At 31.7% G+C, this 261,713-nt stretch overlaps 25 protein-coding genes across 44 annotated transcripts; 12 read left to right on the forward strand and 13 right to left on the reverse strand.

Moving 5' to 3' along the window:
• Positions 1 to 57,795: 57,795 nt before the first annotated feature.
• LOC130663951 (speckle-type POZ protein B-like) lies at positions 57,796 to 59,442 on the reverse strand. The gene is made up of 2 exons (XM_057463538.1): positions 58,155 to 59,442; positions 57,796 to 58,085 (listed from the first exon to the last, which is right to left on the reverse strand). Exons 1-2 carry the CDS (start codon positions 59,210 to 59,212, stop codon positions 58,037 to 58,039), a joined length of 1,107 nt encoding a protein of 368 aa, XP_057319521.1. The 5' UTR covers positions 59,213 to 59,442; the 3' UTR covers positions 57,796 to 58,036.
• A 184-nt stretch (positions 59,443 to 59,626) lies between these two features.
• Positions 59,627 to 63,542, reverse strand: LOC130663952 (speckle-type POZ protein-like). 2 transcript variants are annotated; one of them, XM_057463539.1, is made up of 3 exons: positions 62,274 to 63,542; positions 60,029 to 62,204; positions 59,627 to 59,988 (listed from the first exon to the last, which is right to left on the reverse strand). In XM_057463539.1, the coding sequence occupies exons 2-3, from the start codon at positions 61,090 to 61,092 to the stop codon at positions 59,961 to 59,963; spliced, it is 1,092 nt and encodes a 363-aa protein (XP_057319522.1). In that variant the 5' UTR covers positions 61,093 to 62,204; positions 62,274 to 63,542; the 3' UTR covers positions 59,627 to 59,960. The 2 variants fall into 2 exon arrangements, with proteins under 2 accessions (XP_057319522.1, XP_057319523.1); XM_057463540.1 differs by having other exon boundaries at positions 59,633 to 59,964.
• LOC130663243 (speckle-type POZ protein-like) lies at positions 62,299 to 63,342 on the reverse strand. Its single transcript, XM_057462364.1, has 2 exons — positions 63,082 to 63,342; positions 62,299 to 62,961 (listed from the first exon to the last, which is right to left on the reverse strand). The coding sequence occupies exons 1-2, from the start codon at positions 63,340 to 63,342 to the stop codon at positions 62,299 to 62,301; spliced, it is 924 nt and encodes a 307-aa protein (XP_057318347.1).
• Positions 63,543 to 63,720: 178 nt separating the features above from the next.
• Positions 63,721 to 65,466, reverse strand: LOC130663954 (speckle-type POZ protein-like). 2 transcript variants are annotated; one of them, XM_057463542.1, is made up of 3 exons: positions 64,986 to 65,466; positions 64,259 to 64,901; positions 63,721 to 64,189 (listed from the first exon to the last, which is right to left on the reverse strand). In XM_057463542.1, the coding sequence occupies exons 1-2, from the start codon at positions 65,323 to 65,325 to the stop codon at positions 64,297 to 64,299; spliced, it is 945 nt and encodes a 314-aa protein (XP_057319525.1). In that variant the 5' UTR covers positions 65,326 to 65,466; the 3' UTR covers positions 63,721 to 64,189; positions 64,259 to 64,296. The 2 variants fall into 2 exon arrangements, with proteins under 2 accessions (XP_057319525.1, XP_057319524.1); XM_057463541.1 differs by having other exon boundaries at positions 63,722 to 64,189; positions 64,259 to 65,464.
• A 689-nt stretch (positions 65,467 to 66,155) lies between these two features.
• LOC130663955 (KN motif and ankyrin repeat domain-containing protein 2-like) lies at positions 66,156 to 94,228 on the reverse strand. Of its 4 annotated transcripts, none has more exons than XM_057463544.1 (10): positions 94,021 to 94,228; positions 80,489 to 80,578; positions 79,812 to 80,014; positions 78,642 to 78,903; positions 72,043 to 72,158; positions 71,759 to 71,839; positions 70,876 to 71,103; positions 69,305 to 70,602; positions 67,996 to 68,596; positions 66,156 to 67,918 (listed from the first exon to the last, which is right to left on the reverse strand). In XM_057463544.1, exons 2-10 carry the CDS (start codon positions 80,529 to 80,531, stop codon positions 67,490 to 67,492), a joined length of 3,261 nt encoding a protein of 1,086 aa, XP_057319527.1. In that variant the 5' UTR covers positions 80,532 to 80,578; positions 94,021 to 94,228; the 3' UTR covers positions 66,156 to 67,489. The 4 variants fall into 4 exon arrangements, with proteins under 4 accessions (XP_057319527.1, XP_057319528.1, XP_057319529.1 ...); XM_057463545.1 differs by lacking the exon at positions 94,021 to 94,228 and adding an exon at positions 82,075 to 82,374; XM_057463546.1 differs by lacking the exon at positions 94,021 to 94,228 and adding an exon at positions 81,432 to 81,789.
• A 5,300-nt stretch (positions 94,229 to 99,528) lies between these two features.
• Positions 99,529 to 106,104, reverse strand: LOC130663956 (ataxin-7-like). 2 transcript variants are annotated; one of them, XM_057463548.1, is made up of 6 exons: positions 105,731 to 106,104; positions 105,064 to 105,120; positions 104,772 to 104,876; positions 103,891 to 104,708; positions 103,000 to 103,050; positions 99,529 to 102,875 (listed from the first exon to the last, which is right to left on the reverse strand). In XM_057463548.1, exons 1-6 carry the CDS (start codon positions 105,813 to 105,815, stop codon positions 102,003 to 102,005), a joined length of 1,989 nt encoding a protein of 662 aa, XP_057319531.1. In that variant the 5' UTR covers positions 105,816 to 106,104; the 3' UTR covers positions 99,529 to 102,002. The 2 variants fall into 2 exon arrangements, with proteins under 2 accessions (XP_057319531.1, XP_057319532.1); XM_057463549.1 differs by lacking the exon at positions 103,000 to 103,050 and having other exon boundaries at positions 105,731 to 106,103.
• Positions 106,105 to 107,207: 1,103 nt separating this feature from the next.
• LOC130678735 (uncharacterized) lies at positions 107,208 to 107,946 on the reverse strand. The gene is made up of 2 exons (XM_057486167.1): positions 107,787 to 107,946; positions 107,208 to 107,705 (listed from the first exon to the last, which is right to left on the reverse strand). The coding sequence occupies exons 1-2, from the start codon at positions 107,787 to 107,789 to the stop codon at positions 107,307 to 107,309; spliced, it is 402 nt and encodes a 133-aa protein (XP_057342150.1). The 5' UTR covers positions 107,790 to 107,946; the 3' UTR covers positions 107,208 to 107,306.
• Positions 107,947 to 111,100: 3,154 nt separating this feature from the next.
• Positions 111,101 to 116,200, forward strand: LOC130663876 (uncharacterized). 2 transcript variants are annotated; one of them, XM_057463415.1, is made up of 7 exons: positions 111,101 to 111,253; positions 111,870 to 112,558; positions 112,627 to 113,283; positions 113,399 to 114,102; positions 114,162 to 114,981; positions 115,098 to 115,801; positions 115,863 to 116,200. In XM_057463415.1, the coding sequence occupies exons 1-3, from the start codon at positions 111,220 to 111,222 to the stop codon at positions 112,855 to 112,857; spliced, it is 954 nt and encodes a 317-aa protein (XP_057319398.1). In that variant the 5' UTR covers positions 111,101 to 111,219; the 3' UTR covers positions 112,858 to 113,283; positions 113,399 to 114,102; positions 114,162 to 114,981; positions 115,098 to 115,801; positions 115,863 to 116,200. The 2 variants fall into 2 exon arrangements, with proteins under 2 accessions (XP_057319398.1, XP_057319397.1); XM_057463414.1 differs by lacking the exons at positions 111,101 to 111,253; positions 111,870 to 112,558; positions 112,627 to 113,283; positions 113,399 to 114,102 and having other exon boundaries at positions 114,822 to 114,981.
• Positions 116,201 to 116,366: 166 nt separating this feature from the next.
• Positions 116,367 to 118,886, forward strand: LOC130663874 (uncharacterized). 2 transcript variants are annotated; one of them, XM_057463411.1, is made up of 4 exons: positions 116,367 to 116,483; positions 116,718 to 116,821; positions 116,900 to 117,576; positions 118,466 to 118,886. In XM_057463411.1, exons 2-4 carry the CDS (start codon positions 116,791 to 116,793, stop codon positions 118,754 to 118,756), a joined length of 999 nt encoding a protein of 332 aa, XP_057319394.1. In that variant the 5' UTR covers positions 116,367 to 116,483; positions 116,718 to 116,790; the 3' UTR covers positions 118,757 to 118,886. The 2 variants fall into 2 exon arrangements, with proteins under 2 accessions (XP_057319394.1, XP_057319395.1); XM_057463412.1 differs by lacking the exon at positions 116,367 to 116,483 and having other exon boundaries at positions 116,629 to 116,821.
• A 1,084-nt stretch (positions 118,887 to 119,970) lies between these two features.
• Positions 119,971 to 122,159, forward strand: LOC130663880 (farnesol dehydrogenase-like). The gene is made up of 5 exons (XM_057463418.1): positions 119,971 to 120,305; positions 120,379 to 120,505; positions 120,822 to 120,951; positions 121,773 to 121,916; positions 121,995 to 122,159. Exons 1-5 carry the CDS (start codon positions 120,005 to 120,007, stop codon positions 122,022 to 122,024), a joined length of 732 nt encoding a protein of 243 aa, XP_057319401.1. The 5' UTR covers positions 119,971 to 120,004; the 3' UTR covers positions 122,025 to 122,159.
• Positions 122,160 to 122,280: 121 nt separating this feature from the next.
• Positions 122,281 to 125,772, forward strand: LOC130663244 (uncharacterized). Its single transcript, XM_057462365.1, has 9 exons — positions 122,281 to 122,623; positions 122,678 to 122,804; positions 122,865 to 122,997; positions 123,346 to 123,489; positions 124,199 to 124,508; positions 124,561 to 124,687; positions 125,179 to 125,311; positions 125,388 to 125,531; positions 125,605 to 125,772. Exons 1-9 carry the CDS (start codon positions 122,323 to 122,325, stop codon positions 125,644 to 125,646), a joined length of 1,461 nt encoding a protein of 486 aa, XP_057318348.1. The 5' UTR covers positions 122,281 to 122,322; the 3' UTR covers positions 125,647 to 125,772.
• A 133-nt stretch (positions 125,773 to 125,905) lies between these two features.
• Positions 125,906 to 127,203, forward strand: LOC130663877 (uncharacterized). Its single transcript, XM_057463416.1, has 2 exons — positions 125,906 to 126,133; positions 126,196 to 127,203. Exons 1-2 carry the CDS (start codon positions 126,103 to 126,105, stop codon positions 127,014 to 127,016), a joined length of 852 nt encoding a protein of 283 aa, XP_057319399.1. The 5' UTR covers positions 125,906 to 126,102; the 3' UTR covers positions 127,017 to 127,203.
• Positions 127,204 to 127,549: 346 nt separating this feature from the next.
• On the forward strand, positions 127,550 to 130,183 carry LOC130663878 (farnesol dehydrogenase-like). The gene is made up of 5 exons (XM_057463417.1): positions 127,550 to 127,904; positions 127,963 to 128,089; positions 128,414 to 128,546; positions 129,640 to 129,783; positions 129,857 to 130,183. Exons 1-5 carry the CDS (start codon positions 127,604 to 127,606, stop codon positions 129,890 to 129,892), a joined length of 741 nt encoding a protein of 246 aa, XP_057319400.1. The 5' UTR covers positions 127,550 to 127,603; the 3' UTR covers positions 129,893 to 130,183.
• Positions 130,184 to 130,355: 172 nt separating this feature from the next.
• LOC130663875 (uncharacterized) lies at positions 130,356 to 133,666 on the forward strand. Its single transcript, XM_057463413.1, has 4 exons — positions 130,356 to 130,674; positions 130,744 to 131,129; positions 132,291 to 133,018; positions 133,390 to 133,666. Exons 2-4 carry the CDS (start codon positions 131,099 to 131,101, stop codon positions 133,603 to 133,605), a joined length of 975 nt encoding a protein of 324 aa, XP_057319396.1. The 5' UTR covers positions 130,356 to 130,674; positions 130,744 to 131,098; the 3' UTR covers positions 133,606 to 133,666.
• A 365-nt stretch (positions 133,667 to 134,031) lies between these two features.
• Positions 134,032 to 153,094, reverse strand: LOC130663872 (plastin-3). Of its 2 annotated transcripts, none has more exons than XM_057463410.1 (4): positions 152,682 to 153,094; positions 136,286 to 136,716; positions 134,996 to 136,211; positions 134,032 to 134,914 (listed from the first exon to the last, which is right to left on the reverse strand). In XM_057463410.1, exons 1-4 carry the CDS (start codon positions 152,730 to 152,732, stop codon positions 134,666 to 134,668), a joined length of 1,947 nt encoding a protein of 648 aa, XP_057319393.1. In that variant the 5' UTR covers positions 152,733 to 153,094; the 3' UTR covers positions 134,032 to 134,665. The 2 variants fall into 2 exon arrangements, with proteins under 2 accessions (XP_057319393.1, XP_057319391.1); XM_057463408.1 differs by lacking the exon at positions 152,682 to 153,094 and adding an exon at positions 136,780 to 136,982.
• A 2,725-nt stretch (positions 153,095 to 155,819) lies between these two features.
• Positions 155,820 to 156,752, forward strand: LOC130663245 (speckle-type POZ protein-like). The gene has a single exon (XM_057462366.1). It carries the CDS (start codon positions 155,820 to 155,822, stop codon positions 156,750 to 156,752), a length of 933 nt encoding a protein of 310 aa, XP_057318349.1.
• A 1,989-nt stretch (positions 156,753 to 158,741) lies between these two features.
• LOC130663603 (lysine-specific demethylase 5A) lies at positions 158,742 to 170,634 on the reverse strand. Of its 4 annotated transcripts, none has more exons than XM_057462908.1 (12): positions 170,389 to 170,634; positions 168,146 to 168,362; positions 167,767 to 167,927; positions 166,538 to 167,672; positions 166,298 to 166,425; positions 166,029 to 166,223; positions 162,324 to 164,297; positions 162,142 to 162,226; positions 161,593 to 162,056; positions 161,357 to 161,477; positions 161,141 to 161,283; positions 158,742 to 160,130 (listed from the first exon to the last, which is right to left on the reverse strand). In XM_057462908.1, exons 1-12 carry the CDS (start codon positions 170,632 to 170,634, stop codon positions 160,059 to 160,061), a joined length of 4,941 nt encoding a protein of 1,646 aa, XP_057318891.1. In that variant the 3' UTR covers positions 158,742 to 160,058. The 4 variants fall into 4 exon arrangements, with proteins under 4 accessions (XP_057318891.1, XP_057318890.1, XP_057318893.1 ...); XM_057462907.1 differs by having other exon boundaries at positions 161,584 to 162,056; XM_057462910.1 differs by lacking the exons at positions 158,742 to 160,130; positions 161,141 to 161,283 and having other exon boundaries at positions 161,359 to 161,497.
• Positions 170,635 to 172,212: 1,578 nt separating this feature from the next.
• LOC130663607 (cytochrome b-c1 complex subunit 8) lies at positions 172,213 to 174,224 on the forward strand. Its single transcript, XM_057462920.1, has 3 exons — positions 172,213 to 172,331; positions 172,513 to 172,678; positions 173,977 to 174,224. The coding sequence occupies exons 1-3, from the start codon at positions 172,323 to 172,325 to the stop codon at positions 174,069 to 174,071; spliced, it is 270 nt and encodes an 89-aa protein (XP_057318903.1). The 5' UTR covers positions 172,213 to 172,322; the 3' UTR covers positions 174,072 to 174,224.
• A 504-nt stretch (positions 174,225 to 174,728) lies between these two features.
• Positions 174,729 to 194,425, forward strand: LOC130663604 (epidermal growth factor receptor kinase substrate 8-like protein 2). Of its 5 annotated transcripts, none has more exons than XM_057462911.1 (11): positions 174,729 to 174,870; positions 184,528 to 184,583; positions 186,103 to 186,335; positions 186,410 to 186,746; positions 186,818 to 188,025; positions 188,213 to 188,330; positions 190,716 to 190,754; positions 190,831 to 190,983; positions 191,779 to 191,947; positions 192,030 to 192,165; positions 192,243 to 194,425. In XM_057462911.1, the coding sequence occupies exons 2-11, from the start codon at positions 184,538 to 184,540 to the stop codon at positions 192,324 to 192,326; spliced, it is 2,523 nt and encodes an 840-aa protein (XP_057318894.1). In that variant the 5' UTR covers positions 174,729 to 174,870; positions 184,528 to 184,537; the 3' UTR covers positions 192,327 to 194,425. The 5 variants fall into 5 exon arrangements, with proteins under 5 accessions (XP_057318894.1, XP_057318898.1, XP_057318897.1 ...); XM_057462912.1 differs by lacking the exon at positions 174,729 to 174,870 and adding an exon at positions 174,943 to 175,078; XM_057462913.1 differs by lacking the exon at positions 174,729 to 174,870 and adding an exon at positions 175,756 to 175,838.
• LOC130663606 (dihydropyrimidinase) lies at positions 191,766 to 213,855 on the reverse strand. Of its 3 annotated transcripts, none has more exons than XM_057462917.1 (11): positions 213,518 to 213,855; positions 207,825 to 207,919; positions 207,450 to 207,762; positions 203,653 to 203,832; positions 203,463 to 203,576; positions 199,106 to 199,335; positions 196,910 to 197,246; positions 196,681 to 196,836; positions 196,332 to 196,611; positions 196,169 to 196,244; positions 191,766 to 192,184 (listed from the first exon to the last, which is right to left on the reverse strand). In XM_057462917.1, the coding sequence occupies exons 1-11, from the start codon at positions 213,554 to 213,556 to the stop codon at positions 192,160 to 192,162; spliced, it is 1,845 nt and encodes a 614-aa protein (XP_057318900.1). In that variant the 5' UTR covers positions 213,557 to 213,855; the 3' UTR covers positions 191,766 to 192,159. The 3 variants fall into 3 exon arrangements, with proteins under 3 accessions (XP_057318900.1, XP_057318899.1, XP_057318902.1); XM_057462916.1 differs by lacking the exon at positions 199,106 to 199,335 and adding an exon at positions 202,709 to 202,941 and having other exon boundaries at positions 213,518 to 213,853; XM_057462919.1 differs by lacking the exon at positions 191,766 to 192,184 and having other exon boundaries at positions 195,162 to 196,244.
• Positions 213,856 to 217,435: 3,580 nt separating this feature from the next.
• LOC130664135 (host cell factor) lies at positions 217,436 to 229,496 on the reverse strand. Of its 2 annotated transcripts, none has more exons than XM_057463917.1 (8): positions 229,206 to 229,496; positions 226,961 to 229,124; positions 226,612 to 226,814; positions 225,375 to 226,082; positions 225,155 to 225,300; positions 221,385 to 225,044; positions 220,921 to 221,305; positions 217,436 to 220,565 (listed from the first exon to the last, which is right to left on the reverse strand). In XM_057463917.1, the coding sequence occupies exons 3-8, from the start codon at positions 226,769 to 226,771 to the stop codon at positions 220,450 to 220,452; spliced, it is 5,175 nt and encodes a 1,724-aa protein (XP_057319900.1). In that variant the 5' UTR covers positions 226,772 to 226,814; positions 226,961 to 229,124; positions 229,206 to 229,496; the 3' UTR covers positions 217,436 to 220,449. The 2 variants fall into 2 exon arrangements, with proteins under 2 accessions (XP_057319900.1, XP_057319898.1); XM_057463915.1 differs by having other exon boundaries at positions 226,612 to 226,897.
• Positions 229,497 to 230,028: 532 nt separating this feature from the next.
• On the reverse strand, positions 230,029 to 231,409 carry LOC130663246 (uncharacterized). Its single transcript, XM_057462367.1, has 4 exons — positions 230,964 to 231,409; positions 230,725 to 230,902; positions 230,298 to 230,454; positions 230,029 to 230,232 (listed from the first exon to the last, which is right to left on the reverse strand). The coding sequence occupies exons 1-4, from the start codon at positions 231,331 to 231,333 to the stop codon at positions 230,029 to 230,031; spliced, it is 909 nt and encodes a 302-aa protein (XP_057318350.1). The 5' UTR covers positions 231,334 to 231,409.
• A 3,323-nt stretch (positions 231,410 to 234,732) lies between these two features.
• Positions 234,733 to 240,017, reverse strand: LOC130678543 (coatomer subunit alpha). The gene is made up of 4 exons (XM_057485809.1): positions 239,794 to 240,017; positions 237,429 to 238,653; positions 235,242 to 237,356; positions 234,733 to 235,165 (listed from the first exon to the last, which is right to left on the reverse strand). Exons 1-4 carry the CDS (start codon positions 239,871 to 239,873, stop codon positions 234,929 to 234,931), a joined length of 3,657 nt encoding a protein of 1,218 aa, XP_057341792.1. The 5' UTR covers positions 239,874 to 240,017; the 3' UTR covers positions 234,733 to 234,928.
• On the forward strand, positions 238,834 to 239,704 carry LOC130678545 (uncharacterized). Its single transcript, XM_057485811.1, has 2 exons — positions 238,834 to 238,981; positions 239,052 to 239,704. Exons 1-2 carry the CDS (start codon positions 238,952 to 238,954, stop codon positions 239,550 to 239,552), a joined length of 531 nt encoding a protein of 176 aa, XP_057341794.1. The 5' UTR covers positions 238,834 to 238,951; the 3' UTR covers positions 239,553 to 239,704.
• Positions 240,018 to 240,571: 554 nt separating the features above from the next.
• LOC130678544 (cysteine-rich with EGF-like domain protein 2) lies at positions 240,572 to 243,410 on the forward strand. Its single transcript, XM_057485810.1, has 4 exons — positions 240,572 to 241,036; positions 241,109 to 241,769; positions 242,621 to 242,716; positions 242,798 to 243,410. Exons 1-4 carry the CDS (start codon positions 240,866 to 240,868, stop codon positions 243,019 to 243,021), a joined length of 1,152 nt encoding a protein of 383 aa, XP_057341793.1. The 5' UTR covers positions 240,572 to 240,865; the 3' UTR covers positions 243,022 to 243,410.
• Positions 243,411 to 261,713: the final 18,303 nt, after the last annotated feature.

The following is a 261,713-nucleotide window of genomic DNA, read 5'->3' on the forward strand; positions in this document are numbered from 1 at the left end:
ACCTGAATACTTCGCTGTGACCTGTTAATTTTAAATTATTTAAAAGGCCCAATTGATTAGTACAATGGACTCTGACGACAATAAAGACCCTAGACTATAAGAAAATACTACTGTTCTAATCTATTGAGATGTGTAAAATATTTTCGAACGTCCTGGAACACAAAATAACGGAAAACCTGAATACTTCGCTGTGACCTAATAATTTTGAATTATTTGAAAGGCCCAATAGATTAGTACAATGGACTCTGACGACAATAAAGACCCTAGACTATAAGAAAATACTACTGTTCTAATCTATTGAGATGTGTAAAATATTTTCATACGACCTGGAACACAAAATTACGGAAAACCTGAATACTTCGCTGTGACCTAATAATTTTGAATTATTTGAAAGGCCCAATAGATTAGTCCAATGGACTTCGACGACAATAAAGACCCTAGACTAGAAGAAAATACCACTGTTCTAATCTATTGAGATGTGTAAAATATTTTAAAACGACCTGGAACACGAAATTACGGGAAACCTGAATACTTCGCTGTGACCTGTTAATTTTGAATTATCACAAAGGCTCAATAGATTAGTACAATGGACTCTGACGACAATAGAGACCTGAGACTATAAGAAAATACTACTGTTCTAATCTATTGAGATGTGTAAAATATTTTTAAACGTCCTGGAACACAAAACTACGGAATACCTGAATACGTCGCTGTGACCTGTTAATTTTAAATTATTCAAAAGGCCCAATAGATTAGTACAATGGACTCTGACGACAATAAAGACCCTAGACTATAAGAAAATACTACTGTTCTAATCTATTGAGATGTGTAAAATATTTTCAAACGTCCTGGAACACAAAACTACGGAATACCTGAATACGTCGCTGTGACCTGTTAATTTTAAATTATTCAAAAGGCTCAATAGATTAGTACAATGGTCTCTGACGACGATAAAGACCCTAGACTATAAGAAAATACCACTGTTCTAATCTATTGAGATGTGTAAAATATTTTCGAACGACCTGGAACACGAAATAACGGGGAACCTGAATACTTCGCTGTGACCTGTTAATTTTGAATTATCACAAAGGCTCAATAGATCAGTACAATGGACTCTGACGACAATAGAGACCTGAGACTATAAGAAAATACTACTGTTCTAATCTATTGAGATGTGTAAAATATTTTTAAACGACCTGGAACACAAAAATTTGGAAAACCTGAATACTTCGCTGTGACCTAATAATTTTGAATTATTCAAAAGGCCCAATAGATTAGTACAATGGACTCTGACGACAATAAAGACCCTAGACTATAAGAAAATACTACTGTTCTAATCTATTGAGATGTGTAAAATATTTTCAAACGTCCTGAAACACAAAACTACGGAAAACCTGAATACTTCGCTGTGACCTGTTAATTTTGAATTATTCAAAAGGCCCAATAGATTAGTACAATGGACTCTGACGACAATAAAGACCCTAGACTATAAGAAAATACCACTATTCTAATCTATTGAGATGTGTAAAATATTTTAAAACGACCTGGAACACGAAATTACGGGAAACCTGAATACTTCGCTGTGACCTGATAATTTTAAATTATTCAAAAGGCCTAATAGATTAGTATAATGGACTCTGACGACAATAAAGACCCTAGACTATAAGAAAATACTACTGTTCTAATCTATTGAGATGTGTAAAATATTTTTAAACGTCCTGGAACACAAAACTACGGAAAACCTGAATACGTCGCTGTGACCTGTTAATTTTAAATTATTCAAAAGGCCCAATAGATTAGTACGATGGACTCTGACGACAATAAAGACCCTAGAATATAAGAAAATACTACTGTTCTGATCTATTGAGATGTGTGAAATATTTTCAAACGTCCTGGAACACAAAATTACGGAAAACCTGAATACTTCGCGGTGACCTGTTAATTTTGAATTATTCAAAAGGCCCAATAGATTAGTCCAATGGACTCTGACGACAATAAAGACCCTAGACTATAAGAAAATACTACTGTTCTAATCTATTGAGATGTGTAAAATATTTTCAAACGTCCTGGAACACAAAATTACGGAAAACCTGAATACTTCGCTGTGACCTGATAATTTTAAATTATTCAAAAGGCCCAATAGATTAGTACAATGGACTCTGACGACAATAAAGACCCTAGACTATAAGAAAATACTACTGTTCTAATCTATTGAGATGTGTAAAATATTTTCAAACGTCCTGGAACACAAAACTACGGAAAACCTGAATACGTCGCTGTGACCTGTTAATTTTGAATTATTCAAAAGGCCCAATAGATGAGTACAATGGTCTCTGACGACGATAAAAACCCTAGACTATAAGAAAATACTACTGTTCTAATCTATTGAGATGTGTAAAATATTTTTAAACGACCTGGAACACAAAATTTCGGAAAACCTGAATACTTCGCTGTGACCTAATAATTTTGAATTATTTGAAAGGCCCAATAGATTAGTACAATGGATTCTGACGACAATAAAGACCCTAGACTATAAGAAAATACTACTGTTCTAATCTATTGAGATGTGTAAAATATTTTAAAACGACCTGGAACACAAAATTACGGAAAACCTGAATACTTTGCTGTGACCTGTTAATTTTGAATTATTCAAAAGGCCCAATAGATTAGTACAATGGACTCTGACGACAATAAAGACCCTAGACTATAAGAAAATACTACTGTTCTAATCTATTGACATGTGTGAAATATTTTCAAACGTCCTGGAACACAAAACTACGGAAAACCTGAATACGTCGCTGTGACCTGTTAATTTTGAATTATTCAAAAGGCCCAATAGATTAGAACAATGGTCTCTGACGACGATAAAGACCCTAGACTATAAGAAAATACTACTGTTCTAATCTAGTGAGATGTGTAAAATATTTTTAAACGACCTGGAACACTAAATTTCGAAAAACCTGAATACTTCGCTGTGACCTAATAATTTTGAATCATTTGAAAGGCCCAATAGATTAGTACAATGGACTCTGACGACAATAAAGACCCTAGACTATAAGAAAATACTACTGTTCTAATCTATTGAGATGTGTAAAATATTTTCAAACGTCCTGGAACACAAAATTACGGAAAACCTGAATACTTCGCTGTGACCTGTTAATTTTAAATTATTCAAAAGGCCCAATAGATTAGTACAATGGACTCTGACGACAATAAAGACCCTAGACTACAAGAAAATACTACTGTTCTAATCTATTGAGATGTGTAAAATATTTTCAAACGTCCTGGAACACAAAATTACGGAAAACCTGAATACTTCGCTGTGACCTGTTAATTTTAAATTATCCAAAAGGCCCAATAGATTAGTACAATGGACTCTGACGACAATAAAAACCCTAGACTATAAGAAAATACTACTGTTCTAATCTATTGAGATGTGTAAAATATTTTCAAACGTGCTGGAACACGAAATTACGGAAAACCTGAATACTTCGCTGTGACCTGTTAATTTTAAATTATTCAAAAGGCCCAATAGATTAGTACAATGGACCCTGACGACAATAAAGACCCTAGACTATAAGAAAATACTACTGTTCTAATCTATTGAGATGTGTAAAATATTTTCATACGACCTGGAACACAAAATGACGGAAAACCTGAATACTTCGCTGTGACCTGTTAATTTTAAATTATTCAAAAGGCCCAATAGATTAGTACAATGGACTCTGACGACAATAAAGACCCTAGACTACAAGAAAATACTACTGTTCTAATCTATTGAGATGTGTAAAATATTTTCAAACGTCCTGGAACACAAAATTACGGAAAACCTGAATACTTCGCTGTGACCTGTTAATTTTAAATTATCCAAAAGGCCCAATAGATTAGTACAATGGACTCTGACGACAATAAAGACCCTAGACTATAAGAAAATACTACTGTTCTAATCTATTGAGATGTGTAAAATATTTTCAAACGACCTGGAACACATAACTACGGAAAACCTGAATACGTCGCTGTGACCTGTTAATTTTTAATTATTCAAAAGGCCCAATAGATTAGTACAATGGTCTCTGACGACGATAAAGACCCTAGACTATAAGAAAATACTACTGTTCTAATCTATTGAGATGTGTAAAATATTTTCAAACGACCTGGAACACATAACTACGGAAAACCTGAATACGTCGCTGTGACCTGTAAATTTTTAATTATTCAAAAGGCCCAATAGATTAGTACAATGGTCTCTGACGACGATAAAGACCCTAGACTATAAGAAAATACTACTGTTCTAATCTATTGAGACGTGTAAAATATTTTTAAACGACCTGGAACACAAAATTTCGGAAAACCTGAATACTTCGCTGTGACCTAATAATTTTGAATTATTTGAAAGGCCCAATAGATTAGTACAATGGACTCTGACGACAATAAAGAACCTAGACTATAAGAAAATACTACTGTTCTAATCTATTAAGATGTGTAAAATATTTTCAAACGTCCTGGAACACAAAACTACGGAATACCTGAATACGTCGCTGTGACCTGTTAATTTTAAATTATTCAAAAGGCCCAATAGATTAGTACAATGGACTCTGACGACAATAAAGACCCTAGACTATAAGAAAATACCACTGTTCTAATCTATTGAGATGTGTAAAATATTTTAAAACGACCTGGAACACGAAATTACGGGAAACCTGAATACTTCGCTGTGACCTGTTAATTTTGAATTATTCAAAAGGCCCAATAGATTAGTACAATGGACTCTGACGACAATAAAGACCCTAGACTATAAGAAAATACTACTGTTCTAATCTATTGAGATGTGTAAAATATTTTCAAACGACCTGGAACACATAACTACGGAAAACCTGAATACGTCGCTGTGACCTGTTAATTTTTAATTATTCAAAAGGCCCAATAGATTAGTACAATGGTCTCTGACGACGATAAAGACCCTAGACTATAAGAAAATACTACTGTTCTAATCTATTGAGATGTGTAAAATATTTTCAAACGTCCTGGAACACAAAATTACGGAAAACCTGAATACTTCGCTGTGACCTGTTAATTTTGAATTATCCAAAAGGCCCAATAGATTAGTACAATGGACTCTGACGACAATAAAGACCCTAGACTATAAGAAAATACCACTGTTCTAATCTATTGAGATGTGTAAAATATTTTAAAACGACCTGGAACACGAAATTACGGGAAACCTGAATACTTCGCTGTGACCTGTTAATTTTAAATTATCCAAAAGGCCCAATAGATTAGTACAATGGACTCTGACGACAATAAAGACCCTAGACTATAAGAAAATACTACTGTTCTAATCTATTGAGATGTGTAAAATATTTTCAAACGACCTGGAACACATAACTACGGAAAACCTGAATACGTCGCTGTGACCTGTTAATTTTTAATTATTCAAAAGGCCCAATAGATTAGTACAATGGTCTCTGACGACGATAAAGACCCTAGACTATAAGAAAATACTACTGTTCTAATCTATTGAGATGTGTAAAATATTTTCAAACGTCCTGGAACACAAAACTACGGAATACCTGAATACGTCGCTGTGACCTGTTAATTTTAAATTATTCAAAAGGCCCAATAGATTAGTACAATGGACTCTGACGACAATAAAGACCCTAGACTATAAGAAAATACCACTGTTCTAATCTATTGAGATGTGTAAAATATTTTAAAACGACCTGGAACACGAAATTACGGGAAACCTGAATACTTCGCTGTGACCTGTTAATTTTAAATTATCCAAAAGGCCCAATAGATTAGTACAATGGACTCTGACGACAATAAAGACCCTAGACTATAAGAAAATACTACTGTTCTAATCTATTGAGATGTGTAAAATATTTTCAAACGACCTGGAACACATAACTACGGAAAACCTGAATACGTCGCTGTGACCTGTTAATTTTAAATTATTCAAAAGGCCCAATAGATTAGTACAATGGACTCTGACGACAATAAAGACCCTAGACTATAAGAAAATACCACTGTTCTAATCTATTGAGATGTGTAAAATATTTTAAAACGACCTGGAACACGAAATTACGGGAAACCTGAATACTTCGCTGTGACCTGTTAATTTTAAATTATCCAAAAGGCCCAATAGATTAGTACAATGGACTCTGACGACAATAAAGACCCTAGACTATAAGAAAATACTACTGTTCTAATCTATTGAGATGTGTAAAATATTTTCAAACGACCTGGAACACATAACTACGGAAAACCTGAATACGTCGCTGTGACCTGTTAATTTTTAATTATTCAAAAGGCCCAATAGATTAGTACAATGGTCTCTGACGACGATAAAGACCCTAGACTATAAGAAAATACTACTGTTCTAATCTATTGAGATGTGTAAAATATTTTCAAACGTCCTGGAACACAAAATTACGGAAAACCTGAATACTTCGCTGTGACCTGTTAATTTTAAATTATCCAAAAGGCCCAATAGATTAGTACAATGGACTCTGACGACAATAAAGACCCTAGACTATAAGAAAATACTACTGTTCTAATCTATTAAGATGTGTAAAATATTTTCAAACGTCCTGGAACACAAAACTACGGAATACCTGAATACGTCGCTGTGACCTGTTAATTTTAAATTATTCAAAAGGCCCAATAGATTAGTACAATGGACTCTGACGACAATAAAGACCCTAGACTATAAGAAAATACCACTGTTCTAATCTATTGAGATGTGTAAAATATTTTAAAACGACCTGGAACACGAAATTACGGGAAACCTGAATACTTCGCTGTGACCTGTTAATTTTAAATTATCCAAAAGGCCCAATAGATTAGTACAATGGACTCTGACGACAATAAAGACCCTAGACTATAAGAAAATACTACTGTTCTAATCTATTGAGATGTGTAAAATATTTTCAAACGACCTGGAACACATAACTACGGAAAACCTGAATACGTCGCTGTGACCTGTTAATTTTTAATTATTCAAAAGGCCCAATAGATTAGTACAATGGTCTCTGACGACGATAAAGACCCTAGACTATAAGAAAATACTACTGTTCTAATCTATTGAGATGTGTAAAATATTTTCAAACGTCCTGGAACACAAAATTACGGAAAACCTGAATACTTCGCTGTGACCTGTTAATTTTAAATTATCCAAAAGGCCCAATAGATTAGTACAATGGACTCTGACGACAATAAAGACCCTAGACTATAAGAAAATACTACTGTTCTAATCTATTGAGATGTGTAAAATATTTTCAAACGACCTGGAACACATAACTACGGAAAACCTGAATACGTCGCTGTGACCTGTTAATTTTTAATTATTCAAAAGGCCCAATAGATTAGTACAATGGTCTCTGACGACGATAAAGACCCTAGACTATAAGAAAATACTACTGTTCTAATCTATTGAGATGTGTAAAATATTTTCAAACGTCCTGGAACACAAAACTACGGAATACCTGAATACGTCGCTGTGACCTGTTAATTTTAAATTATTCAAAAGGCCCAATAGATTAGTACAATGGACTCTGACGACAATAAAGACCCTAGACTATAAGAAAATACCACTGTTCTAATCTATTGAGATGTGTAAAATATTTTAAAACGACCTGGAACACGAAATTACGGGAAACCTGAATACTTCGCTGTGACCTGTTAATTTTAAATTATCCAAAAGGCCCAATAGATTAGTACAATGGACTCTGACGATAATAAAGACCCTAGACTATAAGAAAATACTACTGTTCTAATCTATTGAGATGTGTAAAATATTTTCAAACGACCTGGAACACATAACTACGGAAAACCTGAATACGTCGCTGTGACCTGTTAATTTTAAATTATTCAAAAGGCCCAATAGATTAGTACAATGGACTCTGACGACAATAAAGACCCTAGACTATAAGAAAATACCACTGTTCTAATCTATTGAGATGTGTAAAATATTTTAAAACGACCTGGAACACGAAATTACGGGAAACCTGAATACTTCGCTGTGACCTGTTAATTTTAAATTATCCAAAAGGCCCAATAGATTAGTACAATGGACTCTGACGACAATAAAGACCCTAGACTATAAGAAAATACTACTGTTCTAATCTATTGAGATGTGTAAAATATTTTCAAACGACCTGGAACACATAACTACGGAAAACCTGAATACGTCGCTGTGACCTGTTAATTTTTAATTATTCAAAAGGCCCAATAGATTAGTACAATGGTCTCTGACGACGATAAAGACCCTAGACTATAAGAAAATACTACTGTTCTAATCTATTGAGATGTGTAAAATATTTTCAAACGTCCTGGAACACAAAATTACGGAAAACCTGAATACTTCGCTGTGACCTGTTAATTTTAAATTATCCAAAAGGCCCAATAGATTAGTACAATGGACTCTGACGACGATAAAGACCCTAGACTATAAGAAAATACTACTGTTCTAATCTATTGAGATGTGTAAAATATTCTCAAACGTGCTGGAACACGAAATTACGGAAAACCTGAATACTTCGCTGTGACCTGTTAATTTTGAATTATTCAAAAGGCCCAATAGATTAGTACAATGGTCTCTGACGACGATAAAGACCCTAGACTATAAGAAAATACTACTGTTCTAATCTATTGAGATGTGTAAAATATTTTCAAACGTGCTGGAACACGAAATTACGGAAAACCTGAATACTTCGCTGTGACCTGTTAATTTTGAATTATTCAAAAGGCCCAATAGATTAGTACAATGGACTCTGACGACAATAAAGACCCTAGACTATAAGAAAATACTACTGTTCTAATCTATTGAGATGTGTAAAATATTTTCAAACGACCTGGAACACATAACTACGGAAAACCTGAATACGTCGCTGTGACCTGTTAATTTTTAATTATTCAAAAGGCCCAATAGATTAGTACAATGGTCTCTGACGACGATAAAGACCCTAGACTATAAGAAAATACTACTGTTCTAATCTATTGAGATGTGTAAAATATTTTCAAACGTCCTGGAACACAAAATTACGGAAAACCTGAATACTTCGCTGTGACCTGTTAATTTTAAATTATCCAAAAGGCCCAATAGTCAGTACAATGGACTCTGACGACAATAAAGACCCTAGACTATAAGAAAATACTACTGTTCTAATCTATTGAGATGTGTAAAATATTTTCAAACGACCTGGAACACATAACTACGGAAAACCTGAATACGTCGCTGTGACCTGTTAATTTTTAATTATTCAAAAGGCCCAATAGATTAGTACAATGGTCTCTGACGACGATAAAGACCCTAGACTATAAGAAAATACTACTGTTCTAATCTATTGAGATGTGTAAAATATTTTCAAACGACCTGGAACACATAACTACGGAAAACCTGAATACGTCGCTGTGACCTGTTAATTTTTAATTATTCAAAAGGCCCAATAGATTAGTACAATGGTCTCTGACGACGATAAAGACCCTAGACTATAAGAAAATACTACTGTTCTAATCTATTGAGACGTGTAAAATATTTTTAAACGACCTGGAACACAAAATTTCGGAAAACCTGAATACTTCGCTGTGACCTAATAATTTTGAATTATTTGAAAGGCCCAATAGATTAGTACAATGGACTCTGACGACAATAAAGAACCTAGACTATAAGAAAATACTACTGTTCTAATCTATTAAGATGTGTAAAATATTTTCAAACGTCCTGGAACACAAAACTACGGAATACCTGAATACGTCGCTGTGACCTGTTAATTTTAAATTATTCAAAAGGCCCAATAGATTAGTACAATGGACTCTGACGACAATAAAGACCCTAGACTATAAGAAAATACCACTGTTCTAATCTATTGAGATGTGTAAAATATTTTAAAACGACCTGGAACACGAAATTACGGGAAACCTGAATACTTCGCTGTGACCTGTTAATTTTGAATTATTCAAAAGGCCCAATAGATTAGTACAATGGACTCTGACGACAATAAAGACCCTAGACTATAAGAAAATACTACTGTTCTAATCTATTGAGATGTGTAAAATATTTTCAAACGTCCTGGAACACAAAATTACGGAAAACCTGAATACTTCGCTGTGACCTGTTAATTTTGAATTATTTGAAAGGCCCAATAGATTAGTCCAATGGACTCTGACGACAATGAAGACCCTAGACTATAAGAAAATACTACTGTTCTAATCTATTGAGATGTGTAAAATATTTTCAAACGTCCTGGAACACAAAATTACGGAAAACCTGAATACTTCGCTGTGACCTGTTAATTTTGAATTATTCAAAAGGCCCAATAGATTAGTACAATGGACTCTGACGACAATAAAGACCCTAGACTATAAGAAAATACCACTGTTCTAATCTATTGAGATGTGTAAAATATTTTTAAACGTCCTGGAACACAAATTTACGGAAAACCTGAATACTTCGCTGTGACCTGTTAATTTTGAATTATTCAATAGGCCCAATAGATTAGTACAATGGACTCTGACGACAATAAAATCCCTAGACTATTAGAAAATACTACTGTTCTAATCTATTGAGATGTGTAAAATATTTTCAAACGTGCTGGAACACGAAATTACGGAAAACCTGGATACTTCGCTGTGACCTGTTAATTTTAAATTATTCAAAAGGCCCAATAGATTAGTACAATAAACCCTGACGACAATAAAGACCCTAGACTATAAGAAAATACTACTGTTCTAATCTATTGAGATGTGTAAAATATTTTCATACGACCTGGAACACAAAATTACGGAAAACCTGAATACTTCGCTGTGACCTGTTAATTTTAAATTATTCAAAAGGCTCAATAGATTAGTACAATGGACTCTGACGACAATAAAGACCATAGACTATAAGAAAATCCTACTGTTCTAATCTATTGAGATGTGTAAAATATTTCCAAACGTCCTGGAACACAAAATTACGGAAAACCTGAATACTTCGCTGTGACCTAATAATTTTGAATTATTTGAAAGGCCCAATAGATTAGTACAATGGACTCTGACGACAATAAAGACCCTAGACTATAAGAAAATACTACTGTTTTAATCTATTGAGATGTGTAAAATATTTTTAAACGACCTGGAACACAAAACTACGGAAAACCTGAATACTTCGCTGTGACCTAATAATTTTGAATTATTTGAAAGGCCCAATAGATTAGTACAATGGACTTTGACGACAATAAAGACCCTATACTATAAGAAAATACTACTGTTCTAATCTATTGAGATGTGTAAAATATTTTCAAACGTCCTGGAACACAAAATTACGGAAAACCTGAATACTTCGCTGTGACCTAATAATTTTGAATTATTTGAAAGGCCCAATAGATTAGTACAATGGACTTTGACGACAATAAAGACCCTATACTATAAGAAAATACTACTGTTCTAATCTATTGAGATGTGTAAAATATTTTTAAACGACCTGGAACACAAAATTTCGGAAAACCTGAATACTTCGCTGTGACCTAATAATTTTGAATTATTTGAAAGGCCCAATAGATTAGTACAATGGACTCTGACGACAATAAAGACCCTAGACTATAAGAAAATACTACTGTTCTAATCTATTGAGATGTGTAAAATATTTTCAAACGTCCTGGAACACAAAACTACGGAAAACCTAAATACGTCGCTGTGACCTGTTAATTTTGAATTATTCAAAAGGCCCAATAGATTAGTACAATGGACTCTGACGACAATAAAGACCCTAGAATATAAGAAAATACTACTGTTCTAATCTATTGAGATGTGTAAAATATTTTCATACGACCTGGAACACAAAATTACGGAAAACCTGAATACTTCGCTGTGACCTGTTAATTTTAAATTATTCAAAAGGCCCAATAGATTAGTACAATGGACTCTGACGACAATAAAGACTCTAGACTATAAGAAAATACTACTGTTCTAATCTATTGAGATGTGTAAAATATTTTCAAACGTCCTGGAACACAAAACTACGGAAAACCTAAATACGTCGCTGTGACCTGTTAATTTTGAATTATTCAAAAGGCCCAATAGATTAGTACAATGGACTCTGACGACAATAAAGACCCTAGACTATAAGAAAATACTACTGTTCTAATCTATTGAGATGTGTAAAACATTTTCAAACGTCCTGGAACACAAAATTACGGAAATCCTGAATACTTCGCTGTGACCTGTTAATTTTAAATTATTCAAAAGGCCCAATAGATTAGAACAATGGACTCTGACGACAATAAAGACTCTAGACTATAAGAAAATACTACTGTTCTAATCTATTGAGATGTGTAAAATATTTTCAAACGTCCTGGAACACAAAATTACGGAAAACCTGAATACTTCGCTGTGACCTAATAATTTTGAATTATTTGAAAGGCCCAATAGATTAGTACAATGGACTCTGACGACAATAAAGACCCTAGACTATAAGAAAATACTACTGTTCTAATCTATTGAGATGTGTAAAATATTTTAAAACGACCTGGAACACAAAATTACGGAAAACCTGAATACTTCGCTGTGACCTAATAATTTTGAATTATTTGAAAGGCCCAATAGATTAGTCCAATGGACTCTGACGACAATAAAGACCCTCGACTATAAGAAAATACTACTGTTCTAATCTATTGAGATGTGTAAAATATTTTCAAACGTCCTGGAACACAAAATTACGGAAAACCTGAATACTTTGCTGTGACCTGTTAATTTTGAATTATTCAAAAGGCCCAATAGATTAGTACAACGGACTCTGACGACAATAAAATCCCTAGACTATAAGAAAATACTACTGTTCTAATCTATTGAGACGTGTAAAATATTTTCAAACGTGCTGGAACACGAAATTACGGAAAACCTGAATACTTCGCTGTGACCTGTTAATTTAAAATTATTCAAAAGGCCCAATAGATTAGTACAATGGACCCTGACGACAATAAAGACCCTAGACTATAAGAAAATACTACTGTTCTAATCTATTGAGATGTGTAAAATATTTTTATACGACCTCGAACACAAAATTACGGAAAACCTGAATACTTCGCTGTGACCTGTTAATTTTGAATTATTCAAAAGGCCTAATAGATTAGTACAACGGACTCTGACGACAATAAAATCCCTAGACTATAAGAAAATACTACTGTTCTAATCTATTGACATGTGTGAAATATTTTCAAACGTCCTGGAACACAAAACTACGGAAAACCTGAATACGTCGCTGTGACCTGTTAATTTTGAATTATTCAAAAGGCCCAATAGATTAGAACAATGGTCTCTGACGACGATAAAGACCCTAGACTATAAGAAAATACTACTGTTCTAATCTAGTGAGATGTGTAAAATATTTTTAAACGACCTGGAACACTAAATTTCGAAAAACCTGAATACTTCGCTGTGACCTAATAATTTTGAATCATTTGAAAGGCCCAATAGATTAGTACAATGGACTCTGACGACAATAAAGACCCTAGACTATAAGAAAATACTACTGTTCTAATCTATTGAGATGTGTAAAATATTTTCAAACGTCCTGGAACACAAAATTACGGAAAACCTGAATACTTCGCTGTGACCTGTTAATTTTAAATTATTCAAAAGGCCCAATAGATTAGTACAATGGACTCTGACGACAATAAAGACCCTAGACTACAAGAAAATACTACTGTTCTAATCTATTGAGATGTGTAAAATATTTTCAAACGTGCTGGAACACGAAATTACGGAAAACCTGAATACTTCGCTGTGACCTGTTAATTTTAAATTATCCAAAAGGCCCAATAGATTAGTACAATGGACTCTGACGACAATAAAAACCCTAGACTATAAGAAAATACTACTGTTCTAATCTATTGAGATGTGTAAAATATTTTCAAACGTGCTGGAACACGAAATTACGGAAAACCTGAATACTTCGCTGTGACCTGTTAATTTTAAATTATCCAAAAGGCCCAATAGATTAGTACAATGGACTCTGACGACAATAAAAACCCTAGACTATAAGAAAATACTACTGTTCTAATCTATTGAGATGTGTAAAATATTTTCAAACGTGCTGGAACACGAAATTACGGAAAACCTGAATACTTCGCTGTGACCTGTTAATTTTAAATTATCCAAAAGGCCCAATAGATTAGTACAATGGACTCTGACGACAATAAAAACCCTAGACTATAAGAAAATACTACTGTTCTAATCTATTGAGATGTGTAAAATATTTTCAAACGTCCTGGAACACAAAATTACGGAAAACCTGAATACTTCGCTGTGACCTGTTAATTTTAAATTATCCAAAAGGCCCAATAGATTAGTACAATGGACTCTGACGACAATAAAAACCCTAGACTATAAGAAAATACTACTGTTCTAATCTATTGAGATGTGTAAAATATTTTCAAACGTCCTGGAACACAAAATTACGGAAAACCTGAATACTTCGCTGTGACCTGTTAATTTTAAATTATTCAAAAGGCCCAATAGATTAGTACGATGGACTCTGACGACAATAAAGACCCTAGACTACAAGAAAATACTACTGTTCTAATCTATTGAGATGTGTAAAATATTTTCAAACGTCCTGGAACACAAAATTACGGAAAACCTGAATACTTCGCTGTGACCTGTTAATTTTAAATCATTCAAAAGGCCCAATAGATTAGTACAATGGACCCTGACGACAATAAAGACCCTAGACTATAAGAAAATACTACTGTTCTAATCTATTGAGATGTGTAAAATATTTTCATACGACCTGGAACACAAAATGACGGAAAACCTGAATACTTCGCTGTGACCTGTTAATTTTAAATTATTCAAAAGGCCCAATAGATTAGTACAATGGACTCTGACGACAATAAAGACCCTAGACTACAAGAAAATACTACTGTTCTAATCTATTGAGATGTGTAAAATATTTTCAAACGTCCTGGAACACAAAATTACGGAAAACCTGAATACTTCGCTGTGACCTGTTAATTTTAAATTATCCAAAAGGCCCAATAGATTAGTACAATGGACTCTGACGACAATAAAGACCGTAGACTATAAGGAAATACTACTGTTCTAATCTATTGAGATGTGTAAAATATTTTTAAACGACCTGGAACACAAAACTACGGAAAACCTGAATACGTCGCTGTGACCTGTTAATTTTGAATTATTCAAAAGGCCCAATAGATTAGTACAATGGTCTCTGACGACGATAAAGACCCTAGACTATAAGAAAATACTACTGTTCTAATCTATTGAGATGTGTAAAATATTTTCAAACGTGCTGGAACACGAAATTACGGAAAACCTGGATACTTCGCTGTGACCTGTTAATTTTAAATTATTCAAAAGGCCCAATAGATTAGTACAATGGACCCTGACGACAATAAAGACCCTAGACTATAAGAAAATACTACTGTTCTAATCTATTGAGATGTGTAAAATATTTTCATACGACCTGGAACACAAAATTACGGAAAACCTGAATACTTCGCTGTGACCTGTTAATTTTAAATTATTCAAAAGGCCCAATAGATTAGTACAATGGACTCTGACGACAATAAAGACCATAGACTATAAGAAAATCCTACTGTTCTAATCTATTGAGATGTGTAAAATATTTCCAAACGTCCTGGAACACAAAATTACGGAAAACCTGAATACTTCGCTGTGACCTAATAATTTTGAATTATTTGAAAGGCCCAATAGATTAGTACAATGGACTCTGACGACAATAAAGACCCTAGACTATAAGAAAATACTACTGTTCTAATCTATTGAGATGTGTAAAATATTTTTAAACGACCTGGAACACAAAACTACGGAAAACCTGAATACGTCGCTGTGACCTGTTAATTTTGAATTATTCAAAAGGCCCAATAGATTAGTACAATGGACTCTGACGACAATAAAGACCCTAGACTATAAGAAAATACCACTGTTCTAATCTATTGAGATGTGTAAAATATTTTTAAACGACCTGGAACACAAAATTTCGGAAAACCTGAATACTTCGCTGTGACCTAATAATTTTGAATTATTTGAAAGGCCCAATAGATTAGTACAATGGACTCTGACGACAATAAAGACCCTAGACTATAAGAAAATACTACTGTTCTAATCTATTGAGATGTGTAAAATATTTTTAAACGACCTGGAACACAAAACTACGGAAAACCTGAATACGTCGCTGTGACCTGTTAATTTTGAATTATTCAAAAGGCCCAATAGATTAGTACAATGGACTCTGACGACAATAAAGACCGTAGACTATAAGAAAATACTACTGTTCTAATCTATTGAGATGTGTAAAATATTTTTAAACGACCTGGAACACAAAACTACGGAAAACCTGAATACGTCGCTGTGACCTGTTAATTTTGAATTATTCAAAAGGCCCAATAGATTAGTACAATGGTCTCTGACGACGATAAAGACCCTAGACTATAAGAAAATACTACTGTTCTAATCTATTGAGATGTGTAAAATATTTTCAAACGTGCTGGAACACGAAATTACGGAAAACCTGGATACTTCGCTGTGACCTGTTAATTTTAAATTATTCAAAAGGCCCAATAGATTAGTACAATGGACCCTGACGACAATAAAGACCCTAGACTATAAGAAAATACTACTGTTCTAATCTATTGAGATGTGTAAAATATTTTCATACGACCTGGAACACAAAATTACGGAAAACCTGAATACTTCGCTGTGACCTGTTAATTTTAAATTATTCAAAAGGCCCAATAGATTAGTACAATGGACTCTGACGACAATAAAGACCATAGACTATAAGAAAATCCTACTGTTCTAATCTATTGAGATGTGTAAAATATTTCCAAACGTCCTGGAACACAAAATTACGGAAAACCTGAATACTTCGCTGTGACCTAATAATTTTGAATTATTTGAAAGGCCCAATAGATTAGTACAATGGACTCTGACGACAATAAAGACCCTAGACTATAAGAAAATACTACTGTTCTAATCTATTGAGATGTGTAAAATATTTTTAAACGACCTGGAACACAAAACTACGGAAAACCTGAATACGTCGCTGTGACCTGTTAATTTTGAATTATTCAAAAGGCCCAATAGATTAGTACAATGGACTCTGACGACAATAAAGACCCTAGACTATAAGAAAATACCACTGTTCTAATCTATTGAGATGTGTAAAATATTTTTAAACGACCTGGAACACAAAATTTCGGAAAACCTGAATACTTCGCTGTGACCTAATAATTTTGAATTATTTGAAAGGCCCAATAGATTAGTACAATGGACTCTGACGACAATAAAGACCCTAGACTATAAGAAAATACTACTGTTCTAATCTATTGAGATGTGTAAAATATTTTTAAACGACCTGGAACACAAAACTACGGAAAACCTGAATACGTCGCTGTGACCTGTTAATTTTGAATTATTCAAAAGGCCCAATAGATTAGTACAATGGACTCTGACGACAATAAAGACCCTAGACTATAAGAAAATACCACTGTTCTAATCTATTGAGATGTGTAAAATATTTTTAAACGACCTGGAACACAAAATTTCGGAAAACCTGAATACATCGCTGTGACCTAATAATTTTGAATTATTTGAAAGGCCCAATAGATTAGTACAATGGACTCTGACGACAATAAAGACCCTAGACTATAAAAAAATACCACTGTTCTAATCTATTGAGATGTGTAAAATATTTTTAAACGACCTGGAACACAAAATTTCGGAAAACCTGAATACTTCGCTGTGACCTAATAATTTTGAATTATTTGAAAGGCCCAATAGATTAGTACAATGGTCTCTGACGACGATAAAGACCCTAGACTATAAGAAAATACTACTGTTCTAATCTATTGAGATGTGTAAAATATTTTCAAACGTCCTGGAACACAAAATTACGGAAAACCTGAATACTTCGCTGTGACCTAATAATTTTGAATTATTCGAAAGGCCCAATAGATTAGTACAATGGACTTTGACGACAATAAAGACCCTATACTATAAGAAAATACTACTGTTCTAATCTATGGAGATGTGTAAAATATTTTTAAACGACCTGGAACACAAAATTTCGGAAAACCTGAATACTTCGCTGTGACCTAATAATTTTGAATTATTTGAAAGGCCCAATAGATTAGTACAATGGACTCTGACGACAATAAAGACCCTAGACTATAAGAAAATACTACTGTTCTAATCTATTGAGATGTGTAAAATATTTTCAAACGTCCTGGAACACAAAACTACGGAAAACCTAAATACGTCGCTGTGACCTGTTAATTTTGAATTATTCAAAAGGCCCAATAGATTAGTACAATGGACTCTGACGACAATAAAGACCCTAGAATATAAGAAAATACTACTGTTCTAATCTATTGAGATGTGTAAAATATTTTCATACGAACTGGAACACAAAATTACGGAAAACCTGAATACTTCGCTGTGACCTGTTAATTTGAAATTATTCAAAAGGCCCAATAGATTAGTACAATGGACTCTGACGACAATAAAGACCCTAGACTATAAGAAAATACTACTGTTCTAATCTATTGAGATGTGTAAAATATTTTTAAACGACCTGGAACACAAAATTTCGGAAAACCTGAATACTTCGCTGTGACCTAATAATTTTGAATTATTTGAAAGGCCCAATAGATTAGTACAATGGACTCTGACGACAATAAAGACCCTAGACTAAAAGAAAATACTACTGTTCTAATCTATTGAGATGTGTAAAATATTTTCAAACGTCCTGGAACACAAAACTACGGAAAACCTGAATACGTCGCTGTGACCTGTTAATTTTGAATTATTCAAAAGGCCCAATAGATTAGTACAATGGACTCTGACGACAATAAAGACCCTAGAATATAAGAAAATACTACTGTTCTAATCTATTGAGATGTGTAAAATATTTTCATACGACCTGGAACACAAAATTACGGAAAACCTGAATACTTCGCTGTGACCTAATAATTTTGAATTATTTGAAAGGCCCAATAGATTAGTACAATAGACTCTGACGACAATAAAGACTCTAGACTATAAGAAAATACTACTGTTCTAATCTATTGAGATGTGTAAAATATTTTCAAACGTCCTGGAACACAAAATTACGGAAAACCTGAATACTTCGCTGTGACCTGTTAATTTTAAATTATTCAAAAGGCCCAATAGATTAGTACAATGGACTCTGACGACAATAAAGACCCTAGACTATAAGAAAATACCACTGTTCTAATCTATTGAGATGTGTAAAATATTTTTAAACGTCCTGGAACACAAAACTACGGAAAACCTGAATACGTCGCTGTGACCTAATAATTTTGAATTATTTGAAAGGCCCAATTGATTAGTACAATGGACTCTGACGACAATAAAGACCCTAGACTATAAGAAAATACCACTGTTCTAATCTATTGAGATGTGTAAAATATTTTAAAACGACCTGGAACACGAAATTACGGGAAACCTGAATACTTCGCTGTGACCTGATAATTTTAAATTATTCAAAAGGCCCAATAGATTAGTACAATGGACTCTGACGACAATAAAGACCCTAGACTATAAGAAAATACCACTGTTCTAATCTATTGAGATGTGTAAAATATTTTAAAACGACCTGGAACACGAAATTACGGGAAACCTGAATACTTTGCTGTGACCTGATAATTTTAAATTATTCAAAAGGCCCAATAGATTAGTACAATGGACTCTGACGACAATAAAGACCCTAGACTATAAGAAAATACTACTGTTCTAATCTATTGAGATGTGTAAAATATTTTAAAACGACCTGGAACACGAAATTACGGGAAACCTGAATACTTTGCTGTGACCTGATAATTTTAAATTATTCAAAAGGCCCAATAGATTAGTACAATGGACTCTGACGACAATAAAGACCCTAGACTATAAGAAAATACCACTGTTCTAATCTATTGAGATGTGTAAAATATTTTAAAACGACCTGGAACACGAAATTACGGGAAACCTGAATACTTTGCTGTGACCTGATAATTTTAAATTATTCAAAAGGCCCAATAGATTAGTACAATGGACTCTGACGACAATAAAGACCCTAGACTATAAGAAAATACCACTGTTCTAATCTATTGAGATGTGTAAAATATTTTAAAACGACCTGGAACACGAAATTACGGGAAACCTGAATACTTCGCTGTGACCTGATAATTTTAAATTATTCAAAAGGCCCAATAGATTAGTACAATGGACTCTGACGACAATAAAGACCCTAGACTATAAGAAAATACCACTGTTCTAATCTATTGAGATGTGTAAAATATTTAAAAACGACCTGGAACACGAAATTACGGGAAACCTGAATACTTTGCTGTGACCTGATAATTTTAAATTATTCAAAAGGCCCAATAGATTAGTACAATGGACTCTGACGACAATAAAGACCCTAGACTATAAGAAAATACCACTGTTCTAATCTATTGAGATGTGTAAAATATTTTAAAACGACCTGGAACACGAAATTACGGGAAACCTGAATACTTCGCTGTGACCTGATAATTTTAAATTATTCAAAAGGCCCAATAGATTAGTACAATGGACTCTGACGACAATAAAGACCCTAGACTATAAGAAAATACTACTGTTCTAATCTATTGAGATGTGTAAAATATTTTTAAACGTCCTGGAACACAAAACTACGGAAAACCTGAATACGTCGCTGTGACCTGTTAATTTTAAATTATTCAAAAGGCCCAATAGATTAGTACAATGGACTCTGACGACAATAAAGACCCTAGAATATAAGAAAATACTACTGTTCTAATCTATTGAGATGTGTAAAATATTTTAAAACGACCTGGAACACAAAATTACGGAAAACCTGAATACTTCGCTGTGACCTAATAATTTTGAATTATTTGAAAGGCCCAATAGATTAGTACAATGGACTCTGACGACAATAAAGACCCTAGACTATAAGAAAATACTACTGTTCTAATCTATTGAGATGTGTAAAATATTTTAAAACGACCTGGAACACAAAATTACGGAAAACCTGAATACTTCGCTGTGACCTAATAATTTTGAATTATTTGAAAGGCCCAATAGATTAGTACAATGGACTCTGACGACAATAAAGACCCTAGACTATAAGAAAATACTACTGTTCTAATCTATTGAGATGTGTAAAATATTTTCAAACGTCCTGGAACACAAAACTACGGAAAACCTAAATACGTCGCTGTGACCTGTTAATTTTGAATTATTCAAAAGGCCCAATAGATTAGTACAATGGACTCTGACGACAATAAAGACCCTAGAATATAAGAAAATACTACTGTTCTAATCTATTGAGATGTGTAAAATATTTTCATACGACCTGGAACACAAAATTACGGAAAACCTGAATACTTCGCTGTGACCTGTTAATTTGAAATTATTCAAAAGGCCCAATAGATTAGTACAATGGACTCTGACGACAATAAAGACCCTAGACTATAAGAAAATACTACTGTTCTAATCTATTGAGATGTGTAAAATATTTTTAAACGACCTGGAACACAAAATTTCGGAAAACCTGAATACTTCGCTGTGACCTAATAATTTTGAATTATTTGAAAGGCCCAATAGATTAGTACAATGGACTCTGACGACAATAAAGACCCTAGACTAAAAGAAAATACTACTGTTCTAATCTATTGAGATGTGTAAAATATTTTCAAACGTCCTGGAACACAATACTACGGAAAACCTGAATACGTCGCTGTGACCTGTTAATTTTGAATTATTCAAAAGGCCCAATAGATTAGTACAATGGACTCTGACGACAATAAAGACCCTAGAATATAAGAAAATACTACTGTTCTAATCTATTGAGATGTGTAAAATATTTTCATACGACCTGGAACACAAAATTACGGAAAACCTGAATACTTCGCTGTGACCTAATAATTTTGAATTATTTGAAAGGCCCAATAGATTAGTACAATAGACTCTGACGACAATAAAGACTCTAGACTATAAGAAAATACTACTGTTCTAATCTATTGAGATGTGTAAAATATTTTCAAACGTCCTGGAACACAAAATTACGGAAAACCTGAATACTTCGCTGTGACCTGTTAATTTTAAATTATTCAAAAGGCCCAATAGATTAGTACAATGGACTCTGACGACAATAAAGACCCTAGACTATAAGAAAATACCACTGTTCTAATCTATTGAGATGTGTAAAATATTTTAAAACGACCTGGAACACGAAATTACGGGAAACCTGAATACTTCGCTGTGACCTGTTAATTTTGAATTATTCAAAAGGCCCAATAGATTAGTACAATGGACTCTGACGACAATAAAGACCCTAGACTATAAGAAAATACTACTGTTCTAATCTATTGAGATGTGTAAAATATTTTCAAACGTCCTGGAACACAAAATTACGGAAAACCTGAATACTTCGCTGTGACCCGTTAATTTTGAATTATTCAAAAGGCCCAATAGATTAGTACAATGGACTCTGACGACAATAAAGACCCTAGACTATAAGAAAATACCACTGTTCTAATCTATTGAGATGTGTGAAATATTTTTAAACGTCCTGGAACACAAATTTACGGAAAACCTGAATACTTCGCTGTGACCTGTTAATTTTGAATTATTCAATAGGCCCAATAGATTAGTACAATGGACTCTGACGACAATAAAATCCCTAGACTATTAGAAAATACTACTGTTCTAATCTATTGAGATGTGTAAAATATTTTCAAACGTGCTGGAACACGAAATTACGGAAAACCTGGATACTTCGCTGTGACCTGTTAATTTTAAATTATTCAAAAGGCCCAATAGATTAGTACAATGGACCCTGACGACAATAAAGACCCTAGACTATAAGAAAATACTACTGTTCTAATCTATTGAGATGTGTAAAATATTTTCATACGACCTGGAACACAAAATTACGGAAAACCTGAATACTTCGCTGTGACCTGTTAATTTTAAATTATTCAAAAGGCCCAATAGATTAGTACAATGGACTCTGACGACAATAAAGACCATAGACTATAAGAAAATCCTACTGTTCTAATCTATTGAGATGTGTAAAATATTTCCAAACGTCCTGGAACACAAAATTACGGAAAACCTGAATACTTCGCTGTGACCTAATAATTTTGAATTATTTGAAAGGCCCAACCCGATAAAAAAAGATTTTGTATAATTATATATAATTATATATAAGTCCATATATAATCAGATCTGAAAATTGGCCAGGCCTGATCATATATAATCATATATGATTAGATATAATCATGCATGAATGAATATAGTCATTTTTAAAATCTCATTGAAAATATCTGTAAATTATTAATTAAGTGATTTAATTAAGATTTATTGTCTTCATTAATATAAATGTTGGTTAAATTAAAATTACAAAAAAAATTAAAATTACTATTAATAAACTATTAATATAATACGGGGTCACCCGTCCAATTAATGACTCACGTCGATGCTGCTTAACTCTGGTAATCGCTTGATAGTAGTCTGGTCCTCTCGTCTGCTATGCACTTATAATTAAGGAAAATTTATGGCATTACTTAACCCAAATAATGAAATTGATACATCCTACGTAAATAATGCACCTAATGGATTTGGTTTTGTATATAAATTACAATAGAATTCATTAGATAGTTATAATCAAATCTTTTTATCTATAGATATATAAACTTATAAATATCCATATATAAATCGATATCTATTTATACTTTTAAAATTCTGCCGAAACCTTTGAACATTTTTTACGTAATGGGGATTTAAGTTTGATTGATAGCTGACAAAATAAAAATTAAATGACATTAATATTAAAATTGTCACATTATGTTAAATATATATATTGGACCTCTATACATAATTAGATATTTATAGGTTTCATATCATTAAAGTCTGATCATATCTAATCATATATAGACATATATATAACTACAGATAAGTTTATATCAGTCGTGTCTGATCAGATCTAATTATATATAGACTTATATATAATTAGACCTGATCATATATAGGCTTATATATGATTATATCTAGCCTTCATCAGTTAGATCTAATTATATATGTCTATGTATAATTAGACCTGATCTTATATAGACTTATATATGATTATACCTAGCCTCCATCATCCAGGTCTGATCAGATCTAATTATATATAGGTTCATATACAATTATATATAATTCCATGTATAACCATGTATAATCATATATAATTCCATATATGATTATATATAATTATATATGATATCATATATAATCATATATATTCATATATACTCATATATAATCAGACAAAATCATTTTTTATCGGGAATAGATTAGTACAATGGACTCTGACGACAATAAAGACCCTAGACTATAAGAAAATACTACTGTTCTAATCTATTGAGATGTGTAAAATATTTTTAAACGACCTGGAACACAAAACTACGGAAAACCTGAATACGTCGCTGTGACCTGTTAATTTTGAATTATTCAAAAGGCCCAATAGATTAGTACAATGGACTCTGACGACAATAAAGACCCTAGACTATAAGAAAATACCACTGTTCTAATCTATTGAGATGTGTAAAATATTTTAAAACGACCTGGAACACAAAATTTCGGAAAACCTGAATACTTCGCTGTGACCTAATAATTTTGAATTATTTGAAAGGCCCAATAGATTAGTACAATGGACTCTGACGACAATAAAGACCCTAGACTATAAGAAAATACTACTGTTCTAATCTATTGAGATGTGTAAAATATTTTTAAACGACCTGGAACACAAAACTACGGAAAACCTGAATACGTCGCTGTGACCTGTTAATTTTGAATTATTCAAAAGGCCCAATAGATTAGTACAATGGACTCTGACGACAATAAAGACCCTAGACTATAAGAAAATACCACTGTTCTAATCTATTGAGATGTGTAAAATATTTTTAAACGACCTGGAACACAAAATTTCGGAAAACCTGAATACTTCGCTGTGACCTAATAATTTTGAATTATTTGAAAGGCCCAATAGATTAGTACAATGGACTCTGACGACAATAAAGACCCTAGACTATAAAAAAATACCACTGTTCTAATCTATTGAGATGTGTAAAATATTTTTAAACGACCTGGAACACAAAATTTCGGAAAACCTGAATACTTCGCTGTGACCTAATAATTTTGAATTATTTGAAAGGCCCAATAGATTAGTACAATGGTCTCTGACGACGATAAAGACCCTAGACTATAAGAAAATACTACTGTTCTAATCTATTGAGATGTGTAAAATATTTTCAAACGTCCTGGAACACAAAATTACGGAAAACCTGAATACTTCGCTGTGACCTAATAATTTTGAATTATTTGAAAGGCCCAATAGATTAGTACAATGGACTTTGACGACAATAAAGACCCTATACTATAAGAAAATACTACTGTTCTAATCTATGGAGATGTGTAAAATATTTTTAAACGACCTGGAACACAAAATTTCGGAAAACCTGAATACTTCGCTGTGACCTAATAATTTTGAATTATTTGAAAGGCCCAATAGATTAGTACAATGGACTCTGACGACAATAAAGACCCTAGACTATAAGAAAATACTACTGTTCTAATCTATTGAGATGTGTAAAATATTTTCAAACGTCCTGGAACACAAAACTACGGAAAACCTAAATACGTCGCTGTGACCTGTTAATTTTGAATTATTCAAAAGGCCCAATAGATTAGTACAATGGACTCTGACGACAATAAAGACCCTAGAATATAAGAAAATACTACTGTTCTAATCTATTGAGATGTGTAAAATATTTTCATACGACCTGGAACACAAAATTACGGAAAACCTGAATACTTCGCTGTGACCTGTTAATTTGAAATTATTCAAAAGGCCCAATAGATTAGTACAATGGACTCTGACGACAATAAAGACCCTAGACTATAAGAAAATACTACTGTTCTAATCTATTGAGATGTGTAAAATATTTTTAAACGACCTGGAACACAAAATTTCGGAAAACCTGAATACTTCGCTGTGACCTAATAATTTTGAATTATTTGAAAGGCCCAATAGATTAGTACAATGGACTCTGACGACAATAAAGACCCTAGACTAAAAGAAAATACTACTGTTCTAATCTATTGAGATGTGTAAAATATTTCCAAACGTCCTGGAACACAAAACTACGGAAAACCTGAATACGTCGCTGTGACCTGTTAATTTTGAATTATTCAAAAGGCCCAATAGATTAGTACAATGGACTCTGACGACAATAAAGACCCTAGAATATAAGAAAATACTACTGTTCTAATCTATTGAGATGTGTAAAATATTTTCATACGACCTGGAACACAAAATTACGGAAAACCTGAATACTTCGCTGTGACCTAATAATTTTGAATTATTTGAAAGGCCCAATAGATTAGTACAATAGACTCTGACGACAATAAAGACTCTAGACTATAAGAAAATACTACTGTTCTAATCTATTGAGATGTGTAAAATATTTTCAAACGTCCTGGAACACAAAATTACGGAAAACCTGAATACTTCGCTGTGACCTGTTAATTTTAAATTATTCAAAAGGCCCAATAGATTAGTACAATGGACTCTGACGACAATAAAGACCCTAGACTATAAGAAAATACCACTGTTCTAATCTATTGAGATGTGTAAAATATTTTTAAACGTCCTGGAACACAAAACTACGGAAAACCTGAATACGTCGCTGTGACCTAATAATTTTGAATTATTTGAAAGGCCCAATAGATTAGTACAATGGACTCTGACGACAATAAAGACCCTAGACTATAAGAAAATACCACTGTTCTAATCTATTGAGATGTGTAAAATATTTTAAAACGACCTGGAACACGAAATTACGGGAAACCTGAATACTTCGCTGTGACCTTATAATTTTAAATTATTCAAAAGGCCCAATAGATTAGTACAATGGACTCTGACGACAATAAAGACCCTAGACTATAAGAAAATACCACTGTTCTAATCTATTGAGATGTGTAAAATATTTTAAAACGACCTGGAACACGAAATTACGGGAAACCTGAATACTTTGCTGTGACCTGATAATTTTAAATTATTCAAAAGGCCCAATAGATTAGTACAATGGACTCTGACGACAATAAAGACCCTAGACTATAAGAAAATACTACTGTTCTAATCTATTGAGATGTGTAAAATATTTTAAAACGACCTGGAACACGAAATTACGGGAAACCTGAATACTTTGCTGTGACCTGATAATTTTAAATTATTCAAAAGGCCCAATAGATTAGTACAATGGACTCTGACGACAATAAAGACCCTAGACTATAAGAAAATACCACTGTTCTAATCTATTGAGATGTGTAAAATATTTTCAAACGTCCTGGAACACAAAACTACGGAAAACCTGAATACGTCGCTGTGACCTGTTAATTCTGAATTATTCAAAAGGCCCAATAGATTAGTACAATGGACTCTGACGACAATAAAGACCCTCGAATATAAGAAAATACTACTGTTCTAATTTATTGAGATGTGTAAAATATTTTCATACGACCTGGAACACAAAATTACGGAAAACCTGAATACTTCGCTGTGACCTAATAATTTTGAATTATTTGAAAGGCCCAATAGATTAGTACAATGGACTCTGACGACAATAAAGACCCTAGACTATAAGAAAATACTACTGTTCTAATCTATTGAGATGTGTAAAAAATTTCATACGACCTGGAACACAAAATTACGGAAAACCTGAATACTTCGCTGTGACCTGTTAATTTTAAATTATTCAAAAGGCCCAATAGATTAGTACAATGGACTCTGACGACAATAAAGACCCTAGACTATAAGAAAATACTACTGTTCTAATCTATTGAGATGTGTAAAATATTTTCAAACGTCCTGGAACACAAAATTACGGAAAACCTGAATACTTCGCTGTGACCTAATAATTTTGAATTATTTGAAAGGCCCAATAGATTAGTACACTGGACTCTGACGACAATAAAGACCCTAGACTATAAGAAAATACCACTGTTCTAATCTATTGAGATGTGTAAAATATTTTAAAACGACCTGGAACACGAAATTACGGGAAACCTGAATACTTCGCTGTGACCTGTTAATTTTGAATTATTCAAAAGGCCCAATAGATTAGTACAATGGACTCTGACGACAATAAAGACCCTAGACTATAAGAAAATACTACTGTTCTAATCTATTGAGATGTGTAAAATATTTTTAAACGACCTGGAACACAAAATTACGGAAAACCTGAATACTTCGCTGTGACCTGTTAATTTTGAATTATTTGAAAGGCCCAATAGATTAGTACAATGGACTCTGACGACAATAAAGACCCTAGACTATAAGAAAATACCACTGTTCTAATCTATTGAGATGTGTAAAATATTTTAAAACGACCTGGAACACGAAATTACGGGAAACCTGAATACTTCGCTGTGACCTGTTAATTTTGAATTATTCAAAAGGCCCAATAGATTAGTACAATGGACTCTGACGACAATAAAGACCCTAGACTATAAGAAAATACTACTGTTCTAATCTATTGAGATGTGTAAAATATTTTTAAACGACCTGGAACACAAAATTACGGGAAACCTGAATACTTCGCTGTGACCTGTTAATTTTGAATTATTTGAAAGGCCCAATAGATTAGTACAATGGACTCTGACGACAATAAAGACCCTAGTTTGTAAGAAAATACTACTGTTCTAATCTATTGAGATGTGTAAAATATTTTAAAACGACCTGGAACACAAAATTACGGAAAACCTGAATACTTCGCTGTGACCTAATAATTTTGAATTATTTGAAAGGCCCAATAGATTAGTACAATGGACTCTGACGACAATAAAGACCCTAGACTATAAGAAAATACTACTGTTCTAATCTATTGAGATGTGTAAAATATTTTCAAACTTCCTGGAACACAAAACTACGGAAAACCTGAATACTTCGCTGTGACCTGTTAATTTTGAATTATTCAAAAGGCCCAATAGATTAGTACAATGGACTCTGACGACAATAAAGACCCTAGACTATAAGAAAATACTACTGTTCTAATCTATTGAGATGTGTAAAATATTTTTAAACGACCTGGAACACAAAATTACGGAAAACCTGAATACGTCGCTGTGACCTGTTAATTTTAAATTATTTAAAAGGCCCAATAGATTAGTACAATGGACTCTGACGACAATAGAGACCCTAGACTATAAGAAAATACTACTGTTCTAATCTATTGAGATGTGTAAAATATTTTTAAACGACCTGGAACACAAAATTACGGAAAACCTGAATACGTCGCTGTGACCTGTTAATTTTAAATTATTTAAAAGGCCCAATAGATTAGTACAATGGACTCTGACGACAATAAAGACCCTAGACTATAAGAAAATACTACTGTTCTAATCTATTGAGATGTGTAAAATATTTTAAAACGACCTGGAACACGAAATTACGGGAAACCTGAATACTTCGCTGTGACCTGTTAATTTTGAATTATTACAAAGGCTCAATAGATTAGTACAATGGACTCTGACGACAATAGAGACCCTAGACTATAAGAAAATACTACTGTTCTAATCTATTGAGATGTGTAAAATATTTTTAAACGTCCTGGAACAAAATACTACGGAATACCTGAATACGTCGCTGTGACCTGTTAATTTTAAATTATTCAAAAGGCCCAATAGATTAGTACAATGGACTCTGATGACAATAAAGACCCTAGACTATAAGAAAATACTACTGTTCTAATCTATTGAGATGTGTAAAATATTTTCAAACGTCCCGGAACACAAAACTACGGAATACCTGAATACGTCGCTGTGACCTGTTAATTTTAAATTATTCAAAAGGCCCAATAGATTAGTACAATGGACCCTGACGACAATAAAGACCCTAGACTATAAGAAAATACCACTGTTCTAATCTATTGAGATGTGTAAAATATTTTAAAACGACCTGGAACACGAAATTACGGGAAACCTGAATACTTCGCTGTGACCTGTTAATTTTGAATTATTACAAAGGCTCAATAGATTAGTACAATGGACTCTGACGACAATAAAGACCCTAGACTATAAGAAAATACCACTGTTCTAATCTATTGAGATGTGTAAAATATTTTCAAACGTCCCGGAACACAAAACTACGGAATACCTGAATACGTCGCTGTGACCTGTTAATTTTAAATTATTCAAAAGGCCCAATAGATTAGTACAATGGACTCTGACGACAATAAAGACCCTAGACTATAAGAAAATACCACTGTTCTAATCTATTGAGATGTGTAAAATATTTTAAAACGACCTGGAACACGAAATTACGGGAAACCTGAATACTTCGCTGTGACCTGTTAATTTTGAATTATTACAAAGGCTCAATAGATTAGTACAATGGACTCTGACGACAATAAAGACCCTAGACTATAAGAAAATACTACTGTTCTAATCTATTGAGATGTGTAAAATATTTTAAAACGACCTGGAACACGAAATTACGGGAAACCTGAATACTTCGCTGTGACCTGTTAATTTTGAATTATTACAAAGGCTCAATAGATTAGTACAATGGACTCTGACGACAATAGAGACCCTAGACTATAAGAAAATACTACTGTTCTAATCTATTGAGATGTGTAAAATATTTTCAAACGTCCCGGAACACAAAACTACGGAATACCTGAATACGTCGCTGTGACCTGTTAATTTTAAATTATTCAAAAGGCCCAATAGATTAGTACAATGGACTCTGACGACAATAAAGACCCTAGACTATAAGAAAATACTACTGTTCTAATCTATTGAGATGTGTAAAATATTTTAAAACGACCTGGAACACGAAATTACGGGAAACCTGAATACTTCGCTGTGACCTGTTAATTTTGAATTATTACAAAGGCTCAATAGATTAGTACAATGGACTCTGACGACAATAGAGACCCTAGACTATAAGAAAATACTACTGTTCTAATCTATTGAGATGTGTCAAATATTTTTAAACGTCCTGGAACAAAAAACTACGGAATACCTGAATACGTCGCTGTGACCTGTTAATTTTAAATTATTCAAAAGGCCCAATAGATTAGTACAATGGACTCTGATGACAATAAAGACCCTAGACTATAAGAAAATACTACTGTTCTAATCTATTGAGATGTGTAAAATATTTTCAAACGTCCCGGAACACAAAACTACGGAATACCTGAATACGTCGCTGTGACCTGTTAATTTTAAATTATTCAAAAGGCCCAATAGATTAGTACAATGGACTCTGACGACAATAAAGACCCTAGACTATAAGAAAATACCACTGTTCTAATCTATTGAGATGTGTAAAATATTTTAAAACGACCTGGAACACGAAATTACGGGAAACCTGAATACTTCGCTGTGACCTGTTAATTTTGAATTATTACAAAGGCTCAATAGATTAGTACAATGGACTCTGACGACAATAAAGACCCTAGACTATAAGAAAATACCACTGTTCTAATCTATTGAGATGTGTAAAATATTTTCAAACGTCCCGGAACACAAAACTACGGAATACCTGAATACGTCGCTGTGACCTGTTAATTTTAAATTATTCAAAAGGCCCAATAGATTAGTACAATGGACTCTGACGACAATAAAGACCCTAGACTATAAGAAAATACCACTGTTCTAATCTATTGAGATGTGTAAAATATTTTAAAACGACCTGGAACACGAAATTACGGGAAACCTGAATACTTCGCTATGACCTGTTAATTTTGAATTATTACGAAGGCTCAATACCCATGTAACAATTTCCAGTACAAGTCGCTGGTCAAGGCACTTTTCTCAAGAATCTTTTGATAGATTCTACATAGGCTTGCTCAAGATGTCGTACAGAAGTTGATCTTGTGAAAGTCTTGCGTAAAGCCTGGTCTCAAATCCACTAGTTGTCTATGTCTTTATATGACTCTGTATCTTGCTGCAGACACTGGTCCACAGATTTATATTGCAAGCCTTGTGCATGACTTGTTTAAAAACTTTGTGTAATGTTATACTTCAAGAATTGTACAAGATTCTTGAATATATCTTGCTCAAGATGTATTGATACAGTTAACTTGAGCATATCTTGCACCAGAATCTATCTGCAGATGCTTGGGCATATCTTGCGCCAGATCTGCTCAAGACGTGTCATGTTACACTGTCTATCTTACTCTTGTCTCTCTCACTTTATCCCCTCCATCGGCACACGTTACCAGAGCTCAGTGGTACTCAATTGAAGTTATAATCGGATAGAAAAACATTTTTAATCCGGAGTTCATTTGCAAAATTAGAAGCGCCGTAGTAATCACAAGTAAAATTTAATTCATAACCTATAATAAGATATGTCTTTTGATCGATGGTTTGATTTTAATAAAATTATTTTTTTTAATTTTTTTAAGGATAACACGAAAAATGAGATGAAATTCGATAATGAAATGTTTTAAATTTTTTTTTTTTAAATTGTAATCAGTTACTTTGATACTAAAATACAGATATTGATTGTTACGAACCCGGTATCATTCATTCCTTATACATGTATATTAGGGTGGGTTGAAAAAAAACTTTTTTTTTCGTTTTTCTTAGCATGGGGGTAGAATTTGTACCTTATAAAAAAAAAAAATTTTTCAAGAAAAAAAAAAATTTTTTACTCAACATTTTGAGGTGGCCCACTCGTTTTTAAAATAAATAATTGATCAAACGGGGTAGTCCCAACGAAAAAATTTACATGGTGTTCCAGAATCTGTAGGGTGTCCCCTTGAAAGCTAATTGTAAGTCAGAAGTTGAAAAAATTTTTTTCCTATTATTTTTGTAATTTAAGTAAAAAATCCAAAAATGAAATGCATTTTCTTTTTAATTAAAATGAAAGTGAAGTAAAAAAAAATTACGTTCGACAATTATTAGATATTTTCCACGCTTTTGGACAAAAAAAAATTTTTTTCGTTGGAACTACTCCGTTTAACCAATTATTTATTTAAAAAACGAGTGGGCCACCTCAAAATGTTGAGTAAAAAAATTTTTTTTTTCTTGAAAAATTTTTTTTTTTTATAAGGTACAAATTCTACCCCCATGCTAAGAAAAACAAAAAAAAAGTTTTTTTTCAACCCACCCTAATGTATATGTGGGTACGCACATATATATTAGAGTGTTTCAAAAAATCGACTTTTTTTTTTTCACGAAGAACATTGAAAAATCGACAGAGTATCCCTAGACAAAGACCCTGTTAAAATATGAGACCTTAATACTAATATTTAAAGGTGGCTATTCACGATTTTCTATTTTCCATTTAAATAACATGGGGAAAACGAAATTTTAAGTTTGGAATTTTATACCTCGGCGATGGCTTATTGAACAGATAAGTCCAGGATTTATTTTTGTAGGGAATTAAACGCTCTACAAAAAAAGTTTCTTATCAATTTTTGATAAATCCATCTATTCAAAAGTTATTGGAGCTCGAAGTCAAGTTATAATAAATTTCGAGATCTTTTTACTTTTCCGGCGAAACTATCAGACTTATCACAAAATGTTATACTATCTTTTTTGTTAACAATTTTATTCTCTACAAATAATTTAAGTTAAATTTTTTCAAATTCCACATTATTTTTTAGTTATTTTCGTTTTAATGTCGAGCTCTTGAAATCGATCAGAACACTAATTTTTTAAGAGCTTGGCATTAAGAGTGTAATTGAAAATTAAAAAAATTTATTTTCAATATAATAAAAGCAAAAAAAAATGATCAATATCTGTATTTTAGTATCAAAGTAACTGATTTCAATTTTTTAAAAAATTTTAAAAACATTTCATTATCGTATTTCATAAACGGAGAGAATTTTTCGATAAAATTTATCCTGCAATTTAGAGTAAGCCTGGGCTGAAAAGATAATAAATACGGAAAAAATAACAACAGATTTGTTTTGTTTTATTTTTTATTCTTTTTTATATAAAAATTACTTGAAATTGGGTGTTTTTACCCCATAATTGAACACTATCTAGAAACGGACGAGTAATTGTTCATGCAGGCCCAGTTTGATTCACAATTAACGAGTAAAATTTATTAGATAATATTCCCTGTGTAGAATTTTTCGTGTTATCCTTTAATAATTTTATTAAAATCAAACCATCTATCAAAAAACATATGTTATTATAGGTTATGAATTAAATTTTACTTGTAATTACTACGGCGCTTCTAATTTTGCAAATGAACTCCGGATTAAAAATGTTTTTCTATCCGATTATGACTTCAATTGAGTACCACTGAGCTCTGGTAACGTGTGCCGATGGAGGGGATAAAGTGAGAGAGACAAGAGTGAGATAGACAGTGTAATATGACACGTCTTGAGCAGATCTGGCGCAAGATATGCCCAAGCATCTGCAGATAGATTCTGGTGCAAGATATGCTCAAGTTAACTGTATCAATACATCTTGAGCAAGTTATATTCAAGAATCTTGTACAATTCTTGAAGTATAACATAACACAAAGTTTTTAAACAAGTCCTGCACAAGACTTGCAATATAAATCTGTGGACCAGTGTCTGCAGCAAGATACTGAGTCATATAAAGACATAGACAACTAGGGGATTTGAGACCAGGCTTGCGCAAGCCTTTTACAAGACTGTTATATGGGATTTCAATGGTATGTCTCTGGGATTTCTCGTAAAAATTTAACTGGTTATAATTTTTATATTTTCTATCGAATTTCAATGGTATGTCTCTGGGATTTCTCGTAAAAATTTAACTGGTTATAATATTTATATTTTCTATAGAATTTCAATGGTATGTCTCTGGGATTTCCCGTAAAAATTTAACTGGTTATAATTTTTATATTTTCTATAGAATTTCAATGGTATGTCTCTGGGATTTCCCGTAAAAATTTAACTGGTTATAATTTTTATATTTTCTATAGAATTTCAATGGTATGTCTCTGGGATTTCTCGTAAAAATTTAACTGGTTATAATTTTTATATTTTCTATAGAATTTCAATGGTATGTCTCTGGGATTTCTCGTAAAAATTTAACTGGTTATAATTTTTATATTTTCTATAGAATTTCAATGGTATGTCTCTGGGATTTCTCGTAAAAATTTAACTGGTTATAATTTTTATATTTTCTATAGAATTTCAATGGTATGTCTCTGGGATTTCTCGTAAAAATTTAACTGGTTATAATTTTTATATTTTCTATAGAATTTCAATGGTATGTCTCTGGGATTTCTCGTAAAAATTTAACTGGTTATAATTTTTATATTTTCTATAGAATTTCAATGGTATGTCTCTGGGATTTCTCGTAAAAATTTAACTGGTTATAATTTTTATATTTTCTATAGAATTTCAATGGTATGTCTCTGGGATTTCTCGTAAAAATTTAACTGGTTATAATTTTCAAATTTTCTATAGAATTTCAATGGTATGTCTCTGGGATTTCTCGTAAAAATTTAACCGGTTATAATTTTTATATTTTCTATAGAATTTCAATGATATGTCTCTGGGATTTCTCGTAAAAATTTAACCGGTTATAATTTTTATATTTTCTATAGAATTTCAATGGTATGTCTCTGGGATTTCTCGTAAAAATTTAACTGGTTATAATTTTTATATTTTCTATAGAATTTCAATGGTATGTCTCTGGGATTTCTCGTAAAAATTTAACTGGTTATAATTTTTATATTTTCTATAGAATTTCAATGGTATGTCTCTGGGATTTCTCGTAAAAATTTAACTGGTTATAATTTTTATATTTTCTATAGAATTTCAATGGTATGTCTCTGGGATTTCTCGTAAAAATTTAACTGGTTATAATTTTTATATTTTCTATAGAATTTCAATGGTATGTCTCTGGGATTTCTCGTAAAAATTTAACTGGTTATAATTTTCAAATTTTCTATAGAATTTCAATGGTATGTCTCTGGGATTTCTCGTAAAAATTTAACTGGTTATAATTTTCAAATTTTCTATAGAATTTCAATGGTATGTCTCTGGGATTTCTCGTAAAAATTTAACCGGTTATAATTTTTATATTTTCTATAGAATTTCAATGATATGTCTCTGGGATTTCTCGTAAAAATTTAACCGGTTATAATTTTTATATTTTCTATAGCATTTCAATGGTATGTCTCTGGGATTTCTCGTAAAAATTTAACTGGTTATAATTTTAATATTTTCTATAGAATTTCAATGATATGTCTCTGGGATTTCTCGTAAAAATTTAACCGGTTATAATTTTTATATTTTCTATAGCATTTCAATGGTATGTCTCTGGGATTTCTCGTAAAAATTTAACTGGTTATAATTTTTATATTTTCTATAGAATTTCAATGATATGTCTCTGGGATTTCTCGTAAAAATTTAACCGGTTATAATTTTTATATTTTCTATAGAATTTCAATGATATGTCTCTGGGATTTCTCGTAAAAATTTAACCGGTTATAATTTTTATATTTTCTATAGCATTTCAATGGTATGTCTCTGGGATTTCTCGTAAAAATTTAACTGGTTATAATTTTTATATTTTCTATAGAATTTCAATGATATGTCTCTGGGATTTCTCGTAAAAATTTAACCGGTTATAATTTTTATATTTTCTATAGAATTTCAATGATATGTCTCTGGGATTTCTCGTAAAAATTTAACCGGTTATAATTTTTATATTTTCTATAGCATTTCAATGGTATGTCTCTGGGATTTATCGTAAAAATTTAACTGGTTATAATTTTAATATTTTCTATAGAATTTCAATGGTATGTCTCTGGGATTTCTCGTAAAAATTTAACTGGTTATAATTTTTATATTTTCTATAGAATTTTAATGGTATGTCTCTGGGATTTCTCGTAAAAATTTAACTGGTTATAATTTTTATATTTTCTATAGAATTTCAATGGTATGTCTCTGGGATTTCTCGTAAAAATTTAACTGGTTATAATTTTTATATTTTCTATAGAATTTCAATGGTATGTCTCTGGGATTTCTCGTAAAAATATAACTGGTTATAATTTTTATATTTTCTATAGAATTTCAATGGTATGTCTCTGGGATTTCTCGTAAAAATTTAACTGGTTATAATTTTTATATTTTCTATAGAATTTCAGTGGTATGTCTCTGGGATTTCTCGTAAAAATTTAACTGGTTATAATTTTTATATTTTCTATCGAATTTCAATGGTATGTCTCTGGGATTTCTCGTAAAAATTTAACTGGTTATAATATTTATATTTTCTATAGAATTTCAATGGTATGTCTCTGGGATTTCCCGTAAAAATTTAACTGGTTATAATTTTTATATTTTCTATAGAATTTCAATGGTATGTCTCTGGGATTTCCCGTAAAAATTTAACTGGTTATAATTTTTATATTTTCTATAGAATTTCAATGGTATGTCTCTGGGATTTCTCGTAAAAATTTAACTGGTTATAATTTTTATATTTTCTATAGAATTTCAATGGTATGTCTCTGGGATTTCTCGTAAAAATTTAACTGGTTATAATTTTTATATTTTCTATAGAATTTCAATGGTATGTCTCTGGGATTTCTCGTAAAAATTTAACTGGTTATAATTTTTATATTTTCTATAGAATTTCAATGGTATGTCTCTGGGATTACCCGTCAAAATTTAACTGGTTATAATTTTTATATTTTCTATCGAATTTCAATGGTATGTCTCTGGGATTTCTCGTAAAAATTTAACTGGTTATAATTTTTATATTTTCTATAGAATTTCAATGGTATGTCTCTGGGATTTCTCGTAAAAATTTAACTGGTTATAATTTTTATATTTTCTATAGAATTTCAATGGTATGTCTCTGGGATTTCTCGTAAAAATTTAACTGGTTATAATTTTTATATTTTCTATAGAATTTCAATGGTATGTCTCTGGGATTTCCCGTAAAAATTTAACTGGTTATAATTTTTATATTTTCTATCGAATTTCAATGGTATGTCTCTGGGATTTCTCGTAAAAATTTAACTGGTTATAATTTTTATATTTTCTATAGAATTTCAATGGTATGTCTCTGGGATTTCTCGTAAAAATTTAACTGGTTATAATTTTTATATTTTCTATAGAATTTCAATGGTATGTCTCTGGGATTTCTCGTAAAAATTTAACTGGTTATAATTTTTATATTTTCTATAGAATTTCAATGGTATGTCTCTGGGATTTCTCGTAAAAATTTAACTGGTTATAATTTTTATATTTTCTATAGAATTTCAATGGTATGTATCTGGGATTTCTCGTAAAAATTTAACTGGTTATAATTTTTATATTTTCTATAGAATTTCAATGGTATGTCTCTGGGATTTCTCGTAAAAATTTAACTGGTTATAATTTTTATATTTTCTATAGAATTTCAATGGTATGTCACTGGGATTTCTCGTAAAAATTTAACTGGTTATAATTTTTATATTTTCTATAGAATTTCAATGGTATGTCTCTGGGATTTCTCGTAAAAATTTGACTGGTTATAATTTTTATATTTTCTATAGAATTTCAATGGTATGTCTCTGGGATTTCTCGTAAAAATTTAACTGGTTATAATTTTTATATTTTCTATAGAATTTCAATGGTATGTCTCTGGGATTTCCCGTAAAAATTTAACTGGTTATAATTTTTATATTTTCTATAGAATTTCAATGGTATGTCTCTGGGATTTCTCGTAAAAATTTAACTGGTTATAATTTTTATATTTTCTATCGAATTTCAATGGTATGTCTCTGGGATTTCTCGTAAAAATTTAACTGGTGATAATTCTATTTGTTCCATAGAATTTCAATGGTATGTCTCTGGGATTTCTCGTAAAAATTTAACTGGTGATAATTCTTTTTGTTCCATAGAATTTCAATGGTATGTCTCTGGGATTTCTCGTAAAAATTTAACTGGTTATAATTTTTATATTTTCTATAGAATTTCAATGGTATGTCTCTGGGATTTCTCGTAAAAATTTAACTGGTTATAATTTTTATATTTTCTATAGAATTTCAATGGTATGTCTCTGGGATTTCTCGTAAAAATTTAACTGGTTATAATTTTTATATTTTCTATAGAATTTCAATGGTATGTCTCTGGGAATTCTCGTAAAAATTTAACTGGTTATAATTTTTATATTTTCTATAGAATTTCAATGGTATGTCTCTGGGATTTATCGTAAAAATTTAACTGGTTATAATTTTAATATTTTCTATAGAATTTCAATGGTATGTCTCTGGGATTTCTCGTAAAAATTTAACTGGTTATAATTTTTATATTTTCTATAGAATTTTAATGGTATGTCTCTGGGATTTCTCGTAAAAATTTAACTGGTTATAATTTTTATATTTTCTATAGAATTTCAATGGTATGTCTCTGGGATTTCTCGTAAAAATATAACTGGTTATAATTTTTATATTTTCTATAGAATTTCAATGGTATGTCTCTGGGATTTCTCGTAAAAATTTAACTGGTTATAATTTTTATATTTTCTATAGAATTTCAGTGGTATGTCTCTGGGATTTCTCGTAAAAATTTAACTGGTTATAATTTTTATATTTTCTATCGAATTTCAATGGTATGTCTCTGGGATTTCTCGTAAAAATTTAACTGGTTATAATATTTATATTTTCTATAGAATTTCAATGGTATGTCTCTGGGATTTCCCGTAAAAATTTAACTGGTTATAATTTTTATATTTTCTATAGAATTTCAATGGTATGTCTCTGGGATTTCCCGTAAAAATTTAACTGGTTATAATTTTTATATTTTCTATAGAATTTCAATGGTATGTCTCTGGGATTTCTCGTAAAAATTTAACTGGTTATAATTTTTATATTTTCTATAGAATTTCAATGGTATGTCTCTGGGATTTCTCGTAAAAATTTAACTGGTTATAATTTTTATATTTTCTATAGAATTTCAATGGTATGTCTCTGGGATTTCTCGTAAAAATTTAACTGGTTATAATTTTTATATTTTCTATAGAATTTCAATGGTATGTCTCTGGGATTTCCCGTCAAAATTTAACTGGTTATAATTTTTATATTTTCTATCGAATTTCAATGGTATGTCTCTGGGATTTCTCGTAAAAATTTAACTGGTTATAATTTTTATATTTTCTATAGAATTTCAATGGTATGTCTCTGGGATTTCTCGTAAAAATTTAACTGGTTATAATTTTTATATTTTCTATAGAATTTCAATGGTATGTCTCTGGGATTTCACGTAAAAATTTAACTGGTTATAATTTTTATATTTTCTATAGAATTTCAATGGTATGTCTCTGGGATTTCCCGTAAAAATTTAACTGGTTATAATTTTTATATTTTCTATCGAATTTCAATGGTATGTCTCTGGGATTTCTCGTAAAAATTTAACTGGTTATAATTTTTATATTTTCTATAGAATTTCAATGGTATGTCTCTGGGATTTCTCGTAAAAATTTAACTGGTTATAATTTTTATATTTTCTATAGAATTTCAATGGTATGTCTCTGGGATTTCTCGTAAAAATTTAACTGGTTATAATTTTTATATTTTCTATAGAATTTCAATGGTATGTCTCTGGGATTTCTCGTAAAAATTTAACTGGTTATAATTTTTATATTTTCTATAGAATTTCAATGGTATGTATCTGGGATTTCTCGTAAAAATTTAACTGGTTATAATTTTTATATTTTCTATAGAATTTCAATGGTATGTCTCTGGGATTTCTCGTAAAAATTTAACTGGTTATAATTTTTTTATTTTCTATAGAATTTCAATGGTATGTCACTGGGATTTCTCGTAAAAATTTAACTGGTTATAATTTTTATATTTTCTATAGAATTTCAATGGTATGTCTCTGGGATTTCTCGTAAAAATTTGACTGGTTATAATTTTTATATTTTCTATAGAATTTCAATGGTATGTCTCTGGGATTTCTCGTAAAAATTTAACTGGTTATAATTTTTATATTTTCTATAGAATTTCAATGGTATGTCTCTGGGATTTCCCGTAAAAATTTAACTGGTTATAATTTTTATATTTTCTATAGAATTTCAATGGTATGTCTCTGGGATTTCTCGTAAAAATTTAACTGGTTATAATTTTTATATTTTCTATCGAATTTCAATGGTATGTCTCTGGGATTTCTCGTAAAAATTTAACTGGTGATAATTCTATTTGTTCCATAGAATTTCAATGGTATGTCTCTGGGATTTCTCGTAAAAATTTAACTGGTGATAATTCTTTTTGTTCCATAGAATTTCAATGGTATGTCTCTGGGATTTCTCGTAAAAATTTAACTGGTTATAATTTTTATATTTTCTATAGAATTTCAATGGTATGTCTCTGGGATTTCTCGTAAAAATTTAACTGGTTATAATTTTTATATTTTCTATAGAATTTCAATGGTATGTCTCTGGGATTTCTCGTAAAAATTTAACTGGTTATAATTTTTATATTTTCTATAGAATTTCAATGGTATGTCTCTGGGAATTCTCGTAAAAATTTAACTGGTTATAATTTTTATATTTTCTATAGAATTTCAATGGTATGTCTCTGGGATTTCTCGTAAAAATTTAACTGGTTATAATTTTTATATTTTCTATAGAATTTCAATGGTATGTCTCTGGGATTTCTCGTAAAAATTTAACTGGTTATAATTTTTATATTTTCTATAGAATTTCAATGGTATGTCTCTGGGATTTCTCGTAAAAATTTAACTGGTTATAATTTTTATATTTTCTATAGAATTTCAATGGTATGTCTCTGGGATTTCTCGTAAAAATTTAACTGGTTATAATTTTTATATTTTCTATAGAATTTCAATGGTATGTCTCTGGGAATTCTCGTAAAAATTTAACTGGTTATAATTTTTATATTTTCTATAGAATTTCAATGGTATGTCTCTGGGATTTCTCGTAAAAATTTAACTGGTTATAATTTTTATATTTTCTATAGAATTTCAATGGTATGTCTCTGGGATTTCTCGTAAAAATTTAACTGGTTATAATTTTTATATTTTCTATAGAATTTCAATGGTATGTCTCTGGGATTTCTCGTAAAAATTTAACTGGTTATAATTTTTATATTTTCTATAGAATTTCAATGGTATGTCTCTGGGATTTCTCGTAAAAATTTAACTGGTTATAATTTTTATATTTTCTATAGAATTTCAATGGTATGTCTCTGGGATTTCTCGTAAAAATTTAACTGGTTATAATTTTTATATTTTCTATAGAATTTCAATGGTATGTCTCTGGGATTTCTCGTAAAAATTTAACTGGTTATAATTTTCAAATTTTCTATAGAATTTCAATGGTATGTCTCTGGGATTTCTCGTAAAAATTTAACCGGTTATAATTTTTATATTTTCTATAGCATTTCAATGGTATGTCTCTGGGATTTCTCGTAAAAATTTAACCGGTTATAATTTTTAAATTTTCTATAGCATTTCAATGGTATGTCTCTGAGATTTCTCGTAAAAATTTAACTGGTTATAATTTTAATATTTTCTATAGAATTTCAATGATATGTCTCTGGGATTTCTCGTAAAAATTTAACTGGTTATAATTTTTATATTTTCTATCGAATTTTAATGGTATGTCTCTGGGATTTCTCGTAAAAATTTAACTGGTTATAATTTTTATATTTTCTATAGAATTTCAATGGTATGTCTCTGGGATTTCTCGTAAAAATTTAACTGGTTATAATTTTTATATTTTCTATAGAATTTCAATGGTATGTCTCTGGGATTTCCCGTAAAAATTTAACTGGTTATAATTTTTATATTTTCTATAGAATTTCAATGGTATGTCTCTGGGATTTCTCGTAAAAATTTAACTGGTTATAATTTTTATATTTTCGATCGAATTTCAATGGTATGTCTCTGGGATTTCTCGTAAAAATTTAACTGGTGATAATTCTATTTGTTCCATAGAATTTCAATGGTATGTCTCTGGGATTTCTCGTAAAAATTTAACTGGTGATAATTCTTTTTGTTCCATAGAATTTCAATGGTATGTCTCTGGGATTTCTCGTAAAAATTTAACTGGTTATAATTTTTATATTTTCTATCGAATTTCAATGGTATGTCTCTGGGATTTCTCGTAAAAATTTAACTGGTTATAATATTTATATTTTCTATAGAATTTCAATGGTATGTCTCTGGGATTTCCCGTAAAAATTTAACTGGTTATAATTTTTATATTTTCTATAGAATTTCAATGGTATGTCTCTGGGATTTCCCGTAAAAATTTAACTGGTTATAATTTTTATATTTTCTATAGAATTTCAATGGTATGTCTCTGGGATTTCTCGTAAAAATTTAACTGGTTATAATTTTTATATTTTCTATAGAATTTCAATGGTATGTCTCTGGGATTTCTCGTAAAAATTTAACTGGTTATAATTTTTATATTTTCTATAGAATTTCAATGGTATGTCTCTGGGATTTCTCGTAAAAATTTAACTGGTTATAATTTTTATATTTTCTATAGAATTTCAATGGTATGTCTCTGGGATTTCTCGTAAAAATTTAACTGGTTATAATTTTTATATTTTCTATAGAATTTCAATGGTATGTCTCTGGGATTTCTCGTAAAAATTTAACTGGTTATAATTTTTATATTTTCTATAGAATTTCAATGGTATGTCTCTGGGATTTCTCGTAAAAATTTAACTGGTTATAATTTTCAAATTTTCTATAGAATTTCAATGGTATGTCTCTGGGATTTCTCGTAAAAATTTAACTGGTTATAATTTTCAAATTTTCTATAGAATTTCAATGGTATGTCTCTGGGATTTCTCGTAAAAATTTAACCGGTTATAATTTTTATATTTTCTATAGAATTTCAATGATATGTCTCTGGGATTTCTCGTAAAAATTTAACCGGTTATAATTTTTATATTTTCTATAGCATTTCAATGGTATGTCTCTGGGATTTCTCGTAAAAATTTAACTGGTTATAATTTTAATATTTTCTATAGAATTTCAATGGTATGTCTCTGGGATTTCTCGTAAAAATTTAACTGGTTATAATTTTTATATTTTCTATAGAATTTCAATGATATGTCTCTGGGATTTCTCGTAAAAATTTAACCGGTTATAATTTTTATATTTTCTATAGAATTTCAATGATATGTCTCTGGGATTTCTCGTAAAAATTTAACCGGTTATAATTTTTATATTTTCTATAGATTTTCAATGGTATGTCTCTGGGATTACCCGTCAAAATTTAACTGGTTATAATTTTTATATTTTCTATAGAATTTCAGTGGTATGTCTCTGGGATTTCTCGTAAAAATTTAACTGGTTATAATTTTTATATTTTCTATAGAATTTCAATGGTATGTCTCTGGGATTACCCGTCAAAATTTAACTGGTTATAATTTTTATATTTTCTATAGAATTTCAGTGGTATGTCTCTGGGATTTCTCGTAAAAATTTAACTGGTTATAATTTTTATATTTTCTATAGAATTTCAATGGTATGTCTCTGGGATTACCCGTCAAAATTTAACTGGTTATAATTTTTATATTTTCTATAGAATTTCAATGGTATGTCTCTGGGATTTCTCGTAAAAATTTAACTGGTTATAATTTTTATATTTTCTATAGAATTTCAATGGTATGTCTCTGGGATTACCCGTCAAAATTTAACTGGTTATAATTTTTATATTTTCTATAGAATTTCAGTGGTATGTCTCTGGGATTTCTCGTAAAAATTTAACTGGTTATAATTTTTATATTTTCTATAGACTTTCAATGGTATGTCTCTGGGATTTCTCGTAAAAATTTAACTGGTTATAATTTTTATATTTTCTATAGAATTTCAATGGTATGTCTCTGGGATTTCTCGTAAAAATTTAACTGGTTATAATTTTCAAATTTTCTATAGAATTTCAATGGTATGTCTCTGGGATTTCTCGTAAAAATTTAACCGGTTATAATTTTTATATTTTCTATAGAATTTCAATGATATGTCTCTGGGATTTCTCGTAAAAATTTAACTGGTTATAATTTTTATATTTTCTATAGAATTTCAATGGTATGTCTCTGGGATTTCTCGTAAAAATTTAACTGGTTATAATTTTAATATTTTCTATAGAATTTCAATGGTATGTCTCTGGGATTTCTCGTAAAAATTTAACTGGTTATAATTTTTATATTTTCTATAGAATTTTAATGGTATGTCTCTGGGATTTCTCGTAAAAATTTAACTGGTTATAATTTTTATATTTTCTATAGAATTTCAATGGTATGTCTCTGGGATTTCTCGTAAAAATTTAACTGGTTATAATTTTTATATTTTCTATAGAATTTCAATGGTATGTCTCTGGGATTTCTCGTAAAAATATAACTGGTTATAATTTTTATATTTTCTATAGAATTTCAATGGTATGTCTCTGGGATTTCTCGTAAAAATTTAACTGGTTATAATTTTTATATTTTCTATAGAATTTCAGTGGTATGTCTCTGGGATTTCTCGTAAAAATTTAACTGGTTATAATTTTTATATTTTCTATCGAATTTCAATGGTATGTCTCTGGGATTTCTCGTAAAAATTTAACTGGTTATAATATTTATATTTTCTATAGAATTTCAATGGTATGTCTCTGGGATTTCCCGTAAAAATTTAACTGGTTATAATTTTTATATTTTCTATAGAATTTCAATGGTATGTCTCTGGGATTTCCCGTAAAAATTTAACTGGTTATAATTTTTATATTTTCTATAGAATTTCAATGGTATGTCTCTGGGATTTCTCGTAAAAATTTAACTGGTTATAATTTTTATATTTTCTATAGAATTTCAATGGTATGTCTCTGGGATTTCCCGTCAAAATTTAACTGGTTATAATTTTTATATTTTCTATCGAATTTCAATGGTATGTCTCTGGGATTTCTCGTAAAAATTTAACTGGTTATAATTTTTATATTTTCTATAGAATTTCAATGGTATGTCTCTGGGATTTCCCGTCAAAATTTAACTGGTTATAATTTTTATATTTTCTATCGAATTTCAATGGTATGTCTCTGGGATTTCCCGTCAAAATTTAACTGGTTATAATTTTTATATTTTCTATCGAATTTCAATGGTATGTCTCTGGGATTTCTCGTAAAAATTTAACTGGTTATAATTTTTATATTTTCTATAGAATTTCAATGGTATGTCTCTGGGATTTCTCGTAAAAATTTAACTGGTTATAATTTTTATATTTTCTATAGAATTTCAATGGTATGTCTCTGGGATTTCTCGTAAAAATTTAACTGGTTATAATTTTTATATTTTCTATAGAATTTCAATGGTATGTCTCTGGGATTTCCCGTAAAAATTTAACTGGTTATAATTTTTATATTTTCTATCGAATTTCAATGGTATGTCTCTGGGATTTCTCGTAAAAATTTAACTGGTTATAATTTTTATATTTTCTATAGAATTTCAATGGTATGTCTCTGGGATTTCTCGTAAAAATTTAACTGGTTATAATTTTTATATTTTTTATAGAATTTCAATTGTATGTCTCTGGGATTTCTCGTAAAAATTTAACTGGTTATAATTTTTATATTTTCTATAGAATTTCAATGGTATGTCTCTGGGATTTCTCGTAAAAATTTAACTGGTTATAATTTTTATATTTTCTATAGAATTTCAATGGTATGTATCTGGGATTTCTCGTAAAAATTTAACTGGTTATAATTTTTATATTTTCTATAGAATTTCAATGGTATGTCTCTGGGATTTCTCGTAAAAATTTAACTGGTTATAATTTTTATATTTTCTATAGAATTTCAATGGTATGTCTCTGGGATTTCTCGTAAAAATTTAACTGGTTATAATTTTTATATTTTCTATAGAATTTCAATGGTATGTCTCTGGGATTTCCCGTAAAAATTTAACTGGTTATAATTTTTATATTTTCTATAGAATTTCAATGGTATGTCTCTGGGATTTCCCGTAAAAATTTAACTGGTTATAATTTTTATATTTTCTATAGAATTTCAATGGTATGTCTCTGGGATTTCTCGTAAAAATTTAACTGGTTATAATTTTTATATTTTCTATAGAATTTCAATGGTATGTCTCTGGGATTTCTCGTAAAAATTTAACTGGTTATAATTTTTATATTTTCTATAGAATTTCAATGGTATGTCTCTGGGATTTCTCGTAAAAATTTAACTGGTTATAATTTTTATATTTTCTATAGAATTTCAATGGTATGTCTCTGGGATTTCCCGTAAAAATTTAACTGGTTATAATTTTTATATTTTCTATAGAATTTCAATGGTATGTCTCTGGGATTTCCCGTCAAAATTTAACTGGTTATAATTTTTATATTTTCTATCGAATTTCAATGGTATGTCTCTGGGATTTCTCGTAAAAATTTAACTGGTTATAATTTTTATATTTTCTATAGAATTTCAATGGTATGTCTCTGGGATTTCTCGTAAAAATTTAACTGGTTATAATTTTTATATTTTCTATAGAATTTCAATGGTATGTCTCTGGGATTTCTCGTAAAAATTTAACTGGTTATAATTTTTATATTTTCTATAGAATTTCAATGGTATGTCTCTGGGATTTCTCGTAAAAATTTAACTGGTTATAATTTTTATATTTTCTATAGAATTTCAATGGTATGTCTCTGGGATTTCCCGTAAAAATTTAACTGGTTATAATTTTTATATTTTCTATAGAATTTCAATGATATGTCTCTGGGATTTCTCGTAAAAATTTAACCGGTTATAATTTTTATATTTTCTATAGAATTTCAATGATATGTCTCTGGGATTTCTCGTAAAAATTTAACCGGTTATAATTTTTATATTTTCTATAGATTTTCAATGGTATGTCTCTGGGATTACCCGTCAAAATTTAACTGGTTATAATTTTTATATTTTCTATAGAATTTCAGTGGTATGTCTCTGGGATTTCTCGTAAAAATTTAACTGGTTATAATTTTTATATTTTCTATAGAATTTCAATGGTATGTCTCTGGGATTACCCGTCAAAATTTAACTGGTTATAATTTTTATATTTTCTATAGAATTTCAGTGGTATGTCTCTGGGATTTCTCGTAAAAATTTAACTGGTTATAATTTTTATATTTTCTATAGAATTTCAATGGTATGTCTCTGGGATTACCCGTCAAAATTTAACTGGTTATAATTTTTATATTTTCTATAGAATTTCAATGGTATGTCTCTGGGATTTCTCGTAAAAATTTAACTGGTTATAATTTTTATATTTTCTATAGAATTTCAATGGTATGTCTCTGGGATTACCCGTCAAAATTTAACTGGTTATAATTTTTATATTTTCTATAGAATTTCAGTGGTATGTCTCTGGGATTTCTCGTAAAAATTTAACTGGTTATAATTTTTATATTTTCTATAGAATTTCAATGGTATGTCTCTGGGATTTCTCGTAAAAATTTAACTGGTTATAATTTTTATATTTTCTATAGAATTTCAATGGTATGTCTCTGGGATTTCTCGTAAAAATTTAACTGGTTATAATTTTCAAATTTTCTATAGAATTTCAATGGTATGTCTCTGGGATTTCTCGTAAAAATTTAACCGGTTATAATTTTTATATTTTCTATAGAATTTCAATGATATGTCTCTGGGATTTCTCGTAAAAATTTAACTGGTTATAATTTTTATATTTTCTATAGAATTTCAATGGTATGTCTCTGGGATTTCTCGTAAAAATTTAACTGGTTATAATTTTAATATTTTCTATAGAATTTCAATGGTATGTCTCTGGGATTTCTCGTAAAAATTTAACTGGTTATAATTTTTATATTTTCTATAGAATTTTAATGGTATGTCTCTGGGATTTCTCGTAAAAATTTAACTGGTTATAATTTTTATATTTTCTATAGAATTTCAATGGTATGTCTCTGGGATTTCTCGTAAAAATTTAACTGGTTATAATTTTTATATTTTCTATAGAATTTCAATGGTATGTCTCTGGGATTTCTCGTAAAAATATAACTGGTTATAATTTTTATATTTTCTATAGAATTTCAATGGTATGTCTCTGGGATTTCTCGTAAAAATTTAACTGGTTATAATTTTTATATTTTCTATAGAATTTCAGTGGTATGTCTCTGGGATTTCTCGTAAAAATTTAACTGGTTATAATTTTTATATTTTCTATCGAATTTCAATGGTATGTCTCTGGGATTTCTCGTAAAAATTTAACTGGTTATAATATTTATATTTTCTATAGAATTTCAATGGTATGTCTCTGGGATTTCCCGTAAAAATTTAACTGGTTATAATTTTTATATTTTCTATAGAATTTCAATGGTATGTCTCTGGGATTTCCCGTAAAAATTTAACTGGTTATAATTTTTATATTTTCTATAGAATTTCAATGGTATGTCTCTGGGATTTCTCGTAAAAATTTAACTGGTTATAATTTTTATATTTTCTATAGAATTTCAATGGTATGTCTCTGGGATTTCCCGTCAAAATTTAACTGGTTATAATTTTTATATTTTCTATCGAATTTCAATGGTATGTCTCTGGGATTTCTCGTAAAAATTTAACTGGTTATAATTTTTATATTTTCTATAGAATTTCAATGGTATGTCTCTGGGATTTCCCGTCAAAATTTAACTGGTTATAATTTTTATATTTTCTATAGAATTTCAATGGTATGTCTCTGGGATTTCCCGTCAAAATTTAACTGGTTATAATTTTTATATTTTCTATCGAATTTCAATGGTATGTCTCTGGGATTTCTCGTAAAAATTTAACTGGTTATAATTTTTATATTTTCTATAGAATTTCAATGGTATGTCTCTGGGATTTCTCGTAAAAATTTAACTGGTTATAATTTTTATATTTTCTATAGAATTTCAATGGTATGTCTCTGGGATTTCTCGTAAAAATTTAACTGGTTATAATTTTTATATTTTCTATAGAATTTCAATGGTATGTCTCTGGGATTTCCCGTAAAAATTTAACTGGTTATAATTTTTATATTTTCTATCGAATTTCAATGGTATGTCTCTGGGATTTCTCGTAAAAATTTAACTGGTTATAATTTTTATATTTTCTATAGAATTTCAATGGTATGTCTCTGGGATTTCTCGTAAAAATTTAACTGGTTATAATTTTTATATTTTTTATAGAATTTCAATTGTATGTCTCTGGGATTTCTCGTAAAAATTTAACTGGTTATAATTTTTATATTTTCTATAGAATTTCAATGGTATGTCTCTGGGATTTCTCGTAAAAATTTAACTGGTTATAATTTTCATATTTTCTATAGAATTTCAATGGTATGTCTCTGGGATTTCTCGTAAAAATTTAACTGGTTATAATTTTCATATTTTCTATAGAATTTCAATGGTATGTCTCTGGGATTTCTCGTAAAAATTTAACTGGTTATAATTTTTATATTTTCTATAGAATTTCAATGGTATGTCTCTGGGATTTCTCGTAAAAATTTAACTGGTTATAATTTTTATATTTTCTATAGAATTTCAATGGTATGTCTCTGGGATTTCTCGTAAAAATTTAACTGGTTATAATTTTTATATTTTCTATAGAATTTCAATGGTATGTCTCTGGGATTTCTCGTAAAAATTTAACTGGTTATAATTTTTATATTTTCTATAGAATTTCAATGGTATGTCTCTGGGATTTCTCGTAAAAATTTAACTGGTTATAATTTTTATATTTTCTATAGAATTTCAATGGTATGTCTCTGGGATTTCTCGTAAAAATTTAACTGGTTATAATTTTTATATTTTCTATAGAATTTCAATGGTATGTCTCTGGGATTTCTCGTAAAAATTTAACTGGTTATAATTTTTATATTTTCTATAGAATTTCAATGGTATGTCTCTGGGATTTCTCGTAAAAATTTAACTGGTTATAATTTTTATATTTTCTATAGAATTTCAATGGTATGTCTCTGGGATTTCTCGTAAAAATTTAACTGGTTATAATTTTTATATTTTCTATAGAATTTCAATGGTATGTCTCTGGGATTTCTCGTAACAATTTAACTGGTTATAATTTTTATATTTTCTATAGAATTTCAATGGTATGTCTCTGGGATTTCTCGTAAAAATTTAACTGGTTATAATTTTTATATTTTCTATAGAATTTCAATGGTATGTCTCTGGGATTTCTCGTAAAAATTTAACTGGTTATAATTTTCATATTTTCTATAGAATTTCAATGGTATGTCTCTGGGATTTCTCGTAAAAATTTAACTGGTTATAATTTTTATATTTTCTATAGAATTTCAATGGTATGTCTCTGGGATTTCTCGTAAAAATTTAACTGGTTATAATTTTTATATTTTCTATAGAATTTCAATGGTATGTCTCTGGGATTTCTCGTAAAAATTTAACTGGTTATAATTTTAATATTTTCTGTAGAATTTCAATGGTATGTCTCTGGGATTTCTCGTAAAAATTTAACTGGTTATAATTTTTATATTTTCTATAGAATTTCAATGGTATGTCTCTGGGATTTCTCGTAAAAATTTAACTGGTTATAATTTTTATATTTTCTATAGAATTTCAATGGTATGTCTCTGGGATTTCTCGTAAAAATTTAACTGGTTATAATTTTTATATTTTCTATAGAATTTCAATGGTATATCTCTGGGATTTCTCGTAAAAATTTAACTGGTGATAATTCTATTTTTTCTATTCAGATGAGATTATATTGTTTATTAGTATGTGTTAAAAAAATTATGTCACTAATTTTACGATTTTATGTTGAAGCTTAAATAATTATAACTCAACTATTCTTTCTAAACATGAATAAGTGAATATTCACTAATTCTGAGTGCCAACCGAACCACTTTTTGAAATTAGTGGTTCGGTTTGCACTTGGCATTAGTAAATCTTCACTTATTTTCACTTATTCATGATTAGAGAGTTATTAGAACTTAATTATTACTGGCCACAAATAGCACTTTTATCTTAATTCAGTACATTCAATATAATCGTTTCATACAAATTAAACTCGTAAAATTCATATATAATTATTACATAACGAGTCATACAAATTTTTTAAACCCAATCAATCCGCCAAAGCACTCACATGATAATGGTAAATTCATAGGGAAAGTCTGTAATACCGACTGTCAGCAAAGCTTAGAAAATTTTACTAAAATGGTCATTCGTATAAAATGTAATTCTGAAGAATTGGCGTTCGTAGTTTGAATATTTCGGAAGTATTGGATTTCTGAAATATTGTCATTCTAAATATTGTTAATTCTTTATTACGAAAGAATGAATATTGTAAATTCTGAGTATGTGTTGATATAAAGATTAGAGATTCGATGTTTTTGACAAGGTGATGATTTGTCATTCTGAATTATGAACCATCTTTATTTTTTACATTCCTAACTGTGAGTTTCTGAAGTTGGTATACTTCTGAAATTTTTACTTTTGACGGTGTGCCTGCAAGCCCTGTGATGAGTAATAAACTTTTTACCACCAGATGGTATCGATTACTTTAAAAATTTTTTAAATTTAACCGTAATAAGAAGTAAACACGCGCATAAAATATAAAAGACTTGTAATAATTATTAAACATGTTTAAAATTATTAAATAATTATTGGTTTTTAAATAATAAAAAAGTTATTGAGCATCAACTTGTTGTATGTAATTCCAGTACTTGTTGGTAGTTTATCTGAAAGTATAAAAAATAAAATGATTAAATTGAAATAGTGTTGAGTAAAAAGTTTGATTAGATACACAATTTTAAAATTAGTATTACAGTAGCATAATAATTTTTGGATTTTTTTAAACGATAAATTATAGAAAAAAAAATATTAAAAAAAATTGCACTTATAGTCTTTTTAATTTTTTACATATGCATTTTTTCAGTTACTTTTTTTTTCAAATTTAATTGTTCAAAATAAAATCCGAAAATTTTTAATTGTCTGCTTACTTCAGGATCATTATTGGAGAAAATATTATTAAAATAATATTTAACACTTTTAACTATTACAAAATGTATGTAATAGTAAAAATGAAAATATCACTGACGGCTTTACTTTTGAAATAAAACTTAACAACTGCACACATGAAATTACGGCTTCTATTTTACTAATTGTGAGAGCGGAGTGATGGAGATTTTGATTAGTTTCTTATCATCCCAGTATGAGTTTCATTTCAATTCTACCAGACTCAATTAACATTTACTTGGTATACCCCTGCTTTTAATTCACAAGTGGGACTCTGCGCTCTGCCATTGGGACTTTATAAATACCGAGCAAACGGGATGCGATAATTGTTAAAAAAATTTTTTTTTTTATGAAAATTTAAAGTTCTTGAAATTTGAATTAAATTATTTAATAATATATTGTTTATAAAATATATTAAATAACAAAAAATATGAGATGATCTTATCAGTAATAAGTAATTCCAGTTGAAAATGATGACGTTATTTGCTTGCATATCATGTTCCGTTTACAATAATATTCTAAGCAATAACTTTTACGACTCAATGCTATCAGTAAATCGAGATATTTCAATAACTCAACCGTACTATTTAACAAAATAAATATAAATATATTTGAGCTCATGAAAAAAAAAATAATGAAAATATTTTTCGTACAAAAATAGTCGGAAATTACATTGAAATATGAATCGCGACTTTGTGTCTGATGCTTATGTTTTAAATTTCGATTCATTTGATCTAAAAAAATAAAAATTTATAAATTATTAAAATAATAAAATGAAAATAAAAGATAAGAGAAAAATAAATTACAATTTTCAACTCGAATGAGTAATTTTAGTTTCATTTTTAGTCAAATTCAACATAGTGAATTTTTTAAACAACATCAAATCCAAAGATGATTTTGATTTCTCCCACTCTTCGAAGTTTTTGGTCTCAATAATCTCTTCAGCATTAATAACCATGAACTCACTGACATGTTCCAATAACTCTTTGGCATTGTGGCGATCGGCCAGAGTCATCATATAGAACGAATTTTCTGCAGTTAGAGATTTGCTGAGCGAGTTTTGACACATTTGCTTCAAAGTTTCCAACTGATATTTATCAGCTGCTTCTAACAAATCGTCAGCGTCATCATCAATACTTTTAGAATATTTCTGGACTAATATCTATTATTGTTAATTTGTTTTCCTTCTTCTCAATCATCTCGTGAGAAAACATCGCAGCTAAAACAGGACTTCGTGCCATAAGAATAACTTTGTGAGCTGGAAATTCCTTATCACCCACCTCCACAACAACGTCACTGCCTATTTTAGAGTTGTAAAGCTCTTGGTAATCATTTACCATTTGACTTTTTATATCATTAAATGGAGCTGTAGTTATTATATCAGAGAAATCAGTGTAAATAGTAATTTCAACACCTACAATATCGGTCATTAATTCTTGTGCGGTAGCATAGCATCGGGAAAAAAAAAACATCTCAAAAAGAAAACATGTATCACTTTTTTATACAAATAAAAACTATAAAAAAAAAAAATTGTAAAAAAAAAATACAATATTTAAAAATATATCTATATTAATTAAATGTAAAATTATAAATATGTATTGTAAAATAAGTGAATAAAAAAAAGTCCCTATAAAAAAAATCTCTAGATTTAAAAATCACTAAAAAAAAATTACAATAAAAAAAAAATTCCTACAAAGAAACATTTGCATATCTAAACATCTACTTAAAAAAAATATGCAAAAATGAAAATCTCTACAAATAAAATATCTATAAAAAATCGGCTGTTTTGGAAAATCTCTATAAATCATCACATGTACAAATAAATATCTGAATAAAGTATAACCTCGAAAACTGGAAGCATTGCCACCACGTGCTCATAATCATGAATAAGTTCGTGTTGTAATATATAAGTATAAATAATAATAATAATAAAAATTATGGTTATTATTAGGTTATTAAGAAAAATATAATAAATAATTTTAAACTTATAATAAGTGACTTCGAAAAACGTGAAAGATTCAAATCTGATAACTCCAAAGCACTGAGCCTGTAATAATTCATATAATTTTAATTTTTTTAATTTTATTAGTTAAACTTTATTTGAGAATATCATAAAATTATTATTATTTATTTTATAATTTTTAATTTTGTTTGACTATCAAGCCGTATGCCAGGATTCGATGAACGTCCAAAAATCACTTTTCTTTTTTAACTTCCCGCTAAGAGAATCGACGATCTTCGAAAAATTGGGAAGTTATTGTTTTCACCCCGATTTTCGAAAGTCGAGTTTTCATCAGATGTCGACGTTTTGAGGCCCTAGGAAGCTATTCTAACTATTTTCAGAATGATGTCCGAGTGTATATATATATATATATGTATATATATATACTAATGCAAAAAATTAAAGGAGCAGAACAATTTAATAAATTTTTTAGTGATTTTTGGAAGGCTGTAACTTGGTGAAAAAAAATCGTATCGAAAATTTAAAAAAAGCATTTTATAGCTTGAAATCTCTAATTTAGGTGTATTTTTTCAAAATTTTTTAAAAGCTCCGATTATTGCGCAAACATGACTGTAACTCAGCAAATGCAAGGAAATGACAAAAAAAATGAAAAATTTCCAAAAAATGTAAAAAAAAAAATTTAGAACACAAAAAACAAGTTTCAATTTATTTTTTTTCTTCGATTTTTTTTGACATTTTTTGGAAATTTTTCATTTTTTTTGTCATTTCCTTGCATTTGCTGAGTTACAGTCATGTTTGCGCAATAATCGGAGCTTTTAAAAAATTTTGAAAAAATACACCTAAATTAGAGATTTCAAGCTATAAAATGCTTTTTTTAAATTTTCGATACGATTTTTTTTCACCAAGTTACAGCCTTCCAAAAATCACTAAAAAATTTATTAAATTGTTCTGCTCCTTTAATTTTTTGCATTAGTATATATATATACATATATATATATATATACACTCGGACATCATTCTGAAAATAGTTAGAATAGCTTCCTAGGGCCTCAAAACGTCGACATCTGATGAAAACTCGACTTTCGAAAATCGGGGTGAAAACAATAACTTCCCAATTTTTCGAAGATCGTCGATTCTCTTAGCGGGAAGTTAAAAAAGAAAAGTGATTTTTGGACGTTCATCGAATCCTGGCATACGGCTTGATAGTCAAACAAAATTAAAAATTATAAAATAAATAATAATAATTTTATGATATTCTCAAATAAAGTTTAACTAATAAAATTAAAAAAATTAAAATTATATGAATTATTACAGGCTCAGTGCTTTGGAGTTATCAGATTTGAATCTTTCACGTTTTTCGAAGTCACTTATTATAAGTTTAAAATTATTTATTATATTTTTCTTAATAACCTAATAATAACCATAATTTTTATTATTATTATTATTTATACTTATATATTACAACACGAACTTATTCATGATTATGAGCACGTGGTGGCAATGCTTCCAGTTTTCGAGGTTATACTTTATTCAGATATTTATTTGTACATGTGATGATTTATAGAGATTTTCCAAAACAGCCGATTTTTTATAGATATTTTATTTGTAGAGATTTTCATTTTTGCATATTTTTTTTAAGTAGATGTTTAGATATGCAAATGTTTCTTTGTAGGAATTTTTTTTTTATTGTAATTTTTTTTTAGTGATTTTTAAATCTAGAGATTTTTTTTATAGGGACTTTTTTTTATTCACTTATTTTACAATACATATTTATAATTTTACATTTAATTAATATAGATATATTTTTAAATATTGTATTTTTTTTTTACAATTTTTTTTTTTTATAGTTTTTATTTGTATAAAAAAGTGATACATGTTTTCTTTTTGAGATGTTTTTTTTTTCCCGATGCTATGCTACCGCACAAGAATTAATGACCGATATTGTACTGTCAAAATATCATGAGGTGTCAATTCAAATTTTTCGCTTTGTAATCTCTCTTTGTCTAAAAATTCTCCAAAACTGAAATCTTTCTGTGATTTCTTATATACTTTTTTAAAGTCTCTATTAAATACTTTTTCTCCAGCATTATTTAAAATAAAAAACAAACCTTCTGTTATTATTTCGTCTTCAGTTGAACAATAGAGATATATTGATATGTAATTCGGATTCGAACAGGGTTCATGTTTATTAAAATCAAAGCTAACGTGCCACTTATCGTCAATTTTATTTTCAATCGCGAATTTTAGTGAACTTAAATGATCCTGAAGTTAGCAGACAATTCAAAATTTTTTGATTTTTTTTTTGAACAATTAAATTTGAAGAAAAAAAAAATTTAAAATATGCACATGCAGAAAATTTAAAAAACTACAGGTGCAATTTTTTCAAATATTTTTTTTCTTCTGGTTTATCGTCTAAAAAAAGATCCAAAAATTATTAGACGTCTGCTAACTTCAGTATCATGATGAACTTAAACCAACTCCGAAGTCAGCGATAGGAGCATTTAGGTAAGTGCTGATAGCATTTATTTTCCATTCATATAAAACTTTGTGTTTCTTTGCCAAACTGTAAATTCTTTCCATTTTTTAAACTTTGTTATTTGAAAAAATTTTTATGTGGAACTTAATTAACCACAGTTATAAAATATATTGATATAATATAAATTTAAGATGTAAATATACGCGTTGGACAAAGAGATGAGATATTACAGTAAATTACATGTGTGTAAACATCTCTTGTCTTCCGACATTTTATTTCAGGGTGGAAATATAAAACGTCAGTTAAAAAAATTGACATTAGCGCCAGTTGATATGCGAAAATAGCGGAATTTTTTGAAAAGTTAATGAGGAGGTAATTAATGATATGAAAAACTTTATTATATTTTAGGGGATTACATCAATATTTTTAGATAGAAAAATACAAAAATTTTTGATAAAAATAATAAGTAAAAATTAAAATGATAACTGAGTAATTATTAGTTTTTAAGTTAAACTGACATTTGAGAACAGAAAATATATAAGACTTGTAATAATAAATGATTATGTTTAAAGTGATTGAATAATGATTATATAGAATTTAAATTATAAAATATTGTTGAGCACTAAGTTATTGTACTGTGTTTCGATTTATTTTGTTGATCAAGTTGCTGAATGATCTGAAAATATGAAAAATAGAAAAGATAAATAAAAATAGTGTTGAGTAACAAATAAAACTAAGTACGTACCCATGGGTAAGTGTATCATTTAATTTCTTAAGTTGAAAATTCAAATTTTCTATCGATAATGATAATGCTAATAAAGGATTTGATATTTGTAATTCTTTGTAGTTTTGAGTCTTGATAATCTGTTCGATGTTTGATGCTATAAACTTATTTGTGAATTCCAATAGATATTTCGCGCTGTGACGATCAGCTAAAGTCATTATTGTCAAAGCATTTTCAACAGTTAGATTTTTACAGAGTGATTCTTGGCAACTATCTTTAAGTGATTGTATCTGATATTTGTCTGCGGACTCTAATAAACTTTCAGCATACGCACCAACATCAGTTACTTCATCAGTGTAGATATACTTTAAGACCCTTTCGAAGATCTCTGGAGTAATGTCTGGTATAGATATTTTATTTTCTTTTTTCTCAATCATGTCATGAGAAAACATTGCAGCCAGAACAGGACTTCGTGCCATCAGGATAATTTTGTGAGCTCGGAATTCTGTGTTACGCACATTTATGATGACATCACTACCCATCTTAGTGTTGTAAAGTTCTGTGAAATCGTGAGACATTTGACATTTTGGAATATTTAATTCAAGTTTTTCAAATTTTGTGTTGGGCGAATCATAGACAGTAAGATCAAGGCGAAACGTCAAAGTATTATTGGGTAAGTATACATTTTTATCTGCTATTGTTGCTTTTGGCCATATTTGCCAAGTTACCGTTTCGTCTTTGGTCAGTAGATAATGAACTTTCGATTTTTTAAATAATTCATTTTTTTCGTTATCTAAAATGCAACTTGAACATTTTATGTTCATATTATTAGTATTATTCAAAGAACACAAAATGAAGACCATTGACGACTGGTAGGCAGTACGCAGCGTTGCCGAAGAATTAATTATTTTCAAACGAACGTGCCATTCATCATTAATTGTGGCTCCTGTTGAGAATATCGGAGAAGTAAGACTAAACTGAGTATCTCGCTGGAATTCATCGAAATAATGATCTATTTTATCAATCTTCCATTCGAAAACAATATTATGTTCATCAGACGTCGTATAAACTCTTTCCATATTAAATATTTATTGCACTTTTAACACAATTAATAATTTTAAAATTCTTAATTATTTTATTTTTATATTTAAATAGATATCAATCAAAACTATTCCACACTCTATTAGCTTAAAATGTTTTCGATAATAAACTAGAGGAGACGCCGGCTTTCTTATGAGAGATCCCGCGTAAAATTAACAAATGAACCGTGAAATCAGCCTCTTGTAAATATGTGCAAAGAAAAAAAAACCGTTGAGTGTACATTTTTATTGCAATCATGTGTGTGCACGCATGCGCACTAATTAATTTAACAAAGTTATCATCCAACTCTTAAAATTTATTTTTAACTTTTAAATTAATATAAATATCAGAAAAAAAAATTATTCAATAATTAAACTGACACACACATGAAAAATTAATTGCATTAATTAATTGTAACATTATAACAATTATAAAATTATTTGAATGTATTACCGACATTTTATCGTTGATAGATTGGAGGTTTCAAAAAATCCACATTGGCGCCACTTTATATTCGAAAATGATGGGGATTTCAATTGAATGGAAGTAAATAAAAAATTAACGGTATGAAAATCTTTATTTTACTTAACGAAATTACTTGAAAATTTTTCATAAAAAAAAATATAAAATACTTGTAATAATTAGTCAAAATTTTTAAAGATATTGAATTAGTTTTTAAGTGATACATTATGATGTTGTTGAGCACCAAGTTGTATTTAGGTCCAATACTCGTTATCTAGGTTTTGTTTATCTGAAAATAGAAAAAATAAACAAACTATTATAAAGTTTAGTAAAGTAAACGTTTAAATACATACTATTTTGAAGTTTTATCAGGAATATTAGCTTTATCTTCATTTTTGGAAAATGAATATTTTTTCATCACTTTGAATGCCAAGGAAGAATGTGATTTCTCAAAATTTTCAAAATCCTCAATGTCAATATTATTTTTTTTTATGTTATTGACCAAGAAATCGGTGATGAATTCTAACAGAGGTTCAGCGCTATGACGATCAGCTAAAGTCATTAATTCAAATGCATTTTCAAGATTCAGAGTTTCACTAAGAGATTCTTGACAAATATTTTTAAGTGACAGTATCTGGTATTTATCTGCAGCTTTTAACAAATCATCAGCAATCTCAGCTAGACCAGATACTTCATCGGTGTAAATGTACTCCATGACTTTTTCGAATATATCTGGAGTAATGTTTGGTATCGTTATTTTATTTTCTTTTTTCTCAATCATTTCATGAGAAAACATGGCACCTAAAACGGGGCTCCGGGCCATCAGAATATTTCTATGAGCTAGAAAATGAGTATCATCCACTGTTATAGTAACATCGGTACCCATTCCAGACTCATAAAGTTTTTTGTAGTCCTGCGCCATTGGACATTTTGAAATATTTAATTCAATTTTTTTAAAAGTTGTAATAGGCGGATCATAGGCAGTAAGATCAACACACACTGTCAAAATATTACCGGGTAAAAATTTATCTTTGTTTTTTAATAATTCTGACTTGGAGAGCGAATATAAAGTTTCCTCACACTTCTTCATAATAAATTGCAGATGTTGTAAACATTGTTTCTCATTTTTATTACTCAAAATAAAAAACGAAAATTTTGTGTTTACTAAGTCATCGTTATTCAATAAACGCAAACGAAAGTCTAGTTTGTCACTTGTTGTATTATTAGTATTAGAATTATTAAAGTCTAATTCCATCCGCCATTTATCTTTAATTTTTGCTCCTGATGTAAATTCTGAAGAGTTGATTTGGAGATCAGTATCACTAATGATGATGGGGCTGACATACACATCTATTTTATTTATCTTCCATTTAAAAACAATATTATGCTCATCTGTTTTTGTGTAACACTCTTCCATTTTAAATAGTTTTTAAATTGTAACTCGATAAATACTCCAATTATTATTAGTAATTTTTTTTCTAATGCAAGAAGAACTACTCAAACAATATTATTAAAATGATATTTTATACTGCACAAGTCGAACTATTGAAAAATGTATATAATAATAAAATGAAAATATGACTAACGGCTTTAATTTCGCACTTAAACTTAGCAACAGCACACATGAGATTACGGCTTCTACTGTACTTATTGTTAAAGCGAAGTGGTGGAAATTTTGATTAGTTTCTTATCGTCCCAGTATGAGTTTCATTTCAATCCCACCAGTCTCAACTACTATTTACTTACCATATACCCCCGCTTTTAATTCGCAAGTGGGACTCCACTCTTCCATTGGGGCCTTTTTATACTTACTGAGAACCTAGGATACGTTAATTATTTAAAAACTTATTTTTATATACAAATTTAAAGTTCTTAAAATTTTTATTAAATTATTCAACAGTTTTTTTTACAAAATATATTAAATGACAAAAAATATGAGATATTAGTAGTAAGCAATTCCCGTTAAAAATGATGACGTTATTTGCTTGCATATCGGGTTTTGTTTAAAATAATATTGTAAGCAATACCTTTTACGACTCAATGCTATCAGTAAGTCGCCATATTTCAAAACCTCGACCGTATTATTGAGCAAAATAAATATAAATATATTTGAGTTCATAGCAAAAAATTTATGAGAATATTTTTCGTACAAAAATTGACATTAGCGCCACTTCATATTGAAAATAGAGAAATTTTTTAAGAAGTAAATGAGGAGATAATTAATGATATGAAAAACTTTATCATATATTTTATGAAATTACGTCAATATTTTTTCTTAGAGAAATATAAAATTTTTTTAATAATAATAATAATAAGTCAAAATTGAAAGGATAACTGAGTAATTATTAGTTTTTAAGTTAAACTTATAATTGAGAATAGTAAAAATATGTAAGACTTGTAATAAAATATGATTATGTTTAAAGTTATTGAATAGTTATTATATATGGTATTTAAATTATGGAATATTGTTGAACACCAAGTTATTGTACTGAGTTTCAATCTTCTTTGTTGATCAACTTGTTAGTTTGTCTGTAAATATGAAAAGAAAAATATATAATCAGGAATAGTGTTGAGTAACAAATAAAACTAAGTACATACCCATAGGCAATTGTATCAGTTAATTTCACAAGTTGAGAAATGTAAATTTTTCCAATAATTCGAATGCTAAAGGAGGATTTCGTTTTTTGAATTCTTTGAAGTTTTGAGTCTCGACAATCTTTTTGATATTTGATGCCATAAACTTATTTGTAAAATCCAATAGATGTTTGGCGCTGTGAAGATCAGCTAAAGTCATTATTTTCAATGCATTGTTAACAGTTAAAGTTTTACTAAGAGATACTTGACACATTTTTTTAAGTGACAGTAGCTGATATTTGTCTGCGGCTTCTAATAAACGTTCAGCATCCGCATCCAGATCATTTACTTCATCAGTGTAGATATACTTTAAGAGCTTTTCGAAGATCTCTGGAGTAATGTCTGGTATAGATATTTTATTTTCTTTTTTTTCAATCATGTCATGAGAAAACATTGCAGCCAGAACAGGACTTCGTGCCATCAAAATACTTCTATGAGCTCGGAATTCTGTGTTACGCACATTTATGGTAACATCACTACCCATCTTAGTATTGTAAAGTTCTGTGTAATCGTGAGCCATTTGATTTATTGGAATATTTAATTCAAGTTTTGTGGAAGTTGAAACAGGAGTATCATACACAGTAAGATTAAGGCAAAATGTTAAAGTATTATTGGGAAAATATTCATCTCTTTTCTTCATCAAAGGATCCAGCTGGATATACACCAACAATTCTTTATTTTCGTTTAACAGACGGCTTATTTCCCTTGTTTTACATACCTTATTTTTTTGGTTATTTAAAATGAAACTTGAGTATTTTATGTTTACGTTTACCTCGTCAGTATTATTCAAAAAGTCCAAATAAAATCCTATTGATGACAACCCATCAGTACCACGTAATGAACACGTAGATCTATTGCATATATTTGAACGAACACACCATTTATCTTTAATTTTAGCTCCTGTTGAGAATTCTGATGAATTTACAGTAAAATCACTTGTTTCACCGTCTCTAATATAATAAGTATCTATTTTATCAATCAACCACTCGTAAAATATATGATGTTCATCTACCGTTGTATAACTTCTTTCCATATTAAATATTTATTATCTAACTTTTAACACAATTAGTAATTAAAAAGTCTTAATTATTTTATTTCTATATTTAAATTTATATCAATCAAAACTATTCCACACTCTGTTACTTTTAAATGTTTTCGATAATTAAGACGAGACGCCGGCTTTGTTACGAGAGATCCCGCGTAAAATTAACAACTGAACACCGGATCGTGAAATCAGCTTCTTGTAAATATATATATATATATAAAAAAATTTTGAGCATACATTGTATATTGCAATCATGTATGTACACGCATGTGCACTAAATAACTTTACAAAATATCATAATGATTTATTTATTTAACTTTTAAATTAATATAAAATAATGATAATTATCAGAAAAATAATTTATTTAATAATTAAATTCATACACACATGAAAAGTTAATTTTATCATTTCAATAAACATTGCAACAATTAATTAAATTATTTGAATTTATTACCGACATTTAATCGTTGATAAGTTAGAGATTTCAAAAGATCCGCATTGGCGCCACTTTATATTAAAAATGGCGGGATTTAAATTTAGTAGGAGGAGTGAATAATTAACGATATAATAAATTTTATTTATTTTACGAAATTCCTTTAATAGTTTGTCAGAAAAATATAAAAGTTTTTTAATAATAGTAAGTAATTATTTCCAAAATAGATAAACAATTAATAGCTTTCATATTGATCTGACATTTTTAGGAAAAAAAACATACAAGACGTAATAATTATTAAACATTTTTAAAGATATTGAATTAGATTTTAAATTATGTATTATACTATACCGCTGGGCACCAAGTTGTTGTATTTAATTCCAATGTTCGTTGTTAGTTTATCTGAAAATATGAAAAATAAAATAAATAAATTGAAATAGCGTTGAGTAAAAAATTTGAATTGGTACATACTATTGTAAATATATTAGTAAACTATGTTTATTGTCTTCTTAATTATAAAATGAAAATTTTTTCAATAATTGATATGCCATAGCAAGATTCGATTTTTCAAGATTTTTAAAGTCTTGAGTCTCAATGATTTCTTTGATGTTCGATGTAATGAAATCATTTGTGAATTGTAATAACTCTTGGGCATCGTAAAGATCAGCTTTATCCATTATTTTCAACGAATTTTCAACAGTCAAAGTTTTACTGAGTGATTCTTGGCAAATATCTTTAAGTGATTGTATCTGATATTTGTCTGCGGCCTCTAATAAACGCTCAGCATCCGCATCCAAATCAGTTACTTCATCAGTGTAAATATATTCCAAGAGTTTTTCGAAGATCTCCGAAGTAATGTCTTGTACAGGAATTCTATTTTCTTTTTTCTCAATCATATCATGAGAAAACATTGCAGCCAGAACAGGGCTTCGCGCCATTAGAATACTTCTATGAGCTTCAAAATTAGTATCACCCACATTTACAACAACGTCGCTACCCATTTTAGACTCGTAAAGTTGCTTATAATCATGAGCTATTTGATGTTTTAAAATTTTTAAGTTAAGTTTTCTGCAAGTTGTTACAGGAGCGTCGTACACAGTTAGGTCTAGACACACTGTCAAAGTATTGTTGGGTAAATTTTTATCTTTATTATTATTCCAAAGTGAAAATTTTGGTACCGAAAGAATTTGAGTATCACCTTTGTTCAGTAGCAAGCGACGTTCTTCAATAAATAGTTTTGTTTTTTCGTTATCCAAAATAAATATTGAAAACTTTGTATTTATATTATCGAGATCATTCAATTGGCACAAATAAAAATATAGACAGGTAAACATTTGATGCGTAAAAGAATTCAATGAAGTAATTGCTTGTAAACGAATACACCATTGATCGTTAATTTTGGCTCCTGTTGTAAAGTTTGAAGAATTAAGAGTAATCTTAGTATCTGTATCAAAATCATTTACGTAAGCACTTATATTATCAATTTTCCATTCATGAACAATATTACGTTCAACTGTTCTACTATAACTTGTTTCCATATTAAATACTTGTCATTTAGCAACACAATAAAATAAATCAAGCAAATAATTTTTAATCAAAACTATCCCCGAAACTGTCAATCAAAAAATTTATTAAAAATTACGTTGGCCTGGTGACTGTATCCAGCATAAAATTAACAAGTGATGATCATCCTCTTGTCAGTATTAAAAAAAAATTGAACATCAATCATCTACACGCGTCTCCACAAATCGACTTTTCAAAATTACCTGCCAAATTTATAAAGATCTTATTTGTCTAAATTTTAAGGCCATTCTCAGACAGTGTCTCCCACTTTTTAAAAATTTTCAATGACTTTCAATGACAACTGTCATAAGCGTATCAAATTTTTATCAATTAATTTAAAAGAAATTAAAGCATTAATTGAAAAAAGGCCAACGTAGTCGTAATTTCGCCGATATATAGATTTAAAAAAAAATTATTCACACTTGATATCAATTAGGAGTTAAACAAAATTCGTTAAATAAATTTCAGTAAAATCGTCATGTCAGTTTTATAATTAGAATTTTTCAATTTTGTTGGCTCAAATTTATTTAACAAATTTCGCTTAATTCCCAATTGATATCAATTGTAAGTAATTTTATTTAAATTCTATATCTCAACGAAATCACGACTACGTTGTCCTTTTTTCAGTCAAGGTTTTAATTTTTTTTAAATTAATTAATAAAATTTCAATACGGTTATGACAGTTAAAAGTCATTGCATATTTTTAAAAAGTGGGGGGGGGGGGGGGGCACCGTCTGAGAATGCCCTTAAATCAATGACTCATTAAAATTAATTCAATATCTAAAATAAATATTAAAACGAGAAATTAAATTACTCGAATATTTATTAATATTTAATATGTTACATTCAAAGGCACAAACAATTAAAAACATATTTAATTATCATGTTCTATAATATATCTGTATCATCTAAAACTCCTAAACATCATTTTTTAATCACATTTACATCAATAGTATTCATTAATTATTTATTATCATTAACATTACAATAGATTTAATATTCGTCTACTCCATTCTAAAACTTACTTACTTTTCAAATATTTATACAATTTATTTAAATACATACAACATCATATGTCACGATAAAACTTTTGTTTAATATAATGTCCGATTATTATAATTAAATAACTTAATTCGTCTTCGACTATTCACAACCCTCTAAATTTATTTTAAATAATAAAAAACCCTCTCATTTTGTTCCTTCATCATTTAAGTACCAGTCTAACGTCATTACATTTGTCCGTAATTCAATTTTCATATAAAAATAAAATTAAAATAAAATAAAAAATAATTACACATTAATTTTCCACGATCATTTTTTTTTTTCCTCTTTTTTTTCTCTAACGATTTATAAATTTATATCCAGACATTTATCTACCCAAGTATTTATATATATTTTATAAATTTCATACTACCACAAGTTCCAATCAGTCTGATACATTATTTATATATATTTTTAAAGTACGACAATCAACATTTAATAAATCTAGTCAGACATTTTTTTTTTTACTAACATTCAAAATTTTTATTGAGTAGCACATTCTAGTCTTTATATATTTTTAAAATTTAAATTTAAAAGCATTCAATTAAATGCTAGAAAAATTTAATTATTGTTCCCGATGGTTTTAAAATGACTTAGGCCTGTTATTAAATTTGAACCCCGTATCTGGAATGTCTAGTGCTACTTAATTAATTGAGTTCCAATAAATAGTTAAAACTTTGGAAGACATGACAAACTATCGATCAACACTTTGTGTACCAAGACGATATAACAATAAAAAGGTACATGGAAAAATATAAAATATCAAGTCGTTGAGAAAAAGAGGAGGGGAATGTTGAACATTATTTTTATAAATTTGTTTGATTTTATGAGTGTAGAGCACCGAGTTCCTAAGGAGCACCTGAGAAAACTAATCTCCCCTTTGATATTTTATTAATCAATAGTATGAAGAAAAAAAATAATAATAATTATAATAAATATGTAGATTGAAATATTTAAAATGACTAGTCTTCGATAGATTGTTCTGAAATGTTTGATAGAGAAATATAAATATAAATAAAAAAATATAAGTCGAAATAACGAACATCTCGATGATGTCTGATAGCGTTTATCAAAAACGAAAAAACAAATGCAAAGTTACTACTTCCCGGAGTATTTTGACGTGGGGGTGAATCTTCTTGAGGGAGCAGGACTGGCTGGTAAGGATGGAGAAGCTCCCGTGGGAGTCGTGGGTTTGGATCCGCGTCGACTTCTTCTCATGGATGAGTAGGGACTGGTGCCTCTATGAACTTGCCCGTGAGCGTAGAGAAGCATCCCGATGTCGCGGTTGCCCGCGTGGACGGCGATGGTCAGAGCCGTGTTGCCGTCCACGTCGACGATCGACGGGTCGCAGTCCGGGTGTTCTAGAAGGAGTTTCACGATGTCGACGTGTCCGTGCTCGGCGGCACACATCAGCGCGGAACTTCCGTCTTCGTCCTGGATGTTGACGGCTGCTCCAGCGTCCAGCAGCAGCCGGGTCATGTCTGTCCTTCCATGGGAAACTGCGAGCATCAGTGCTGTCTGTCCATGCTAGAATAAATTAATCAGTCAATTAATCAACCAATTAATTAACAGGCGGATGAATTGATCAATAAATTTTTACTTACAATTTTAGCTCGAGTATTGACATCAGCCAACTGGAAAAGTCTTGTAATAACCGAAGCGTGGGTCGAGTTTTTAATGTCAACGAGGGCTGTTAGCATCACCGGAGTGTAGCCAGCGGCATTTGGTTTATTAATGTCGCAGACTTTTGAGTCCAGGAGTATTGAGACTACGTCATAATTACCGTGAGAAACGGAGTAATGCATTGCCGTGTTCCCGTTTGTGTCAACCATATTGACGATGTGCTCCAGCAAGATACTGGAGTGCTCTTCAAAGCAGTCCAAGTAGTCCTCGACATCCAGGGGGTTCGCGGTCACGATACTAGAAATTTTAAACCACTCTTGCTGGATGACGTTCGTCGCGTTTTTCGTTTGATGGGACAAATTCTTGCTTGGAGACTTTTTCAAGTTGTCATTCAATACTTTCAACGCGGCACGCATCTCCTTAGACGGTTCCTTTTTCACCCGGGACTTGTCACGTATGGGCTCAAACAGCGCTGAGTCTGGTAGACTCGTTTTTTCTTCATTGTTTAATTCTTTTTCCGGAGATATTAATTCTTTTGACTCCTTGGCGTCGTTCTTTATGTCCTCGGTCACCATCTCATGCCTGTAATTATTTTTATAAATTATAACATGTATATAAATATTTTTTTAATCAATAGGTTCAAGGATTACTCGTCTATTTATAAATTTTATTAAAATATTGCTGACTAAATTTACTAATAACCAAATAAATAAATAAATAAATAAATAAATAAAATAGTAGATAAATTATATAAAATTGATTACCGTTGAAAGCGCGGGGAATTAATTCTGCGAAATTCCATATCATTTTCAATACTCATATATTGTTGTTGAAGCATTGATTTCAATAACCAATAACCGAATACTAATTAAAATGCACCATTACCCCCGAAAATGAGCGACTGCGTAATTTGGCGAGGGAAAAATATAAAAACTCGGGTTGAAAAAACGCATCAGCGCAAAGGGAAATTAAAAAACTAGACGTATAATTTAAAGCGATGATAAAAAAATAATCTGATACTCAACCCGTGGGCCGCGGAGACTGAGGATAAATAACGAATACAACAAATAAAACCAGTTAGCAAAGCATGACGCACGCGCGAATCCTGGCAGCCTACACCAGAACCACTAAGCTTGCAAGGGGTGAAAAGTACGTGGGGAACATGCAGCTGTTGGACACGCACGCGCTTTTTCATCCCTTACTTTATTACACATTTTCCTTTGTGTTAAAAATAATTTAAAAAAAAAAACTTGATCCCCAGCATTAAAAATAATAAAAATAGAAACGTACTTATTACAATCATACGTCTCTTTGTTGTCGGCATCGTAGCGTATGATTCCGATGGGAATCTTGGTGTAGGTGTCTTGTCTCTTGAACTGTTTTTTCAAATCACTGTTACTTAAATTGATATTTGCTGGCCTTGGTATCCTAGACACTCCGTTGGTTGTCTGGTTTGAATTGTTATCGATATTTTTGTACATATTTTCGGTGTTATTTGAAATTTGTTTGGCAAGAGTTTTTATTGTCTCTTTGCAATTGTCGCAGTAGTTGGCAGCGCAGGATATTGAAATGTGTGGTTTCAATGAATCACCCACCGACACATCAACGAACTTCTTTTTTATGGGCGATGTGCCGAACTCACGGCTCTTTGGGGAGAGACCTAGGGTGTCAGTACTCTTGGGCGCAGTTTTTATCAACCCCTCGACATTAGAGCCAACGGTTCTGGTGGTTTTTCTTTTGGGTTTAGTGTCACCGTAATTAAACGAATGACTTCGGGCGTTCAGTGAACTGAGGGAGATCGGCTGAATTGAAACGGGATCTGGTCCGGTGGCTATTGATTTTGTTCCAGGGCTTGATAGTCCTATTGAAGTTCCAACTTCAGATGTCCGGGGTTTTACTGTCACCCCAACGTGCGCCCTCATTTTGAAGGGCTCAGAGGTCTGGATCTCTTGATGTCTTGTTGGCAATTTTTTCGGCAATACTGGCAAGCACTGGGTACCTTTTGTTGATGTCATTTTTTTAACCGAATCACGGTATTTATTTACAGCTTCCTCAATCATGCGGGCGACTTCCTCGGAAGTATAAACTTGTGTCATATTAAGTGTCGTTTCAGTACCACAGCTGCGGGTCTTACGGACTTCCGGGTCTTTGGAAATAATCTCTGGTGATATCTGCTCGAAAAACAAATCGCTGCGGGTCAGGGTTTTCTGTTGGGACAGTGACTGGTCTTTAGATTTTTCCGTCGTACTGTCGGTGTTGGTCCCAGAGTCCTTCAGTTGTTTCGGCGAAGACAGACTGTGGTACGAAGGAATTTTTGACAGCGAGTTTTTACGTTTCATTTCGGGAGTCCAACTGGACTCGCTGCTTCGTGACAAATTCGATAAACTCGACGAGTCTTTGTTGTTAAAAAAGGAAGTTATGTTTTCTCTCGACTGATATTTCTGCAGACTTCTCTTAGCCGTTGGAGATCCAAAGGCTTTGCTCGGCTCGATGTCCATGTCGTCCAATTTAACGGTAGTGAATTCTGTCGGCCGGCCGATTACTTGGATCGGCGTGCTAGTGGTCATTCCAACGTCCCGTGTCCGAACCTTTAAAATAATCATTATTATAATTATATTTATGTAATTTTAATAGTAAAAAACATCAGAGTATATTAAATAAAATACGTAATTCACGTCATGAAAGTTTAGAAAGTACAAAATATACGCGATAGCTATTAGAGCGAAAATTTTTCAACTCTTTCGTTAACTAGAAAATTCCAATTAATTATTATTATAATAATTAAACAATAAATACTTTTTTAAATTAACCGCCGATAGTTAACAATAAGACCGCACCTGAGTTACAGTAAAAAAAATTACCTGCTGGTGTGAAATTCCCACGTCCCGCGTCATAACACCACACATGGTCCCCATATCCCTCGTGTGAACATTGAAATATTTTTTCCCCTGTTTTTCCGAGGAAAATGACTGGCTCCTCGATCTCTGGGCCTCTGAATTTTCAATATTTTTCACAGAACGCGATCTATTGAAATCCTCCACCGTCTTTTCGAGTTTTTTCTTCTCTTCCTTGAGCACTGACATCTGTGCCTGCAGAGTTTTCTTATAATTATTGTGATAAAAATTCATTATTCTCATCTTGCTAGCCAACTTATTTATAACTTTTTAAAAATATTAATAGTTTACGAAAACGACGCGAAAATAAAAATGACAAAACGTTGCTGTCCGTAAGAAGTTTCCCGAGTTACTGAATGCGCCGAGCGGTTACTTTAAAACTACTTGGAATTTACTTAACAAAATGTACTTTGTGTTATTACTATAGTATTTCAATATCTTCGACCCTCGAGGTGAGAGATTAGACAATAGGAGGATTTTGTAATCAAATACTTGGACTAGGACTGAGTAAATTAAATCGGGGATTTAACCAAAGGGATTTTATGACCAGAAATATTTAAATTATCCGCCTGACAATGAAATAAAGTTTTTTTTTTATTTTTTAATTCTAGTCTCAGTACATTATTCTAAATATTTAAGCTCTAAAACGTCATAGTTCCGAGTTTGGAGTATCGTAAAACGGATATCAGGTAGACGTTAAAAAAATTAAAAAAAAAAATTCAAGTGTTGAAATGACGGAGACGCAGTTTTTGTTACTGTAGAGTTTACAAGTACTGAGGCTTAAAACTTATGGCATTCATCCGGAAATAGGTATATATAGATATTCAGGATCATTTTACAATAACTATACCTGTAGCATTGGGATCGCTTTTACTTGCTCTTCAAGTTCTCTCATTCGCTCGAGCGACATCGCCATTTGCTCTCGAATATTCTGCAATTTTTAAAAATATTTGCTCATTAGTGTCAAAAAAAAAAAAAGAAGACGATGGGATAGAGATAAAGATGTGAAATATAGATCTCACTAATTCTTTTCACAGATCTTATCATTCTGCGCTCGTATCTTAGTGTCAAATCTATATTGTGATTGTGGGTTTTAAAGTATTTAAAGGAAAAAAAATATACGGTTGTTTTTACCTGAAGTGCCCCGGCACTGAGATTTGAATTTCCGCTTCCAACACTCGCGGCATCGAAATCCGCGGTCTGATCCGCGTGGATCGTGTGTTGAATCGCGTGTCCAATATGCGCTCCATCTAAAGACAATAATTTTATTTATTTAATTTAGTGTAAATAAAATAATTAATTAGTTAACAATGTAATAATAAGTAATTATAATTATAATTGTACGTTAAATAACTAAGGTTGCGTAATTTTCCGTGGGAGGAAAAATATGTAACGTAAGTATGTAAATAAAATACAGGCTGGTTTATTCACCCCCGTTTTGTAAAAATATTTTTTCCCAGTAATTAGCATTGTAAGCATGATACATGAATAATAAGCTCTGTAAAAGTACTCCGATAGGTGATATGCTCTGAGTTATCACGCGATGAGACTCCAGTTAAAAGTGCGAGCAAAAAATAGTCGACTTAATGATTTACGGGGATCTCTCCTCAGTCTAGAGTTTTGCTAAATATTTAACGTCTCTTTCTTATTTTTTTTTGCATCAGTAGCTTACCGTGAAAGTAGTTAGCAACGTTTTCCTTTATGTGAAACGGTATTTTTTACATTAAACTTAATATATTTTATATTTAATCCTGGTAGATCTTAAAATATTCGTTTTTCGAAAATTATCTCCGACTGTTATTTTTTTTTTAATTCAGTCGACGCGGTAATTTAAATATTGCCGCGCAAAAAATGGAAAGTTTTTTAATTAAAAAGAATTCACCCACGGAAAAAAGAGCAATTGAAAAATTACAGTTTCTACAGTAAAAAGGCTTTCGGGGCAAAAATCTTTAAACATTAAGGCTTAAACTGTATTTTTAAAAATTTGTTATAGTATTAAAATTAATACAATCTTAAGCAGCAAATTTTACAGTTTAAATCGACAATATCGAGTTTGGAACTGTAATATTTGTTATTTCTGTAAAATTTACTGATAAAAAATGTAATTTTTACAGTTTCAGACTCAGAGCGCTTTACTACTACACGGAAAGAAAATTATGGCAGCGGTTCCCATAATTTTGTGAAATTTTTTCCTACACCATCATAGGAATTACGACCATAAATTATGGGAGCGGTTCCTATAATTATAGGAATGTTTCCCATAATTATAGGAATAGTTCCTATAATTATGGGAATGATACCCATAACACTATAGGAATGGTTCCTATAATTTATAGGAACCATTCCCATAATATTATGGAAATAGTTCCTATAATAGTATGGGAACTATTCCCTATGGATACCATATTATCATGAAAAAATTAATTTAAAGAAGTGTGGTAATCACTTTTACAATACACAGAAATATTATTAAACATAAAAACAAAAATTCAAACATTGAAAAAAATCGTATTTGGCAAAAAAACATTAAAATTTTTAACAAGAATTTTTTGTCAGCACAAAACATTCAAGAAAATCCAAATTTTGGAAAATTTCTACACTATTGTGCAAAAAAAAAATTTTATGATATTATAGGGATGGTTCCCATAACATTATGGGAATAGTTCCCATAATATTATAGGAATAGTTCCTATACCAATATGGGAACCATTCCCATAATATATGGGAACCATCTCTATAGTAGTATAGGTACTATTCCCATACCATTATGGGAACCATTCCCATAATGCATAGCAAAACTTCCCATAATTTTCTTTCCGTGTATACGAAACTAATTTTTCAACTGCTCTTTTTTCCGTGCCATTTAAATAATTTTTTTAGAATGAAAAAATTCTCAGCCCTGATTAATTGTTGCAATAAAGAGGCCAAGAGATTGTTTTTCATAAGTAATTGTAAGTAGAGTTGGATGAAAATTTATGCGATGGAAGATTGAATAAGTCGAGTAGGAGATCATGACCATAAATCATAAATATAACAACCTAATGATAATAATAACAATAATAATAATAATATAAATTAATAATTTATTTGTGCGTGAGGGTATTACACACATATATAATGTATATATAATATATCCAAGTCCCGATACACTTGTGGATTAGTGCAAAACTTGATAATGAATTCAACTTGTTTGGCTCCCGGAGATAAAGAGTAGAGCAACTACACATATATATATATAATATGTATAGTTATATTAACTTTGCCCCCGCAATTGACGTGAATGGAAAGACATACAGACGGTCAATAGCACCTCCCTATCGCACTTGAGCAATGAGAAAAATACCCATAATTTAAATGTAAAAATGTGTAATAATATTTACGATACTTTTTAAATTTATTTATATTCATCGCAATTCAAATTTTTTTATATTAATTTATCACTTTATCTTATCATTCATAATATATGTATGTTCTTGACAACATAAATTTAATTACACATTTAAATTTAAATATATTTTTTTAATAGTAAAACTTACGATACTTTTTTTTCTTTAATTTGCAGAAGGGTAATCTCTTCATAAAAAAATTTTTTACACCCATTTTTTATTTAACGTTAAAATAAAATAATAAATAAATTAACTCTGACGTCTTGTTCTCACTCTCACTTGATCACAACTTAATTTTATCACAATATTTTTTCAAGGATTTAAAATAACAATTACGTAAAAATAATAAAATTTCGTAATGACACAAAAATAATAAATTACACAACTTTTAAATATATAATTGTCTTTGAGACTGACATTTGAAATGTAAAAGTAGAAACAAAAAAAAAAAAAAAAAAAAAAAGTTGATATTTGAATAAAATTTGAGTAAGTAGAGGATGCGTGTTTTGCCGCCGCGAGACCGCGTTTGACTGTTATGTTTCGCCGGTAAATCTACATTACGACTACCCGAGCAAGTACCTCTAAGACTCGAAGAGGGACAAAGAGAAAGACCGACAGAGAAAAGGCTACCGGGGACAACAAACTACCGACGAAGAGAAAAATTCTATTATATTATTATTATGGTGGTGAAATAGAGGGGGGACTGCTCTTTGCTTCCGTTAATTCCGTTAAATAATTTTATTTGTCAATAAATTATTTATTTTTACTTTAATTAAATCACATTAATTATGCCATTGATAAGCTAATCAGTTTGTTTATTAATTAAGCTCTCATCGACTGACACGCGATTGTTTTCTCAAGTGACAAATTTCGCGTTTGTTTTACTTATCGAAATTAGTGATTTTTTTGACAGTTTTATTTATTTATTTATTTATTTAAATATTTGGATGTTGCTATGGTGGTTCGAAATGTGCGATCGCATTTAAAGAGCTGGAGTTGTTAAGTGTAGCAGTTGTTTGCCAGAAACGGGTGTAGTGCCGGGACAGGTGGATCGGAGAACGCGCCATATGTGATAGCCAGTGGCTGCTGGCGAGCAAGGTTGCACCAAAATTGTCAGCTTCGATATCTCTAATAGACCTGCAAACTCGTTGTCGTTTTTGTTATAATGGTCATTGCAATTACCACCAGATGTTGATCATTTATTCCATACTTATTTACTTGTCCTCTATACTTTTAAACCATTATGCTTTTTATTCAACTCTTTTTCACTTTCTCACGTTTTTAAATATCTATACATTTTTATTTATTTTATTATCTCAATTGTATTTATAGTTCATTAATATTTATAAGCCGTTTAAATAATTAGGCATTTTATTTTTTTTTTATATAAATCTTTAAAAATTAATTGGAAAATTTTTTTTTAGAAAGTTTTAATTTTAAATATTTCTTATTATATTTTACGATTTTTTTTTTTAATTAGAAATAATTTAAAAATTTACACTGTAAGAAGAGCGGTGTTAAATATGGACTCATTTTAACTCTACCCGGTGTTAAAATAAAATTACACCGGTGTAGGAGGAGTAATTCACCGGTGTTAAATAGGGTAACCGGTGTAGAAGCGGAGTAAAATCGGTGTAAAAACGGAGTAAACTGCGTCCGCTTGAAGTATATAATATTTACACCGGCAGCGGTGTTATTTTAACACCGGAGAATGTTTTTAGAAAACCGGTACAGAATATTTACACCGGCAGCGGTGTTATTTTAACACCGGATAATTTTTTTTAACACCGGTACAGAATATTTACACCGACAGCGGCGTTATTTTAACACCGGAGAATTTTTTTTAACACCGGTACAGAATATTTACACCGACAGCGGCGTCATTTTAACACCGGTCTAGAATATTTACACCGGCAGTGGTGTTATTTTAACACCGGATAATTTTTATTAACACCGGTACAGAACATTTACACCGACGGCGGGGTTATTTTAACACCGGTCTAGAATATTTACACCGGCAGCGGTGTTATTTTAACACCGGATAATTTTTTTTAACACCGGTACAGAACATTTACACCGACGGCGGGGTTATTTTAACACCGGTCTAGAATATTTACACCGGCAGTGGTGTTATTTTAACACCGGAGAATATTTTTTAACACCGGTACAGAATATTTATACCGGCGGCGGCGTTATTTTAACACCGGTCTAGAATATTTACACCGGCAGCGGTGTTATTTTAACACCGGATAATTTTTTTTAACACCGGTACAGAACATTTACACCGACGGCGGGGTTATTTTAACACCGGTCTAGAATATTTACACCGGCAGCGGTGTTATTTTAACACCGGATAATTTTTTTTAACACCGGTACAGAACATTTACACCGGTAGCGGCATTATTTTCACACCGCTTTCGGTGTTGAAATTTAACACCGCCAATTTTAACACCTACACCGCTTGGACTTATCCCGGTGATTTTTTACAGTGTATTAATGAAAAAAAAAAAGTAATAAAAATAAAAATTTGAATACCAATTTTTAAGAAATGGAAAATAAAAATAAAAATAAAAATAACAGTATAATAATTTTTGAAAATAAAGGCGGGTGTTAGAAAATCTAAAATCTTTAAAATAAATATAAAAGTACTGAAAATCTGCTGGTAGCTGGTACCTGTTTCAATGGAACAGAAATAAGAAAAGATAGACGGACAAGTAGTAGGTACCAGGCAGGCGTGAGAATTTTAGCCAGCATCTGGTGTGTTATTGTCACGTGCTATTTAAAGTTTAAAGACTCTGCGCATATTAATTATTGGGACCCCAAGTTATGCTGGTACTGTAACTGGTGACAGTAAAAGATAATATCTTAGTCCCATTTGAATGGTGGCAGTACAGTCCATTTAATAACAGGTGCTCGCACCTTGCGCTTCCCAATCTCTCATCAATGGACAAGAACTGAATATTCAGTACCTCCATGTCCTCAGTATACCCAAAATATTTGACAGTCCCCCGATCTTTCAACCTGCAGATAATTTATTCTCAAAAATACATATAAATATATGTCTTATTTCCAGCATGACAAAATAATTTTCATTTCAAAATCCACAGTCAGAGAAATTGAAATGACAAAGCCATTTATTGAACCTGCAATAATTCGAAAGCTATAAATTCAATTGAATAAAGTGAAATTATATTCATTCTACGGCATGATTTCATTCATTTCTACTTAAAATTTCAAACATGTTTATTTATTATTAAATTAATTTTCTGAGTGTTAATTCACGTGTTAAAGAGTTAAAAAATGGCCGGTGAATAAACTGGAAATATTTGAAACAAACCGAAAGAATAATCAGTGAAGCTATAAGCGGAAGCAGGTGGTTCCAGACACGCACTGCCGGTCACGAGTCAACTTCGAAAATTCAAATGCGCTCACATATTTTTGAATTGAACCGCCACCTCCTCGTAAAACTATCATCCCTTGACGGTTTAAAAAGAAAGTCTTATTTATTTTAAAAAAAGATAAATAATTATCGCAATGATTTTCACACCACGATAGAATAATAAGGTTGCAAAATTAGTAAGTAACCAATTGTTTAAATTGTTCCTGAGAACGGAAGCTCACACTACGGTATATATAGACCTTAAGTGAATAATTATTTATGTACTACCGCTTGTTATTGTTTTAAAAATAACTGAATAAGTTTATAATACCACGAGAAGATGCGCATCACTGTATATATATATATATATATATATATACATATATGTAGTAAACTTTCTTGAGAAAATGAGTTTAAATTAAGATATACGGAGCGTTCACTTATTGTTGCCTGATTTATGTATCTATATATATTTATATAAATATATAGATACAGATATCAAAGTCCTTTCGTTTAATTTAATTGTATATATTTCCGTTGGTGTGAGATCTTCTCAGAGGATTTGTTTCACTGAAGCGAAGTCAAGCAAATCGTGACACTTTATTATATACTTTCGTATATATATGTATATTTATATATATACTTATCAAGACACAGAAGTCAGTAGTCATCTTATTAAGAGAGAAAGCATCAAATTTAAATGATAAAATGGGTATTTAAATTTTCGCTGATGCTAATTTATAACAAATATAAGATTACTGTACATAGACATATATTTTAAATCACATCCAATTAAATTTCCAATGATAGTGAGCTAAAAAATGATTTATAATTTACAATAATTTTTTTTTCACCGAAGAAGATTATTAAGATTAAGATATTTCGCTTACAAGGAAATCGAGTGGTGATAAATAATTTTATTTTAAAAACAAAAAGTAAGAGAAATGTGGCGGTCACGTGACACCTACCGGTTTCGGTCTGATTCCTGCGATCATGATTCTTGTGCGGTTTGGACAGCCGCTGCAGGGTCGCCTCAAAATCACCGACTACGTCACTCAAGTCCATGGCCGCCGAGTGCTGATGGTGATGTTGGTAGGCATTGTTACCTCCGGGTCGGCTGGTGAGGTGACCTGACCTCGGTAAGGTCGTTACTCCGTTTGAAATAACATCCCCATGTTCGTTTGATATTTTTGACAGCTCGCTCTCCAGTTCGCTGAATGTCGGGCTCACCTGCAGACATTTCAATTTATTTACATATTTATTTGTTTATTTACACGGAAAAAAATAAATAGTAAATGCAACATGATGCAGTCTTGGTAAATAAACATGATGAAATCATGTTGCATCCACATGATAATCATGTGGCGGTAACATGAGAAAATCATGTGGCAGCAACATGATTTGTCATGTTTCGGCTACATGACAATCATGTTGCGGTAGCATGAGAAAAATCATGTGGCAGGAACATGATTTTCATGTAATAATAGCATAAAATTAAGCTGCAACAACTAAATATTTATGCTTCAGAAAAATTATTTATTATCAAGCATCTAGATTTTTTCGGATGTATAATATTGCAAATCAAAATTGGAGTAATTTATCAAATTAAATCATTAGTAAATGATATTTTTGCTGAAGGGGTTAGTGGTAGTTAGGATTTTCAAAAAATCGATTTTTTTCTTCATTGTTGCTTGATAATAAATAATTTTTCTGAAGCATAAATATTTAGTTGTTGCAGCTTAATTTTATGCTATTAAGGTTACATGATAATCATGTTTCGGTTACATGATAATCATGTTGCGGTAACATGAGAAAATCATGTAGCAGCAACATGATTTGTCATGTTTCGGCTACATGATAATCATGTAACCGAAACATGATTGTCATGTAGCCGAAACATGACAAATCATGTTGCTGCTACATGATTTTCTCATGTTACCGCAACATGATTATCATGTAACCGAAACATGATTATCATGTAACCGAAACATGATTATCATGTAATCGAAACATGACAAATCATGTGAATGCAACATGATTTCATCATGTTTATTTACCAAGACTGCATCATGTTGCATTTACTATTTATTTTTTTCCGTGTAAAAGGTCAGTTAGATTTTATACAAAACTCAAATTACCAATCCCAGCAAAATTTCCATAGACTGACATTGTCTTCGTCTCTCGCGTTTTTTACGTCTCTCGATGGTGTTTTTGTCGATGTTTCCGGCAGCAACCGCTTCGCAGTACTCGACAAAGTCCAAGTCAATGTGGTATCCATAAGGACAACAAACGCACTTGCTGCCTGAGGTTGATTCAGTGGATCCATAAGCCTGCTTTCCCACTGAAATAAATTTTTAAATTTTATTTCGCTCAATGTAATAAAATAAAATGCAATAAAAAATTTAGCCCGGGGTTAACGACCAATGGGGGTGCGTAATAAAGCAAAATATGTTGTAACCATTGGCTAGTGTCCAGCTTAAAATTCTGGTGTAATAATAATCCGTATGAAAGTTCGTTAGCCGTATAGATGTAGAGTAATTCGCGTACACCGCGAGGAGAAGACGTTGGCTTACACGTCACGGCTGCCGGTTCTTACTTCTTACCCATCTTATTTGTTCTTTTACTGGCATTATAATTCTTTTATGTCATACCAAAATCCCTCAACCGAAAATAATTTATTTCAAATATTTAAATATAAATTTATTTATAATCTACTCTAGGAATTACTTAGCAGTAAAAAAAAAAAAATTAAAAAGCAAAAATGTCCAAGATTTCGCCAAGAGGAAAATTGAATTAGTCACAGTAATTTACTAACCGTTTCCGTTGAAAACGCGGGGTGAGGATACGGTCAGTGCCATTTCTTCAGGGTCTCACGCTTCCTCGTTACCAATTCATCCCTTGTTTCCTGTAAAATATTAATTACATTAAAAATACATTGTATTGTTGTTCATATCCATCATTTATTAATAAAATACGAGATTCACAGTTTTGTGGAAATATTTATATGATGTTTATTTAAATTTTCACTAACGTTTCGTCGATTTCCCGCCCGAGTCGAAATTTAGAGCCTATATAGGTCCCTATAGCCCTGAATAGATCTGATTTAGAGCCCTGTAGTCCTGTAGCTCCGACTTTGAACCTGGAGGTCCTAACATTCACTGAGAGGTCCGATTTTGAGCCTTCAAGTCCGAAAATATTCGTCCCGTAATAATAATAGGCCCTAAATCGGACCTAATTTTAATTTTCATCAGGTCCTAGATTGAGCCCGCAAGTGCCGAAAACGGAAATTTGAAGCACCTCAGGAACCAAAATCGGATCTAATTTAACATAGAAACAGACTCTATTTAGAGCCTCCAAGTCCGAAATAGGTCCGACTTTAGAAGGCTCTAAGTGGGCTCTAAATTTCGACTCGGGCGACTTCCTCAGGTGCTAGGACAATTAAATACAAAAATACTTTACAATAACATTCGTATAATTACATTACAAAAACATTATCATAACATTGTATCACTCAGACAGTATAAACTCAACTCAAAAATTCAATTTATGACTAAGTCCAGGAATACAACAAAAACACACAGTGAAAATTTAAATAAACATATAAATATTTCCACAAAACTGTGAACCTAGTATTTTATTAAAAATCCATTTTTAAATAATTAGTAATTATTATATCAAAATTTTTTTTTATTTTCCACGGACATGTAAAAAATATATTTTGGATGCTTTCAATTAGTCGAAGAATGCCGAGCAATTACCAGGAGTGAAATTTTTAAATTGTCATATATTTAACATGCGTTACATGTCACATGTGCTATCTGTATACTGTATTCCTTAAATTCCCTCTTTCTCTGCTCCATACGCTTTTAACCACTCAGAGCACTCTAAAATCCCGAGAGCAGCTTCCTATTTCTCATTACTCTCCACACTCATCCATCCATCCAGCCGGCGGTTGCTGATGAATAAAAGAACTCCGCAACACACAAAAGTCTTAAGAAAATTGTGACGATTAAAATTAACCCTCAGTCTTACGAATCCTACATATCTAATTCCGTACCCGGATTTAAGGTCTGACGAGCTTTTTAATTTTCCTTTGTGCGTGTCTGTTATTCTTCCATTGCGCATCAGCAAAAAAAAATAATTGTAAAAATATTTATTTACACTACACTATATAATTTTTTTATTTTTATATGCGAAATTCCCATGAGGGTAAAAAATGTAAACAACCGTCACGTACTCACGTTCAACAAATTGAGTAACGGGTTGAGCTAAACAGCACTTAGACTTTAAGACGGGTCATCATCTAGAAGTTTTATCCCCATCAGCCCGCGACTTTAAAGTTATACCCGATGGATATAAATATATATATTTTTGCTAGTTAGTTGCAATCGGCTCACGTACATCAACTCTTGGACGTGTCGCAGTATCAAGTTGCTCGTTGGTTGATGTCGTGCTGGAGATGAAGGCGGCTATGGCTATCGAATGGAAAGTAAAGATCGTCGTGACGACTGACGACGGACAAACCATGGCCTGGTTCGGGCCTCTTTTATTCCAATGATGACAGTCCGAGACGTCGGCACGTTTATTGTTTTATTTAAAAGTCTTTTATATATTTTTTAAAATAAAATATGTCGGAGATGACAGAGCGACACGAGCTGAGCTCCGTAATCGTGAGTGTCTTTTTCGATCGTGAAACTCGCAGTCGGCTTACAAAATCTCTCTCTGCACTTACACTAATGTCAACATATTCTGCGATGGTATATATTTTTATGACGATTGTCAGGTTGATATTTTGCTGTAATCGCAGGTATTGCGCATCAATAGATTCATTATGACCGCGATATCGCGTATCGCGGTTGACAAACGCGATAGCAGCCAAGGTGATGGAAAAAAAAGTTTTGTTATCTTTTATTTTTAAAAATAGAGAAATGAAGGCTCGTTGAATGAAAGTTGATGGACAATATGTTTAAATATGTATTTATGTTTTATAATAGTTGTCTTGCTGTCTTCACTCTACAGTTGGTATATAAATATAAATAATATATATTAGAGTGATGAGAACTAGGAAAATTATATACAAGGTATATATTATTTTCCTTGTCGAGCGTCTTGGCACTAGTTTAAGACGTCTAAAGAGAAGAGAGATTTTAATGAGTCGCAGAGCCACTAAAATAGAAGATACAAAACTAAAACCAGGTTTATTTTTTATAATTTTGCAAAATACAAATTTTAAAAAATTGAATTTATTTATATTTTTCGGCAATAAAAACTGGAGAATATTTCTATGGGCATTAAATATTTTAATTTTAAATTAAAGTGTCTCTTTGTACTTGATATTAAAAATTTTTACCGGGTACTTAATGTCTCATATTTAAAAATTATTATTTATATTTTCAAAAAATAAAATGCAGCCTTTTTTCATTTTACTCATATTTATATATATTAGATTTATTTAATCTCTTTAAAGTTTTTCCGTCCGGAAGTGATAAAGTTTTTAGATATTTCTCTTATTCTTCACATGTGTTAAGTAAAAATGGCGATCTAATATTTAAATAAAAATATGAAAAAAAAACCAGCGGAAGTAGTTTTTGTGGATAAAAAATTTTTAAGAAAAACGAATGGAATAAAAGAAGATACACAAGGAGGGCAAGATGATTTTTGAGGTGTCACGAAGAATTTCTTAAGCTAAATATATAATACACTTATATATATATTTATATATTTATTTTTAAAATAACCAGCGCTTAGAGCAGTTAATATTAAGCCTCAAAAAGGGTTGGCTGATTGATGCCGTGACCCTTTTAACATTTTTATTACAATCACTATTTATAAAATATAAAAAATAAACAAAATTCATATTTACTTATTATTTTATTTTAGTATTCGAGTCACGGAATCCACGTCTTATATTATTATTATTATTTAATAGTATGCTTTAAATTATTAAAAAGTTACCTGCTCGGTTTTACTGAGAAATTTGAAAATTTGAATCTCACTAATTAATTCCGGCATCAACACGTGACTAATTAATATTTTTCCACATGCACAAGCCCATCATTTATCTTTACATAAATCTTGTAATAGATATACAAGTATAATATATAATTATAATTAATTTAAGAGGCAATCAATAGTCCCGATGTTAAATTACTGAGCAGCTAACAATAGACATTTGCTGCTCATCCATCCGATAATTATATTCAAAATATAAATTCAAATGTCGTAATAATATAAAGTACATGGTGCAATTTTTATTTTAAATTAATTTACAGTTGAGTAAATAATTAACCAATAGCTCGCTTAATTTATTCATAATCAAAAAAAAAAAATATAAATTTTAATTTTAGATTTTAAAAATAAATTTATTCTATTAAATATTAAATAGTCTCGGTCAGACGTTTTTTTATTAGACCTCAAACACCACACGCCGCTCATGTGGGAGATTAAATAAATGAGAAAAGAAAATTTTTTATTGCTATTGTGTATTTTAATGTGATAGTAAAATATTATTGTGTATGCATACAATTAAAAAAAATAATAATAATAACTTGTGGGTTTCATTGTATATTTTTTATAACAAACTCTTACTTTTGGTATCGAGAAAAATATGTGGAGGCAGTGACCTTGTACTCGAGAATATCAAGTCGAAGCCAAGTTTTATACAATCGATCTGTATCATATTTTCAATGATAATTATTTTTTTTAAATTATAACTTGTGTGCATTATATAAATTATGTATCAATTAAAATACATACACAGAAAAAAAAAATTCTCGACTGAAGGTAAATATTCTTGATTCAAAAATATTTTTTTGGAGACCTAAATTTTCTCAGATATAGTAGAAATTTTCTCCGACCAAGACGAATTTTTTTTAACCAAGACGAATTCTCTTGGCTCAAGAAAATCTTGACTTGGTTCCCAAAAACGTTTGTCTTCAAAAATATTTTCTTGATTCAAGATAACTTTTTTTTCTGTGTATATATCTATTAGACATTTTTTTAATTTTTTGACGCAACCATCAAGTTTATCCGAAAATTTTAGAGGACATTTTTTGTAGAGCATTTTATTTCCTACAACTTATCTCGAAGATAATTTTCGATATTTCTCATAGGTCGTAAGTTATTCGCAATTAACTGAAAATTTAATGTAATTAATTTTAAGCAACAGAATTTAGATTATTTAAGAAAATTTTTAGTTAATTGCAAATAACGTACGACCTAAGTGAAATATCGAAAATTTTCTCAGAGATAAGTTGTAGGAAATAAAATGCTCTACAAAAAATGTCCTCTAAAATTTTCGGATAAAGTTGATGGTTGCGTCAAAAAATTAAAAAAATGTTAAAATTTATCGTCAATCTAATTTTAACTTCGAATTACCTTTGAAGCAATAAAAATATCGAAAAATTATAAGAGACCTTTTTTGTAGAGCGTCAAATTTCCCATAAGAATATGTCTTGAACATTCAAAAGTATTGGTCCCACCGTGAGCTACAAAATTCCAAAGCTTAAAAAATAAATTTTCCCATGTTATTTAAACGGGAAGTAGAAAATCGCGATGCGGCAGTTGTTAATATTAATATTAAGAGCTCAAACTTTCACAGTATTTTTTTTCGTCATTTCCAACAATAGTTTCAATATAACGAAGAAAAAAAAATTATTCGATTTTTTTGAATCAGTCTAATATCTATATACATCATTAGAGAATTCTGTCAGCGACATTTTCTTCTCGAAATGAGTTTTGACACGCGACCATATTTGGTCGCGGTGAGTTGTGCGTTTACACATGACGTGAGATCGAGTTGAGATAAAAGAGTCCTCGTGGCCGTCAGTTCCATCATCGTCTCACTTTTCTCAGGATCACCTCCTGGATAATCTTTCCGACAATTTGCACCTTGGTACGGAGCACCCAACATATACATATACATACAATAAATAATAATAGATATATATATATATATATATAAAATTATGGGTTCGGATAAAATAAAAGGGGCCTACTGCTGTCATGGGCGAGTGGTCTGCGCTCTGATGCAACAAAACGGGGCCCGAGGCTGCTTCGCGGACTAACCGCTAAGCGAAGGCGTTTTATTTGTCGCGAGGACTGAATACGTTTACAATAAATACTAAACATTAATACATATATGCATATATTTAAACAGCGCACTAGTTTATTTGAAGCTTTAATTTTTAATTTAAATTAAAGTTATAAGCTACTGGTCAATAAAAATAGATTTTTAGAATATAATATCAGCACCTGTGCGGTGGAATTAATGCTCCATAACTAATAATAAGTAATTTAATATCGCAACCGTTTTATTGAGGTAACACCCAGTCCGGCGATACATTTAATTGGATCGTAATAAAATGAGTAAACTACAGTAGAGCTAGAGCTAGCTCGTGTGGTTTAAACTAAACTTGTCAGAGTACACTTTGACATGTTTTTATTTTAACGTGTGTGGTACGTTATTAAATATATGTGGAAAAGAAAACAGCTTAAGCCCACGTTTAATTTATCAATGAATTTAAATAAAATATTTCATTTATGAGATAGTCATTAAATATAAATTAGGATTTATTAATAATATTAACTCTGGAGCTAAAGATTATTTTAACGCAACTCAAAAATTAAAATTTAATTATTTAGTAATTAGGGACACTGTCATTTTTCTCGAGGGCTGGGTCATTTTCTATTGAATTCGTATATACAGAAAAAAGGAATTTCTTACTCGCCCCAAGAAAATTTTTCTTGACCCAAGAAATTTTTCGCATTATGAATTGGAAACAAAAATTTTCTTGAGTCGAAAAAAAAATTTCCTCGGAGTAAAAAAAGTTTTTAGGTCAATAATAAATTTCTCGTTTCAAAAAATATTTTTCCCGCCCCAAAAGAATTTATATTTTCAATTCATAATGGAAAAATTTTCTTGCGCCAAGAAATTCTTCTTTTCTGTGTACAGAAAAAAAGGTTTTCTAGGCCCAAGAAATTTTTTGCATTATGAATTGAAAACAAAAATTTTCTTGAGACGAAAAAAACTTTTCTTGGAGTAAAAAAAAGTTTTTAGGTCAATAACAAATTTCTCGTTTCAAAAAATATTTTTCCCGCCCCAAAAGAATTTTTGTTTTCAATTCATAATGGAAAAGTTTTCTTGCGCCAAGAAATTATTTTTTTCTGTGTACAGAAAAAAAGGTTTTCTCGGCCGAAGAAAATTTTAGTCTGGAATTTATGATGCAAAAAATTTCTTAGGGCGAATAAAATTTTTTTCTGAGTAAGTGTTAAATATTTTGGTGAGTAAAATAAATAAAATAGAATATGTGATTTAAAATAGTAATTTAATTGTCGGGTTTGAGTTTTGTCAGACACTACGTCCCTTTCTTCAGCTGGCAGATAATAACTTATAACTGCCCGGATAGGAACGGTGAGCATGAACATATAATACGTCGAACTGGTTTTTAGCATTACACGTTTTCCCATACACGGAGAGTTGAGAGGAGAGTCACACATGAGAAAACAAGACAAACTTAAACTCTGTCAGCCAAAGGAGAGGGTGGTCGTAGGAGTTTCCGGAGCACTATATACATATATACATATATACATATATACATATATATGTACAGCTGTACATACTCCATTGACTGCACTGTACTTTTTATAATTAGGAAACTTTCTTCGACCTCTTTAAGCTCCACTCTCATTGTCTATACAAAGTTGTCATAAAAATTTATTTAACTCGTTATTTAAATTCGAAATGTCACTTATTTTTTAATCCAGATTAAATTTACTGTCAACAAAATATCAATAGTAAGTCGACTGAAATTAATAAGTTTTAAGAACTGGATCAATAAATTTTAATTCGATAAATAAAAATAAACTCGTGATATATATGTATATGTATATATATTTCCACGACATCTGTATTATCTTAAAAGACATCTTATTTACATTTAAACGTCACGTTCTCTACTCCGATTAACCCGAGACGTTTAACCCGTCCCTGGGATTAAGAGCAAATTCAAGTACTTGTCATATAATTAAATCGATTAATGCGATCTCTCGTACATATAAAAGATTTATCTGCAATTTGAAATTTTTCATAATTAACGGGGTAATTATTTAAATGGATTTGATAGTTTGTTGTAATAATAGACATTAAATTGCTCTGCGGCTGTAGAGAGAACAGAAAATTGCTGGGTTTTACCTTATTTGTAATTTGCATAAATTGTCAGTAGATCAGATGGATGCTGATGTGTGTGCGTATATAATATATGTATGTTTATTGCGATAAAATGATGCGTTCATTGCCATTGGTATTGTATATGTATTGAGTGAACGTTATTGAGTATAGTTCAGTTGATTGTGTGAGTTGTATACAAACTAAAGGTAGTAAGGTAATATAAATAAAAGGATAAAAGTTATGTGTGTAAGAAAAACATTTAGTTCATCAGTTACACATTATGTTAACTCACGGGTTTACAACTAACAGTCACAGCTGGATTCTGTAGACATTACCTGAAATGGCATGTAGGTAAAGAAAACTATTTTCTGTTAAATAGAAATACATTTTATTCCAATCATCAGACAAACTCAGATGAAGTCGACGACCGTGTCAAGTGTCAAGTTATTTAACACTATTTGCGCAAAAAAAATTGGAGTTTAATTTTTAAATTGGATATAGGGGAGGGTGGGGCAGAGCGGCCCCCCTAAGCCAATTATTATTTTTTGTGGCTTTCAACCATAAGATCACTTTACTTTTGTCCTATTTCGAACAAATTTATGGACATTTTGCCAAAATTCTGAAAAAAATTTTTTTTTTTGTGGGGCAGAGCGGCCCCCCTTCAAAAAGTGATGAAAAATTTTTTTTTTTAAATTGTTTTCATCATTAAGAATGTAATTCTTACTCTTGACAAGTATTTTTGGTTTTATATTACTCGAAAAAAATTTTTTAAAGCGTAAAAAATCGTTCGATCTCGATTACCTTAATTACTAATTGTTATTTAATAAAAAAATAATCAATTCTATAATTTTACTTTATTTCAAAAATTTATCAACTAAAAAAAAAATTTAATTTTTATAAATTTTTAGTGACCAAATTTGCCTCTTACATAAAGAAACGGCCGAAAAATATGAAAAAATAATTTTTTCGGAAGTTTCGGCTGGTCCATTTTGCCCCAGGTGTTATGCGTAGGGCTAGAAATGTGGAATTATAATTATTTTTTTTTAATTTGACGATAAAAATACGAAAAAATCACTTTTTCAAAATTTTGGGCTTGTCCATTTTTCCCCAAATGTCATGCGTAGGGGTAAAAATGCGCAAACATATCGGATTTATAGTAATTAGTCGAAAAAAAAAAAATTTTTTTTTTGGTCAAAATTTCAGGGGGGGCGCTCTGCCCCACCCTCCCCTACACCCTCGCAGAAGGCAGAACTAATGAAATTTTTGGTATTATGACAGGGTGGCCATGGCCGTGCACGGACCGGGAATATCGGGAATTATCAGGGAATTGAATGCAACTGGGAAATATCATGGAAATGTCAGGGAATTTCGAAAAGTATCCGGGAATTAAATTGTAACAGTTCAAAATCAAAAAAATTTTAAATTATAGGGGAGGGTGGGGCAGAGCAGCCCCCCTAAGTCAATTATTACTTTTTGTGGCTTTCAACCATAAAGATTGCCGAAATTCTGAAAAAAAATTTTTTTTTTTGTGGGGCAGAGAGGCCCCCCTCCAAAAAATGATAAAAAATTTTTTTTTTTTTCGTTTTTTTTTTTTTTTAAACTGTTTTCATCATTCAAAATGTATTTCTTTCTCTTGACACCTATTTTTGGTTTTATATTACTCAAAAAAATTTTTTTTAGGTGTAATAAATCGTTCACCCTCGATTAGCTTAATTACTAATTGTTATTTAATAAAAAAAAACAATTCTATATTAAGAAATATAGAATTGTTTTTTTTTTATTAAATAACAATTAGTAATTGAGCTAATCGAGGGTGAACGATGACAAATAAGAATTTGTCATTACCTTGAACCCAAAAAACGTGTTTTTTAGTTTTGTAGATTATAAATAGTTTTACTTTATTTCAAAAATTTATCAACTAAAAAAAAAATTTTAATTATACACTAGTTACAAAAATTAAGGGATATTAAAAAAATTTCAAATTTTAAAGTGATTTTCCCCAGGTTGTAACTCGAAGGAAAATGGTCAAACGACAAAAACAAAAAATGCAAATTGTACCTTCAAGTGTCTAGTTTTCTGATCTGGTCTTAAAATTTTTTTTTTATGTACTGTTCCGGAGTAATCCTCGAAAACTATCGAAAAAGAAATTTACCAAATTTTTGCCATCCTGTATGATAATTTTTAGGCGCCGTAGATTTCGACCAAATTTCGGCCATGTTTAGTCCTAGCGAATTGCGGCCTGGTGTCCGCTACCTAGACCTTTTTTTTACGGCCACTTTTCGGCTGAGAAAAAATTTTTTGCACCAAGAAATCTTTTTTCTGTGTGCGAATTAAAATATAGAATTTTTTTTTTTTTATTTATGAAGTCACCCCCTCCTCTAACCTTAGAGTAAAACTTACCGTGGGTAGGAGTTTTTAAATAAAAAATAATTTGCACGAATTTAATCCCCATTTACTCCGAAATTTTTACAGAGTAATAAATATGTATATGAATTTAAATATGCATATATATATTTTTTAATGAGTAGGATGTTAAAGTTTACGGATAAAAGTAGTAATAAAAGTCCTTATAGTGTTGTACGACATAATATAATGAGAAATGTTAAATAAAAATGCTGTAACACGTGAATTGAATGAATTGCGCAAATATGACCGTGAATTGGAATACGTGTTTTTAAAATAAAAAAAAATATTGAGGAGCAAATGGCTCACGAGTTGTATATTTTACCTTTATTGCTTATTTATAATGTCACTCCTACGTCATAAAACCACTCGCACATAAGCCAATGAGCATCGTCTTTATAAATTATTTATTGCGGTAAAAAAATTTGTAAAAAATATCCGACCTAGTATGTAAGTAATTTTTATTTTACAAATGGGCGGGATTAAATATTTCGTCATTTATAATTTTAGCAGGAAATTTATTTGACCCGTCATTAATTATAAATCACAACCGCTTAATAAAAAAATCAAATTATCTTTTTTCGCGGGTTAAAAAAAATTATAATCGCGCAAATAAATTACGTAAATTTATAATTACAATGTATAGTAATTCAAAAAGCCAATTACTCATATTTATTTTATTTAATTTACATTAAAGTCATGGACTTGACAACAATTAATAATGAACTCACACCGATTTCCTGCTGCATCGATTACGCGAAAAAATGCTAATGACAAAGAGAAAGCTTTATATATATTATATATACATATATGTATGCGTATAACATAATCCCGTGATAAATGCTCACATTTAAATGCATAATAGCAATTTTACTTTTCCCATTATTCAAAATAAATTTTTTTAATTTTAATAAATATAAAATATATATTCTATCAAATGAACAGAACATTGAAATAAAAAAATTTAAGTAACATAAATAATTAATCACTTTGGAAATTAAACGTATAAATAATTAATAGTCGAGATAAAAAATATAGTTGAGTTATTGAATCAATTAATAAAGAATATAAATTTTTTGTACAATTAAATTCATAAACTCTTCGGTCACATGTATGTCAGTAATTAATTGTAGTCATCGTCGCTTTAATTAGTTAAGACCGAGCATTAATTTAAATTGCAATGATAAGACTCGTATATCAAAGCAATAAACTTTAATCTATTTAAATATGTACACTCAGACTCAGGTGTTCAGTTTTTATATTTTTTCAGCAGCCGTGCGGTCTACAAAAATATACATCATACATCATATATATATTATATTTTATATATGAATCGTCTCGAGCCCACTATCACTAAAGCCGCGCAATTTATTAAAATTTTCTGCTCTATCGTTCCTATAAAGTTTTTAAAAGAAGAGTAATTTTTTTTGTACTCTACTATATTCCGAGTGATTGTAAATTTATTTTTTTAGGGAAAAATAAAAGTACAATATGCGAACGCACGTGCAGATAAAACGTTTCACAAAACCCCGGTGTGTATAATCCGAGGAAGGACCGACAGATGAGACGAATGTACGGTACGTGCGGCGAACAAACGATAGAAAAAAGAGAAGAATTAACCTGGGTCAGAAATAAAGTCGAGCCGCGTTGTTAAACCAGCCGAGTGACTCCAATAGGTAAAGAATTAAAAATAAAAAACATAAAATAAAATAAATGTTTAAGAAGAGAATTTGTACGAGCCGCACCTGCGAATAGTACTACAGCCTTCTTATCGGTTTACTTATGTTACATTTCCTGGGTTTAGAGTAGAGCTAAGGACGTTGTTATGTGTAGTGTTAAAACAACTAGTACTTCCGCCGATATACGTTTGACATTATCAACTATATATTTAAAACAGTATTAGGTTTTTTTATTTTATTATTGCAATTACTGTAAAAAATTTGCGGAGCGAATGCGGATTAAATCCGGAGTAGACTTTTTATTTATTTAATCCCCGGAGTGAAATTTACTCCAAATTCATTTTGAAATTTAAACTCCAGATCGGAGTAAAATAAAATCCGCGTCATTTCAAAATGACCGCGGAAAAAAACTCCATATGCGGAGTGATTTTTTTTTAAACTCCAGATCGGAGTAAAATAAAATCCGCGTCATTTCAAAATGACCGCTAAAAAAAAACTCCATATGCGGAGTGAATTTTTTCAAAGCTCCGGATCGGAGTAAAATAAAATCCGCGTCATTTCAAAATGACCGCGGAAAAAAAACTCCATATGCGGAGTGAAGTTTTTTGAAGCTCCAGATCGGAGTAAAATAAAATCGGTGTCATTTCAAAATGACCGCAGAAAAAAAACTCCATATGCGGAGTAATTTTTTTAAAAACTCCAGATCGGAGTAAAATAAAATCCGCGTCATTTCAAAATGACCGCAGAAAAAAAACTCCAAATGCGGAGTAATTTTTTTAAAAACTCCAGATCGGAGTAAAATAAAATCCGTATTCGAATTGACTGGATTTTTTCACAATACAGTAAAATAATTTTAAAAATAAACTAGACATATATCACCGTGACCATTGCAGTCTCTTTGGTTCTATGCAACAGCAATCGGGAGTTTATTGTTTACAATTATGCAACATATGCGTGCAATGTATACAAGTACTTCTATAATACAAGACCAATTTAAAAGTTATTACCGGAACATCTGTAGTTATTTAAATTCATTGCGTATGTTATTTTATATTCATTTTATTTATTCAAATCAAATCATTAATTTCGAATATTATTTTTAGTTAATTAAATTTAATTTAAAAAATCAAATAAACAATTTATTAAAATTACGTAACATTTTTTTTTTTTTGTGAAACGAATATAAATTGAATAAAATTAGATAAAATTTAATTTCGGTATAGAAAAAAGTACGATAACAAAATTAGTTTATTATTAAATAAAATAGAGTGATGAACTTTTGCGCGATAGCGAGCGAGGGAGAGGTCAGGGGAATATTAAGTTATTATGTAGATAAAGCAATAAAAAAGGCGATAAGAATAATCGGTCTCGATATGTCACGGTGTTGAATTTTGCTGAGTTATCGGATATAATAGAAGCAGAGCAGCCTGCAATGTTAGGTCTCGTTGGCCAGCAATAACCCACATGGGTCTACATTCTGAGCGAACAATGATTCAGTCGAGCACATAAATAGGTTCTGGTACATAGTAATAGTACTAGTGCTAGTACACTGCCCACTTGTATGTAGTTTTCAAAAAAAATAATCCCGCAACGTGATTTGTTGGTGATAAAAATTAAACCAGCTCCATTAGATCCGTTATTTTTTAAAAAGTAAAACATTCTCTTGCACAATGACTTTTAATTTTCATATATATGTATTTAACCATCATTACTATTGGTATTAAAATTTTTATAAGTAAACAAAAATGAAATTGTCTCTAGCCCACGCGCCCATTGTGTGTCAAATACAAGTAGAGTGTAGACAATAAATATCAAGGCAAACTAAATGTTATATTTCCTTGTACTGCTGATGACGTCTTGATAAATGTCATCAAGTTGTATTTTAAATAAATATATATATGATATATTTGTTGATAAAATATTTATTAAAATGTCCCGACACTTGTCGGCGGGACCTCAGTAAATAAATAATTATTTATCTAATGCAATTATTAGATTTACCTTGATAGAAATCTGACATCATGACCATTTATTACCATACTATCTTGGCAATCTAACATTTATTTAAATAAATAATAATAATTTTAAAAAAATTACCTGCAAGTCGGCGGTAACTGAGCGCCATAATCCGGAGTTTTTTATAATAAAAAATTGTTGTTGTTATTATTAAAAATAAATTAATTGGTGCAGTAGACAAACACAATAGATGTACACAATTCCCCACTGGTATCGTAAAATTTGAACGGTATTATTTAACTAGAGAGAGGTGACTGCAGCGGATTCTGTGAGATCCGGTGCGCGACTCCCGACTACTCTGTCGCTGTTGAGCCTGTCCCCTCTTTACTTCTTGAAACGCGAATAAGAAAAAGCGACTAAATCGAGAGACTGGAGAGCGAGAGAGAAGGAGTACCGATACACTAGACAGATAAGTAAAGAGTGCGAGGGAGAAAGAAGGCTCCCACTTGCTCACCTCATCTCATACCACGAGGACGCGGGAGGCTGCGTGGCTACAACACAGTCGGCAGGTTGCTTTGAGAATAAGATAAAGCAAGACGGGAATAAGAGTACCTATAACAATAATAATAAGGATAAGAAGTTAAGAATTTACGGGATAGAGAAAGGAAGAATAAGGCTTCAGGGGGTCCAAGGTCTACACCAAGTTCCTGATGGTCAGGTATAGTCTCGGGTTATTGAGGACTTAAAAACGATCTGAAACTGAGTTATTCTTTGTACTGGACCCTTATAACAATTTTTGTAACCTGATATTTTTTTAAATAATTTGTAATAAATAATAAATAATAAATGATATTTATTTTAAGTAACTTAAGTATAAATTATTAAAATAGTTTATGGGTATTCATATGTACACTTATTTGAGATTTGATAGAACATCCATGTACGCCCACTTTGTTATCCAGCACGTAGAGGACATAAACCTACATAATGTTTTTTTTTTTTTTTTTTTTTTTTAATTTTATTTAACGGCTAACTGTAGTAGAATGTCATCAAGATAACAGTGTCCTCAGTTGCTATTGCTATTGCTATTGCCATTGCTGTGAAATAGTAATGTCTGTGCTGGAGACACAAGAAAGCCTGAGCTGTTATAAATTCCTAGACAGACTTTATTTAAAACTTCCCGCTATGAAATTTTAAAAAGGAAGTTATTGGTTTCGGTCATAATTTCGAAAATCGAGTTTTTTTTGCATAACTCGAAACCGGTTGACCGACTTGCCTCGAAATTTAATCAGGTCTAAGTTTTTTTTCAGCGAAATGTATTCCCTGATTGAACAACTGAATTCGATCGAATTAAATATTTAATTCTATTTAATTCAGATAAATTCTGTTAATTCGGTACGTAACTTGAAAATGAATTCTGTCTAATTCGGCAGGAAAACCCGAATTTGTCCAAATTGAAACGAATTTAAATAATTCTGTTCGGTTTAATTCTGATTAATTCGAATATGATTCTCCAATTTCTGGTTCTGAATCTGAATAAAAACGAATTTAAATAATTCTATTCGGTTTAATTCTGATTAATTCGAAAATAATTCTCCAATTTCTGGTTCTGAATCTGAATTAAACCGAATTTGAAATTTTTAAATCGGTTTTATTCTGTTTAATTCAAATTCAAATTTTCAATTCAATGGAATTCTGTTTTGCAGAATTAAAATTTTTAATTCTATTTAATTCAAATAAATTCTGTTAATTCGGTACCTAACTTAAAAATGAATTCTGACTAATTCGGCAGGAAAACCAGAATTCGTCCAAATTAAAACGAATTTAAATAATTCCATTCGGTTTAATTCTGATTTATTCGAAAATAATTCTCCAATTTCTGGTTCTGAATCCGAATTGAACTGAATTAAAATGAATTTGAAATTTTTAAATCGGTTTTATTCTGTTTAATTCAAATTCAAATTTTCAATTCAATGGAATTCTGTTTTGCAGAATTAAAATTTTTAATTCTATTTAATTCAAATAAATTCTGTTAATTCGGTACCTAACTTAAAAATGAATTCTGTCTAATTCGGCAGGAAAACCCGAATTTGTCCAAATTAAAACGAATTTAAATAATTCTGTTCGGTTTAATTCTGATTAATTCGAAAATAATTCTCCAATTTCTGGTCCTGAATCCGAATTGAACTGAATTAAAACGAATTTGAAATTTTTAAATCGGTTTTATTCTGTTCAATTCAAATTCAAATTTTCAATTCAGTTGAATTTCGTTTCGCAGAATTCGACAGAGTATAACAGAATTAAAATTTTTAATTCTTGTGGCTCGAAAAACTCAAAAACTTTACAAATAATAAAATTTTCGAGTTCTCTGAGCTGGAAAACAGCGGGAAGTTTCGGGTTCGGTTCAAAGGGTCAACCGTTTTCAAGATTTTTTTATTAAATATCTGCTTTTTTTATCAGGCGGTCGCAAATTTATGCTGGCAGATGTTATGGTTTCCCGCTGTGATATTTGGGAATTACGACTTGGTATCAGCAGTTTTTCATACTACGAATTTCGTTTGTCAAATTAACAATCCGAGTAATAAAAAATAATCATGGAGATAAAGATGTGTAAGAGCTAAAATATAAATATTATGATTATAAACTATGGATTTAGGATGTCTAATAAAGTATTTGAGTTGATGATTCAACGTTATCGCGTTGTCGAGTGCGAAAGTAGATTTTCTGGTACAAAGAGAGTGTACCAGCTGGTGTATTTCGGTGGCAACTGCCAGATTTACTGTTATATTTCTAGACCCACTTGTAAATAAATATTTTATTTAAATATAAAACCAATTATCGTTAGCTCATCACCAAGATTTATTGGCGTTCTTAACCCTGACTGCAACCCTAGAGAAAAAAAACACTTTTATCACATGAAATTATTAAATTGGATAATTCGTACATTAAAAAGCACTTACTCAATCAAGAGTCGGCAGTTGTCAGAATAAACGAAATTATTTTTATTTAAAATTTATTGTGATAAATTAAATGATTGATGAAAAAATATAAAGATATATATTTTTAACGGATTATGTCATTTAGTTAAATGCATATATATGTATACATTTACCACGCGTGTGTTCTGATGCTCAGATGCTGGGTGATATTAACAGCGAGCATTTACCTTAGAGACACGTACGTCAATGGTCAATAGTACAAAAGGAATTTGCTGTGGGTGGACCTGTTTGTGTCGGAAGATCTGGACCTCACTGCCAGTTCATTCAGTTTAATATATATTTTAAATACACTTAACATGGACATGAACATGAACGTGATCATGATTATGAGCATGATTGGTTTTTAAATAATCTGTTAAATTAATTTTTTTAAATAGATTATATTTAGAAGAAGGAAGATAACAATTTACATGGAATTGTTTTAATTATTTTTAAAAAGCTCCAGTGCATAGTTTTATAACCGTAGATAATAACGATCACATGTATAACAATTGTTTATTAATTGATATAATGATTGATTTTGAGGTAATCGGCATACAAACACCGCGACAATTTACAATATATACGTTAATTTACAATGATTAATTTAATTTATTGTATTTATATTATAAGTAGATAATTAATTAGCTTTAGAGATTAATAATTCAGTCTAAATTATGTATCTGTAGTTAATTATCTGTATAAATTTGTTGATTATTTATGTGAGATATAAATATTAATTATGAAAATGATTAATTTATAAAAAATCCATTAGTTTTAATAATAAATTAAAGATTTGGCTTAGTTTTTATGTTTTTCTATTTATGTCGTATATATTTAATGTTACTGTAATAATACTATTTATAAAAAAATTAAGGAACAGTGTCCTTATTTTTTTGTGGTCTATATTTATTTCGAACGTAAATATTTTTATTTCATGGATTTATTTATCTCCTTGATTAAACAACTGAATTCGATCGAATTAAACAGAATTAAATTTTTAATTCTATTTAATTCAGATAAATTCTGTTAATTCGGTACGTAACTTAAAAATGAATTCTGTCCAATTCGGCAGAAAAACCAGAATTTGTCAAAATTAAAACGAATTTAACTAATTCGATTCGGTTTAATTCAAAAATAAATCTCCAATTTCTGGTTCTGAATCCGAATTAAACTGAATTAAAACGAATTTGAAATTTTTAAATCGGTATTATTCTGTTTAATTCAAATTCAAATTTTCAATTCAATTGAATTCTGTTTTGCAGAATTAAAATTTTTAATTCTATTTAATTCAGATAAATTCTGTTAATTCGGTACCTAACTTAAAAGTGAATTCTGTTTAATTCGACAGGAAAACCAGAATTTGTCCCAATTAAAACGAATTTAAATAATTCTATTCGGTTTAATTCGAAAATAATTCTCCAATTTCTGGTTTTGAATCTGAATTAAAACGAATTTGAAATTTTTAAATCGGTTTTATTCTGTTTAATTCAAATTCAAATTTTCAATTCAGTTGAATTCTAGTTTGCAGAATTCGACAGAATATAACAGAATTAAAATTTTTAATTCGGTTGAATTGAGTTATTTAATCAGGGCTTTTATTTTTCAAAGAGCTGACAAGTAGACGAACACAAAATGGAGTCACTTGTCGACAAAATGGTGGCTGAGTGAGGTTAGGTCGCCATATTTATTTTATCATTTAATATGAAGCCTATTAATGATTAATTATTCAAAGTACTTAGAAATTAATCCTGTTTTCTTAATTATAATCCCAGAAATTAAATAATTTACATTTTTCTCCACTTCGATTATTTCAAAATAATTTAAAATAAATAAATAAAAAAACTGTCAATAAATTAGTGCCCAAGGAAAAAGGAAAAAAATAAAAGACTTAATATATAAATAAATATAAAACATATATTTTAAATTAAATGCCACAAACGTTGTTTAAAACTTTAAAAATTATTGATGGATCATGAAATGAACCCAAGTCATTACGCGAATAAAATTTATTTATTCAAGTGTTAACTCTAGTATCTAACTGACGCCTAGTTATCTAAGTACATTAATATAAAAAAATAAAATAAAAAAAAAAACAAAACAAATAGTTACAATAAATAGCAAAGGTAATAATTCAAACGGCAAACTTCTAAGTATTTGAATAACCGAGAAAACGCAAGTCGCTAAAATTACCATAATGACTTGACTTATTCATTTCACATTCCGCGGTATAATAAAATAAAAATAATAATAAAAATGGTAGTGTTGTTTTTTTTATAATTACGGAAGAGCTTTCTACGACATGTAAAAAAATAAATGACATTATTTACTATATGTACTATTATAATTATCAATATTAATAATAATTAATATTTTGTTGTTGTTTGTTTTTATTTTTATTACGATGATTATCTACAACAATCCGCGTTTACTCTCCACAAAAACAGACTATAGGTAATTGTAATTTATTTTACAATCTTACGTCAGTTTGTTTTTTTACTTTTTCTTTATATATGTACATACACTTTTAGTAGTTACATCTAATACATGTGAACAATACGTCATCTCATTGTTTATCAATTGTTTTTTATAACTAGTCGCCTAACAACTTAATCACGCAATCTATTATTTTGTTTTTATTTAATTAGTTTTTTATTTTTAATAATAATAATAATAATAATAATAATTCTACATGTACTACCAATACGATTAGACTACAGATGCACAATTATTTGGAATATCTCACTCATCTTAATTGTACTTTTTATAACAAACAAAGTAATTAGTAAACAAATAGACAAAACTCGCCGATTAAATTTAACACAAGCATATTTTTTTTTTTTTTAATTTAATAAAATAATTTTACCGACGAGTCTTGTACTTTACACCGGATTTACAAAGTTTTATAAATAAAAATGTCACTGAACACTTTAATTTTTAAGTAAAGCTGCCCAACTGCTCATAAATTCAACTTTAAGTGGCAAGTTTAGCAATTTTTTTCATTTCTAACCTCGTTGATTTTCAGAGAGTCAGTTTAGATTTTGAACAAGAGGAATTAGTTGTTTAATTAAATTAATAAAAGTGTACAAGGAAGCACGTAACTCTGAAAAATCAACAGCAGGGACATTTTTTAGCCTATTTTTCCTCAGTATCCTACATTACGCATAAATATCACAATCTATGAGGAAATTACTCGGTTATACCTTTTTTTTCAATCATATAAAAGTCTAGCTCCACTTTTCCAAAATTGTTTTATAAATTTTTAGGTTCAGTTTAAACTTTTTACCACTACCGCCATTTTTAACTCTGGCGGATTGTTTCCGAGTTTCAAAACCCCGCCATTTTTTTACCCGCATTTACACTAAACATTGAACAACTAGAGCCTGACTCTTACATAATTAATTTTTTTATAATTTTCCGTCGCTTCTCATTCACGTGAAATAAATTTCAAAGTCGCGCTCTACTTTTCCAAAAGAATTTCAAAAATTTTGAGGTTCAAAGTTATAACTTTGTATCGCTACCGCCATTTCCAACTCTGGCGGATTGTTTGCAAGTTTTGAAACCCCGCCATTTTATTTTAATCCGCTTTTACATCAGAAATAAAATAATTATAACCCGACTTTTCAAAAATCCCTTATTCTTTTAAAACTTTTCCGTCTCTTTTCATTCACGCGAAATAAAAAATTATTTATTATGAGGCAAAGATTTATCGAGGTATTTGTAAAAACCCAAAGGTCTCAGATTAAATTTAACACACATTACATATCTATACATATAATAATTAAAATATAACTAAACAATAAATCAAATATAATAATATCATTCTAACTTTGATAAAAGAGTATACACATATGTTAAAGCGTACGAATAAAAATAAGTGTCTTTGCAATTAAAAAAAAAAAGACACGGACAGGAGCAGTCTTAGATTAACAATAATTAATATAATTAATAATTACAAACACTACTGTTATTATAAATTATTTTACATACATAACTGACTTGACTTAACGTGTGGGATATATTTATTTATATGTTTGACGTTATTGCCATTCGTCTATTTTTATTGAGCATTTATAATTAAATATAATAATAATAATAATTCACACGGGACATATTTATTAAATGAATACTAGCAATAACTAATACTCGTTAATCGTTAATTATGAATGGACTTAATTTTCTTAATTGTTTGTTCGATTTATTTGTGATTAATATTAAGATACCTTAATATTAATTAGACTGATTAATAACTAGATATAATTATACATTATTATTATTATTATTATTATTTAATTTAATTACAAACAAATAGCCTCGAATATTTAATTTATGTATAATTATATCTAATTATATATTTTTGTTATACGTAAGTTATAAATTATAAGTGTTAAAATTTTTAGGCGGTTAATTATTAATTCGATGCAATTATTTTTAATAATTAAATAATAATAATAATTTTTTAACGTAAATGCAATTTTAATTAAATTATATGTAAGTTTTTTTAAAAATGGAGTGTTTTTGTTAATTATTTAATACCCGTACTCATTTAAAGTAAAAAAAATTTAATATTATTAATTTATACTAATCCGCGTGCATAATTAATGACAGAGACAAAAAAAAAACAAAGAGATCACATTAATAATAAAAAAATATAAACATCTAATACGAATGTTTCGCGACGTAATTTTTACTCGTAACTAACTCCTAGTGTCAATTTAATAAAAATAATAATAATAATAATAAATATTTACATTATTAAAAAACAATCTAAGCCGTGATTATATACAGCAGTCATGCACATTTAAAATAATTTTTTTTGCGAATTAAAAGTCACTAAATCCCAATAATAATTTTAAAAAAAGCCCGGAAGAAATCAATTCAATCGTCATTTGTTAAAAAGTTATTTTAATTTGAATTTAAAACTCTTGAATATTGATAGTAGTGATAGCGATAATTGAAAAAAAAAAAAAAAAAAAAAAGCTAGAGTTGATGATTGTTATGATTATGACGAATGTTAGTGACCCCACTCGACGGGCTTTGGACTCGGCACTGCAGTAACTGGCGAAGAAGCAAACAAGGCATACGGTCATCATTATCAGCAGCTGCACGTTCGAGTCCTCAGCCCGGAGTGGGTGGGATCTTATGTCAGTGAATATTGAAGTTGTACTGCTTACGGCTGGAGGTGATACGGAGCCAGCGGCTGACCGCGAGAGGTTCCGGATGGCAATTTGACCAGGCGATATCACTGAAGTGTGATGAGAAGGGCGTAGAAGTTGTGGTTGCTTCTACCTGGATAGCTCTAGGGAATTCCGCCTGGTAGTCATGCTTGCTACGCTTGGAGGACCTGCTGCTGCTGCTACTGCCAATGGGACTGAGAAGAAGAGAATTATTATGGTTCGTGTTGATGTTGCTGTTGCTGTTGGTGTTGTTGTTGAGCCTTTTGCCGTTGGCGAGCTTGGGGTGCTCCAGTTGGTCATCGAATGCAAGACTGGGCATCGACGAGCCTTGATAACTGTTTCTGGACGATGATGCTGTTGCTGCTGATGACTGGTGTTGCACAGGCGACTGGAGCAAGCTGGTGCTGTTGCTGATGGAGTTGTTGGCGGTGATGGTGTTGTTGGATCGAGGGACTTGCATGACAACCTGGGACTTTGTGTCTTTGAAGATTGAGACTGGCGAGTAGAGAGTCATGCTCTCGGACTCGTCATCCCCAGTGGTCTCTCCCTCGAGCACGGTACTGGGCAGCTGGGCTTGGGGAGCCGCCAGCGACGCTGAAACAACCGAGGAGAGACTCGAGGTGACGGGAATGAGTGTTGCTATGTGTTGAGGCGTGTCGTTGGCCAACGGCGACAGGGACGGCAGGACCACGGATATTGGCGGCAGCATTGACTTGGATGTGGTTGACGCTGATGATGGGGCAGTTGACGGGGATGAGGATGCCGTGGCAGCAGTGGCAGCAGCTGACCTTGAGGCCTCCAGTCTTAATTCCTCATTCGCAAAATCCTCTTCCAGTTTAGTCTAAAAAATAAGAAACGAGCGATTTTGCAGAGTTGAGATACGTGGATTCTGTTGAGTGACGGTGGCTTAAGTATCTTATATTGGCGGGTCGTAAAGTATGACCCAAAAAGGAACCATGCCTTACAGGTTTAGTGGAGCCATGCGGGGCCAGACACCGATAAAGCAAATCAACAGCCTGTAATGACAAAAACAAAAACAAGTATCAACTGTGTGACACCCGGATTTACTTTCTTCATTTTTTTTTTTTAATTATTGTCCTTTATTTTATTTTTTTATATTTAAACACGGCGCTCCAAATGGCTCCAGCGAAAATCGAGCCTATTTGTACTTTTCATTCCGCCAATAAAAAAAAAAAAAAATAAATAAATAATAAAAGTGCTCAATAAGTAACAAGCCTGTGACGATTGAATTGATTTTTTTGTTCCAACCCCATGATAAATAAAATAATTTTTCAACCGGGTCAAAATATTATTTTAACAAAAACCTCAACAGAATATTTAAATCTACTGGTGACGATATGTACAATACAACAAAAAAAGATAAAAATAAACGCTGATAAAAGCGTGACAATAGATTACAATTTGGACTTGATTAAACCCCTCGGTTTAAAAATAATTTAGATTTTTTTCTTTCTATATACAAAAATCAACACTCGGCTTTTTATTAATCACCAATTATTTTTTTTATAATTAATTAATTAATTAAATTTATATAACAATATCTAATAAACTTTTTTTAAACTCTCCTATAATCCTACTCAATAAATATCATCATCAATAAACAGTCGTTACAAAAAATATACTCTATCTCTGACAATAAATATTTGTGACCTAATCAACTTGTACTTAGAAAATAACGAAATATAATAATATTTATAGCAATAGTAATAACGATGGTGGTAACATTAAAGGTTTGACAATAAAAATATAATCTATCAAAAGAAGAATTGATTGATAATTAATTTCTGAAGAACTACACTCAAACGTTTGGGACAAAGAGATTGAGAAATCCCTACCTTTGGCAGTGGATAAGTGTCCGGCAGAGATAAAACAGGCGGTGAACCAGGAGCATCTGTGTCGGCGGTGGTTCCAACAGCACCAACACCAGCAGTCGCCCCGGAACTTCCGGTCAATGCGGACACAGAAGCCGTGGATACGGTGACGGTCCCAGTGACGGTTACTTTCGGTGTCCTATTCGGGAGCTCCTTCGAAGCCCGATGATCTGCGAGGAGCTTGTCGAAGCTTTTGCTCCGACCGATGACTGTTCTGCGCAACGAGACCGTGTGAGCCTTGCAGGTGAGGGACCTGGTGCAGGTTTTCCCCGAGTCTTCGATCCAGACCCCGCAGTGCCTGTCCGGGTCGTACTCGCGGTCTTTGACGAGCCCGCGGTCTGCTTTGAGACGTTTCCGCCTCTGGCCAGGCCCTGTCGCGGACGCAGACGTGCCGATCGAGTTTGCCGCGGCGCCGTTGTTGCTGCTGTTGCTGTTCCCGTTGCTGCCGGGGCTTTTGACAGGACTGGAGGGCACCCCGCTGACTGATGAGTTCCCGGAGATCCCGATTGGCTCAAGCGGAGACCGTGGCGACGCGTTTGCCAACGCCGGTTGCTGGAGGTTCGCTTGCTCGGCGTTTCTTTTGACAGACGAGTGGTTGATTTTCGAATTGCTCGTGTTTGAACTAGTCCCCCCGCCGGCGGCGGTCCCTGCCGAGGAGGGCGTCGTAGGCTGACCCTTTTTTGTGAGCTTCGAGACTTTGCAATATGGGGTTTTCACGGGGGTTTTAGACGCTGGTGTTGATGGCGGTGGTAAGTTGACTGTTCCTGATGAATGTCGGCTCTCTGGAAAATTATGAATATCAGAAATAATCCTCATTATTTACAAAAAATAAAGTAAATAATTACCCATATGTTGAATGAGAGCCTGAGGTTTGACGATAGCATTGCAAATTTCGCAGACGACGCCATAGAATGTGTCTCTCTCCGGGCAGAATCCATAGAGATCAATGTCTGAAAGTTATAAACAATATCTTGGGCCACTGTCGAACTCGTACGATGTGCAGGCACTTGTTTTATATTTTTAAATAATTTAAATCTCTTTCAATTCTTTAAATTTATACATACAAATATATGATTTTTTTAGCCTCTTATATTTATCATTATTTTTACTATTTAATAAAATAAATAAGACCGTTACCATCTGCCGAGAGGCGAGTAACGGAGCTCGCTGGTTCAGCTTCTGGTTCCTCATCACCTGGAACATGACAATTCAAAAAAATAAATAATTATAAAAATAAACCCGCGTTTATAATAAATTTAAAAATTTATCAGCAGTCACCCAGTCTCGTGCTCACATTCAAATCAATGACACTTTTTGCAACCTAAATCTATTATTAAGTTACTAAAGTTTTAACTTCGCAAAGTAATTCAATATATAAACACTGTTCTATTTTAAAAACACGTCATCACTCAATACTTATTTTTAAAAAATATTCAATATTCAAATAATTAAATTATCCACAATCATAAATAATTTTTAAAAAAATCCTAAATAAAAAAATTAATTTTTTAAAAAGAGCAGTAAAAACTCCAAAAAAATTACATAATATTTAAAACCTCACAAATAAAATTAAAAATAAAATGACACACTGACAAATAAAATAAAATAAAAAAAAAAAAAAAAAACTAAAGTAAAGTAAAATAAAAATAATGTATTGGTAAATTGTGAATCATGACAAAGAGCCAGCCCGGTGTAGGTTATGTTCGCTCGACGCCCGATCGACTTTTCATCAGCACCGAGTCCTTAATTTAAATCTAAACAATAAAATAAATATATATCACTAGGTAATAAACAAAGTACATACTCAGTGGCTTGTCTCTGCCGATTCTTTCGATCCAGCTGGACCAAGGTTGGCCGTGAAAAAACGTTGGGCTGTCACTTCCCGACATTACCGCGGCACTAATGTATGAGTCCGTGTGCGCCTTCACTGTGTGCGTGCAGTGCCCGTGTGCTGATGCGCTGGTGCTGCGCTGGTGTGAGAGTCCGACTGCTAAACACTTTTAGGCTTAGATGTGATGATACCTACTCGCTATCTATCGTATGTAGATGTTGCGTACTCAGACTACTCAACTATCCGATATATATGTACATATATATGTCTCAAGTATATATGTACATATATGTAGGATGAATGAATGAGTACTGGACTACACTCGTGTATCAACCGCCAGAAGCGCTTGTGGCATGACCATCATGGCTTAAATGTCGCACGCCGGTGATCAAGCCCTGCCTCTTTCCTTTCTCTCTCTCTTTCTGTCAGGAACACGAGGTGCCCACGTTCATTCAAATTCACAAAATTCCGTAATAATAAATGAATAAATTAGCAAGCCAGCTCGGCTAATCCTAATCCTGGTAAAGCTCAGCTGATTATCAGAAACTGATCAATAATAATGGCTTTGATGTTTTCCCGCTACTCTGATTATAAATTTAAATTCAAATCCTTCAAATTCTATGTACTTAAGAGAGTGTACCAGGTGATTTTCAAACGAACCATTTTCACGGGTAAAGACCCAAATTATTAAACAAAATATTTCATTCGATGCGTAAACTTATTATTTATCGAATGAAATGTTTCTCCTTCGGAAATTTCAGTTTGTATCTAAGAATGGGTCTTTTTGAATTTCCATTTGCTGATGTAAGTGCAACAAGGACAGTTCCGTTCGTTCACATGTGTGTGAGAAAGAGAATAGATGGCACATCCTCTTGAGGATAAGTGAAGTTTGAATTTATACAGTAGAAACACTGTGTCGAACCTCGATAAGTCGAAAACCTCCTAAACTCGAAGAAATGTTTCATCCCCTTCCCTCCAAGCCCCAAAACCTCCGCTGCTCGAAATTTTGACCCTCTATAAGTCGAAAACATACACTTGGACCTCTTTATCTCGAATTTAAAATTATTACCGTAAGTATCTTATTAGGATTATCAGTTCTACGAAATGGTAATGGAATTTATAGTTGACGTCAGGTTTTCTATTGGCGATTGTAAAATTATCATACCTTTAGACTTAGTTAGGATTCACTGCAATACACATCGATTTCGACAGCTCCTGCTGCCTAACTCGAAATCTTCTATAACTCGAATTTTTTTGCCTCTCCCTTGGAGTTCAAATTACAGAGGTTCTGTATATAAATTTTAAATTATTTATTTGAGAGACATCTTGAACTTAATTTAATTTTAATTGTTATTATTATTATTGCATGCAATGATTTATGACCAGGTGGTTCAAATGATTTGAATAATCTCATATGTGCGTAAGGGCATGAAAAACCGGTTACGTTCCATGGGTTTGCAGAAGTATTTTTATTTAAATTACAAAAAAATCAACTTAAAATTAAGTACTTTCGATAACATAATACATAAATAGTTATTATTATTTGTGGTTAATTATTTCTGACAGTAGAAGGAGATGGGGGATTGGTGATGGGATTAGAACTAGATCCGCCGCGATGTTCTTCGATTTGCTTCCAGTTGAGGTACCAGAAAGGCTGAGACTCTTTGGGCCAGGATTGGATCCTGTTAATTAGATCAATGTCTCCGTGAGCGTCGACCGGTAGATTTAATATTTGCGGCTTAGCTGTTGAAGGATTGTTTGCTTGTTGAATGTTTATTCTGTTATCAACTGAAGAGCTGGTGCTCTGTCCCTGGCCCTGATTCAGATTCTGGCTGGATTGTAAATACTGCGGGAGTACAGCTGGCAGACGATCACTTGAACCAGCATATGGTGGCCTTTGTGAGCTAACAATCACAATAGACATCGCTAATACTGCTATATATTTGTTCTGGAAATAAAATTTATATGTATCAGTATAAAATTTGAATTATTGACTAGTAAATTTAAAATTTTTTAAAATAGTTTTTACCATTTTGTAGAAGTTTTGAATTAAAGGCAAATGCCTGGAGTGGATTCAGATGGAAAATTCAAACTGATGATGAATAAAAAATACTGTTGGTAAACAAATTGCGGATGCAGAGCAGCGTAGGAAACGCACGTGATCGTAAACTCAAGTTAAATACGAGCAACACAAGCCGGTTTCCTTTTTATAATCCGCCAGACTTGTATCCCCACTCTAAGGATATTCGCGACTCATTCTGGGAAATTTGGCGAGAGTAGGAAGACTTTTTATTATTTAATATTAATTATTCTGGTGGTTAATCCCGATGATGTGTTCAGTAAATAAATAAATAAATAAATAAATATAAAGATCGATAAGGTTCCGAAAATCGATAAATATTTATCGATTTTTAATTTCATATATTTATATTAAATGTAGATAAATGTTTGCTCTGACATGTATGACATAATTCTATGTATGATAAATATATAAGCAGAAGTGTTAGGCCATATGGAAATTATCAACAATTGGACAATTATGATTATTAATAAATAAAATATATATAATTGCGGAATAGATTTTTAAATAATAATAATTATTTTTGGGACCTTGAGTATTAGTCAGCAGGACAATTTCGTTTATTGTCGCACTGGCAAACAATACAATAGCAGACGCGTCATACGGCGGATCAAACAATGGGTTTTTCCCAACAGACAAAAGTGAACATTGGCTGCATGGTTATCTACATGTGCAGATTCTAAACGAGTCCTTGTAATCCAGGGTTAAAAAACTACGGTAATAACTCACATTGTCAATAAAAATATTTTATCTGCAATTAGTGCTGCAAAATTGTCATTTTTTTTTCCTATCTTGTTTATTGTTTTAAGAGGTATGAGCATGAGTAAAAACATAAAATAAATATCGATTTTAATTTATAAATAACAAAATTAGTGACTCAATTATCATGACGTATCCTGGCCTACGCGATTAAGAAGCTGCGTGTTGGATTATATAAGGAATTTGTTGACAAGCACTTTGACTTGGGATGGCCCCGCACTGAGATGAGGAATGATTTCGACCCTGGTGGAGGAGATTTACTTTCTGGGGAATGTAGAGAACTTTTGTTGATAATTTTCACCAGTTTATTAACATGAGGATAAAGAATTTGAAAAAAAAAAAAAACGATGACTGGTGGACGCAAGTGGATGGTAGGAACCGTTATCTCGAATCTTGTTTTTATGACGTCACTGAGTTTCTTGGGTATTCGCTCGCTGACGTCGTATCTTCTTTGCTGGATTGCACGTCCGGTTTTTGGGTTTGCCATATCCCGGGATTTATGGTTTTTTTTTGTCCTTGATGAGTTAGATAAAAAGTAGAGAATAGTGGAAATAAACTGAATAGGAGACTCAGATCTTAAATTGTAAATTATATTCTTAGTTACGGAGATGAAAAATTGTAGAATGGATTTTTCCTTTCCCTTCTATTGAATCACGACCCATGAGGATAGATGAGGATGCTGCTACCTTTACAATTTTATGAAGAGTAGCTCTCCTGCTCAGATTCCACGGCTTCCCTTAATTGCTGTTATCATTTTTCTTGTGCAGGGGGTCGCACTGAACGCGTCTGAGCAGTTGTCGCCCTATAACTTCATATTTTGATATTTTTTTCTAAGATTTAGTCGCAGAAATCAGCATTTTGGCCCGTTTTGGGCCATTTTAGAGGCCTATAGCTCTCCTGCTGAGACTCCACGGCTTCCCTAAATTGTTGTTATCATTTTTCTCGTACAGCTGGTTGTGATCGAATCACCTGAAAAGTTTTTGCCCTATAACTTTATTTTAACTTTCCGCTAAGAACGGGCAGATACTGGCAGATGACTGTCTATGTATTTTTCTAAGAATAGCCCGTAACTTTTGACCTATTGGGAATAACTTTATACAATATAAACGTTTTTTGTTCCTTATAGTGTCCTCTAATAGGAGAACCCCAAAAAAGTCCTGAGATAACTTTTTTTTTCGAAATCAGACCCATATGATGGGTGGAGATGCCACTGTCTATGTCTTTTTATGAAGAGAAGCCCGTAACTTTTTCCCTGTTGGCAATAATCCAACACAATATAAACGTTTTCTGTTCCTTAGAGTGTCCTCAAGTAGGAGAAGCCAAAAAAAAACCTGAGAACAATTTATTTTTTGAGTTCAGACTCATATGAGGGTGGGTGGACATGGGTGGAGATGGGTGTAGATAATTCTCTATGAAGAGAAGCCTGTAACTTTTTTCCTGTTGGGAATAATCCAACACAATGTAAACGTTTTTTGTCCCTTATAGTGTCCTTTAGTAGAAAAAAATTGTTTTTTGAGTAATCGAGGTCGGGCAGATACGGGCAGATGCAGGCAGATACGGGCAGATGACACTATCTATGTATTTTTCTAAGAATAGACCGTAACTTTTAACCTGTTGGTAATAACTCCATACAATACTGACGTTTTTTGTTCGTCATAATGTCCTCTAGTAGGAAAAACCCCAAAATGTCTCGAGAAAAATTTATTTTCCGAGTAATCGACGTCGGGAAGATGACACTGTTTATGTATTTTTTTTATGAATAGTCCGTAACTTTTTTCTTGCTGGGAATCTCTCGAAAATATCCATCGTTTTCTGTTCGTCTAGTAGGAAAAACCTCTAGAAATCCTGAGAAAAATTTTATCTTTGACTCCTAAATAGAAAGAAAATAGTTACTTGCCGCAACTGATTTTTCCTGTAGTTCCTAGCGATTAGTTATGTCTCTGTACCCCGGCGAATTTAGCGCAGAGTAAATAATTGAGTCAAAAAATCAAAAGATATGATTTCCAAATCCAGTTTTCAAGGGAGTTGACCCTTCACTCTTAAAATATAATAATAACCTATTCATTAATCATATTTAAACTATTATACAGATGATGGATGTCTTACATGTGACATCACCTAATTTCCAGATGAAAACATGACTCCGCTAATAGTCAGAATTGCCCTAATGACTAAATTACATCCCCTGTATTAAATAAACGACCACATTGTCAAAGTCACTGTAGAGTATCACGAGCGTCACCAACAGAGTTTCCTAAAAAAAAATGATGATTTCTCCGAAAATAAATTTACCAAAATTCCCGTTTACGCCATTATAACTTCCACTTGAATTTTTCATCCAAAATACCCCGGACTACCAGCTTAATTTAATTCTTTTCCCAAATATAAATCTAAGCCAGTCGCCTGATTAATTAAAAAATGAGTTAATTAATAAATGCAATCAAATGAATCATTAAATTAGTCGGCATCAAAAAAATAAACGTAAATAAATATTTTTCTGCGTTTGAATTGATCTAATTAATGCTCCAATAAAATAGCGCATGTAGTTAAGGTACTTGGTATATAAACGTCAGTGAAGCCCTCGGAATTTATTACGTGTCAGTTCAGTTGGCTGTTCCTCATCATGATGCTCTTTCAGTTGTTGCCATTTTTTTTGGGTAAGTTTTAGCATTTAATTGACCAATTATTTAGGGGAAGGGGGGCAAAAGGGGGTAGGGTAGGCAAAACGGGGTACCCCAAAAATTTGATAAAAAAACAAGTAATATTTTAAATGGTTTTTAAAATTCCAAAATCACTTCTGTAAATATAATTAAGCGTTACTTTGAATTTTTTTCGGTAAACTTTTTCAAAAATCAATTGTCAGTTGAAAAATATTAATGACGTTTGTTTTATGATAAAAACTGTTAAAAATTTTTTTTCTTTTTTTGTATCCAATAAAAATGTAAAATATAATTTTTCTTCATGTAAATTACTTACAAAAAAAATTAAACTTAATCAAATTCGTTTAAAATCCAGAAATTTTTTTTTTTACCTTTTTTAGGGGGTACCCCACTTTGCCCGCAGAAATGAAAAATTTTTTTTTTCAACGGTAACTGAAAATTTCTTCTATTTATTTTGAATATCATTAAAAAAAAAGAGATTTAGCGTATTTGAGTCCTCGAAAACTTGGTATTTCCTTAAGTACCCCCTTTTGCCCCTCCCTCTCCTAATAAAAACATATTTTTCAATGATTAACCAAATAAATAATCATGATACTTAAATAAATTAAAACAGCTGCGCAAGTGAGTGATAAAGACGGATGGAAATATGGACCCGAGTATACATTTTTAGGAGAAGTTAAAATGATAACGTCTTTGGACAGCGATAAGGGACAATATCTCGGCACTGGTTTATATTCAAAATTAAGGTGCCGTCCACGTGAGCCGGATGTTCTGAGATGCAAATTGGATGATACAAAAATCACCCGGCTGGATGTTCAAGGAGGATTCAATCCAGAAAAGGCTAAGCCGGCTGCCAATGAAACCTTTCGTCCATTCAATGCCATCCCTGTGCCGTTTGAAATAAAATTCAATGACCGGGGGATCGAGAGTTACATTATTGAGAAAAATGAACCATCTTTACCAGACTACTGTGTCAACATGGCGAGATTGATTGCCAATCAGTTGAGTATTGGAGCGGATCTTTCTGATGAAATGCGGTCGACTTACAGGTCATTTGAAAACTTCACCGTTGGGGAGTGCGATGTCGACTTCAAAGTCACGCGGCTGCCGAATAAAGATAGCGAGGCAATTAAGGACAGTAAGTTTGAATTGACACCTTTGGACAAATTGGGAAAGCTCGCTAATGAAATTATGGAAATCGAGAAGGAGCGAAATGTCAAAGAGTGTTTGAGATGCGTCAGACCGTTCTTTGGTACCCGTTACACTCTCGGTCTTGTTTACAGAGATGTTTTGAGTCTCATTGTAAGTAAAATTTATTTTTAAATAATTTACAGTCTACGGAGATTCAAATAATCAATTATTTTTTACAGAAATCATCCGTTAGTAAAATAGTTGTATCGAAAAATAAATTCGTCAGTGAAACAAACAATGAAAATGACGTGTTCGACCAAGACCGCAGGAAATTGGGCAAAGTCCTGGACCACATGAAACTCACTCTCGAGTCTGTTCTGCCTGCCACGGATCAGCTTGAGAAGTTCAATAACCCGGTTGTCAAGGGAGTTCTTCCTGAAAACTTGGATGATGATCCCAGCCAATATTGATCGTCTTCGACGAATTGAAAATATGAATTTTATTTAAAAACGTACTATGATCTATTGTTACCGCTTTGTATTTATAATTTTTGAGAAAAAAACTAAATAAATGAAGAAATGAATCATGCAGTAGTTTGCTGGTCATTCTTAATTTTAATTAACGTCTCAATGTTACGGCCGTTAGGCCACGTGACCTTGACATGCAAGATCTCTTACTCTTCTTAGGATAGTTAAATAACCCAATTCAATTAACGAATAACCGAGCCAGTGTAAAAATATATTAGAGATAAGTAAAGCCAATTGGATTAATGGTATGTAAGTGATGATGGTAAGTGTAGTCAACATATAAGGAAGCAGACTCTTGTTATGAAAACCAGTAAAGTATTTGTGACTCTTGAATCATGATCATCATTAATCTACTCCCATTTTTACTCGGTAAGTAATCAAATTATATTTTTATTTACATTTTTCAATGACTGCGCGAAAAAAATCATCAGAAATAATTTTTTAGCTCAGCTAGTTTATAAAAGTTTCAAATTTTGAACTTTAGCGGCCAGACTCGAGTCTGCTCAAGACCCAGCGAACTGGAAATACGGTGCAAAAGTGACATATCTCATACAAGACCATGCATCAAAAACATACGCGATGGACCAGAATGAATCCAAAAATTCTGACATGACTTTTGATTTAAAAACAATGCTGACATGCCAATCACTGGAAACAAATGCCCATTGTTTTTTCCATGACACTGAAAGTAAATCGGTGGTTGCTGGTGATAACAATCGTGCAAGACCTGACGCTCAGTACCTTGAACAAGACATCTGGACAAAGAAAATCCTCCAGCAAAGTATGATGACGATTGACTTCAACAAAAACGGAATCACTACTGTCTGGGTTCCCGTAGAAGTGGAACCAATAGGCCGCAATATGATGGGCGCGCTTGCAATGCCATTGGACATCGGCCTGGATTTTTCTTCCGAAATATCTGGCAACTATGAAACAAAATCCAACACCACTAAAGGAAATTGTCAGACCAAATTCCTGGTAACACGATCACCGGCTGTAAGTCATCAGAAAAAGTTTCCCATGGATTTGTTCCTGGTTGCCCAAGCCAATGAATCTATCAATCGACCGATCGAGATCACTCGTACGATGGAAGCTGGTGACAAGTGTCACGATAAATCTTTTGTTCATTCGTTTTACATGAACAGAGAATGCCGTACAGCCAACGATACTGATATAGACTACAAACTTGTAAGTAAAATGAACATTTTCACAATAAACATTGTTATAAATTTTACTTTTCGTTGCAGAATTCCTTCGAAAATTTCATGGTCATCAGCAGTGCCAACTTTACTTCGTTTTCAAAAGTCAAAGTATCAATAACTGATCATCGAGATAAATCTCAGTATACTCTCGACGAATCTATAAGTTTGACTCTGCAAAAAATTGAACCCATCCATTGCGAAAAAGACAAGAACAATAAGTTGCATTGTACCATCAAAGAAATTGACAATCTAGCTGAATAAATTTCTATACAGCCGACAATTAATTACAATTTTTAAGCCATTAGTTATTAGTTTTAATTAAGAAAGCTTGTAAATGTAAAGCTAAGAATATGCAATAAAACGTGACTTGTAATAATTACCGCTCACCTTATTTATTAAAATTAATTTTCATTCGGCTGCCAAAGGTCAATTATCAGCAGACCAATCATTGATCCAATCGCCAATCCGGTAGTAATTTTCACGGCTTGTTCAGCTTTTGGAGCCTCCAACTTTTTCAAAAAACGATGAACTAAACTCGAAGCCTGGAAATAGAGACTGGTCGTAGTGGACTCAGAAGGATCACCCGTGGCGCCAATTCCCTGTGCTGGTTAACGAGCCACTACTCGCTAGATGACCTTGAGATGCGAGGCCTTTAAAGTTAGTTAAATTACCCAATTCAATTAACAAATAACCGAGCGAGTAAAAATATATTAGAGATAAGTATAGCCAATTGAATTAATGGCATGTAAGTGATGATGGTAAGTGTAGTCAACATATAAGGGGCCAGACTCTTGTTATGAAAACCAGTAAAGTATTTGTGACTCTTGAATCATGATCATCATTAATCTACTTCCATTTTTACTCGGTAAGTAATGAAATTATATTTTTATTTACATTTTTCAATAACTGCGACCAAAGAAATCTTCGGGAATAATTTTTTAGTTCGACTAGTTTGTAAAAATTGTAAATTTTAAATTTTAGCGGCCAGACTTGAGTCTGCCCAAGACCCGACAATCTGGAAACGCGGTGCAGAAGTGACATATCTCGTACAAAGTCATGCATTAAAAACATACCCCATGGGCCAGAGTGAGTCCAAAAACTCCGACATGATCTTTGATTTAAAAACAATGCTGACATGCCAATCACTGGAAACAAATGCTCATTGTTTTTTCCACGACACGGAAAGTAAATCGGCGGTTGCTGGCGAGAACAAACACGCAAGACCTGATGCTCAATACATTGAGCGAGACATCTGGACAAAGAAAGTCCTCCAGCAAGACACCATGACAATTGATTTCACCAAAAACGGAATAACTACTGTCTGGGTTCCCAAAGACGTCGATCCAATAGGACGTAATATGATGGCAGCTCTTGCGATGCCGCTTAACATCGGTCTGGATTTTCCCCCAAAAATAACTGGCAACTATGAGACAAAGGCCAACAGCTCTAAAGGAAACTGTCTGACTAAATTCCTGGTAACACGATCACCGGCCGCAAGTCATCAGAAAAAGCTTCCCATGGATCTGTTCCTGGTTGCCCAAGCCGATGAATCCATCAATCGGCCCATCGAGATCACTCGCATGATGGAAGTCGGTGACAAGTGTCACGAAAAATTCTTCGTTTATTCGTTTTACGCCAACAGAGAATTGCGCGATGCCACAAAAACTGACGTGGAATACCAATTAGTAAGTAAAATAAAAATTTTAAAATGAATTGTCGAAATAAATATTTTACTTTTCGTTGCAGAATTCCTTTGAAAATTTCATGACCATCAGCAATGCCAACTTTACATCATTTTCAAAAGTCAAAGTTTCAATAACTGATCATCGCTATAAATCGAAGTATACTCTCGAAGAATCTATAAGTTTGACTCTTCAAAAAATCGATCCTACTCTATGTGAGCAACACAAATACGACGAGTTCAACAAAGATTGTTCCAGTGAAGAAATTACCAATCACGCCGGATAAATTTTCGTAACGCTCATAACCATTTACAATTTTTAAGTTAATTATAAGTTCTTACTAAAGAAGCTTGTAAATGTAAAATTAAACTGAAAAATATCCAATAAAGAGTAACACAATAATTACTGCTCACTTTTATTAAAATAAATTAGCATCCGGTCGCCGGGTTGATTAGTCAGCAGTTTCCAAATATTCCGGGCCGTTTGCTAATAAACTGAACCCAAATTACTTTTCTGGACCAGTCTCTGATTGGTCGTACAAAGTGGTGGGGAATCGGGCGCCAATCGCGAGGTAGCTGACGCTAGGATCTACCGAGGTCTTAAGGGCTTCCCCAGCTTTCGGAGCCTCAGTATCAGAGCAGCTACAAACTGGAGCTTTTGCAGTCGTTGAATTTTTTTTTAAAAGGTAACTCTAATTTCTAAGTTAATTTCGTACAGATTAGTCACAAGTTTACGAAATTTTAATAATTTTATATAAAATTTAATTTAATTATATAAGATAAGATAAATTTATTAAATGTATGTCAGCACGCCCGGGTTATGAGTAATGTAACAGTTGACGTGTCTCAATCATCATAATGCAGACATATCAATTTTACAAAATTATGTTTAATGAAAATTATCTTGGTAATTGGTTTAGAAGACAAGTGTCAGTATAAAAGAAGCCACTGAATAGGGAATTCAACTAATCTACCGAATAATCTGATCCTATCATGAAGTTTCTTATTCTTCCTCTGCTAGTTGGTAAGTTTTTTAAAAATTTATTACTTCCTTATTCGTTTTACCAATAAACTAATAAAAATAAATGTTTAAATGAACAAGTGACCCAACTGGACCACAGTGATTCGTGGATAAATACTTTGGTGGTATACAATGTGACTTACAACGCAGAAATGATTCCCCGAGTGAACGAGACCCAGGAATCAGATCATAAAATGTCGTTCAACTTAACGACCCAATTGAAGTGCCGTCCAGTTGACATGACATTGAAAGCTCTGCACTGTTACCTAGAAGACTCTAAAATGCTTTTGGGATTTCATAATTCTACAAACTCGACATCTCCACCAAAAGTTATGACCGGCGAGGGATTGATTGAGTCCGCGAGCGGCGTACACTTTGAACTGAAGATGAATGCCTTGGGTATCAAGGAAATGGTCGTTCCCGCGAAAATATCACCGCTTATTCTAGACAAATTGAGATACATCGCAAACCAGCTGCACTCTGGAATAGATATGGTGGGAAAAACTGAAGGAGTTTATCATAATTGGGAAAACTTTACCACGGGAGAATGCTTTACTACTTATGACGTAAAACTGAATGACTCTAGAGCAAAACACTTTATTACAAAAGAAAAAAATGGCAAGTACAAAATGTGGAGTCCCAATATGCGCGTGACTATCAACAAAACTCGGGATTTGAAAAATTGTAGATCTATTTCGCCGTATTTCTTCGGTAGCCGTGAAGGCTGGCGCGAAAATCCAAAAATGTCTATTAATATTGTAAGTATTTATTATGATACTGAAGTTAGCCGACGTCTAATAATTTTTGAATTTTTAAAAAATGATAAATTTAAAAAAAATAAAATATTTGAAAAATTCCACTTGTAGCTTTTTTAATTTTCTACATGTGCATTAGGGTGGCGCAAAAAAACCGACTATTTTTTTTTTCGATCTCGCATGAAAATTTGTTGGTTTACGATGTTTTGAGAAGCCTCTCCAAAAATCAGCTCGATAAAAAATTTTCAAGAGGTCGCTCACGAATTTTGAAAATATCAAAAATAATCGAAATTCGGATTTTTATTTCTGAATTTTTTTCTTTCTCGTGGTAGCAATAGTTTATATTTGTGAAATCATGACTACGCTGAGAATTTCAGCCCAAAATTTGAATATTTAAACCTCGCTCAAGAATTTTGAATGTTTCCGAGTGCTGTCTTTTGGACGTTTTTGAGCGACCCTTGAATATTAATAATAAAGCTTCTCGATTTTTTTACTATCAGTTTGCATGACAATGAATGAAAATATAACCTGAGAAATAGAAATATCAAGTTTTTTACATACGTAGAAATAAAAATCCGAATTTCGATTATTTTTGATATTTTCAAAATTCGTGAGCGACCTCTTGAAAATTTTTTGTCGAGCTGATTTTTGGAGAGGCTTCTCAAAAGATCGTAAACCAACAAATTTTTATGCGAGATCGAAAAAAAAAAAAAATAGTCAGTTTTTTTTGCGCCACCCTATTGTGCATATTTTTATTTTATTTTTTTGCAATTGATTTATTAAAAAAAAAGAATTCAAAAATTGTTAATTGTCTGCTAACTTCAGGATCATGTATTTATTACCTAATTAATTAAATTATTTATTTATTTAATTACTATGAATATTTGTCTAGACTTCCTCGCAAAGTTCAGTGATTGTAGACAGAGGAACATTTATATCATCGACTCAAACGACCTTAGAGCTACACGAGCTGAAAGATTCGAACAACACATCCGAGTACAAAAAAATGAGGGAAAACATAACAGTTATATTTGACTCGATGATTAAGGACGAGCACAACGTCACGAGCATTGAAAATCCAGCCTCCGCGGGAATAATAACCGGGCAGTGGCTTTATGGCGATGAATCATCTGAGGAGAGCAACGAAAGTCCTGAGAGCAATTCTAAAGAAGACAAAGATTAATTAGCTCCATGTACCTAGTGCTTAAAAAATTTATATACTCTTAAAATATATATATTAATAGCTCTCTAGCATGTTTGAAAATGTTTTCGTAAAGTAAGTTTGCATAATAAATTAAAATATTGAATGAAAATTTAATTGTCTGCTTTAGGAAATGTTATTTAATTTTTTAAAAATAAACTCGCTAATGCACGGAGAGAAAAAGCGACTTTTAGAAATATTGGATTTTCTTTTTACAAGAAGAAATTTACAACCTGATATATTTTTAGTGCAAAATTTGGGGTCTACGGTTTTCGTGGCGCCGTCAAATAACCGCGAATTCTTGTAGAACTTGACGAAATAAGACTTTTTTTCAAATAGCTGTAACGTTTTCAAAAATGGACTAATTCAGACGTTTTTTTTTTCAAAATTTTCATCTATAAATGTAGTTTTCGGAAAAAAATACAAAAAAATTGAAGATATTAAAATCAATGAAATTTTTCACTTTTTTTAAAAAATCACATTTTTCCCAAAATCGATTTTTCTCGAAAACTAAGTGAGATATCGAAAAATTTTATTCTTTAAAAGAGTTTTATTTTGTTGAGTTCTATATGAATTCGCGGTCATCTGGCAGTGCCACGGAAACCGTAGAATCCCCCAAAATTTCAAGGTTTCATTAAAAATAATTTTTGTAATCAAAGAAATCGGAGCTCAGCTCGAAATAAATTTCGATTTTCTTCTGTCAAAAAATTATTCTTCAACTTAGATATGAAATTAATAAAATGATAATTTTTATTGATTTACTACTTAAGAAAATTGTTCTTACAAAAGTTATTTGTTTTCAGTGTAAAAATTTGTGATGTGATAACAAACAAATTTATAGACAACAAAACTACAGTCCAGTCGCGTTATAAGTCCTCCGACTTATATTTCTTGGAAGACATTCCCCCTCTATGACTACGAAAATAATCATGTACACACTCACACACTTGCAAAGTAGGGGAAGTGTGAGTTACGGCGTTCAACTGCTGAGTAAAAGTGGGGGTACAGGAATTCTTAGAATTATTTTCCCCTACACCCCTCTAGGCAGACTTATAACGCGATTCGACTGTACTTCCTTGACCAATTAAATAAATTGAATCCCGCATTTTATTATTATTGTTATCATCTATCATTTCAATTGTTTATCTCTAAAAGTGATAAGTCTCAAGTACGTATATTTATTGAGCAGTCGGTACAGTTTGCAGCACAGTGTAATAACTGTGAGCGAAAATGGATCGTTGGGCAGGAAAGTTTGCGATTGTTACGGGAGTAAGTTCCGGAATAGGCGAAGCCATTGCGAGATCATTCGTAACTTCTGGAGTACACGTTCTCGGTCTAGCTCGACGTGAAAACCTTCTCCGGGACTTGTCAAATAGTTTCAAAAAATCAAAAGGTGAATTTCATTATCTGAAATGTGATTTGCGTAACGAGGAAGATATTTTGCATGCTTTCGCGTATGTGAATAAAAATTTCGGGCGTATTGATATTTTGGTCAACAATGCTGCGGTCGTTTTTGAAAACACTTTTGAAAGTAAGTAACAAATGTTATCTTTTATTAATTAATTAATTAATCAAGTAATTAAATAATACATTTTTTCTTTTAGGCGCGAAAACTGAAGAGTACCGCGCGATTTTGGACGTAAATGTTCTCGCGCCAGCTCTATTTATCAGAGAAGCTTTGAAGTTGATGCGGAAGAATAAAAACGAGGGGCATATTATTAATATTAATAGGTAATTTTATTTATTATTGTTATTTAACTGAAGTTATTGATGGAAAACTACACGGGGAGAATTATCTAATAATTTTTGCTCGCTAATTGTGAGTAAAATTGGGCCTTGATGAATAATTACGCTTCCGCTACAAGATAGTGTATAATGATGGGGTGAAAAAACCCAATTCCGAGTAATTTTAGAATAAAAAATAGTAAAAAATAAAACAATAGGCAGCAGTTTTCATTTATTCCGTATTTATTTTGTTTTTGGCCCAGGTTTACTCTAAATTGTAGGGTAAATTTTATAAAAAAATTATCTCTGTGTATAATTTTAGTGTTGCTGGACTTCGCGCAACGGTTCCTCTGCCAGTGACACTTTATCCAGCAACTAAATTTGCTTTGCGTGCAATGACAGATACATTGAAGGAAGAAATTAAAAAAAATAAAGATAAAATCCGTGTGACCGTAAGTTCATGTCTTTTATATTTAATTTGGCCTTCTTGTTTGATAAAAACTTTTATTTATTTATTTATTTATTTATTTACGCCACTCGGCAATTATACAAAAATTCACACAAACGTGTGTCTATAGAACATAAGTACACTGTAAAAAATCACCGGGGTTAGTCCAAGCGGTGTAGGTGTTAAAATTATCGGTGTTAAATTTACCCCCGAAAGCGGTGTGAAAATAACGCCGCCACCGGTTTAAATATTCTAGACCGGTGTTAAAATAACACCGCCACCGGTGTAAATATTCTAGACCGGTGTTAAAATAACACCGCCACCGGTGTAAATATTCTTTACCGGTGTTAAAATATTTTACTTTGTGAATATTTTTATTTACTCGATCACTATACTTGTTAATAAATAATATTTTTTATTAATTTTCATAAAGAACTGACATTTTTTGTGTTTTATAATCTTTAAAGTTAATACTCCAAGCGGACGCAATTTACCCCACTTTTACACCGGTATTACTCCGTTTTTATACCAGTTACCCCGCTTTTACACCGATTTTACTCCGCTTATACACCGGTTACCCTGATTTAACACCGGTATTTTTAACACCGGTGAATTACTCCTCCTACACCGGTGTAATTTTATTTTAACACCGGGCGGAGTTAAAATGAGTCCATTTTTAACACCGCTCTTTTTACAGTGTACTGGTACTGGTGCTCTTACCCTATATAATATAATATCATCAAATATAATCTCATAAACTAACTAATGCATTGCACAGACTTCCATCATAATCTATACAAAATCTAATTTTTCATTCTGTTTAAGGGAATTCATCCTGGATTAGTGAAAACGGAACTACAGAATACATCGGAAGTTCTCCTTGATTTGTTTAACGCAATACCGTACATGCAAAGTCAAGATGTTGCTGATTGTGTTGTGTTTGCACTTTCAGTTCCGCCCCATGTTCAGGTTCGTATGCTAATTGTCTACTTAATTGACACCGAGATATTTTTTTTATACATAAATAAATATTAACATTTATTACAGATTGACGAGATCACAGTCACCGGAGTTTAGAGTCCATTAAATTGTTAAAAGCATTTTTATTTCCCTATAAAATTTGTAATCATTATTAAGTATAACAAATAAATAAAAACGTGCAGCTGTGTCCTTGATAATAGCAATTGCACGATGACATTTGGACACATAGGTTACTTTTTACTTACCCATTTACTGTCTATTACATTAAGTCTCAAAGTTTAATCATTTAAAAAAAAAAAATTATAACGTAAGTTGCAATAGTCTGTGTCTTTACACGGCAGTCAGTTGCAACTGCGCTTACCTACAATTAGTATCTTATTAATCATCAGTGAAAATGGATCGTTGGATAGGAAAATATGCAATCGTCACTGGAGTTAGCTCCGGAATTGGCGAATCTATTGCCAGAGAATTAGTTGCCGCGGGGGTGAATGTTCTTGGACTAGCGCGCCGCGAAAATAGGCTCCAAGATTTGGCGGAAAATTTGAAAAATTCAAAAGGCGCATTTCATTATTTGAAATGCGACTTGCGAAATGAGCAAGACATTCTAGATGCCTTTGCATTCGCAGAAAAAAGTTTTGGGCGCGTTGATATTTTGATAAACAATGCGGGTCTCGTCTTTGAGAGTACACTTGCAAGTAAGTTGAGTTTTATTACTTTTTTTAAATTTTTCTACTAAATTTTATTTTTAGATGCAAAGACGGATAATTATCGTGCACTTTTGGACGTAAATCTTCTCGCGCCCGCTCTTTGCATCAGAGAAGCTCTAAAATTAATGCGCAAATACAAAACTCAGGGACATATTGTCAATATTAACAGGTAATTTTTATTTTTTTATAATTATTATTACTATTATTAATAAAAATATTAAAATTTTAGTATTACTGGTCTCAATGCAACAGTAATTACTGGACCAATAAATTTGTATCCCGCAAGTAAATTCGCTTTACGTGCAATTACTGAGACATTAAAACAAGAAATACACACAAAGAAAGACAAAATACGTGTTACCGTAAGTTTCATTCATTTAATATATTATTATAATTATATATATAAATTATATTTATGCCAAGGCACCGAGCTAGTAGCAAATATGAGTACATTCTATATTACATAAGTTATAATACAGTAAACACCACCGCTCAATTCGAAAAAAATTACAATAAAAATTTCAGAGCTACAGCAAAAAACTAAATTACTATTCATATCGTCAGAGTATTACATATTAAGCGGAGATAAATATATGAACTAGTAACAATAACATCTTAGATTGAAATTTTATACTTTAGATTCAAGATCCCCAACTCGGTTTTATGCAAAATAATGGAAGTAGTTTATAATTAATTACTAATTTTTTAAGGGAATCCATCCGGGCTTAGTTCAGACGGAAATATGTGATACATCAGAAACACTTCAGAAAGGATTCAGTTTATTACCGGCTTTGGACAGCAAGGACGTAACCGACTGTGTTATATTTGCGCTATCAGTTCCGCCTCATGTTCAAGTACGTACTCCAATAATTTGCAATCACTTAATTACAGTCTCTTTAAAAACATCTACACTTAAATTGTTTCAGATTGACGAGCTTACTGTCACTGCATACACAGAAAAATCATAAAGTTTGTGCACACAAATATTATCCGTAGAGTTACCAATCAAAAGTTATCAAACTTTGAAATGATCTGTCTAGATATTCTCTTTTTATTTAAGTCGATAAGACATCACTGATAATTATCAGCACTGCTTTGCTTATAAATAAATAAATAATTAATTAGCCTGTAGAATAAACGAGTTTAAAATTATAAAATTTTTTTGTAGTGTAAAAAATGAATTAATAAAGTAATAAAAATAAATTTATTCATTTAGACTCATATATCATTTTAAAATTACATATGAATTTATAATTTAATTTTTCCGAGCCCGAGAAATTTTTTTTCAATTGCCGTATTGTCGTGATAATTTGAAGTTTATTTCTTTACCATTGAATAGATAAAAAAAAATGATAAAAAAAAGACCTTGATAAGTGCAGATTCATGATGACTTGAAAACCTGAAGATATCAATTATCTTTTATTTAATCGTCTGAATAAAATGACTCATACAGACATTAGCTTTTCCTATAAATACTAGTTTGCTGAGCTGAGTGCTCGTGTGTCGCTTCAACAGCATTTATTTCTCAGTCTCGTCTTTTCATAACTAGTTTCGCAATAATCATCCGCGAGAATGGATCGTTGGGCAGGAAAGTTCGCCATAGTAACGGGAGTCAGCTCCGGAATTGGCGAAGTCCTCGCTAAGGAACTTGTTACTCTGGGTGTTAATGTTCTCGGGCTTGCGCGTCGTGAAAATCGGCTCCAGGAGTTATCAAAGAGTTTGAAAAATTCAAAAGGCGCGTTTCATTATTTGAAGTGTGACTTGCGAAACGAACAAGATATTCTAAATGCTTTTGCGTTTGCAGAGAAAAATTTCGGGCGCGTTGATATTTTAGTTAATAACGCGGCTATTCTCACTCATGACACTTTTGAAAGTAAGTAAACTTTACTTTTCTTCTTACATGTAATTAATTCAAAAATTTTTAGACGCAAAAACAGAAGATTATCGTGCACTTTTGGATATTAATGTACTCGCGCCTGCTCTTTGTATCAGAGAGGCTTTAAAATCAATGCGGAAACACAAAAACGAGGGACATATTATCAATATCAACAGGTAATTCTTTTTTTTTATATTTAATTATTACTAGGGACAAGATTTTTGCCTTATTTTTGAAATGAGTAGTTCAAATTTTTGATATTACGGCGAAAATATTGGTCTTATAAAAAAAGTTTTCGAACAAAAGTTCTAGGAAATTTAATTTTATTAAAAAAATGTCTTCTATGATTTTCTTGTACGATCAATATTTTCACCGTAATTCAAAAATTAAGATTCATAATGAATGATTCAAAATTTGATTAATTATGAAAATCTTAATTTTGAAATTACGGCTTTCTTATTAGTCCTAAGAATAAATTATAAGAGACGTTTGTTTTAGAAAATTAAATTTCCTACAACTTTTGTTTGAAAAATTTTTTTATAAGACCAATATTTTCCCCGTAATATAAAAAATTTCACACCACTAAGTATTAATTATTTTTTAATTAACGCGAAAATCCCGGCCCTAATTATTACAATTATTGTTAATGAAAATATATAAATTCCAGTGTTGCGGGTCATAATGCAGCAATATCACCAGTACCAGTAAATTTGTATCCCGCAAGTAAATTTGCTCTGCGCGCAATGACTGAGACATTGAAATTGGAAATAAAAACAAACAATGACAAAATACGAATTACCGTAAGTTTTACTAATTATTTAATCTAAGAAATAAATAATAATTATAGTAATTTGTTAATATTTTGTTGTATTACAGGGAATTCATCCGGGATTAGTTAAAACGGAAATAATAAATGCAATTGACGGAATCAGTGAAATATTAAAAGTGATGCCTTATTTAGAAAGTAAAGACGTTGTCGACTGTGTTATCTTCGCGCTTTCAGCGCCACCTCATGTGCAAGTAAGTATAAAGATCGCTAATTACAACAACATAATTACCGTTTTCCTCACCACGTAAATTATAATTATTTCAGATTGACGAGCTGACTGTCACTGCGTACACAAACAAAGCATAAAATTGGCGGATTTTATAAGAACATATATACATTTTTATACCATGTGATTAAATAATTAAAATTAAATGGATTGTACTTGTAATTTTATGTTCTGATAAGTATTAAAAATTTTATTTGAATTATGAATCAGCAACAAGAATTTTTTTGATCCTTCCCGCCAATTAATTATTTAAAAAATCCATGTTTCTAAACATGACAGACTAGAGTTTTGGTGATGAAAAATGCAATTATTATTTTTTCCGTTTTTATTCTATACGTTGTTTTTATTTTGGATGACCGCTAAGAGCTTAACTTTTATGGCTTAATAAATAAATATAGAAATTATTTAACTTCTCTACTTTATTTCAATCAAATCTAATTGAATAATTTGTTATCGTGTTCATACCGGGATATAAATACGGGTCTGAAATAACAGGAGCTTTATATTGTAAGCGCGTTTTTAGACGTGATCACACCATGGTTCAATTTTTCGTGCCCTTGGCATTCGGTAAGTGTCTTAAATACACATTCAAACCCTATAATTCATTTGAATAAATAAATTTCTTTTAGCTTTCATGGCCTCTCCGATTTATCATTTGGATTATAAGAGCGATAGAGAAAGACAACTGACTGATTCGACGACAGAATGTATAAAAACAACAGCAGATTTGAAATGCAAAGCCATTGGATCTCAAAAAACACGGTGCGCTTTTAATAATCTTCAGATTGGCACCTCTGTCAAGTCTGAAGACCCAAAAATTGATTCTACTTTGGAAGAGAATGCCAAGATGTCCTGGGGTTGTACTAAAAGTTATTTTTGTCAACCGTTTGAAATCGTATTCAATGAGACGGGAGTCGCATCACTTGTGATGAGTAACAGATTGAAGAATGACCGGATTTCAGCGATCTGGGACATCGCTAACCAGATGAATTTCTTGTGGATTCAAAATTTAATTTCCAATAAGACTAGTATCCAGGAAGTGACGACTTATGGAGAGTGCACGGCTGAAATAAAAACAGAAGAATCAAATAATGATGAAAGACCTGATCGTAATACTCCTTTATTCGAAACTGGTAATTTTGTGAAATCGGGTATGGTTACAAATTTTAAAAAAATAAGAGACGTTGACTCGTGTTCAAAAGGAAAATCTAAAGTTTCTGATGCAGGCAACAGTTCATTGAAATCCTTTGTCCATACTGTCAGTATTTCGGAGTATAAATTTAAGTCTTGTACAGAAAATGAAGTTCAGCTTTCGTTTACCGACAAATCATTGTCTGATAAATACAAAAATTGTCTTTCTGTTGATAGAATCGAAACGTCATCTTCAATTAGCAAGCTACCTGAGATCGATTATTCTGCTTATGTTTCAGTTCCATTTCTATCAGCATAGTTATTAATTTAAATAAAATAAATATAAAATGATTCTCTTCTACTGCAGTGTCATCATGACTTTTACTAAAAATTTATTGATGATACATTTCTTATTGAATTAAATATGAAATAATCTATTAGTCATTACTTTAATTTAATGTTCAAAAAATAATAATGTGTCTAATAAATAATTAAGTTTAAAAATATTTGCATTTTTTTATTTATCAATATTTTTTCGCGCCACAAATTTTTTCCCGCTTAATTGGTCAACTTCCAGTACAAATTAAATAAAAATTAGTTACCTTAAAAATTATAATTACTGCTACTGACCTAAAAAAGATGTTGATAATAATTGTTTGTATAAAAAAATGTATGAAGAATAAAATAAATATGTTGATACTTTAAAAACCTCGTAATTAATCGCGAGTTACGCGATACCGTTGAACGTTGATCTTGGCTGTATGTCTCCAACTCTTGGTATCATATACTAAGTATACTTTCTGTATAAATATATGTTTTCATATGTATGAGCTGAGCAAACTACAACACTGCCAGCAATGGCTCTGCGTACTTTGCTCTTCAGTATTTAATTAAAACCCGACGAGAATGGAACGTTGGGCCGGAAAACTAGCGGTCGTCACTGGAGCCAGTTCTGGAATAGGCGCAGCTATTGCTAAGGCACTTGCTACCAATGGGTTAAATGTCCTCGGTCTAGCTCGTCGCGAAGATAAACTCAAAGAGTTATCGAATTTAAATACTTCCTCTAAACATGCGTTTCATTACATGAAGTGCGATTTGTTCGACGAAAGTGACATCATAAAAGCATTCGAGTACGCCGACACACATTTCGGCGGTGTCCATATTCTGGTCAATAATGCTGGGACTGTCAAAGATGGGACACTTGGAGGTAATTATTTATTTAGCGAATAAATTATCAGTATTAAAATTTATACGTTTATTTGTAGCCGGAAAAACTGAAGATTTTCGTAAAGTTATGGATTTAAATGTCATCGCCCCGACAATTTGCATAAGAGAGGCTTTGAAGTCAATGCGGAAACATAAAAATGAAGCGCACATTTTTAATATCAACAGGTAAGTTCATTAACTTTAATGGAAATTCAAAAATTTTATTTTATTTTTAATTATTCATAAGTCAATTAATTTTATTTTTAATTTAAAATTACAAAAAATTAATTAAGAATTAAAAAAAAAAAATTACTGTATTTTTAAATAAAATTTAATTAAATATCTTGATTAATTATTTGTAATTTCATTGCATTCCAATGAAAATTATCCTAGAACATAAAAAAAAATTTCTAGTGTAATTAATACGCTGATATAAATACCAGTATGATATTAAATATTTATGAGAGTATAAGTTTCCAATAAAAATAAAATAAAATAATTAAATTACAGCGTTTTTGGTATCAATCCAACTCTAGCTCCGATGCCGATAAATTTATATCCAGCGAGTAAATTTGCATTGCGCGCACTGACTGAAACACTCAAGTCGGAGATACGTCAAAACAAAGATAAAATACGTGTCACTGTACGCTGTCATATCTATCATAAATATATGATGATCCTGAAGTTAGCAGACAATTCAAAATTTTTGAATTTTTTTTTGAACAATTAAATTTTAAGAAAAAAAAAAAACTAAAAATCTGTACATTTAGAAAATTTAAAAAACTACAGGTGCATTTTTTTCAAATATTTTTTTTCTTCTGGTTTATCGTCTAAAAAAAAATCCAAAAATTATTAGACGTCTGCTACCTCCAGTATCATAATATATGTGCATTAGGGTGAGCCAAAAAAACCAACATATCGAATTTGCGTCTTAAAAAGGACCTATATATCGAGAAAAAAATTCTCCCATTGGGCAATATTTTAAAAGGTGTCGGAAGCCATTTTAAATTTCCCATTTAAATAACATGCAAAAAAAATTTTTTTGATTAAAAGTATTATAACTTTTGAACCGTATGAGATAAAAATTCGGCTCAAGAATATTCTTCTAGGGCATTAAATTTCTTGAAAGAAAGTCCTAGGAGTCGAATTGGTAAACTTGATATTTCGTATACTAACAGGCCATCAAAGTCTAGAGTAAACAGAATCATACAAATTTAAGGCTTTATTATTAAAAATATCAATACTACGAGAAAATTTGTTCCACATGTTGTGCAATGAAATCACCAACAATATCCACGTTGTAACAAATAATATTTTGTTATCGATCACAATAAAAGAAAAGTTTTTGGAAAATCAAAATAAAGCCTTAAATTTGTATGATTCTGTTTACTCTAGACTTTGATAGCCTGTTAGTATACGAAATATCAAGTTTACAAATTCGACTCCCAGGACTTTCTTTAAAGAAATTTAATGCCCTAGAAGAATATTCTTGAGCCGAATTTTTGTCTCACACGGTTCAAAAGTTATAATACTTTTGATAAAAAAATTTTTTTTGCATGTTATTTAAATGGGAAATTTCAAATGGCTCCCGACACCTTTTCAAATTTTGCCCAATGGGAGAATTTTTTTCTCGATATATAGGTCCTTTTTAAGACATAAATTCGATTGGTTGGTTTTTTTGGCTCACCCTAATGTGCATGTAATGTTTAATTTATCAATGAATATTTTTTTACCAGGGAATTTATCCCGCTCTCGTTAAAACGGAGTTGCTCGCATCCAACGGATTCGACGAGCAAATTTACAATATCGCTCCGTATTTGGAAAGCAAGGACTTGGCCGATTGTTTGATGTTCGCACTATCAGCGCCCCCGCATGTCCAAGTGTGTTTTTAAAATTTTAATTTATTCATTTTTCGTATGATTAGTTCATTAAAATTTTAATTATTAATTACAGATCGATGACATCGTGGTTAATCCTGTCAGACGCTGATTAAAAAAAAATATAAATGACTAATGAAATATTAATTGACTATATTTTTGTAATGCTTTGTATTTAATATAAATTTTATTGCGGATAGAATGTAAATTTAATAAAAATAAAAATAATAATAATTTATCAGCAAATATAAAACAGTAAAGAATTGAATAAAATTTAACTCGCGGTCCAATAAAATGAGATACCGGAGGAAATAAAAATTTTATTGAATAAAAGTACTTGGTCAATTCTCATATCCCGTCAATTTGAATTTCATGCTCGACAAAATCCACTATTCAATAACGATATTAATTTATTGAACTTTCATATCCGTGAGCCCGCGACTTGACATCGGTTTAAAATCTACCTGAGGATTTGCAAATAGATAAATAAGTTGAATAAAAAAAATAATAATAAGAACAAGTAGCAGCAGCAGCAGCAGACGCTTTAAAAGCTCAACATTTTATCCTTCGACATCAGTTTGTTTTTGAATTTCGTCATCAACGGTGCTCTGTAACTCAATCTCACGGCTGCGTCTCTATTTAAACTGACATTTATCTTATTAATAATAATAAAATTAACAACAAAATGAGCCGAGTACCCGGTACATTATCAATAGACTCATTAAATTACAACAATACCGTCCAAACAAGACATTTTATTTGTTTAAATATTTTAAAAAATTACTGTAAATATTTGTTTGTGTTCATTACTGTCACTATTGTTTTCGTCTTCTCTTATGTGCTGCTCAAATATCCGATTTGTCCATTAATCGGCTGGCTCGCCCACATCAAATGGTAAATAATTTCTCATTATCTGCATAAAATAATTAAATCTATTAATTAATTCAAATATTTATTTTTCAGCGGGAATTAAATTTTTAAATTATTCATTTTGTTTGCTTTTGATATAAATTTCATGCAATTAAATATATAATGTAGTAAATTCATTATTACAATTATTATTATTATTATTATTATTTAGAATTTTGAGTGAATGTAATTTTCTAATATATAATAATAACTATTATCCAATTAAATGGGTGATGAATGTCAATCCGATGAGCTGAGTACATTTAAAGTCCAGTGTAATTTCGCAATTTATACTAATCAAAATACGCATCAAGTTGTAATAGATGTTATGAATTAATATAAAAGCCGTTGTAAGTATCTTCTATGCGTTACTTTATTACTGCTACAGAATCTTATCTAACTTACCGGGATGAAGACCCTGAGTTTGATACCGTTCGTCAGTGAGTACTCAAAATTATTATTATTTTTAAAATAGAGTAAAAGCGCGAGTCGAAATTTAAATCGTTGATTGATTGTACTAGACGTTGAAAACGTAAATTCAACCTTTCAAGACGTAAATAGACGTAGTTACGTACGGAAATGTAAATAAGACTTGCGTTATCGTAGACACATTTTGTCAAAACTTGCCATACAAAAATTGAACTATAATGGAAACATTTTGTTGCCAAAAAAACATATCTGTCAGAAGACGAGAAACAAAAATTTAAGCAGCTTTTGAAAAAAATTTCAAGCCTCGCAGGAAATCTCTCCTAATAATGGCTCGTATTTTGTGCTTCTTTGGATCTTACTGACTTAAAAGAAAAATGTTTTGGGGTCTTGCAAGAGATAACTCTTTGAGCCTCTAACTCTCTTAATTAGCTTACGAGCCATCAGTAGAATTATCTCCTACAAGGCTTGAAATATTTTTCGAAAACTGCTGAAATTTTTATTCCTCGTCTTCTCCCTATCCAAAAATTCCTATAGAATCTACTCAACTGCGACAGAAACTGCATAGAATCCTATAGACTGTTTTGTCGCATTTGATTGGATTCTATGGGAATTTTTGGATAGGGCTGACTGCTAGATATGTTTTTTTTGGTGTGCCGTCAACTGATCCCAACAATTTTATACCACGACAAGTGATCCCTACAAATTGATCCCACCGACATCTGATCCCATCAACAATTGATCGTCAATTGATTTTTATCAACAACTAATTTACATAATTTAACTTTTTATATTTACAACAGTGAGTTTTAATTACTCATGTCATAGTAATTAATTAATAATTAATTCTTTTATGAATTTGTCAGTGGGATCCATTATCGTGTGATCACTTGTCTGGGATCAGTTGTCATGGAACCGTTTTTTTGGCAACGAAATGTTTCCATTATAGTTCAATTTTTGTATTGCAAGTTTTGAAAAGATGTGTCTACGATTACGCAAGTCTTATTTACATTTTCGTACGTTAACTACATCTATTTACGTCTTGAAACGTTGAATTTACTATTTTAACGTCTAGTGCAATCAATCTACGGTTTAAATTTCAACTCGGGAGCGACGACTTTTTATTTTGCATTTTTTTGAGTTTAATAAAAAAATTAATCTTTTAAAAATTTTAGTTGGTCTTATTGGGTTTGATGTTTGTCAGAAAGAGTCACCGGAAGTATGGAAATTCGGTCCGGAATATATATTTCGGGTTGGTGTTAATTTATCACTGACTGATCCGCAAACAAACAAATTGATGTGTTCGAATGTCACGATTGGTTTGAAATGTCGGCCATTCTCGATCAAAGAGGACGAGCGGACTGACGCCTTGCAGTGTCATGTCCGGGAAGCGGAGCTACACAACTACGAAATGGACAATGCGTCCCCGAGGAAAATAATAGAGAGCGAGCCCAAGGGTCCGATGCTGGATATCATCGACGATAAGTTTGAAATAATTTATGAAAAGCGCGGGATCAAGGCTCTGAAGATCCCGAGCTCGGTGTCGGAGGCCAAGCTCAACATGTTCAGGTCAATTGCCAGTCATTTGAATTTCGGGTTCGATAAGTTTGATAAGGGAGGGGAGAGATTCGCGTTCGTTGAAGTCGTTGGGCCGGAAAATTCTACTATTGGAGAATGCGAGACCACTTTCGAAGTCTCCAAACAGATTAAATTCAAAAGCGTGCGCTGGGACAGCAAGTGCGGGGACAAATTGCATATTGAGACGTTTGCTTACGGGGATAAGAGCCCGATGATTGCGATGGATAAGACCAGAAATATCAATAAATGCACCAAGAAAAGTCCTTATATGTTTGGAGCCGTTCAAGAAGCAAAGAATAGACCTCCAGTTTTAAATATCACTATGGTAATATTTTTTTTTTCTTCAATTACCAGCAATACACTGTAAAAAATCCGGAGTGAATTCGGATTGAAATTAAATCCGAATTCACTCCGTATTCACTCCACCACATGTGTGTGCGTACGTGTGTGCGTATCAGCTGATCAATAATGTAATACGCGAGTTTTTACTTCGATTTTATTGAGTGGAGTTATTTTTTATTAATAATATTTACAAAACTCCGCTCCGGAGTGAATTTCGTGAATAATTAAAAATTCATTCACTCCGCATTCACTCCGGACTTAATCCGCATTCACTCCGCGAATTTTTTACAGTGTATTAAGTCTAGATGAATTAAAAAAAAAATGAAGTATTTAAATGAAAATGAAATATTTTAGGTATCATCGGTGACGACATTCGTCGTGGCGCCTTATGGTTTCCAGTCTCACAGCCAAAATATAGCGACAGTTGACTTTGAGAAAAATAAAGGTAACAGTTATGAAAATATTGATCTGTATTTAGAATCAATTGAACCAGCTGCCGATGAGTTCAAGCGAATTCCCTCGCCCGTTACTGCGACATTATTTGCCAACGATCCTGCGCGCAAGGAATAAAAAAATATTTACACTCAATGTATTAAAATGTAAGAGTAATAAAATCATTTTTTCGTTTAAAGATCAATTTATTTATTTAAATTACGATTACATATAAATCATGTACACTCTCAATCACAAATAATTAAATTATCCTTAAGAAATTTAATAACCACGCACTCTATTTTAAAACTCAAATAGAGTTTAAAAAATTGCAATCGCCCCCTTAGGGTTTTAATTACTCGCAGATTTATTTTATAAATTCCGCACTTAGTAACATATGTATTTATAAATAAACTCAGTAAAAATTTACGTATAAATTTTACAAAGATTAAAATGTTTTAAGAAATTATTATCTAATTACGTTAAATACGAAGCAATTATTGCGTTAATTTAAACTCGTACAGCAATTCCAGTCTCCTTTATATTTTAATTCATATCAATGCTCATATAATAAATTCACTGCTTTCCTCAAATCAATTATTATTTAATTACTTGTTTTATCTACCGATTTAATTCCAAGACTTAATTAATAGACTACCTAATAAGTACAAATTATTTAAAAGGAATAATATAATTAATTAATTAATTAATATACTTTTTTTTTCTTATATATATAATATATAATATATAAATAAATGATAATATTCTAAACTATCGACATTTCCGTACGTATTAATGGCACGTCGATTACACAATTAATGTGCGCATTAATTTCATTGCAATTAAATTAAATAATAATACAATTAAACTATAAAAATATTTTTAAAATATAATAATAATAATAATTATTATTATTATTGGAATGCCATACATAATTTTGATTTAATTTCGTGCAAAAGATAACGATAGTAATTAACATAATTTATAAGCTGTGTAATTTAAAAATAAAAATATTCACGCGGTTGCTGAAAGAAAAAATCAGTCGAAAAAAAAATAGTCCCCAGTAATTTTTGGTTCCCATTATTACTCAATTATCTAGCCGAGCAAGTAGACATATATACAATGAATTAATCATAATAATTAATTAATGATAATGTAATTACGTACAAAAAACAAATTAATGATAATAAAATTAAATCTATGATTGTCCATTGACATTATTGACATTATTAACGTTGTTGACGTTATTGACATTGTTTACATTATTTTGCGTTACGTTGTTTTGTTTAGAGTCCATGTTTGGAACGTAATCAGTGGCCATTAGACAAGCAAATACTGTCATCACCATTTTCGGTTTAACTTCTGTTATATCTTCTGGCAGTGCGTAAACTCGGGCCCCGCATTTTCGTGCCAATGAAATCGCGTATTTCGCATTATCCAGATTATCCTAAAATAAATTTTTTTAAAAAATAATTAATTGTCTGTTGGTTATTTATGAGGCGGCTTGATAAAAAAAAAAAATAATTACCTCTTCATTGTCGCCGGTTTTGACTAATTCGTAATTAACAATTCCGGGCTTGATGGCGTCAATGAGGTCAATGAGTGGTCTGCCGCTGGAAATGGCCTCATCTTGAAAGCTTTTTATGCTGCTGGTTTTACCAGCGGCCTGTAGTTTTGAATTTACCCACTGTACGATTTCTTTCTCGACAGTTTTCCCGGATGTCCCGACGAGACCGGACAGCACTGATAGCGTGTAGCTTCTCATGAGCTGCCAAATCAGGGCAAGAGTCAGCGTGGCATTGCCGTCATTAATGTCCTGGCCGGCGATTCCCACCAGGGAGAAGTTCATCTGCTTGCCCAAGTCAACGGCGTAGTTGCAGTTCTCGAGTTTCTCCATGAACTTCCTCAGTTTTGTGAATTTCTTGTGGACTTTCGGCCACTTTACGGTCCCGGGCTTGATGATGTCGTAGAGCTGGAAGATGACCAACCCGTCGGCGAGGTCTGAGTACAGCCAATTAACATGCGGCGAAACTCCCATTGAATTCATCCAATTTCTGTATGTTTTTTCCTCGCGGGTTTCCTCCAGGGAGCCGAGGTCCTCAATATTCTCGGCGGGTTTGTCTAATCCCGGGTAATTATTGAACATGTTGGCAACAAACGCCAAATTCAATTTGTAGATACCGTTGACGACATCATTGGGAGTAACGAAGGTCCTGCAGCCGAGCTTGCCAGCTTGCTGTAACATTATTTCAGCTCGCGTGATGTGATTAGGCTCCATCAGCGCTTCCAGAGTGACTCCAGCGCTGCTGGGCGCAATTTGCTTTATCAAATAAGTGTAAACCTCGGAGTCGGTTATGTCTGATTGGAAGTTGTTGCACCGACGAGCGACCCCGGCGTTCTCTAGGTGATGGTTAACCCAACGCAGGAGGATCGCTTCGGGGGATAATTTCAAGAGATCTTCTATTTTCTCGCCATGCTGGAGCAGCGTTGCAAGACCAGGACAATTTTCTAGAGTTATTTGATTGAAGAGACCGATGCGGATTATTTGCCAGAGCAGCCCCAGTACCAGGTGATTTCTACCGGCTGTCAAATCGTGGGCGTCGATGTTTACTATGTTACAACCTATTGACTGAGCTGATGACAGTGCCAGAGTTAAATTCTCGTGTTTTTTGTAGAGCGTCAAGTTTTTTTTGTTTATCGTCCGCTCGTCGATTGTGTCCGGGCACGAGTGATTAATTATTTTGCTAAAAAAAAAAAATAATTAAATAAATTAGGCAGTCAAAATTACATGATTTTTTTGAAAGAAAAATAAAATTACCAGAGTAGAATTCCGTCCTTGACTTTGTCATAGAGAAGCCGGCCTTCAGGATCAATCGGCAGCAAATGTTTGAGGTCGGGATCATTACCCAGGTTAGTATTAATCCAATCGCTGAAGGCTAATTGTTCTTCGAGTCTAACCGAGTGAGTGGTGCCCTCACTAGATGCCTCGGAAATGCCGCCAAGAGTCTCCAGATTCTCTTTCTTGGAGACCACTTGCTTGAACGTCGAGCCGAGCTCGTTGGCCTTGAGCTCCTTGCAGAGCTTCTCGAACTCCTCGAAGGAGAGACGGCCTTTGTGCTGAAACTGCTGCTTGTCATCGTACTCCTCAATCATCTGCCGGACTTTGTAGCCTGGCATTTTGAACCCGCAAATGTCCAGCGCGTTCCTCAGCTCCGTCAGATCGATGAATCCGTCCTTGTTCTCATCAATCTGTCAACAAAAATAATTCATTTTAGTCACACACTCCTACAAATTATCAAAATTAACACCCACTAGTTCAAAGAAACTATGAAAGTCTTCGAAATACTCCTCAATGACATCCCACTTTTTCATATTCAGTATCTCCATACTCGCAATTTCCGCGACGCGCTCGATTAATTAAATTCCCAGGATACTTTGCCAACAAAAAAAACTAAATATTCAAATTCAATTAGCGCTATTACATAAAGTCCGCAGCAATAAAGACCGTATCACGCCCGACAGATCAATGAGACTAGCGATGCTTATCGTTATCAGATTGGATGTAAAAAAAAAATACATTCGAGGAATTTTAGCCGGGTTTTATCTAATCGATTATCAATAACGCGCGATGCTCGTAGTAATTACGATAAATAAACTACTAATTAGGTGAAGGATCAATCAGGAAACGAATTAAATTTTTTACTAAAAAAAAACATTCAAATTTGTCCTCAATTTGATGGCATAACCCAATTTCCGTCTGCTGGGCTTCCTTCCTCTTCACTTTAACTTCCATAAACCGACGTCTAGACCGTTTTCTTATGACATTAAACTCTAGTTCTACAAAAAAAAAAATATCCCAGTGGAGCGTTTACTTTTTTTGGTAAAAAAATTTAAACTTAAATGGCAAACAATACAATGGACTAATTTCCACGGATGCAGTTGCAAGAAAGGAGCAAAAAATAAAGTGTCAGAGATTATGGTGAACTGCGGAGATCAAGTACAATGGAGCCGAAGGACAAATCAGCATTAACTTTTAATTGTAATGTATGCAGCATATGCGGTATAAAATAATAACAACAGTGTTTCTTAACAATATCCTTTATTTCCAGCAAACTCTTGTAATAGTTGGCCTGGTTAGTAACCCATGTCGTCACCGTTATGGTTGCTTAGATGACTGACACCGTGGAATGCTAGACATTCTTAGATTTATGTCTTTTATCATTTTGAATTATTACAATAAAAAGAAAAAAGTAGCAGCTATAAATTTTTTTATTGCTCATTATTTATGTTTATTTTATAACTGTTTAAATCTAGCTATTTTTATTTATATCGTAATTACGAATTATTAACGCGTACACAGAAAAAAAGGATTTCTTGGCGCAGAAAATTTTTTCTTGTTCTAAGAAAATTTTTACTTGACCCAAGAAATTTTTTGTATTATAAAGTGAAAACAAAACTTTTCTTGGGGTAAGAAAAAATTTTCTCGGAACAAGAAAAAAATTTTTGAGGCGAGAAAAAAATTCTTGAGCCAAGAAAAATTTTTGTTTCAATTCATCATACAAAATATCTCTTGCGCCAAGAAATTCTTTTTTTCTGTGTATGAAGAAACAATATATGGTTCAAATATATAAAGTCATATATGTTTGCAACAAAAAAATATATGATATATTATAAAAAATCATATAGAGATTTTGGCCGATTGTAAAATTATATACAGTAGTAAATTTATATATTCCATATATGTAACTTATATGTTTTTTATGTGAAGCTATAAATATATATACATTTACATTTACCTTATAAAATATTGTATTGATATATTTCCTTTATATTCAAAAAATTTAAAATTTTTATAAGAAAGAAATGAAATATATGGTAGCATATAATTTATATTATATATGGTACCATATATTTTCTTTGTTATATTTATTTTATTCGGTGTATGTATATGTATATGGGTATATATATTCGCATAAAATTAACTAATTTTGAAAATTTTAACTGCAATTTAAAAAGTATATTAAAATTTAGATCTAATTTAATTGTTGGTCATACAAATAAAGTTTTTTTTTCATACACAATATAAATATATGTTTTTATATATGATCAGAATATATTTTTCTAATATGATAGAAATATATATTTTTATGTATAATAAAAAATATAGTTTTCGTATATGACAAGAATATATATTTTCATATATGATAAAAATATATTTTTTGTATATGATTGACATATATATTTTATATATCCTAAGCATATACGGACTCGTATATGATAAATATTATATTTTTTACTATAAAAAAAATATATCAGAAAATATAGTTAAATTGGCCACATATATTTTCTGATATTTATCATATATTTTTACATATATGTTATTTTCATACGGGAAACTTCACCTCCATATTATTTTTTTTTCTTATTTGAAATTACAATAAATTTTTTTTTTAATTGTCATAAATAATATTTACGGGTAAAATAAATTATTGATTTCATGGAACGTATTTATAATATAATATGACGCGGTTTTAAATTATAAAGAGGATTTTGTAAGTGAGTACTTTGTATACTTATAGCATGTACTTAGTTTCGTCTGGCTGTACTCTACTGGTATCGCTTGTGACGGTACACTATATTATACGTCACGTTTTTACTCTCACGTACGCTACATGTGTGTAATAATAATAATAATAAAGACAAGTCAAACTCCCAGGTCGAGGACATTTGTATATCGGATGACAATTGACGGCCTTGAATTAAAGACGTGCAATTATTGTCACAGCATTTTCTCTTTCTTACTGCTAATTCTTAATTATTAATTATGATGTCTATTTATCTACCGCGCACTCATTTTAATTACTAGCGTTTTATATAAATAACAATTTATATTTTTACTTGTATTTGTTATCAGATTAATATAATTTTTTATCAATGGAAACACATGTTGCGAGTTATAATTTTACAAAATAATACTCAGTGAATATGTGGATGTTAGCAGCTGCAACTGGTTTACACTTAAAGTACCCAGCATGTACCATCATCGGTTATTTAATTATAATAATTATACATATAAATATATATTATATATTAATTCTATGTTTAGCAAATTTATTATGTCTAGTGATATGAGATGTTATATTGAACGTGACGCGATAGTAATTATCGATCTTCATTAAATAAGATTACAAAATTTTAAATAAAAAAAAAACAATAAAATTTTTTCTTGGGTAAAAAGATCCGAGTAGTGAACACAACTTTTCTACTCTACACAGAAAAAAATAATTTCTGGACGCAAGAATTTTTTTGTATTATAAATTGAACACAAAAATTTTCTTGGGACGGGAAAAAATTTATTGACTCAAAAAGTTTTTTCTTGCTCTGAGAAAATTCATTCTCGCCGTAAGAAAATTTCTGTTTTCAATTCATAATGCAAAAAATTTCTTGGGCTGGAAAAAAAAATTTCTTGGGGCGAGAAATCCTTTTTTTCTGTGTATATTGGGTTGCTTGAAATTTTTCAGAGTTCTATAATTTCATTTGAAATATTACTATGGCCGAAAATAGGTCGACTCAATTTATTGACTAATTTCCGGTCTTCTTTATTAGGAATAACAAAATTTCGGCGCGTTTTCGACTTTTTCCAATGAAATTCTACACAGAAAAAACAGATATCTTGAGTCAAGAAAATATTTTTGAAGACAAACGTTTTCGGGAACCAAGTCACGATTTTCTTGAGCCAAGAGAATTCGTTTTGTTTGGAGAAGATTTCTACTTTATCTGAGAAAATTTAGGTCTCCAAAAAAATTTTCTTGAATCAAGAATATTTACACACAAAAAAAAATTCTTGACTGAAGGTAAATATTCTTGATTCAAGAAAATTTTTTTGGAGACCTAAATTTTCTCAGATAAAGTAGAAATCTTCTCCAACCAAGACGAATTCTCTTCTCTTGGCTCAAGAAAATCGTGACTTGGTTCCCGAAAACGTTTGTCTTCAAAAATATTTTCTTGACTCAAGATATCTGTTTTTTCTGTGTACCTTCAGTCGAGAATTTTTTTTTTGTGTGTACTTCGGCCCCTTTGTAAAAAATTGTATGATTTCGAGCAGATTTCACCAATAGCCAAAAAAAGTGGGGCAATTAAAATTAATAGTTAAAATAATAAGGATATAAAAAGTAAAAAGGGCGTCGACGGTCGTCTATTAGCGGGTTCTTAGAATCTTTAAATTGTCAGGGCATTATGGAACTAAAAACCTGTTGCCGGACAAGATGTTGACTTCCCGGAGTAATTGCAATAACCAGTGCCCACGTTTTGCGCCTCATCATTCCGCCCTTTAGTTGGTTGCTATCATCCAGTTGTAGTCGGTTCTACTCGCATCGAGCTTTAAAACCGTATGCTCTCTTGGGACAAAAGGGTCACCGACCTCCGAGCTCGGTATTTAATATATTATTTTACTTCCTATTCACAACTTAACCATCGAAATCAACATCAACATCAACATCAACATTACCGTTTACATATTTTTAAATCTCTCATATATACATGTTTTTTTTTTATTTAAACTTTTAAACCGGAAAAATAATATTTACGTGACTCAATGACTGATATATATCCCGTGATTCATTTTACCCACGCATTGTCACAATCGCAATCACGACCGCGACCATCACTTATTCTTTTAATGATTCTCCAACAATCGGTATTATTTTTTTATCGTTTTGATAACGAGTTTTAAAAATTAAACGCGCCAGTTATTTTTGGTTCTGTTCTATCGCTCGCCATTTCCGATGCGTCCTCCATAAAAAAAAAAAAAAAAAAAAAAAAATGTTACTCAATAAATGAGCAATTACTCTAATTACCATTATCAATTATCACAATAAATCACACCATATATAAATATATACAAGCGACATATTATAATATCTAATATTAAATATTTATAGAAAAATTATTTGCGAACAAAGATCAAACAAACAAACGTTATCTCGGCTTATAAATGATGATTAATTCATTTAATTAGCCTATTTTATTATTTCTTAACATAATCTCATACTTAGCTGTGTTCATAAATCCTATTTATGACCTATTTCAACGTAACTCTATATACTCGTAGTAATCTCTCGGTACGTAAGACTCTTACGTAAATTTTTCCATGTACTAAATCCAAAGTACACGAGTATATAATTTGAATAAAATAATATAACCGCGGGTAATTGACGTAAGAATTTATTTTTCTGCAATTAATTACCAGGATCTTAGGCTAAAAATATATATTTTTAGGTTCTATAGGACATTGTATCTTTAATCAGAGTTCAAGGGGAAACCAGTCACGTTGGACTGGGCAAAAATAAAAGCAGACAACGACAAACAAGACCGAGAATCAACGACAAAGAATCTTTAGTGTGGAATGTTATGTACAAACCACTATACTATACTCTATACTATACATTACATTATATATATATGTATATAAAATACTTGCACCCACTACTTTCAGTACCCATACACCTATGGGACATATATGTATATATTTCCTTGGTGTCTTGGTATTCTAAACGAGTACTGTTGTAACGATACGATACACTCACCACCTGGTAGAAGGAATTTAAAAGATACCATCACTTTCTTTTTTAAAAATTATTTTTTATTGCGAGAAAAATAAAGAGTAATTTATTCACTCCTATTACCGAGGCATCAATTGTTAAAAATAATTGTTTCTATTATTACAAGTTAATTGCCGGGTTTAATTAACATAAAAACTCGAGTAATTCTTCAGTGGGGAGTAATAATTTTAAATTTACATACTAGTGGAAGAACGAGAGGAATAAAATGTAAGGGAGAGTACCCGAGTCAGTAGTAAAAATCCTCAATGAGAACTATGAGGTCTAAATGCGTGTAATTTATCGATAGTTAATTATAAGTAAGACCTCAAAATCCGCAATGAATGAAAAGTTATAGGGGAGGGTGGGGCAGAGCGGCCCCCCTAAGCCAATTATTATTGTTTGTGGCTTTCAACCATAAGAACACTTTACTTTTGTCCTATTTCGAACAAATTTATGGACATTTTGCCAAAATTCTGAAAAAAATTTTTTTTTTTTTGTGGGGCAGAGCGGTCCCCCTTTAAAAAGTGATGAAAAAAATTTTTTTTTTCCTTTCTATTTTTTTTTTAATTGTTTTCATTATTAAGAATGTATTTCTTTCTCTTGACAACTATTTTTGGTTTTACATTACTCGAAAAAAATTTTTTTAAGCGTAAAAAATCGTTCACTCTCGATTACCTTAATTACTAATTGTTATTTAATAAAAAAAAAATCAATTCTATAATTTTACTTTATTTCAAAAATTTATCAACTAAAAAAAAAATTTAATTTTTATAAATTTTTAGTGACCAAATTTGCCTCTTACATAAAGAAACGGCCGAAAAATATGAAAAAATAATTTTTTCGGAAGTTTCGGCTGGTCCATTTTGCCCCAGGTGTTATGCGTAGGGCTAGAAATGTGGAATTATAATAATTTTTTTTTAATTTGACGATAAAAATATGAAAAAATCACTTTTTCAAAATTTTGGGCTTGTCCATTTGGCCCCAAATGTCATGCGTAGGGATAAAAATACGCAAACATATCGGATTTATAGTAATTAGCCGAAAAAAAAAAAATTTTTTTTTTGGTCAAAATTTCAGGGGGGCCGCTCTGCCCCACCCTCCCCTACATGGATTTTTTAAAATTTTAGATAGAAAAGGGAGGGGAGAGAATACGTCGAATGAGACTTTTGAGGTTCAAATCTGGATAAAATTAATCCTGTATGTTGTGAGTATTTTGAGGCTCTAATCCAGATTATGTTATTCCAGTTTAGTCCTCAGTGGTAAAATGGGTTGTAACTACTACTTTGAGTAGGGGAGGAGGGGCAAAGTGGGCCCCTTAAAATTTTCAAAACTTCAAAAAATATGGGGACAAAGCGGGCCCCTCAAAATTTTCTATACGCTAATAAATTCGGACGGATAATAAGCTTATCGAAATTTCTTATACAATGAGGGCTAAAATAGACCACCAAAACTGCTCATTAAATATAATTTATTAAAAAAGTTAGAGATAATAAAATTACGTTTTAAAGTTATATCACAGCAGACTATTAAAATACAATCGTTTTATAGTTATTTGCAAATATCACACGTGTAAAGAATAAAAAATATCAAATCCGAAATTTGTTGGAGGGTCCACTTTGCCCCTAATTTAAAATTCTTAATTTTAATGGACGCAGCATAATGAAGTGAAAATAAGTATCAAGGGTCTAAAAAGAAGGAAACGCGTAAAAAAAAAATTAACGATATTATAATTATTTTCCTTAAGGGACCCACTCTGCCCCCTCTCCCCTACTAAACTAGGATAACTTTCTATACTGTTGTCAATCTTAAAATTCTAAATTGATTCTCAAAAACCTCATTGAGAACTTCCAGACTTAAATCCGAATTTTAAAAGTTAGTCCATGATTGGGATGAAAATTTTGTCTGAGCCCTAATTTACCAATAGATCTTTTACGCATGAAATCTTGGGTAAATTTTTCCCCGCCCTCCCTTATTTGAATTTGCAATTAGTCGCGTTGATTGAAGTTTGAATTAAAATACAAATAAACCCGTTTGTATACGGAATTAATAATTATGGTTCGTTGAACTCGGGTTATATATTTCAGGTAGTGTGATATGACGGTATGGAGGTTTCTGGAGGATAGTAAGGATTAATTATAAGTACATACATGGATAATATGCTCACCGTGGGATACTTTAAGACAAAGAATGCCCGCCCTTAAAGTCTGCACGGTGAGAATATGCTTCCGTAATATATATAGATATATAGATATATAGATATATATAAATGTTAAGTGTAAAAGGCTAGTCAAGTGGAGGTATATATACTTAGAGGATTATATATATGGTGTACTGTGTATATAACTCATGTTCTTTGGTATCATGAGAATAAAAAACTCCTACTCCTTTCAATGCCTTATTTTAACGGCAACTCATTCATACTTGTAACCTTTGTTTTTATTTTATTTATTTAACTTGCACGCATTTCTTCAAATTAATGTTCTTCGAACATCTTAATAATCGTAATTTTATTTTATTAATCGATAAATTTTTTTTTAAAAATAAAATTTAATTACTCGAGTGCTTTTAAAGATAATTATTAATAATTGATACTAAGTAACAATTAATGATAAAATTTACTGAAAGTTGATAAAAAATTGAAGCTGCCTCTTAATGGATTTTTTAATTGATAACTTTATTAGTTTGACGTAATAAAAAAAATTAATTAAAGAATTTTTATATTTATTTATAAATTTATTCTCGGATGGAAAAACTTTAAATAGATAAGTGAAAAAAAGGTCACGTGCCAACGCGACGTTCACTCCGGGGGTCTAATAAGTAAACACACGTGCACTTTGTTTATAATTTATGTGTACAGGGATTACATAGATTTGAATATTTAAATATAATTATACACTGTAAAAAGAGCGGTGTTAAAAATGGACTAATTTTAACTCCGCCCGGTGTTAAAATAAAATTACACCGGTGTAGGAGGAGTAATTCACCGGTGTTAAAAATACCGGTGTTAAATCGGGGTAACTGGTGTAAAAGCGGAGTAACCGGTGTAAAAGCGGACACTGTAAAAAGAGCGGTGTTAAAAATGGACTCATTTTAACTCCGCCCGGTGTTAAAATAAAATTACACCGGTGTGGGAGTAGTAATTCACCGGTGTCGAAAATACCGGTGTTAAATCAGGGTAACCGGTGTAAAAGCGGAGTAAAATCGGAGTAACTGGTGTAAAAGCGGATACTGTAAAAAGAGCGGTGTTAAAAATGGACTCATTTTAACTCCGCCCGGTGTTAAAATAAAATTACACTGGTGTAGAAGGAGTAATTCACCGGTGTTAAAAATACCGGTGTTAAATCGGGGTAACTGGTGTAAAAGCGGTGTAAAATCGGAGTAACCGGTGTAAAAGCGGATACTGTAAAAAGAGCGGTGTTAAAAATGGACTCATTTTAACTCCGCCCGGTGTTAAAATAAAATTACACCGGTGTAGAAGGAGTAATTCACCGGTGTCAAAAATACCGGTGTTAAATCAGGGTAACCGGTGTAAAAGCGGAGTAAAAACGGTGTAAAAGCGTAGTAACCGGTGTAAAAGCGGAGTAAACTGCGTCCACTTGGAGTATTTACTTTAAAGATTATAAAACACAAAAAATGTCAGTTCTTTATGAAAATTTAAATAAAAAATACCATTTATTAACAAGTATAGTGATCGAGTAAGTAAAAATATTCACAAGGTAATATATTTTAACACCGGTAAAGAATATTTACACTGGCAGCGGTGTTATTTTAACACCGGTACAGAATATTTACACCGGCGGCGGCGTTATTTTCACACCGCTTTCGGTGTTGAAATTTAACACCGCCGATTTTAACACCTACACCACTTGGACTTACCCCGGTGATTTTTTACAGTGTAGTAAATAAATAAATAAATAATTATTTATTTATTTGAATGACGAAGGATGAATCAAGGATCAGATGAGTAATGTGTTGAGTTTTCATTGGAAAGAATGATCACAATAGCGATCGCAATTAATATCACTTACTGAGTCATCAGTAATATGACCGGACAATTATACAATATCTTGAGTTTAGTCACTTTAACGTCACTACTACACTGCGTTAGGAATAATTTGCTATCTACATCTTGACACACATGGACTCCGAGCTATGAATTTAAATAAATTGCCAAGTCCAAGCTGCGCGTTATTCACCAGATTACGGATTTATGCTTTTTATTCTTATGCAAGATAAATAATTCAATTGGACATTTTATCTCGGCCATGACATAACAAAGTAAAAATGAATTTATAACTAAGAAAATAAATCGCTGGTAAATTCACTGAGTAAAAGTGTGAGAAAATGTTTTTTTTTCGATAAATATTTATATAAATTACTGGAAATTTAAGACCGTGAAATAAATTCAAGCGGTCAATGTCAGAATTTATTGCCCTGAGATTTTTAAAACGAATTACCAATTTCTCTCGAATAATTCAACTCGACAGACTTCAATAGATCAATTGCTATTGTGCCAGTAGATGGAAAAAATATTTATTAATTTATTTTTTAACGCTTGAATAAATTTATTGAAGTAAAAATAATTGAATTGTGTACTTGTAAGCCTGCCAACTCCAGTTTTAAATTTTGTAACTTGTCATTTATGGAATTTTTTTTTTATTTTGTACAAAGGGGAGAGTGGGGTAAAATGAGACACCAGTTTTTAGTAAAAAAAAAATTTTTTCTCAATAATGTTTGGTTACAATTTATAGAAAACAACGCCCGTGTAAAAAAAATTAGTTCCAAAAAAATTCCAAAAAAGTTCCACATGTGGAACTTCGAAATATGAGACAGATTAGAACTTCGAATGGAACTTTTTTGGAACGTTAGTAATTTTGATGGTAAACAAAAGTTTTTATGAGCAAATTTAGAGTCAAAAAAGGACGTTCTTGGAACTTTTATGGAATTTTTGAATTATTTTGGATTGTTTCTGGATGATCCTGAAGTTAACCGACGTCTAATAATTTTTGGATTTTATTTTAGACAGTAAATTATAAAAAAAAAAAATTTGAAAAAATTGCACCTGTAGTTTTTTAAATTTTCGACATGTGCATTTTTTGATTTTTTTTTTTTTTTGAAATTTAAATGTTCGAAATAAAATCCAAAAATTTTTAATTGTCTGCTAACTTCAGGATCGTGTTTCTGGAACGTCTGTAGTTTACAAAAGATGTAAAAGTAGTGATTTTGGAATGTTGTGGAATGCCTTTTTTAATCCATAAAAAAAGGTCAAAAGTAGTGATTCTGGAACTTTTTTGGAATGTCTATATAAAATTCCAAAAAAGTTCCAAGAACGTCCTTTTTTGACTCTAAATTTGCTCATAAAAACTTTTGTTTACCATAAAAATTACTAACGTTCCAAAAAAGTTCCATTCGAAGTTCTAATCTGTCTTATGTTTAGAAGTTCCACATGTGGAACTTTTTTGGAATCTTTTAGGAACGAATTTTTTTTACACGGGCAGGACAAGTTCACTATTTTAGACAGCGCGGGAAATTCAAAATTTTAAGTAAAAAAAAAATTACCAGCAATTGCAGTCTCACTGCCCAACTTACCCTGACCCTTTTCAATGAAAAATTTTTATTTCTCAAAAATGGTGTCCCATTTTACCCCCTCTTATCAATCACATTGAGTTTTTTTTCTCCAGATAAAAATTTAAAAAAATTAAGAGAAAATACATGACGACATTTTTTGAGGAAAAAAAAAATACCATTTCGTAATAAAAAATAATGAGAATAGAAATGATAAGGAAGTGAAAACGGTAATTTTCTTGTTACTAAAAGTGATCACGTGCTTGTCATACTTATCGTTTAAATAACTACCGAGTTAATAATTTACTCCATTTAATAACGAAAGAGTTACCGCTCAAATACTCAACTTTATATATATTTTTTTATACCGCAATTAATATAAATTATTTTTTATGGATTTATAAATACTTGTAAAGACGTTAAAAAATTTTATTGGAGTACTTCATTAAATTGCTTGGCTACCGTTGCTTATTAATCTATTTAATATATAAGCTGATAATATATATTTATCACCAAAATCATAAATACCAACTCTTACTTTTTTTAAAAATACAAATGCTTGCAAAAAAATATATATAATGAATATCGAATAAAAATTTACGCGTTAATTTACATGGCCCCAAGGTCAGAACCTTGTCGTGAACCCACGTGTTATTTTGTTAAATGAATTTATGTAAATATAAATATATATGATATATGATTAATATTTACGTTTGTCATGATATCTAGGATGTTAAAGTATATATAAATTTATGAGTTTATTTAAATTTTATAAATGATAATTATGATAAAATATTTTAATTTCCATAATAAGAGAAAAGTTTTGGATCCGATTCTTTTCAGGTCAATAAGACTTTTTATGAATATTTTAAAAGGAACTGAGATCAAAAGGAGAAAAGAGGTGAACTATTTTACTTAAAAGTTTAAAAGTAAAAAATATATAAATATACAACAAGAACTGAGACCTAGAAGTGATTTTATGGGAAACAATGCCTCCAGTTTCAATTATTTCTCAACCTTTACTTAGACACAACTTTATATACATCTATATATATGTATATATGTATATATGTATGCAATTGTTATTATTTTGAGTAGAGTGCACTGGAAAAAAGTCTTTATAATAAATGACGAGCTATTGCATCCAACTACGGGCGTGTTATTTTATGAATAATTATTGTTGCGTAACAAATGTATATATATATATGTATATATCTATAATAATATAATGAGAATTATCAATAAACAAGTAGCTGGTGATTTAAAGAAAATAAACATTATTATAAAAACACAGACTTTAATTACGTTGTTAAATTTTACGAAAAAAAAATAAATTTCACAATGAAAATAAAAATACTCAAGGCCGAGTGATGAGTAATTTATTTTAATTTTTAATAAATAATAACAAAATTGTTTGTGTATTAAATGAATCGGAATTTATTGTTTATAAAAGAGTTAATAATTATGTACACAAGGTATTGCACAAAGTAGAAATTTAAAACCAGGATATTGCGGCGAGGAATTTCCGGAGGATTTCTAAACACGGGGTTACAATTGTTATTTTATGTCGGATAAAATACTACAGGAAAATTGCGCTAAAAAAATTTGTATGTAAACTCTTAATCAGAGATAAAACGGTTGACTCAAGTACTCTGTCAGCCCTTTTGCTTCAGCAGACACCCTCTAGTGAGAATAAATTCGCGATAACACTAAACTTCACCCGCGGTTCCCAAATTCCCAACAAATGGTCTCGATAATTTTTTTCGAAGTTAACAAATTTTTGCAGCAGAATTATGGACGTGGTGAAGGAAGTTATTGATTCAGAATAATTACATTCATTAAAAATAGTGCAAGGGCTAAAGATTGAGGCGTTTCCCTGGTAACTAAGCCCAGATATCTCTCGTGCTTTATCACCCCAACTGAGAACCATTGCGTATATTTTATATTACGAGGGGTGGAATCGTGTGCATATGAAACACTTACAGGCATAGAAATACGTACGTCTGGCGAGTTTACTGCCCATCTTTTTCAATACTTTATACTTTTCACGAGTGCCGAGTACACCCTCGTCAAAACATCCTCAGTTTAATATAATCTATATATATTATATATATGTATATAACTACAACCAATCCAAGTATTGAAGACCGGAGTAGGGCTCGACGGGGTTCGTTTTTTTTTGCATAACACGATCAATAGAATAATTGAAGACTTTTAGGACAATGCCGAGCCGGAAGAATGTAATTTCATCTATCCTCTTAAAACTTAAAACTAAACTCTACCCTAAAATATTTTGATATTAATTTGACAAACGGGATTTAGTCTGTCTTTGATCGACAGCCTTCATTAAGAATTAAATTTAAATTTTTCATTTCACGAGAGATAAATTTTTTTTTCTATTAAAAATATTTATCGAGTTTATCTGGAGACCGTTACAAAGTGAAAAGCCTCTGGGTCGACAGCTGAGCTAATGAAAAATTTTTCAGTATTTAAATATTTGAATTTTTTTACGTGGGCTCGCGCGCTGACATAAAATAACTTTTAGAAATACGGTATTTTCTTGTTACTAAAAATTAAAGTTTTCAATCTGATAAATTTTCAGTGAAAAATTCTGTAGATTTCATTAAAAATCGTTTTCTTAAGGGGAATAGCCACTGTGAAATTTCAAAAAAAAAAATTTTTTTTTTTTATTAAATCAAAGTGTATATGTTCAAAAATATGTATCTAAAGTTTTATATGAAACTTCCGAATATTTTTCAAGTTATAGTCATTTTTGTGACAGCGCGTCAACTGACCGTTGCATCGACTAAAAACTTTAAACGCGTTTTTCTCGAAACTACTTTTTTTTAACTGGTGGCATCTGTAATTTGCATAAATATGAACCGATTCGCAACTTTTTTTTTTGCCGTATTCGTCTATTCAGTAGCTAAAGTTTTACGTAGGGGATTTTGAAAATTTTGATTTTTAAGATTTTTTAGGGCTGTTTGAATCCAAAAAAATGAGAAAAAATAACGAAAAAATTTTTAATATGTCGCCATTTTTTTTCAAATCCAAATTTTCAAAATCCCCTATGTGCAACGATAACCACATGCATACAGATTACAACGCCGTTTGGTTTTTTTGTTTCTGATAATCCGTTTTTGAGTTAGAGTTGACACCGTGGTGGGGGAAATTTTTTTGTTACTCCACAAAAATGCTTATAACTTTGTAACAACATGATATTTTTTAATGAAAATTTAGGAGAATTATCTTCAATGTATACTCTAAAAAACAAAAAAAACCCGACCCCCAAATTCCTTTATTATTTCAGTCAAAAAAATTCCCGAAAATCACCTATTTTTTCGATCTTCACAGTGGCTATCCCCCTTAATTGAAAAAATCTGCGTTCAGCCCGAAATAGGCTGATATTTTTTGGCTCCCTGCCTTTATAAATCCGGAATAATTTCTCATGCAAAAATTTCTCAGCAATAATTACTCAAACAAAAATTGATCCGACACAAAAATTCATGGAGAATTTTTCACATTTGTGGTGAGAAAATATGCCTTGAGAAATTATTGCTGAGAAATTTTGTCGCAAGAAATTATTGCATGAGAAGAAAAAGACGGTCGCCATATTTTTTGGAGTACGGAAAATAAATTTCGATTTTCTTCCGCCTAGAAAATTATTCTTCTGATAATCAATAATTTTAATTGATTTTCTTTAAAAAAATTTTGTTTTTCACAAAAGTTAATTTTTTTTTTTCAATGCATGTTAATAGTTTGTGTTATCGTATATATAGTGGTCGAATTTATTGAAACTCAATATTCGCAAACGCTTAAACTTGTTTTGTAAGTTATTTTAAAAATAAAACGCTACTCCGGTTTCGAGGAATTTTTATAAATTATATATATAACGGTTTAATAAAGACAGAGATCCATAAATGCATAAGAGTTCACGCACATGTTAACAAGTGAACACATTTTTTTATTTAAATACCAGTACCAGGTTTTCATATATTTTTTATTTTTATCTATAAAATAATCTCAGACCATTAAAATTTTTTATTAAACCCAACATATGAGCACTTAGTATAAATATTTGTCAAGTACATTAAATAATAAAATATTAAATTGTATTACTTTTGAAGATAAAATAAATACTTTTAATTACTTCCTTGATGTATCAATGAAATTTATACTTTTATGTTTAAAAAGAAGATGACGCATCACAAAAAGAGTCATCTGTTAAATTTTCCCCGTTCATGTAAACAATTATATTTATTTTAAACCGCAAGTATTATTCCTGTCATATATAGATAAATATGTAAAGCTGAATTAGCGACCTTGAGGCTTTGAAAATTAATGAAAATAAATTTAATAAATTCACACGTCAAAGTCTTAACTGACGTACTGCATCATTATTAATTTATTTTGATAATAGATAAGACACCTGTATGTTTTCATTAAATTATCTCGAGTTTTTTACTCCGTAAAAATTTTTTTTTATCTCTAATTTACTCTTCAGTGACGTAGATTACAATTTAATTTACTTACGTCAAGAGATTATTTTTTAAACATTTAATTTACCGGTTTAGGTTTAAAATTTTTATTTTTCTCTTAATTAAGAGCTCAGATATTTTTTGAAATTTTATTTTACAGGTAAAATTTTTGAAAGTGGGTTGGGCATGAAAAAAATTGGAGTAAACAGTCGAATTGTCGAGTAATTGGGCGGAGTGAAATTGAAAAATGGATTGAAAAGTTTTTGAAAATAAAAAATATGACGAGTGATGAGAAAAGTAACAAAAGGATGGCGAGAAGTTAAGAATGCCGGTTGGCAAGTTATACTAGTAAAAAAAAAACGGCATCAACACGAGGTGCCCAGGTATCCCACGCGGCGAATGATAACCCACCGATCGATAGAAGTAAATGTAATAAAAAACCTGGGTTACGTAATTTTTACCTGAAAACATGATTTATAAATTTTCAAGCCGCGGTTTTAATTCTGCTGGTAAATTAATTGGATTAATTAAATAATTAATGAACAAAAAAAATAATGAATTGCAAACCAACCGTCTGAAATTGCTCCAAGAGCTCCTGCCGGTCGTCGATAGTAGTGGCCATGTTGCCTGAATCCTTCCGTGATCTCAACTCCTTTTTCCACGCCCGCACACCCTCTCTTTTTATCTCTCACTCACAGGCTTTTTATTATCCTCCTCTAGGCGCGCCTCGGCTCAAAATTCTAATGCCACCAAAAAAAACCAACCCGCACTTAATTACCAAACTAATGACCCGCTGACCCTTTGGGGGTGGAACCAAATCTTGACACCTCAATTTTTACCGTAAGCGAACTTTTCTATTTATTTATTTATTTATTTTTATATGGATTTATGACAATAAATAATATCCAGGATTTGAATATTTAAAAAAAAAACCGCGAGATGTTTACGTTGCCCAATCGCCGAGTCAACTGAACGTTAAACACTGAGCGGGAGTAGAACGAGCTCCGAAATACGGCGAATTGAGTAGACAACGTCCCCACCAACGGCATCGCTTACATACCCTCCTCACATATACATTTTTATATATTTCATATATATACATATATATATATCACTGGAATATTGTTGTGAAAGAGACGCGCAAGTCACTACAAATGCACGAATCACTAAACCTGACTTATATATATATATATATATATATATATATATACATATATACATATATATAATATATGAACATATATACTGGTATAGTACGTTTGTTACAGGATAATGTGTGACAGTTACTCCAAAAGTTGACTCATTTGTATTATATATTTATATTTATTTTTAATATCAATTATCTTGCCCAATATTTTACACGTGTATCAAAATTACATATTTGTAGTTTACTATATATATTTTTATGTAAATATGTAATTAATTATTTTTTAAACACAATTGAAAAAAAAATTTTTATTTACTAGACAAATTTTGATTAAAATTTTGTAATTTCTGACAGAGAAGTCGTCAGGTAAAAAAATTTGAATTTAAAACTGAAGGAGAAATTTCATAGATATGAGTAAATATATATATTCTATTCTCAATCCTTTCTCGACCTTGCGACTGAAAATTCTTTAGTGATTACGTCGTGAAAGTTTCTATGGATAAACCTTATGGATTAATAATATGAGCGCTGTCATTTGAAAACCAGTAAAATACAGGCCGTATTATATATATATGATAATTATTATTTAATTAAATAAAATATGAAAGAGCATAAGTGCGTACTTATTTAATATAAAAATTGATGAGTCATTAATTAGATGTTTATCTAAAAGTTTGTTACGAGAATTGAAAACATGAGCGGTCTTGTAATGAGGACGTTGCAATTCTCAGGCAAATTTATTTGAGTATCAAAATTTTAGGTGAGTTAAAATTTTGCTGGTGATATTGTATGTAATTATTTGTTATCGCACTTAAGTCTTATGACATTGATAACGTTTGTAATCAGTAAGATTTATTTTTATCAGTTAAAACTTATTTTTTATCTGAATTCGTTACGAAATTTTTCGGAAAAAAAGTCAATGAGTTATTGAGGAATATTATTTATGGATTAATAAATTTTATAAATATAAATATATATATATATATATGGATGTATGTATATTGAGGACCCGGAAAAGATTTAGGGATAAGAATAAGGTTTAATTTGAATATGGAGGCGTCATACTGCTATGGGATGGATCGACTCCATTCAGTTCTTCGAGTCCAGTGTCCAGTGTCCAGTTCGATGACCTTTTAAACAAACTGGTGTTTGTACTGAACAGCTTACTTGTTTTTCCTCATGTTCGAACTCATTAATCATGTAATTTTATGGCGGAAAAATAAGTAACTAAATTTCGTAGCTTGGTTTCTTATTATTATCATTATTAGTTTAAAAAAAAAATATGACAATGGAAATTAAAATAAAAGGAGAATGGAGCGAATCAGTAAAAAATTTTTAAATTATGGAGCTAGCGATTGAATATTTGGTTTGATGATGAAGGACATTTTTTGTTTCATTTTTTAACTCTTTGTTTACGAATAATTAAAAATTAAAGAATAGATACATTGTAAAATAATTTATGATTAAGTCAACAAATAACAAAACCGGATGATTGATTCGTCATGATTAATAAAAATATAAAAAATGCCGATGATTCATTTGGTTTTTTCGTGGGAGAAAAAATCAATCGATGACTAATTTTAGCACTTTATTAAAATTTATGTGATTTCGCTTGATAATAAAAATAAGATGAATAAAAAAAATAAAATTTTGAAAAATAAAATAATTCACACCTCGCTCATTTTATTTTTGATCATTACTTTTATTTTATTTAATAACAGTAATTTTTTTTTTAACTATCAATTTTTATTCAACTTTTGAATTTTAAATTTCCCGCCTTTTGGTCTTAGGTGTCGCTCTTTTTTTAAATCCTACTGTTACGCCAGTGCTGCTGCCAGTAGTTGATGGAGAGAAAACAGGAAAATATAATAACAATAGTAAAATTAAAAATGGCTGATACTTTTTTGTGAATTACAAGTTTCCAAATTTTTATTAATTACAATTAAACCAAAAAACGTCGGATAGTGATTAATAAACGGATTCTTGTAGTCACCAAACGAAAGATACCAAAAAAAAATTACGTCCACGAGCAGTTTTATTCTTGAGTTATCGTGATTACAAGAAATCAGTTAATGATCGATATCAGGTCTCCCCTTAACTAAATTATTTATTTTAAAAATACCATATTGAGGAATCAACTTGTGCTGTACTACAATTATTCCTTAATAAATTTTCTATATGAAAATATAAGTTTAAATCTATTTTAATACACTTTGAAAAGTGCAGAGACGATTTAAAGTGAGTGAGGTACCCAAAAAAACACCCCAGCGCCTACATTTTTTTTCCACACGATTCTAAGAATTTTAACTCAGCAACTCATATATATTTTTTTTTGAAGATTATCAAAATTCATATTTAAGTACTTAGAGCTTAAGTTCTTAACAAAAGTCGAAATCTAAGCCAATAAAATTCATTTTCAAACTTACGCCCGTAGAAAACACTCTTACGATTTGAAAAAAAATATATATATATGTTACACTATTTCTTATTGTCGTTAAAGTTACGGTCGTACAAAGTTAAGTGCCGATCAATTGAAAAATCGGTCGATTTGAATGAATTAAAATGCCGCTGCACAAAAAAGGCTGCTCTATCACGTCCAAAAGCATCCATGAGTGGTCGATAAAAGACATAAGTTCATATTTATTTAATGAAAAGTGTGTAAACAAGTGTAGCAAATCACTAGTGTTTTCCTCAGACTCAGGGATCGACGACCAATGGACCATAAAGTTGGAATTCAGTGGTCAAGATTCCTGGATAACAATCGAGTGCGATTCTGTGGACGAAGAAGACAGTATCAGAGCAACGCACTCGATTTTTATGATTGACCGCCAAGAGAATTTGGTATTCATCGGGCAGAATAGTGGAGAATATGACAGCGAGTCTTGCGAGCACATCGTCTACTTTTTGGACAAAGATATTTTTGCCGAAATACAGAAAAGTAAAATTCTGAGCAAAGATACTCTGGTGCTGTGCATCGAGCTGCAGGTTTATTTTGACGACACTCCTTTTCCTGCGGATTATCCCATTGAAATACATTCAAAGGACAAGTTGCCTATTTATTGCCGGACGTTGTACTCCAGCCGAGCGGTAAATAGCGACGCTTTTCTGATAATTAATAGCCAAGGATACCCAGCCCACAGACATGTTTTGAAGCAACGGTGCCCCGAAATGTACGCGAAGCTCCGTCCGATGCCAGAAAGCAAGAAGTCATGTATGCATATTTATGATTTGAGTCCTGAGTTATTACAAAAATTGCTGCAATTTATTTACACTGACGAGGTCAATGGACTGGATGACTACGCGGTCCCTCTACTGAAAGCTGCTGAAAAATATAAACTGGAAACTCTGAAGCGAATGTGCGAAAAATGTATTTGCGATCGCTATTTGACGATTAAGAATTCCCAAGAAGTTATGGAATTGGCTACGCGTTGTAATGCTCAAAATTTGATTAAATATATATGCTTGTTTCAAATAGCCAATAATGTGGCTGAGTAGCTTGTAATTTCGTTTAATAAAATTTTTTGTCACCAAATGAATACATTTTTGTTGTTAAATTATTTATGATGACCGAAAATTAAGTTAAATTATTGAAATTTATTTAGAAAGTGCGGGTAAGATTTTTTCTTAAATTTATGAGATCAGGAGCTGAGGAATGCAGAGAAATCCAAGGACTGCAGTGATTGTAAAATAGAATAAGAGAAATGGTAATTATAGTTACCAAAAATTACTAATATTAAATATTTATAAAGAGAAATTTAACAGTGAGTCAAAACTTGTTTGTGAAGAAGATTATACTTAAGTTAAATTGCAAGGAAACGTCTTATTGTTAAATATTTGAGTGGATTTAGTAAAATTAGGCGATGATGGAATTTTATGGGTAATTTTGAGAAAAAATTATAGTAAGAAACTTTTAGATAATTTAGTAGAAAAATTACCCGATGACGTGCAAGTCTGGGTAATTTTGAGGAAGAATTATTCGATGACGTGCAAGTCTGGGTAATTTTGATGAAAAATTATTCGATGACAGAATTTTATGGGTAATTTTGAAAAAAAAATTAATTTAAGACAAACTTTTTGATAATATAGTAAAAAGATTTCCCGATGACGTGCAAGTCTGGGTAATTTTAAGGAAGAATTATTCGATGACGGAATTTTATGGGTAATTTTGAAAAAAAATTAATCTAAGACAAACTTTTTGATAATTTAGTAGAAAAATTACCCGATGACGTATAAGTCTGAGTAATTTTGAGGAAGAATTATTCGATGACGTGCAAGTCTGGGTAATTTTAAGGAAGAATTATTCGATGACGGAATTTTATGGGTAATTTTGAAAAAAAATTAATCTAAGACAAACTTTTTGATAATTTAGTAGAAAAATTACCCGATGACGTGCAAGTCTGAGTAATTTTGAGGAAGAATTATTCGATGACGTGCAAGTCTGGGTAATTTTGATGAAAAATTATTCGATGACAGAATTTTATGGGTAATTTTGAAAAAAAATTAATTTAAGACAAACTCTTTGATAATATAGTAAAAAGATTTCCCGATGACGTGCAAGTCTGGGTAATTTTGAGGAAGAATTTTTCGATGACGGAATTTTATGGGTGATTTTGAGAAAAAATTATTCTAAGATAGACTTTTTGATAATTTAGTAGAAAAATTACCCGATGACGTGCAAGTCTGAGTAATTTTGAGGCAGAATTATTCGATGACGGAATTTTATGGGTAATTTTGAAAAAAAATTAATCTAAGACAAACTTTTTGATAATTTAGTAGAAAAATCAGCCGATGACGTGCAGTCTGGGTAATTTTGAGGAAGAATTATTCGATGACGGAATTTTATGGGAAATTTTGAGAAAAAATTACTCCAAGACAAACTTTTTGATAATTTAGTAGAAAAATTACCCGATGACGTATAAGTCTGGGTAATTTTGAGGAAGAATCGCCCGGTGATGATTCGCTATGGATAATTTTGAAGGAATTCCTGAAAATGAAAAATTTTTTAGTTTCCGGGAAAAAAGTTGATCTGATTTGATCAGTTAAGATCAAAGTAGATCTAGGCTGATATACCTCTGCTTAAAAATCATTTTGTCTAGATCTAATTTGCTCTCTGCAGATATAGACAAAATGCTGATCTAAATTTTTTTCCCGGGTTCACAGATTTTTTTTCAACAGAAATAAATTCACTAAAAAAATTGATAAATAAAATTAAGATATCAAATACTTGAATACCAGATAATCAAACTAAATGATAAAACTTTAAGTAGATCATCAATTACTTACCTAAAATAAATTTTAAAAAATTGAATTTAATCCCAGCCAACACTCAGAAGTTTGAAAGATCCACTGAAACTTATCAAATTTCTTGACAAAATAAAAAACTATTTACTCAGGCAAATAAATACTTATTGTAAAAAATTCAATATTTATCTTTATTATCGATAATTAGTCTAAATAAAAGTAAAAAATAAGCAAACACGTCTATTGATATTTTATTTTTAATAATTCATACAGTAAATGAATAAAATGATTAATATTATTTATAAAAATATGACGAATCATTTGAAATGGCTGATTACATATCCACGAGTTATTAATAATAAAATATCAATATATATATTCATATATATATGTATCATCAATTTTATGTATTGAATATATTTGTATTTTTTTCTTATTGTTTCTTATTGTTTTTGGATTCTACTATTCAATTATTATTATTTATTTAATTGTTTTTAAATTCACAGCCTGTTTTAAATGTCGAGAAACACGTAGTTTAAGTATGCTCATATTTAAAACACACTGTGTTACACTCTCATGTGCTTAAATCTAATTATACATACATTGTTTTTATTTCTTACCATTTATCATTTAATTATTAGTCATACAATCTTAACCGTTAACTAAAAATACTTAAACACATATCAATCAATTAACAATGGGTAATAATTGTACAAATAGTTATCACACACGTGATACCCTTGTCGGTCTTTCAAATATTTTAATCAATTATTTTATAATAATAAAACTCTGCTTTATACAGTCCGCGATTCGCGTCACATTCTTAACTCTCTCTCTTTATTTTAAATTCAAATCTTAACAAAATAATTACCCCTACCTAAAATACAGTAAAATAAAAAAAAAATCGAGAGAGTAAAATACATTTAAAGATCTTAATTATCATATTTTTTTTTTTACATCTACAATATCAAATGCAAAAAAAATTAATCCTTCATAATTTTAAACCCGCGCTTTTTGTTTCCTTTTATTTTTTTTAAATTATAATAAATCGCATATTTACAAATATATTTTTTTTCTATCAGTTAATTATTTGTAAATATGAAATAATTATTTTGTAAATATATATTAATATTAATTGTAAATAAATAATTTAAACAAATAATTTTATGGAACGATAATTATTTCTAAGTGTTTAATATTTTTAGTTAATAGTTTATTTATTTTTTTTTTTTTTTATTCAATAAGAGTATGTCGAGAAGGCAAAGTAGATATGATTATATAAGTGTTTTATTATCCATCTGTGTAAAATTTTAATTAGCTCTTTCCATAGAAAAGTCACTTCTATTTAAATAATTTACATGTATTGTTTGTTTAAATATATATAAATATATATCTTCAGTCTATCTACAACACCGCGTAATCAAGGTCTTGGAAAAAAAATCTATATAAATTTAATTATTACAGTTGTTATAATGATAATTATAATTATAATTATAAATAAATAGAGACCCTAATAATGTAATCCATTAATAAATTGTGCGGTGTTTAACAGCAGAGACTTTAATAGGTCCTGGCGAAAGACGTGGGCTCCTCAATTTCCTGCTCGTTGTCCCCGCTGAGGTAACCCTGAGACTGATAAAATTATACAAGTGCATCCAGAGCAAAATAAAAAATGTCAGTGTTTTTTTTTAACATTACTTATATAATCAAATTACAATTACACAAAAAATAAAACAAATAATAATAATAATAAATAGAACAACGTTAAATTATTTTAGTGACCGACACGAGTTTCAAAGCTCACCAGGTTTAATAATTATTTATAATAATGTATTAATTTAAATAACTTTATCCATATAAACTTGATTGTTTATTTTTTTTAATGTCGAAGTGAACTTATAAACTCGATTTAAAATAAACGTAAGTAATACAAGCTAACTAAATAATACAAAGCAAATTAATTGTTAATTATGATAATAATAATAATAGTGTATGTCGAGTAATTATAAACAATGCGTAGGTAACTTAAAATTCTGTACAATGAAAAATAAATCGCAGACGTGTTTGGTGCGCATGAATATTCTGGTGGGTAAACGCATTTTTTTTTAATTTTAAAAAAATATTATGTCATTTTTTATAGTTAATTTAAGTCTACGGAAGACGAACAAAATAATAATTATTACTATTGTAGTGCAGTAAAATTACGAGATTGAAGTACAAAAAATGTGTCACGGTATTATATTTTTTTTTACAATACAAAGAAATTTAATTTAACTCAATTAATACCATTGGTTTTTTTTTTTTTAATTTCAATTTAATGTCATAATGAAACGCACGATTTAAAAAATTAATAGTAATAATCAACGAAAATTGTTCATGGAAAATGAAAAATAATATATAAAAAAAATAGCACCAGCCTTCATGCGAGTCGTAACTCAATAAAAAATAAACAAAACAAAATAAAAGTTATATTAATAATAATAATAAATCATTGATCATAATAATGATAATAGTAATAATAATAGTTGCTGATAGTTAATAATTAATAATGATAATGATAATAAGAATAAAAGAATGTCGCATTAGAGTGATGTTGCTAGTGTAGGTAACGAAAAGATGGATAATTATCTGGCTTTTCGTACCGTTGTATTTTGATCCGCGTCTTTGCAATTACTGCAGATGTAGTCGTCTTCCTCTGCGAGTTCGGTTTTGTCGAGACCGACGCAGTGCATGTGGAACCACCCGTTGCACCCACCGTCGCACTGTACCCAGTCGACTTCTCGTCCTTGAAAAAATTAACAAATTTTTTTTTAATTGGTATTTAAAATAATAAATAATTTATGAGGAAATAAATTTACCATTTGGTCGGAGGCAATTGTCTGCTGCACAATCGTCTTCCTCATCCGAGGTATCCTGTTTTGTTTTTTTTCTATTCCCTCCTTTTTTCTTGGGCACATCATCGCCTTCCTTTCGTTTTATCTAAAAGAATTAAAATAAAACTGAAATCGAGCTTAGATTGTATCCCAGACCACAGTAATCTGCGTAGCCTGGTACCGTATTAACAAAACAAAGTAAATGTAATTACATTCCATACCTTACGAGGTCCACGTTTAATTGGACTCTGTGGTACTAATTTCTTATCTTTATTATTCAACCCCGCGGCTCCAGCTCCAGGACTACCCGCCGCTGTACCAGTTCCCTTTTTCTTTACAACAGCATTGGGACTCGCAGTCTGATTTTTTTCGTCAATTATTTTCTGACGGCCGATAGATTTAACCAGATCAAATTCATCAGACTTTCTTTTTCTCCCGCGCTTTTTCACATCTTTAACATCAGAATTAAAATTCGCCTGAACGTCTTCAAATGCCGCGTACTTGCGCACTGTCGTCGGGCTATTTGTGTGACTGAGAATCCGCCAGATGTGCTGGGTCTCATCAAGAGCCACTTCAAGTAAATCACCCTCCATCATTAAGTCTTCAAGTTTTGTTCGGGCACTTATCGACAGGGTTACCGCACTCTCGCCTCCTTGTGATTGTAATTTACGCTGTAATTTTGATACTAAAAAAAATAAAAGTAATAATCAAATTAATTTATTTTATTTATTAATTATTTTTATTCAAATAATTAATTTATTTCCACTCACTATACGAATACGCGTGCTCATTACTATTAAATGTACTGCAGGAAGGTTCATCACCATCAATGGTAACAACGTCATCGTCATCATCCTGTAATATTTGAATAACAAATTAAAATTTAAATAAATTCACATAATCATGAGCCAAGTCCACCAGCCAAGAGCATTAATAAAAATAAAATACTTACAGCAGCACTGAGTACACTGTCATCAGAATGTACGCCACTCAATGGCGCAATAGCTTGTACTCGTTGATGCAATTCTGGATTATTAGCAGCCTTCTTCAATTCGGTACTTATTATTTTTTCTGTTTTCTCACGCGCCGCGGCTTCAACGAGTTTCTGTGACAACGCCGACAGCTTCGCTAGCACTGATGATATTTCCTCGGTGGCAAGTGCACGTCGAGCACGATCTTGCCAGTTCATGGCGCGTTCAGTGAGACAAGTGAGTGCTTCACCCTCTGGTAATCGTATGGGAATTTTTTGTAGACCAACCAGCAGAGCGAGAATCGACTCAAGACGTGGTCTTCGTGATCTCAAACAACACGGACACAGAAATTTAATTTCCCGTGACGACTGTACTTTACCCTTGTGTATTGTCTTTGGAAGTGGGACACAATTTGAATGGAACCAATCCTTGCATAATTCGCACTGCAGCATTAATCCAAAACGCGGCCTGCGGCAAACGCAATACCTCGAGTCATCTACTGTTCCTTTTTGCATATTTCTATCCCTCAAATTTCTCATTGCGTCCATTTCTCGTTGCTCGGCCAATTTAAAGGCAGCTACGACATTTGCCGAGTCACTAGAGTCATCAAGTTTTGTGTCGCAGACATATAATGCACCAACACTCTCGTCTCCTTTGTTTTTCTTGGTCTTCAATGCTTGGACACCGACACCAATACGCGGTGACAGGGCTTCCATCAAAGTATAATGAGAATTTTTACGTAAAAATGTCCTCGCTGTTCGTTCTTTCCAAGCTTTTGCCTGTGACAGCGTTGTCTCGAGGGTTGCAAGTGGCTCTAAATGCAGTGGAATATTTTTTCCCTTACGTACAAGCTCGTCGAGAGTATCGTAGTACGGAAAAATTTCACGGGCTTGAATTTCATCAACAGTCTTGGTCCAATTTTTAGCTTTGATCAATATATCTTGGAGACTATCAAGACTAGGTAAGTAAGCATCAATGTCATCGGCTTCCTGAATAAATTCCTCTATAACATTGACATTGTGTCGAGTCTTGGCTTGCAAATATCCCTTGGCTCTCTCCTCCCACTTGTCGATATTAATCACAAGCTGCTGCAACTTTGATAGCGTAGTTTCTATACTTATGTGGGGTGGAATTGACATGCCCTGTTCAATCAATTTAGTGAGGTCCTCTCTTGTTATTGATTTTGAATCGTCCAACATGGTCTTAACTTCATCAAGCCATTGGATCTGACTCAATTTCTGCTTCAATCTCACCAATTGCGGCAGTTCGATGCAAATAGAATCACCAAAGTCGATGCACTTTTCCAATTTATCTAAATCACAATCATCATTCTGGGCCTCGAACTCATCTGCGTCTTTCTGGAACTGTAACACCTGGTCCAGAATATATTTAACTCCATCAGACTCCTTTAGTTCACAGCATAAATTTGTTATCTCTTTGTAAAAGAGGGTCAACTCCTCGATCGTCAATTTGTACTTAGTGTCAACCGTCTGACGTGTCCGTGTCCGCTGTTTGTTGTTCAGCAACTGCTGGGCAACACTCGCACACTTCTCAGCGTCTTGGACAGCAGTAGTCAAAGCCGTCAACAGTTCGCTGTCGGGAAACTTTTTAACCTCCGCTTCACTCAGCAATTCCTTCAATTCTGTCAGCTCAATTTTCTCTCCCTTGGGATCCATCGCCTCCTTAACTTTAGCAACCCATGAGTCGAATGACTCGGACTTGAGTTTCAATTTTTGCAGCATTATCGGCAGCTCATCAAGCGTGTACCGATATCTCAGAGTATGTTTTTCCGGTGGACAGTTACAGAGATCGCGAAAATGCCTCAGACACACCAGCTGGTTACTTTGACACGAACAAGTCACTGCGCTGAGAAAACATGTCGTCTTACACGCCTCGCACTGACGTTCATCGTCTGGTAATAATTCAAATGCTTCACGTTCTGCCTCTGAAACACCCTGGAGAAAAAAAATATATTTTATTTTCATTTAATCAACCACTCAATCAATAAACTTATTAATTTTTTTTTTCCTCAATTTTATCACCACTAAATTAACCGCAATTTTATTTAATTAAATTGAGTAATTGCAATAATGATAATTAATTAATTATAAAAATAGATCACTCGCAGCACAAGCACGAGAAAAAAAAATTACCTCGTGTCTATTAATCAATAAAAGTTTTATTAATTCCTGAAATTTACAACTTCTAGATTAAAAATTTTTAAAATAACAATAATAATAAAATGCCAATATGTTTGTAATCACGGTAATTAAAATCAATCACACGGTTTTAATGGTTCAATTAGAAAACAAAATGACTGTCGACTAAAAAAAAAAAAAAAGCAGTGACCGGTTAATTTCTGTATTAATTAACAAGCAACAAAATGTTTAAAAAAAAAAAACTTATAAATAATAATGAAATTTATTTACCTCGTGATATAAATAATAAAATATACGATAAATGTGACTCGGCGAAATAAATAAAATAAAAATGGATGTACTGAGAAAATATTTGATAGGAAAAAAAAATGAACCGACGATTTTTATAACGATAAAAAATAATAATTATAAAATAACATAACCTCGACGTGACTCTTCATAAGCACTGAGTTATAACATGTACTTGTTCTTACCTTAAAAAAAATAATTCCGCGTTATATAATAAATCCACAAGTAAAGTGATGGATACACAACTGGTGCTAATAATCACAAGGTCAGCGCGACAACAACGTATGCAAATAAAATAGTTTTTAATGCCGGTTATTTAAAAACTACCTTTATATTTATTTATATATTCAACCAAACTGTATTTGAATTTTTTAATTATTTCATTTTTCACTTGCATGCTTGCAAATGGACACACGTACTGATATATTGTTATATTAAATATATAGATACCGCACGATCAGTGACGACGTTTAGTTGCTAGTCGGCTGGCGAAAATTAATACGCGCCAACGACGTTTAGTTCCGAAGCTTTACTTTGGCTGAGAATCATTTTAGTGTCCGGAGTCCGGATCGAGATTTGCTTTTTTTTTATTTTTATTTTATCTTTTATTTTTTTTTTTCACCGACTAACGTGGACAAGAGCTCTCAGCAACTCGCAACTAGTCGGACAAGTATTTTAGCGTGTGTCTGTAAGTAGATTAATGTATATGTATATATATATATATGTCAGTGGATGTATAGTTTGATAATAGAATCGGGCTGGTGTGTGTGCTGAATGCGCGCGTCGAATGTTTCATTTTAAATGTATGGCGGTTATTGGCGCCGAGGGTGGGGGGCCGCGGAATGAGAAGTAGGAGAAGTAGTTGGCTGGTGGAAAGAGGGAGGGGAGGATGGAGGTGCGCGCGGTGATATTATTTTTATTTGAAATGTATTGGTGGTTATAAGGAGCGGCAACGGTCACCATTTTAAATGTAAAGTTGGCTTAATGTCATGCGTTCGTTGTGTATTACGTTGACGGTGTAATTTTTTATTTACCAGCGAACGAGCGAGTGTGTGTTGGGTATTTTATATTTAGCATCAATTTCTGATATGGATTTATCGGTAAATCTGATAACTAATTGACCAAGTTAACACGTATTCGTTGCTGTAACTTTGGTTTTAATTATTATAGTTAATTGTTGATGATAGGAGTTGAAAAAAATTTTTTAAAGTAATTGAATAATAAAATTTATGTACGTACCCATTCTAGTAAATTTTTTCGCAATTTCTTTTCGTCGTCTACCATTGTCAGCATGTCTTGATAGGTTGCCGTGGCAACGCCAATGTCCAATGAGTCGGGATCCAGGGACATTTTGCAGACCAGCTCGTCGTGGGAGAATACACAAAACCGACGTAAATTTGAATAATGAGTAATACATTCCCGTCCGATTTTAAGCTAAATTACATAAATATATTATTGTAATTTTATTTTATGAGTAAATATTTGAATGAAATATTATTAATACGCACCCAGTCGGCAGGAGCGAAATTTACGGCCTCGGCAAAATTGTAGCCTTGATTAAAGCCTGCGTGATAAGCTCGAGGGAACGTAACAACAAATTCACCGGCATGTTGATCCGTTCGGAATACTGGGACACCTGAAAATTAAATCAATAACAGCATTTAATTAAATTACATAAGCAAATTCCTTTGGCTAATAATTAAATACCAATTTATGTAAATAAAAAATTATTGAGTAAGAAGCATTACCTTCATTGGTTAAAATCGTTGGATTCATGATTGTAACCAACTGATGAAGTAAATCTGGCTGACTGTGAAATAATTCTGGAGCCGCGGACCTCATGGACAGCTCAAACTTTTCAGCTTCTGATCCAGGAACTCCGTACCAGGTCTTGGGTTCTCCCCAGTGTAAATAGTTTATCGAATAGCTCCAGTGATCTTCGTTGTGCCAGCAGAATGTAGCGAAGCACATGCCGACGTACATCCAGGGTACTTTCATTCCACTTATATCCGCATTAATGTGACCCAAGACACTGCCATGTAATACCGGAAGATTGTTCAGATTCCACGAAGACTCGGCGTACTCTTGATCGCAAGTGAACAAATTAACGCTGGTCTTTGTGGGAAATCCCGAGCCATGATCCATAGTATGGAGATCCGCTCCGTACTCAACAGTGACATCTTCATCAATGGAAGACACTATTCTCCAGAATTCCTTCTCTACCAGCGACGTGGGGACCATGTGAACAGGCATGTTGAAGTAATCACTCTTGAACTGGTCGGCCATCTCCCCAAACTGCTGGAGTGTGTACTCCCTCTGGGCCTGCTCGAACCCAAAGGCTTCCATGGGCTTAGAAACTTCCTCGGCAACACACTTGGGACATCTCCAGTCGCCTTTAGGTATTTCCGTCAGCGGTGGAAGCAGACAGAACGTGTGGTAGCTGTCATCACAGCCATCGCACAACAGCATACTCTCTTCCATGTCTCCACGTCCGCAATTGTGGCAAATGTACTTGGCAAGTGGATCATAGTCGTACGTGTACTTAATTCCACGTGTTTTGTTTGATTTTTTAGTTTCTTTGGTAATGTAACCCGCCATCTTGGGTCCAGCTCCGTAGAACTGCAACTTCTTAAGCTCCTTACTGTCTTTGTCGTCTTCCAGTTTGATTTCTTCCTTGCACTCATTGTCAGAGTCGCATTCCTCTTTGCAATCCTCCTGCTTGACAGCAGCCACATCTTGCTTCTCATCCTGCCCAGTAAAACGTTTTGATCGACGAGAAAATTTAGCTGTTGGTGGTTTTATCTGCTGACGCGATATTATACCATGAGGTTTGTAGTCGCGGTCTTTCTTCTCACTTGCTTCTATTTCTGGCGCTTCAATTTTCTATTTAAATTAATTCATCCGTAATTAATAATTAATACAAATTAATTAAGCGCTAAAGTCTATTAATAATTTATATAAATTTACAATCACTTACAATATCACCGAGTGTTTTTCCCTGCTTGAATACATCAAATGGATACAAAATTCTCTCGTAGTGATTTTTTAAAATACTGCCGACACTTTTACCCGAGGGATATCCTAATTTGTTCGCTATTTTTGCCCACCTCCGCTCTCTCCTCACAGTTTCGATTCCTCCTACAATTCATTTATTTATTTATTAATTTCAAAAATAATTTATCGCGACAGCAGTTCGACTGCTCAATTTCGAAACACAGTAAGGGGCAAATTTTTATTATTTTTAATTCCAGTGGAGTCTTGTGAACATGATTAAGTTCATAATTAAATAATTATATTTTTATCAGTTACTGTGTTTTGAAATTGGGCAGCCGAGTTGTAGTAAAGCAAATAATTACCTTCTTCACTAACTATTTTGTGTAATGAGTAAAGATCCAAAGCTTTCTTTTCAACGAGGGGAATTTTTAACGAGGAGCCCTGAAGCTCCCAGAATTTAGCAATTTGATCTAAAAAATTGAGTTTTATCCTCGTTTTAGCCTCCAGCTCATTCAGCCTCTGTATCCTCGGCACAAATTTAAATTTGTCGACGTCCACTGCAAATGGAGGCTGCCAGTTCTGTCAAAAATCATTCAAAATGGTCGTTAGTACTTTCAATTAAATATTTTTCATTTCAATTATTATTTTTACTCACAACTACACGCAGATATAAAAATAATATGAAACATGTAATGTGATATCAACATGCAATCTCTTGTGACTTGGATGTAAATAAATTTAAAAGTTACAAACAATAAAAAATTATTTAAGTTTCATAGTCGCTATTAAATAATAAAAATTATTATTACTAAAAATAAATACTGTGTTCTGTAATTATCAATTAAAATTAAATTATATTGTCCGTCAAAAAATCAATAGGCCAAACAATTAGTCGGGATGTCATAAAATGCGTGGGTTTGTTTATTATTTTTATTTACATTTGGATAAACAAAATTTAAGTAAACAAACAAACAAACAAACAATTTGCCGAGATAAAATAATATGTCGAGCACATGTAAAGTTTCCATATGAATATGAAACGGCTTCTCTTTGTTACATCACATCTATAATGGCGTCCCAAAGTTTCTTTTCACCTTGCATTAGAACGCCGATAAAAATGGCCATTTTTCCCGAAAAAAAAAAAAAAATTACTGTCTCTCCCACGATAATCTGACACTACATTCAATTAACCTTCTAATTAAAACTACATAATGTACCAAGATCACATAATTAATTTATTTGACAGAGTCCAGGGGAATATCGACATGTCCCGATAATTTACGAGATAAAAAACACGCTATCTTTTAAAAAATATCAATTTTAAAACTAGTCTCTCATAAATTACGTCGGCAATAAATATTTTATTTGTTCATGAAAAAAAAATATTTCATTGTAATTTTTTAAAAATTATTTTTCAATTGTTTAGTAATGATGTTGATTAGTTTGTTTTAATTGGTACAGTTACGAAATTAGGATTACAAAACTCTGAGGAATTAGACCACGAGGAAAAGATTTAAAATAATAAATAAATAAATGAATAATTAAAAAAAAAATTTTTAAATGACGTCTATGTCAAGTATGAATAAAAGAAGGGGACAGTAAATTGTCTTTATCGATTCGTCAGGATAAAGCCGCAAGGAAATTTTCCCGTCAATCCTCTTTCTATTTAATTTCTAAATTATCTGTTTTAAATCACGAGTATTAAAAGACTTTTCCATCAGCATTTGAATTTAAAAAAAAAAAAAGAAATTTTAAAAACTAAAATAAAGAACGTTCTGATCTTAATAAATTTTCAGACTCGTTGCAGATTTATTTTTTAGCGTAATTATGAAAAAGAAAGCGAATGAATAACCAAAGATAAAGCTTAAGATGGGAAACCGGAAGTGAAAAGTGTAGGCCTGCCCTTTGCGGACATTGTTAAAATTGTCCCGGCCATTTTATATATCGAGAAAACTCTAAAGACTGCGGGTGTGCATTGCCGTTACTCATAAATCGCCCGTCTAATCTAAATTATTTTCCGTCAAAGCAAAACTAGAAACATCATCCCCGAGAAGTAGGCTATCGTACTCCAAACGCTGTTGCATAATGCAAATAATTATCATAAATAAAAATAATAATGCTTCAGATATGAACAAATGGACATTAATATTAGTTCCTTGTCGATGTCTCACCTAACATTACCCCCACTCTCCTCTCTATTGTCACGTACCAACGCGATGTCTCTTTTACACAATTTACCCTGTTGTTTTTTACATATTTTTATTTATATTTATATTTATATTTTACTTTTTACTGACATACAATTCGTACTACACTATACTTTTCTATCCGTCTGCTACAGCACACGTCCTGCTTTCATTTAATAAAAAAAAGCCAAACATCGTAAAAGAAGGAGGACATTGACACGACCAACCAACGAATCAGCATAAAACTTTTTTTCCCATCCCTATCCTGTATTTAATCCGATTGACTCATCATCAAAAAAATAAATAAATAAAAGGACATCGTGCCCTGGAATAAATTGTAATTAAATCTAGCGCAGATCAGGATCACATGGAAACATGTGACTGAAATAAAGTAACGTAATAATGAAGCAGACACTCACAGGCGGCGGTTTTATTTTGCATATCCCTGATTTTTCAGCAATCGGACGAATTTTTGCGATGTATCCCAGCGGGTCCAGGAACTCTTCGGCGGTTGGCTCGAAGACGGGGGCCTCAGGAGGTGCACCGAACTCGAATTCCGAGTCGGCAGCTCCACATCCAGAACTTTTCTCGCCCATCATGTTCTTCATGTAAGCAGCAGTTCGACTGTACCTCGTACTCTCAAAATCATTTACCTTGGATACCATGTCTCCTCGTCTTGTGCACGCGACGATGCACGACGAGAGCTCACAACTACTCGACGATTATTAGCAGCCACGACGACGCCAACTTGGTTGTGCCCTACGCAGCTACGCGCTGGCCACTTCAAATCACACAGCACTTGCTTGCAATAATAATAATAATAACAATAATAATTATTATTACTGTAATTATTACTTGTGTACTGAATAATTATTTAAATAAATTTATTACCGTCCTTTTACAAACCCGTTAATTTTATTTTTACAATCGCTGATGTCTTTAGTTATTATTATAAATCACTGTCACGCCTCTCCAAGTTAATTATTTATAATTCAAATTCAGTTAAATTATTTTTCAAAAATTATCCTTTTCAACAAAAAAAAAAATCACTCTGGATCCAATCCACTGTTCTTTCGACACTTTCCCCGTCCTGCCATCATTACGATCATGTCCGTGACGATGTCGTTGTTTTGTCGTAAGTTTTATACAATCAGATATATATGTATATATATATATATATATATTTTTTTTAACATTCACATCTACATCGACATCTACATGGATACCAGCGTAGTACTCACGATGCTCGCGATGTAATGTAAAAATAATAATTATTGACAGGAAGAAAAATGGTTTATTGGAATCAGGCAAACCAGCAGCACCAGCACCAACATCCAACACCTGATATCAGATTTAAAAATGTAACTTTTAAACTTAACGTTGCATGTGAATAAAATATGAGACAATTTGTGATGTCCAATGTGCAATGATACTTGCGTATGACTTTGCCGTTCGAAGACGACGTGGGTCGAGGATGGCTACAAAGACGCAAGGTACTAACGGACAAACAACACTACTGACTAGTCCATAATTCACAATGCTGCTCTACACTCCCAGCTCCAATAATTCACACACTAGTCACTGTTTTTCGGTAGTGGTATGTACACTTTGTATATATGTACGTAAATATAAATATATGTGGTATATTTTATTAGAGTGTGAGTTGATCTCGTGTGTGATGCCTTCGCGCACGGGCTACTGCCAGGCTGCTGCAGATTTCGTTTTTCGTTCCTCCCCCTGACGTCTCGTGTCTCGTAGCCCATAGGGCCGTAGGTTACTCTCTAGTTGTATGTAGTAGTGGATTACCTTTGAGTTTCCCTTTAATTTTGTGGAAAAACGTTCGATATGCCGCCGCACGGACGAATATGGAATTACCATATTCAAAATTTATTTAACTTGTTTTATTTAAATAATATTTTGAAACGTCATTTTTATTAGGGACCTGAAATAATTAATAAAATTATTTATTTTTTAAATCAAAATTACCCGCGCATTTTTAAATTATTTAAATACGGATTTAATATTTATTTTTTGAGGTAAATTTGAGACGATTGAGAGGATTTTTGTAATTCTTGTAAACTTTTATTTATTTGAGTTGCTGATAATTTATTTATCGATTTATGGAGTGGCGCTGCGGGCGATTCATTTTTCGTAAAGATCTAGGCGATTGGCTTGGAGGCAGAAAATGGCGGCTCGGGGGTCCAATGAAAAATTTTTAAAATAATTTTGTGTTTTGTTGGTAGAACTGAGGAACTGGATCTAGAAACTTTGATCAACAGCTGACCTGCTCGGGGTTGGACACTGACAGACTTCACTTCGGTGATTTTCATTCACGTTTGGGTCTCGAATAAAAATGCGTACCGTAAGTGTTTATTACATAATAAATATTAAAAATTAATTTTATTTATAAGACTTAAATATTGTGGGAAAGAAAATTTATTGCTGTCGGCGACAATAACTTTTTTATGATTAGGAGACGAGTAGAATTTATTGATTGTATATTTTTGATACATATTTATATTAATAACAAATAATTATTTCAGACTCAAGTACTACGTAGTCTGGAGTTTGGCAAATTGGCCAAAATCCGAGGAATTGTCTACTTCAGACTCAGTCCTTTTGAGCAGAAAGCTTTTGCTGGTGCCATCAGTCATGGAGTTCCCAACATGGTCCGTAGATTCCGTGAGCAAGTGCTCCGTGTTGTTCCACGTATGTATTTTTATTTTAATTGCAAAATAATGAATGATACTGAAATTAGCCATGATACTGAAGTTAGCCGACGTCCAATAATTTTTGGATTTTTTTTTAAACAATAAATTATTTTTAAAAAAATATTTGAAAAAATTGCACCTATAATTTATTAAATTCTCTACATGTGCATATTTTTATTTTTGATTTTTTTTATCTTACGTCGTTGAAACAAAAATTCGAAAATTTTTAACTGTCTGCTAACGTCAGGATCATAAATTAGCCGACGTCTAATAATTTTTTGATTTAAAAAAAAAAGATAAATTATGAAAAAAAAAAATATTTAAAAAAATTTCACTTGTAGTCTTTTAAATTTTCTACATGTGCATATTTTTAGTTTTTTTTTCTTCAAATTTAATTGTTCAAAAAAAAATCCAAAAATTTTTAATTGTTTGCTAACTTCAGTATCGTTAATATTCGGATTTTTTCCAAAACGATAAATAATGAAAATAAAAATATTTGAAAAAATTGCACTTATAGTTTTTTTAATTTTCTACATGTGCAAATTTTTAGTTTTCTTTTTTTTGTATTTGATTTATTAAAAAAAAAATCAAAAAATTTTTAATTGTCTGCTAACTTCAGGATCATAAATAATAATGAGTATGAAAGTAGCAGACATCAGACAAATTTTAAATTATTAATAAATAGAGTAAACAATTAATAAAATTAAATTAAAAAAAAATGCGCATTTAAAAAATTTTGAAATTAACAATTCCATTTTTTATAAATGTTATTTTTTTAACTAATTACTCTATTTATTATAGTTTTAAATTTGTCTGATGTCTGCTACACACACTCATTAAGATGATACTGAATTTGGCCGACGTCTAATAATTTTTGGATTTTTTTTAAGCGAGAAATTAAAAAAAAAAAAATATTTAAAAAAATTGCAATTATAGTTTTTTAAATTTTCTATATGTGCATATTTTTAGTTTTTTTTTCCTTCAAATTTAATTGTTAAAAAAAAATCCAAAAGTTTTTAATCGTCTGCTAACTTCAGGATCGTTCATTGAGTATGAATATAATAAACATGAGACAATTTATAAATTTGAAATGAATAAATAAATGAATTAAAATAATGAAATTTAAAAAAGTCCGCCTACGGATTTCTCATTTGTCAAAATACGCATTTTTTTATTTTTACTGTACTTACATCTTATTAATTTATTATAAAATTAAAAAAATTTACAATTGTCTGCTACATTAGCACTCATAATTAATAAATGAATTTAAGGATTAATTATTGATTGATGTTACAGCATTCATCATCGGCTACATGGTTTACTCCTGGGCTAACCAGGAACACGAGCGTCTGGTGAGAAAGAAGCCCGGTGACTTTGCTGATGATGAATAAAAAAATATATATACTATAAATAATAAAAGCTAGTTAATTAAAATAATAAAATTGGTTTACGCAAACTATTTATTTTTTTTTCCTGTCAATAGTAAAAAAGCGAAAATGTAAATTGAGCTGAAGAATGCTCCAATAAATGTTAATTTAAAATTACTCATGAGCTAAAATATTTAATCTTTTTTTTCATTGATAATTTAAACGTCAGCTGGAATATTTTAATTTTATTTATGGATATTTCTTCCTGTGAAATTCTTCACGCTCAACGATCACAGCGGATCTCTTCTCTATTTTATTTAAAATCTTCACTCTTAATATCATCAATAAAAAATAATTTTTCAACAACTAAATTCCTAATAAATTTTTTAATTACTCAATAATGACAACAGATGTCTCTAGAATGCTGTCTTAGAACTCGTAACTTGCACCCGTGCCTCCCCATTTAAAATAATTTGAAATATAAATCCAGGGGTTGCGGCTACGAAATAAAATATTTAAAAATAATATTTAAAAACTCAGATTATTTAAATCTATACGCACCTGATATGAATAAGTAACCGATTAAAAATCTCATATCCGATTTAATGCCACCAAAGTGGGAGGTAAATTCTACCAATGGCATTCGCCGCAATAGAAAGTCAGCGTCTGAAAGGTAGAAGAGACGACCTCAGGTAGTAGCTCAGGTATTTCCAGTCGAGGATGAGTGCGACTTGAGCACAAGTTCTATTCACATTAAAATATACATTTTAAAAACTACTTGTGTGCGTATAAGTATGCGAGTCTTGTAAATATATACATATAGGTAAGTAACAAACAATTAAGTGGGTGTCCTAATCTGAGTATTCTTCTAAGTACTGTGCAAGTGCCGGGAAATAATTAAAAAAAAAAAAATAAGCACCAGTGATCCAAAGATCTCGAATCAAAACGTGATATTATTCAAATAATAAAATATATAATTTAAAATCTGAGTAAATAAGAGTTATCTGTAATATCTTCAGACACTTATCAAGGTATTTATGAGCTGGATAGACAAGTAGCGAGTCGGTTTGTTATAAAATATGTAGCAACTCTCTCATTAATGACGTACAATTGATTTAAAACGGAAGTTAGCTTTGATACAAGCCAGGATGTGTGGATTTTTAGTTGATGTGGCGTTCTCCATATTTCAGCATGCACTTTTTTGTTGCATATTTACACATCGCAGACTCACACGCTAAAAGTATTCTCTTAAATATCGGCGAGCTAATATCATCAAAACGGTTATTTTCGATACTTAAATAAAAGTTAAGTGTTGGAATTTATGTTAATGCAGGAGAGTGAATTCCCGATTATATTTTCTCTGGCCATACTTAATATATTACCTATGGAGTAGCTGTCTTTCTCCATGGGATTATTTACCAGCTAATAAAAAGAGATGCCAAGCCAGATGTTTCTTGTTGTGGTTTATGTATAAATATAAATATAAATATAAAAATATATATTATTATTATAAGAATTAAACACACAACGGGTTTGTGCTGGAGAAAGATACCAACTGATGCATTAAATATCTGTCTATTCGACGATATATATTTAAATTTTATCGTTTTATTGTTTTCTCCAGGGGCTCTGAGGTGTTGAAGAGATAAATTATTTTTTCTGCGTCAGACCCCAGCTGCATCATAGTAAGATTTTTATTTAAATCCGAACGCTGGCTGGAAGTTTAAATCCTTATTGTTAATTTAAATGACATGTGATAGGATTTAAATATATCAAACGTTATAAGTGACGGTAAGAATTCATAATTGCCACGTTCCATTCGAATTAACGGTATATCTTTAACATATATACTTACTTGGTTCCATACCATATGAGTACTTTTTTATTAAAAAATAATAATTGCTGGCAGTGGTATTTTTATTTTACCTCGTCCACGTGCTCGTTCGTTACTCGCTCGATAATTATAATTATATATTATTGTACTCAATATTTGTGTTATTACATTAGCGAGTATTGAGTATTAAGTGAATTGTCATGTGATCGCGTGTTTACTTATTCAGTTGACAGAAGTAGACGATAAGGTGTGAGATTCTCGCAAACACTTGATACCACATTTGATGCATATATACAACTAAATAATATAAATTATTATATATATATATCTGATCAGTAGTCAAGATAAATTTAATATTTTACCCGATGCAGCTGGGAATATTTCCTTTCACGTGGATATTAAATTATTTATTCTCTCTGATTTAATAACTGAATTTGAGCGAATTAAAAATTTTAATTCTGCAAAACAGAATTCAACTGAGTTGAAAATTTGAATTTGAATTAAACAGAATAAAACTGATTTAAAAATTTCAAATTCGTTTTAATTCAGATTCAGAACCAGAAATTGGGGAATTATTTTCGAATTAATCGGAATTAAACCGAATAGAATTATTAAAATTCGTTCTAATTTGGACAAATTCTGGTTTTCCTGTCGAATTAGACAGAATTCATTTTTAAGTTGGGTACCGAATTAACAGAATTTATCTGAATTAAATAGAATTAAAAATTTTAATTCTGCAAAACAGAATTCCATTGAATTGAAAATTTGAATTTGAATTAAACTGAATAAAACCGATTTGAAAATTTCAAATTCGTTTTAATTCAGATTCAGAACCAGAAATTGGAGAATTATATTCGAATTAATCGGAATTAAACCGAATAGAATTATTAAAATTCGTTTTAATTTGGACAAATTCTGGTTTTCCTGTCGAATTAGACAGAATTCACTTTTAAGTTGAGTACCGAATTAACAGAATTTATCTGAATTAAATAAAATTAAAAATTTTAATTCTGCAAAACAGAATTCCATTGAATTGAAAATTTGAATTTGAATTAAACAGAATAAAACCGATTTGAAAATTTCAAATTCGTTTTAATTCAGATTCAGAACTAGAAATTGGAGAATTATATTCGAATTAATCGGAATTAAACCGAATAGAATTATTTAAATTCATTTTAATTCAAACAAATTCTGGTTTTCCTGTCGAATTAGACAGAATTCATTTTTAAATTAGGTACCGAATTAACAGAATTTATCTGAATTAAATAGAATTAAAAATTTAATTCTGTTTAATTCGATCGAATTCAGTTGTTTAATCAGGGCCAATCACTATTTTATTTTAATACTCTCGTCATTTTTTTTGTCCGTAATAATTTTATTTTATATTAATTATTTATATAATATATTTTTTATCAGTCATTAAAAAAAAAAAACAATTCGTGGAATAGTGATATGATAAGATATAAATTTACTTTAATCATTTTTAAAAATATTTCAACTTTATCATCTTTATTGTTATTTAATTTTTAAATCCAATATCTATTGGTTCGACTTAATGCGTTTTTGCCATTAATACATTTTTGAGTCACTAATTACTAAACTATTTATGAATCATACGGCGCACTTATGGCGGCTTATTGTTAAAAAGTAGTAAAACTTTTGAATGCATATTTAAAAAAAAATGTATATTATGAATGAATGAAGTTTGTAATAAATGTATCATGTTAAATATACATAAAGATACAAGTAATCAGGTGCGATATATATATATATATGCCGAGTTTCCGCGTCATTAATAATAATTCACCTCAGGCACCGCGAGTTTGATTAAAATCACGGCTGCAACATCTTCTGTGATTATTGATAAGCATTTAATTTAAATAAATTTATTTAATATAAAAATAAAAATAAATTTTATGCATAATATTTAAAAAAAAAAAATGCGTATTCGTGTCATGCGATTTCCATTTCAACATCACATACTACGTATTCTTTTTACAACTACCCGCACGAAGCTTATCATTTTAATGTACCGTAACATACGGCTAGTTCGACACAAAATACCGGCATTTTTTTTCTTACGGTCCCCTTTTTTTCCCTTATTACTACTTACTCTCTGCACTAACGTACTACCGTTCCGGTAGATTTTTTATTATTAATGTTTTGCTTTAAATTCACCATTCGCATCCGGTCTAATTGCACAGACTATTCAATCGGTTTCGATAATTATATTTATACATAAAAATTCACATGATTTAAGGTAATAATCATTTGTTTATTTTTTATTACCGTTTATTTCAATAAACGAGTTATTTAATCATGGGAGCACAGGAGGAATAAATAAATAAAATTAAAAAAAAATGAAAAGTAATAAATAAAATTGAAGTTGAGATGAGAATCACTTCAGTCGCATTCCTTAGAAGAGGTCGTGCTCTCTCCTCTCATCTCTTGTTCTCATTTTCTCGATAACTTCTTTTCTCTTTTCCTCATATTAAATATCAGCTTCATGTCAGGAGATTTTTTACTCACATGTTGAATAAGGATCCGGTTAAAAGTTATTCCATTATTTGAAAATTTCTTACCTGCAATTTTTAAAATTATTAATATCGAAAAATAAATAAATATGTAAGTAAATGTTTACTTACTTATATATTTATTAACTTTTAATCAAGGAGTGGTACTTTGATAAAAATATAATCGTGTCAAGGATCCTCGAGATATCACATTATTCAAAATAAAAATTACCAAAGTTAAATCACAGACTTTTTGCTACTCGAGTTTTTTATTTTAAATCGGCAAATAATTTTTTTTTTTTGGTAATTTTTATTTTTTGCCAGAGTAAATAAATAAAATAATTTAAAATAAAATAATAGTGTCCTAAATTCCAAAGCTCACTGAGGGTACGAGTACGTTCAAGGACGTAACAAACAAGACAGTATTACACGACACATTCCATAATTTAATATTTTTTTTACTCAATCTGGGCGTGTCTGAGTCGAGCATTCATAAGTAATTTCACGCGGCTCTCTTCACTCTTCATACACAACATACTCCACGTTTTTACATCACATATAAATATATTCTTACATTACATCTTACACACTATTTACAAGTCTCAAATCCTCCTTACATTTCAAATAAAAAAAAAAAACTCATAAATATCACCGTCACCGTAATTTTTTTTCACATAAACTCGAAGGATTTCATAATAAAATTTGGAGCTCGATTAAAAAAAATTAATAACTAATTTTAAAAACGAAAACATGACTTTCTAAATAATAATTTATTTAAAAGTTTCATAAAAAAAAAAAATTGTTTCTCAATATTTAACAATAAGTTCAATCGAAGTTGCGCAAGATCTATCACAACAAACAACAGAAATAAATATATTAATGAAGAATAGCAAGACAGGTTGACGTATCGCGTGGATGGTTAATATATGCATACAAGCATATATATTTATATTTATTAATATATATGAAGGCAAGAAACGAAATCCTTGGATGCATCGAATGCGGAATGGCGCGCACGGATAGGCGTAACGGTCGATGAACTGGGAGTGTGGTAACTCTCCTCTAATTATAGCTATGGGGTTCCCAAGTTCTCAGTGTATGTCCGTAATACACTTACTTGTACCTACAATACTTGAGGAAAATCAGTCTATACATACATAGATTACAACCCGATGTCCAACTTTCTTTACCCGGAAGATGTTTCTTGGACACCGACTTAGCCTTGAACGCGAACCTCAAGGTTACTGTCAAACCTAAATCTAATTCTTAACCCCGCGTTTTATCGCTCAAGATCGCGGATTAGACGATACTTATCATCAAGTCGTAAAATACTACCGAGTAAATTTTTTATAAAAATGTTCCATCAGCAAATATTAACTTTCGATAAACTCGTCAAATACCCAGCAGTATTTAATTATCATTATCATTATTGTTATTATCAACTACTAGACCCGTTGGTTAAATACCACTTATCATCTTACAACGATCTAATCGGTTAAGCTTTTAGCGTTTACTCACGTTTAATCTAAAATGAATTAAAATTATTGCCTTGGGGAATACATACGTCAATAAATACATATTACGTATATCTGTACCCATGATTCAGATATTCAGATACTCTTGTTAAATGTTTTAGCGTTAAGTTTAAGTTCTCAAGTATAATAGTAATAATAGTTAGTAGGTGTGCCACATACTGTTATGGGTCAGCGATCGTATCGGCGATGATTTTGCGTTCGAAAGTCCGCACGTAATTGAAGAATGTTAAGAATATGAGTTACATAGTACCTACTAAATGTAACTAATTTTTTATCTATACATTTTATTTTGAAAATACTAAAAAACGAATCGTCAAAGTGTAAAAAAAGCGGATGTTAAAATTCTGTGTTTAATTTTTAACACTTTTGTGTGTCAATTTAACACACAGTATTTATCTTGTATGAACTGTCGCAATCGATTGATTTTTTACACACAAAAATGTTATTTTATTTGAAAGTAACACTTTTTATATGTTACTGTCAAAACAATATACAAAATATCTTAAAAATAATGTCGGCCATCACAAAAGAATTATTGGAAAATTTTTACTTTTAATATGTGCGTATTTAACTTTTTTTAACACTCACGACATGTTAAAATAACACGATCCTGAAGTTACCAGACAATTAAAAATTTTTGAATTTTTTTTTGAATAATCAAATTTGAAGAAAAAAAAACTAGAAATATGCACATGTAGAAAATTTAAAAGACTACAAGTGCAATTTTTTTTAATATTTTCTTTTTTCATAATTTATCGTTTTTTAAAAAATCAAAAAATTATTAGACGTCGGCTAATTACGATCCTGAAGTTAGCAGACGATTAAAAACTTTTGGATTTTCTTTTAACAATTAAATTTGAAGAAAAAAAAAACTAAAAATATGCACATGTAGAAAATTTAAAAAACTATAATTGCAATTTTTTTAAATATTTTTTTTTTTTTAATTTCTCGCTTAAAAAAAATCCAAAAATTATTAGACGTCGGCCAAATTCAGTATCATGGCTAATTTACGATCCTGAAGTTAACAGACCATAAAAAATTTTTGGATTTTTTTTTAAACAATTAAATTTGAAGAAAAAAAAAAACTAAAAATATGCACATGTAGAAAATTTAAAAGACTACAAGTGAAATTTTTTTAAATATTTTTTTTTTTCATAATTTATCGTTTTTTAAAAAATCAAAAAATCATTAGACGTCGGCTAATTTCAGTATCATTAAAATAACACATAAATAAGTGTTAAACTCTCGTTTTACACACGATATGTGTTGATTTTGACGGATCTTTTTTTACTGTGTATATACAATATTTATTGCGAAACAATAATACGCGCATACTTCTTTATATTGACGTTTAGAGAAAATAAAAATTAACATTACTTAACATTTGTTATCTCACGTGAATATTAGAAAGTTTTTAATATTTTAAAACAAATAGCGTTTTCCATCATTACACGCAATATTTCATTTAAATTATTATTATATATTATTTTTTTTCTTTCGTATTAAAAAATATTTCTATTTATAATTATAATTAATACTGTGCAATAATCAATAATAATAATAATAATAATAATAATAATAATAAATAGAAAGAAAAATGAAGCAGCTCATTATAAGATCGTTATGTACCCAAGACATGTAATGAATAATTTTTAATTTAAAATGTACATGTTGATGTATGATGAATCATGTAAGATGTTTTCACATAAGGTATGATGATGATTTAACGTCACGAGTCCCTCAGCTATTGAAATAACTATTGTACTAGTGTAGGATGTTCATTAAACAAAAAAAATTTTTAGCTTTTTTCTTCACAAAGAAAAAAATAAGTAACAATTTTATTTTGAAACACAAAATCAAGTCACTGAGCCATACCGCGGCAGGTAAAGTGACAAGAACGTGAGTAAGCCAAACCACAAATTGCTTGTGTCGAGTTTAAATTATATACCCGAGGTTTTCATTGTATTTATAAATTTTGTTTTGTGCGAAACGTGTGAACTATATAGGCGTAATGTAAAAGTGATGTATCGCCTGTTACTCATTCATTGGGACATGCTATATGTAGTATATTATAACAAAATATATGGATTTTATACACTGATATATGTAATGTCATTTAAAGCCTACGCTGGTAGCATTTGAAAAGGTCGTCTATATATTTAACATACTTCTCAACTATTGCACACTTTAGCGCAAAATATGGCAACAATTAATCAATCGATAATAATAATGATCTTTAATAATTTATTTATTTAAAATAATAAACAAAATTGAGCGGAAATGAAGAGAAAGTGACTGACAGAGCCGCTGAATGATGAAATTATTGAACAGTGACATCGGATTCAATTGTCACGACAATTATATAACGTTTAGAGACAATATAATAGAGTAACTGTGTCATTCGTGTGTCTTTTATTTCCTGCGTTACAAATAGACTAGTGAAAATACAATTATACTATTAAAACAATTTACATGTCTTCAGTCCAATTATTTTTTATGTGCCATTTAAATTTTCTCAGCGCTGAAGCCGCTACACAGTAAAAAAGGATCCGTAAAAATCAACACATATCGTGTGTAAAACGAATGTTTTACACTTATTTACGTGTTATTTTAATGATACTGAAATTAGCTGACGTCTAATGATTTTTTGATTTTTTAAAAAACGATAAATTATGGGAAAAAAAATATTTTGAAAAATTGCACTTGTAGTCTTTTAAACTTTCTACATGTGCATATTTTTAGTTTTTTTTTCTTCAAATTTAACTGTTTAAAAAAAATCCAAAAATTTTTTATGGTCTGTTAACTTCAGGATCGTAAATTAGCCGACGTCTAATAATTTTTTGATTTTTTAAAAAACGATAAATTATGAAAAAAAAAATATTTAAAAAAATTACACTTGTAGTCTTTTAAATTTTCTACATGTGCATATTCTTAGTTTTTTTTTTTCTCCAAATTTAATTATCCAAAAAAAAATTCCAAAATTTTTAATTGTCTGCTAATTTCAGGATCGTGTTATTTTAACATGTTGTGAGTGTTTAAAAAAGTTACATACGCACATGTTAAAAGTAAAAATTTTACAAAAATTCTTTTGTGATGGTCGAGATTATTTTTCATATATTTTGTGTGTTAATTTGACAGTAACATATAAAAAGTGTTACTTTCAAATAAAATAACATTTTTGTGTGTAAAAAATCAATCGATTGCGACAGTTCAAACAAGATAAATACCGTGTGTTAAATCGACACACAAAAGTGTTAAAAATTCAACCCACAGAATTTTACCATACGCTTTTTTTTACACTTTGACGATTCGTTCTTTACTGTGTATATTCTAAAAAATTTTAATTGTATATTTTTCGGTTGCCCAAGTGCTGAAGCAATCAGCGATAGACTTTCATTGAGTATGAGCACGAGTATGAGCGTTCTCTTATTATAATCCTCTATGAGAGGAATGGAGTAAGTGAAACTTCCTTAGATGGATTTCAGACATATTTCAGTGACATTTAAGAGTCAACTAGACATTTCCAAGTCCTTGAATGCACTCGGCTATTTTTATATTTTACATTTAATAATTGCTGGGCAAATCATAGGGTAGAAAATGAAAAATACTTTAAGATAAATATATTTTAAAAATAATGAATGAAAAATGTGTTATTTTAAAATGGAATAAGATTTCTCGACATGGGCAAATGCCGTTATCCTGCAGTTCGTTGCCCGTCTCATGCAGTCCTCATGCGACTCTTATTCATTTAAGTTTTATTCTTATTTTGATCACGGTATCGAGATAAAGTATCTTCCAAAAGCTCTTGCTGGGAGAGAATCCATTCTGCAAAATCTGTCTCATAACTATATAACTGCATAACATACATAATAAATGTATGTACCGACATACATATGAATGAATGTATGTACGTATGAGTAAAAAATCTCCACGGAGATATTAAGTTTCACTTGACTTAGTGGATGATCAATCGACTCGGCTCGACTGGCCCATGATTCCACGACGAGAAAGTTTTACGTGATCGACTAATTTCGTTGACAATAAATTCTCCATCATGTTAAATTATTTTTTCCAACTACAAATTGCCACTACTAACTAAAAGTCACCTTTTTTTATTCCAATGTTTAATTTTTTATTTTTAAACGTCACCTAAAACGTCACAAGTCAAATTTGTAAATAAAGTCATTGAAAAATAACATCACGGAGAATGTAAGAAATAAGAAGCAAAAAGTTTTAACAACAATAATAAAATATCTGTAAAAGGAGGTAATATATGACATTATAGAGTATTTTTTAAACACAAGGTGCAAATTAGGCCGATTGGAATTTCATTTCAACATTAAGTAGTTTAGCTTTCCTGTCACCAAGTACGGAGTTGCCGCCCGATGACTTGGTTACATTGATGTTCTTACTTACATTAACCGGATGCGACATGTCTTGATGGGCAAGAACAGCCGGACATCAAGTGACTACTGTACTTGCTTATAGAACAGTATACTCTTGACTGAAAAAAAATAAATAAATAAATAAACAATTACTCCGTTCTTGCGCATACAAATGTCATAATTTTGAAATCCTTTTTATTATTTATTTTTCAGATAAACAAAAATGCCGTACTACAACAGTGGCCACAGCTCTTCGCCCTATTCCAAAGGTAATTAATAATTAACAATTAATTTTAAAAGCTCGTTAAATACACGGAAATAAATAAACTTTAAAAATTAGCGTTTGAAATTATAACCCGGAGCCGGTTGTCAATATGGGGAATTTTAACATTCAAATAGTAAATTTTATAATACGTGTCGTGTATTTTCTAAGTATGTTACGGTTTTTAAAGTTCAAATATTAATTTTTTTGCATAGACAATAAATTTTCATACTTATCCTGTAATTATTCACATTTTGGTAATGGTCTAGAAGTGGGGCTCCACATATTTTTCAAAGTTCCAAGTGCTTACACCTTAAATATCTATAATTAAACTTTTTCCACGTGTTCAGCTACATGGCGGATTAAATTTTCTGTACACAGAAAAAAAGAATTTCTTGGCCCAAGAAATATTTTGTATTATGAATCGAAGACAAAAATTTTTCTTGGCTCAATAATTTTTTTCTCGCCTAAAAAATTTTTTTCTTGTTCCGAGAAAATTTTTTCTTACCCCAAGAAAAGTTTTGTTTTCACTTTATAATACAAAAATTTTCTTAGAACAAGAAAAAATTTTTTGCGCCAAGAAATCCTTTTTTTCTGTGTATGTGCTTTTGTCTTTAACACTAGATATCTATCCGAGCCTTGCAATCAGAGTGTACAAAATTGATAAAAATAACATAAAATCATGAAAATTTTCTAATACACGGAAAAAAATGATTGACAATAATTGTAGCTGAACTTCTAATTATTGATGTTATGTTCAATAATTAATGTCGTTTCAATCAGTAAAATTATGATTTTAATGTTTAAACTGCTATAATTAACAGTTAACTGTTTAAATATACTGCTTGACTATTTAAAATTACGACTTAAACCTTAAAAAACTACAAGACACTTGTCAAAAAAATGCATCTGTTATTAATTTCTTACATTCTACTCAGTAAAATTTACTGAGATTCGGTCTAGGCGCGCTATTGACGAGAATCTCAATAATATTTACTAATTTTTTTTTTCCGTGTAAATATAAATAATTAATTTTATTAATACCGTAAGATGGACGGTGGCGATAGAAAGGTCTAACTAAGAGCTACAAAGATTTTTTAAACTCTTGTATAGTGAAAATTGGCATATTTCTGTTATTTCAATACTTTAACATACACTTATAATATTATAATTATACACTTATAACTTATTAAGGCTCAAATAACACCTAAAGGAGCAATTATATCTTCAATCCGCCGACAAATGCTAGAGAATGAAATTTGTTCCAAAGCAGTTTGTCTATATTTTGATTTTTGCTTGATATAAACAGGTGGAGTCCCGATTATAGACCATTACCCACGTTTTAATCATAAATGACAAAATTACTATTTAGAATGATGGTATTTACTGATCACTTTGTCATTATATTACTTGTCATTCTCAATTTATATAGTTCATTTTTTCCGTGTAATTAAATTGTGAATATTTTCTCTCATTTAATGATGAGCAATAAAAAAAAAAAAATGTTAATGTATTTATTTATTAAGATGTGCCGAGTGGACCATCGAATTCATCTGGAAGCCGCAGCGGCGGAACCGAGCCGACCTACATGATGGAGCACTTGGCCACTTTCACAGTCACTAAAGACACGGGAATTGTCTACCCGGCTGACGGTATGCGTCGTCTTCTTCAGCTAGAAAAGAGCAATGGAATATGGAGTCAAAAAATGCAGTTACGTCTCGAGCGTAATTGGGTTCTAATTATGGATAATGAAACTGGGGTATTTATTTAATTTATAAAATACCATTAATTAATTTTAACTATTTACTTAATTAGATGATTAATTGCTCGTAGGCGGTCATGGAACGATTTCCAGCCGCATTGATACAAGAACCGACGGCCTTCACATCTCGCGATCCGATGGAGATGTACAACAACATACTGGTCTTCACTGTTGGAGATGACAGTGGTTCTGGTCAGCGGGCAGAGATGCATATCTTCCAGTGCCAAAGTATATCCGCTCAGGACCTGGTTGAAGACTTGAAGATGCTGCAAATGGGAAAGTTAGTACCCGGAGGGTCACCACGTGGTCCCAGAGGACAGATACCACCTCCACCGGCACTCCCGCCACCAGAGCCACCTCTCAATGGTGTCAATGTTCGTGAGCAGGTCTCAGCATTTAATGCCAATGGTAAATTTTTAAAATTATCATCTAATAAATAAATGTATGATGAAAATAAATATTTAATATTTTTATCGAAGGTCCAAATGATCGTGAGGAAAATAATGATGAGGTGTCATCGACATCTTCGGAAAAATATGAACGTGACGTGACAATACTCAATCATTGTTTTGATGATATAGAGAAATTTATCGCGCGGTTGCAGCACGCGGCAGCGGCATCTCGTGAATTAGAAAGAAGACGTCGGAATCGTAAGAGTAAGAAGCGAAATTTAGGAGACGGTATGCTAACGATGAGAGCAAAGCCACCGCCGGAAATTGAATTTATTGACATATTCCAAAAATTCAAGCTGTCATTTAATTTATTGGCTAAACTAAAAGCTCATATTCATGATCCAAATGCACCTGAACTCGTCCACTTTCTATTTACCCCACTGGCATTAATTGTTGATGCGTCGCATGACACTAATTACGACACAAACCTACCAAGCAAAGTTGTGTCACCGCTGCTGACGCGCGAAGCCGTCAATTTGCTGATAAACTGCGTGACCAGCAAGGAAACCGAACTCTGGCATTCCCTTGGCGACACTTGGTTGGTCCCACGTGACCAGTGGAAAGGTCATGTGCCGCCTTACCACCCGATCTTCATGGACGGTTGGTCACCAGAGTACCCCATCCCCGAGGATCGCGATCACGATCATCTGGCCTCGCTGCTCAATGCCGACAAACAAAAACGCGACGAAATTCCCGAGCAGCAGGCGGATAATTACTACAACCACAGAGATGTCGAGGAGTCGCACTACAGCAGCGACTACTTGGAGTACGAGAGCCGCGAGGAGCGCGGTAACGATTACTTTGACAGAAATTACGGGCCAGGCTCGGAGTTATACAGCAGAGAAGACCGAGAGAGAGTGGATCAGACACGTGCGCACAGTGACATTTCCGTGGACTCAATCGAGCGCGGACCGCGGGGAACTCCAGCGATTGATCGGGCTCAGGAGGCTTGGCTTGATGACTTATTGGCCAAGAATGCTAAAATTGTGCAAGTAACTTATCCCCGTACGGCAAATAATGACAAAGAATTGACAGTTGTAAGAGGAGAGTACTTGGAGATTCTCGATGACAGCAGGAATTGGTGGAAGGCCAGAAATTCCCGGGGAGTGGTCGCTCATGTTCCTCACACCATTGTCGCCCCCCACAATCAAAACCATGCCGGTGATAACGATGTTTTTAACAACCCGTTGTACACCACGAGATACCAGAGACAAGGGCACGGTTACAACTACGAGGTCAGTGATTATTTAAATAAATAAATTTAAATATAAGTGATCAATAGAATGTCAAAGATCATTGTTTAGCTTGACATTTACTTGGCATTTAAATTATTAATTTATACTCGAAGAAAATAATTCGAGTCGCGATTAATTATCGTTATTTATTTAGTTATTTTAATTGAGTGACTATTTAAAATTTCAGGACTCAGAGATAGAAGGCACTAGTACTAGTCCTGGACCGGAAGCGACTCACAGACCCCACACAATTCCACCACCGGCACCCGCTGACTGGGTGCGCAAAGAACGGCTGGGTAAGAAAGGTGAATTCCGATATTTTTAAGCCTTTTTTTAAAACTAAATAAATTTATCAATTCAAATAAATAGGCTATTCGAAATGTACGATCTTACTGTCAGTAAGATTATTTTACTTAAGTAATTCTTGTACTTAGAAAAATATTTAAAGATAAATATCTGAGTGGGAGAAAATTCCGCGGCTCTTTAGTTTTCTGTTACTAAAATTTTTAGTGAGCCTCGGAAATTTTCACAGCCGATAATATTAAGCTTAGAGAATTATCAAAAATTGAATATATATAAATATATATTATAATTATAAATATAATTATTTTTGAATTAATTTTTATTAATTAAAGTAATAATTGATTATAATTTCGTAAGTGGTATTTATCAATCAACTAACCAAATTTAGTTTTACATGATTATTTTAATTGAAACTTTTATTATTTTAAAATAATTAATTAACAATCAGTGAATTCATGGTGGCCACATTTATGGAAAACCTGGAAATGTCAGGGAATTATAAATATACTGGAAAAGTCAGGGAAATTTCAGGGAATTTCGTCACAGAGCTGGAAAAATTTTCACTTTCTTTCTTTTGACTGAAAAAATCCGACAAATTTAGTTTTCTGTCGAAACTGTTCAAAAAGTGACGCGGCGCGAATGCGGTTGTAAAACCATCTTGAAAAAAATTAGTAGAAATTGATTCCAATAGCGAAAAAATGAAGCAGTTATAATTATCAAGGCTGTTAGAAAAAAAAAGTCTTAGTAGAAACCAATCGCAATTAAAAAACTAAAAACATTAAATGTATACATAAGTAATGAACTAATAAGTTTCACTATATTTATTATTCGCGTACTTCATTAATACTTTATTAATATTCTATGAAATATTCTTATTTATGAAATTTATTCTAGTGAAAATGAAAAATTTATTTATATTTTATTATAGAGTTATATAAAAACATCCCGAGTCGAAATATTAGACGTAAATTGAACGTTTTAAACGTAGATTGGAGTATCATAAATTGAAAATATATTTATCATAAAACTAAAACTCATTTATACTTCCAATAAGAAAACATAAGCATATACCAAAAAATTTTTTTCATCGATTTTGTACTCCTGGATTATAATCACGTCAATTCCCTAAAATTTTGTCGTCCGCTTTTCTGGCTCTTAAATAAAGAATTCGTATTTTGAAAAAAAATTTTTTTCAGTTTCATACTTCTATCTTTAACACTAAATATGTATATCTTTTCATATATTATAATATCAAGGTTATGAAAATTGTGATCACAATAAAATCATAACTCATGAAATGTTTTATGAAATTTTTTATGAACCAAAATACAAAAAAATCGTTCAAATTACTTTCAAAACGTTAAAAACGTTCAAATTACGTCTAATATTTCGACTCGGGATGGATTTCAAATCAAAAACAAAAAATTATTCATTTAATAAATAAAAAAAAAAACACAATGAACATTGACAAATAATGAAAAAAAGTTTCATTTAACAACAATGATTAATTATAGATTAAACTGACTTAGCATTTTATTTTAAATTAAATAAATATTTCCAATGATTTAATATTACTACACATAGTCAGGGAATTTTTGAATTGTTTGACTGGAATACCTGGAAAAGTCAGGGAATTTAAATCTCAAAAATCTGTGGCCACCATAAGTGAATTTATGTCTTAATATTTTAGTAATATCGTAAATGAACTGAAATCTCTTGCGTATTATTAAAATATTTATAATCAGCGTTTAATAATTATTTTATTTTATTAAACGCATTTAATATTAATTATTATAATTATACATAAGTGTCTTGTCTCTGTATTGTCTATGTGGGATGTATTTGTCTGCAAAATTAAATGTGCTTTTGTATTTGGTATTATTCTTAAATGAGAATCGATATAATGATCAAAAATTCATATATTTGTATGTCACGTCTTCCATTATAATTAAAAAAAAATCTCGACACCGTGGGACCGTCGAACTGTGGATTCAAACGAATTTGTAATTGTGAAATAATGAATCTCTTAAAGACTTTAATTACTAAAAAATATTTGAAAGTCTTGTTTCGTAATTTCCTGTAAGTAATTGGGAGTGAAAAATAAATTTTGAATATTTATTTGAATAAATAAATAGTTGAGATATTTATTTAAATAAATATAAACAACTTTGTCAATGGGATAAGGATTTTGTTATCCGTCCAGTATTTCTGTATTGTAATTTATGTAAATCATATATGTTTTTTAATTAATTAATTTCAATAAATGTAATCAAATATATATATCAACTGTCTGCTTTTGTCTCTATGAGCTTTGGGAAATTTGTGTCCTTGATGTTTTTACTGTCATTGTTTTTATAAATCGTAATTATATTTTTTGAGCTTCACAGCTTTTTTCGCTTCCTGTATAAAATTTATTGTCAGCAAAGGTACGCATTGAATTATAATTTTTCATATTATTTATATTTATTCTTTGTACTACTGATTAATATTTTTCATTTTTAGATGAGTCGAGTAAAGAAGATAAAAATATTTTTAAAAATCAGCCAACGGTTCCTCCTCCGCCTCCGTTACCTATTCCTTCAGCTCCATCGGAAGTCAATTCTGTTGATTCAAGTAGAAGCAGTACTTTGAAAAGTAATTCTTCTTTGAATGAAGGTAATTAAAAAAATTAATTAGTAGCCAATTAAGGGGGATAGCCACTGTGAGGATCGAAAAATAGGTGATTTTCGGGAATTTTTTTGACTGGAATAATAAAGGAATTTGGGGATCGGGTTTTTTTTGTTTTCTAAAGTATACATTGAAGATAATTCTCCTAAATTTTCATTAAAAAATATCATGTTGTTACAAAGTTATAAGGATTTTTGTGGAGCAACAAAAAAATTTCCCCCACCACGGTTTCATCTCTAACTCAAAAACGGATTATCAGAAACAAAAAAACCAAACGGCGTTGTAATCTGTATGCATGTGGTTATCGTTGCACATAGGGGATTTTGAAAATTTGGATTTGAAAAAAAATGGCGACATATTAAAAATTTTTTCGTTATTTTTTCTCATTTTTTTGGATTCAAACAGCCCTAAAAAATCTTAAAAATCAAAATTTTCAAAATCCCCTACGTGAAACTTTAGCTACTGAATAGACGAATACGGCAAAAAAAAGTTGCGAATCGGTTCATATTTATGCAAATTACAGATGCCACCAGTTCAAAAAAAGTAGTTTCGAGAAAAACGCGTTTAAAGTTTTTAGTCGATGCAGCGGTCAGTTGACGCGCTGTCACAAAAATGACTATAACTTGAAAAATACTCGGAATTTTCATATAAAACTTTAGATACATATTTTTGAACATATACACTTTGATTTAATAAAAAAAAAAAATTTTTTTTTTGAAATTTCACAGTGGCTATCCCCCTTAATCAAATCTGACAGTAAGATTTATTTATAATTTTTTATAGAATCGTCTAGTAAAAATCAAATGCACAAAGAATTAAAATATGTATTAACTCTATTTCGGGATAAAAAAAAACACCTTGAAGTTGTTAAGACACCGGAAATATTTATTGACCAGCAATCGACGCCAAGCGAAGTTCAAAACTGGCTGTCTGCTAAAGGTTTTTCTGATAAGTAAGCACTGTAAAGTTTTTATTATTAATTATTGATAGTAATTACTCATATGTATATTAATTAAAATATTCAAATTCATCAGAATATGTAAACAATTAAAAGGAATGACTGGCTCTGAATTATTTAGTCTCACAAAAAGACAATTGGAACAGTACTGTGGTCTAGTTGACGGAAGAAGATTAGACGGGCAGTTAACTCTTTCGAGAAATGCTTCAGGCGTAAGTACCTCCGGAGTTCCTGTAAAAAATTATCATTATTATTATTAATAATCGATAAAAAAAAATTATTCTTTTAGTATCACACAGCAAGAACACATGAATTGAAACAAATACTCGAGAAAGCGAGGAAGAAAGTCGAGGAAACTCATATTGAAGGTTGATAACAAACCTTGAAAATTTTTTGCTCAATGAAAATAAATATAACCCGTGTAGAAAAATTATTGTTCATAATGAATTTAAATATAAATTTCATCTCGAAACTCAGATCGTGACACAAATATGACTTTCATCATGAATTTTTATCATCAACTTCAATTACGTCAAAATTATGACAGTAAAATTTAAATCCAAGTGATCCGAAGTTCATTCACTAAATTAATTTTTCAATCGATAAATATGACAAAATTCTATCGAAGTCATCCCAAGTCCATTTCAAAGACGTAATTAATTAATTTTATAATTGGTACTGATTTACTAGACGAAAAGTTGGAGTAAATTTATGATGAAAGTCATATTTGTGTCACGTTCTGAGTTTCGTCATGAACTTCAGACCTAAATTCATTATGAACAAAAATTTTTTTTACTTAAGGGCATTCTTAGCCAGTGCCCCCCACTTTTTAAAAATTTTCAATGACTTTCAATGACAACTGTCATAAGCGTACCAAATTTTTATCAATTAATTAAAAAAAAATTAAAGCATTAATTGAAAAAAGGACAACGTAGTCGTAATTTCGAATTTTTAAAAAATTACTTACAATTGATATCAATTGAGAGTTAAACGATATTCGTTGAATAAATTTTAGCCGCCAAAATTTAAAAATTCGAATTATAAAATTGACATGACGATTTCACTGAAATTTATTTAACGAATTTTGTTCAACTCCTAATTGGTATCAAATGTAAATAATTTTTTTAAAAATCTATATATCGGCAAAATTAATTCTACGTTGTTCTTTTTTCAATTAATGCTTTAATTTTTTTTTAATTAATTGATAAAAATTTGGTACGCTTATGACAGTTGTCATTGAAAGTCATTGAAAATTTTTAAAAAGTGGAGAGCACTGTCTGAGAATGGCCTTAAGTATCAATAAAAATGTCTTAATATTTTTAAATCGGCCTGTGATTAATTCATAGATAATTAATTATGATTAATAATCGATAATTGTTACAAAAAACTGATATTTTGAGTGTAATTATAACCGGCGTCAAAACTAGTGGGAAATGAACCAATAAGAGCTCTGGGAAATATTTTGACTCGGTTTAAAATTTTTAAAAAAATAATTTTGATAAGTAGATATAAGACTGCTGTCAATTAATGAATAATTGAATAATTAATTTGCTGGTTAGTCATAATATTAAATAAATAAACTCATGCAGTAATTACTCATATAATTATTATTGTTATTATTATTTTATTGTATGTTAATATATTTATTAAAAGCAATCACATACATTTATAACAGATATAAATAAATGTACTCTAAAGTTGTATCGTTAAATATATAGATTCAACTGTTAATAATATATAAATATATTAATTAGTAATTAATTAATAATGTATATTTTTGTTAATGTCAAATGTCATATAATATATGTAACCAAATAATTACTCAGCGTAAGCCACCTTTTAAGTAAACACTTTTCACCCTCAGCATTCTCCTTTCCTTTTAAAATTTCATGGTATGCACGTAGACCTCAATTAATTTTAAAGTACAATAAATTCAATTTAATTGCCAACCAAAATTCAATCAGGCACCATTTGTTCTCTACGCGAGTTTCACTTTATATCAAATTATCCGTAAAAAATTTACCAAATGTAAATAAATTTAAAATGCGATTGCGAGTCAGTAGAAAAGTTTTTTTTCTATACTACTTTAGTTGCCTTCTTCTTATTACTATTATTATTTTATTTATTATTATTGTTTTGGTTTAATACATTTAAGGTTCGTGATATATATTTGGAGTAAAATACCCACAGTGACTGCACTCGAATAAAATAATTATCCGAGATGCAGGAAATATAAATAATCAAGTAGATTTGAACTCTGCACGATAACTATTTATTTATTTAATACCAAACTGTCAATTGAACACCGATATGTCGATGGTAAAAATTCTTGGCTGCTTTTTTATTTATTTTTTTTTAAATATTTAATTACAATTATTTTAAATCCTGATATCAGTGCAGAGAAATCTACTTATCTTAAATCCATATGACGTATGAACATCTTTGATTATCATTTATTATTATTAGGGACAAGATTTTTGCCTTAATTTTGAATGAATGATTAGAATGTTTGGTATTACGGCGAAAATATTGGTCTTTTAGAAAAAGTTTTGAGACAAAAGTTGTAGGAAATTTAATTTTCGAAACAAAGTGTCTCTTATGATTTTTTCATACGACCAATACTTTCACCGTAATTCCAAAATTGAGATTCATAATGAACGGTTCAAATTTTTGATAATTATGAAAATCTTGATTTTGAAATTACGGTGAAAATATTGGTCCCAAGAAAAAATTATAAGAGAGACTTTTTTTAGGAAATTTAATTTTGAACAACTTTTACTTGAAAAATTTTTTTATACGACTAATATTTTCACCGCAATTCCAAAATTAAGATTCATAATGAACGGTTCAAATTTTTGATAATTATGAAAATCTTAATCTTGACATTGCGGCTTTCCTATTAGTTCTATAAAAAAATTATAGGATAGATTTTTTTCATAAAATTAAATTTCCTACAACTTTTGTTTCAAAAATTTTTTTATACGACCGATATTTCCGCCGTAATAAGAAATTTGACTTCAATTATTAATTGTTATTTTTGAATCAAAGCAAAAATCCTAGCTCTAATTATTATATATTTATTATTAAATACTTAAAATAAAACATCGAAACAAAATAATATTTATTCCCGCGTAATTAAAATTTTTTCAAAAATCCAATCAAAATTTCACGTTAAATATTCAATTATTCTTGATATTTTATTTTATTTATTAAAAAGTCTCCTTATAAATTAATTCGCAGATTGAACTGTTTATACTTTCGCGTATATATAATATATTTAATAATATAAGAGGATAAAATATCAACAATAAAATAAATTATTAATATAATCAATTAATAAATTTAATAAACATGAAAATAATAAGTCACTGCAACATTTAATGACTTTGCTGATAACTTTTATTATTGTAGAGATCAATTAAAATATATATAACATTTAAATTTAATGATAATAATAAAAGAAATTTCATTTTATTGTGCGTTCGTTCCAACAATTTTAACTGAACGCAAAAGCTTTTAATTATTTATTTTGAAATATTAATTTATCAAATATGTGGTCAAAGCTTCGACGCAGTGCTCGGTAAATCGACATACACAACATTCAAAACTCACACAATATATATTTTTATAAACATACCCAACCTGTTAATTAATAAAACTAATAATCATCAATTAATTTATTAATTAATTAACCAATCGTTACAAATAAAATTGTTATTAATTTTATAATTTCTTCAACAAATTAAATTCAAAAACTACTAGTAGTTTAAATTACGTATTAGCCTCTTGTAAATTTATTTCGTATATTAAATATATGAGTGTTAATAAATAAAACTAAATAATAATAAAAATCTACTGATAAATTATTTTTTATGAGTGATATTATGCGTAAATACATATGAGTTTAAAATGTTTGGTCGTAACTTATAAATAATTAGTTAAGCCTGATTATTTATTATTAATATCATAATAATAATTATGCGAGTTTTTATTTTTACCGATAATCAGAAAGTCAATTTATTTGACAACTTAATTATTAGTATTTGGTGATTAGCAAAAAATAAAAAGCCCCGATTAATTTAAGGATAATTATTATTATTATCCTGCGTCAGTTTATTTTATTTTTAAATTTCTGTCCGATAGTTTTTTTTTATCGAAATAAAGTACCCGCGCATAAGCATACCCTTTAGCTGAGTTTTTTTTATTTTAATTTACCAGAATCCTCCGGCGCTACGACCACCTGGTGGATTATTTACGCGAATGCAGGCACGTCGTGCTTCATCAGTATCCTCTGTAAAAAAATTTATTTATCTCAATGGTCGTTGGATTTAAAAAATTTTCCTGGCATAAATATTTATGAATAGAAAATATAAATTACCACTGATAGAAAATGTAGAGTCCTGGAGATTCCTCTGTCCTTCTAGACGTGGTCCCCTAGCTGAAGGAGTGACAACAGCAGACTCGGGAAGTGTTGGAGTGCAAGAAATTTCTCGTAATTTAGGTTTGTTGCGAATAACTTCATGGGTCCCGTTGGTCTGATTCGGCTGCATGCGCGCAGCAGCTGCAACTTTCGCGGCTTCGCGGGCTTTTACGCGGGCCGCGTCTTCGTCGGCGTGTTTTTTAGCGTCTGCGGCACTTCTTGCTACTCCTCTTGGTATCTACGCAAATAAAACTCTTCAGTTAAATCCATTTGTTAAAAAAAAATTATTTAATTAAATACTATTCACCTTTTCGCGCTCATCAATCATGTCGTAAACATATGGGGGATTAAGCGGCGTCTCAACAAATCTTCCGTAACCGTGAACAGCTTTAAGGTCACACTCATCAACACAAACTCTTCCGCTGACAATAACGTACTCTGGAACTCCAGTAACTTCCATTCCCTAGGAAAGAAAAATCGCAATTCCATTAGTAATTAGTAGGAATAAAATTTAATAAATTAATAGAGAGATTTACCTCAAAAATATTAAAATCAACCGCTTGGACATGAGTATCCGCAGAAATAACGCGCTTGCGAGTTGGATCCCAAATTACGATATCAGCATCCGAGCCCAGAGCGATTACTCCCTTTCGCGGATACAAATTAAATATTTTAGCGGCATTTGTACTCGTGACCGCGACGAATCTCGTGGGATCCATGATACCGGCATGCACACCCTTGTCCCAGACGATGGACATTCGATCTTCGACTCCGTTGACGCCGTTGGGTATCTTCGAGAAGTCATCCTTGCCAAGGGCCTTCTGGTCGGCGTTGAAAGTGCAGTTGTCACTTCCGGTACACTGCAGTCCGTCCCTACATTTAATATCGAGATTATATATGTATATTGTACTTGTACAATAAAAGATACATAGTCATGAAGAAATAAATAATTAATTACTGGATTATCATAATTGAATACGGCATCAACTCTAATGATTTATTTTATTTTTATTGCTCGTAATTGCGTAATTAGTTACAGCAATCTTATTATTCAGTTTTCCTTAGCTCTTATGTTTAAAGGTATTAATATTTATGATATAAGAGATATTTAATGATAAATAAATAATTTATGTTATATAAATTGACAAAATAGGCAAAATTGTCTAGATTATAACTCATTACATGCTTCCTGTTTCAGTAACACCATATAAATTATTCTCAATTCCTTTAAATCAAACTTGTAGACTCTCTCTCTATATATATATATATATATATTACATCATATTTTATTTTAAATTCATATTTTTTTATTTTTCAAATAAATTTTTATAAAAATTCGTTCTTCATAATTTTCCCGAGTCAAAATATTAGACGTAAGTTGAACGTTCTTAACGTTTTAAACGTGAATTGAGCGTTTTTAACGTTTTAAACATGAATTGAACGTTTTAACGTTTTGAACGTAAATTGAACGTTTTTAACGTTTTGAAAGTAAATTGAACGTTCTTAACGTTTTGAACGTAAATTGAACATTTTTAACGTTTTAAATGTAAATTGAGCGTTTTTAACGTTTTAAACGTGAATTGAACGTTTTAACGTTTCGAACGTAAATTGAACATTTTTAACGTTTTGAACGTAAATTGAACGTTCTTAACGTTTTGAACGTTTTGAAAGTAAATTGAACGTTCTTAACGTTTTGAACGTAAATTGAACGTTCTTAACGTTTTGAACGTTTTTAACGTTTTGAAAGTAAATTGAACGTTCTTAACGTTTTGAACGTAAATTGAACATTTTTAACGTTTTAAATGTGAATTGAACGTTTTTAACGCTTTGAAAGTAAATTGAACGAATTTTTTGTATTTTGGTTCGTAAAAAATTGGTAATTTCACGATTTACGATTTTAGTTTAATGATAACATTAATTAATTTATTTCAATTTTTGTAATCACAATCTTCATAACCTTGATATCATAATATATGAAAAGATATAATAGTGTTAGATAGAAGTATGAACTGAAAAATTTTTTTTTTCAAAATACGAATTTTTTATTTAAGAGCCAGAAAAGCGGACGACAAAATTTTAGGGAATTGACGTGATTATAATCCAGGAGTACAAAATCGATGAAAAAATTTTTTGGAATACTTATGTTTTCTTATTGTGAGTCTAAATAGGTTTTAGTTATGTTTTCGATTTATGATACTCCAATATAAGTTTTGAATAAGTTAAAAGCTGTCAAATTGAGTTTTTAATGTCCAAAACGTTCAGTTTACGTTCAAAACGTTAAGAACGTTCAATGTACGTCTAATATTTCGACTCGGGTTGCTTTTCAACATAAAAATTTTCTCACAAATTACTTTCTCTTAATTTCCATAAAAATTATTCTCCATAATTTTCCTCAAAACAATTATTTTATAATTTCTCTAATAAATTTCTATAAAAAGATTTTTTTTAAATTTCACAAATTGGAGTAAATTACAACTAGAAAATACTGAACTTTCCCAAGAAATACTTCAACAAAACTTTCTTTAAAACTTCTTAATAAGTAAATTCGAGAGCCTGTTAATCGATTACATATATATGTATATGTTTATTACAAGTTTCTATAAAAGTTTTTTAGCCGCTCAATAATTTAAACTCCTCCGTAAAAAACTTTCCAATACCGTATTAAATTACCATCTATTTTATTTAAATAATCTGGTATCTGGCATCAATCTACAGGAACTTTGTCTACTTACTCGGCGAGCTTTTCAATTAAATATGCGGGCGTCGTGGGGTCGGGTCTAAGAGGAGGATTAGTAACAAATCGTCGTCCCTTTTCCATGTCTTTTCCGTACTGCTCGCTACCATCGATGCCTACACTAGCCGCCGTAGCTTCTCCAAACACGACAGCATTTTCGCGCTTGGCGGCTATCACGTCTGCTGAGGACTTACTCATCACCGCCGATACGTACAATGGACAATTCACCTGCATATTCCACACACAGCCCGTTTAAATTTATCACACGGAAAAAAATTAATCGTGAATGCAACATGATGTAGTCTTGGTAAATAAACATGATGAAATCATGTTGCATTCACATGATTTGTCATGTTTCGGCTACATGATAATCATGTTGCGGTAACATGAGAAAATCATGTTTCGGCTACATGATAATCATGTTGTGGTAACATGAGAAAATCATGTGGCATTCACATGATAATCATGTTTCGGCTACATGAGAAAATCATGTTGCATTCACATGATCTGTCATGTTTTGGCTACATGATAATCATGTTGCGGTAACATGAGAAAATCATGTTGCATTCACATGATTTGTCATGTTTCGGTTACATGATAGTCATGTTTCGGCTACATGATAATCATGTTGCGGTAACATGAGAAAATCATGTTGCATTCACATGATCTGTCATGTTTCGGCTACATGATAATCATGTTGCTGCCACATATTGTCATGTAGCCGAAACATGACAAATCATGTTGCATTCACATGATTTTCTCATGATACCGCAACATGATTATCATGTAGCCGAAACATGACAAATCATGTGAATGCAACATGATTTTCTCATGTTACCGCAACATGACTATCATGTAACCGAAACATGACAAATCATGTGAATGCAACATGATTTTATCATGTTTATTTACCAAGACTGCATCATGTTGCATTCACGATTAATTTTTTTCCGTGCACTCGCATACTTGTACAATTTACAAAATGTGCAAAATATTTTTCCATATCAAACGCATTCGTGCTAAACAATAACTTAAATAATTAAAATATATGTAAACATGAGCTAAGGAAAACTGATGTCATGCTGATAAATTTACCAAGTGCTAAATAAATTAAAAATAAATATAATGTGCTGATGATTAAACGAGCACATGGGTTCTTTTCAAATTTATTAATAAAAAGTATAAGCAAATATTTGACAATCAATTATTTTAAAATATATGACTAAGAGAAAATAAACAGTGACAATATCTGTCACCTCAGTTAAGTTATTTATCGTCTCTTTAATAAATATATAAAAGTATGAGCAAGTAATGAGATAAAAATAACATTTAACATGTGGAGAAAAGTTGAGTCTTTAGAAAAAATTACTGAATGTCTGATTGCTGTCATTGTAAAAAGTTGTTTGTTGGGTAAACTGTCGGTGAGACTCTGGACAGTTTACTTTATTTTGATGTCAGTTGTTGTTATTGTTGCTTAGGGTGAGCCCAAAAAACCAACCTATTGAATTTGCGTCTTAAAAAGGACCTAAATATCGAGAAAAAAATTCCCCCATTGGGCAAAATTTTGAGCTCAATTTCAAAAGGTGTCGGTGGCCATTTGGAATTTCCCATTTAAATAACATGCAAAAAAATTTTTTTCGATTAAAAATATTATAACTTTTGAACCGTGTGAGATAAAAATTCGGCTTTAGAATATTCTTGTATGGCATTAAATTTCTTTTAAAAAAGTCCTGGTAGTCGAATTTGTAAACTTGATATTTCGTATACTAACAGGCCATCAAAGTCTGGAGTAAACAGAATCATACAAATTTAAGGCTTTATTTTTAAAAATATCAATACTAAGAGAAAATTTGTTCTACATGTAGTGCAATGAAATCACCAACAATATCCACGTTGTAACAAATAATATTTTGTTATCGATCACAATAAAAAAAAAAATCGGTCTGTCAGTTGACCCTGCGGGCCAGCCCCAAAACTTCCCGCTGTTTTCGAGCTCGTTGAGCTCGAAAACACTATTGTGAATACATTTTCGAGCTCTACGAGCTCGCAAATACTTTTGTATGCCATTGTTTTGTAAAAAACCATTTTTTAGCATTTCTTTCTCCCACGATATCTCGCGAACGAATTAACCGATTTTGATGGTTGAGGCGGCAATCGACGCGTTTTGTCAAGTTCTAAAGCTGATAAAATTTTGGATTCGATTTATCGAGTCGTTTTTGAGATATTTCAGGAAAAATAAAAAAAATTTTTTTTTTTAATTCTTTCGACAACGGTTTCTCTTGAACGAATGAACCGATTTTGATGGTTGAGGTGGCATTCGACGCGGCTTATAAAGCTCTAGAGCCCAGTCTATTTTGGAATGAATCCATCGAGCACATTAAAAGTTATCCAAAAAAAACATTTTTGAAAAAACTTTATTTTTGGAATATCTCTGAACGAGCCCTACCGATCAAGCTCAATTTTCTCTCGGCTTCAAGATATTGACAATCCGCGTCGAATGGCACCTTAAAGTTCAAAATCGGTTCATCCGTTCAAAAGATACAGGTATTTACATACGTACGTACGTACGTACGTACGTACATACATACATACATACACTCGGACATCATCTTGAAATTAGTCAGAATAGCTTCCTAGGACCTCAAAACGTCGACATCTGATGGAAATTCGATTTTCGTAAATCGGACCGAAACCAATAACTTCCCGAATTTTTGAAAATTTACAATTTTCTTAGCGGGAAGTTAAAAAGTTTTTGGAAAATCCAAATAAAGCCTTAAATTTGTATGATTCTGTTTACTCTAGACTTTGATAGCCTGTTAGTATATGAAATATCAAGTTTACAAATTCGACTCCCAGGACTTTCTTTTAAGAAATTTAATGCCCTACACTGTAAAAAAAGCGGTGTTAAAAATAGACTCATTTTAACTCTGCCCGGTGTTAAAATAAAATTACACCGGTGTAGGAGTAATTCACCGGTGTTAAGAATACCGGTGTTAAATCGGAGTAACCGGTGTAAAAGCGGAGTAAAAATGGTGTAAAAGCGGAGTAATACGGGTGTAAAAGCTGAGTAAACTGCGTCCGCTTCGATGATTAATTTTAAAGATTATAAAACACAAAAAATGTCAATTCTCTATGAAAATTAATAAAGAATATTATTTATTAACGAGTACAGTGATCGAGTAAGTAAAAATATTCACAAAGTAAAATATTTTAACATTGGTAAAGAATATCTACACCGGCGGCGGCGTTATTTTCACACCGCTTTCGGTGTTGAAATTTAACACCGATAATTTTAACACCTACACCGCTTGGACTTACCCCGGTTATTTTTTACAGTGTGCAAGAATATTCTAGAGACGAATTTTTGTCTCACATGGTTCAAAAGTTATAATAATTTAAATCAAAAAAAATTTTCTGCATGTTATTTAAATGGGAAATTTAAAATGGCCTCCGACACCTTTTAAAATTGAGCTAAAAATTTTGCCCAATGGGAGAATTTTTTTCTCGATATATGTCATTTTTAAGACGCAAATTCGATAAGTTGTTTTTTTGGCTCGCCCTATTGTTGCTGTTGGGTTAGTCTATAAATAATAAAACTCACGTTGCTAATTTAATCATAAGATCTTTAGGAGTATTTTCATCAGGTCTAAGTGGAGGACTGAGAACATGACCAGCGGCATGTCTCCAGCACTTGTGATTGTAGTTGGTACCATCAGTGCCAAGTGCTGCGGCCAGGGTCTCGCCCCAAACACATACCCCTCGTTTCCGGGCTTCTTCAATAGCTTCCGCTGCGCTACGACTCATCACATGCACTACGTACAATGGACAGCCGACCTAATTTTTTTTGTGCCATTTATTACATGCAATACAATAAATAATAATAATAATAATAATAAGTGCATTCAATTGTCAATTGATTGTGTCCTTGATCAATAAATAGAAATTTTTTTTTTTTTATAATTATCCAAGAAAATATATTTTAAAAAAACATCCAAGTAAACTTGGTGATAGTTTGCTAGACTATAAACGAGTCGTGACATCCGGTCGTAACTCTCGAGTGTCGGCACGTTTATGTCAATGTGACTTTTGTCCGTACACTAGACTATCAAGTTTAATTTCAAACCCCAGCAAAATCGTTACGAAAAATTTCTATCCACTGTAAACATAAATATTTACTCAGCAAATTGAGTGACATTGACAATTGAATTTAAAATTTAACGACAAAAATAATAATAAGCTTAAACTTTTATTCTACGAACAATAAACAGTTGTTTTGTATATATATATATTGATCGTGCACGAGCGTCTTTAAACTTTAAATAATTTCTACTCGTTAAAAGTCGATTGAAATTTACCTGACTGGCAATCACGCAGGCTCGGTGTGTTGCCTCGGCTTCAACTTCTTCCGGTCGCGACATTTCGTGGCCTTCAGGTCCTGTTACTCCAGCGTCCAATAATTTTTTAGTGTTCTGCCATCAATCAAGTTATCAATTTATCAATAAATCAATACAAATTACTGATAAAAATAATTTGATAATAACTTACAGCAGCAATAATGTCTCCATTTTCTGCGTGAACCATCGCAACGGCTCCTAAATTTTTACAAGCAGTAAATGCTTCTATTAATTCTGGATCGCGGAGCATAAATAAATCTTTGTATGCCATAAACATTTTGAAACTATTTACTCCATGTTCTTGAGATAAAATTGACATTTCTTCTTTCGTCTAATAAATAGAAAAACAATAATTTAAAAATTTTAATTTTTCGCGGTTAAAAAAACAAATTTAATTAGCAGTAAAAATAATAGATAATTATAAAATGATAGCGAGTAATCGATTTAATCTCAGTTCTTAATAGCTTCATGATTTTCTTGCAACAAAACTAGGCCAAAGGTTTCATACGATGCAAATACACGCAACTACTTTCCCAATGACTTCAAAAAAAAATCAATCACTAAAGAGATTTAACGAAAAAAGTTTTATATCAGTAAAAAAAAGCAAATAGACTTTTTATTCTTTTTGGTTCTTCTCAAAACCATAAATTATAAAAAAAAATATTTTAAAAAATGCACTTGTAGTTTGTTTAATTTTCTACAAGTGCATGTTTAAAATTTTTTAGTTTTTTTGTATACGGGAAAAACAGAATATTAAAAATTAATAAATAATAGTAAAAAGTGGAATCTGTTATCAATAATTAGTACTATTATGTACTTAATGCAAAGTAGTTTACTAATTTTTGTAGATTCCTAAAAACTACTATCAATTATTTCAAAAAGTAAGTAAATATTATTACTTTTAGGAATAATACGTGGCTAATTGGTGAAAGTTAATTAATTTATAGCGTAATCTATTAAAAAGTAATGATTGGTCAAAATTAAGAATTCGTATCTTAGATACTGATTTTTCCAACTGAAAATTCCAAAAGTTACTAACTTTTATTTTATAAATTCGATATCACTGATCAATTATTAGCTTGAAATATCATTTATTCATCATTATAAATTAATTTACAATATACATGAATCGAATAAGTGGTAAATAATAAAATGAAAAATTAGTGTACTAGATACTGATTTTTTGCCCATAAAAATACCGAAAATTTTTAACTCTTATTTTATAAATTATATCCCATTGACTAATAATTAATATAAAATGTTATTTATTCGTTATTATAAATTAATTTGTTATATACATATATCGAATAAGGTAAATAATAAAATGAAAAATTAGTATACTAGATCTTTATATATTAATATGTACGTTTACTAATTTTTCGGTTCCTCATTTTTTAAAATTTTCTATGTTTATTTGAATAGTAATAACTTTATAATATAGATACCAATCTATCGATCATTTTTCATATTAATTTTAATATACGAAATTACAAATTTTGCTCTTCTGTATGTTTCAAATTTTAATATAAATAATAGCCATTTTGTAATATATATAATGATTCTGGTTTGATATTAGTATCGAATATACTAATTTTCCGTCAAAAATAAACTACAAACTATTCAAATTTCGAGCATCATTTTTTTCCGTGTAATTGATCTGAAAATTTTTATGATCCTGAAGTTAGCAGACAATTAGTAATTTTTGAATTTTTTTTTTTCAACAAATCAATTGCAAAAAAATAAAATAAAAATATGCACCTGTAGAAAATTCAAAAAACTACAGGTGCAATTTTTTCAAATATTTTTTTTTTATAGTTTATCGTCTAAAAAAAAAACCCAAAAATTATTAGACGTCTGCTAACTTGAGTATCATAAATTTTTCATTGTCTCCTAACTTCAGGATCGTGACTTTTTCAGATTTAAATAAAAATAAAATAAATAGATTTTTGTCCATTTGATCAGAGCTTGTTAAACCCGTCATGCTGTAGCATTTAAGGCAAAAAATAAGTAGGCTGATTGTTTATCACGCTCGAGAAGTACAAGAGAGAATAAGTAACACATAACTTTAAAAGTATAGTTAAATAAACTCGTACTTGTACTTGCTGGTGTTTCCATTTTTATTTATTATAAAAAAAGTAGAAAGCAAACCAGCGAGTTTTATTATTACTTTTTTTTCGTACCAACACTTTTGAATTCACGGTACTCTTGTACATCAACAATAATTAATATCTATATCATTTAATTAGTTCATTTAATAACAAAAAAAATTAACACGATCGAGCAATTACTGATAAGAAGTTTTGAAAATAAAGTGTGCAAACTACAAACTAATTAATTAGTTTAATTATTTAATTAATAAGTTATAATTATTTGATTATTGTATCAAAGCTCGGGTAATTTAAATGAGATCCATTTCTCACGGCTCGTATTCTTCGTTTTTAAAAAATCTACACGACATATTTGTAACAATAGAACACTTATTAATTAACTATTATAATTAAGGGGATACTATATAAAACAAATGTTTGTAAATAAAAAAACTAGTGGCATGTTCTGTTGACCTGAATTATTTATGTAAACTTCCTTTACTAAACAGGAAATTAAAATTCAAATCACGTGAGTTTTAGGTAATTTTCAGTGTCAGTTAATTGCTGGGATGATTTACTGCAGGTTTATTTTTGTCTGGTTAAAAATAATTACTGCCGTAGAAGTTCGTGAGAACGTCAGAGTGATAATAAGTTGATAAGCTATTATTATTATTTATTGCGCTTATTGGGGTACGAAGGTACAGATAAAAAAAAATTACCGGAAGTGTTTATTGAAACTATGTATTTTTAAAAATTCTCTACTTGGCGCCAAATTTAAAAACCGGGGATTTTAATTTTCAAATTTCTTCTTTCTTTTATTGCTGCGAAATTATTTTTTTTATGCCGAAAAAAAATTGGCACTGCAGTAAAAAAAGTTTGAAATGGGACAATTGTATTATTTCGCGAATAGATAAATTGTAGTTGAGTTTTATTTGTAGAATTAAATGTACAGAAGATACGAGATTATGACTCAACGGTAATCGCTATAGGACACACAGTAAGCGTGCGAAAGTCATAGTGCAGGCACGATGACCTTACGCTCATTTCCACGCATTTATCATTACAATTACGTCTAGTCTATTTGCTTTTATTAATCTAAATAATTACATTTATTATCTATCATTTCTGATGGCGCGTGGAAATGGAAAAATAATAAATTTCATTTGCACATTTAACTTCTTCACTGTAAAAAGAGCAGTGTTAAAAATGGACTCGTTTTAACTCCGCCCGGTGTTAAAATTAAATTACACCGGTGTAGGAGGAGTAATACACCGGTGTTAAAAATACCGGTGTAAAAGCGGAGTGATACCGGTGTAAAAGCGGGGTAAATTGCGTCCGCTTGGAGTATTAACTTTAAAGATTATAAATCACAAAACATGTCAGTTCTTTATGAAAATTAATAAAAAATATAATTTATTAACAAGTGTAGTGATCGACAAAGTAAAATATTTTAACACCGGTACAGAATATTTACACCGGCGGCGGCGTTATTTTAACACCAATCTAGAATATTTACACCAGCGGCGGCGTTATTTTAACACCGGTCTAGAATATTTACACCGGCAGCGGTATTATTTTCACACCGGAGAATTTTTTTTAACACCGGTACATAATATTTACACCGGCGGCGGCGTTATTTTAACACTGGTCTAGAATATTTACACCAGCTGTGGCGTTATTTTAACACCGGTCTAGAATATTTACACCAGCGGCGGCGTTATTTTAACACCGGTCTAGAATATTTACACCGGTGACGGCGTTATTTTAACACCGCTTTCGGGGGTAAATTTAACACCGCTAATTTTAACACCTACACCGCTTGGACTTATCCCGGTGATTTTTTACAGTGTTGGATACTCACTCTGGAATTCCAGCTGGTGATCGCAACATGGAGACCATAATCGCAGCAAACTTTTTCGTCAGCAGTTGCGCGATACCTCTCGTAGGCTTCAAGAAGACTCTCGTCTTTCCGCGGGATGACAAAGTCCATAATCATCGTGGTCCCACCGGCTACGGCGGCTTTTGTTCCCTGGTAGAAGTCGTCCACAGAAGTTGCGCCCATCAGCTCTAATTCGAAGTGGGTGTGAGGATCAATACCTCCAGGCATAACATATCTTCCACGTGCGTCTATTGTCCTCGTGCCACCGGGAATTATTAAGTTGCGTCCCAGTTGTCTGGAAGTAAAAGTCCATCAATAAAAAGTTCCAGCTTAAATGAAATATAAATAATCGATTACTTGATGATTCCGTCCTCGATGTAGACGTCGCTGTCAATGATCTCGTCCTCGTTGACGACTTTGCCATTTTTAATCAGCAAACGATTCGCTGCGCTCTGTAACAAAGTTGACATAAATTAGTCAAATTTTTTTCTATTGATAACCGGTTAAAAAAACATAAAATAAATTAATTCATCACGGTTGATAGAGTTTATCGCCGGCTGTTATAGATTCACGATTAAATAACGTATATCATTACATACATTATAAAGTATGTCAGTACGTCATTACGTTGACGTCTTACAGCTCAGTTATCTATCCGAGCGTACTCGTATAATTATATATAATTTTGTCGATCGTTACTACACAGCACGAGCCACTACATTGTCAATTTAAACTCTATTCAAATTAAAATTTTTATTCTTTCTCTATTATTATTTACTTTGACTCCGAAGCTAAATTTTAAATTTTAAATTTCTTAATTCCGAGTGGGCTCCCAGCCTTCACTTTCAAGAAAATCCGCCTCCGAAGAAATTCAAGAGAAAATCGGGACTCGCGGCCTACGCCCGAAAAAAAATTTATGTATAAATTAAATTAAATAAAATCTTCAATTAATTTCCCATCTCAAAAGCCGGCAATTTTTTTTAAATTTAAAATCAACTCGACTTCTTTGTTTACTTTTCTACTAGACTAGACTCAAGACAAACCAAAACCATCTGTTGTATATTTAAATTTAAATCTTAATCTTAATCTACTGTTTAAAAATTACTAGACTACTTTACACTGTAAAAAATCCGGAGTGAATCCGGAGTTTTGAAAAAAATTACTCCGCATGCGGAGTGAATTGGGAGTTTTTTTTTAGCTGAGTGATTTCGGAGTGATGCGGATTTTATTTCACTCCGAATTCACTCCGGTCCGGAGTTTTAACATTTAAATTAATTTATATTAAATTGTTAAATAGTGTGTGTGCGCGTGTCTGTGGATGTGTGTGCGTGTGAGTGTGCAAATGTGTGCGTGTGTGTGTTCGGGTGTGCGCGTGTGTGCGAATATGTGTGTGTGTGTGTGCGTATCGGTTGATCAGTACTGTAATACGCGAATTTTTATTTCGATTTTACTTAGTGGAGTTATATTTTATCAATAATAATTTTAAAACTCCCCTGCGGAGTGAATTTCACTCCGAGGGGAGTGAATAATTAAAAATTCATTAACTCCGCATTCACTCCGGATTTAATCCGCATTCACTCCGTGAATTTTTTACAGTGTAGAGCTAACAATTTATAAAAATTAAAAATTCGGATTATTGATAAAAAAGTCGGAGAAATTTTTTTTATTCTTTTTCTTTCTAAGTTATGAGCGAGGGTGAACGAAAGTCCTTTATCTTGGAATACTTTCATGACAATAGCGATATGAGGCGACCCAAGGCTTAGTTTGCCTCAGTTGTATATAAAGTTAACCCCAGTGTCGGTTGCAGTAGATATATAAGTACGAGGGGTTGTTACCCCCGTGATTATTTACATCTATGACCTCAGTAGCGTGCGGTGTAGTTTGCGATATGGATTTTCTAGCGTTTAAAATCACCGAGAGTTTTGCGGCCACTACCCTTGGCCCCTACGGGCATATCATCAACCATTGGATGGACATGTGCAGACGTTCATACTCCAACAGTGGATCCTAATCTCCCTTCTCGCTGTTCCGGCTCGTAAACATTCAGTGTTTTGTATTTATGCATTCGCAAATCGCTGACCTCGTGAACCATTACGAGTCATTTACCGTTTTATTATTTTGAATTATAAATATATACATATACATATTTATCTCTTTTTATATACATTTATGTAACTAAATAATTTAAAAACAAAAATAACATAAATTTTAAAAATAAAAACCGGATTTAAGTTATTCTAAAATATATTTCCTGTAATTTAGATTACATCGGTCACTTTCACTGTTCGGTGGGTCTAGTTTTTATAAATATTTATCTCATGGTCAGTAAACCTAGTGAAAGGTCATTAAAAATAAAAAAAATAAAGGGACTATAAACACTTGAAAATAATTCGTGTGAGTTGTTATTAAAAATGATAATTTGTATAGAGGGAAATAGAGGCCGATATAATTACGATATGATAAAATGATAACATGGTCTAGTTGATTTGCAAAAATGCCCGGAAATAATGCCCAAGTCACACCTGGCCAGTCCCCTATCCTTTTCTATTTATAAATTTAAAATCAACTGCAATGTTTCCTTACTCACTAAAATAATATTTACACTGACAGTACAGCATACTAGTAATATTGAATACATATGTACTGAAGCGTGTTCTAAATCGATTCCCATGAAAACCATTTCGCAGCGGGAAATTTTTATTTTTATTTTTATTTTAATATCGAAAGCAAGTGCGACCCAAATGCTTCTGGCTCAAGTTCAATATTTCTTAGCTGTAATAGAGTCTAGTGGATGGTACTTGTATTTAAGAAACTAGCAAAATCCAAGCGACAAGTAGATCGCTCGCATCATCAGGATAAATATAGATATATGAGACGTTGCAAAAAATATATATTTTTGCGAAAAAAAACACTCCCCTCTGAGTAAAAATACTTTTTTAAATTTTCCTGCCTAAACAAATGAATTCTTATATATTTATACAGTAAAAAACGAATTGTCAAAGTGTAAAAAAAAGCGTCTGTTAAAATTCTGTGTTGAATTTTTAACACTTTTGTGTGTCAATTTAACACACAGTTTATCTTGTTTGAACTGTCGCAATCGATTGATTTTTTACACACAAAAATGTTATTTTATCCGAAAGTAACACTTTTTATATGTTACTGTCAAATCAACACACAAAATATATGAAAAATAATGTCGACCATCACAAAAGAATTTTTGGAAAATTTTTACTTTTAACATATGCATATGTTACTTTTTTTAACACTCACAACATGTTAAAATAACACGATCCTGAAGTTACCAGACAATTAAAAATTTTTGAATTTTTTTTGAATAATCAAATTTGAAGAAAAAAAAAACTAAAAATATGCACATGTAGAAAATTTAAAAGACTACAAGTGCAATTTTTTTTTTCATAATTTATCGTTTTTTAAAAAATCTAAAAATTATTAGACGTCGGCTAATTTACGATCCTGAAGTTAACAGACAATTAAAAATTTTTTGATTTTTTTCAAACAGTTAAATTTGAAGAAAAAAAAAAACTAAAAATATGCACATGTAGAAAATTTAAAAGACTACAAGTGAAATTTTTTTAAATATTTTTTTTTTTCATAATTTATCGTTTTTTAAAAATTCAAAAAATTATTAGACGTCGGCTAGTTTACGATCCTGAAGTTAACAGACCATAAAAAATTTTTTGATTTTTCTCAAACAGTTAAATTTGAAGAAAAAAAAAAACTAAAAATATGCACATGTAGAAAATTTAAAAGACTACAAGTGAATTTTTTTTAAATATTTTTTTTTTTCATAATTTATCGTTTTTTAAAAAATCAAAAATTATTAGACGTCGGCTAATTTCAGTATCATTAAAATAACACATAAATAGTGTAAAACATTCGTTTTACACACGATATGTTGATTTCGACGGATCCTTTTTTACTGTGTATATTAAATATATAACATATAAATTTTTACTCAATTTCCAATAATAATTAGTATTGATTCCCGCTGATGATTTACAGAAATTTTTGATAAAAAAATCTTTGACTTTAATTTTTAAGTTGATCCGATTGCGAGATAAAAATCTAAAAATTTTATTTTCTCATATATATATACTTTTGCAAAGTGATGCTATAAATTCTCACGTTAATGTTGGATTCGTTGCGCGACATAGTGTCGACGAACTATCGATTTGTGTCGGCTCGACATCGTTCTGTTCCATTCCATTCCAACTTTTACATCATCCAAGTACTCAGTACTGAGACTCGAGTACATAAAACCCACCGACAACGCAATTTTACATCAAGACATTACTCTATCCCTCACTTCCAACGCGTGGATGTACATCCACCGTAAAAATAAACGTAAAATTGATTCCACAGGCCGCAGACTACTTCGTAGACAAAGAACTTCTGAGCGTAAGATAAATAAATTCAAACACGAGGTATTTGTTTAAATAATACGTCTGTTTTATTAAAATGAAACGAATTTGCTGTTTAGTTCGGCCAACTACAACCGTAAATTCTAACGGGACAACCGATTGTTCCGGTTGTCAGTTACACAAGACTTAAACTTACTCTTGTCCTATACTGTATACTTTATACTTAATACTAAAAAGCCAAAGCTGTATTTTAACTTAAGCTGCTCCATAAAAATTTTACAAAAAACATTCAATTAAATAAAATGCCCGTTAGCAAATCGAGTGATAAAATAAATAAATTTTGTTTTTTACGTTTGAACCAGAACTAATCAGCTCCAAATTGATAAATTAATTACCTCAAGTTCTAGCATTATTGATAACGACAATTTTATCAAGGCGATAAAATACTTAGTCATCGGAGAACAAAATTTATTTTTTTATTGTCAATAGGGAGAAAAAAATAAGCGATCAATAATTTTGTAGCCCTCGAGTTATTGAAAGATAGGATTAAAAATAAATTTCCCTTTTATTTTCCTTCCACGTTCGGTCATGCCCACATGGTTACCTACGCATTATTTTTCCTCATACCCTTGATCCATAAATTACTAAATTAAATTACACGCCGAGATATATTATTATTAATCTTAATTAACAATTAGATTAAGTAGCAATAAATTGCGTAGTTGTACGACTAAATGAACAGGTTTCTGTTTATGTTTTTGCTGTAAGACAAATATATATATAATTAGATAATGAACAAGGTGAAGATAATTCACACCACGTGCCAATGAGCTCAACGACCGTAACTGAAATATATATTCCTGACATGAGTATTGCCATCGCCGATTTATTGCTCCGTATTAAACTGCAGTCCTTTTAAACATGCGGATACATAATACATGTGAATTTAAAAAATATATGTGTATAAGTATGGGCTGAGATGAAAGGAAGCGAAGTGCGTTGAAAGATTTACAAGTGGCTTCTTACCATCACTTAAATTTTTTATTTTATCTCCGATCTAAAACGTTCGAGGTTCCAAAGTCGCCAACGCACCTGCCCGATATTTTAATTTACTCAAATTAAAAATTGTATATATTTTTTAAAATATTTATATACTGTAAATAAAAGTACTGACACGCTTCCGTGATTTTTAAAATAAAAGATTTCAATTTTAAATTTCCCTGCAATTTTACTCACGCATCACTTCTGTTTATATTTATATTTATATTCATATTTGTTTTTTGAATTGTATATTAATATGAGGGAGCGATAAATGTAATTATAAATTAAGTTATAATGATCTAGTCGCCTATTATGGGTTTGGTCTCTGTCAATAATTATACTGAATATATTCAAGTGCGGAATTACGCAACACCTGGACGATCATCGTGTATATAAATATAACTCAACGCGTTATATTGGACATTGTGTTCTTTACATTCATCAATAATTAACGCTTAGACCGGGAAACTCAAAAAAGAGCCCATCGAAAAGGGCGTATTTCAATAAATCGAAAGCTCCGTCCACTAAAATCCATAAAGTAGAATTAAAAAAAAATCAAATTCTCTCTTTACATATTTATATAAATTTAATTATTTAATTAATTAGATAAATTAAAATAAAACTCACCTGGAGATGAATGGGCACCTTTTTCACCGGCGTACTCATTTCAAATCCCGATTTTTATTTGAATGAAAATGAAATCACTGACACTAGATTTAAAATAAAAGTTCACTATTTAGTTCTTTTGATGTTGATGGTGATGATGATGAAGACGATGACAGTTAAGTGAATTGTTGATGAAAATAACGAAGCAAAAAAGGCGGACACTGGTCGAGATTTAACTAGACAATTAGTACGCAGGATCACGGAGATGACGAAGGAGACGAAGCTGAAGAGAAAAGCTCGAGCTTGCGCTTCGCGATAAAAGAGCCAGCGATCGACTGATGTCGTAAGTGCACTGCGCGATGTGTACAACTCCTCGATTTGTAGAAGGGGAGCCGAGCTCTTCGATCCCCACCACCCACATGATAGTATTATACATATACATATACATTTATATATATGTAGTTTTGTTTTTTCCTTAAAAAATTATTAATTTTGGATTTTTTTATGATCCTGAAGTCAGCAGACGATTAATAATTTTTGGATTTTTTTTTTCAACAAATCAATTACAAAAAAAAAAAATAAAAATATGCACTTGTAGAGAATTTAAAAAACTACAGGTGCAATTTTTTCAAATTTTTTTTTTTATAATTTACTGTCTAAAATAAAATCCAAAAATTATTTGACGTCTGCTAACTTCAGTATCGTATTTTTTTTCATAAAAAATATACGATATCTGAATACAGTTCTTATATAGGGTCGAGGTACCGTTTTTGGTAATTGTAGGCCCAGTTTTGGACACTAGAAAAAATTTAAATTAAAATACGCGAGATAATTAATTTTTTAAATGCGTTCGATGATACTTTTGTCACATTACTGCATTGGAAATTTTATTTTATACTTTTTCATTAATTAAAATAATTATTAGATGTCCAAAAATGGAGCAGTGGCCACAAATGGTCCTTCTACTCTACTCTTAATAATAAATAAACCAAAAAATTTATGAGTTAAATCGACTTAGGATAGGAATTATTAAATAAAAATATGATAGTGAAATTAGCAGACGTCTAATAATTTTTGAATTTTTTTAAATACGATTTTGAAAAAAAAAATATTTTAAAAAATTGCACCTATCGTTTTTTAAATTTTCTACATGTGCATTTTTTAAATTTTCTTTTTTTTTCAATTAAATTGTTGAAAATAAAATTCAAAAATTTTTAATTGTCTGCTAACTTCAGGATCATAATAAAAATGAAATATTGCAGCAGTACCAGATGTATTAAAATGAGTGTAAATACAGCAGACATCAGACAAATTTAAAAATATAAATAAATGGAGTAAATAATTTAAAAAATAATATTTGTAAAAATTGCACTTACTAATTTTTAAATTTTTTAAATGCGCATTTTTTTTTAAATTTTATTTTATCAATTATTTACTCTATTTATTTGAAATTTAAAATGTGTCTGATGTCTGCTACATTCACACTCATATATTAAATCTATTTTTCAAAAAATAATTTATAAGTAAAGTTGAAAAGTTTTCCTTAAAAAACTAAAAAGGAGGATGACGATGACATCTGAGCTTCTTCTTTCCCTCGACCGTTTGTTTAAATCACTCGTCGCCCTTTTTTACCCTACTACTCAATTCAATCTTCTCAAATCCGTTCGTTATTTTTACTCCTCTAGGACATAGATACTGATGGTGATGGTGATCATGATTTAAACTTGCAAAGGATCAAGGATCAGTTTTAAATTTATCAACTTATAATTTTCAAAAGAATTTGTAGGTTTAAATTTACTGGATATGGTAAAAGTTTGTGGATAAAAAAAATGTTTACTACTTTAGGATACTAATCGTTATGGGCAGCGGTCGACGATTTACGTGATAGGATTGCAGCTGAACCGCATTTACTGCATTGACTACTTGGAGCTGTTCCTTTTTATACACTTCCCTATATAATACTAGTGTACTGTAGTCCTACACTAGTTCTCTGCTTGCACAACGTAACCGGTCGTTATTAATTCTACAAGAGTACTACGCGACTCTACGGTTGAATTAAATAAAAAGATTTATTTTTAGATATAAATCGAAGCATCCTTTCTTTATAAATTTTTTTTTAAAATCAATATCTTGTTTTCATGTCTAAATATGAGTCAAAATATCATACGATAACTCATCACACGTCTGGTTGTCATTTATTCAAATATGGACGCATGATATTCTGGTAAATGATAATTAGATGTAATAACATTTTCTTACATGATATTTTATGGAAATCTTACATTGATATTAAAGCAAAAGGTGTAGTGATGAAGGCTGAAGATGTGAAAACCAGTATGGAGATCATGAAATTATCCGAAAGATGTACTAACAGATTTAACCTTTTTTTCAAGGCAGTAAACAATATGATTGATTCTCCAGAGATATTGTCAGATATCAAGTTCGAAATTACGAATAAGAATCTGAGGGAAAATAGACTTTTAGAAGTAACATACTCCAAATTTATACAAAACGAATCCAGGAAGAGAATATTTGGACTAAATGAATACTCAAAAACTGTAAATTTCTTTGGTGGATCTCTTAATTCATTCGAAAAGTCAATTCGAGTGGAAATGGAAACCAGAGTGAAAGCTGAAGCCAAAAATTGAGAATAATTAGTTAACTCAAATACTTTGTTATTTTTTTTAGTAATTTATTCCTAAAGTTCATCTGTTATGTATTGTAATTTATTTTTGTTTATTCGCACTGGATAACGCAAATGAAATATGAAAATTTGAAAATTGCTGAAAGCGTAAATAAATAAATAAATAAATAAATAAATAAATATTTTGGCATTGATATTTTTCCGTGATATTTAGTCGCGACACCTCATATTTATTTTTTCCACTGTAAATTTAAATGATTTTTTTACGCATGATATTCCGATAGATGATAATTAGACGTAATGACATTGTCTTACATGATATTTTGGTATTGATATTTTTCCGTGATATTTAGTCGCGACACCTCATATTTATTTTTTTTTTACTGCAGATATAAATGATTTTTTTACGCATGATATTGATACGCTACGAAATTCAGACGCATGATATTCCGATAGATGATAATTAGACGTAATGACATTTTCTTACATGATATTTTGGTATTGATATTTTTCCGTGATATTTAGTCGCCATACCTCATATTTATTTTTTTTTTACTGCAGATATAAACGATTTTTTTACGCATGATATTGATACGCTACAAAATTCGGACACATGATATTCCGATAGATGATAATTAGACGTAATTACATTTTCTTACATGATATTTTGGTATTGATATTTTTCCGTGATATTTAGTCGCGACACCTCATATTTATTTTTTTTTTACTGCAGATATAAATGATTTTTTTACGCATGATATTGATACGCTACGAAATTCAGACGCATGATATTCCAATAGATGATAATTAGACGTAATGACATTTTCTTACATGATATTTTTTCGTGATATTTAGTCGCGACACCAAGATTTTGTAATTTGGAAATTTTAATTCCATTAATTTTTATCTTACTAATAATTAATAAAAAATAATAATTTTTTTACAGCAAACACTAGATTTTGACATGATTGATACGTGATATATCTATGGCATGTATTATTGAACTGTTAAAATCAAATGTATTGTTTTCTTTACTTTTATTTGTGTCGTTTCCACAGACGCCTAAAGAAAGAATAATAAATTCTGAAACGTTGCGCTAAATAGTAATTAAATATCAACTTATTTATGATCTTAAGTCCTCAGAGTATGGTTTGGAATTAACAATTTTTTTACTTTCATAAAATTTAAAAATTAAATAAGAAATAAAAAACTACATAATTTAAGTTGACTAAAATTTAAATATTAAGGATTCGGAAAAAAAAGGTGAATAAATATTTCAATTAAAAATTGACGTTTATTTTTTAATCTTTATTATATAATATATATTTATTAATATTTATATAATGTATTTACTTAACGCTGTATAATAGAAGAGAATCTATAATTATTATTTTTTTTTTTTTGTTTTTTTTTTTTAAATTTACTGTCGATGGTGAAAAGTGTGAGCCACTATAACTTAACCGAGGGAAATGCTTTTTTTATTTCTTCATTTCATCTATATGCATATGTATATTATCATTATTATTATATATTTATTTATATATATATATTTTATTTTAATCAGCATAAACAAATCTTATAAATAGTCGCCAGCTCCTGCATCTTCAAGGAAACAAATAAATTTAAATCTTAATACGTAATTAATTAATATGCGTTGTGACATTGAAATAAAAATAAAACTAAAACTCCTTGTCAATCATAATATAAAACCAAATAAAGTATTTAGTATTAATTATCAAACTCAAATTATCCAGAAAGTAAATCAGTTGTGAAAACCGATCGAAATTTACACAATCACGCGCCCACTCATTTATTATAATTATTATTTTAAATTTATATATTTATCAGTAGCCGTTAGATAATTTTAAATATACAAGTTGTGTCCATCGAGATTGTTTGTTACTTTTAATTATAAATTTCAATTATTTTCTTTTAATTCACATATTTTTTTATCACTAAATTACTCATACTTTTTTTATTTTTTTTTTTTTATACAAAAAAAAATGATAGATTGTAAAAAATAATCTATCGACGTGTTAGACACGAGTAATTAATAATTAAACTCTTCTTTTATATACAAAATTCAGTTCCTAGCAGTATAGAGTCAGTCTATCTCCATTATTATGAAGAACTACTGAAATTTATTCAAGCATAATTATTATTATTATTATTATTATTATTATTATTAATTAATTAATTAAGATCTTATACTAAATACTATTATAATTGCAGACAATAAAAACAGTCTCCATAAATTAATGCTCGCATTAAAAATTGAAGTTTTGATTTTACCAAGCGATCAATTTACAGAAAAGTTTTTTTTCGCTCTCTGCAATCTTATAATTTATTTTTATTTATATTTTTACTTAAACTTTGTTCCAATTTAAAAATCTTATACTTATTTATTACAGTTATCAAATACTCTCATTAACTCTGTGGACACACTTGGTTTTATATAATCACACATTTAATTACGCGATACAAATATATATAAATATAAATATAAATAAAATTCCGAGCGTAATTATCAAAATTATTCATTTTATTTTAAAACATCCTCCAAGCAGCATTTTTTAAATAAAAAAACTGTCAAAAAAAGTAATCAATTTTATGAAATAAAAAAAAAATCGAAATTTCTACATGAATTTTTAAAAATTATTAAATGTCCTAGGCACTTTAAATCCCACAGTGTACATTAATTGTAATAATAATAATTAGCATAAGGCCATTACTCATAAATAATATTTATTTAAACTATTTTATTACTCTATGATTCGTTTGATGATAAGTTGAGCTGGTTAATATTTCGTGATGTGCTGACCCAAAAAAAAATTTCCCATCAGTAATTGCATACTTGTGCATTGGAAGTTAATTACGGCAAAAAAAACTTAAATAAAATGTAAAATTAATTAAATTATCGCTGGAAGAATAAAAATTAATCATTTAGACCTTTTTTATTTTATTTTATTTTATTTTATTTTATTTATTATTATGCTTTTTTCCCACTCGCTTAAGTTATAATCGACGGACTAATCACGCTGTCATATTTAAGTTTTTAAAACTCTAGATCGTATTTTATCAATAAAAATAAAAATAATAATAATAATTAATTAATAATAATAATTTGTTTATTTGTGAAAATTAAAATTTCGATAGGTCGGCGCTACATAAAATACATATAACTTTACAGATTATTTTACATAACCACCGACAAAAAATAATAATATAATATTAATTCATTCATTAATTAATTTATTAATTAATAATAATAATAAAATAATTCTTACATACATTGATATTAATTCTGCATTCATTATAATTATTTTCTGGTGTTACGTGATTATATTTGTCATTGATTTGTGTTATTGTTTAATTGGTTTATTTATTTTTTAGCTTAAAGTGCTTTGATCAATTGGGATTGTAATGTATGGAGTCGGTACAAAAATAACGCCACAACGTCTTGTTACCATTTTTTTTTTTTTACTTCTTTTTCTTTCTAAATGTTAATCGTTACTATTTTAACTTCATTGTTATTTTATTTTATTTCCTATATGATGTTTGTTAGTATTCATTTTATTTATTTATTATTATTTTTTTTTTGTATTTTAATTTTTTTTTTTTTTTTACTATTTATCGTTTATGAAACGAGTACGATTTTATCGAAACGATAGCACCGTCATTGCATCTGTCAAAAATTACCAGTGAGTATGAGCTCATTACATGCTAATTAAATCCACAAATAATCGACCCATTGTGATATTTATTTAAATATAAATTCATTTAAAAAATATTGTTGAATATTTAAAAAATTATCCAATTATCCCCCGAGTAAAAAAAAAAATAATAAATAAATTAATTAATTAATTGATTAATCAACGAAAGGAAAAATAAAAAAATTGCTTGCGAACATTAAAATAAACTAACTGATGAATTGTCAAAAAATTAACGCTGGTTAACGATATTGAAAAAGTTTTAACGGAGTAAAAAAATTAATTAACTGTTTAGTAAAATGGAGAAAAAATATTGAGGCTGAGACCGAGTAATGCAAGACGAACACGAAGGTGTACCTCATTATTTTATTAGTAATAATAATTAATTACTCAAGTCGCCCATACATATGAAGTCTATCGAATTAAAGTTTTAATAATTTAATCACATTTAATTATTTACGCGATTACTCGTCATCGTAACGTATGACCGAAAATTAGTAACTTTCAATATGGGGGTCATATTTTTATTTATATTTGTTAATTAAATGGGCCTAGTGTGTGGATGATCCCACATTGTTGTACTTAGTGAAAGAACAGACTCACGAGTAATTGTCATCTTGCTTTAATTTTTTCAATGGAGAATTAGCTACTGAACGGGCATCACTACCTACTTGTCTCTTAATCTGTGGATTACTTTTAACCGCCGTCGCGGGATCTGCAATTAATAATAAACACATTTTTTAATTAATTCCTCATTGATGATAAATAAAATTTGGTGACACGACCGATGATCCGAGGACAATTGATCCTTGCGACGATTGATCCGTCGTTAAAATACGTGTAACATGAAAAATTACGCCCTTTTATCACTAATTTGTGTGTGAGTATATTTTTTATGTTACACGCACACAAAATTAGTGAAAAAAGGGCGTAATTTTTCATGCTACACCCATTTTATCGACGGATCAATCGTTGCAAGGATCAATTGTCGCGGATCAATTGTCTTCGGATCATTTGTTACGTAACCATAAAATTTATATGAATTATTTATTTAGTTGACTGATATTTACCTTGTAGCCACCTGACTTGAGTAGCTGGTCCGTATCCTTTGTCATTTCTCGCAGCTATTCTGAATATAATCGCGGGTTTGGTTGTGACGTCCATGTGAGCGGCGCTCAGGGAACTGTTGGGGACTGAACAGGAATTGGTGGGTCCGCAGTAGACGCGAATGAAGGCCAACTGGTTCGCCTGTGTCGATACGGTGGAAGCCTCGCCTGCATTGTTCGATACTGCGCTGGCACTTCTTACCGCCAGGTAGACCGAGTACTCGAGAATGGGCCCGAGGTTGCTGGGAGGGGGCTCCCAAGAGAGCTGAGCACCTTCCGCGGACTTTGAAATCTTTATTGCGCTTGGGGCACCCGGGTAACCCGGCAGGCACGTTTTGAATGCTGATACCTGTAACCAAAAATCGATTAGTTTATTTGTTTGGTAAAAAAATTTTGATAGAAAAATTGAGACAAAGTTTGATATTTACCTCACTCCAGGGACTCCTTCCGCAGCTGTTGACCGCAGCGACGCGGAACTTATACGCAGTACCAGACTCCAAGTTAACTTTGACCCTATCTTTGAAAATATCCGCGAGGGGTAACGACATGTCGAGTGGTTGATCACCAGGTAGATAATAATTTTGCACAACGAAGGTAGTGCCTTTTATTACACCAACATCGTACCAATCCAAGTCCTTCTTTTCTTCTTCGGTAAGTTCTGCTTTAACTTTTACAGGTTGCTCTGCTGATCCTAGTGCTGCGGTTGCGAGAGTCGTCAATGCTGTCGAGTCATCAGCTTCCCTTGAGTTGTTTTCTTTTTCAACTTTAGGTGCCTCCTTCTTAACAAACGCTTCCTGTTTTATTGCTGCTACAGGAATAGGATCAACTGGACTTGCAGCATTTACTTTGTGTGGTAATTCATTGGCTTCTGGCTCAGCTGCACGCCCGTTTGTAACGGCAGTAACTGGAGGTGGAGTTTGTTCTTTTGCAGGCTGGTCGATAGCTTCGGATTTTATTTGCCTCACTGGTGAAGGTGAAGGTATCGGTGATGCCGCTGCGACTACTGGTGATGGTACGGGAGCTACGGGCGAAGCAACTGGGGCTACTGGAGATGGTACTGGAGCTACGGGAGACGCGACTCGAGCTGCTGGTGATGGTGATGCAGCTGTAGCTACTGGTGATGCAACCGGAGCTAATGGTGACGCGACTGCAGCAGCTGGTGATGCAGCTGAAGCCAGCGGTGACGCTACTGGAGCTAACGGTGACTCTACTGGAGCCAACGGTGACGCTGCTGGGGCTAACGGTGACGCTACTGGAGCTGGTGGTGATGGAACTGGGGCTGGTGATGACGAAACTGCAGCTGGTGGTGATGGAGCAGCGGCAATTGGTGAGGCGACTGATGCTACTGGTGATGGGACAGCAGTTACTGGAGCTGGGGTTGCTTCAGACTCGACTTTGATGATGGGCTCATCAACGTCCATCGGAACTTCTGGTTCAGACTTAACAGACATCAATGAACTCTCAGTGTCCATAGCTTTGCTCATTTCTTGCTGTATCGCGGCATTGAGATTCTCGAATTCGTTATCACCATCAGAGTCATTATCTTTTTCTTTTTCCTCAGTTCCTGTAACGGCTGTGGCTGCTGCTACTGCTGTGGCAAGAGTATCAGATTTACTATCCGACTCTTGTGGAGTCTCTGGGTCATCAAGATTGTGCTTGTCTTCAGCCTCAGCTTCAAGTTTATCATCAGCAGATTCATTCTTGATAGCTCCCTCTATCGACTCAGCTGGCTGAGTGGATTCGGACAACTCAGACTTAAGTGATGACTCGGAAGGCGCATTGCTGACAATCTGCATGTCACTTTCAGAAGGTAAGTCAGGTTCACTTGCTTCCATTGGTGTCTCACTGGCAGAAGCAGCATCTGTTTCTTCTTGTTCAGTGTCAGGATTTTTTTCCGACACAGTTGTCTCTTCTTTCACTTCAGCTGCTTCTTCAACTTGGGGTGCGTCTTCAGTGATAGCTGGATCAACATCTTGTTCCATTTCTTGACTTTCTTGAGCTTCAGGTTGCGGCGAGGGAGCAGCATCTGCAGACTGCTCGACTGCTGGTTCCTCATCAGCTTCCGGAGTGTCTTCGTCATCAGATGAAAAAATATCACCAGGTCCGTCTACCTGAGGAATTACAAAGTTCCCGTCGCCGTCAACTTGCATCGCCTCGCCGGCAGTCAGCTGTGAGACCAAAGCAGCAGTCGTTGTTGCTTCGTTGCCATTGCAACTGTCCTCGGCCTTCTCATCAGCTCCTGCGTCATCGTTCACCATAAAATTAAGCCCCGATGACTCCTGAACCGGATCAATCAGTCCAGCTTCAGCAGCAAGAGCAGCCAGAGCCGCATCAGTCGTCGCCGGACCATCGGAAGTTGATGCCAGTGACGCTGACGGCTGTTTTTGTGGCACGAAAAGCATTTTACTCGTATCGAATGCATCACCAGCAGCCATAGTACTGACAATTGAACTACTAGTTGGTACCAGAGTGACTGTTTTACCGCCAATGCCACCAGACATCTGTAATGTCAAGGGTTTGCCGGTACCATCTTGGGCTTTCTGGAACTGCGAGCTCGTAACGATCTGAGTCTTGGCCGGATTGAATATCGCTTGCTGACCACCTTTGGTTATTGTCACGGTCTTTGGAACACCTCCATGTCCTGGTACTGTTATCGTGATGGGTTTTCCACCAGTACCCCCTACCATAGCACCTGAAGAAACGACAATCATCTTTACTCCCTGCTGATTAGTGACATGATTACCCGCCGAGATCGGTAGGACATTCATTGGTGTAGATATCGTTCCACCTTGACCAGCTTGTGACGTCGTCACAGCTTGAACGGTCCTCAACCCTGATCCCGTTGTAACGACAATTATTTGATTTGTTCTACCAACGATACCGCCATTGCCACCAGGTTTGGTGATCATGATCGTCTGTTTGCCAGCTATACCTTGACCTTTGCTCATTGTCACTAAATTAGATCCTTTCATAGACGTGAGGATCTTGGACCCAGCAACAGTATTAGGATTAACGAGTCGCAAGATTGTAGGGCCTTGATTGATAGTTTTGCCTCCGATGGTCTGGACAGCTTTACCAGGAATTAAATTTACTTTGGGTCCAGTTGTCATCACACCTCCAGCAGTTTTCAATAAATGGACAATCTGCGGTTGTCCGGCGATATTCTGGCCAGATTTCTGGAGAATTATTTGCTTGCTGTGTTGCGGAGAGGCCGCACGGAGGACAGTGGACCCTGGAGCGGCAAAACGTATCTGCTGTCCTGGTTGCATGGCCTTCATTCTTACGGTATTAGTAGGATTTGGCGAAACTATATTACTTGTTACATTGTTCATGTTAATTTTGGGTGTCGCTGCTGCGGCCGCGGCCAGTGCAGCGATACCTGACATAGCCGCGGGCGATTGTCCAGCTGTTGTGGTGACAGTTGAAACTGGCGTCTGATCAACAGTTTGCAAAACCGGAGCAGCCACTGAAGTGACCAGAGGCGATCGAATTCTGATGACGTTGCCAGTCGCAACTCGTGGACTCAGTGGAGTCGTCGTTTTGACGATTGGGGTTGTGATGGGTCGAGGCGCTGCGCTTTGAACTGGAGCCTGGAGACGTATTTGACTCTGAACGACTGCAGGACGAGGACTTGGCACTGCCGCGGCCACTGGAGTCACACTGGTGACCACGGGCGATGGAATAACTGGAGTGGGAACTGGTGTCACTACCGGTGGTGGCTGAGAAACAGGTGCCGCGACTGGTACAGGAGCCGGAGTCGGTGCTGGTGGTAAAATTGGAGCTGATACAGGGGCAGGGGTATGCACAGCAACGGGAGTTGATGCTGCAGCAGACGCGGGTGTCGCAGTAGGCGCGGAAGTAGTGGCAGCCGTTGGAGCTGGAGTTATTGCTGCCGGCGTTGATGCTGCTGGGAATGATCCAGTAGCTGGTGGCATATCGTACTTCTGTATTTGTAGTATATAATATTGAGCTGACGGCGTCGGGGTCCAGTTTACTTCAAGAGAATTCGTTGACGCGCGCACCAACTGGACTCGCGATGGCGCCGGAGGTTTACTGACTTCCAAGAACCACAAGTCTTTACAGCACACCTGGTCATGATTTAAAAAAAAAAAAAAAAAAATGTAGGATTAAATTTTATTGAAGTCATTTCCATAAAAAACATAAAAGCGCTTTCATTTGATGAAAGACTAACGCTAACCTGGTTGTTCCATGCTTTGCGGTAGCCATCGCGGCCTGACCAGACGTAAAGTCTGCTGTGAATTCCTACTGCACAGTGCCCAGCTCGTGCTCGCGGAACGTTTTCTTCCGACGAGTCAACGGTCAATTGTTCCCAAGTCAGCGTTTCTATAAATAATATATAATTAAAATACAATACTGATACTTGTATAAATTAAAATAAAATATAAATATAAATGAACCTAGATTTAAGCAGGCCAGAGTACTCGTGCACTTCCACTCTTTCTCGTGCGTCGCAACTTTAACATCGTCGACAACGAGCGGCACCCAGCCACCAAACACGTACATCTTGTGGTTGATAAGAGTGGCGGTGTGGAGTGACCGCGGTAACGGAGTGGGTCCATGTACGATGGGCTTGTTCCAGGTCATCGAGTCGACGTCCAGGAACCAGAGGTCACCCAGACGACATCCGCTCATTCCTCCGTAAATTACCAGGCATGATTTGCCCGTGGTGCGATCAGTGTAGGCCACTCCGGTGTGTGACTCTCTCGGTGGGGGTGAGGGCCCATATGTCTTGGGGACTTCCCACGCAGTCTGTCCATTCGGTAGCAGCTCCAAAGTATACAAGTCATTTAAGTACCTCGGTATATTATTTTTGGGGTCGTCGCTGTCATTGGCGAGACCTCCGAACAGGAAAACTTTGTTCCCGATCAACGTAAAACTGTGTCCAAGTCTTGGACAAGGTGGCGAGTCATCTTTCGGGGACTTTGGTTTCAGTCTCTTCCACTCCCACCGACTTGCTTGCAGTTCATATAATTCATTCGAGTACTTTCCGTACTCTACCATACCTCCGAAGACGAGGATCCGCGTGCCATCCACGACGAATCCGTAGGCAGCGCATCCCGGTGGGATGTCTCCCTTTGTTGATGGTACGAACCATTGATTTGTTGCTGAAACAAAAAATAAAGTAAAATAAACATTTCAAAGTTACAGTCAAAGTGCGCGCCTACAGTACGCGCATGCGGGTGCATCAACCTGAACTTAGCCGTGTTTCGTCGCGGACATCAAGGTAACACAACGACAGACCAACTGGGGAGAGACGGGAGAGACGCAGGACGTAAGCCAGCACTGATTCATGGGAAATATCTCTGAGTGGGGGAAGTGGACAGCAATGGCCGCTCCCGCGCGCGTATACACGGGAAAAATGTCAGATTACCCAACCTTCAGAGGAGATTTATCTTGTCCAGACCAGCAAGACCTCCAGGAAATAATTTGAAACCCCCATGATTATCATTCCCACTGGCCATCAGCGGGTCCAGCAGCCCCCCGAGAACCAAACATTCCCTGTTTACTATCAACTCCGGCCGGTGATCATGATGTTGCAGCGTGCGGCCATATTGGATCGCGGAAACGGCGCGCACGGGTGATAGACGCAGCAACACTCTGGCTGTAGTAAAATAAAAACTAATAAATAGTCACCTGTATTGTAAACATGAAGTTCATCGACGATACCCTCATTCCCTCCGCCGAATACAACCATGAGGTCTTTGATAGCAACCGCACGGTGTCCATGACGAGGTCTTGGTTGAGGTCCGCTTGGATTTGAGATCCGTTTCCACTTTAACATGGGTGCCGCCATGATGACCGTCGATCACATCATTTTTTCATAACACCGTATTACCCTACGAGCATACGGCCCGAGTTATTATTTACACACTTATTATTTATATTTATCTCACCCGAGTTATTTCAAATCACCCAGTCACTGAAATTATATTTATCTATTATTTTTTAACCAAAAAAAACTCCTATTGCAACCAAAACTCACAGTTAAAAAATTTCAACGACTGCACACCATCTAGAGTCTGATGTTATACTGCCCTGGCCTCGGGTTATCCCAACTAACCTTCCCGGCGTTTTCAGCCACCCGACGTTTTATTACACTGCTACTGGCTCCAACAATTACTGACCACCATTACACGTCCCATTTGCTGACCAACAAAATCTATTAATTGCCTCCACGTTGTTTGGGTACCAAAAGTAACACCTGGAGTTTATTTATTTGACTTTAATTCAGAGCGTGATAAATACGCGCGCGGGTTCTACCGTGAACGCAACCCTCGCGGGGGCCCTCTTGTCCGTCTCCTATTTAAATGTATATGTCTATATTATATGTATATACATATATATACATATATGATATCTTTTCTCAACTTTCCGCTACGCGGGTGTAGTGTGCCGAGAAAGAAGACAGACCTTGTAACAAAACTACACACACAGCACGACACAGACGACTAAACACCGCGACGACGATGATGTGCAACACGTATACGTACACCAGCAAGTTACTTTGAATGCGTAATGTTTACTGCACTGGTAAGACAGTTGCTGACACTGTCTCCTGTGTCGGCTTTCACTCTTTTTTTTATTCAATTGTTTTAAACTTCAATTTTTATTTATTTAAACTTTTTAAAATAATTCAAATTCCCGCGGGAAAAAAAAATAATTCAAATTTATTATTTTGACAGTAATAATAAAATTTTTTTTTTTTTTGGCAAATTAAAATCTTTAGGTTAAAGTGACGGAGTTGTGATGAAAACTCGACACAATACACACACATACAATCGGCTGAATTTTTCGCGCGCACTGTTATGATGATAATTTGTAAATTTATTTAAATGGACTGGAAGTTTGGCGGGCTAATATTACTTGGAGACGATGAGAATTGATGGGTTAATTAAAACACGGGTATTGTTTATTAATTACTTAAGTGCATATATTTTAGGACAATGCCTACACTAAACCCATCCACCATTGCACGCGTCTGTAATACAACCAGAGTTCGCCAACTGTCAGATGGAAAAATTTTTAAATTTTCTAGGGAATTTTTTACTGCAACTAAACAATTTTTTTTTGTTTTTTTAAATTGTTTTAAGTTTTGTTTAATAATTTTTATTTGTAATTTATAATTAGAAATTTTTACAAACAATAAAAGTACAGCGCAATTGAAGGCTGCTGATAAAATCGACATAGAAACTGGACCAGAGTCAATCTTCCCCGTTGATGGAAACTCCAATTTTTTTTTTAATTAAACAATTTTTTTGTAATTAAACATTTAAATTAAATAATTTATTCATTTGTTTTAATTTAATGATAAGAAGTTTAAAAATTCAAATATTTTGAATTTTGAATCGGGCGCGAAAATTCAAACTCCGTTACTGCGATTTTAAAATATTACCGGAAGTATTATAAATAATTTTATTACTTATTAATTAAATATATGAGTAATATGATTAGAAAAATAATAGAAGTTTGATAGCAAGATGATTTTATTGTCGGCTATTTAAATAAATAAATAAATAGAGTATAGTTATGACATGACTAATTAGCGATATTTATAAATAAAAATAACGTATGACTGTAATACATATCAGGAAAGTTCGATTTTGGCAATCGATTCGCGAGCATAAATCGGAGGTCAATCAAGATCATCGAGAAACCCGGAAGTTTTGTTTTTCGCGGAAAGTTTGACCATCCAGGAATTGTCAAATGAAACTTTTCTTAGAAAACTGTTTTCTTTGGCTTTTTCAACACGAAGAGCCTTTTTTACTTCATTGGCAAGCTGGCCTTGATCGTCCATCAATTTGTCGAGTTTTGAAATATACTGCTCTTCAAGAGAGCGAATTTTTTTCTTGTAATACTGAACAGGGTGCATCGTATTCCGGTCACGGGAATCGTCTGGATCCTCCCAAATTCCTTCAAACTGGAGATGGACCGGAAATTCAGATGACTGCTCAGCGTATTTCGGTAATTTTCCAATTATCTGATCGTACATTAAATAATACGGGTACTGAATTCGCGCTTTTCTTCTTACGCGTTTCTGTAAAAATGATAGAGTTTTCCGCAGATATTTTAATTCACACAGCGCACTAAATTCTTCAGCAGATAATTCTTCTTCGTTTGGATTTAATTCAATTGTTGCCATCTTCTATCTAAATTATTTAAAATTTTCAAATTATTTAACCGGCAGTTTTTTAAATTTTCATCGAAAAAAAAAACCAAAATAAACTTACGATAATTGTTGAGAAGAAAAATTAAAGAATAATTCGGTTCGATTGCTCGTACACAAAATAGATACGAAACTAAAGACAATATGTAATTAAAAATATAAATAAATATCATTTTCGTTTGTGCAAATTGAATTCCGGGTGGGGATAAAAGCACGCGGTTTTTGTGGGTGACGTAACCGGAGAGGGAAATTTAAATCCAATTACATGAACAAACTTTTTTAAAGTAATTACATAAATTAAAATTTATAATTATTTGAAATAATCGCAGTTAATTAATTTATTATATACAGTAATAAATTAAATTTTTTTCATACATTAAAAATATTTTTTCTCAATTTATAAACTAGACTAGAAAAAAAAATTCTGCATTGGGTGAAAATAAATAACATCGACGAATTTTTCCGTAGCCACCGCCAACGCCGGATAATTTCTGTTGTCAATCGTATCAACTTTGAAAATTTTTGAATTTCCAAAGCTCATTTCCTTTGACTGCATTGTGTAGAAATCTTGCACGTCCTTGCAGCTAAAAAAACTATTCGCTGCATTCACCCGCGTAACCGCTTGCCCAGACACTAAAAAATATTTTCTTATTTAAACCTGAAATTCATCCTAAAAATTTGAAGTAACTCAATAAAATGATAAACAAAAACCTTTGAGGATATTTAAAATTATAAGGTCTCCATGTAAAGTCACAAATGTTATTTTTCCTCCCAAGCAGTCCAACATATCAAATTCCCGCCAATTATTATTTTCTTGATGGATAGCAAAGTAGTCATCTGCAAAAATTCAAATATTTAAAAAAAATGGTTCATTAAAAAAAAAATAATTACAAATATTCACCATAAGTTGCAATAATACTCCTAGAATTTTCCAAAGATAGCAAATAAAATTTTTTATTTTCCGCCTTTGTCGCTCTCGCAGGTAATTTTATTGAATAAGAACTTGTGGTGACAATTTTAATGTCATTTGGTAATGGCATCAAAATATTAGTAATATTTATAAGCCCAGCTTGTGGCCAAATGACTTTTATCTGTAGCAAAAAAATGGCAATAAAAATTTTAGCAGCAAAAATAAAAAATAAATTTAATAATTTACATTTTTTTCTACTGATAGTAAATCTACAGGATAATCTTCATCCTTTTCTTGATCAAAATCAGCTTCGTGTAGTCTTTTGATGGATATTCCCAATCTAAATGTATACGAAAAAATAGTACCGTTGAATTCGGAATAGAAATTTCCATCTGTGCCGGCACTGAAACCATCAAAGACATTTTATAAAATGTATATGAAATATATGACTCACTGATAGTGAGTAAAATAATTCTAGAAGATAAAAATTATGAATATTAAAATTACCATATATTTTTAGCTGAGTATTCTTGGAAGTTGAGAAATTCTTTCCCGGTAACCAAATTCCAAAATTTCAAATTATTATTTTTCGACAACGTAACAATTATATTTTTTTTATCTGAAACCAATTAAAGTACTCAACTAATTAATGCTGAAAATAATTGCAATTTACGTAATTAAAATTAATACTTTACTTGTGTACCAGTAAATTAATTTAACAATTGATTGATCTTCACTACCAGGTCCTCCGAATAAAAATTCGTATCGATTGCCATCGAAATCATGATAATTATCTCTTTCTTTAAAAACATTTACTCTAGATTCTTTTGTCCCGATGGCTAAATATTTATCTAAATACAAATAATCAAAAATTTAATATCGGAAGTTGTTAATTAAAAAAAGAATAATTACCGCAAGTGGCAATGCAAGACACATGTCCACCTAGTAAATCCTGTGCTATCTTTTGCTCATGATCAACAGCCAGAGAAGCACAAGCTTCCCATTTGTTGCGAATGAAATGAATCTTCTTCCAAAAATTTTCGTCATCCAGTTGATAAAAATTGTCAGCAAGCATTGAAGGCGATAGTTTTTTAATAAACAAACAGAGAACTGATCGATAAATATCTGACTGAGCAGCATCTCTCCATAAATTTTTATTTTTACTCAGCAATTTAGTAATCAAAACATAGAAACGTTTGTGTACGATCTTCAAAAAAATGAGTTGTCTTACGGACATTCGCTTAAAAATTTTAAGAAATAAATGATCGGAAAATTGACCCATATTTTATTTATTTGATAAAAAAATTGATAGATATTTTTTTTCGACGGACTAATTAGTGACATAAGTTAGAGTACTGATTACTATTAGAAGCGATATTTTAATTCGATGCATTGAAGAATACTCGTAATTATTCGAGAAATAATTAGTCAATTTATGAGTTGTTGCTGTACAAAATATATGACGCGATTTATGAACAAATATTTTTATCTATAAATTAATAATTAAATTCTCATTTATTATATTCTATTTTTCAAAATCAAATAGGGTAGAGGTAGTTTTTGGACATTTGAAAAATTTAAATAAAATAATTTGTAAAAGACGCAATGCCAAAATTAATTTTTAAAATTTATTCAAAGATTTTTTTAACTCGCTATTAAACTAGAAATTTCATTTGATACTTTTTCATTAATTAAAATAATTATTAGATGTCCAAAAATGGAGCAGTGGCCACAAATGGTACCTCTACCCTATCAGTTTTAAATTAAAAATATTTTATTAGAAATAAAGGAAATAGAAAATGAGTAAATTTTTTTTTAAGTTAAAAAATTTTAATATTTATTTATTTAGTTATGAAATAAAAATGAATACAGATTTCAAACGTTAGAGTTATACAAAAATACATGTATTTTTTAAAAATATTAATGTTTTATTTAAATTATAAATTTGTGAAAAAAAAATTTTTGCATAATTCGTAGTACAGAAAATATTAAATTTTTAAATAAATATGATGAATATGATTTTATATAAAATATTAAAAGCAATGAAATAATGTGAATACATAAATCAGTTTTTGTTTAATTGTATTTTGCAAATACAAGTGGCTTTTAAATAAAAAATATTTCATTGAAATTAGCGAAAATTAAAAACAAGTAATTAATTTTTTTTTTTTCCCGATAAAAATCTTTAAAATATATTTAAATTTTTGAAAAATTAAAACCGATTTTAAATTTTATTGAACAAATTACAATAATATTTGTATCAATATATATCTTTGTTATTGTTATAGTTATAAATAATCTATTTTTTTTAAACATGAATGTTCTATTTTGAATATAAACTTTTTAAAAATTTTTTATAATTTGTGTTGTTAAATTCATTTTAATGAATTTATGATAGAATGATAAATTTATGATAAATGATGAATATAAACATAATTTTACAAAAAACGTTAGATAAAAAAAATGTCAATTAATAAAATTATTTATAAAGTAAGAGACCTACTGATCAATCCTTTATATATTTAGTAAATATATATATGCAAATATATGAGTAACCGGGTACTAGTGCCCTGATTGCGTACCGGTCTCTTACCTTATATCTTCCTGAGTACACGTGTACTCATATAGTACGTAAGTGATTAAAAACTCTGTAGCCTTTTTTTTATTCTGGTACTCAGGAGAATTAATAAATAATTAATCCAAAGAATTAAGATATCCTCTTTGACAAAATGGAGCAAAATGTTTAACAGTAGACACATTGTCAATAGAATTATTGAGCAAAAACGTATACTTGTTCTCAATTTCAGCCAGCAATTTTTTTTGCACTTGAACAAATAACTTCAATTTTGTCAGAAATATCTTGTCAATACGTCTTCTCTCCCCAATCAAAATCGCCAGCTTGTTCCTGCAGATCTCCTTCATCTCACTTTCGTCAGTCCCCTTCATCTCGTCTTCTTCCCAAATCCCCAGGAACATCAAATTCATCGGGAATTCCGGTGACATTTCACCGTACTCAGGGATCCGGAAAATTATGCCATCAAAATTTTCCGAATAGATGAATTTTTCCCTCGCGTGCTCGCGAACTTGTTTCTGCAGATATTTCACGGCCCCGCGAAGAAAATTCAAATCATCCCAGTCATTGTCTTTGTCCGGATCAGTTGATAACAATTCTTTGATGTTAATTTTGCCCGAATTCGCTTCACATTTCGCATCTAGATTTTTTATTTCCTTCGACACAACTTCAATTGATTCTTCAATTTGGGACTTTGATTTTTCCATCACCCCCAATAATTTTTTCTTCAGCTGGTTTGAAGAAGATGAGAAACGGTGGGCCTTATATTTGGCCATGTCTTCGGTTAGCTTGGAGATGATGCTGACGAAACTCTCGTGTTTCAGCATTTTAAATATAAAATATACACTTTCACAGCTAGCACTTTAACTTCACTGAAAAATATTCAGAAATAATATTGTTCAAATTATTTTGACGATCTGACCGACCCAAAACTTTGACTACAAATGATTTAAACTTGACCCCTCAGGTAGAAAATTGCAAGGGTGGGAGAGAAGATCTTCGGCTGAGAAGAAGGGGAAAACAAACAAACAATAGGTGCCAATAAATTATGCAAGCATTTAAATATTTATCATATTTCTTAATCACAATTTGGAAAATTTAATGAGCAGATTTAGACTCAGTGTCATTACTGGGTAAAACGATTTTACTTGTAATTATGACAAACGGATTTTGAAATCAAAGATTTTTAGAATGAAAGAAGAAAGAGATTAAATAAAATTTAAGTGGGAATTAGAACTGCAAGCAGACAAAATTCATTAGTTTAATTTTGAACAAATTGATGTCAGCAAAAATGCATTAGAGGATTACTGGAAAGGGACCCTACTAAATATAAATAGGGAAAAGTACCTGAGGTAATGAGGGAGCATTCAATAATTTTCAATTGTCTGCCATAATACTTAGACCCAAGACGCCGTCGAGACGGACGACGTCATAAATTTATTATCTCCAGTAGCAGGTTTTAAATTTTTGGGAAAATATTTTAAGTAGAAGTATTACCAAGTAAAGTCGCCATGTGTTAAATTTTATGAATTTTAACAGACGTACAAATATTATGGGGAATATTATTATTATACTTTGAAAAAATTAGTAATGAGAAAATAAATTAAATTTTTAGGATAATGGTTAAAATCCAGTGCCAGAGTTAAGTCGACAGGTCAAATAATTTTTATATGAATTTGAATATACAGCATTACAGGAACCATAAGGACGTACCCTGAAGAAAAGTGCCCCTGTAGAGGTCCAAGGACGTATCAATTTTTTGCTCCTGGTGCAAAATTTTAAATGAATAAAATAAAATTTTATTTTTACACTTTGAGATAAAAAATACAATTTTTGCGAAAAAAAATTATTGCACTAGCGTTTTTTTTTAAATTTTGTAATTATGAAAAAAATCGGTCTCGTTACTCTATAGAACTTAAATATTTTTTGTATTGCTGCAGTTCCATTAAACCGCATACACAGATTTATTGTACCCTCATTTCTTTCTTATATATATATATATTAAAATTTTTACAACTTCTAATATTGTTAATTTTTTATGTATATTACCGATTGACGTTAGTACTTAAATAAATAAATAATAATAATAAAATAAATTTAGATTAATAATTGCCTATAATATATTTATTTATATAATTATATAATTGATAATGACAAAATTATTAATTACAAATACGCTTATAAAATAATTCAAATAGTTGATACTGACATTAAATGCTAATTAAAATACATTCGATTTATGAAAAACGAAAAATAATAATAATATTTTTTTCAATTAATAAAAGATAAATTTTATTTTTTATATTTATCGGAATTGCAGAGAACTTATTCTCAATCCTATGCACTCTTTTCCGACCTGAGCGACGTCGCAGACTTTGCAAAGAGAGTCTTTGAACTGCGGGTGGTAGCTGGCACCGCAGAGAGGACACTTGACCTCGGGTTTTCCTCGGTAAATTGGCGTGTATGTCGAAGCACAGAGTGAGAAGGGGTTGTGCTCATCGTAGAGCAATTGTTGCTCGTCAACTGGATTCTTGTCGCAAGCCTGAAATTTTAAAAATGAATTATTAGGTCAGGGGATAAATAAATAAAATAAATTTCAGTGAGTAGTAGAAACAAACCTGAAGAATCTTTCTGACTTGCTGAGCAACTTCAGCTCTAGGTCCGAGTTCCAGCAGGCGTCTAGCGAACGACGCAGTAGTTTTGTAGTTCTTCAATTTGAAAAATAAATTTACAGCAGTTCTGAGTGTCAGGATCTGATGAACTGGCTGTAGATTGCAGTGCGTGAAGTATGCGGCCATTTCGCAAACTCTTTTTTGTTCAGCGAGCGTCGCTTTGGGAGCATTCTTACGTTCGCTCTCCATTTTCAGACCCAGAATATATTCGCGGCAGATCTGAATGAGCTGCTGAGCCTCGGCGATGTCCTGTCTGGTGTCGACAACCAGCAGTGGAACGCTTAGAAGAATAGCCTGCAATTTTTCAACTGCTTCTGTAAATTTACCGCCGGTTGTCAGTTGGTAGCAGACTTGCAGACGCTGAACCAACTCCGTCAGCTGGAGTCCTACTGCTGGTAGACCAGTTTTTAGTGTCGCAGTCTTCCAGTTACGCAGCGGGTAAGCATTTAGAGAAGGAATATTGGGCAGACAGGAGTAGCTGGTGCGTGATCTTGAGAAAGTGTTGAGGAAATGCGCTTGGTAGGCCTGGAATTCGGTGACTCCAACTTGGTCATGCAGGAGGCGGCAAGCTGTCTCGAAGGACCCGGCGAGTATATGATCGACAGCGAGCTGAGAATTGTTGACCCAGTGGTGAGACGGAGGAACTCCTTTGGTCGGAGCTGCAAAGTATCCGTCCTCAGCCACGGCGACGTTGGTCTCCAACTCTGGAGGCAAATCGACATCCTCGACTTCCCATCCAGCGCCACCTTCTTCACCATCTTCACCGACTTCGCCACCCTCGACTCCTTCTTCGTCATCGATGCCCAATTCTTCGTCATTGCCCCAGCCTTCGGCGACTCCAGCGTCGTCTTCGGTTTCGACAGCAGCTAGAGCTGCAGCGACCTGACTCTTGCCTCGTGACATCATCGCACCTTCAAAGAAGCCCTTGGAGACAGTCAACAGCGGCCAGTTGTTCTCCACCTGCTGAGCTGGTATCAGAGGTCGTAAATAAATCGCACCGCGTTCCAATTCCTGGAACTCGTCACCAATCAAAGCAACTTGTTCCTCATCTTCTTCGTTGGCGATACCGTGAATTTTCTTGGTCACCGCAGCCAATGAAGTTTGTCCAGCTTCTTTGAGAATTTTTGCCCGTTCATAAATATCTCCAAGCAAAAGACTTCCCTGGTACTGTCCCGAGACGTCTTTGCGTATCTCCGCGATCTTTGTCATCTTCTTTAATTTGTCCAGGTTACCGGTGAGTAAATAGAGGAATGATAGCTTCTCAAAGTTCTTTGTCCGCTGGTAGCACATCTCCACTACCTGGTGATTACCTTGCAGCAGAGCAGCTTGGGCTAGACTCTCCCAGCAAGCTTTCTGGTCAAGAGTTCTGGCTGCTTCGAGAGCAACCTCAATGTTTCCGCACTCCAGAGCAAGTCCAAAGCGAGTCTTCTCATCTTTGACAAAGTGCAGAGCTACCTCTGGGTATCCTTTCTGTTGGAGATACGCTATGATAGACTGACCCACCAAATTGGCAGTCCTCACCATGTGCAAAACTTCTTCATACTTTCTATTGATCAAGGCGAGTTTGAATTTATACTCAGTCGGGTCGATTCTTAGAACCCTAGGTCTGCATTCGCGGTCCAGGCAGTAGACTTGGTTGCCCTTGACACGAGTTACGTAAATAGGAAGGTCCAGAGTACGAATGATTCCATGATCACCCGAATTGATGGCATACTTGATATGATTGCTCGTCGTGTAAATAAAAACGCCCGAGTCATCCCAAGCTCCGGACTTGACTCTCGTGTTCTCGGATATTGAGCACAGAGATTCCAATTTACGGTTGCAAATATTTACCGTGTGTTTTGATAACAGCGCAACGTGTGACATGTCGTTAGACCAGACCACGTAACGACATTTTGAAATTCTTACTTCAGCGACCTGACGTTTCTGCTGAACATCAAAAAGTATCAACTGGTCCGAGTCGCGAAGCAGAAGCATGCCGGTCCCTGCGTAAAATATTTCATCGCAGTTCGGGATCTGGACTTTTTTCGTTACTTCATTCTTCAGATTTTTAATCACCAGCTGAAATAAATAACAGAGTTAAAAATGAATCGTTCTATGAATTATTAAATTAAATTGATAACTAATAATTACCGAGTATCCGCGATCTAGAACAGCGAAGCGGTTTCTCGCGACCCAGATAGCAGTGACACCAGAAGCTCTCTTTGTTTCAGGATCAGTATTCGAGTCTCCGTCCTTGGGGATCATGTACAAGTCGTAGGTGCTGTTTTCAATGTTGGTAGCGCACCTGGTGCAAATAAGAACCGCGTTCTCAGCTTGATTGTAAGACATACTGAAGGCTGGAGTTTTTCCTCCTCCGCGGAGCTGCATCACCGCGGTGTCCTTTGATGTCGTAAAGTCCAATTTACGCAGATATCTTTCCTTGACGTAGTACAGAAGGTTGCCATGTACTGCGTAAGCCGGACGCTCGCGCTCTAGTTTGAAAATAATCATCCCCGAGTCATGTCCAGCTGCGAAAAGATTCAAAGTTGGATGAGCGGCGAGGACCCAGAATCTTTCGTGCTCTCTGCGGAATGTCTGTAGACAGCCGCGCTTGGCCATGTCCCAGACTCTGATACTCTTGTCCTCAGAGTTGGAAAGTATCAAATCCTGACGTGGGTGGAAGAGTACGCAGGACACGTTGTTGTAGTGCCCGCGACAAGTGTCAACTTCCCAGGCCTTCATGTCAGTCATTCTCCACATCTTGATCTGCCGATCATCGGCACCGGAGACAATCAGTGGCAGAGTTGGGTTGAAGCTCGCCCAGTTCACTCCACGGTCATGACCTTCCAGGACGTGTTTGACAACAGCGTCCGCTTGCCCAAACAAGTCAGTGGTTCCAGGATTCTTCAGATGCTCCTCCAGTCCACCGGGACCTGGCGCAACGTTTTTCTTCCTCAATCCCGAGATGTCCCAAACACGGACCGTCTGGTCCAGTGACGCAGAGACAATCATATCCTCCGAAGGATGAAACTGCGCGCACATGACGTAGTGATTGTGGCCAGTAAGTACGCAAATACACGCCCGACTCTGCCAGTTCCAGATCCTTATCGTCTGGTCATCAGAGGCACTCAAGATCCATGGGTACTCGTGATGAAATACTGTCGTACGGATGTAGTCCAAGTGACCAAGCAGCGTAAATATACAGCGACGTTGCTTGTAATTCCATACCTTGATTTTGTAGTCATCGCCACCGGATACAAACAGCGGCTGCTGATTGTGGAAGCAGATTCCTCTGACTGGTCCATCATGCTCGTCGAATTTCTCCAGCAACGTGCACATCCGGTAGTCCCACAGCTGGATAACTCCATTGTGTAAACTGTTGTGAAAAATAAAATATTTCATATACATTTGATTTATAAAAATGAATATTTGATTGAGTTGCTGCTGACTATTGTTATGATTTATTGATTAACTTTTCTAAATAACCATTGTAAGAGTTTATATTTTAATTTTAATTACCAACAAATAGATTTATGATGTTTTATTGCCTTTGAATTCGCGATAGCTAATCTGGGCAATAATAATTACCGTTCGTTTAAAGAAAATTTTATTTTTACGCAGTAAGTTTTGTTGATTCATAGCTAACACAGGAAATTATCCACGAATTATTAAATATGTGGGCTATATATTTTATTTTTATTACTGTAAGTCATTCATTTACTTTTTTAAAATTTATCTGGCTTTTATTAGACAAGAAAGTTATTTTGGTTGCAGATGCTGGGGGCCAGGGAAAGTCTGGCGGGCGATTTAAAGAAGCGACAGGTTTTGTACCCAGCACAAAATTTATTTGGGTACCAGTACCCGTTCCCGCAGATACCATTCCAGCCGTCTTATTATCAGCCGAATGAATTCGCGTATCGTATACAATTTTGGCTCACGCCTCAAGCAGCTCCCGAGAGCGCGACGAAACCATCTGCTGGTTCTGGGGATAATCTTATCACGGTTGTCAATCAAACTGGTGGTGCGGCTCGTAAAAGCAATGATCCAGTCGTAAGTGGTGACAAAAATGATTTGAAAAATGAAAAATCTGAATCTGGAAGAAAGTCTGGTGAGAAATTAGCTGTCAATGGCACGGTTGCAATTGAAAGTAAAATTGACGGGCAGGGTAATGACACTTTGAAGCAGACTGGAGCTACACTAGAAGTCAAAATATCTGCTGACAATTCAACGGAGATAAAAAATAGAATCGATACTAAAAATTCAACAACTTCTTGAATTTAAAAATACTAGTATTTTATTTATTGTACGTGTATTCAAAAATTTAAATAATTATTTGAATTTAAATTCAACAAGTGATGGAATGTAACAGATTTGGAGTTTATTTTTAAATAAAAAAATTTAAGTAAATGGAAATAATTTCTTTTTGTAAAAAATTAATTGTAATTAGAAAATTAAGTAGTGATTAGTATTTGATTATTTAAAATAAATTAATTAATTAATAGTCTTTGAAGGTTACCTTGCTAGGATCCACGGTCTTTTGGGATGAAAAGACAACCCTTTGACACGAGCTGACTTCGTTTCGAATTTAGTCAGCATTTTGAATTAATTACTATTTTATTTGTGGACTACTTGTATCCTGTATTTAATTATTTTTACAACATACAGTAGATTTAATTATTTCCACAAGTATTTTGTTAACTCGGCATACGACACGTCACTTGATTTTGATTACATCCGCAATTTGACGTATCGCGCATTGCGCGCCCTCCCGGAAAATTTAAACGTCACTTTGTTGCGAATGGATTTTAAGTTTTATTTCCATTGAAGTCGATTGTATTTTAATTTTAAAAGTTAATTGAGTCGAGCTCACAATCAAAAATAGTAATTAGTTAAATTTTATGACCGAGTTACCAAAAAATAAAATTCTTTTTCAAAAATTAAAGTGATAAAAGAAACGACTTCCTCCATCTGTCAGTAAATATTTAAAACTCTGAAAATTATTTACCATTAGATGAATTTCTCTAATTAAAATTCAATAATTAACTTTTGAATATTTGAAAATTTATTTGAAAAATATAAAAAAGAAATTCAAATTTTTTTCTTAGATTTAAAATTTTAAATTTTAAAATACAAACAAATTTTTTTGACGTTTTTATAATCACTCTCTATAATTAATTTTTTTACGAGTAATTAATCATAATTAATGGTAATTAAAAGTAATCAATGCATGAACATGAATTATGAAGACGTTTATTTATAATTTATGATTTATATTTTTATTTATCAGCTAAAAATTTACAAAATTCAACGCGGTAGCAAATGATTGGCTAGAAAATTGACGCATGCTCTGTTGCCATTGGATCTAGTCTGTCAGGTGGCTTTTGTTGCTGTCAACAGTCAACAATTTTAACAACTCCAACCTATTTAACAATTGACTATTTTACCCACAATTTAACTAACAATAAGTTCATTTATTTACATTGACTCGGTTCAAAAAATTAAATTTGTGAAAAAGTTCAAATAAATTTTCGCTCAAAATTATTGAGAAAAAAAAAAGAAAAAGTTACAAAAGGGCCGTGTGAATTAATATGAGACATATAAAGTTTATTTTATTAGTACCAACAATCTTGACAATTTGCTCAATTACAATTAGCACAGCTTCGTTACAGCCACCGACTGATGTAAAGGCTGAAAAACTCCGTTCTGAAAAATTGCCCGACTGTGCTGCCTGCCGAGTACTTGTTGAAAGTTTCCAAAAGGTAATTTTAATAATTAAAGAATAATTTAATTGAATTAATTATTGAGTAACTGATGATTTTATTTGATAACAGGGTATCGAAAAAACAAAACGTGGGAAATTTGAAGGCGGTGACACAGCATGGGAGGAAGACAACCAGAAATCCTACGCCCGTAGCGAAGTAAGACTGACAGAAATCCAAGAAAATCTTTGCAAAGATGTAGTCCGAGGTGAGATCCAGTGCCACGACCTGGCCGAAGAACTGGAAGCTACGATAGAGGAGTGGTGGTTCAAGTTCCAGGACCAACATCCAGACTTGTTCGGCTACATCTGCGTTGATTTCACAGCGCGATGCTGCCCGAAGGACCACTGGGGCAAAGAGTGCACTGCGTGTCCCGGTTATCCTGACAACGTTTGCAACAATAATGGAAAATGTCGCGGTGCCGGTACGCGGAAAGGCAACGGGACGTGTCTCTGCGACAAAGGATACGCTGGAGATCAATGTGGAGAGTGTGATAAAAAGTCTTACCAGTCGTACAAAGATGAAACGAAATTATTATGCTCAAGTTGTCACGATGCCTGCGCTGATGGATGCACAGGTGCTGGAGCTGGTGATTGTGTTGGAGATTGTAAGAAAGGCTGGGTGATTAATCAAGACAAAGGATGCGTTGACGTAAACGAATGCGTCAAAAGCGAGAAATACTGTCCTGGTAATCAGTTCTGCGTCAACAAAGACGGAGGATACTCGTGTCTAAGTTAGTAATAATTTTTTTTTGTAATAATTATTTCTCATAATTAGGGCCAAGATTCAAAAAGTCTCAAATTTTTGGTATTACGACGGAAATATTGGTCGTATAAAAAAAATTTTCAAACAAAAGTTGTAGGAAATTTAATTTTCTAGAAAAAATGTCTCTTGTGATTTTTTTATACGACCAATATTTTCAGCGTAATTTCAAAATTAACATTTTCTTAACTAACAAAAATTTGTATCATTAATTATGAATCTTAATTTTTGAAGTACGGTGAAAATATTGGTCGTATAAAAAAATTTTTCAAACAAAAGTTGTAGGAAATTTAATTTTCTATAAAAAATGTCTCTTGTGATTTTTTCATACGACCAATATTTTCAGCGTAATTTCAAAATTAACATTTTCATAACTAACAAAAATTAGTATCATTAATTATGAATCTAAATTTTTGAAGTACGGTGAAAATATTGGTCGTATAAAAAAATTTTTTAAACAAAAGTTGTAGGAAATTTAATTTTCTAGAAAAAATGTCTCTTGTAATTTTTTTATACGACCAATAATTTCAGCGTAATTTCAAAATTAACATTTTCATAACTAACAAAAATTAGTATCATTAATTATGAATCTTAATTTTGGAATCACGGTGAAATTATTGGTCGTATAAAAAAATCACAAGAGACATTTTTTTTATAAAATTAAATTTCCTACAACTTTTGTTTGAAAAATTTTTTTACCCGACCAATATTTCCGCCGTAATATTAAACATTTGAACCATTTATTTAAAAATAAAGGCAAAAATCTCATCCCAACTCATAATCATTGAGTACTCTGACGATTAATTGATTATTTGGTTTCAGAATGCGACCGGGCTTGCAATGGATGCACAGCAGATGGTCCGGACATGTGTACCAAGTGTGCAGATGACCATGAGAAAAAAGACAATGTTTGTATAAGTAAGAACGACGAATTGTAATTGTAAATAAATGTTGATAATTAAAGAGATAAGAGTATGAGATGTGTTCTTTTTAATGCAGATACGGATATTCTTGGTCGTAAACGGCGCGAGAATTGGGCGCGTTATGCAACTTACTTTGGATTGTGTCTCGCAACTTATATTATTCTGCAGGGTAATGTCTATGCAGCTAGTGTTATCGGTTTAATGGTCGCACTCTACATATCTGTGTCTGAATACATGATCGCTACAACTGATGTCCAAAATACCACGCCAAATCTTGACTTTTTACCACCAGCTCATTAGATTTTATTTTTTAATACAAGTTTAGTCTCAAAATACTCCTAAGTCATTTATTATTTAATTATAAATGTTAATTTTGTACAGTAGAATTGTCTAGATCTCATAGATCTTTAAGTTTTTACATTTTTTGTAAATATTTTAGCATACGACCGACTCTATTTATTCAGTTATTGAACGCAAGGGTTGCAGTGAAATTATCAATTGAATTTCGTAACAGATATTTCATTAATAACAAGAGAGCTCAGATTTTATTGAATTTAAATACTTCCAGTCTTAATGTGATTTATAAATTTAAGTAATTGATTTTTTTAATTACCATTGACTTAATTGAACAAGCGGTTATCAAAAATTTAAATCCCTGTCCGAAATTAACTGATTTAATAAAATTTTAATATAAAAGCTAATAAAAATTTTACTTATTGATTATTATAATTAATTATTAATTATTATTATATAAGTTGCGAATCTAAAAAAAACTGGGGATTTAGTTTCCAAGATTTAAATCTGCTAATAAAATTTCTGGAAATACGGCGGCTGTTATCTGCGAAATCCGAAAGTATGGAGGCTTTTTGTTGAGATTTTTTTATTTTACTTTGTTGTGGAGCGCAAGAGGAAAATAAAAGACGTTAATCCCCATGGTGTTGCGATACTGGGTATCAGCGTTCCGGTGGAAACTCGACAATACCGTGCGTAAAAAATTTAACAGAGCAGGAAACGCTGCGATTATTTAAAAAGTTTTATTTTTTTGAAGAACCTCAGCGACCTTCGAGCGTCTGCGTAAAATAATACAATAGTTTCGTTCTTTTTATATATAATAATATATAAGAGTATCCCTTTTTATATATATATTTTTTTTCTCTATTAGCCGTAGCTTAAAATAGCACAAGTTAGGGGTAAAATATAGAACCGAATACTTTTGTCACGGGGTTTTCAAAAATCCTTCCTTCCTTCCTTCCTCTACAGATATTTCCACGATAGGGTGATTGTCAATAGGATTTCTGGATTTTTTTAACCCACGAGGGTTAAAAATATATATAATGGATAATGGATAACTCATGCAGCCGCTTACTTTATCTTTATCTCTCTCAAACTATATTTTTTATTTTTTCATTTAAGTTTCATATGAATCCCAGCAACCAGCAACAAACCCCACTCGCGCTGCGGGTTACCCCCTTGGCCTCTACCATTCGCCACGAGCCGGCATTTCTATATATACTTTTTACGTACGAACCTAAGCAGAGAACACTGCTCTCGGTACTTGAGGATCCTTTTTCTGGAAACGGGGTTAAATATTAGGCAGCTCTTGCGCCTCTACGGGGGCCAATCGATGACGATGGATGAAAAGTAAAAAAAAAATAAAATATAGATGAGTGAGGGGAAGGGCGTGAAACTTTTTATGTTCACCCTGCGATCAGATTTTATAACGTACTTTTTTATAAACCCTGACATCTCAGTATAAAAATAAGTTTATTGCCAGGCAATTAGTTTAATATTTGATAAGCTCGGCAGATGAATTTTATAGGCAAATATTTTTAGCTTTTTCCAACCTCGTCGATGAAGAAGGAGTCATTGTGGGTTAATTTATTCAGAAAAATTGACAAATTTGAAGAACTGATCGCTGACGAACTCAATAGCTGCTGTGAGATGCTGCGTGGAGAAAAATGTTGGCTCGAAACCTAGCAATTTTTATTATGCTCATACGACAAATTATTATGCTGTATCACTACATTTTCTACGCGCGAAAAACTTATCGATAAGTTTTAATAACAATTACTTCCATATATTGTAATAATTGTGTTGCGGCATAGTAATTTTTTATAAGAGCATAATAAATTTTTGGATGCTTCAAGTTTGGTTGACAGCATAATAAAAATTGGTAGGTTTTGAGCCAACATTCTTCTCCGTGTGTAACTCGTCTGGGGCCGCGTAAAAATTTTTTTTGACTGCGATTTGAATTTATTTTACTTATTTCCGTGTCCACGGATGGTAGAGAATCGATTTTAGGTCAATTGATCCCCGAAAAAAAAATTTGGTGCTGGGTCACCCTCTCACAGGGCCACTTTTGTTTGTAACCCTGGTTAAGAATTCCGATTGAGTTTAATCGGAATGAATCGGTTTCAATCGGAAAATAATATTTTTATTTCGTTATTATTTTCCAATTGGAGCTGATTCATTCCGATAAAATTTTTGAATGGGATTCAATTAGGTTTCAATCGGAAAATAATATATTTTTCGGAAATTTCCGATTCACTCCAATAGGATTTCTCAACCAGGGAAGCTGTGTTCACTCTTCTAGACCTGTATTACTTCTAAAATCATTACTGATTGACTCATTTTAGTTTTCCAAAATATTTTCCTTAGAGAAAACATAATTAATAACTCAGTTTTTTTTTAAATCTTTATTTTCGATATTTCACCGTGAAATATAGGGATGAGTGTTATCACAATAGCGATCATGGAGGCTTTTCAAGGAGAAAATGAATTATCAATCGGGTATCCGTACTAAGTCTCGGAGTAATTGTCACACATTTAAGCATTTGGAATAATGTCTATATCCATTTGACAATTTTGAATAGACTGGCAGCTGCTCAAATGATGTTTCATAGAATTGAATAATAGTCTGGTATATTGAGAAAGATAAAGAGCGAGGTGCGAGCGTAGGTCGCGAACGCGAGAAAGAGAAACGGGCGAGAGATATATATCTGCAAGGAAGCCTCTCATATTCTCTTTTAAATTATGCACACATCTCATACCACAAGATCCCTCAGCTCGCGGTAATAATTTCAGTAATACACACATTATAGATTATAATTTAGTTTTTGTAATTCAATTTCACGGGGCTCTTCTTGATTAACTTTATCTCCGTAATCATGTCAGTTATATTTCAATTTATCTAATTAGTCGAAAATTTAATCCGATAATCAGAATTTTTTAATAATCTTGATTAAGTTGCTGTAAAAATTTTTAATAAAAACTTCCGTTTTTACATTTCATGAAAAATTAATCAGCCCGAATGTCTTGTCTCTATTTCAGTCGAACGAATTTTTTTTTTTTTATTAATCTAGAGTAATGAGAATATTTAATGACTATCGAGCCGTAAATTTAAAATAGAGTTTAGCTTCCGGCTTGATGTTGGTTATGGCCACGTGACGAGAATAATTAAATTATAAAAATCAATTGTCAAAAGCGTGAGTGTTTTCGTCTGTCGTCGGAATTTAAATTGTAATCGTTTATAAAGGTATTTAATTCAGTATAAACTGGACGTTGGTATAACACGTTGATTTTGTGACGTCCGCACACGCGATTCGTTTCTATATTTATGCATTAGGGGGTTGCATTGGACTAAATTGATAGGTGAATTGAAAGGTCCGGCATTATGAATTAATAATGACATAATGGTTTATAATTTAGGAAAGCAAGGATAGCTAAATGCTAGATGGAGTTGTCGAGTACGGGGAGAAAGATAAAGAATGGGAGGAAGAGGAGAAGGAGGAGGTTGACAAGGATAGGAATATATAAGAGAGAAAGGGTGAGCTGGGTTCAATGATGAGTTAAGGTACAAAGGGGTGAGATAACGGATTCGAGGGACAAATGCATATTCCAAGAGAGGGTTCGAATGCATATTCGGTGACACCGAGTGACAGTGATGGTCATTTATTATTTAAAACATCTCCAAGTCTAGTTTAATAGTATAGATACTGCAGTATATACATATATATGTAACTATATAGATATATACTGTGTGTAAGTATAGTGGAAAGTGACACTAGCATCGTCATCATCGGATTGATCGGGAGTAGTAGGAGAGCATGAGGAAACTACCGTCGCGACGACGGTGTGTAAGTTATGTGCGTCTTGTATTATTATATATATGAGTCAATGAACTGTCGTTATTATTTATGAATGAATATTTTGTCTTTTAATAGGTGGGATTGTTAATTTGTATTTCGGAAATAAATATTTGAAAGCAAAGTTTATATTTGGTATTTATATTTTATTTACAAGAGGTTGGACAGAGTAGAGTGGATTTTAAGTTATGATTTTCGGAGATGGGTGATGTGATGGGTCAGAAAAGTTTGAGAGATTAAAAATAAACAGATAATAGACTTGATGGTTTGTGTAGTTTGTACATTTCAGACAAATCGTGTTCACGTCTGTTTAGTTTTGATGTGTATATAAACTCACGGGAAACTCTTTTTCTCTCTGCTTGTTTCCGTCATCGTTAGAAGGAAAGTTTATGGCAAATTGCGCTTCGCTTGCAGTTTCGGCTCGCGAATTATTTAGAGCGATGCGAAAGGATGGATAGAGTGTGGAGGCAGGCTGGAAAATCGAGGGTAGAAGTCGAAGGCAGTTTATTCGGTCGTTAGACAAGTGGAGTTTGAACGAGGTTTATTTTTTGTATCTCGGAGGCTGAGCGGATGAGATTCCTGGCTATTCAATGATTTTTCTAGGTGTTAAGTGTCAAATTAAGAGTTTTTGTGGTATTACTTAATGGAATGTATATTCGTTTCACAAAATAGAAAAAAAAATTTGAAGCTTCATTTTTAAAGCAAAAATTGTATAATAGCTAATTCAATAAAATTTTAAATATAAGTTAGCTATCAAGCATTATTTTAATAATAAAAGTTAAATTACTCATAGTGATTATTTAAAATTATAATTTGTATGTGAATATGTAATATGTGACTTGCCGACAGATGGCCAAAACGACAAAGTATTTTTCTAGTAAGAGCGTTAAAATAAAGTCTTATAAGCAAATTTTTTAGCATATTCCGGTAGCAATATTCAATGTAATATATATCCAAAATAATTAAATTTTTGAACCGGGGCTTCCATAGAGCTGAAGCTTTTTTATCAATACAAAGAAAATTTTAATTTTTCAGATTTTAGACAAAGTGATTAAATTAGTTGTTTACTCTTAAAATAATTTAGTGTTATCAAACATTTACAACTTTTAGTAAGGAAAATTTTAATTATTTATAAAATATTTCTTTTATAAGATAATAGGCATATGACCTGCCGATAGAGGGCTAAAACGACAAAAGATTTTCCTAGTAAGATAGTTATTATAAATTTTTATAAGCAAATTTTTGAGAAAAAAAATTTGCAATACTTAATGTAATATATATCCATATTACAATTTTTGGACCGAGCTGCTACTTCTCGTAGCCTATATATAATAGAAAAAAATTATTGGTTTTTGTTAAAATTAAATGATTTAACAGTTAAATGTCCACAAAATTGTTAAAATAATTTTTAAATAATTTTTTTATTTAAAAATTAAATGATTTGAAAGTTTAAAGTATCAGGCGCATATAATGCATGTGAAGTTGAAGTCACAGCGGAGCGAAGTAAAAGCGCCTGCAGCCAACCGGCTGGATCTGAACCAACGACCTTTTTCTTATTCTATATAAATGTTCTAACGTAACCACTGAGCAGGCATCCTACACACAAGTGTCTCATACAAAGAGAGTCACATATTCACGTACTATACGAATCTCATCTCCGACCCTTCCAATATATCTTCCACCGTCTATCTTACGGGCAAATAAATTTCAAACTTAATTTCAAGAACCACTGTAAAGAACGTGACGTCTGCATATTTACAACGCTTTGTTTTTTCTCAATATAATTACCAAAAGAAAAATTTTAGTTTAATCTTTAAATAATTAAAAATTTTAAAGAATTTAAAAGTTTTAAGATAAAAATCAAGTTAAACACTAATGACTTTAAAAATAAATAGATGAAAAAAATTGTCAACCCAACCCTTTCTATTCTCTCTCGACTTGTCAACACGACAACCCTCTTCCCAGGCCCCTCAAGCCCGCTCCGAAGAGACTGAAAAAGAACTCCTATCCTATTACGATCACTCAGCAGTGTTTTGTAAAAAGATAAAAAAAATTTTCTAAATCCTTGACTCGGTTGCTTTTATTTTTTTTACGCAGTAGTTGTCATTCACAAAACCACGCAACGGGATTCTATTATTCATGACAACCCTTTTGGACTGTCAAGCTCTGTACTTAAGGGAATAGAAGGGAATGTAATTCACACTACAATATACTCCCTCAAGTCTAAGTGTCTTGTGAATTGATTCTACATTTGCCAGTAGGTGGCTAACTGTAGCTTTTTTATCTCCTGTACGCGGCGTAGCATAAAACTTTTAAATTCCATTATCAGAGAAGAAAATTTCGCAATACTTAATGTAATATATATCCATATTACAATTTTTGAAGCGTGGTTGTTTGTAACACAGCACCGAAAAAGTCTTAAAAAATAATTTTAAGAATCATTAATTAAAATCCTTAACAGGTAGAGAATTAAATTGTAAGGTATGAATATTTTAATTGCATTTATCAAGAGAAAATAAAAATTAACTTATATTAAATTAATTAATAAATACTCCAAGAAATCAATTGTCCATACAATTCTTAAAGATTTCGAACGTCAGAGAATACTCCAGAAGTAATGCTAAATATTCAAACAAAAGCCACGTGAGTGACGCAGATTGAATTGCAAAGACGTCATTCCTGAGTGTCAATCAATGATTATCTCTTTTTACTTACGAAATTGTTATGTACTCGCGGTTATCGATGGAGTTTCAGAAGCGAGCGGAACAGGACGACAACAAAGTAAACAGAGACAGCGCTCGAGGAAACTCAACAAGAGAGATAGCAATAGTAGTACACGAGTTTAGCTGGGGAGTAGACGACACACGTTTTTTCAAGACGTGGTCACGGTCGAAGATAACAGATGGCGCATCCAGAATTAAATTTCTCGAACTGGAGACTTGTGATAAAAGTTTTAAATTCCCATCCTTGATGAATTTTTCTTTGCAATACTCAATGTAATATATCCATATTACAATTTTTGGAAGAATGGTCAATCGTGATCCGTCTTAGATAATTTAAACACAATTTTCATTTGAGAATGCAACTGGTAATAAACGAACATAGAATTTACTTGGTGGAAGATTTCTTTCTGTCAATTACAAATATTGTAAAATTCCTATCAAATAATTTATTTTTTTATTAATTTCAAGAGAATATAATTTTATTCCAAAATCGCTTCTACGAAAAAATATTTAAATTTTTATATTTTATACAATTAAAGTATATTTTTATATTTTTTATAATTACAATTACAAAGAACCTTATCAAATTTTCATTTGAGAATGCAACTGATAATAAACGAACATAGAATTTACTTGGTGGAAGATTTCTTTCTGTCAATGACAAATATTGTAAAATTCCGATCAAATAATTAATTTTTTTACTAATTTCAAAAGAACAGAATTTTATTCCAAAATCGCATATACGACAAAAGTATTTAAATTTGTATATTTTATATAATTAAAATATATTTTTTATAATTACAATTACAAAGAATCTTATCGAATTTTTTTCATGTATTGATGTTCGATTGAAGAAAGGACCAACTAAAAAAAAAGGGGAAATAGTTGCTCCCCTTCCTTCAATATTTTTTAACAACCCTAAAGGCTTCACTCTGGCACCTGGACCTAGTCTACGTGCGAGGCTGTTCACCCTTCCTCCGAAACTAAACCTTACCCCAACTTTAGAGCCCCCCACTGAATTTTTCTACTCCGTAATACACACACAGTACCCTTCTATGTACTTACACATACCCGGACATAAGTCTTTAACATGTGTCAGAGCGTAAGTGTGCGTAAAAAACCCGGATCCAAGTCTTTACCCCCTGCTCAATCGCTCGAAGGGTTGTTTTAAATAATAATACGCGAACCGATCGCGGGTCGAACTCTCGCGCCATACCAGTCTCTACGTCAGTGTGTTACGCGAAGGGACACGTGCCCTTTCGTTCTCTTTTCACTCTTTCGCGTTGTTATGTTGTCTCTGTACCTTTTTAGACTCAACTGCTTTGAATTTGATTGAAAACCCGATAGAGCCTGTCGAATAAATTTGATTATATTTAAATATGTGGATCGATTTGGAATTGTAATTGTGCCCAGTGGTTAATAGAATTTTAGTGGGATTCAAGTGATGGATTACACTGTTTCACTTGAATGATTTTTTATTTTTATTGTCCTCCTGCTTGTTATTATTCGCGATACAAATTTAAATTCTAATAATATATTTATCAATGGTCTGTATATATTTTCAATTCAATTAATTTAATTTTATTTTATTTATTAGCTCTTTTTTTATTGTAAGTAATTTTAAGGAGCAATCTATAAATATTTATGAATGTAAATCGAATCAATAGCATTGTGTTTGTAATACACAATCGAAAATACCGAAACAACAAAATGTGTGAATCGATAAATATTATTATTATACTACAAATACATATACATATATATCAGAGCTAAATTTAAAGAAATGTATCACAATTTTATACTTTATATTTTTATTTTTATTATTTCTCGAAATCGATTCTAACTTGCGGTTTTTTTTCTCCTCTCCGTCACTTTGTTTTCGTTTTATTTAATTTTTTATAGTTTACCGCAATTTTTTTATCCTCGTAACGGTAAATTTAAATGGTTTAAAAGAATATTGTTAAATGACCGAGGAAGTTTAACGTGAAATAGTTTTTAGCCCAAGTAAAGGAGGTTTACAAATGTTTAATGTTTTGAGATTGACAGTGTGGTGCAGTGTAAAGTAAAGCAAAGTAATTTAACGTTTAAACGGGGAAAAATAAAGAAAGAGAGAGAGAGAGAGAGAAGGCAGGTATTAGCGATATACAAGTTTAGCTGTGTATAATATGGGCGAATAAGAAATAACTAAATGATTTGAATCCCTGGAAGACGTTTGAGCAGTTGAAGGGATAAACGTTATAGTTTCTCTCCTTTACTTCCGTTATGTACTAAAACCATGAGCACTAGTTGAACTGTGAAGACGGAGGAGCAAAGACCGCATAGATAAGTGGTCCGGTTGTGCGCGATCGGTTCTCCTGAGAGTTGCCATGCCTCTATTACTATCACCATTACTATTACTATTACTATGACTACGACTACGACCACGACTGGGTACAAGTAGATGGTTAGGTAGCACACCACTATAAGTCTTTAGGTCGGTTTAGCTCTGCTGGCTCCAGCTCCAACTCCAGCTCCAGAGCCTGGACCAGCTTCTGCTATCCGTTGGTATAGTACACTATATACTAGCTGGAGTGGAGCGAGATGCTCGTTCGAGCAGAGCGAAAGGAATCGATGATGCACGCTGCCGTGAATTCGTGATCTTCCTGGTTCTGGGTACAATGATCCTTGGAGATTTTCTCGCGAGGAGTAAAATACCTTTGCTTCCACACGGATTTGCTCTTTCAAATTTACTTTTTCTCCGTAACATTCAATTTTCAGATGGTTATTCAATTTTTAAATTTAAAATTCCCTCTTCAAATATTTAAATTAAATAAATACCGAAATTTTTATCAATGCGATTGGTATTTGGTATTTTTCTTCTTTTTGTTTCTAATCAATCATAGCAGATGTTTAAATCTAAAAAGATTCATCTCTATACGTCACACGGAATATTTTCAAGTCACGTTAAATTTTCCTCGACTCATTACCCCCTGGTGTTGCGGGCTAGGCTCATGTGTGCAACGCAAACTCTTCACTTTTTTTTTTTTGTTATTATTTTTTACTTTTACGTCGAATGCGTCAACTCTTGCGCATTCGACGCGTGCCGAAGTGGAAAAAAGGGAATGAAGCCAGCGGGGTATGTGTGCGTGTGTTTATGTGTGTATTTTTTTTTTTTTTTTTTTCTCCTTCTTGGCTATCGTCCCGGGAGGGCCACGTGCCACTTACTGCTGTATATACTTTGTTTTATTTTACTCGTAAATTTAATTATTCTTCTAACTTGCTAGTTACACTTCTTTTTCTTGCTTGATTCTTCCTGTTTTATCTTTCTGTTGTTATTTTTTTTTTTTTTTTTTTTAAAACGTGTGAGAATGATGTTTTAAGAGTATGAGAGGATCTGTGAATGATGAATGAAGTATGAATTTGTTAGTATGTATTGGGTGTTATAAACACTAGGGACATTTTATATGTTAAATGAGGTACCTTTGATGAATTCATGTAGGGGATAAGTCACTGCTGGTGAAGATGTGAGGACCAGTGACTGGACCGCACAATCTGAAACATAATTACAATTTAATTTAGTAAGCCTGTTAATTAATTTCAATCTACTTTTACTGTCAACTAATTCACAATTCCATAGAATATGTTCTAGCGTTTGGGAAAGCTCTCCGCATTCGCAGTTAGCATCTCCCACTATCTGCATTCTATGTAAATGTGCCCTAACTTGAGTATGACCGCTTCTAATTCTGTTTAAAATAGTAATTTGTTCCCTAGTCAACCCTAACCCGTGAAACCAAGGTTTTTTATTAAACTTTTTAGTATGTAGGAAGTACTCCTTTCCCTTGGGATACTTAGTCATATCCTCAAATGTTTCCTTGTGTAGATGTTCTTTAAATGTTCCATAGCAATGCTCTGCTTCTAGGCCTTCGATTTTGTTTTGTGGATTGTTGTCGTTAGCAACCTGTTTTGCCATCTTATCCACTTCATCGTTGCCTTCTATACCCTTATGCGCAGGAGTCCATATCATGGTGATATTAACGCCCATGTCTTTGGATTCCCCAAGACTTTGTCTGATCTCCATAATTCCTTTGTCATCTTTGGGGCTGCCTGGTCCCCCCAGAGCCTCCAGAGTGGATAGGGAGTCTGTGCATATAACTACTTTTTTAATTTCAGCTCTAACTGCCATCCTGATTGCCATTTTGATGGCCTGAATTTCAGCTGCCATTATAGTTATCCGTTTGTCCATGGATCCACTCACTGCTAATTTTTTTTCCGGGCAGATTGCCGCTGCTGCTACACCGTTCTTAGTTTTTGATCCGTCTGTGTAAATTTGCGTGTACTCCGGATAAGCTTGATCTATCAGTTCCTTCCACTTTTCTTTTACATTTTGGCTTTTAATAGCTTCTCTTCCAGTTTCCGTGTCTATATCCGTTGTGATGAACCTGCTATGGTAGCTGACCATTGCCATTGCAGGTTTGTCGTACTTGTTGATGCTGCCTATGGTGTCCGCTTCCTTTTCCCAGAGTTCAAACAGAGTTGGGAGGAATCTAGCCCCCTTCTTCTCCTGATTTTTGCTGAGAAGTCTATTATAAGCAGCCCTCATTAATCTGAATGCTGGGTCCAATTGGTTCTGTGACTTAGACGATGTTCTTATCAAGAATTTCCTAGATAAGTATCTCGCTCTGCTTTTTAGGTCTGGCTCCGCAGCCAGGTGAAGTAAGACATTCAGTGGTGTGGTAATGAGATTGCCTGTGGCACTTCTAAGTGCAGCATATTGTACCCTCTTTATTTTTACGAGGTTTGATTCTGATGTGTCCTGGTAAAAGATGAGTCCCCAGTCTATTGTGGCTCTCACCAGGCCTTTATAAATTTGTAAGACTGAGGAAGGATGGGCCCCCCACTTCCAGCCAGCTACTGCTTTGATAATATTATTACATTGTTTAGCTTTTGTTTTTATCGCCGATATATGACTGTTCCAGTTAAGTTTGTTATTTATATTGATGCCTAAAAATTTAGTTTCTTCTGATTCCTCTATATTCTTTCCTTCGATCTTCACCCTGATAACTTCCCTCTTTCTTTTCCTTGAGAAAACCATGAGCACCGTTTTTTCCGGAGATATTTCTAATCCTCTCTCTTTAAGCCATTTGTTTACTTTTTCCAGAGATTTTTCTAGGATATTTCTAACCATGTCCAGATCCTCCAGTGTGATATACAGTGCGAAGTCATCTGCGAACGATACCATCCTACACCAGGGGTGCAGATATCTCTTAATTGAAGACATATATATGTTAAATAAGACTGGACTAAGAATACTCCCTTGTGGTAGTCCTTTTTTTGTTATTCCAGACTTTATCTCCGTTCCGTTGTATTCAAAATGTAACTCTCTTTCCTGAAGTAGGTTTTTAATTAATGTTATGATTTTTCCCGGAATGCTTAATCTTGTTAATTCTCTGATCAATATTGGGATGTTCACATTATCATATGCTCCTTTAATGTCAAGGTATAATGCTCCCATGTAAAGGTTTTTTAGCAGTGCTAAGTTTGCTTCCGTTATAATGATAGCAGCATTGTCCACACATGATCGATTCCTTCGGAAACCATAGAATTCATTGGGTAATATCTTGTTTACCTCAATCCACCACATAATCCTATCATTTATAACCCTCTCCAAGATCTTCATCAGGCAGTTAGACATGGCAATTGGCCTGTAACCTTTCGATGTTTTAGGAATAAGGCATACCCTGTACTCCTTCCAGCTGTCTGGAATTTCTGCCGTTTGGATTATAAAGTTGTATATTTTAGCGAGTAGAATGTATGTGTCATACGGTAATTTTCCTAGGATTTCATAGTTAATGCCGTCTGTTCCTGGCGCTGATTTTTTTTTTCTTGTTTCACAGATAGCTGTTTTTACCTCCTCTGTTGTGATATCTTGCTCCAAAACCTCTAGGTTTCTGAGGTTCGAGTGCAGAGGTTCCTGTTGCCTATCCTCCATGTCCGCGTCTATATTAGATTCACCAGTTAGTTTATTAATTGTATCCTGAATTGCTGGATCGTTGCTGGTAAAAGAGTCGATTGATGGACGGATGTCAAATCTCCTCTTAAATCCTTTGACGACTCCCCACATCTTTTTTATATCCATGCTTGGATTAATACTGTCGCAGAACGATCTCCACGCCGTTCTTTTCGCCTTTCTCGCTTGTTTTTTAAAATCTTTGTGTGCCTTCACAGCCGCTTCGTAGGTTTCTTGTCCCGGGTGCTGCATAAAGCGACGGACAGCACCTCTTCTTTCCTGTACTTTATCTCTGCATTTGTTATTCCACCATCTTGCCGGTGGTGGAGCTTTCCCTTTATTAGCATTAGTCTCTGCTTTGTTTCCCCGTACGGGCTCCGCTGGACTCTTACTTTCTTCTTCCTTGGATCGTTCTATCCCATCCATTATTATTTCCAATAGTTTACCATATGTATTTCTGTCTACTGCGTTAATCTCTTTAATTTTATTAGATACGTAATTTGAAAATTTACCATCATCCATTCCACTGGTTCTGATCCTGCTTCGACTGCTTTCCTTGTAAAATTTAGCCTTGCGTATTTGGATAATAATCGGCATGTGATCACTGCCCATATTATCTGCAAAGACTTCCCAACTTACTTTTCCTATAAGTTGACCTGTTATAAATGTGATGTCGGGTGCGCTGTGTGAGTTGTCCGTGCTGGTTATTCTAGTGGAGCTTCCATCATTGATTATAATGAGCTCTGAGTCTTCTAGAGCTTCCTCCAGGAATTTTCCCTGTTGGTTGAGGGACGAACTGCCCCAATCTGGGTTTTGCGTGTTGAAGTCTCCGCACACTATGAGATTATCCAGTTTTTGTAGATCATCGATAAGGTTTCTCCATTGCATTCTAGTTAAAGAGGCTCCAGTATCTGGAGGTCTATAGAAATTGGCTAGATGGTATACTTCACTTCCAGTTTCTATTTTCAATATGATGAATTCCAGGCTGTGGTGTGTATCGAAATTTTCAATCCTGCAGTAGTTAATGTTTTGCCTGATAAAGCAGGCTACTCCTCCCCCTACTGTTGTCGTAGGTCTATCCATCCTGACCATGTTATAACCTCTCAGCTGGATGGTCTGTTGAGGCTTGAGCCAGGTTTCCGTTACCAATAAAATGTCTATCTGTTCTTCCGAGACATATTGAGGAATTGAATCCCATCTCTGCCAGAGGCTCCTCACATTCCACTGACAGATTTTGATGTTTTTAATTATTGTGGTAATTGCGGTAGGGATCTCATTGAGATCGGGTCCTCCTGCCCAATTTGTTGTACTACTTTATGTATTTCCTCTTGGAATTTTTCTATTCCTGGTATGGTCAAGATTCTTCCGACTATTTTCTCCATGTACGAACTGACAGTAGTTTGAACCATATTAACTACTATCTTGTCCATGTATTCTCTCATTTGTTGCTCGTTTAGAGGACTGACGTAAATTTTTGCTGGGTTTTGGTTCTGAATCCTTATAGAATCGTTGTCCTCATTTTCTTTAGTGATTATTTGGGTGTCATGCCCGCCTTCAAAGTCTGTATTTTCCATTGTTGTGTCTGAGTCCAACTCGAAATATACTGATCTGTCGTTAGAATTGGGGGACATTATTTCGCTGGCATCCCTAGCACCGAACGAATAGCTTCTATTTCTTGTTTCCTGTATAGATTTTCTGGCCTCATTTCTTGATATTTTATTCTTCACGCTGACATTAATAATCTCTTGCTGTATCTGCCATTGTGAGCAGTATTTTGATAGCGCTTCGTGTGCTTGCCCACAATTAGGGCATCTTGGGCTAGTGCTTGTGCATGCGTTTGTCTCGTGGTTTGACATTCCACACCTTTGGCATTTACTGTGTGTGCTTTTACAGTCTCTTCTCAGGTGACCAAATTTTAGACATCTGTAACACATTACTGGTCTATTAACATATTCTCTAATTGGTTTACTAACCTTGTATATAGATGCACTAGTTGGTAACTTTTTATTCCTGAAGAAAAGTTTAATTGCCGTGGTGTCTTCCAGCTGCACTGGGGTGTCTGAGTTCTCTGCCGAATTTTCTGGTCGCTGGCCGCTTGTGACCTTCCTTTTCATTCTTTGTACCCTTACTAGATGCACATCGTTTTGCTCAAATTTCAACGCACCTCTGATTTCTTCTTCGCTAAAAGACGTATCTACTCCTGTCATCACACCCACCTTAAATATTGACTGAAACGGAATGTAAGCAACCCAGTGCTCACATATGTCCCTCTTTATTTGATCCATGAATTTATTAGCCTCATGGTAGTTATCAAATACTACTTTATATTTCTCTTTGCCTACCGGCGCAATACTAATCATCGTATTATATACACTTTCCAGTTTTTTACCCATAGACATGATGTGCAGGTTTCCAAGGCTACTGCCTTCTTGCTCATCTGCCACGAAAACCACGTACGGTCCCTTGTCGTTGTTGTCATATCTGTTTTCGTCTCCCATCCTCTTTAACGTTTTGCTGTTTGTTTTAGGATCAGCTTTAGCTTTCGTGTTCCTGACGTTTCCCTGATTAGACGGTGACTCTGACCCCTTTCTTTTATTTTGGTTATTATCTCCCATTGTGGTTTTGAAAATAATTACAAAATGATTAGTTTAACAGTTATCAATCAGTATTCTTAATTTCTTGTTATTAGCCTTAATTTTAATCTTAAATTTTATTACTTTTTTTTTTTTTTTTTTTTTTTTTTTTTTTTTTTAATAATTTATTTGTTTATTCGTTATTTTTATTTATCTATTTATTTGTTTATTTATTATTTATTTATTTAATTATTTATTTATTTATTTATTTTTTTTTTAATTATTATTATTATTATTATTTTTATTTTTATTTTACTTTTGTTTTTGTGTTTTTGTGTTTTTTTTTTTTTTTTTTTTGTGTTTTTTTTTTTTTTTTTTTTTTTTTTTTTTTTGCTTTTCCCTCTTTTTTATTTATTTAGTTATTTTAATTATTATTTTTACACCCTGACGAGTTACTAACTGTAAGTATTGTTTAACCGCGATGTAATTTATATATTATACTCTAAATAGATTAAAGGATTTCTTAAACTACGTTAATACTTTATTTTTAGATTATAATCAATGAAACTATTCTTCTGACTGTCTTATTTTATTTATTTAATTATTTTGTTATTATTTTAATTCCCTGACGAGTTACTAACCGGAAGTATTGTTTAATCGCAAAGGAATTTATATGTTTTACTTTAAATAGATTGAAAGATTTCTTAAACTACGTTAATACTCTGTTTTTAGACTGTAATCAATAAAAGTATTCTCCTGACTGTCTTAAGTCCCAATATATACACTAATCTTAGCTACTCCTTTAATACTTTGTTTTTAATTTGTATTCAGTGTAAATCTTCTCCTGACTGGCTTAAGCCCCTAAATATACAACAATCTTAATTACTGCTTTGTTCCTTACTCCAACTTTCTATTTCTATTTTCTTTGTCGAATACCTTAAATATTATAAAACTAAATTATGTTTAAACTTAATTAACAGGCTTACACTACCACTTACCAAAGGTTAAGGATTTATGCAAGGACCAGAAGGATGATGTAAATGAAGTTTCCAAATGTCGATTTCCCTTAGTATGCTGTTTTAGGTGTTGCCTGGACTTGATCCTTTGATTTGCTCCAATTTGATGTTCAACCCCTTATGTGTATCACCTCGTTACACCAGCCTCTCACGCCTTTGAGGATTGACCTCTGCTCCAGGCCAAGTAGTTTAGCTGTTATTCTTGACTTTTTTGTAATCGTTCCACAGTTATTGTTTAACAATCTTTTAGTATGATGCTTCAAATTGTGATATTTGTCTAGACTAAATTCTCTATGTTAAAACTGTTTGATTCCGAATGATTTCACTTGAGCCGTTTATAACCTTACTCCAATTTTGAGGTTTAACCCTCTAAGATAGGGGAGCCTCCCTACCGTCACTGCTGTTTATTTTAAATTTGTTAACTTTAATTAAGCTTGTTTTGTTTTTTATTTTTACTTTATTTATCTTTTTAAGTTTTATTACTGAGTTAAAGACTCGGTGTTATTAATTTAACTCCGTTTGATTTGTGCTGTAGTGTACTCTAGGACTGAAACACGTCCGTTCATCAACACGTCTCACTTTGTTCCCGATGTTTAATGTTGTGTGCTTTATGTGTGTATTGTGTGTACAGCCCGTTCTTCGGTGGTCGAAAAAGAGAAAGGGACTGGCGACGGGGTAAGAGGAAAGAGGGTGGGTTAGTTTTTTAGGGGTGTGCCACCCTACGACCGTGTCATCGTCATCCCTCGGGTACGAGTCAGCCGTTCAGCTCATCGATATACCATCCAAAGATAGACGAAATTTATTTATAAAAAATAAAAAAACAATAATAGTGTCGTTAATTGTCGACGCGTGAGTTGGGAAAATTAACTCAATTTGAACCGTTACCAATTTCTTCAGCTCGCGGCGCCAAGACAGCCGTGAGTTTTTTACCGAAAAATTTTATTTTCAATGGAAAAATATCACGAGGGATGTAGGGCATCGGCTTCCGGGCTTTGTAATATTTTTTTTTTATTAGCCCTATCCTTATGTAATGCCGCGTTAAACCGTTTACTTTTTTTCGGTTTCGATTACACTGTTCGACTTTTTTTCCACCTTGACAAATTAGCTGATTCATTTTTTTATATTTCCGCTCGGAAAAACCTGTCTTTCGTAGCATGACTTTTATTCGAAGCATCCCTCAATTAAAACCTAAGTAAATTTATTTTATAAAATTTATTTTTTAATAAATTTTAAGGACAAAGTGTTGATTCAATTGTCGGAGCAGTTGATGATAGTGATTAGCGCATACAATTACGGTCAATAAAAAATTGTAATTTTTAAGGAAATAGGAAATTGATGGCAGTTGCAATAAAAAATTAGCGGAAGTAAATTCCCGTTGATCGTCAAAGATCACCGACTCTCGTCTCGATTCATCAAGCATCGTCGAACATTGAAATAACCCAAGCCTACTCTTGTACCTATGCCACCATATATATCTATATCTATATATATAATATAATATAATACTATATACAACTCAGAAAGACTATAATTACTATTGTATAGTTTAAAACCAGTTTCTCAGTGTTTTCCGTCTATTCTTCATAAAATATATGTATTTTTTTTCACTTATTCATCCAAGAAGTGCATAAAGTTTTTATTTACTGAACAAACTAGCCATTAAGAAATTCTTCGTATTTTTTTCTTCCGATCCAATTATATTACCATTACAAATCCTTTATTGTTGTTAATAAAATTTTTCCATACTCGGGTAAACAGTTTTTATGAAAAGCCTACGCCATTTTGTGGAAGGAAAATTAAGATACGAAGCCCGGAACATATCCCGATGTTACACACACGCACATTTATATGTATGGAGAGAGATAAGTTTTTTTTTCTATTCTTTTTCGGGAGATTAGGGGAAAAAATTTGAGTTAGAAATGTGAGAGGGTGGATTTGTGAACCCCAAAAACCTAGAGAAAGCAAACCGGCAATTCAGCTCATTGGTCGGAATCAAATGTACTACCCTCTGGTATGGACATATCGATTATTTGTCCTTGATACGAGACGTAATAAGCCACTCAGCTGGCAACTGCTGGTCAAGCTCATCTAGGAAGGTGTGGTCTCTTGATGCATCAATGACATTTTGTACCACCCATTTTTTTTGGATTAGACAGTGGGCGATTGTTATTTTTGAACTTTTGACAGTCAAATTTTATCAACGGGTTTAACTTATTGGGCGGCTATTAAGGGGGATAGCCACTGTGAAATTTCAAAAAAAAAATTTTTTTTTTTTTATTAAATCAAAGTATATGTTCAAAAATATGTATCTAAAGTTTTATATGAAAATTACGAATATTTTTCAAGTTATAGTCATTTTTGTGACAGCGCGTCAACTGACCGCTGCATCGACTAAAAACTTTAAACGCATTTTTCTCGAAACTACTTTTTTTGAACTGGTGGCATCTGCAATTTTCATAAATATGAACCGGTTCGCAACTTTTTTTTTTGCCGTATTCGTCTATTCAGTAGCTAACGTTGCACATAGGGGATTTTGAAAATTTTGATTT

This window comes from Microplitis mediator, chromosome 2, assembly GCF_029852145.1.
Source record: "Microplitis mediator isolate UGA2020A chromosome 2, iyMicMedi2.1, whole genome shotgun sequence".
Taxonomy (NCBI): domain Eukaryota; kingdom Metazoa; phylum Arthropoda; class Insecta; order Hymenoptera; family Braconidae; genus Microplitis; species Microplitis mediator.

Coding starts and splice junctions, on each gene's coding strand:
- LOC130663951 (XM_057463538.1), bottom strand. CDS start 59,212: ATGGAAAGAGTTTATACGACGTCTGATGAACATAATATTGTTTTCGAA. Junction 58,086..58,154: donor AATGATACACTTACCCATGG/GTACGTACTTAG, acceptor TCATATTTTCAG/ATCATTCAGCAACTTGATCA.
- LOC130663952 (XM_057463539.1), bottom strand. CDS start 61,092: ATGGAAGAGTGTTACACAAAAACAGATGAGCATAATATTGTTTTTAAA. Junction 59,989..60,028: donor CCTGATAAAACTTCAAAATA/GTATGTATTTAA, acceptor ACTTTATAATAG/TTTGTTTATTTTTTCTATTT.
- LOC130663243 (XM_057462364.1), bottom strand. CDS start 63,342: ATGGAAAGAAGTTATACAACGGTAGATGAACATCATATATTTTACGAG. Junction 62,962..63,081: donor TTTTGAATAATACTGACGAG/GTAAACGTAAAC, acceptor GTGTATATCCAG/CTGGATCCTTTGATGAAGAA.
- LOC130663954 (XM_057463541.1), bottom strand. CDS start 65,325: ATGGAAACAAGTTATAGTAGAACAGTTGAACGTAATATTGTTCATGAA.
- LOC130663955 (XM_057463544.1), bottom strand. CDS start 80,531: ATGGCACTGACCGTATCCTCACCCCGCGTTTTCAACGGAAACG. Junction 68,597..69,304: donor GAGACGTATGATTGTAATAA/GTACGTTTCTAT, acceptor AAATAATTACAG/GCATGAGATGGTGACCGAGG. Junction 67,919..67,995: donor TCAATACTCGAGCTAAAATT/GTAAGTAAAAAT, acceptor AATTTATTCTAG/CATGGACAGACAGCACTGAT.
- LOC130663956 (XM_057463548.1), bottom strand. CDS start 105,815: ATGTCGGGAAGTGACAGCCCAACGTTTTTTCACGGCCAACCTTGGTCC. Junction 104,877..105,063: donor TACTCGCCTCTCGGCAGATG/GTAACGGTCTTA, acceptor TATAACTTTCAG/ACATTGATCTCTATGGATTC. Junction 103,051..103,890: donor ACACTTATCCACTGCCAAAG/GTAGGGATTTCT, acceptor TTGTCATTACAG/GCTGTTGATTTGCTTTATCG.
- LOC130663876 (XM_057463414.1), top strand. CDS start 114,948: ATGATCATCATTAATCTACTTCCATTTTTACTCG. Junction 114,982..115,097: donor TCTACTTCCATTTTTACTCG/GTAAGTAATGAA, acceptor TTTAAATTTTAG/CGGCCAGACTTGAGTCTGCC. Junction 115,802..115,862: donor CTGACGTGGAATACCAATTA/GTAAGTAAAATA, acceptor TTTTCGTTGCAG/AATTCCTTTGAAAATTTCAT.
- LOC130663874 (XM_057463411.1), top strand. CDS start 116,791: ATGAAGTTTCTTATTCTTCCTCTGCTAGTTG. Junction 116,822..116,899: donor TATTCTTCCTCTGCTAGTTG/GTAAGTTTTTTA, acceptor TAAATGAACAAG/TGACCCAACTGGACCACAGT. Junction 117,577..118,465: donor CAAAAATGTCTATTAATATT/GTAAGTATTTAT, acceptor ATATTTGTCTAG/ACTTCCTCGCAAAGTTCAGT.
- LOC130663880 (XM_057463418.1), top strand. CDS start 120,005: ATGGATCGTTGGGCAGGAAAGTTTGCGATTGTTACGGGAGTAAGTTCC. Junction 120,306..120,378: donor TTTTGAAAACACTTTTGAAA/GTAAGTAACAAA, acceptor TTTTTCTTTTAG/GCGCGAAAACTGAAGAGTAC. Junction 120,952..121,772: donor AAGATAAAATCCGTGTGACC/GTAAGTTCATGT, acceptor ATTCTGTTTAAG/GGAATTCATCCTGGATTAGT.
- LOC130663244 (XM_057462365.1), top strand. CDS start 122,323: ATGGATCGTTGGATAGGAAAATATGCAATCGTCACTGGAGTTAGCTCC. Junction 122,624..122,677: donor CTTTGAGAGTACACTTGCAA/GTAAGTTGAGTT, acceptor TTTTATTTTTAG/ATGCAAAGACGGATAATTAT. Junction 124,688..125,178: donor CATATTATCAATATCAACAG/GTAATTCTTTTT, acceptor TATAAATTCCAG/TGTTGCGGGTCATAATGCAG.
- LOC130663877 (XM_057463416.1), top strand. CDS start 126,103: ATGGTTCAATTTTTCGTGCCCTTGGCATTCG. Junction 126,134..126,195: donor TTTCGTGCCCTTGGCATTCG/GTAAGTGTCTTA, acceptor AATTTCTTTTAG/CTTTCATGGCCTCTCCGATT.
- LOC130663878 (XM_057463417.1), top strand. CDS start 127,604: ATGGAACGTTGGGCCGGAAAACTAGCGGTCGTCACTGGAGCCAGTTCT. Junction 128,090..128,413: donor CACATTTTTAATATCAACAG/GTAAGTTCATTA, acceptor ATTAAATTACAG/CGTTTTTGGTATCAATCCAA. Junction 128,547..129,639: donor AAGATAAAATACGTGTCACT/GTACGCTGTCAT, acceptor TTTTTTTACCAG/GGAATTTATCCCGCTCTCGT.
- LOC130663875 (XM_057463413.1), top strand. CDS start 131,099: ATGAAGACCCTGAGTTTGATACCGTTCGTCA. Junction 131,130..132,290: donor GAGTTTGATACCGTTCGTCA/GTGAGTACTCAA, acceptor TAAAAATTTTAG/TTGGTCTTATTGGGTTTGAT. Junction 133,019..133,389: donor CAGTTTTAAATATCACTATG/GTAATATTTTTT, acceptor GAAATATTTTAG/GTATCATCGGTGACGACATT.
- LOC130663872 (XM_057463408.1), bottom strand. CDS start 136,854: ATGGAGATACTGAATATGAAAAAGTGGGATGTCATTGAGGAGTATTTC. Junction 136,212..136,285: donor AAGGACGGAATTCTACTCTG/GTAATTTTATTT, acceptor TTTTTTTTTTAG/CAAAATAATTAATCACTCGT. Junction 134,915..134,995: donor AAACCGGCGACAATGAAGAG/GTAATTATTTTT, acceptor AATTTATTTTAG/GATAATCTGGATAATGCGAA.
- LOC130663245 (XM_057462366.1), top strand. CDS start 155,820: ATGCCGCTGCACAAAAAAGGCTGCTCTATCACGTCCAAAAGCATCCAT.
- LOC130663603 (XM_057462907.1), bottom strand. CDS start 170,634: ATGGTATCCAAGGTAAATGATTTTGAGAGTACGAGGTACAGTCGAACT. Junction 164,298..166,028: donor GAAAAAATTTACTAGAATGG/GTACGTACATAA, acceptor TTTTTTCTCCAG/GGTGTTTCAGAGGCAGAACG. Junction 161,478..161,583: donor GACCTCGTAAGGTATGGAAT/GTAATTACATTT, acceptor TAATTCTTTTAG/ATAAAACGAAAGGAAGGCGA.
- LOC130663607 (XM_057462920.1), top strand. Junction 172,679..173,976: donor AGTGCTCCGTGTTGTTCCAC/GTATGTATTTTT, acceptor TTGATGTTACAG/CATTCATCATCGGCTACATG.
- LOC130663604 (XM_057462911.1), top strand. CDS start 184,538: ATGCCGTACTACAACAGTGGCCACAGCTCTTCGCCCTATTCCAAAG. Junction 186,747..186,817: donor CTCAGCATTTAATGCCAATG/GTAAATTTTTAA, acceptor TTTTTATCGAAG/GTCCAAATGATCGTGAGGAA. Junction 190,984..191,778: donor TAATTCTTCTTTGAATGAAG/GTAATTAAAAAA, acceptor AATTTTTTATAG/AATCGTCTAGTAAAAATCAA.
- LOC130663606 (XM_057462916.1), bottom strand. CDS start 213,556: ATGAGTACGCCGGTGAAAAAGGTGCCCATTCATCTCCAG. Junction 196,837..196,909: donor TTGATTTTAATATTTTTGAG/GTAAATCTCTCT, acceptor TTTCTTTCCTAG/GGAATGGAAGTTACTGGAGT. Junction 192,185..196,168: donor CGTAGCGCCGGAGGATTCTG/GTAAATTAAAAT, acceptor AATTTTTTACAG/GAACTCCGGAGGTACTTACG.
- LOC130664135 (XM_057463917.1), bottom strand. CDS start 226,771: ATGGCGGCACCCATGTTAAAGTGGAAACGGATCTCAAATCCAAGCGGA. Junction 226,083..226,611: donor ACTTCATGTTTACAATACAG/GTGACTATTTAT, acceptor TTTTTGTTTCAG/CAACAAATCAATGGTTCGTA. Junction 221,306..221,384: donor GAAGGAGTCCCTGGAGTGAG/GTAAATATCAAA, acceptor TTTTGGTTACAG/GTATCAGCATTCAAAACGTG.
- LOC130663246 (XM_057462367.1), bottom strand. CDS start 231,333: ATGGGTCAATTTTCCGATCATTTATTTCTTAAAATTTTTAAGCGAATG. Junction 230,903..230,963: donor GTCTTGCATTGCCACTTGCG/GTAATTATTCTT, acceptor ATTTGTATTTAG/ATAAATATTTAGCCATCGGG. Junction 230,455..230,724: donor AAAGTATTAATTTTAATTAC/GTAAATTGCAAT, acceptor TGATGGTTTCAG/TGCCGGCACAGATGGAAATT.
- LOC130678545 (XM_057485811.1), top strand. CDS start 238,952: ATGTGGGCTATATATTTTATTTTTATTACT. Junction 238,982..239,051: donor TATATTTTATTTTTATTACT/GTAAGTCATTCA, acceptor TTTTGGTTGCAG/ATGCTGGGGGCCAGGGAAAG.
- LOC130678543 (XM_057485809.1), bottom strand. CDS start 239,873: ATGCTGACTAAATTCGAAACGAAGTCAGCTCGTGTCAAAGGGTTGTCT. Junction 238,654..239,793: donor AGACCGTGGATCCTAGCAAG/GTAACCTTCAAA, acceptor TTTTCACAACAG/TTTACACAATGGAGTTATCC. Junction 235,166..235,241: donor AAGTCAGAAAGATTCTTCAG/GTTTGTTTCTAC, acceptor TTAAAATTTCAG/GCTTGCGACAAGAATCCAGT.
- LOC130678544 (XM_057485810.1), top strand. CDS start 240,866: ATGAGACATATAAAGTTTATTTTATTAGTACCAACAATCTTGACAATT. Junction 241,770..242,620: donor CGGAGGATACTCGTGTCTAA/GTTAGTAATAAT, acceptor ATTTGGTTTCAG/AATGCGACCGGGCTTGCAAT. Junction 242,717..242,797: donor AAAAGACAATGTTTGTATAA/GTAAGAACGACG, acceptor TTTTTAATGCAG/ATACGGATATTCTTGGTCGT.